The sequence below is a fragment of the Lepisosteus platostomus genome, chromosome 13 (genome assembly GCF_059453375.1).
Source record: "Lepisosteus platostomus isolate fLepPlt1 chromosome 13, fLepPlt1.hap1, whole genome shotgun sequence".
Lineage (NCBI taxonomy): Eukaryota > Metazoa > Chordata > Actinopteri > Semionotiformes > Lepisosteidae > Lepisosteus > Lepisosteus platostomus.
In genome coordinates, this window is record NC_142623.1 from 16490050 (window position 1) to 16776012 (window position 285963).

At 47.3% G+C, this 285963-nt stretch overlaps 8 protein-coding genes and 3 long non-coding RNA genes across 36 annotated transcripts; 4 read left to right on the forward strand and 7 right to left on the reverse strand.

Annotated features, from left to right (window-relative positions):
- Nucleotides 1–2592: 2592 nt before the first annotated feature.
- Nucleotides 2593–14039, reverse strand: LOC148650087 (uncharacterized). Its single transcript, XR_015926021.1, has 2 exons — nucleotides 13654–14039; nucleotides 2593–11406 (listed from the first exon to the last, which is right to left on the reverse strand). It is a non-coding gene; the product is annotated as an uncharacterized LOC148650087 (long non-coding RNA).
- Nucleotides 14040–14859: 820 nt separating this feature from the next.
- Nucleotides 14860–34646, reverse strand: LOC148650088 (low-density lipoprotein receptor-like). The gene is made up of 18 exons (XM_088603529.1): nucleotides 34373–34646; nucleotides 26764–26886; nucleotides 26346–26468; nucleotides 24828–25211; nucleotides 24137–24259; nucleotides 23746–23868; nucleotides 23507–23626; nucleotides 23033–23158; nucleotides 22643–22814; nucleotides 22312–22539; nucleotides 21691–21809; nucleotides 21439–21578; nucleotides 21120–21261; nucleotides 20666–20818; nucleotides 20204–20359; nucleotides 19884–19961; nucleotides 19460–19623; nucleotides 14860–19319 (listed from the first exon to the last, which is right to left on the reverse strand). Exons 1-18 carry the CDS (start codon nucleotides 34452–34454, stop codon nucleotides 19284–19286), a joined length of 2592 nt encoding a protein of 863 aa, XP_088459655.1. The 5' UTR covers nucleotides 34455–34646; the 3' UTR covers nucleotides 14860–19283.
- A 7036-nt stretch (nucleotides 34647–41682) lies between these two features.
- Nucleotides 41683–78064, reverse strand: LOC148650089 (SWI/SNF-related matrix-associated actin-dependent regulator of chromatin subfamily A member 4). 18 transcript variants are annotated; one of them, XM_088603541.1, is made up of 34 exons: nucleotides 77804–78064; nucleotides 73783–74046; nucleotides 71771–71903; nucleotides 69279–69662; nucleotides 68205–68303; nucleotides 67473–67731; nucleotides 66384–66510; nucleotides 65702–65875; nucleotides 64419–64592; nucleotides 63301–63468; nucleotides 62898–62948; nucleotides 62243–62373; nucleotides 60660–60714; nucleotides 59378–59505; nucleotides 58562–58709; nucleotides 56937–57100; nucleotides 56570–56636; nucleotides 56365–56475; nucleotides 55777–56019; nucleotides 55355–55468; nucleotides 54916–55023; nucleotides 54381–54467; nucleotides 53622–53668; nucleotides 52359–52525; nucleotides 52043–52206; nucleotides 51241–51507; nucleotides 50485–50562; nucleotides 49839–50057; nucleotides 48647–48909; nucleotides 47765–47870; nucleotides 45812–45913; nucleotides 44962–45094; nucleotides 43635–43774; nucleotides 41683–42280 (listed from the first exon to the last, which is right to left on the reverse strand). In XM_088603541.1, exons 2-34 carry the CDS (start codon nucleotides 74002–74004, stop codon nucleotides 42248–42250), a joined length of 4866 nt encoding a protein of 1621 aa, XP_088459667.1. In that variant the 5' UTR covers nucleotides 74005–74046; nucleotides 77804–78064; the 3' UTR covers nucleotides 41683–42247. The 18 variants fall into 18 exon arrangements, with proteins under 18 accessions (XP_088459667.1, XP_088459675.1, XP_088459674.1 ...); XM_088603549.1 differs by having other exon boundaries at nucleotides 51280–51507; nucleotides 59378–59502; nucleotides 77804–78063; XM_088603548.1 differs by having other exon boundaries at nucleotides 51280–51507; nucleotides 77804–78063.
- A 1501-nt stretch (nucleotides 78065–79565) lies between these two features.
- Nucleotides 79566–93152, reverse strand: atg4da (autophagy related 4D, cysteine peptidase a). Its single transcript, XM_088603550.1, has 11 exons — nucleotides 92838–93152; nucleotides 89239–89491; nucleotides 88354–88437; nucleotides 87568–87741; nucleotides 86742–87084; nucleotides 85957–86021; nucleotides 85639–85787; nucleotides 84953–85031; nucleotides 84784–84860; nucleotides 83776–83895; nucleotides 79566–83070 (listed from the first exon to the last, which is right to left on the reverse strand). Exons 2-11 carry the CDS (start codon nucleotides 89477–89479, stop codon nucleotides 82891–82893), a joined length of 1512 nt encoding a protein of 503 aa, XP_088459676.1. The 5' UTR covers nucleotides 89480–89491; nucleotides 92838–93152; the 3' UTR covers nucleotides 79566–82890.
- A 4508-nt stretch (nucleotides 93153–97660) lies between these two features.
- mast1a (microtubule associated serine/threonine kinase 1a) lies at nucleotides 97661–173007 on the reverse strand. Of its 5 annotated transcripts, XM_088603552.1 has the most exons (28): nucleotides 171713–173007; nucleotides 159361–159392; nucleotides 140526–140614; nucleotides 137871–137946; nucleotides 135257–135277; nucleotides 134427–134505; nucleotides 130335–130495; nucleotides 130139–130214; nucleotides 129324–129533; nucleotides 126700–126801; nucleotides 124061–124193; nucleotides 123419–123486; nucleotides 121492–121568; nucleotides 120336–120544; nucleotides 118882–119020; nucleotides 117982–118114; nucleotides 114749–114914; nucleotides 113400–113501; nucleotides 112516–112638; nucleotides 111724–111833; nucleotides 110788–110948; nucleotides 108910–109163; nucleotides 107733–107939; nucleotides 106880–107109; nucleotides 105630–105752; nucleotides 105067–105203; nucleotides 104142–104332; nucleotides 97661–103450 (listed from the first exon to the last, which is right to left on the reverse strand). In XM_088603552.1, exons 1-28 carry the CDS (start codon nucleotides 171749–171751, stop codon nucleotides 101826–101828), a joined length of 5073 nt encoding a protein of 1690 aa, XP_088459678.1. In that variant the 5' UTR covers nucleotides 171752–173007; the 3' UTR covers nucleotides 97661–101825. The 5 variants fall into 5 exon arrangements, with proteins under 5 accessions (XP_088459678.1, XP_088459677.1, XP_088459681.1 ...); XM_088603551.1 differs by lacking the exons at nucleotides 159361–159392; nucleotides 171713–173007 and adding an exon at nucleotides 155288–155671 and having other exon boundaries at nucleotides 134433–134505; XM_088603555.1 differs by lacking the exons at nucleotides 159361–159392; nucleotides 171713–173007 and adding an exon at nucleotides 155288–155664.
- LOC148650092 (uncharacterized) lies at nucleotides 105770–120086 on the forward strand. Its single transcript, XR_015926022.1, has 3 exons — nucleotides 105770–105915; nucleotides 114052–114131; nucleotides 119647–120086. It is a non-coding gene; the product is annotated as an uncharacterized LOC148650092 (long non-coding RNA).
- Nucleotides 173008–196002: 22995 nt separating the features above from the next.
- rtbdn (retbindin) lies at nucleotides 196003–205611 on the forward strand. The gene is made up of 6 exons (XM_088603560.1): nucleotides 196003–196160; nucleotides 197704–197881; nucleotides 198438–198537; nucleotides 200454–200582; nucleotides 201626–201734; nucleotides 204118–205611. Exons 2-6 carry the CDS (start codon nucleotides 197722–197724, stop codon nucleotides 204436–204438), a joined length of 819 nt encoding a protein of 272 aa, XP_088459686.1. The 5' UTR covers nucleotides 196003–196160; nucleotides 197704–197721; the 3' UTR covers nucleotides 204439–205611.
- Nucleotides 205612–206264: 653 nt separating this feature from the next.
- Nucleotides 206265–215224, reverse strand: rnaseh2a (ribonuclease H2, subunit A). 3 transcript variants are annotated; one of them, XM_088603557.1, is made up of 9 exons: nucleotides 215152–215224; nucleotides 214280–214474; nucleotides 213336–213407; nucleotides 213126–213252; nucleotides 212624–212711; nucleotides 212324–212461; nucleotides 211601–211688; nucleotides 209734–209857; nucleotides 206265–207439 (listed from the first exon to the last, which is right to left on the reverse strand). In XM_088603557.1, the coding sequence occupies exons 2-9, from the start codon at nucleotides 214404–214406 to the stop codon at nucleotides 207286–207288; spliced, it is 918 nt and encodes a 305-aa protein (XP_088459683.1). In that variant the 5' UTR covers nucleotides 214407–214474; nucleotides 215152–215224; the 3' UTR covers nucleotides 206265–207285. The 3 variants fall into 3 exon arrangements, with proteins under 3 accessions (XP_088459683.1, XP_088459685.1, XP_088459684.1); XM_088603559.1 differs by having other exon boundaries at nucleotides 214280–214464; nucleotides 215152–215217; XM_088603558.1 differs by having other exon boundaries at nucleotides 214280–214490; nucleotides 215152–215194.
- A 1100-nt stretch (nucleotides 215225–216324) lies between these two features.
- On the forward strand, nucleotides 216325–224256 carry prdx2 (peroxiredoxin 2). The gene is made up of 6 exons (XM_088603561.1): nucleotides 216325–216483; nucleotides 218716–218830; nucleotides 219589–219742; nucleotides 222195–222317; nucleotides 223611–223741; nucleotides 223844–224256. The coding sequence occupies exons 2-6, from the start codon at nucleotides 218728–218730 to the stop codon at nucleotides 223927–223929; spliced, it is 597 nt and encodes a 198-aa protein (XP_088459687.1). The 5' UTR covers nucleotides 216325–216483; nucleotides 218716–218727; the 3' UTR covers nucleotides 223930–224256.
- Nucleotides 224257–236957: 12701 nt separating this feature from the next.
- On the reverse strand, nucleotides 236958–239179 carry junba (JunB proto-oncogene, AP-1 transcription factor subunit a). Its single transcript, XM_088603562.1, has 2 exons — nucleotides 238996–239179; nucleotides 236958–238488 (listed from the first exon to the last, which is right to left on the reverse strand). Exon 2 carries the CDS (start codon nucleotides 238448–238450, stop codon nucleotides 237572–237574), a length of 879 nt encoding a protein of 292 aa, XP_088459688.1. The 5' UTR covers nucleotides 238451–238488; nucleotides 238996–239179; the 3' UTR covers nucleotides 236958–237571.
- Nucleotides 239180–247260: 8081 nt separating this feature from the next.
- LOC148650097 (uncharacterized) lies at nucleotides 247261–259470 on the forward strand. 3 transcript variants are annotated; one of them, XR_015926024.1, is made up of 4 exons: nucleotides 247261–247967; nucleotides 248787–248928; nucleotides 257610–257749; nucleotides 258142–259470. It is a non-coding gene; the product is annotated as an uncharacterized LOC148650097 (long non-coding RNA). The 3 variants fall into 3 exon arrangements; XR_015926025.1 differs by having other exon boundaries at nucleotides 247261–247960; XR_015926023.1 differs by lacking the exon at nucleotides 247261–247967 and having other exon boundaries at nucleotides 248041–248928.
- The last annotated feature ends 26493 nt before the right edge of the window (nucleotides 259471–285963 follow it).

A 285963-nucleotide genomic window follows, 5' to 3' on the forward strand; every position in this document is an offset into this window, starting at 1 on the left:
TGTCTGGGGTTATTGTGAAATAAAAAATAAGTTATTAAGAAATAACACTAATTTCCATGGTCACCACTATATAAGCTCTTGAACCTGCAGTATATGTTTTTAAACAAATTAGGCACATCCTGTTAAAGACAGACTAAGATCAAACTCTTTCAGTTTAAAGGTGTAATAATTCAAAGCTACCAATAGAGGGTACTGAAGATTGATGTTAATACATACAATGCTAATCAAAGCCTTATGTTAACCTACGAGGTACAGCATAGAAAGAATTTGTAGAATTTGAAGAACTTGTTGTTTTGAAAGAGAAGCCAAGTGTTATCACTCGTGATCAGAGTTCCAGATATAATTGTAAATATCTCATCTATTTACTATTGTATTACAGAAAAATTGATTTGTCATTATAAGAATATGGACAAAGTCCATTAAATTCAGGGGACAATACAGAAGAAAAGAAAGAAAAGACAAGTTTTAAGAAAAATTAGCAATATCTTAAACGTGTCCACTAGAGTTACGGCTTTTTCTTGCAGTTTACACGTTCGAGAAACGGGTGGGCTTTCTCACCCAGGGAATAAGGGACAGTATGAGCCTCTGTTTGAAGGATTTCATGTTTATAAACTATTAAGCCATAGTTTTTTTTTACAGTGGACTATTTGCTTATTTTTTAATTTCACAAATAACAAAGATAGGGTAAGAGTAAAGGCAGTCCAATCCCTCATCAAAAACTCTTGTGCTTCCAGCAATTCGTTGCAGGAATTACCAGGTTAAATCACTGGGTGGGGCTGACTGATCTACAGAGGGAAAATGACTGTAAGTGGCTGGATGGGAGCTCTGCTAGCAAAAAGGAAGTGCCGAGCAACACTCGCCTCTCAACCCACACTTTGGCATAAGACATTCTGCTCCTTAGTCACTGCAATTTTCCAGTTCTTCCTATTCCAAAGTGTGGAATAAGTCACTTCAGCTCTCTGGGCCATGGTACCTTATTTTAAAAAGATTTCTGCAGAGAGACTTAAATAAACTTTTTTCTTTGCTTTGTCATCTGCACCCTGGACCCTGAAATGGGTAAGTATCCAGAGCCAGTTGAGGGTAAAAACTGGAGATCCAGAGCTGGACAGGAATTCCAAGTCCCTCTTTTCCTCGGTTGTTAAACACTCTGAGAATAACACGGCCTGCTGATCTTGTGTTCAGCCCCATCATAAAACCGAGAGCACAGATGTCATACACACCTGAAACCCTCTGTCAGGAGGCGATGGTCAACTCTGTTGGTTACAATGGCCCTCCTTTCCATATCTCTAACAGCTGAGATGTGAAAAGAAATGGAACACCTATCGGATTCCACTGTTCTAAGCAACGACACTCTTATTCATTACTCTTGGAGCTGCACAAGATTATGAAACCCAGATTCAGATGGTTCACCCGCAGCACAACTCCAGTCCTCAAAGCCTCAGTGGGTGTTTATTCTACCTTGGCACCTAATCACCAAACCGCCATACTTACTGTATTAACTAAACCAAGCTATCAGCTTTTCAGACCGTCCTGAGTTCATGACTCGAAACATTAAAAACATTGTCTCAGTGATAAGCATTCTGGAAACCTAAGCGACTATACTGTAAGTGTAAATCATTACTGTATAGCTCATAGGAATGTAAATCTGTATCCCGGAAAGCCCCAATCCAACTAGTTTTACAAGTCTCTCATTTCTAAGGTTTGGGAAATCTTGTAAGACATTATTCAATTAAGCAAGTAATTTGTTCAATTAAGAGAGTTCTGGTGTTTGAGTGTCAAAGGGTACTCAGATTTTGAAATTGGTAGTGACCTTTTTAGTTTAGGACAATTCAATGTGTTCCATGACTTCAGAAACTGGTGATTTAATGGGGACCTGCTGGACTGGGGCTCCCCAGGACTAGGGATGGAGATCCCTTCACTACAGCCTTTATACTTCCCGTCACCGAGAGTGGCATCGTCTCACTGAAACCCACCAGCATAAGATTCTCTTGTGGACGGTGGAAGGCACTGGGCAAAGCCGAATCCAGGGCTGCTGCTCATAGAGGTGGTGTTATGTGGCTCAATGCCAGGAGAGTGCCTGAGAGACAGTGCACATCCCAGCTGAGGAAGAACTGTGCAATGACAGCAGGACTGAGTGTACAGTGGCTCTGTGGCTAAGGATCTGTGCCTGTGGTTGGAAGGTTGCCGGTTCAAATCCTGTGGCTGGCAGAGGAATCCTACTCTGTTGGGCCCCTGAGCAAGGCCCTTAACCCCAGCTGCTCCAGGAGTGCTGTACAATGGCTGACCCTGTGCTCTGACCCCAGGCTTCTCTCTCCCTATCTGTGTGTCTGATGGAGAGCAAGCTGGGGTATGTGAAAAAGACAAATTCCTAATGCAAGAAATTGTATAGGCCTAATAAAGTGATCTATCTCTTATCTATTGAAGAGTAACGGGCTTCTCTGCCTTTAAGGTTTTGGCTTCCTGCAGAACCAAATAATCAAAAAGACGAAGACTGTGGGGAGATGAAGAATGGCAAACTCAATGACGTGTCCTGTTCCTTAAAACAGCACTGGATTTCCCAAAGAGCACCAAATAATTGCAATTACAAGAATATGCTTGGAAATTCTATTTTATTACCGCATTTAGCACCATGTATTTTCTTGTACAATGGACTGTAGTGAACTTCACTACAGCAACAAGTAGAAAATAGTTTTAAGGTCTACAGTACATCCCAGTTCATGCGTCAAATAATTTAACAAATATTCCTTTTTGATACAGTTTTAAATATGAGCACAAGCTTATTAAAATGTGCCATTTTTAACTGAGTTTTAATACATACACTTTAATGGTCTCTGAATCATCATTTTGAAATGTTTATTAATAACCCTTCCTCAAACACATCCAAAAGGAAGACTTGAAATGTACTCAAGTCAGTGTCTTTTAGGCTTTATTCTACATGCGGCTTGGTTTCCCCTGAAAGAAAATCTAACACCCAGTCTGTGCACCAATGCCATTAATAGAAGGAATATTAGACTTTCTTGATCATATCCATCCTCAGTGCATATTGCTTTTCAGCCATTTAATTCATATTTGCACGATGGACATCTTTCCTTTCTACTGCAAGACAGAACTTTGCTTATAAAACCCTTAAGACTAAGACATTAATCTTTAAAGATTACTATACCATACATGCCAGCTTGCATTTTATTTGAGATTGTGCATTTCCAGTAATGCATGTTTAACAATGTTTGCAGTTTTTAACAGTGTTTGCTCCTACTATTTGGCACATCACTCAGGAAAAACAAAATTTCCAAATTAGTTTCCATTACTGATTCAGTACACCTAAGGATACTGTGCTCTCCTAAAACAATGGCTTCCTCTGAAATAGATCTTAATCACAGGGTAAATGATTTATATTTTCTAATTGTGTTGTATTTGTCAACTCTTTCAGGTCATAAAACATTGAATCAGACTTCTAATTGGGAGATTAATTATGCCCATTGTTAATTATGGCAATGGTGGCATGGTGGTACAGTGGTCAGTACTACTGCCTTGCAGCACAGGGGCCCTTCAATTCTTTGGGTAATATCTGTGTGAAGTTTGTATGTTCTCCTCATTCTCATGTAGGTTTCCTCCAGGTGCTCCAGTTTCCTCCCACAGTCCAAACACATGCTGGTACATTACTTGGCTTCAGGGAAAACCGGCCTGGAATGAGTGCCTGTGCCTCAGTGCACTCTGCAATGGACTGGTGTCCCATCCAGGATGTGTCCTGCCTTGTGCCCATTGCTTGCCGGGATAGACTCCGGCTCCCCAGCAACCCTGAATTAGATACAGCTGATGGAAAACAAATGGATTCATTTTGACAGATTAATGGGCAGTGGATAAACCAGCTCATTGGGGGAATATCGATGTATTGTCAATCCCACCTGTGTCAAGATACCATGTATTGATTACCTATTAAGAGCTGTTCAGACAGAAATAAGGGTTTAAAAGGAGCAAGGTAAAGAGAAGCTGCTTAAAGTTCTGAATTTTAAAGTTTATTGGAACCAATATGCTTTAAGTCAGGAATTCCATGTATTTGTGAAAAGGACCCGAGTGGAAAAAACTTTCTAACACTGCGCAATACTGTGCAAACATCACATTCAAACATAACACTAATTATTTCCTACATCAGACATAAAGGTCTTTTACAGCTGATCACACAGGACGCTGACTTTATTAAAATTTATAAAAGCTGTATGGAGGGTGAAAATGGATCTAGGAAAGGGTTCCTCACCATGATTACTACCTGCTGAAATTAATGACTAATTAAGGACTCACTTTAAAACGGGAGCATATAAGAGAGAGAAGAACGTGACCGGCATTTTTGACAAAGTGAAAACGTAAAATGTACGTTTAATATAGTTGAAAACCTAGGATCATTAAAAACTGCAAAACAGAAAAGTCTTTTAAAAACCAGATTAACTTAATAAATTACGATATACAAGAAAATAATTTAAAAAGTAGTAGAAGCACCCACAATCGACTTAAATTAAACAGGTTTTCTAGATTACTGCTGCACAGCTGATACAAAATGTGACATTTCTGCTATTGTACAGTAGATGGCGCTCTATGCTCATAGTGGCTCTCAATTGAATCCATTTAGTCCTCACATCAGGCGTTGTAAGAACCCATGTTGATGTCTGAAATAACTGAGTTTACCAAGTCCAGAAAGCTTCTTTTACAAAATAATGAAGGTTATAGGAAAGCACATCATCTATAAGGCCTGCCTTAGTAGTCCACATAATCAATTAATTTCAGCCTTCTGGGCTTCTGTATAGATCCACAGCTTGCACACACATCCCAATCCAGGACTTCTGGATAGCCCTGGTGCTGGGGGCCAGCATACCTGCTGGTTGGAATTGCAGCTGAGACAGCTCTACTTAAGCAAATTATTAACTGAACTAACACATTTCTGAATAAGAAACACTTTGCTCTTTGTTCCTCAACATATGGAGAGTTTAAGTTACTTCGGAAATGTAGTCATCGTAGGGCTGCCTCCAGCATGTTCACAAACTGAACAAAGACCCCCAACGACTCCTGTGATCAGTCAGTCAAGGGGTCCAATATGTAACCTAGTGCTCAGTTGGAACCAAGTCCTCAGAAACAGAATTGGGAACCCCTGTCTCAAGTCATCTGAATTCCAGAACTCCATCAGACAAGCAGACTATCTATTTAGTTCCACAGAGACGCAAGCTGCGATGCTACTCCAGTGTCCTTGTTTTGATTACTATAGTTTGACAAGGGGAGTCAGCAAGCGTACAGAACACAGCTATAACACCGATACCACTGTACGATCAAGGACACAAAACAAGGCATTAAACACTCTGGAAAGGGGATTGTCTAGTTGGTATGATACAGGTGGGCACAAGCCTTCTTTATTTTCCTGTATCACTATGGCTATTGATGAAGTCTTGATTAATGTGCTTTATGTACTGTATTCCTAAACAGGCTAAAAGAACTGAATGTCTGAGAGGATATCGGACATATAGACAAAACTGGCCATGTGCATTATTTCAATTTCAGCAATGAAAAAGTAAGTGCATTCAGGAGTGAAATCTGGTTTTAGTGGCAGGCCTAATGGTCAAACAGGGAGTTTGTTTTTTTCTATAAAATGTATAGTATTAAAAATAGTGTCCCAGTAGTTGTGCTGCTGGGGGGGTTGCACAGCGTGGAATCTGTCCTCCTGGATGGTAACCTGTTTTTTCCATCTCTAAGGAAACGTCTTCAATGGCTCTTTCTACAGTTTTACAAAGACTCATTTTCTGCAGGATTTTAGTTGTGAAAGCTCTCAAGTTATCACGGTTAATGATAAAGTGGCAAGATTTGTTTTTCTCAGAAGTTCAGGTAGTCCATCCTTTGTTATATGACTTTTATCACAGCTGTGAGGCCAAGGGAAAAGGTCACACACCTTTCTGTGAACACATAAATGTTTCTGATCACATTTTCTTATCATTTAACTGTGTGAAAAGCATCTGGAGTAGCAGGGTGGTGCAGTGGTTAGCACTGGGGCCCTGGGTTCAATCCATGACCTGGGATGCTGTCTGTGTGGAGTTTGTTTGTTCTCCCTGAGTGTGTGTGGGTTTCCTCCAGGTGCTCTGGTTTTCTCCCACAGTTCACAGACCTACTGGGAGGTTAACTGGCTTCTGGAACAATTAGCCCAGGTGTGAGTGTGTGTGTTTGTGTTTGTCTGCCCTGTGATGGATTGTCCAGGGTGTATCCTGCTGGGACAGACTTCAGCTCCCTTGGGACCCTGAACTGGGAGAAGGGGATTGAAAAAAAAATGAATGGAAGAAAATGGAACTTGAAATTCCAATGAATAAATCAATGTAAGAGAAAGATTTGCTCATCCTCTTTGCTTAATGATCTTTTATACACAGTCCAACCTTTCACAAGCGTCTTTTTTTTCCCCCGTTAAGCAAAACTCTACCTCTTTCAGCATTATTGAAAGGCAGGTGGGGATCAATGCACCAAAAGGTGCTTTATAAGTGAAAATGGATTTCTAACATAGGGTTTGTGTTCTGGGTGTGTTCGACTTATCTGTCATTCATATGCCTTGAAAACACTTGTCAAAGATAAGCTCATTTCTGCTCCTCTTATCTTAGACAACAAGCCAACACCACACAAACCACCATAGGACGTTTTGCAACATTATACTAACACAGAATCACATGGTACAGTATATATCAACAGCTCTGGAGGGCCACTGACCTACAGGCCTAGGCCATATATTCTCCTCATTTCACTGCTATTTGTATAAGAAACAAGAAAAAGGTGGCAAACAGGCCATTCAGCCTAGACAGCAGAAAGTGAAATGAGACATTTCACCAGCATGTCATTGAGAAGGATATGATTTCCTTGCATGTCCAGCTGCATTATGACAGTGCTGGGTACAGTATGATATCAAAACATGTGAGTCTAGATTTGGCCACAGCAATTCCACTCCTCCTAACTCTCAGGTGAAAAACACCCCTCTTGTGCAATTTTTAAATGTGTTTTTTTCACCATGTTAAAACATCCCTCATGCGTCCTCTTGTAATCCCAGGTTGTGGAAGGGAACATCCTGTATCTGATCACCCTAACATCCCTCCACCCTCAAGACATCATAGACAATATGACTGAGAGGAAAAGAATTCCACTCTATTGGTTTTTCGAGATTTTCTGCAGGTTTTATTACATTTTACTTACTGCCTTCAGACCAGTGACTTGTCTCAGTGGGTTGAAAAGACTTTAAAACAAACGGTATGTATAAATATACCTGCAAGAAAGGTGACAAATAAGAGAAGTCTAACACCGAGTTCTGACTAATATTGCATATAACACAACATGTGCAGCAAGCAAAGAAATAACTGAAATATACATTTAAACATTATAAGGGTCCACTGTCCCACTTTGTCTACATCTTAAATTTCTGCATGCACTTAGCGATTGCACAAAATTAGATAAAAGTGCAATTAGCTGTTGTCTTTTTAAATAAGGATTATTTACAATCCTACTTAGGATCTTAATATGGAATCACTATACTAACAAACCTGACAATTCACAGTACTCCTGCTCCTGATACACATTGGTAGTATAGGGCTAATTTTGTTTAAAAAAAAACAGCTTTTTTAAAGCCACTACTTTGACAGCAGATCTCTCAGTAACTGGCGGTGGTGATTTTTATCAAGTCCCTCCCCCTTTCCAAGCAGACCTCTATGGTGTGATGCTCCAGTCCCACCCCTTTGATGTGCCCGCATCCAATGGCAGGCATCAGAACTCTAAACAGGCAGCATTCTGAGCTTTGTGGGCGGGACACTCAAGTTGCCTTGGTGTCTCCACAGCATTCTGACTCTTAGCACTGTAACAATAGGGATGGGCACTATTTGTATCTAAAAGCAAGCTTCAGTCTATGTTAGAAAACAACCAAGACAAAAAGGCCTGCTTATGTCAGATATCTCCCAGAGGAATTTAACTTTAAGTGCAGGGAATGTCCAAACACCAAATACCAATGTTTCAAAGTGCTAAGCAATTAAATCTTTCAGATCTTATTAATGGCTGTGCTTTCACAGATTTTGCTTGCAATGTTGCTTTTCTTTACCATACCACAAATTTAACATGACTTCAAGGAGTTTTACTATACTCGGTTGTACTTTATCTGTTATATACCCCAGCACCTTTAATGCTGGGAATTTGATTCCATTGTTTCTAATGGTTCTTAATTACCCAAACAAGAAAATGCTAACCTGTAATACTTTGCTGTCCAAGATCCGAAATAAAATCATTTAAAAACAGCAAAACTAGGAATGTTACACACAATGTTTGAAAACATTTTGTGCCAACTAGCTTTGTTTTAGGGTATTACAATATTTACTATGCTATCAAACCCTAACATCAAACTCTAAAATACAGTACTTAGGTGTTTGTTCATTAATAGTTTCTGCAAATCACAGCTCCAAATTAGTAAGCAACACAAAAAGTCTAGAACTACGTCGTAATTTAAGACTTGCATGCCATATCCTCAACATGGGGCTATAAACATGCAAGACGCAGTTCTTTTACAGAATTTTGGGAATCATTATTGCTAAGACAGGTTTGACCAGGGTAGGTCAGGGATAATGAGTCAGAAATAAAAATCCCCTAACTTGTGCCGTTAATTACTGCTGTAAATCCTTCTCTCATTTTACTACACATACGTCAACTCTGAGAAGAATTTAAAAGCGAAATAAGTGAACTTGAGGCTCTCTCGTATTCCTCAGTGTCAGGCTTTGAAATACAGTATTGTGTTCTGTACACCTGCCAGTACATTTTCTCTTTCAATTCCTTGACCTTTGCAAGGACAGCAGAGACGCTGACGCTGAAGGCAGGCCAAGTTGAAGTTAGGTGAAGGCGAGCGGTTTCTTCCCCCATGGATACACAAAACTCTTAAACTGCAATTATGTAGGCAATACCTTCTCTGCACCTGTTGTACACTCACTGTTCCCAGCAAGTATGATTAAAGATGTTGCAGTAACTGAGCCAAGATACAGGCTGAAATACATGTTGGCTGGTTCAGAGGAGATACCAGAGAGAAGCTCATCATGAGCCCTGTGTTGCAGACATCAATTGGGCCAAAACCTGGGGTTCACTTAATTAGTGGGGGTGGTTTGGGGCAGCTCACGCTGGTGCTGTGAGCATGATAAGGGCACCTTTTGGAAGAAGCGTGGACCTTGTCTCCGTCTCCGCAGTGCTGGCTCGAAGACTGCAATTATTAACCCAAAGGGCCCTCACTCCTTTACACTCTTCATCTCCACACTACCTTCTCTGCCCAGAAGAAAAGTCACAGCACTGTGCTGTAAAGGGAACACACATACGAGGCAAATTCATATCCACAAGCAAGCACACTGGTGCGTATCTTGTAATACTTTACGCGTCTTAATGAATAGCAGCTGATCCTTTCAGCAGGCTTTTCATCGCTTGGTAGGAACACCCTGTTATTATTATTCCTGAACAGAACACTATGTAGTGGCATGTGGGTGTGGGAATGAACAACAAGCTAGACTTGTCAGTCACAGGACCGGCAAAGGAAAACTTTGACGCATGTCAAGAATGAGAATTGCGTATGCATTTATTTCCACTACTTTTATTTTTCTTTGGATTGCTTCCAGATGAACCATGGAACAGATCTGCTCAGAAATGTAATTATTGATACAGTATGGGCCAGTGGGGGAGGGGGGGGGGGATTGGGGGGCAGGCTGCTGGCCAAAACTAACAAGATGAGAGGCAGTGTGAAGAACGCCCACTGTGTCAGCACTCACCACCTCCAGCGTTCAAACAGCCATCACTGCTAACAAGCGTGACAGGACGGGTTAAGGTAGTAGATGAGCCTTTGTACTCTGGCATCTCTGTGTTTCCCATCTTGCTGACTGGGGGGCAAAAAATGGACACTGTGCAGCTGACAGGTGCGTCAGCCGCCCCCTCACGCTTCCCCCTGGCATAGCTTCAGTGGTCCCTGACCTTAACCCCAGCTGCGTTCTGAGCGCAGAGACCTGCCTCGCATTCAGCAGGCAGGTGGTGCTTCATCCAACGAGCTGCGGTTTGAACGCCAGGAGACGGCACCATCAATGCATGACTTTCCAGAGAGATGCACCTTTATGCAACTGAGAAATAGTATTTTTCTCTCAAACTACAAATGAACTCCATAGAGCAGATGAAGAAGAAAAAATCAGAAGCCGCTGTGAAGGCTGCAACATTAATTAGTTAATGCACCATGACGTTCAAGCCACTGACTCATGGTGAGCCACCCAAAGTGAGTTCCTGAGCTTCCTGGGGCACTGGCCTTCAGACAAGATGCAAGGGGTTTACTATAAGAAATGCTTAATTTGTTGTTTTTTTTTCACGATTCGCCTAATAAATGATCAATTAGGAGTGAATGAGGTTACAGTTATAATGAGCAAAAACTAAAACCGGTTTAGTCAAAGCTTGAATCTTCATACGAGACCATTGCGCAAGTACAAGCAGAGCTTGTAGAATACATGGCTTCTGTAACATCGGATACTGCTGAAACAATCCCAAGCCCAGATGCATCTGCAGACGCCGTGAAAATGGCTTTAACTGCACGGCCTGGTGATCACACTTTAGCCGGTGGCCATCTTTTCAGCTTAGATTCAATGGACCACAGCCTTTTCAGCTCTTCAAACATGAAGGTCTTGAAGTGGGTGGCTCTGTCCAGACTGGAACGGGTAGAAAATGCTGGGAGATGTGATGAGTGGGAGTGTCTTGACGAAGTTATCAGCATTGCAACAAGGATTGCGAGAGGTGGAGAAATATTAATAATGAACCACGGTGCAAACCTCTTACAGATCTGCCTAATGACAAACAAATCCGTCTCATCTTAGGTTTTTTACTTTTTTTAAATGTTTCATTCATTACAGTTTGCCGAATTCAGGGCTGACATTTCATATCGTTTGATACAAAACGGAGGTTTCAGGTTTCTCTGCTTTCCCCAGCAATTGCAGAACTAGCTGAACACTATTTGAATGCATGCTTGAACCAATCAATATGAACTAACCATAAATGGCGAGCTGAGTAAACGAGGTTACCTGTACAATGAGCAGAAGCCAAGACCCACGGTTACAAGACAAGCACACACAAAAGCAAACAAAAAACTGCAAACTGCAAGATCAAAGCTTATGTGGTTTCCTGTGGCCTATAGAAGAATCCTCACCATAGGTTTGAAAATGCTCAACAGCCATTTCTAGACGTCTCCTGCATTTTTGAAAAGCTGGAGGAGTAACGAATTAAGGCTGCAAACGAGAGAGAGGACTCTGCCACAGAGGAGTTTTTGCCCTGTACATCAATCAGATCACACTGGTTACATAACTCGGCTACCCAGTGCTTAGGGATCAGATCCAAAGTCCCGTCCATGACCTGAAAAAACAGGACAGAAAAGCACAAAAACACATGTGAGAAAACTTTACAGGAAAATTGAAGTTCATCACTTAAATGTATCAATGTACTGGTGAGCCGGGGTGACACTGCGTTTTGAATAATAATGAAGAACAACATTTGCACACAAGTAGTATTAAACACATGTAAATTCAAAAACACTGAGAGAAAACAGGACTGGCCAGGTCATTTGATAACATTTTATGCAGATGAGTACAGAGTGTTGCGTTGGTAGCAGAAACAAACTGTAACCATTAGGCGGGAAACACTGAGCATGAAAAAAGGTTTCCTGTTAAAAAGATGTGTTTATATGGGTTCATGGTGACTTACATTTCTTTCTCTAGATCAAGTATTAAGAAAGGCAAATAGATCCCAAGCATATAGTTAAAAAGTGAAGAAGGACAATTAAAGAATGTTCTATTAAACAATGCACTGCTCATTTGAAACTCATTTTTAAAATCCTAAAAGGCATAACTAAGCAATCCAAAAGACATCTACAGCATCAACAATGAAACAAACCAGAGGACCCAGCAGAGACTACATGGATGTGCATTCAGAATTGAGAACAGAAAATTTTGTTGCACAAAGAGTTGTGGGAGTCTGGAACTAGCTACTCAGCCAAACTGTTCAATCCGATATCCTGGAATTTCTTCAAGAAATGTCATTAAGAAATCTTTACATCAATTAGCTACCAAACAACTTAGAAAGGCTAAATGACCTCCTCTCATTTTTGTCCATTCTTAAATTCTAATTTTGAGGTTTCTCGTTTTATGTCCTGTAGAGCCTTTAAAGACTCATGTTTTGTTTCCCCTGTTACTTGCTATGTAGTTGCTTGCTACTGCAGATTAATTAGAAGATGAGAAGAAATTACTAAACAGATCCGTCTCAGACCCCCTTTAAACCTCCAATTCCTTCACTCATTTTTGTTGCCTCCATTGCTGTTGAAAATCCAAGTTTAAAAGAGAGACACGCTTTTGCCAGTGTTCATCAGTGTTACAGTCACATGTCGCAGAGGCATCAACACAGGCCCCAGGGCACAGAGGAGATGGTACGTCTGTGACGCTTCTTCATATCTCTGTACTCTTAGCCACATAAATTATTTAGCTTTTGCAAAGTGCTTCTCTTGTTAATTGCTACTCTTTGCCTTCTGCCCAAAGGCAGGGCTGACAGGCACTTGTCCATTAACCATAAAACATCCTTTAGGTCTCCAGGGAACACGGCATTCCCTGTAGTCTTTTGAGAGACAGAAAATGAGAACTAATGCAGTAAAAATACTGTAATTATCCCTTGCAAAGCAGTCTGATCCATTTCAGGTGTTATGATGTGCAGACTATAGCAGGCTGGAGTAGAAAAGAACGTAATGTGCAATTTTCATTTTTGTTTCAGACCAGCATTTCAATTCGTACAACTTTACTCCTAACAATACAGCAGGAAAGCAATGTGTTGCTGTCCGATTACACTACATTCCTGACGCAGACAAATCCCAGCTCCTCAGCGCTTTCCGCGCAGTCCAAATAAATTTATTTTAGAAGTTCTCCCCCCAAATTAAGAGTTGGAGAAAATAAAGCAAACTAATTTTACTTTTAAAACGTTGCTTCTGCTTCTTTTGGGTCTTCACCACCGAACCACTTCAAAGGCTAGGAGATGCCCAGCCACCGCCCGTTGACAAAGCACCAAGCGGGGTGAACTTTAATCGAAATCTCGAAAGCAAAGTTTGTCAAAACCAAAATGAAGCTTTTTTAAGTCTCAAGGGCGTCTCTCTTTAAATTGTGAAAACCAAAACTCAGCCCAGCTGTTACCCTTAAAACCGCAGAACTACACACGGACACAGAACGTCAGTCGAATATTATTAACTGAAGTGATATCACACTTGGTCCAAATCAAAATGTCATATAATCTTAAAACCAGATTTTAAAATCGCTCAACACAGAATGATAATCTTGTGGTCCAGCACAAACTCGTTTGCAAAAAGCCTCCTACTACTATTATAAAGTGGTAGTAACCGAGTTAGGCCAAGATTCTGTAATATAATGTAATAATAACGCATATTTTTTTCTGTAGCTTTACAAGAAATAAAACAGCACCACTGTTCAGGTAAATAAAAAAATAAGATTTATACGTTTTCAAGAAATGTCAGTAACTGAGCCGCCAAAACATAAACATCGTAGCATGAAACAGAACCGGAACATAACACTCACAATTTCATGACAAGAAAAAAACCTTTTTTACCTCTTTTCTCTCTAAATCGGTGTTTATGATCCGCTTCCGTCGTCCCATTCTCTTGCAGCCAATAGGAAACCCGTAAGCAAGCGAGAATCCATGAAAAACCTTAACAACACTACATCGCCGGGTGATACTGTACATCCGCCGCGCACCTGAACCGAACACGATCAGTTCCAAGGTTAATTATTATAAAATAAAACAACAATAATTATTATGTAAGTAATTATTAATATTATTAATTAATTAAAACAATAATTATTGCCTTTTCCTTACGCTTATATAGGGCTTTTCTGGAAACTCCACTCAAAGGGCTTTACAGCTAATGGGGACTCCCCTCCACCACCACCAGTGTGTTGCCCCACCTGGGGGATACGACAGCAGCCATAGTGCTCCAGAACACTCACCACACACCAGCTATCAGGGGGGAGGAGAACAGAGTAATGAAGCCAGTTTATAGATGGGGAAATATAAGGAGTTAATGATTATTAAAGGCCAGATAAAATCTGGCCAGGATACCAGGGTTACACCACTCACGAGACACCCTGGGATTTTTAATAACCACAGAGATTCAGGTCCTTGGTTTTTAGGTCTCATCTGAGGAACAGTGCCTTTTTACAGTATCGAGTCTCTTTCATTATACTGGGGCATTAGGACCCACAGACCGCAGGGAGAGTGCGCCCTTCTGGTCCCACTAACACCTCTTCCAGCAGCAATAGCAAACCTTCCCAACAGGTCTCTCTCCAGGTATTGACCGGGCTTCAGTGGACAGCCTGCCATGAGTTACAGGATGAAATAGCTGATGGCCAATAACCCCGCTGGGTTCATTAGTTCCCATTTTAGTGTTGATTTTAACTTCTACCTTCATTTGCTTACGCAGATTAGAGGGAACTTTCTGTTGGGCCTCACCACGGGTGTAGATATACTTTCATGGAGGACCGGTGAAAAGAGGTGTGAGGGGTTCTTAACCACTTTGGTTAATTTTACTTTTCTCCATGAAACGTAGAGGAGATATCAATGAAGATAGGTTTGTGTGCAACTATAACTTGCTGCTAACCTGTGTATTTCCCCACTCAAAAAAAATCGTAACAGTTCAGGCTGTTTCAGTAGAGTTCACACCAAAGGAAGTAATATGAAAGCAATTTTATTGCTCCCCATTCTCCACCACACACACCCACACAAGACACGCACACAAATGAGAGTCATACACAAAGCTTAGTCTTCTGTTATATTGAAATAAAATAATTTAACAATCTCGTTTTGCAATTTGTAATGTACAAGAACAACATATCATTTGTATTTACAATGGAAATCTCTTTTGTACAATGTGATAAATAATACATTACATAGTTCTTGCGTTTATAAGAAAAGTTTGAGGGAGAAAAATGAGTTTAAATTTACATTTGCTGTAAACAATCCCCAGGTTTCTTAATTGCTTCCATTTGTTTGCACTCCAAAAACCCCAGTACTCCGAGTTTTGCCTGTCACAGTGTTTAGAAAGGAGCAGTGACGTACTGGGCTCTGTGCCAGCACTTCACTTTCATCTTCAATGTGGTCATCTTCACAATTGAACCACACAGCGTGATGCTTCATGCAGTGATAATAGCTATAAAATTACCAAACTGGAAATTGATCCACGATCTAATGCAGTCCCTTGCACAAATTAACCTTCTTTTTATTTATTTCTTTTCAAACAGTCTTACAACAAAGCGGGTCTTTTTACATCTAAAAATCACTTTTCCGAGTGTGCTTTTTAAAGAGAAAATTCAAATTTCGTCTAACCTGGATGTTTGGAGCCAAACTGACTACAGTTTGCCTGTAATCAAGCAGTATGCTGCTTTGCTTAGCGCACACCTGCATTGAACTCTTCTCATGTAAATTTCTTGCACAGCAGATGTACCGATTGTTAACCAGGCTTGGAACGGAAAGATCACTGGAGCTGGTACTCAGGGAGACTAAGTCAAGACTGAGGCGCAGAGCTTTCAACGCTTAAGGCTGTAGCTTTAGTTTTGTACAATATGCAGCAACAAGTGCATCAAAAGCGGCAATCTGTTTCCAGCCAACATTTCAGACCAGTCATTTCTGCCCAACAACCACCCATCTACACATGACATGGAAAATTGCACTTAGTATGTACAGTACGCCTTTAGAGCGCATGTTCATGAGGTAATGTCACGTATGGCGAGACCTGCTGTTTCATACATCCTTAATGGCTTTTCTTGACCCACTTTTTAAGGCAAATTATGTCACAACAAAATAGCACCATATTCCCATTCTGTTGAAGCACAGCCCGTGTCAAGACCAGATTGAAGAGACTGTGACAAAACTGACATGTCGACAACAAAAACCACAAATCCTGCTGTGAAAACAGCACTGAGGTGTCGTTTCTTTAAAACGTCAACTTTAATAATAAAAAAAATCAATCGATTGCTGATTGATCACACGCTGAATTTAGCAATTAAATTTTATACCCGCAGCAGAAACAAAAAGCACAGAGTGCTGAACGGTTTGATCCAGCTTATGTGAGGTGCCTGCAGGCCCTGTACAGACCATTTTAAACAAAAACAGGCCAATATCAGGACTAGCAGGCAGATGGCAAAACCTGAACTGGGCCAAACCCCTAAACAACAGGAGCTCGACTTCCATTCTTATAAAGATCACTTCTCCAGTGTTCATTAGTTCCCAGTGGTGAGCCCCTGTACAGAAAGATACCCATCTGTTACACAGTTACCAGAGTGAACAGAAGACTGCACATGAAGAATAATAAAATAAATTAAATACAGGCTTCGGTCCGCCACTCCTCTCATACAAGGCAATTATAGGAAGCTGAAGAAAAAGAAGGCAATTTTTATTTTATTTAAATAAATAAATTTGTTATTTTATGTACAGTAACTTGCTAGTTCCAAAATGTACATACATAACACAAAGTATAAGAAAGGCTGTGCAAAAGAAGGGGAAAAAAACATTTACAAGAAGAATTTTGTTTTTACAAAATATTTACATATTCACACTATCGAAAAGAAAATAAGGCCAGTCAGTTCTTGTTAATATTTTTTGGACTTTGTTTTAGAAAATAAAACAAATAACTTCCCACTCACTTGAACGTGGCTTACCTTTAAATTAAATTCAGACAACAACTGTTCACCTAAAGTTAAAATTTGCTACACCCTACCTTAGGGCTGTCCAATCTTGGTCCAGAAGGCCTGGTGTTTCTAGGACTCTTTAAAGCACCAGCACTTGAAGAGCTGAGAGAAACTGTTCATTTGGACCAATTAAGCCACAAACAGCAGGATTTAAAGTCTGATATATGAATGTTAAACCAACAGGCTTCCCAGAACCAGGGCTGGACAGTCCCACTCTACATCTACTCATGTCTCTGTGACTTCAAGAACCAGAATGCACTGCAATTTCACCAGCTCAACCCCTCCCACGTAGTGGCTGGAATCCTTTTCCTCAAGGTCTGGTTGTATTAAAAAAAAAGTTTCAAGTCCTTCGGTCACTGCTGTTTGGCATGACTGGTCAGCGGACGGAGCAGCTTAAAAGAAATGTTGTGCTTGAGATATTTACATTACTTAATCAAAGCTGTATAAGTTTGTGTGTTGGGGGGGGTTCACGATAGTATCCCAGTCACCTCAAACAACCATTCCTTCATGTCAAAAACGCTGAGTCTCTGGCTACGGTTCTTCAGGATAGCGTTGTGGCAAAGTCTGCACTTTAGAAGGATAACGGCAATTCTGGGACAAGTGAATCGCCCCTGTTTTGGCTTGGTGTGCCTACTTCTCTCAACCTGCTTAAAAGAATTTAAAAAAATCTAAACCTATTTCACAGGAGGAGGGGACAACAAGCCATTTTTGAAAGACCGACAGGCGATGAAAGTGTGGACAGAAGGCAGCGGCCACCTGTGACCCTGAGAAGATGCTGTACTGAAGCTTCACTGCGGCCTGTGAGATATGGAGGTCAAAGGCCAACATGGTCATGTGATATGTTACCCTTGGATTTAATGTCTTAAGGCTAGTGTGAAAGAGAGGCTACGGGTTTCTGGAAGAAGACAGATCAGCGGTTGCCTCACATTGGGGTTGAGAGGAAGACATGACTTCAGAGAAGGACAGCTCATTTAGTCTCATCACAGTGTCCAGGCCGAGTTCCTTAAGAACAACTCTTTTCTCTTTCGGACATCACCTCTCGTGCGCTTGCGCCTGTTAAACTGGTATATGAGTTCCCTCGCCTCCAACGAGAGCTAGTGCTACTGTTGCAAAGGAAAATAAAAAAGCAACATAAAGCGGAAAATGAGGCCCTCCTCATGGGCATCGACAGAATAAGAGGGGCCTCACGCTGATGGGCAGAGGTCTGCCCACACAGCGCAAAAGAAACACCAACACCCACAGATCTAGGTGCCTATTTAAACACAAGGATCTAATCAGCCACAGGACAGAAACACTCGGGGGAGCAAAGCTTCACATTGTGCGCATTGAGCTGCTGGGGCTCAGTGTCGCTCTATGGGAAAACAGGCACAAACAAGCTCAACATCCACAGGAAAACCTTCCTCTGGCTACATTATCGTTCCAGTATTGCAAAACTGGCAAATGAAAAGGCTCCAAGGGAAAACTACAAACAGGGGAATCCTTGCTCAATATACATAGACAGGTCAAACTCTGACCCCATAGTGCAGCTATCATAAGTCAAGTGGTCAGGATGTTAAAGTATGAGCAATTTTCCATTTCTCTCAGCATTTAACGGTTTGTAGTGCTTCAAATTGCACTGATATTTTCCCTTTGAGTGTTTAAGTCTTGTTTGGCACCAGGTCCACCTTTAGTGTCTTTCTGAATATGGCACGCAGCCCCTGGGCTCTTCGTAATTTCTCCTTTTAAGGCAAGCAAAAATTAAATAACAATGGCTCTGACAAACAGAAAAAGCCAAAAATAGTGCAAGACATGCAACTGTACAATCGACATTTAGAAACGCAGAGCAATAAAATTGCCTCGGAACCAAACCCGGACAGGAATTCTATAAACATCAGTGAAAAGGGTCAAGAAACAAACGAAAAGAAAACCCTTCAGTTCAGTGGTAGCCATTCCCTGGGCATCGTCAAGTATCGCAGTCGAATTTTGGCGGAAAACCATAAATTGTCCTCGTTAACCCACACAGGCTGTTATCGCAAGGCTCTCTCTTGCGGTGAAGGGCGCGGCCTCTTCTTCCCAGGGGACGAAGGAAAGCCTCAGTCCCCTGGCGCCCTCCTGCCATCCAGAGAGCATCTTCACTTCAAGACAAAAGAAAATCTGGTCAGCAGGTCCTCAGGCCGACTCCATCATGAGGAAGAAACCCAATTCCAACACAGCTGATAGAGGAAGAACAGTTTTCCTTTTTCCTCTGCCGGTGCCGCCCATTAAACAGACAGGGGCCACACGTGTGGACGGAGTTTCAACTGCAGACGCAGAGGGCATCGCGCTTGTTTCGTTTTCTTCATTTAAAAAAAGATTCTTTTTTTTGGTCTTTTAAGGGCACAGCGGTGAGGTCGCGTTCGAAAGCCAGAGTCCAGGGTGGGGGGGGTATTAGAGGTTAGAAAACAAAAGCAGCAGACAGCCGTATCCCACCGGCCCCCTTCCCTCCTTCTTCGATTGCCTTCTCTTCCCGAGCGGTCATCATGCCAGGTCCTCCTCCAGACTGACCATCTGCCGCTAAACAGTGGACAAACGACAAAGAAAAAAAGAAGGAAAGGGAATTAGGGAGAAAAGAAAAAACGGGACTCCTGCAGCTCGTGACTGCAAGATCACTTTATGAAGCCCCAGAGGTGGCACTGGGGATTGTCCCTACTCACCGATGGATAGGAGTACCCCTCTTGGCTCTGGCTCCTGCATATGTGGACCTCGTCCTCAGTGGTCTTCTGGTACACCGGGTTGTCGAAATTGATGCTGTTGGTGTTCTTCAGCCTCCAGTTCCTCCACAGGAGGACACCTCCGAACGCCATCAGGCACAGGATAACTACAGGGGAGGCAGCAGGAAATGGAGGGTTAGAGGAAGACCGGGAAGCAAAGATCTGAGCGCAAGCCAGGCTTTTCACCCAAACCCACAGAGGAGATGGGATGTACTGCAATGCCATCTGCATGCAAAACAGACACAAAGCATCTGCACCTGAGCGTGGACAGAACGTTCAGAGCACAGCAGCCAAACTGGTCTACTGGCTTCACACGAACCAGATCCTGAAAGATCTGCCCCTTCGGAAGTCATGAACGAGCACGTACCGATCGGTATAACGATGTACAAGGCCGTCGGGGACGAATGGACTTCGGTGGCTTCGGCAGCAACGCCGTTTCGTGCATCTGGAGAGGGGGGGGGAAAAAAAGAGAAAAAACTCTCAGAGGCTCGTCATCCGACACAAATCCGGCTTCTGCCCCGGGTCGTCATGTGAAAAGAGTCGGGGCAATTGCACGCGTGACCTCATGGGTACGAGCTGCGGCGAGAGCTGAGGGCCGTGCAGAAACACGTACGCGTGCGCGTTTCTCGTATTTCTGCAGGCCTCATGCGAAACAGCTGAGGGGACGGGGGCTTTCTGATAGCATACCTATCTGGGAGAGGGTGACCACGTCCTGCGCCGTGGGGCGTGCCGTGGGCCGTGCCGTGGGGCGCGCCGTGTTGTCTGGGCGGGCGGGGGGAGTCCTTGGGGAGGCAGTGGGTGTAGCTGGGGGCTTGACAGTGCTGGTCTTGGGCTCAGAGGAGACTATACAAAAAGAGAGAGAAGACTTCAGATGGAGGATTTCAGCATGTATTTTCCCCATACTTGTCCAGCTGGTTATCTGGTTGATTTATTGCTGTTATCTACATATATTTCACCTGAACTCTGACAACACATAGCAGCAGACTACACTGGTAATGAGCAGAAACAATGGAGTAACTGAAACTGATATTTCTGACACACATTTCTCTAATCCTCTTATTAATCAACTCTGCACAAGGAAGGTTACAGGACGAGCCAGCACACAGCACAGCGAAGGTGAAAGGAATTGTGGGTATGAGCGACACTGACCTGGCACACACTTCCTCATGTCCGGGCCCAGGGTCAGGTGGTCGGGGCAGGCGCAGGTGTATTTGGCGGAGTGTCTGTTTATCTGGGGAGCCGGCAGACAGAGGTACTCGCAGCCACCGTTGGGCAGTCTGCCGCTCTCGCACCAGTTTTCACCTGAGAGCAACAAACGAGAGAGGGTCAGAGAGGGTCGTCTCCATGGCGACCAGCCCCCCCTCCCCCACTGCCGTTTAACACACTTAAGCAAATACCACTGCTGTAGCAGCTCACTACTGCAACAGAGTGCACAATGATAGTGGCACTTCTCATTTGGTGGCCCCCAGAGACTTTGTGCGGCTTTTGAACGCCACAACAGACCAGGTCGGCTTTTCTGCCACCCTGGCGTTTTCCAGGGGCAATAATAATTTTGTCTTCCGGTCCAGCCAAAATGGCATCTGAACAATATGCGGCCTCTTACCAGTGGGCTGCTTCAGATTGTGGTACAGGACTATGTCCTCAGGCAATGCCACATTCTCCACCACGGCCACAATGTCTCCTCCTGTCAGGCGATTGGCACTCAGAATGGCGCTGTTCTCGATATCAGTCCAGAACACCTTCTCCTGCAACCAGCAAAGATGCAAAAACCACGGTTAGCAAACATCAAGACTGCGGAAAGTGACCGCTGCACCTCCTCGTTCCAGATTTTATTCACATCTGCCGAAACGCTGGCTGTGTTCTTGGGAAGCAGCTTCTCTGTGGAGTATCGACCCCCCGACTCTTGGGGAAAAGCCACCCACCTCGAAGACGGTGAGGGAGAAGGGGTGAGCGAGCTTCTCCTCGTCCATGATAACCTCCCGCCGGTTGCCTCCCCGAACGTCGATGCTGGACAGGGAGTGGAGCTTGGAGTCCACCCAGTACAGCCTCTGGTTCAGCAGGTCTGTGGAGGAAAGACAGGGGGGGCTCATGGGTCACAGAAACTGGCATCGCGAGTAGCGGAAATCTGATCTGAGCATCAGCAAGCGTCACGTCCCCAGACTGACGATGACTACCTAGCGTGATGCCATTGGGCCACTCGATGTTCTCCGTCACCAGGGGCACGCGGTCCACTCCGTTCAGGCCTCCCTTCTCGATCTTGGCAGGGGTGCCCCAGTCTGTCCAGTACATGAAGCTGCAGCAGGAGGGAGGGAGAGAAAGGGTCGACCATCAGGCGTGATTCTACACTCATCACGGCTTTTCCTGAGCTGGGGCATTACTGGCGTGAGCTAACGAGATGGCACAGGAGTACTACCCTTGCAACAAACTGACACAGAAGAAACAAATGCAAACAAGACCTAAGAGTAAACAGCTAAAAACAAATCACCACGTTTTGCTTTGAGAGCCCTTCCACCTGTGAAACAAGCACTGGTTTAAGTGGATCAAGCTAAAAGGTGTTGGCGAGACGGGGACCTATTTCCATTCGCTTCCTAACCGTTATCCAATTCAGGGTCACAGGGGAGCCGGAGCCGGAGCCTATCCCAGCAAGCAACTGGTGCATGGCGGGGTACACCCTGGATGGAGATGCCAGTCCATCACAGGGCACACACAGACACCCACAAGTGTATTTGTCTCCCTCAAAGAGCCAAGCACACAGGACTGTGTTTAATTGGGTGGGAGGTGTGAGTAAGTCGTACTTGTGCACAGGGTCCACCACAATGGCTCGGGGCCTGGCCAGCCTCTCGCTGATGAGCGTCTTGCGGCGGTGGCCGTCAGTGGTCGCCACGGAGATGGTGCCGAAGACGGAGTCGGTCCAGTAGATGTTGCCGTGGATCCAGTCCACGGCGATGCCCTCGGGGGCCTCGATGCCGCTCTCGATCACAGTGCTGTGGTGGGAGGAGTTGCCGGCCTTGTCCATGTGCGTGCTGTTGTAGGGATGAAGACAGGGCAGCGGTCACAGTCCGGCCTCGTACAGGACATGGGCACAACTGGCTCGGGCCCGACGGCCACATCGCACATCGCACCCACCTGTAGATCTTCTTCTGGGAAAGGTCGGACCAGTAGATCTTGTTGGAGGGGATTTCCATGTCCAGCGCCACCACGTTCTTCAGCCGGGGGATGAGGCGCGTGTACTCGCTGCGGTCCAGCGTCATCTTCCTCACCTCATGGCGGTTGGTGAAGAAGAGGTAGGCCACTGTGCCTGCACAGGACAGCACACACACACCGATTTTAGTGTCAATATTGTACAAGCAGCACTGTGATCAGAAACGGTTCCTTATCGGAAGGGCCTGCTCTCTCTCCTCTGCCGAGGTTTCACGTCGTATGAAAACGCTGGACGGGACCTTGCGCCCACACGGATTCCTGCAGCTCGACAGAGGCAAGCCCACCCACCCCTCCTCTTCCTCACGACAGACTCACCGATAGCTTTGCAGGACTTGGTGACGGGATCGATCTGGTAGCCCTCTTCACACTCGCACTTGTAGCTCCCCTCCAAGTTGACACAGATCTGGCTGCAGGTGTCGGGGTTGGCACACTCATCAATGTCTAAAAGGCAAGGCACAACTGTCATTCACGTGTGCAGGAAACTGCATTTTTAGCAAGAGCAAATTGAGGTTAAATTTGCTAAACCCTTGGGTTAAGGATTTTTGTGAACTGGCAGGGATTCATAACCTGTGGTCATCCAGTATCACTTTTTCTATGTGATCCTGATAAGAGTACACCAAAAACGCAGACGGGAACATTCTAAAGTCTAAATTCCAGGCGCAATCCGACTTTTGCAACTAACGAACCCCCTCCAGCCGAGCCCGGCTGCTCCAAAAATTCCACAAATGTTCCATCATTCACATCTGCTGTGAGATTAAAAAATAATGAGCACTACACCCCAGCACCCACCTTCACAGCGTTTCTTGTCCACCAGGTGGAAACCTTCAGGGCAGAGACACTCGAACCCGATCTTGAGGTCATTACAGGTGTGGGAGCAGCCTCCGTTATTGATCAGGCACTCGTTGTTGTCTGCAAGGAGAGGAAGGGGACGATCCAATGAGACTTCCCGACTGGCGCCACACGCGGGGCCAGACGTAACCGGTGATACTGCTGCCATCCCCCCAGAAAAGCAGAGCAGCCCCACTCACCGCACTCTTTGACGGGCTCGTCGGACCAGTCGCGGCAGTCCCTCTGCCTGTCGCACACCTTGTCCACGCCGATACACTCCCCGCTGCGGCACCGGAACTTGGACGGGCCCTCGCACTTGGTCACTGTAGCAAAGGGACGGGTTCGGAGTGAGACAGAAGCTGAGAAACCAGCTGATCTCCCTCCACCTGTGCTGCGCATTGACGCCTGCGTTCAGCCATTAACCCTCTCAAGCACGACATGTTCCTTCCTGCCCTTCGTCGGCTAGGGGCCTCCACATGCATGACAGGCGTTTGACGTCAAGTTAGCCAAGGCCGCTCTGGGACAACAGGAGACAACGGACAAGCCTGCTCAAGGCCGGCGACTCCCGCGCACAGCGGGGGGGGATCTTACCGTTGGAGCAGCCCAGCTCGTCGCTCAGGTCCTTGCAGTCGTACTCCTTGTCGCACTGCCGGCTGCCGTGGATGCAGGCGCCGTCGCTGCACTGAAACTCGTCCGGGCTGCACGTGGGCTTAACTGAGAGCAGACGGCACAAATGACAGGAGGTGAGTCCGGCATCGCAAGGGGGAGGTACTGTGAACTCAAGCATGCGCAAGGTGTACACATGTCCCACTTCACAGCCGCGCATTTCACTGGAGTAATCCCAGTCGGTTCTCCATTTACAGTACACAGCCCTGCCTGCTACGTCACACAACGGTCGGGTCAATCAAAGCAGGGGTTACCAATCTTGGGAACCCCGGTAACCAATCCCGGCCCACAGACCTGCCGAGCTAAATGACTTAATTGAAGCCTTAATTGAATTAACAAGCAGCCCAATTGGAACGATTGTTTTTTTTTTATATAGTTCAATGTTTAGAATTGTACGTTCTTTGCAAAATGCAATAGGCAAAAGGCGACCTCCAATATGTCTGAGAGCTGAAAACAGCCAAACGGGTCAAGACCATGTGATTAAGTCAATTAAGGATTCAATTGTAACACTAGGAAACAGGCTGGAAGAAAAACCAGGACTGCGAGTTAAACCCAGCCCCGGCCGAGGGAGAAGCAGCAGGGAAATCGGCGGGCACTAGGACCGGGCGCCACTCACTGCAGTTGTCCTCGTCGGAGTGGTCCGGGCAGTCGTTGCTGCCGTCGCAGCGCCAGCTGCTGTGAATGCACTGCCCGCCGCCACACTGGAACTCCAGGGGGGAGCAGCGGGCGGCGTGGGGGGGCGCCGGCCCCGCCTGGCCCCCGCAGGCCGCCGGCCCCTCGTCGGAGCCGTCCGCGCAGTCGGCGTCGCCGTCGCAGGCCCAGAGGCGGGGGACGCACACCGAGTTGTTGCACTGGAAGGAGGCGGGGCCGCAGGTGGGGGCCGGGCAGGAGGCCTCGTCGCTGCCGTCCTCGCAGTCGTCCTCCTCGTCGCACACGAAGCTCACCGACACGCAGTTCCCGTTGCGGCAGCGGAACTCGTCGTCCGCGCACTCCCTGGGGGCTGCCCGCGGGAGAAAAAAAACAAAAGCGCGTTCAGGGATGCAACAACGGATCGGGAAGCTCTGCCTGGGAAAGCAGACATCACCCTCGTGCCGAGATACTGAACGCGCGACAGTTCCTGGTAGTACCAACAGTGGCTTTGCAAGGGCCTGGCTGCCGGTTATCTTCTGCGTTAGGGGGAATTCTAGATGCTCTCCTATACAATACAGCATTCACATTTTCTTTTTTTTATCTTAGAGAACAAAACAAAACCAATTTACATATGAACAACCATTTTTCAGCCTTACATCACAGGCACAAATTCTTGTTTGTTCCCCTAGTTTTTTACAATTATATAACTTTTTAACAAAACTATACATTCAAAAGAAGGAAGATGTATAAACATTTATGAATATGAAAAGGGAGGAGACTATATAAATGTATCTTCTTAAATTTCAGTTACTTTGTATCTCAACAAAATCTGACCTTAAAGGTTTAATGTACTGAACCCATCTAGACCAATATTTGATACATTTCTTCATTTGGAATTTTAGTGAAAATGTTATTTTTTCCATCATATATATTTCCTTTATTAATTCAATCCAATCATTCATTGTTGGAGAAGCCACTTTCTTGTTATAGCTTTCTTCCCTGCTGATGTAAGGATTCCAAAAGCATTCACACATTTTCAATGAGGCTGCTGAAGGGACACTGAGCGGAGAAGGGATTCAGAAACTGGACACGGGCTGACAGAGCAGGGATTCTGCTTCTTTGGGTAAACAAATCTGCATTTCACTGTCTAGAAAAGAATTTGAGGGGAGGGAAAAGGAAAGAGCTGCCAAGGAACAGGTAAAGGTTTATTCCATGCTGAAGAAACCCAACGTTTCGGGTGTGGAGCCTTCTTCAGGTGTGGGGGAGAGAGGAAAACTGGGCATTAGATAAAGCATGGGAGAACAAAAGCTGGGAGCGGAGAGGAGGCGGGAGCAGGAGAGAAGCAGTATCGACACTCGGGCGGTTTGAAGTGAAAAACTGCAAATGAGGCGAAGAGAGGAGAAGTCAAAATCAATCGCCCTGGTCAAACCGAGGCAAGAACAACAGGCGTGCTGGGACAAACAGCCCCGGGGATCTGGGGCCGAGAGAGAGAGGTTGGACTCACCACAGCTTTCTTCATCGGCACCATTCTCGCAGTCCTTTTTGCCGTCGCAGCGCCACCCACTGGGCACACACTGGTTCAGCCGCCCACCACAGCTGAACTCGCTGGGCTTGCAGGTCTTGGCCACTAAAACACAGGGGCGCAAGAGAACAGGAGTCAGGGCTGATTTTTTCAGGGCAAGGTGGGTTGTGCGGCTCATAGTCTCTGCCTTTCTTTCAGCTGCTCTCCAATACATCTATGTCACTCGGTCCCGGTAAGGACAAGGACCACAATACCGTTCCAACATGGAGCCCCTACTCGTTTCCTATTGGGTAGTAAGGCTCTTTAGCGTGAAAAATAGGCCGAGTTGCAGTGAGGTCCCCTTAGCGGGAACACGGAGGCCGCACACGGGAAAGCGCGGCGCGGCGAGGCCGAGACTCACTGCAGACGGAGGTGACCTCGTCGCTGCCGTCCCCGCAGTCATCGGTGCCGTCGCACACCCACCGCGTGGTGATGCACTTCTCATTGGCGCACTGGAACAGCCCCGCCGAGCAGGTGGCCGAGACTGCCGAGGAGAGAGAGAGAGAGTGAGGGGCGGGATTCGGTCAGAGGAGCACAGCCCATCCCCTCAACACGAACCCCCTTCTGGGGGGGCAGTTTTGGGTTTTGCGATTCCCTTGCCCCCCCCCCCCAAAAAGAGGGCACCTCCTCACGATTGCCCAAAAGTGACACTTCATCACGGACAGTAATTGCTGAGGGAGCAGTTGACCGGTTTTTCACATTGTAGCGGTTAGAACAAAACTTTCTGCAAAGAGCACAACCCCTCCTCAGATCACTGTACAGGACCTGGCGCAGGCAAGATGGTGCAAGATACCATGGAATATTCTCCGATACGCATCAACCGATTTCCGGATTGTCATACAGGGCAGTGGCCAGAGCCGGACAGTAGGTCAGGACAGGTTCCTGCCCCAGTCGATATGGCTGTCTGATACTTGCTGAAGCAGCTGCTCCCACCTGGATCTGGCTCGGACTCACCGGTTGGCTCAGACAGGTTTCAGCCGGGTCAAAGTTCCAAAAGCAAACCCGTGTCTAAACTGTTTGGGTGAGGAGGAAATAATGTCTGAATCCTCTTCCCAACCAGACCCCAAAAAGAGCTGCTCACACCCCAGCACCATCTTATTCACCCTCTCTGGCCCCCCATATTAAACACTACAGAGGAGCAAGGGTCACGTGAAAAACTACTACCTGCTATTTCAATCTAAAATTTGACGAGTCTCGCAGGATTCCTATGGAACTCATTCCTAGCCAGATTCTGTGAGCTCACAGAAAATGCACTGCTTAAAACGAAAACAGACTGTCTGATTGGTCAATTAAAGGCATCGAACATGTTTCCACACTGGCCAAATCCGGCTGTTCTCTACCTCAGTATGCCTTGTCATGTCTTTAACAGGATCACACTGCTTTATACTGATCTTTCATCACCGCTTAACACAGTAAAAAAGGAAAATCCAATTCTGCCTCTAGTTCAGGAGTTCGGATCAGAATTCCCAGGTCTCTTTAAAAATCACCAGCACATGAATATCTGGGAGAATTTAGTGAATTGGTGTAATTAAGCCAATACCGAGGTGATTCGAGTCTTTAAGAGCCTAGCCTGTTCACACGGTAGGCAACACACATCAAAGTAGAGTGCAGATACTCAAAATGCTACAAAACCACAGTAACAGCCTTGTGCAAACGCACAACACGCAGAAATGTGTAACACTTAGGCGGAGAGGGGAAAACCCCAGAAACGGTCCTAACCGGGGAAGAATTTAAATATTTTCAGAAGAGCTGAGCTCTGCACAGATCTCTCCTCAGTGGGTGCACCTGCAGTGTGGCACGCCTTCTCCAGGCACTCAGGAGGGAAGGGGCGGGCTCTCATAATCACACCACTGGCTGCCGATTGGGTGGAGGGTCAACTCAACTCATAAAATATGGATGTCAGATAGACAAAACAGGACGTGGGCGTGACCACACTAACAACCGCCTGGTGCGTAAAACGTATATTGGAGCGTAGCAACGGAAACTAAGGGCAGCTACAATACAACAGCAACACAGATACAGTTACAGTAATGAAGGTAAAGAACTGCACTAATTATAACCACAGTGCTTTTTAAAAAAGTGCTGACTCACAGAATTCAAGCCAAATCTTGAGACTGACTCTCTGAGCTGGCATTATAAATATTTAATCACTTGAAACGGCACTGACTTTTTGCTGGTGTAAAGAAAGTGTAAAAACAATTAGCCAGATGGACCAAATGGCCTCCACTCATCTTTAACATTTTTTATGGTCTAGAAAATCAATTGTTCCCGCAGCGCAATCAGAGTCTGATCTTTATTCAAGAGGTCACTGTAGCAGGTCTTCTCCGTCTACTCCAGAGGTTTCCAAACCTGGGTCTGAACAGCCCCACTCCAGTAGGTTTTGTGGGTCACCATTAAATTGTCACGTTCAAAGGACTTGAAACAATTTCACTTTGATCAGTTAAGCAGATGATCACCTGACAAATCTAGAGATAATTTAGGACCAAAAGCCCTGAAAGGACCTGGGTTCTCTTAGGTGTACACACTGCTTGCTCCATTCATCAGTCACTAACAGGTTTAAAGCAGAATCCAGGTGTCCCATACGACAGGCTGGATTGGGGCTCCCCAGGACCGGGGATGGGGGATATCCCCTCTTTGGCCAGGATTGGCAGGGGTCCCAAGAGGAACTTCTTTTACAAAGTGAAGAACAAGGTCAACGCAAGGTGACAATTTGCTTGCGGTGGCAAGGACTAATTAGTCAGCTCTATCCACGTTCACTGAAAGCAGTGGGAATTCTCCTAAGCTGAGTCATCTTTAAGGACTGGCCAGGCCAGTCTTTCCACTCCAGGGTTTTAAATCCGTCTTCCCCCCTCATCAGGAGGCGGCGCCGAAATGCCTTTCCCATACAAGGAACGCCCCACAATCCCCCCTCTCCTTGGATTTCAGGCATGCCGATCTCAGATCTCGGCCAACCACCCGCCCAGGGCTGAGCCAGGAGTCAACCGCAGGCTCCCCTCTCACAGCTGGGCAAGGAGGCCCGCGATCGGATGGGGGCTGGGGTTCCCCCCCCCCATTCTTCCCAGCCTCTGCCCACGCATATCGTCCAAATTGCCTTCAAGTCCTGGAAGCAGAGAGCTCACCCCGCTCACTCACAGCTCCGGGAGGTTTACAATGAGCCGTGTGCCATGTTAAAGACAGCAGCAGCCCTGTCTCAGCTTACAAGCACACACAGCTGACTTCAGAGTCAGAGGCCCGGACTCAGCACTGCACTGCCTTCAGAGTGCCTAACCGCTTCGGTTTCATAAAAAAACAGAAGAGGCTGCTTGAATCTGCTTAAAACTAAACAGGGTGAGAATATAAAAGCTGTGTTGATGGAACAACTGTTAGAAGAAGATGATCAAGCTTGAAACACCCTTTAGAATCAAAAGCCCCCCCCCCCCCCATTTCCCCCACGTTTTCTCATTTAACCCGACGGCTAATTGAACTTTGATTTGCGTCTGTCGTTTGCTGCAAAGCTGAGCTTACATGCCAGCTCCCAACATCAAGAGCCAGTGGCCGGGATTTTTCTCAAAAGAGAGCCACGCCTTCTCCTCCGTCTTCGCGAGCCGGGAAGGGAGAGAAACGGACAAGGCGATGGCAGGGAGGCAGGAAGAGTTTGCCCAGAAGTGCCGGACAGGGGATTTTCCCTGCCAACAACCTCTCTCTCTCAGGAAAAGGCAGATGTGATGATCGTAAGAGATACAGGTAAATGATATTCTCTGGCAGGCGGCTGGGTATTTTCTTGTGTAGGAGCTGCATGCTACTAAAAAGACGGTATTCACTAAAGCAGAAACACAAATACATGCCATTTTTAGGTCCAGTTATGCCAGGACAATTTTCTCACCAGGCTAAAACTTGGAATGGATCAACCCTCTATGTATTGGAAGGTCTTTTTCCCATCAGCAATATAGTTGCCAACATTTACTCTCACCTTCAAACCTAACTTTTTTTTATTCACTAACTTTGCCATTTCATAACCCGTAAGATGACGGCTTCCTGTCTTCAGCGTTTTTCAAAAAATAAAAACTACAAAAGACAGGTCCGCAGTGCGATGACAGAAAAGCAGTACTGAAGAAAATCACATTTCATGATCAAGTGCTATCAAAATAACTCAACACAGAACCCGGGTGCGATTACGCAGTGAAGTACCAGCAGCAAAAAAAAAAAACACAAAACCTTTTGAATTAGCATGAAACCTGTTGATGGAAAAAAAGTGACACACCAGTGGCAAAACAATTTCCCCAGGTTTCTGTTTCTTTGGTATTTTCTTTGAGGTTTTTTTTCCCCAATTTAATTTTAGACACCAGATCTAGAATAAGTCGAGAAACAAAAGCCAGGTAACAACCAGAGTGAGTCAGCTACAGACCTGCACCCCTTGGAAAACACCAACATGGGGAAGGAGGGGAAACTTCTGAGTAACTGTAACTGAGCGAGAGACCAACATTTTTACCTCTTTGACCCATTTTTTAAATCCTACAGAACTATACACGAAGGCCCTGATGAACCAGACCTACAAGGCCCCACAGCAATCAACCCCTTCTTTCTCGAATACAGCACTGCGTTTTTACCGCAACACTGACTACTGTCCCCCAGGGCTTGTATGTCAAGTTCAGGGGAGGGAAGAAATACTGGCCGAGAGGTGCACGACCTGTATTTTATAAACCCGTGGTTAATATTTAACCCTAAAACACGTATGTTCTCTGTCAGAGCTGAAGCCATATAACGTAAATTGCTTTTAATTTATAACCTCTGCCCACAAAGAGGATACAGTTCGTGTTATGAAAGGCGGTTAATCTTGTTAGCCTGGACTGTACCTATCAGTTTATACAAGCCATGCCCAGTTATGAAAACAACCTCCCGGATGCTGTTAGATGGTTCTAGAGAAACTTGACAATCCCCAATAGATTTCAGACTTTTTTTTTTAAGTGCATTCCCAAGATCACCCTGCTGTCTGATGCAACCCAGCTGGGATTCTCCCATGATGCAAAGCATGTTCTTGGAACCAAGAGGAGCATGGTCTCGGCCCAGGCACTTCACAAAAAAACCTTTTCGAGCAGAATCTTTCTTGAATCCCCGCCGGCCCCCAGCAAGAACCAGAGTTCAATGTTGGGCAAAAAAAAACTCTGCATAAGCAAATAAAAAAAGGTTCATAGTTTGTTCTTTTTGTCACCAAACTGGCGTCCAATTTTGCGAGGGCGCAGCTTCTAGTGTTTGAGGTGGCACAGGGGACAAAGCCCAGCGAACAAACAGCAGAGCGCTTTCTGAAGAAAACCCAGTGGTGGAACTGACCCTCTTCCTCAAGGTGCCTCCTGCACCAGCAAACTGCGATTGCACTGTGAAGCCATTTAAAACGCAGGCGCAGCGAACAGTTCCGAATCTGCAGCTTAATAATCCCAGGGATGACATCCCAGATCTCGGTCTCCTCAGGGCGCCGAAGATCGGGCATGGTCTGGGCTGATGCCTGCGAACCACAGGAGCCCGTGCAATCCGTGCTCTTTCACAATCAGCAGCTTTGGCACAATCGATATCAGAAGGTGTCAGCCCTCAGGCACACGATGGTGATGGGATAACGTCACAGTTTAGCCCATGGAGAAGGGGTGACCCCCCACCCCCACCCCACCCCAGACATGAAGAGGAACCGCATTCTTTCATCTTTGATTATGAAATGTAATTGACTGTGTACAAAACACAGCCGAGGAAAAGCCATTTCGCTTTCTGAGCCAAGCGCCACGCCCCACCACAAACTACGTCTTTACCAGTGCCAGGAGAGGGGAGAGTATGCAGATGTACAGGTTTCTCTGCCTGCATATTTCGTGGACCTGTACCCAACGTATAACTTACAGGAGGGCATGCAAAGCCGGGGGAAAAGGCAGATATCTTCCCAAAGGTCTGCTTGCTTTCTGCATGGGGGAAAAAACCCTGCGGCTCCCCCTGTACATCATCACCACAACAAAGAGCAGGAAATCTATATTTCCTCCAATTGTCCACGGCCGAAACGTTGTGTTCTCTTTTTTCTTTTTTTTCCAGCATGGAATTAACCTGTTACTTGTTCCTGTAGAGACTGTAGTCGCTTTCCCACTTCCTGGGATAGGTGTAGGATCTGAGCTCTCGCTACCATAAAAGCTGCACTCGGACCGCTGCTGGACAACAAAGCTGGGCTCCACCCATGTTGAGAAATACTATACCGGTTCTAAACATGAATTATGTTCCACTGGAAGCGCAGGGGCTGTATTGATGGATAATAAAACGTCACTGAACAAAATGACGGGACTGCACTAATAAATCCATTTTTACATCGGAGGCTTGATTGAAGATAAACTGTTTTTAAAAAATCACGACAGCGGTGCGTACGGTCCACTCAGACACAGAAGATTTAAGTAACAGAAACATCTCTGCAAGAAGCGATATTTCCCCGGGTTACACCCTCCCCTTAACTTTTCCCATGACTTAAAACGGTCCCCCGAGTTACACTATAATATTAATCCTTATTTTGTATCATGAGCAGCAATGTATATTGGTTGTTTTTTAAAGAGAGATTTGCAGCCGAAACCGTGTTATTTTAGAACCGCAGTTACGTTCATTTACGAAACTACAACGCGGTATAGGAATTTCACATTCTGCAGAGTACGGGAATATCCCCCCCATATACAAACCTTTGAAAAGATAAAGTAACTATGCTAAATATAAAAGCCCCGGGTGTTTCGCTATGCTTGGTTTTTTATTTAAAGTCACTATTTCATGATTTGTTTGTCGATAGTTTTTATTTCAGGCTTCCGACCAAGATTTTAAAACGAAAACTTGCGGGGCTTTTCGCTAAAATTACTCGAACACTAGCGCGTCCCTCGGGCCGAGCGGCGTGCTGATTGGGTGATGGATCTCGTGTTTTCGGATCAGCCAATCAGAACGTCGAAGGCGCGTCCATTCATACAGATTTGTAAAGGAAACGCACTATACAGGATTTCGCCGGCGAAGTTAAAAAAAATACTGTATTTGAAATGGCCGGGCAGCCAAATTAGACTTTGATGAGTGCTCTGGGTTTTATTTTCTGAATGCTTCTCGCTCAGATCGCCAGGATATTGTTGTATGTTAAGATTTTGGATTTTGGTTTAAAATAAATGTCCAAATGCCGCATCTCGACACCGCCAGCCTCCACCCTTGTGGACATATCCACAAAGGCGGACAATAAAATCCGTGGCAAACCGATTCCGTCACTAAAAGCCCCATAACATGTTAAAGATCACGGTAAATTGTCATTTTAGAACAGGGCAAACTTTATTTCTTTAACTGAGCGACTAGGGTTTGCATCGTCTTCCAGAACAACGGGTTCGGTTTAGTGAATGATCACTTTAAAACCTAGAGCCCTGCTGTACTAAAGTGGCTTTTGACGACTCGCCTGGCCTTTGTTATAACAATATACACATATTGTACTATATATATACACACAAACATCTACTGTAGGTATCACGACATACATCGGCCTGCACCTGCGGCAGATAACGGGAGTGGCAAACTCGGATGTCCAGGAGCTTTAGCAGCATACGAGGTACGCGAGTTTGAGGCTTTCGCCGGTTTTACAACTAGTCATTGACAGCTCTTTTCAGCTCACATCACGAACAAACAAGCGCTCAGCTTCGGAAGTAACCCGGCGAGGCGAAAATCCTAAATGAAGTGCGTGAAAGCTTTTCTTTACCCACTGACTAGAGCTTCCTCAACCCCACCAGCTCCAGCACGATATACACACCGCAACGTCCCCTTCACCGCGGGCCATTATAATAAACTGCACCAAGCACATCTTGTAGCATATCCTTTTTTTTTATCGTGCGAGCTGCGGGCAGGGACATAACTCGTTACAGCACAGGACCACCACCCCAGTCACTATATCCGACACTTCACGGAACCCTGAACAAGGAGGTCGTCAAATGAGACTGAAAAGCAAGAGAAAAGCAACTTACGTGTCGGAGTGACGACGTGGTTCAGGACCACCAGCAGAAGGGCGAGTGCAGGTAACGTGCGCTGCTGCCGGCTAGCGAACATTTCTGATCTGATCTGCGATTCCCCGCTTGGATTTTTGGATGCGCGATAGCTTGTGCGTTGGCGTTAATCTGTATATGTAATATTTATTTACAGATAATAATAATTACAATAACAACAGATACAGGACCCTTCCCAGCTCTGGGAGAGACTGTGCAGAGCGGTGCCGAAGATAATGAGTCAATTTGGGCTCAGCAGCCCCGGTCAAATTGAACGACCACCTGACGTCACGAGAGGGGGCGGGCCACCGTGGTGGTGTGATGTGAGGCAGAAACTCTACAATCAGAGGGGGGCGGGGCCTTGAGAGCGCACCATATTACAACACATGGCCGGGTTAACTCTTCCGAGTCCGGATGGAGAGAGGGAAAGAGTTCACAGGGGTGGAAGGAGAGGTGTCAGCGAGAAAAGGGGTTGAGGGAGGTGGAGAAAGTGTGTTGTTTTTTTCCGGTCTGATAAGCTCGGGCGCTTCCCAATTCCGCTACAGCCGGTTGCAATAGAAGCGCGCTTTGAACACTTGGGGGATTTGAGGTCGAACTCGATAAAAGGAACTTAGCTCGCACTGTAAAATACACTAAACATAGCCCTCACCTGGAAAAAACTAACACTAATTGCATTTTTTATGGAATAATTCTCCATGATTCTGAATTCTCACCTCAACAAATTCCAATTTAACACTACCAAACATTACATTCTAATATAATGATAAACGTATTTAATAACTATTATAATAAACATACCAAAACCGGATATAATATCTTATTCAAAAGATGTCATTTGTGGTGTCTTGAGTCACCATACAGGAGCGTTAGTGTGGAAAGTCCGGTAGAGAGAGAAGCGCCACCTACTGGTACACAAAAACCACGCTTCAGATAAAGTGGAGAAGAAATTACTTAATCAATTAAATGACTACTTGTCATTAGGAATACCACAATACACTACTTTGCCACTAATTTCAGGGAAAAGTTCCCTATAGCTCAATGATATGCTCTACTCTTTCACATTGATCAGTTCTAATTGGAACCATTTGTTTATAACCAGTGAGGAGAATGATGGGACAGGTCATGGTTAGCTAAAAAAAATCAATGGGAAAACTGCAGATGTTTAAAATTCCATTTAGGAGGTAGAAATTCAGATACAAATGTCACAAAATGAGTAGTTTTTTACAAAGAAGAATAAAGGTTGTTCCTTTGGGGAGCAAAGGGATTGAGGTTCTGAAACTGTTCAAAAGCTTTCTTTGGAGAATGTTCTCTCTTTCTATCACTCTTTTCCCCTTTAAAACGCCCACAACTTTTTAAAACTCCACTCGCGTCAATGTGGAGGGACCTCACTCCTGCCCTTGACCATCCGGTTCTTGAGAGAGGACTGCACAGGCCTTATCTGGATCCCTACAAGGCTGGGCCAGCATCGCCATGGAGACCAGGAGAGGGCAAGGCCTGCACGTTTACCTCAGAGCGTCGGGCCTGAGCCGCTTCAGGCCCCTGCAGGCCTGATATCATCACCATGGGGGCTCTTCGGAGGAGGAGTTACTCCAGCTCTGGTGTATGTCACTGGCACGCAGTTCCCCCCAGAAAGGCTTCTGAGAAATTTGTGAATTTCCTTCCTCGTTTGCAGCCTCTCGATGCAGACGTCAGTGGACACGAGTCCCATTTACCCAAGAATAGCAATACAGTAAGAGTAGCCAGTTGTGTAATCAACACTTCCTGGATGTAAAGTTTACACTACAAATAAACGTGCAGGTTGAGGCCAGTCCTGAAGAAAACATAAAACCATGGCTAAATCATCTTCTCTCTCTTGGTTAGCTTGTCAATATGATACAAATCTAGGGTGGCGCTGCAAATTTTTCTTAATGCATTTGGCTGGCACTTTTATCCAAAATGACTTGGATTTATAAAGGCCTGCTCGGCCTTCCAGCTTTGAATCCAGAGCCGAAACCACTCTTCCACAGTGCTACTGAAAATACTTCAACGGCTCCGCTTACCAATTTTCCCTGAAGCCAATTAACCTACTAATGTGTCTTTGGACTGTGGGAGGAAGCCAGGGCACCTGGAGGATTCCCAGAAGGAGAGGACATACAAACCCCACACAGACAATACCCCAGTATTTAATCCCACAGTCTAGTGCTGCGAGGCAGCAGTGCTAACCACCTCACCAGCACACCTTCCACATTTATAATGAGTTTCCAAAACCTAAACGTAAAACCACAGGGAAGTGTGAGCAACCTCTCACAGCAGCAGGGCTCCTTACCAAGGTGAGAGTGCAGGCATACTGAGGAAGAAGGCTTTTCACTGCAATGGATGGGCTCAGCCTGTACTCACCCTGCCTGACCCTCTCACCCCCTTAAAAAAGCCTGATTGAGTCTGCACCTGTTTCAGGCCAGCTCACCCAGAGATACTATGCCAGCATAGTATCGATCCTTTGTCTTTTGTGTGCGGTGAACCGGCTCAGGGGAGCGCAGAGTTATTTCAGGAATGTCTAAATGTTGGTGGGTCACTTTGCAAAAGAGGCGTGACTCCGGAGATTGTTCGCTTGCTCGTTCACACAGGCTGCTGGGAAGAACAAAGCGTACACATGCGCCACACAGGGCTCTTCCTGTTTCCTGTTGACATCTTGAGGAGGAGCCCTGACTCACAACTCCCCACCTTCTCCACACAACATCACACCACGGCTCGGCCCTGCCCCCTCCTCTCCTCCGTCATCGGCGCAGGGAGACAGGATGCTCCCTGGAAACTGGATCCACATTCCACAGCCCCCCCCTCCCCGAGCTTCCTGGCGCAGCTGAAGGATTCTTTCCATCTAGGATTTGCAACAGAAATAAATAAAGTGGCTCTGGTTCCACAGTGGCTGGAGCACGTTTCAGGTGATTCCCAGCTGCAGGCTCTTGCAAGGGAGAAATATCTGCCCTGACACTGAATGAACCCACCCCTGTCTCCACGCACTCAACTCAAATAGGAAAACGTCCAGGAAATATCCGCTACAGTACATGCTGTTGGTTTATCTTCAAGATTAAAAACACCTGAAATGTCTCAGACCTCTGTGTTTTGAAAGTCATGTTTCCATCCTGGCAGAGAATCGGGAATCTGGGTTAAGGTTAGGTGAATTCCAGGCTAAAGACACTAGGTGCACCTGGAGGACCTACAGCAACACGAATAACAACTGGAGCTGGGGTGAGGAAAATTCACACTCTCCCTGATGTGATTTGCTACCAGGCTAACTATACGTCCACCCAGGTGAAAAACTGCAGTGCTTCTGCTACAGGTGATCTTGAATCAACTAAAAAAATGCCACATTCTTGCATTTTATGCGTCATGAAATTTACACAGCCTGAAACCACAGCTGGTATTTGTCTGTGATGTGCAACAGGGGGTTATTTTTTTGTGTCCAAAGAACATCTTATGACCAGTATTTCCAGAAGACTGACTCCCCTAGGCTATTGCTCACATGTGCCTGTGTGTATTTTTGGCTTAGACTTCTAAAGACCACGAGTCGACAGCGCTGGGTGCCGTCCGGGGTCTTGTCCTGAATGAAGGCTCTGGATTGTCCCTGCGCTTGAAGGTCATGTCTTATCACGGCCTTGAGGATAAGCAAAGAAAAGAGGCCTGTTTTACTGATGATCGAGGCCGCTGGTTCAGATAAGCTCTTCCTTCAGAGCAGCACGAAGCAGCCCAGGGTGCAGCAGTGATCCGGAGCTGTGAAGGCTGCATGAGACAGCACTTCTCACTGCCCGATCAGGTTTCAGGTTTGAGTAGATCGCTGACGTCCTGGTCATGGGTGGGAGTTGTGGCTCTCAGAAGTCCCGTGAAGGGGGAAGAGAGGAGGAACACACATTTGCTGAAACTTAGTACGGACGTCAGGGGATAGCAGTAGTGAGGGGTGTCAATGGTTAAAGGGATCATGTGCTTTTCCTCTAATTCCCCACTCGGAACACGATTGTCTGTTAAAACAGCTTAGAGCAGGAAATATCCCGAAAGTCTGCAGGAGGGTTACGTGCTTCTCACAGTGGGGGGTTTTATGATGCTTTAGAGTGAGACTCAGAGGTCTGTGAATGGCCTGCCGCGCCCACTTCCACTCCCTGACCCCTCGATGACTGGACTGAAGTCTTCGCTCCAGTGTGGCTCTCCGCCGCCCCCTGCAGGGGCAGGCACAGGACCAAGAGCCTGCTCACAACATCGTCTCTTACACCGGCTTCACGTGGGCGAGACTGTCCTGCCACCGGGCCCTGCCTCTACACATCACATCACAAGCACAGCACTGAGCTACTGCATGGATGCTTTCCTCTGAATTTCACTTCGCCTCTCAGGGTTCCAGGAAATAATACGTTTGCATTTATGGTATAACTATATGAAATAAGTTTGGATTTAAAGTGATGTTAACATGGCATCAAACAGTATTGCGTTTGTGTTACGCATTGTTTTGCAACACGACAGGACAACCTTGCACTGTGCTAATTCACTACTGCACCCCGGGCCAGGTCCAGATGGAGGGGGCTCCTTTGTGGTTGTTGGGTGAGACGCACAACACACTCTGCAGCATCCGTCTTCGTCTCTTCTTCTTCTTTATCAGATGTGTGACCAGGGTGTGATGCAGGCTCATCCCATCAAACCTCAGGAGTTCTGCAAGGCTGGGTCGGGCCAGTACTGGGATAGTACAGGCTGCGCACATGATGGCCCAGATGAGATTCGTACCCAGGACCAGCAGCAGGTGTGAAAAGTAAAAAAGAGAAGGCAGAGGGCCTGTATCCAGGACAGACTGCTTATTTCCTCTCTAAGAAACTCATTATTGCCAGTGTGGGAGAGAGGAAGGGATGAAGTGTCCTTTGTCTTTCACCTTCAATTCAATTCAACTTTATTGTCATTAAACTTACACAGGTGCATAGTATAATGAAAAGTGTTTCTCATTAGTCACTCAGGTGCAGTATATAAATAGGACAGAAGATAAGACAATAGACAGTAACACAATAGCAATAACAGTAACATGTAATAACATAACATAAATAACATGTAATCAAGTAATCAAAACTGTGCAAAGTTCCGCAAACAGAGAAAATATAACAGGACAAAAACAGTGCAACGTAATTCTTGGAACAGTACAAAAATAGTATGGTTAAAAATAGTATGGTTAATTAATAAATATTAAATATCACGACCGGTACAGTTTTACTGGGCTATCGAGGGGACAGTACAATTTAGGCTTACATGTGTGCGTAGTGGTGTAGGAGTACAGTCATTGTGGGTACAGGAAGACATCTTCTGTCAGGGTTGTGCATTTTTCTAGAGTTCTCCTTTCCTGACGTTGGGACACACCAATGGAGTAATTCACTCAGTTCAGCCTCTGAAACCCTGTGATCTCACACCCTTCCGGAACAGAAACAGGGCAGTGGGCCAGGTTGTGGCACACCATCCATTAAAGTCAGAGTGCAGCTCATTCTTGCCTTGCTTCATTTCCTTCTGTGTTTCCATATTCAAATACAAACACAGGGAGGTCACAGAACCACCAAGCACACCACAGTGCAGGGCCTGACACGGGTACTGACATTATACCGCAGGTGGGTTCAGAAGGAAAAATGAACAGCCTCTCACCCACTGATTTGTGGCACTCGTGTGTGAATGTGTTCATTTTAATGTCAGGGCCTTGTTGCTTTTAGGTCTGGGATGTCATTTCTCCTGACTTGTATCAGCCCTTACAAGATTCCTTCAGGGTAAAGCAGTAGGAAGGAGCTCAAGGAGACTCAAGCTAGAGTCGTACACTGCTCTGAGGCCTATTCATGACAATATTACACATTAAACGTTTTAGGCAGCGCTGTCAGATCCACTCTGCCTCCACCACAGCTTTCAACTTGCTAAGAAAGTATTACAGGGAAACAGATTTGGAATGATTTCTGGAGACATTACAGGACAAGAACATACAAAATGTGCATGGTTGGGGCAGCATATCATTGCTGTTTTATATTTCCAAATACATTTTTCTAAACTTAAATGTTGGAGGATTTCTCCGGTATGTGCCATAATTTAAAAAGCAGGAAATTTAGATTCCAGCTTTCCAGGCTGCTACATTATAACTTCAGACGCAGAGTTAACTTTGATTTCCCCGAGCACAGGAATGATAACAGACACAGCAAGCACGGAGAGGAGCAGCTGGCTTCAGGCGGAGGCGAGCAGAGCGAATGAGAGAACAGGGGCCCTAGGCAGTTCACAGGGGCAAGCAGAATTTCACCCACGTCTGTCGCTTGCGCTGGGAATTCTGGGAGTGCAGTCCAGAGCTCTGGGCATGCGAGCAGGGGCCAGCGAGCGATATCTGCCTGAACGGGGACTTGACCGCTGTGAGTCGGCTGCGTTATTAGCTTCCATCTGCTGCCCAGTAGCTTGGAAAGGACTAAACGCCAGAAACACTGGTCCAAATCAACCAGCCATGTTAAAATTGCAGCGTGCTCCCCAGGATGGGGATATAGCCTTGCTGTGCCTGCTTGATTGGTGCAGAAGGCCAGACGTGCGCAAGGCTGAGACAGCGTACTGATCTAGCGGCACAGTGCAAAGGAACAAGTAATGGTTTAATACCATGGAGGAGCCATAACCCCTGTAGGTTTCCACAAATCACCAGCTTGACTAGCGCCCTGCTAGAGGAACTCCCTGTCCCAGCAGGGTCTCGACCGGCCCCGACTGGAGACGTGTGGGCAAAGAGGTGCGCCTTGCACCATGAGGGGGTGCCTGTCCTACCCGGAGGCCCACACTTCTTCCCGAGGGCACCGTGCTCAGGCTGATCTCTTTCGGTGTTGCGGGTTCGAGTCCAGGGTCATGCCATGAGCCGATAGTGGCAAAGCACAGAGGGCTGAGCTACACCACGGGCAGTGGGAGATCAGTCAGCCAGAGCAGTCTCACACCACAGCGCCCCCTGTGGCCTAGCAGATGCTTGCAGGAAAGCAGCACAATTCCTAAGCAATATGCTGCCAGGGTTCGATGGGCAAGAGTCTTGGCCCTACATACAGCCAGCAACCCCCATCACAGATTTGCCACATACCCAGAAACTTGCAATCTTTATAGGAGATGGGTCAATCCAGCTGCTGCTAAGTATCCTGTAAGGCAGCTGTGGAGCCCGGGTTCGAATAGCGAACAGCTTGGGCAGTGCAGTTAATTAGCTATTCTCAAACGGGAGGTGATGGGGGAAGAAAACAAAAATAACTGCAGGTTCCAACTTTCTCCCCCCCAAAAAAGGGAAGAAACAAGACAAAAAGCACAAGATCGGTAAGATTTCTTTATTGTAGTTCGAGATCCAGTGACATTGACACAAACAGAAAGACACCCCCCCCCCCCACCTTAAACCCTTTAAATAAAAGCCCTGGGGGAGGGCCGTCATCATGACCTGCTTAGGTTTAAAATACAGAACAGCACATTGGAGTGCATTTCAACTGACAACACACATGCATTCACAGTTTGGAAAACACAGGCTCCTATTACTGTATCTGTACATACAGTACTGCCATGGAAATAAAAAAAAATTAAAAACCAGAACTGTTCCCACTGTCACGATTGCGCTACAGCTTCACGAGCTTGCCAGAAAATGGCAAGACGGCAGAACAGTCCCACGTTCATACCAGCTGCTGTATAAATATGGAAGTAGGTTTCTCTTCTATTTGCTTTTGTCTTCGGTTTTGTTTCATCCATGATTTTTTAAGATAGTTGGTTTTCACTAAAAAAAAAATCTGCTCATCTATGACAACTAACCCCTTAACCCGTTGCTTGCTCTACATAAAACTGCGGGGGCTCAGGGGTGACGGGAGCTGTGGGATTGGTCCTTCATGTAGCTCAGTCCTCTTCGCTGCCACTAGCAGAGCGTTCCTGCAGAGAGAGAGGGAGGGAGACAGCGGCACGTCAGTTCCGCACTGCAGCCCTTGTGATCCCGCCACACGCTCTGGTTCAACTGCCTCGGAACCCGCCTGAAGACCGGAAGGCTGTTATATAAAGATAGGATACCAGGGACCTGAAACAAGCCATCCCAATCGGCCGGGACACAACCTTGGATTGATGAGGGCGGAGTGGTGGCTCTGTGGCTAAGGATCTGCGCTTGTGGCTGGAAGATTGCCGGTTCAAATCCCGTGGCCGGGAGAGGAATTCTACTCCGTTGGGTCCCTTAACCCCAGCTGCTCCAGGGGCGCTGTATAAATGGCTAACCCTGTGCTCCGAATCCAAGACTAATTCCTAATGCAAGAAATTGTATATGGCCAATAAAGCGATCTCTTATTTGCCATGATCGCACCAGGACAAGCGAGACAAGCCAAACGGCCCCCTCGTTTGCGTAAAAAAACACGGATGCAAACACGAGGGGGCCGTTTGGCTTGTCTCGCTTGTCCTGGTGTGATCATTGGAATGTCAACTCCCAAGAGTGCCTGTGGCAGCCTGCAGCTGGGACATTCACAAAGACTCGCACAGTAACCGGAGCGCGTTAAAGGAGGGGTCACTGCGAGATGGGCGAGCCAGGAGTTCTGCAAGCGTCTCCGACAGGATCTGACACCCGTGTTCCCGATCCTCAAAGCCGGTGGACTTCTCCAGAACCAGCAGCCCAATGAGAACCGGAGAGCACAGGTGGAAGCAAGTTTTCAAAACGGGGAACAGGAGGCGAAGGGTTGAGCAGCCTGAAACAAACTGCCCAGCCATGTTGATGAAGCCAATACCCTGGTTTCTGCTGCATGAGATCCTGGTACCAATTAACTACAAACTACCAAACAGGCTGGATGGGCCGACTGGCTCCTCTTGTAAAAATTATGTTCTTACGAGAGTTAAGGGCATTACTTCCTGCCAACACCCCTACATATAAGGTTCTTGCCGGACAAAGTTGATTCCAGGAGAGGGATAAACTGGATTCTCTGGTTCAAGAGAACTCAATAGTGGATTTGCTTACAGAATGTGATAAATCACTGACCTACCAAGCTAAAAAATGGCAAAAATCACAATAAGTCAACTGTAACCTGCTTTGAAGATTTTACATTTGGATAAAATAATCAGATCTTCTACTGAGAGTACACCCTTCCTTTTCTGGTTGAGCAAGGGAAACACTGCAATAATGCTTTACCTGTTCTTGCAAAAGATGCTAAAAACAGCTTCTGCAATTACCCAACACCAGCAAACTGATACTCGTCAGCGATCGTGTTGGTAATTAAATGGGTGGGATCTGGCGCCCCCTGGTGGCCCTCACCTCCTCTTGCTCCTCCTCGCTGTCGTCGTCACTGACGACGGGCTTGGCCCTCGAACCCCGGCCGGGCCGGCGCCGGCCCTTCCCGCGCTCCTGGCTCTTCTCCTTGCGCCCCAGCTTGATCTTCACCTTCACGGAGCGAGCTGCGCGGGACAGCGGGACACACAACAGGGGCGTGAGGGTGCTTCCAGCACAGCCAAGCAGAGCATTGCAAAGCCAGTAACATCGGAGGCTGCCAATCCCTCAGGAATGACCCCAGGCAGCTTAACTAGTGATGCCAGAGTCTCATATTTGCATCACACAACCGATTTCCATACATTCTCGGGTTGTTTTGTGCAAATGTTAATCATTGCAGTTCAGCATGTGAAGAAGCCCAGAGTGACACTGCTGGTGCAAAGCAGCCCTGTGTATTCCTCTGCCACGCTGTACAACAAAAGCACTATCATGATCCCCCAGCCCTCCAGCAGGACTGGCACTCTCTCTAAAGTTTTCTAGCTACGCAGCCATGTTGTTGAAAAGTCAGTTTGCAAATATCCACATTTTCCAGGACATGTTTCTGCATGGTAAGTATTCTACATTGGGAGTATTTACATGTGTCTGGGACAGTGGATTAATCTTGTGGGAGATAGTATCTCCAATTACATCTTTTTCACACAACTGTAGGTGATGCAGGGCTCTTTAGTTTCTCGGTCTCAGGCATTAAGGTGCTGTGATTCAAGCTTAAAAAGAACAGCAAAAGGCTATTCTGGCTGCAGTACAGAGGGTATTTACAATTTCTGCAGCTTTCGCATCACTATCTGAACTAGACATAAAACCGAGGGCCTGACTCTCCATGGTCATTAAGAATCCAAGGGCAGTTTTCAAAAACAGCAGGGGTATTACCCCGGTATCCTGGCCAAATTTCCCCCTGGCCTTTACCAATCATGGCCTCCTAATAATCCCCCTGTATGAATTGGCTTCATCACTCTGTTCTCCTCCCCACTGACAGCTGGTGTGTGGTGAGCTTACTGGCGCACTATGGCTGCAGTAGCATCATCCAGGTGGGGCTGCACATTGGTTGTGGTGGAGGGGATCCCCATTACCTGTAAAGCACTTTGAGTGGAGGGTCCAGAAAAGCGCCATATAAGTGCAAGGATTATTTTTATTAGCAGCAGGGTCGATTGAAACCAAAGATGGACTGATTCCCTCTTTGGGCAGGTGGTGGAATTGCATAATTGCCAACTGGATCTTAAAAGGGACTCTTCCACGTTTAATGATAGTTTCTTTACATGCCATGATGTTAAATGCATCCAGTCTTAAAGCAGTTCAGGACACAGGACCGATTCCTTACACTCAGACTCGGAGCCTTCGTCCACTTCTTCCTCCTCCTCCTCGCTCTCGTCGCCCTCGCTGTCCTCCTCCTTCTCGATCTTCTGCCGCACGCTGGTGAACACGGACTGCAGCACGATGGAGTCCTCGTAGATCTGCAGGGACAGGGAGGGGAAGTGTTCGTGACTCCTGAACACTGAACGGATTCCCGCACAGCTGGAGACAGGCGGCTGTACGATGAAACACGGCACCTCACTATCCACAGCTTTCAGCCATGTTTGCAGGAGGCAGCAGATATGTCTTTCAGAAAGAAAGGAGTTAATTTGCAGTCCGCCCCGACAGCAACCACTTCAAAGAAACAACACTAGTCTTATCTAAATGTTGCAAAACCCTGCTATATGGATATGAAAAAATCATTTATATAACTGGTGACTGTGTGGAGTTTGTATGTTCTCCAGGTGTTTGTGTCCAAAGACACACTGGTAGGTCCACTGGTTATTTGGAAAATTGCCCCTGGTGCCAGTGCGCTTGTGTTTGTGTCTGTGTGTGCCCTGTGATGAACTAGCTAGCCTACCCTGCTCTGCTCCCCCACAACCCTGTAATGTTCCAAGTACTCATGTTCTATGATCTAAGGTTCCAAGTTTAGCTAGAAACCGGATGGATGGATTACTGGTTGTGAAAGCTCCTTGAAAGTCGAAGTTAAAATAAAACACCCAATCACTAGCCGTTGAAAACTAGGGTGTGCATTTTAAGTTACTTTTTTTGGGGAAGGAGGGTGGGAGACTTCCTCTGTCCTCCACATCTGCTGAGCAGTCGGGGAGCTGGTGTGTCTGTTTCAGTGAAAGTGCGAGCGCGGGAGCGGCGTCTCTCACCAGCGAGCCCTCCAGGTTGAAGGTCTGTGCGTTCTGGCACAGGAGCATGACGTCCTTCTCCAGGTCGTTGAGGCTGCGGTACTTGTGGTTCCGGATTCTCTCCTGCGGCAAAAGACGGGAGCAGTTTTGTCAAAAGATGGCCTACCTGACAGTTCCATCATCAAAGACAGAAATGAAGGGATTCACAGAGGGCTGGGAAAAATATTATGCGTCACCACGTAGGAAAGACTATACCGCTCTGGAATCAGTCCAAAAAGAGGACAAAAGGTTAACTGATCCTGGCCCTAGGGGAACATCCTGTACCGGTTCAAGGAACTGAACCTTGTTAGTCTTGAACAGAGGAGCCTTTGTCCTCAAAGACTATGGACAAAGTCAACCTGGATAACCGGATTTCAGGACTAAAATTAAAAGCCCTTCTCACAAATAGAAACTAAGAAAGTTTATAATTGAAATGAAGATTTGTAAGAAGATTTGGAACAATTTGCTCCCCGACATGTTATGGAAATAAAATCTCTTGGATCCTTCAAGAAACACAGATCCCCGGACCACTGAGCTACTAGCAACATTTTAATAGTTAACAAAGCTGAAACTCTGCAGTGAAAGCATGACTGGCTCTTAACAGAATACGACAATGAGATCAAAGTGCTCATGCTCTAGAACACCAGGCACTGACGTACAGTACGTGACAGATAGTCCCAGACTGCTGCTGATTTAGCACTTAGCTTTGAGGATACTGATCCCCACGACTATTGCTTACAGTTCTTTAAGGTGCTGCAGAGGAAAGACAGCCCACTACGTGCTGCTAGACAATGCCTTGTCCCCTGTGCCAAACTCTCTGATGCAGAAGCACTCGTCTTCTGCAATTTAACACTTTCAAAAGAAAGACAACAGTCTACCTTTCCAAGAAGCCTTCATCTTAGGGTCAATTGCTTCCTATAGAGAAATCCACAGTATTTTAACACAGTGCTTTACATTTGTACACCCTGTATTCCTAAGGGGTATGTATCACCAGCTCACTGGTAAATGCTTAAAATCTCTTTTCTACAGCTTTTGTATTACCACATAAAATCTTTAGTGAAAAATGCATTTTCCTTACTTGGTAGACAGCTGATCTGATAAGCAACTTGTCTCAAAGCTTTTCCAGGAAAGCACTATTGAATGTTTCAAGAAGGGTTAATAATTACACATAGGCTTGTTCCAAAACACCACAATAGAACACTGATCCTTTAAATCTAAAGGAACCGTGTTAATTCATTCATTTTCATCTGCTTAGTTTATCCAAAACAGGTGGACATGTAATTGATGTTTTCCGCCTTTAAAAGCCAATAAGTGCAAGCAGTGAGACTTGCAAATATTTTATATAACCTCCCTAAGCAACCTAATATAAATAACTTAACTAAGCGATTAAAACTGTTTTAACTGGACAATTAATACACACATGCAAAATAAACAACTAATCAACCACTGTTCTGATTTCACATGATCAAACTCTGGACAGAGCAAGAAAGCAATCAGCAGATTTTCAAGTTGGCTTTCACTTTTTTGGGATCCACAAAAGTCTAAAATGCCCGACTGAAAGAAGCTTTGTTTCTTGACCCAGGGGGATCATTATGTTCCGTAAAAAAGGGTAAAAAAATGGAGGCCACTTAGCCCAATCTGAATCCATCAGATCCTGTTTGTAGTTATTAGCCAACGGATCCCAGGATCTCATTCAGACATTTATTAAAAGAATTAGGGTATCGGCCTCAACAACATGACTCGGGAGCTTGTTCCAGACTCCCACCACCCGTTGTGCAAAGAACTGCCCCCTGTCCTCACTGAAGGAACTCTTCCAGCTGTTTCTCGAAAGAAGCCATGGTATGGATCTCAACAACATGGCTGGGTAGCTTGTCCCAGACTCCCGCCACCCGTTGTGTAAAGAAGTGAAACAGAAGTGAGGGGCTGCTGCCCTACCTTGATCTTCTTGAAGTCCACAGGCTTGCGAATCAGCTCGTAGTACTCAGGCAGCTCCTTGCGGGACGGGAGCTGGATAAACACTTCACTCAGCTGCCGGCCATTACTGCTGTGAAAAAGTAGGGGGTGGGGGCCAGGTGAGAAACTGGCCGTCAAAACTGACCACCACGGGCCTCAGAGCGCTCGCCACCCGGGGACAGACTGTTAACACAGCCTGCTGTTCAACGCCTATCTTTCTGCATCTATAACCTTCCCCCTCACATGGTTTGCTTGCGAGTCTAAATCAAGGTAAAAAATAATAAAAGATTGTGGCCAAAGCAGTTCTGGGTATCTGTGCTGTAAACAGAACGAAGTAAAGGACCCCTCTGTGCAGGTCATAAGCCCAGTGCAGGTATTATCCCAGCATTCCTGGTGCCCTGGAGCTTTCTGGGTAGTATCCTGTTTAGGGATAAAAGCGCAGAGCCCACACCTAGGACTTGAACCCACCCAGCTTTAACACACTGCTCTCAAGTCCTAAAGAAGAGAGTAAAAATATCTTATTGCATCTAAGCGAATCCTGTAACAAGCAGCTGTTGCGAGCTACAATGGGTCAGGAGAGCAAGCGAGGGGGAAGGCTGTGGAGCAATGGTCAAGAAAATATCTAGAACGAATTCTCCCGGACTGCAGGACAACGGGCACCAGGGACTGAAACCCAGAAAGAGAATTGAAATTCTTTGTGTGTAAAAAAACAGATTGCAGCACCTCTCCTCAGCAGAGAGGCGGGTAGAGTGCCCACAGGGCACAGATAAACCCAGGAGCTTTTGGCAGGAGCAGGTGGCACAGCTGCCAGGCCTCGGCCTCTCACTGCGGGCACCCCTCCCTGGGGGGCAGCCCGCCCCTCACCTGTCCTTGTACTTGATGACGGCGTCGACGATCTTCTTCATCTTCTTGGTGAGGTTGGGGGGGTTGGGGGAGAGCTTCTCGGCGGGCGGCCGGCCGCGCTTCTTCTGCTTCTTGATGTCCTCGTCCTTCTCGCGGCTGCGCGTGCTGGTGGTGGGCGTGGAGGGCGCCCCCAGGTCCAGGTCACGGTCGCGCTTCCTCTTGCGGGTCGTCTTCTTCTGCCGCACCTCCTCCTCGATCTCCTCCAGGGTGCCTTCTTCAATCGCCTGCAGGAGGAAGGACGGGCAGCGGCCTGGTCATCTTCTTGACACGGGCGGCGGACGGCTCGCTCAGACGGGGCCTACGCATGCTGGCTGAGTGGTTTTATGTCTGGGCTTTGTCAGCAGCAAGACTGAATGAACTTGGACCTGCTTTGTCTGGAACATGTAACTTTTGTCTGTTCACAGTCCTACGTTTTTATTAGACCAGACTTTAACCATCAGCCTCTTACGCTGAGCTCATTTTGCCCTGCCCTTTGGCTTTTGTTCGGGGAAGTGTATGTAGACTCCTCTGAACTGCCCACCTGCAGGTCATCTCTTTTAAAAGGGCAAAAGAGTGGAGTGGCTCAGTGGCTCCGGACAGGCAGGCAGGTGTGTCTAGGGAGGGAGTGGCTTGAGGCCAGCAGGCAGGTGTGTCTAGGCAGGAGTGGCTTGAGGCCAGCAGGCAGGTGTGTCTAGGGGGGGAGAGTGGCTTGAGGCCAGCAGGCAGGTCTGTCTAGGCAGGAGTGGATTGAGGCCAGCAGGCAGGTCTGTCTATGCAGGGAGAGCGGCTTGAGGCCAGCAGGCAGGTCTGTCTAGGCAGGGAGAGCGGCTTGAGGCCAGCAGGCAGGTCTGTCTAGGCAGGGAGAGCGGCTTGAGGCCAGCAGGCAGGTCTGTCTAGGCAGGAAGAGTGGCTTAAGGCCAGCAGGCAGGTCTGTCTGGGGGGGAGAGTTGCTTGAGGCCAGCAGGCAGGTGTGTCTAGGGGGGGAGTGGCTTGAGGCCAGCAGGCAGGTGTGTCTAGGGGGGGAGAGTGGCTTGAGGCCAGCAGGCAGGTGTGTCTAGGGGATGGACAGGCGTGTCTAGGGGGAAGAGCAGCCCGGGGAGTATTTGCTCATTCCCCACTGTGTAGGCCACATTAAGCAACACCTTAACTGGCAACTCCAAAACAGAAGGGTCACCTTGAGCCACTGCTTCTCGGTCAGCGAGTCGCTGTAGTCGACCTCCTTGCGCTGGCGGGAGCCGCGCCCGAACATCTTCTCCTCCTCCTCCTCGCAGGTCAGCCGCTCCACCTCGGCGTCGTCCTTCATGATCCAGGTGGGCAGCTCGTCCTCCTCCATCAGCCGCGGCTTGCGCTTCGGGTTCCGGGCCTCCTCGCGGCGCCGGTCCAGGTCCATCCGCTACGAGACGGGCACACACACGCACGTGAACCCACCACCAGTGACAGGCTGCAACGTCCCAACTAATCGAAAGGGAAATGCAGCTACGATAAGGCAATAAGCAGCTAACATAAGCAAGTTAAATAACAGGTGCGATTTAATTCGCCTGGTGCAGCAGTCTATGACAAAGACGCTTGTGCCTCTCCCAAAATCATTACAGCAAGAGTAGTACCAGAGTTGCAATTGCCTCTCATTGCCTGTCTCATGGAGAGCACGGCCATTTAACAGAAACGATACACAAGCAGATGTAACTGTGTGCAGTTTTACTGCCGGGTAGGAGCGAGAGCACGAGAGCAAGGGGTGGTTTTCATGCCCATCCGTGAGTTCATCCCATGGGCAGTGGGAGGGGGGGAAACGGCATGTCCCGGGTTCTAATGGACAGACTCACCATGAAGTGGTCAAACTCCTCTTCGCTCCTGGCGATCATCTGGTTCACCGTTTCGTCGTCCGGCACCTCGTCCTCCTCCTAGGGTGAGAGGGCATCTTAGTCGAGTGGCAATTTTAGGGGTACCGGACCACACCAGGGGGTAAGGGATCCGTGATTAATAAAAATCTAAACTATACTCAATGAGCAGAACTATAATTTGTGCTGGTGCTGCTAACATACAAAAACGTTCTGCACGTTTTCTTTGAGGACAACTGGTTTTACGGAAAAGGTGCTGTCTCCCCCCTTTTTAAAAAAGAGGCCAATATAAATTTTTAAAAGTCACATTTAAATAGAGACATTTCTGAAAACCCGCGTTTAAAGAAGGGGAAAAGGTTAGTAGGGAAATGGAAAAGAGAGCACACGAGTATTAAAAACATTAAGGAGCAATAATCAGTAAGGTGTTAAAGGGTAGAAAGTGTCTGAAACAATTGCAATTTTTAAAGGCACAAGAAACAAAAGGAAAATGAGATCTGCAATTGTTCCGCTTTCAGTTTAAAGAGAGGAGCTGGTCAGCACCAGTCAGAAGCGTAGAGCAGAGAGAGAGAGAGAGAGAGAGAGAGAGAGAGAGAGAGAGAGAGAGAGAGAGAGAGAGAGAGAGAGAGAGAGAGAGAGAGAGAGAGAGAGAGATGCTAATAAAGCACCTTGAATTGAACTGAATTGAGAGATAAGGAGTGGGGGGGGGCGTGGGTATGGATGTCGTAGTGAGGTCACACCCACCCACACCCCCCCACTGCGCCACACCCCTTGAGCCCCGACCTCGTCCTGCTCCTCATGCTCCAGGATGGCCTGCAGGAAGGCCCGCCGCTCATGGCTGCTGGATTTCTGATCGAACATGCCCGCCTGGATCACCTTCTGGTCCACATTCAGTTTGTACTTAGCGGCGGCCAGGATCTTCTCCTCCACGCTGTTGACCGTGCACAGTCGCAGGACGCGCACCTCGTTCTGCTGGCCGATGCGGTGCGCGCGGTCCTGCGCCTGCAGGTCCTGGAAAGGGAACGAGACGGGGGAGGGCATGGGGGGTGGGGGGTAGTTGAGCAGGCCGGCTGCAGGCTTCTACCCCGCCAACCCCCCTCCTTTAAAAGCCTAGAGCTGGCCGCACCCCAGCTATCAACTCAAGCCACATCAGCAACCCTGCACTGGCTCAGGAAGGCAAAGATCGGGGTGCGCAGGAGAACCTGGATCATGGTTTGCGAGTTCCACCACCCAGACCCAGACCTGCAACCTCAGGCCTTGATCTAGGCCACGCCTGGGAAACCTCTGACCCATGATCCACCCAAGAGCCCATCGCAATGCCTGCTGCAATAATGTAGCTTGCTTACAGTTTCACACATCAGGCCAAAATACTGGGGGCGTTTTCTCTCGCCATCGAGCAGGGTGAATACAGAAGCGCACGGTATCTGTGTGAATCTGAGCTCTGCGGAGTGCAGCCCTCATCGCTGACTGAATCGGTCACAAACCGTGCCCAGGAATCCCGCCGCTAAGCCCCCGCGTCTTGGGAAAGAGGGGTGCTCCCTCTCACCTGGTGGGGGTTCCAGTCGCTGTCGAAAATGATCACGGTGTCTGCGGACTGCAGATTCAGCCCCAGCCCCCCAGCGCGGGTGCTCAGCAGAAACACGAAGTAGGAGGAGTTGGGGTCATTGAACGCCTTGAGCAGCATCCCGCGATCTTCAGCTTTGGTGGTCCCTGTACATGGCGGGACGAAAGGAGAGCGGAGAAACGGTCAAAAACTAAGATGCCGTTTCCATTTTGAAACGGGTAAGGGAGGCTAGCACGTGAGTGTCAACGTGCAAAAACAGGGATACGGTTGCCAAAAAAAGCCATGCTTCCTTACTCACCGTCCAGCCTGAGGTATTTGAAGTTGCGGTAAGCAAAGTAGTCTTCCATGATGGTCATGAGTGAGGTCATCTGACAGAACAGCAGCACCTTGTGATTGGTTGCCCTCAGCTTCGGGAGGATGCGGTCCAACAGCTCAAACTTACCCGAGGCACGGTACAGGTCAGGCCTGCGCCACAGAGACGGGAGGGGTTTTTACTGACCGCAGGGGAGGACGGGGTGGAGACTGCAGTGAGGATTAGCCCAGGTCAAAGCCCTTGATTACTAGCAAGTCCAGTCATTTCAATACGTGGACAAGGATGACACAGCAAACCCTCTGTTCAACGGGTTTCGGATGGAGCGGACAAAATCTGCTAGAGGAGAACTTTGCCCGTAAAATCAGAAAATCACCAATACCGGACTTTTCTCGCAATATCAGGGCAATGCACAAATAATAATAAAACAAGGTAAAATTAAATACGACGTAGGTTAAGAACTCAGGAATATCAATGGTGCCCTATAGGGGTAGGCCAGGTGCTGACAATGGGCATTTGTTTTTGGTATGCTTTAGCAAAAGTTATGGAGTATATTTATGATATAAAAGACACAGGAATCATTTTCATTGACTGCAACAGTTCAAGTCAAAAGATGCAGAAACCATAAATGGGTAGAATTTTTTTTCTTATATAATAATGTTTGGGCTTGTGATTTAATAGCTATCTGGCAATTATCAAGTATGGAGCTGTGTCAGCATGGGTAGGCTGCAAAGGACTGATTGCATACTGAAAAGAAAGAAAAGTCAGGTGTCTCCACACCTGAAGAAGGCTCCACAGCCGAAACATTGCGTCTCTTTTCTTTTCAGCATGAAATAAACCTTTATTTGTCCATCTGGCATTAATGAACACCCCGTTCTACTGTATTAGTCCATTACACCGAGGGTTTACTGTACTTCTGTTCAGGCCCCTAAATCCATCTTAAAGCAGACCACCAAATGCCAAACTTCCCAGAGCCTCAGGAAGGCTGCAGTTCGAGAGCCCCGAGAGAGCACCTAGCGCATGGGGGTGCTCCGTCACAGTTTGTTGGAAACTGTGAAACAATACGAAAAACTTTTCAGGACAGGAGCACAGGGAAGGAGAAACTTAAAAAAAAAAGGCATTTCCACAGCAAGAGGGCCGGTGGGGGCCGTCTGCTGAATCCCGGGAATTTAAGAGCAGGATTCGGGAAGGGGCGAGAGATCGCGCGGGTGGTCCCTCAGCCCGCAGCCGACTGAACAGGACGACACTCACCCCTGTACGATGCCTCCCGTAAAGCCCAAGTGCTCTGAAAAGGATTCCTGCAAAACAGAATTTCAGACCTTAAAACATCTCGCAACAACAAAAAAAAAAAAGGGTGAACCTGCGAGCGTGTGGGACCCAGAGCTGAGCCCAACGGGCCTCGCCAGTTCCAGATGCTGCCATCTGGAAAGCACCCTGGGGCGCACGTCCGCTCTCTCCGAGAGGCCATTGGGAACGTCACATTCACACCAGGCTCTAGTTATGGGCTTGGAGCCATTGGATTCAACAGGAAATACTACTCTTCTGAACCTTACCCATGTTCGGTAAACATCAAAACAACTTTTTGAACAGATGAAAAAAGCACAACCACAACCGAATCCTAACAGCAATTCCCTGCTCAGCGTGTCCTCCTATCGCTGTTCCGCCCGGAAGCCTGAATCAGAAATCCTGTGATTTAACATGATTCAACCGTCGGCCACATAACTGAAAGCAAAACTGGGTGAGGGAACATCCCAGATTAATCCCATCAGGGTAAGGAACATCTGTGGAATGCGTTTCTTCCTGGGGAGTGTTGTCACAATTAAAAGCTACAATTTTGACAAGAGGCTGCGATGTGGGGTGGGGTGGAGGGAGAGTAAAAGTTTCAAGGCACGGATGTACTCCCTTACCCCCATTGCCGACTCCAACCCCCTCTCCCTCGTCCCGACCTCTTTACCTCTCGGGCCAAACCAGAACCCAGCCCCGGCAGACCCGGGCCATGCAGCCCGTTACCTCGATGTGCTGGAACATGTAGGGGTGGTTACAGATCTTCCGCAGCTGCATGATGGTGTTCATCAGTGTCTTCGTGCCGCCTTTGCCCTGCGCAAGAGAGCGAGAGAGGCCGTCAGCCTTCGAGTGGGAGCTGGAGGCGCAGGGGCTGCGCCGGTGGGCGCGCCAGAGCAGGAGACGCAGGGGCCGCCAGAGCGGGAGGCGCAGGGGCCGCCAGAGCGGGAGGCGCAGGGGCCGCCACCACGTCGGTGGCAGGGGGGCGGCAGCACTTGCCGAACCGGAGCCATGCCCCGCCGAGGGCAGGGCCACTCGACTAAGGCGAAAGCTCCCCCAGCTTCTCACTGGCCCAGAACCTGGAGACAAGTTACTCACCAGAAACACCAGAATTTACCAAAGGACTCAGCAGGAAGCGACACTTTCAGCGTGACGCAGTCTAATCCTACAGAAGCTCTGTCAGGTGTAGCTCTGACCGTGCGAGTCTCTTACGGTCTCTCCTCTGTCACCAGTTATATTGGGCACCAAGTGCTGCCCCTCCTACCTTCTTATCCTTCTCCGAGCCGTCCGTGAGCAGCACCCCCTTCGCCTGCATGTGTCTGTACAGCACCCGCTGCAAGGCCGACATGTCGCACTTGATCACGTATTCGACCTGCAACACATGGGCGCAAGGGAAGAAAACAAATCAAAAAGGCACGAGAGCAGGCGAGATCAGACAAGCTGGTACGGTTTAAAAATAGAAGCCTCCGAAAGGATCCCGTCTATCTGCAAGCTTTAGGTTGTAAAAATCCTGGAAAAAATCAGAGCCTGTTCAATGCTGAGCTGATAGGAGTGGAAGCAGGTGGCCACAGTGCAGGCTCCGGCTCTTGCCACAGGGATGTTGCGAAAAGGAGAAACCGACGGAAAAAACACTCCCAGTCCGAGCCCTTTCCTAACAGTTCATGCAACAGGTGACACAGAACTGACACTGGCAAATAATTCACCTTCTCCGGCAGCTGAGCTTCCACCTCTTTCTTGAGCCGGCGGAGCAGGAAGGGCCGGAGAACCTTGTGAAGACGTCGGATGATCAGGATGGTCTCCTCTTCGTTGAGGTCGACCTGGGAGAGACGGGAGCCGGACACCGTGAGGGAAAGATCTTTCAAGAATCCCCCCTACCCCCCACCCCGACCCAATTAATTCCGACTTCCAATCAGGGCTTCCGATACATTCCTCAGCCTAGCGCAGGGAAGGCCTCGCATTCCGCAAGCGTGCCCTCGGCACATGGTGAAAGCATGTAATCAATGGGGTGGGATCACGGCACAAGATCATGCTCGCACAATCACAGGTCTCACTAGCACAGACTCCTGGGATACATCCCTTAGCTCTGGGAAAGGGAAGGGAGCAGCGAGGTGGGCAGGGGCACTACCTTCTCTCCGGTCATGGCGAAGGGGGCGTTGAACCACTGCTCGAAGGTGCTGCAGCTCTTGAAGATGGTGGGCAGCAGGAAGTTGAGCAGCGCCCAGAGCTCGGGCAGCTTGTTCTGCAGGGGCGTGCCGGTCAGCAGGAGGCGTCGGGGGGCCAGGTAGTGAGTGTTGAGGACCTGGGTCAGCTTGCAGTGGTGGTTCTTCATGCGGTGACCCTCATCCACGATCATGTACTTCCAGCGGATCTGTGGGGGGGGGAGTGGCAGCGACAAGCTTTAAACAGCTAAAACCCACTTGTCAACCGACCAGACCGGATCTACTTTATTCGAAATCATTCGGGAGAAGTCAAAATCACGCTCCTATCAGAAAAACATCCATTTTGGTTATTAATTTTTAAATTAATATTATTCACTTTTTCAGCATTTATTGCAAACTTGCAGAGTTTTTGTCCATTTTGTACAATTGCAACACCCTTGGAAAATATTCCTAGAGGTCGCTTACATAATGAAACGCTACGTAAAGAGCCAGAATCGCACACAAATCCTCTTGGCGTGCAGTAAGAATAGGGAAAAGCCAACTGGACGACCAACCTTGGCAAGAACCTGCTTGTCTTTGATGATGTACTCGTAAGTGGTCAGCAGGACGTTGAATTTGCCGCTGCGGAGCTGAGGGACGAAAGCACGTCTTGCTGCTGGGGAACCCTGAGATGAAGAAAAAAAAAACACTGTTTGCACCTGGTTCACTGCAGCCGGACCTCAGAAAACAAACTCGTCTCTCGAGAGAAGAGCTCCTCACCTTGTACGAGACTTTCACGACCGAGGGAGCCCACTTGTCAAACTCGTACACCCAATTGGAGAGAGTCCTGCAAGGCAAGCAAGCGACTCAGAGCTGGTTATCAATAAGCACAGGCAGGGCTTGGAAGTCACTGACCACGTGCTGGCATCCAGTCACCAGCAACTGGGAATCAAAACCTTACAAGACATTTTCACTGGACCAAAAGATGCAGCACCGATACATACGTGCATTTTCAAGACAAAGTGTCAAACACACTACCTCAAAATTCCCTGGGGCTTTTTTATGCTGAATTTCTGCACTGAACAAGACTGAACCGACGACAAGTCAGGTCGCACTCGGGCCCTTGGGTGTTGGGTGCTGTACTCACGAGAGAGGTACTATGATGAGGAAGGGCCCGTTGATGCGCTTGTACTCCATGAGGTATGTGATTAAAGCGATGGTCTGGATGGTCTTCCCCAGGCCCATCTCATCGGCCAGGATGCCATTCAGGTTATTGTTGTACAGAGACACCAGCCACTCCAGCCCCTTGATCTGAAAGGCAAACAAGAGGTACCAGTTTAGGCCAAAAGACTGCCAAGACATGGCTGCTCCAATCCCACACTTCCATCGCCGGACAACTACCACTATCAAGAGGCCCGCGCCTCTTCACTTAAAAGGCCAAGTGACAAGTCGTGATGACTCCCCTTCTGGTTTAGGAAAAAGCATCAAGCTGTTACTCTGCAAGAAGAGTTCTTTGGGAACTGAAGTCCACAGGCACTCCAGAACAAAGTGAGAGTAAACTTCCCCCCCCCATCCCCCTTCTGGACGCATTGTAGGTTTTGCAAAATAACAGTTAAGACCCCAAAAACAAATGCAAGAGGAAACCAGCAAGCCTGGGGAAGATGTGAAAGTCGCCCAAGAGATTCTGGCACTTGTGTGAGAAGCCGAGGGTGGGGGTTTTAGTCCTGAGGGGTCCACAGTCGAGCAGGTCTTTTAAAACCAGCAGCACCCCAAGAGCTGTTAAGCTGCTCCAATTAGGCCAGCAATTAGATCAACTGGCTGGAACAAAATGATACCGAGACAGGCAGTCCTCCAGGACAGGAGCTGGGCATGCCTGCCTTAAATCCTTCAGCTCATTTGATCGTTTAGGTCCTCCATTTAACTTAAGTTTCATGAATGTTTATTGCAACCATTTCTTGCGGCCAAGCCAGGCTCCCTTCATGCTGTGCGCACTGTGATATTTTCAAACCTTACCCTCAAACCTGTTTTGCCCCACTCGGGTTTTTCACAGCTGCCGTTAATTGAAAGCTGCCAACCGTGTTTAAGATCCTGCCAAACCCACTGGGCTCCTGCTGTCAGAGCAGCTGCTCTTAAAAGCTGACGGGACAGATGGTGACAGAAGAATGCCGCTCTGCTACAGGAAAATTCAGTCAAGACTCTTTCGGAACAGGGACCCCAAGACACCCACCCACCTCCCCGCACAGCTCTTGCAGACACTGTGCTCAATCCAGCGACCTCTAAACAACCTGTTTGTCATCAACTAGGAGGATGTGTCCGGACGACAAATCTGGAAGTCATAAAATTTCTGCTGTGCTACCTCGTGGTTTTATACACAGCTTTCCTCCCACTTATTGTGGTTGGTCTGCACAGCAGATGAGCGCAACTCTGGTCCACAAGGGCAGCTGTCCAGCAGATGTACGCCTTACTCAGAGGGCACGCTGAAGAGCAGAAATACTACTTGCCCAACAGCCATCGACAAACTGCTTTGTCGATGGCTGCACACATAGCTGCACACACGCAGCTGTGCCCTCAGAACACCGGCAGGCCCGGATGCCTACAGCCTGAGAGGTCGAGGAGGCCGGGAGATAAGGAGAGACGAAAGGCCCGGAGGTTGTGTAGACAGCCATGTGTGTAAGGAGCTGCTGGTCCGCGTCGCTAAGAATCCAATCACGCGGCAGAAGAGGACCCGGGGGAAAAGAGCACCAAGCCGACCGGCACGGCAGTCTCGTTCACCTGGTACTGCTTGAGCTGGCCGTTGACCAGCAGCGAGGACTGCTTCTCCACCTTCTCGGTGACGGCGTGGGCCACCGAGTAATACGACTGCAGCCCTCTGGCGAAGTTCTGGCCGCCGTACTCGTCGTCCACGTCCTGCTTGGCGTGCCTGAAAAGAGCCAGGCGCAACAGGATTATTTTTACCCGCTGCCCCGAAAACCGGGTGGGAGCCGGTCACCGTTGTTGGCCTGCCCCATTTCCAGGCTTGTACCTGTCCCCCCCAACCTCTGGTGCTACTGGACACCAGCAGCGCGGCCGAGCGAGACGTTAAAATGGTTTAAGACCAACTCTGTGCACCTCCAGAGCCACAGTGGCTGAATACTTGAAAACTGTTGTAATTAAGACCAATTCAATCACCAAGAGCTCATTATGAATGAAAACCAGGATCACTGACCAGCACCGTCTTGGTTCCTTAATTACTGGAAAAAGCCTAATTAGTAAGCTTGTTACCAACAAAGTATGTTTACATTTAAACTCCTAGGAGCAGACTTGGACACCCCCCTGTGCTCAGGGGACAGCCTGACATTCTGAAACATGAAGTCACTTTTAGTAGGGTTTTTTCCAGGATGTAAACAATATGGCAAACTTAATCTTAATCTTTATTTTTTTACCGGGTACTAAAATATAGACCAATCATGTTGTGACTTAAATGGTGGACAGCACCGTCCCACCCAAGAAACTGAACCCAAACCCTCTGGTCTGGAGTCCAGAGCTCCCCCCACTGCCCCACGCTGTTGGCTCATCGCTCCCCTATCAGAAAGCCACTGAGGTCCGTACTCGATGATGTGCCTGGCGTCCACTTCAGAAACATCCTCGCTGTCTGGGTCTGGGATCTTCTTCTTCTCCTCCACTGGGGCCTGTGTGGGCTGCGGCTGCTGCTGCTGCTGCTGCTCCTCCTCATCCTCCTGTAGGGGGCGACAGCACACATGTGAGCCAAACCATGGAGAGCTTGCTTGAGAAACACCTTTCATGTGCAATTACAATCTCAGCCCCGGAGCTTGCATTCAGAAATCCAGAGCTTTAATCACATGGCCGAAAACCTTCTGTTCTCCTATATACCTGCACAACTCGAACCTTCCAGATCAAGACCTGGCACTGAAGGGGTAATCCATTAGGACTGAAGAGCATGGTGATGAGCCATCAGCTCTTACTTACTTTGTCCCAGATGGGAAATTAGCTTTGCAGGCAGGTACAAGACAACACATGTAACACAACATGAACTCATTAACAAAAAACAAACATGCATGATGAAAATGGGAAAAAAAAATTATGAAGTAAAATATACAAGCAACTGTCCTAGTTAAACTGGTGAACAGTTGTGGGAATAAAAGATAATTTAGTTCTATTGCAGTTGAATCTGGGGAGTCTAAATCGATTCCCAGATGGAAGGAGCTCAGATTCAGCATTCAAGGGGCAGTCATGACAGTCAGTGATTATATTGGTCTTCTGTACTGTTTGGTGTACATTAGATTTCTGACTGACAGCTGTAGCGGTTGTCCACCAATAATTTTGCTGGCAGAAAGGCGCTTATGGGAAACGGTGTAGCCAGGCTTCATCTCTCTAGTGTGCTGACAGCTACCTTTCATTACTGTCCTTTTAATTAGCTCCCATTTTCCTCATTCCCACCCCCAAGTCTAGCACTGAATTTTTGGTCCGTTTCTCCATTCGTCATTTTAAAACCAACACCTACAAGCGACAGCAGCAAAGTGCAATTTATTTCGCATCGGGATTTGGACTGCAAGTACAGCTAGCTGACAGACCATTTCCAATCACATTAAAATGTCCAATTAAACTAATTACACACTTTGTGAGACCCAGAAGGACGCGTCTCTCACAGTAACAGATACCCTCCCCCCCCCACACACAAACAGCTTTGTTGAAATCTGCAAACCGACCAAGCTTTTCAGCTCGTGCATTCTCGGGGTGCCCACTGGAACCTTTCAATGGGCCTTCAGAAGCTGCCCTCGAAAGCAGCGTCTACCAGGAAGGAGGTGTACAGAAAAAGAAGATGAGTGGCGATCTGGCGTCTTACTGAGTTCCTGATGAATGACTCGCATACCTCCTCCTCCTCCGAGTCACTGTCTTCGCTGTCCGACCTAGGAGCCACTTCATAGCTGTGAACGAGCACCAGAGAAACAGCCCGTCAGCGGTCAAGCAATCACACCTTAAAACCGGAGGACAGGAACACCACAGGTCCTCCCAGGTCAGCAGAAAACCTCTTCATCCCAAACGCTGCATTCCTCCCCCGGGCAGGAGGGAGGGACTGAATTTGCTCTCCTCTCGCTTCCCTACAGGAAACGAATGCCCCATCGCACACACGGACAGTGTTTACACTCGTGGTGTTTGTGAGGTGCAATAATATTGAGCAGTTTAAAATGACGATTTTCTGCTCGCGGTGTGGCAGTGGCTGTCGAACCCTGATCATTTCTTGGCACTAGAGCTCTGCGCTCCGAAATCAGACGTGTGACTCTTCCCCACTGTGCCGCTTCAGTAATTATCACCCACACCTGCAACCGATGATCGTTAAGGCTGCCATTTAAACCGGTTTCCCTTGTCACTCACCGCTCAGTCTTGGAGTTCGCTTTGGTCTCAGAGGTTGCTCTGCTCGTGTTGCTAACTCTGGCTTTGACCCCCGCCTGCTCTGGATTTTTGACTCGTGTTTTGCCCCGGGCTTGGTCCAGACCTCGATCTCAGGCATTGGTGCTTGTTTACCTGGGACTGTTTACTTTCTACCTCCTGCCTTAGAATCCCTTCACAATCTCCACACTATGTTTTATGGCCTGTAAATTCACGGATGGAGAGCAATGCCGATACTTTGGAACAAGCATCACTTTCTTTAATCACCTGGGTCCTGTGACAGCCAGCTCTGTTTTGACTGCATTATGCCAATTTAGCTGCGAGTTTGAAGTTCTTCTGGTTACAAATCCTTATTACTAAAGCAATCCCCTACAAAATAAGAACATAAAAAGGAGGCAAACGAGAGGAGGCCTTCTGATCCATGTAGCCTAGTTAAACCAAATATCTCATCCTGCTGTTTCTTGAAGGAAACCAAAGTATTGGTTACAACCACAAGGCTGAATAGCTTGTTCCAGGCACCCACCACCTTTTTGGAAAGGAGGTGCCTCCTGTCCTTGGCTTTAAATGCCCTTCCATGTGTCCTACAGGTTGTGATTCACTGTTGATTCTGAAAAAGTCTGCTGGGGTGACAGTGTCAAGGCCTTGGAGGATTCTGAATACATGCACCGAGTCCCCCAGTGGTCCTCTGTTCACGATTAAAAAGCTTCAGTCCCTTCAGCCTGTCATGAACCTCTGTACTGATAAAGCAACCAGTCTGCCGTCATGAGGTGCTGAAGTACGAAGTACGAACTGATCTGTGTGATCGCAGGCACAGCCCAGCTGAGGAGCACAAGCTGGATCTCCCCATCACCCTCCTGAGCTCTGAAACCGCTGTTGCAATCCCACACACCACTGAACCTTCTCAAGGCCCGCTGGAAACAGGGCGAGACGGAGGAATACTCCAGAACCTTGTGGAGTAACTGCCCCTGCCACTCGTCAAGGGCTGGGGTTCCCAATATTCTGGCCATCGAACCCGCCTGCTGGGAGACGGAGAAGGAACCAAAACGAAGGATGGGGGCGACTCACCCCGGGTTCATCTCCAGCCAGGCCTCCAGCTGGCCTGCCTTGGGGGCGTCCACCCCAGTCAGAATCTTGCCGCTGTCCACGTGGATCACCTTCACGGGCAGGTCACTCATCTGGCTGGTCTCGTCCAGGGGCTGGGGAAGGGGGACAAGGGGCCGGAGCGGTCAGCCACCAGCAGGCAATTCGGAATTGTAAAAGAACCCAGGACTCCTCATCTACACGTATGGCCCGTGCATCCATCTGTTCTCCAAAAGCCAGTTATTCCCGGTGAAGGTCATGGCCATCTCAAGCCTTTTCTGGAAGCACAGGGCACAGGGTGGGACCTTCTGCCTTGATACTGCAGCCCACCGGCGGCACGGCTTAGAAATGCCAATTAACCTAACCAGCCGGCTTCGGACAGCGGGAGCAGCTCAGGTCAGAATCGAACCCAGGACCGAACAGCCGAGGGGTAGCAGCACTGGAATGCCGGGCTGTCCGGGGCTGTAGTCCCGCTTTGCTCCCAGGATAGTCTCCGGGTTTGCCGTGACCCTCTCCGGGAAGAAAACGGCTTTCCGGCGATGGAGGAATGGAAGCTTGGCGTTGGCCGAGCTCAAAGGTGAACATTTGCCCCCCCCCCACCCCCACCGACACGAGCTCCACCTGCACCCCACACACTCACCTCCCCGTCAGGACCGAGAGCCGGGGTTTGACCTTCAGGATTCTCCAGCTTCTGGACGGGAGGAAAAAGGGGAAAACCTTCAGACCTTCGGCCCGTCAGCCAGTGGTTCCATTCCCAAGCAAAAAGATGCCGAAAAACGCAGAAGTGCATTCGTATCACTGACATGTTGAAGAAATTACAATTTTTTTCCCCTGTGATAGCCTTTAACCTCGATATACAAAAGGAAAAAAGATTTCACAAATAGCCAGAGAAGTGCAAGAGTCGGAAAATAATATTTGATGCTACTGTCCCCCCTGCCAGACCCACACACAGCTGACATGACAGGGGATCCACAGTGGGACAGGCCGAAACAGAAATGGTGTTGCCAGTGGGCGCACTGGCTGGCCCCAGGGAGACCACGCACCTTCTTCTTCTTCTTCTTTTTCTTCTCCTTGAGGGCCTGGGCGGCCTTGTGCGCGCGCACCAGCTCCGTCAGGTTGGCCACGTACTCGTCCGTCTGCTGCAGCAGGTAGGCCAGGCGCTTGTCCTTCTTCTGGTCGATCAGCTTCCTGTAGCCCTCCTCATCCTCAGCCTGGAGGGGGACAAGGTCTGGATTTATACAGTGGACAGCACTGGGACAGCACTTTGATGCGTGATACAACGGCCGCCATTTAGGGAACCCATTAGAAGAGCTGCTTCCTATTGGATAAAAGACTAAACTGCACCTGGAACCACTGTGCACCAGCCAATTTCATGATGGTGGGTACAGACATCAGCAGCGACCCCACCTCTGCAGGCCCCCGAGCTGAAATAATCTTTCAATCTAAAACCCTGATTCCCCACTGAAGAACCCACGTAGAGGCAAAGGTCAAAGTTCACTTATTCTGACAACTGTAATTAACTCATCAGATTACGGCCTTGGCATTAGGTTGCCTAATCAGGTCTGCATTTCTTGAGGTCTTGCATGAAGGGAAAGACAATAGTTTGTATTTCAGGACTCTGCCCCCTAGCCTGAACTGGAAATCCTCCCGACATCCACTGCATCTCTCCGTATCCTAGGATGGATCGGATTCCCCTTTCTAACACCACACGCCAGCGCACAATACAGCTCCAGCAGTTAATCCCACCCCACAGACTAATTGCTGGTAATTAGAAACAGCTGACAGCAATGAACCAACACTACTTTTGGCAGTGTTCCACTGGCGGAGCAGTGGCTCTGTGGCTAAGGATCTCCGCCTGTGGCTGGAAGGTTACCGGTTCAAATCCCGCAGCCGGCAGAGGAATCCTACTCTATTGGAGCAAGGCTCTTAACCCCAACTGCTCCAGGGGTGCCGTACAATGGCTGACCCTGTGCTCTGACCCCAAGCTTCTCTCCCTGTCTGTGTGTCTCATGGAGAGCAAGCTGGGGTATGCGAAAAGACAAATTCCTAATGCAAGAAATTGTATCTGGCCGATGAAGTGATCTTATCTTTTCAGCAGCTCACTCTTTGGAAGTGCTCTACAATCTGTGCCCGAGCAATCGTCCCGCCCCTCCCCGCTCACCATCAGCCGGCGCATGCGCTCCTTCTCGATGCGCTCGTTCTCCTTCTTCTGCTCGCGCTCCGTGTTGGCGTGGTATGTGGCCACGGCCTTGGTGAGCTTCTGGATCTTGGCGGTGACGGAGCGGTGGTACTCCTTGAAGTCCTTGGCGTGCTGGAGGATGCTGTTGAGGTATTCCTGTAAACGGGGTGGGGTGGGGGGACAGAGAACACGTTTAATATGACAGAACCTTTCAAACAGGTGCAACTCAGAGGGAGGGGGGAGGAGGAAACAAGGGGTGATCGAGGTATCGGGACATTTGGAGTCCTGTAGGGTCTCGACCTTCATGAGGGAACCATCACAAATAGGCAAAGATTCCCATAACCAAGCCCACTCCTATAGCATCTCATAATGTACTACAGTATCGGGTATGTACAGTTAAAAGGCAAATGACCTTCCCTTATATGGAGATTAAAATACTAATGCATTTAAAGAATTTAAATTTGAGCAATCAGCTGGAATAAGCACTCCTCTGTGTCCTCTCTCTCTTCTCTCTCTGCCTCTGTGATAACACGCCCGTCTCCAGCCCGTCACCCTCCACCCTGCTGACACAGAACCTGGAGGGTTTGCTCCAACGCAGAAACAAGACCACGCTGAGATGTGAATGCTGGGTACTTGGGCAGGAGGCGGGGAGAGGCTCACCCACAAGCTCGATTTGCCTCCCGATCCTGATCTTTTGCTCCACTAACTTGAAAGCTGTGGAGAGCAACCTGCAGCTCAGTTTCACCCCGCTCTGCTCTTCTTCCATACGAGACCCCGTCGGCCAGCTCGAATCGCGAACAAGCGAATTCGCAAAATGTCAAACGTGCAGATGTCCAGACCCTACTGTTATTTCCCCAACACAAAAGGACTGCATAGGTGATGTGGCGTTAGCTGGGCTAAAACACAGTGTGGCATGAACTGTTAAAGAGGCTCCCTAGCAATGAACCAAATCCTAGGATCTCAAGGAGCTGCAACACCCAGACTGAGCTGCTGTCGTTGCTGTAAAGCCAATCCAAGACACTAGATGGACCAATTGATTGCCTATTTGTGGTTTCCAGGTAGGGCTGCCTGGTGGCAGAGTGGTTGGAGTTTCTGCCTCACAGCAGTGTAGGGGCCCTGGGCTCAACTCCTGAGGTACTGTCTGTGTGGAGTTTGCATGTTGCTCCCCCTCGACCCTGAACTGGACCAAGAGGTTAGAAAACAGATGGACGGCGGAAGCAGCAGGACTGGGCAAGGCCTCCGCGGGGCCCAGTGGCGGCAGTTACCTGGTGCTTCTGCCTGCGCTTGCGCTCCTGCTCGATCTTCTGCTGCTTCTCCAGCTTCTCGGTGATGCGGGCCTCGCGCAGGGACTGCCGCTTGCTCCTCTTGTAGGCCTTGGCATTGAGTGCCGTCTCCAGGGCCGTGTCCCGGCGCATGCACACCACCACCTCTTGGCGTAACTAGAGGACCATGGGAAGGGCAGGGGGAGAAAGGTCATGTCAAGGCCGTGGTCTTCGCTCTCCGCTTTTCAAAAGCTTCAATGTCTGATGCGTGAGCAAAACGAGGGCGGTGGAGGGGGAATGACTTGTTGGAAAAACCTCTTGTGTGTTAATAAAATGTCTCATTCTCTGCTGCTTCTAGGCACCAGACAAGAGGGGTTACTGGGTCTTGCAAAGGTTAAAGGAAGTATGTAAAATGAATAGGTGAATTCTTTTCAGTTGTAAGCTTCCAAGTCCCCGTAACTATATATATATATCTTATACTCAGCCTTAAAACTCTAGGGGGACTTTTAATTCATTCTTATTTTTCAGATCCACTAATACCCGTTTCCTTCTGATGTCTGCTTAGGGTAAACAAACCAATTTATTATTTTAGGCCAAATATTCAATTCTTTACTGCTGCAGATCACAACCAGGGTCTGCCGCTAGCCTGTCAGAATCTGTGGGCACTGCCCAGTCTCTATCGCACCTGTCTCTGGAAGTTGAGCAGTCTCAGTGCTTTGAGCTCAATATTGGCTTTGGTCCGGAGGTCCCCAGCTAGTGAGCCTGGGAGGTTCTCAAGCTCCTGTATGCGATGGGCGATGCGAGCCTGCAATCTGAAAGGAGGAAAGAGGATCAGCGACAGCCAGGCGGCTCCTCCTTATACCAGGCAACTAAAAGCAAAAACTAATTAAACTACAAAACGGCAGCACACGAGTTCCGTTCTCAGGTTCAGACAGGTTTGCAGGACTCCTTATATCCAGTGGAGATTCAGACCAGTTATATTGGTTCGGTTAAGGTTTAATTGAACTACTCTAACCCCTCTGATTTAAAGGGGAACTGCAGTTCCAATTTCTCAGACTATACACTATAATACTAGTATTAAAGTAACAAAATAAATTAATCGACGTTATAGAAAAAATTTACATGTACTTTCGAATTAAGCACAAAATCATGAACTTTGAGAAAGCACTGCAAGTCACCAGGTTGTCACAAACTCGCACCCAAGTTCCGATGAATTGCCGTGTGACGCGGCCCTTCCTGCTCACTAGTCTCCGGAATGACTGAAGTAATGAGACATACGAGCGAATAAGTAGGGGTTGTGCAGCAGCCATTTCACTGCAGACATGTACCAATGTGAGCTGAGCACAATGCATCTCTTCTTTTCAGCACGGAATAAATCTTTACTTGTTCCTTTGCACCCTATCCTTCTTGGACAAATAAGTGTCAGCAAAACTATCTTGAAATCGAAAGCAATATTTCTATGGGATTAAAAGAGACGCAGTCACAAGCCTGCTTGTTTACAGTGCAATAGGACTGCAGCACGTCACCGGAAGTCTTCTTGCCTCGTTCTGACAATGATGGCATTATGGTGCTACACATACCTGGAAAGTTCATCTATTTTGTGATGTAAACTGGAGGATTTTCAAGTTATTGTGTACATCTGACTTTTATTGCAGTTGGAAAAGCACTCATCAATGCCGATTCTTTTTAACCTTGAAATGAGAACATAGCATTGCCTTTAGGGGACCTCCGTGCAGCTGCTCTGCGATACCGGGCCGGCAGTACGGAGACACACCTGTACTCGCGCTCCTGCAGGATCTCCACGGGGTCCAGGCCGCGCGGCTTCTGGATGGGCGTGATGCGGTTCTGCTTCTGGTGCAGCTGCACCATGGGCGCGGGCTGGGCGGGCTGGCCCGGGGACTGGGTCTGGGGGGGCATGACGGGCGAGGCCGCGGGGGGCACGGACGGGGGCGCGGGCGAGGGGCGTCCCGTGGGCTGCGGGGGGATGAGCTTCTGGGGCGCGCTGGAGGGGGCGGCCGCGTTCACCATGGGCCCTGCGGCGGCAGGAAGGACAGGGGAACTGGGGGACAGCTCTGTGCTCGAACCCGGCCCCCAGCTTCTTTATCAAGACACTCAAAGGCAATTAAAAAAATCTGAAACCCTGAACGCAAATATTGGCAAATTACTACAGAAACCTTAGAAATCATCAGTTACATCAAAAAATTCTACGCTTCCAACAGAGGATTATCTAAAAACAGTCCAGACTGCTTCTGCATAAAACTCCAGATCAATTAGGAAATAGATGTTAATTCCTCTACTAGAAAATTAGAAAAAAACAAGGATTTTAACCTCTACTAGTTTTCTTTGCAGTCTGTTTTCACTGCTCATTCTATTATAGTTTATTCGAAGTTAAATTGTAAAACTCCCCCCCACAAGGACATGTGACTCCCGTCAGAAACTTAACACATTTACACTTTTAACCCTCCCCCCAGCAGCAGCACAAACTGGAAGATCTGCGCCTCCTCACCTTCAGGCCAGGTTTTTGGGGGTCCGTTGGGGGGCTGTCCCTGCATACCTGGAGGGACACCCGTGGGCCCTGGAGGAAGCATGTTCGGACCCCCCATACCTGCTGGAAGCACACGAGTGGATTTGTGTTCAAAGACTGCTCTGTGTCGTACCTTCTCACTGATTCAATAACCCGAGCCCACAAAACAGCCAGTTAAGAGTCAGGACCCAGCAGAGGTTAATTCCACGCTGCACAGTACGAGAAAAACATTGAGCCTATTTCAGGTAGGAGGGAGCGAGAGAGGAGAGGAAGGGAGCAGGGATATAAAGTACAGGAGAACAGAGGACAGAGCAGGAGAGAAAGAGTGTCCAAATAAAAGGAGATCTGAAATCTGTAAGTGAATGGAGAGGATCTAAACAGTCTATCATTGGGAGAAGGCAGGGAGGGCGTGATCCAGATTTAAAGACAATCTTGGCTTTGGGTGTTTTTCAGGAGAAGGAGTCCTGAAATCCCATTAAAAGGACACCGACAGAATGGTCAGTGGGGCAAAAAAAGAAAAAAAGATATCAAACCTCTTCCCCAGATCCTCAAGAATAAGAAAGCTTAACAGGCGAAACACTGCTTCTACTTTCTCCTGTTCGGCGTGGAATTCAATTCTGCCCATGCAGCTAATGCACACTGACACAGTCCCCCCTTCCCCCCCTCCCCCCTCCAGCCTCAGTGCCAGACTCCTGCAGACGAGGGTGTTCATCAGCGCCACAGTGAAGCGGGCCACGCGGCACTGCAGGCTTGCTTCACTACAATGTATAAAGCCAGGGCCGTGCTGGGCTGAGAGACTGCAGATGTCAACATGCAGCATTCACCCAGCAGGCCTCCCAGAGACCGCCATGCAAATACCGCATAAAATACAGAAAGCACAGTAAATGAAATATGTATGACCCGCCCCTCCAAAAGCACTGTAATCAAGACTTTTCAGCTGATCGAATGCACGCACACACTAATTTTCAAGTCAAGCATCCTGCTGAACGCGGTTACGACGGCTTGCTGCACATGCATTGTGGGGGAAGGTGAACTGGCAGAGCTCTTCTTTTTTACCGTGAGGTCTGTTGTAGTTGGAGGGAGCCGGGCCGGGTCCTGAGCTGGGTCCTGCCCCCGGTCCGGAAGGCGGAGGTAGGCTTGGCATCTGCTGCTGCATCCCGGGCATGGGCCTCTTCCCTTGCACGGCCATCTGCAGGTGGTCCGGGAGGGGCTGCCCCCGCGCCAGCATCTTATAGGCCATGATCTGAGCGCGCAGCTGGTGCAGCTGGTTCTGGTTAAAGGGCGTCGGCCCGCCCCGGTTCTGCTGGCCCAGCACCTGGGGATCCCCTCCGTCTATGGGCACCCCACCAGGGCCTTGGGGCATGAGGGGCCCCGAGGGAGGGCCGTTGGCGGGGACGGGGCTGGGCGCATGCTCCGATCCACCCAGCGGGGAGGGGTAACCTGTGAAGAGGGCATCATCGAGGGTAAGAGCGGCGCCCCAGATTGGCCGAGCACATCTGAGAAGCCGTCCTGAACGAGGCAGTAACTCTCGAGAGATCGGCGGGCAGGTCCTCACAGGGACAATAGGACTTTGGGTCAGGAGACATCAGACAGAGAACGGACAAAACGACAGAAGACTTTGAGTTAAAGCAGATGGGCAAAGTAATCATATGTTCAGCGTTTTCTGGCTCAACAGCGGGCCTATGGTGATGATTATGATGATGATGACAGTATTTAGTTGTCTAAGTTTAAAAGCACCAAAACATTTTTGGTTCTTTCCTCAGTCCTTCTTGAGTTTCATGCCAGCAGAGTACAGGACAGGAAACAGAAATGGAATAAGAGCCAATAGCAGGTCCACACCAGATCAGCGAGACACCCCTCAGGCACCAGTGGTTAGAGAACAAGATAGGATGAGATTGCGAAGAAAAAATATGAACTCAGCACCGAAAACACTAGGAAATCCCCAGCTGGGTCACTGCGATGCCGTGGCGTTCAGAGGGGGGAGCCCTGCATTTATGTAAAATCACGTCTTTGTTATTCGCTCCTGAGGGCCCACAGTGCAGATAAACCCAGTCTCCACAGCGAGCGGACCACTAAGAGCAGGGGCGACAGAAGTGAGCAGCTGCTGCTAGAGCTGCAGGACATGCGCCCCCATTAATTAAACCATACAAAAAAAAGTCACGATCCACCCGGATATACCCAAGCAGGACACAGCCTTCTATAATAATGCTCCCAAGTGGAAATAATAAAAAGCTTGTTTTGCGATCATTGGCAAGGAAAAAAAAGGGGATTTTTGCTTTGAAGTAGTAAATTCATTAGGCACTGATGGAAATAAAAAATTCTCCAATCGCCCCCCACCAGCAATTTCACTCTCCCAAATTTATCAGCAATAGACTTGCACTGGACCTTGGCCCCTGCAGACTATAATACTATATCCAGATCAGGTAAAGTATGAAAACAATCCCACAGCTAGCGAAAACAGCACCCATTTTAAAGAATTCTGTAGGTGATGCTAGGATGCTATTTTTTACCCTTTCCTTAGGGCACACGCGGAGGAGGGGAGGGGCTACACGGGGCCGATATGGAAGAGATCTAGGCTGCACGCAACAGGGGTATGGTCTGCCCACAGACGGCACGATGAGAGACGCGCTCTGCTGAAACAGCTCTGCACGGCGCGACAGACATGCTCCCCCTCCCTCCCTGCCCCCGGGGCTGGTGCTCGTCGTGCACCTGCTCAGCCTTGTGTTTCTCAAAACAGGAAGCACAGCCAGCCTGCTGTTTCCAGCAAACACAGCAGAGCCAGCAGAGGACAAGAAGCCACGAGCTGTAGATTAAATTAAAAGCCCCTATAACAGGTTTTTACTATCCAAGTGAACATCTTTACATACAACAGCAGAATGCCAAGGCCTTTCCAATAGTAAAATTTGCTGTCTAACAGGGACACTTCTCATTCATCCTTTTTAACCACTTCCAATTCCAATTCCAATTCAGGGTCACAGGGGAGCTGGAGGCTATCTCAGAGCACAACAGGCACAAGGCAGGCTACACCCTGGATGGGACGCCAGTCCATCACGGGGCACACACGCTCACTCACACCAGGGCCAGATTTACCTGGAGATTATTAACCCAGCAACATGGCTGTGGACAGTGGGTGGAGACCCACACGAACCTGGGGAGAGCATATAAATGCAGGTAACGCCCCAGGTCTGGAGCTGAACCCAGAGACGCTTCTTACTTGAGAATACTAATGTGCACATCACTATTCTGTGGCTTGCAGTTTCCCCACTTTAGAAGTGGCTTTTAGCTCCTTACAGCTGTACGACAGCTTCTCGGCTGCATGAATGACCTGCCCCCTGTGGCACGGCCAGCTTCCCATGGGGCATGTGAGCTCGGCAGCAGCGCTGGCGCTGATTGGAGGAGCTGGTTCTGTTGGCGCCGCTAGGAGAAAGCCCATCGCCCTGGCCCAGACCGGGATAGGATAGGAAGAAGGGGGCTTGTCTTTGCTAAGAGGCACGTTTGCAGGTGTGGACTGGGAACCCCCGCTCAGAAAACGATAATGAAGCACCTACCTTGTGAATGCTGGTCCATGGGGCTCGGGGGCGGGCCCATGCCGCTGTGCCCCCCCGGTCTCATGCCCATCCCCTTCATCTGCCCGTAACGGGGGTCGTCGGGCATGCCTTTCTCATGCATGGGGTCCATGGGCTGCAGGATACCAAGGGCGCAGATGAGGGAGAGATCTCACTTAAAGGAGTTCCAGTGTGGCCATGTCCCAATAATCAGAAAGGTGCTTATTCTTGGTCAGGGCTGCAGCACTGAGAGCACATGACGTCTAAACTTCCCCGGCTAATGGCAGGGCCAAGAATGAAGGGGCAGCTTCAAGAATCAAGGAACAGCAAACCAAACCCAGCCCAGCAATCCTTTCCTTGTTCGTTTCCTTTCCTATCTGTCGCTCCCTCCCGAACAGCTAACACTCTTCCACTGGATGGAAAACAAGGTGGTTTCCCAGGGCAGACACTTCCCTTTATTCCAGGTTCTTCCAGCTGGGGGATGTTGCAAAAACAGTGCAGAAATGCATGGTAATAACACCACATCACGCCTTCATTTTTCCCACCACTCATGTCATTGGGAGGTTGTGGGTTCAAATCCCGGGTGAGACGGTGCTGCTGTACCATTGAGCAAGATACTACATCAGAATTACTCCAGTTAAATACCCGGACAGGCAAACAGTCACAAATCGGCAAAAAAAAAAAATCAAATGTATGCAAAATGCAAGTCTCTGAATCTCCTTCCCATAGGCCTGCTGTTTAAGGTCATGGGTCTCTCTTGAGTCCAACCTGAATTTCAGCACCAGGCATTATTTCAAAGCTGATTTCCAGGACAACCTGTCCAGAAGTTAATCGAAATGCCCAAGAGGCCATTAAATAGGCCTCCTCTGCTGGAAGCTGACAAACCTCGACCAAAAGCACAGACAACGGATCGCTGTACAATCACAGGCACAGTAAAGGCCAAATCTAAAATAACAGGGCAAAAAAAGCAGACATGCTGTGAGATGCTCCTCTATAAAATAAAAAACCTCAAAAAAAAAACTCTCCTGATTCACGGAGAAAGGTTTACTATTGTCTAAGGGGATTAATCTTTTCTGTCATAACGTATGTGGAGATCAACAATCGCCTTCTAGTTCAATGCCCTTTTCACATCATTGGCATGAAAAAAACAGGAATATATTTAAAAAAAAAATAATGCTGTCTAAGGATAGACCATCCTTTTCAGCTATTTAACATATTGCGTTGCTCATCAGACTTTGTAAAGCAAACAGGTTTAAGCATCTGCCTCTTTGGAATTTTAAAGCTCTGACAGTGATTTCTCTGAATCAGGAGGTTCCAACTCTTATCCAGCAGATTTTCGACATCTCTTTAAAATACCACTACTGTAGAACTGGGAGGAACTAAGAAATCAATCTCACTGAGCCACAGATGTGCTGATTTTAACAGTTAATGACAAGATAGCCCTGCTGCAGACACACTGCCTGACCCTCCAGGACCGGCACTGGACAGCCCTGCTGCAGACACACTGACCCTCCAGGACCGGCACTGGACAGCCCTGCTGCAGACACACTGACCCTCCAGGACCGGCACTGGACAGCCCTGCTGCAGACACACTGACCCTCCAGGACCGGCACTGGACAGCCCTGCTGCAGACACACTGACCCTGCAGGACCGGCACTGGACAGCCCTGCTGCAGACACACTGACCCTGCAGGACCGGCACTGGACAGCCCTGCTGCAGACACACTGACCCTCCAGGACCGGCACTGGACAGCCCTGCTGCAGACACACTGACCCTCCAGGACCGGCACTGGACAGCCCTGCTGCAGACACACTGACCCTCCAGGACCGGGACTGGACAGCCCTGCTGCAGACACACTGACCTTCCAGGACCGGCACTGGACAGCCCTGCTGCAGACACACTGACCCTCCAGGACCGGCACCGGACAGCCCTGCTGCAGACACACTGACCCTCCAGGACCGGCACTGGACAGCCCTGCTGCAGACACACTGCCTGACCCTCAGTGCTCCCCTTACCTTGTGCATTTGGTGCATGTTATCCTGAGGGTACCCCGAAGGTCCCTGTGGGGGCAAGGGGTGCCCAGAAGATGGGGGTCCTGGGCTGGGTCCCATCATGCTGTGAGCAGAGCCCGGAGATGGCCCGGGACTGGGGCCCAGCATGGCGCCAGGGGAGGGTCCCGGGCCAGGGGAGGGTCCTGGCCTGGGGGTCCCACCCATAGGGGGGTCCGGGGTCGACATCTTCGCCTGATGCAGCTAGTGGGGAAACCAGTGAGCACCGTCCTGCAAGAAAAAAGAGCATGCATGAGAGAGATAGTCAGTGCCCAGCCCCAAGCAGGCAAGACTAATGCAAAAACACACAATAAGAAAGGTCTCAAATGAAAGGAGGCCAGTCTTTCTCATTGAGGAGCTGGAGATCAGGCTGGTGTCAGGAACCCCTCCAGCAGGTTTTGCGACATGGCTGGGAGTAAGATGAGTACAGCTTTCTTGCCCCTGCTGGGATTTGATCCTGGTCACCTCGCGGGCTCCGAGCACACACAGCGCCCCTCTCTAGGCGAGGGCCAACGCCACCACAATGGAAGAGCGGTCTGCTGTCTTGCGATGTCTAGATTGCAGAGGGAGGAGACGTCATATCTGTAACCAGCTCCGTGTGCAAGTCCTGTCTCACGCAGAGTGGCGCATTCACTGCGGAGCGGTGGCTCCGTGGCTAAGGATCTGCGCCTGTGGCTGGAAGGTTGCCGGTTCAAATCCCGCAGCCGGCAGAGCAAGGCCCTTAACCCCAGCTGCTCCAGGGGCACCATATAAATGGCTGACCCTGCGCTCTGACCCCTGCTTCTCTCCCTGTCTGTGTGTCTCATGGAGAGCAAGCTGAGGTATGCGAAAAGAAATTCCTAATGCAAGAAATTTTATAGGGCTAATAAAGTAATCTGATCTGCTTCCACACGGACTGCAGCGCATTCACTGATCTGCTTGTCTAGACTCTTAGTTTGCTCGAGTCTGCTCAAAATGCCCGCCTTCAAGCATACGGTTCCAGAACAACTTCAGCATCCAGCGCTTTTAAGAAGCAGCTCCTCTGCCTGCTCTCTCTTGGCCCCGTCTAAACAGCGCCGAAGTGATCAGGGCAGGAAGAACAGACATTCCCACACCGAGCGGAGGAGCAGCTGCTCACATTTAGAAGGTTACAACCCCAGCTGGATCAGGGCAGTGCTGAAACTGGATCATTACATTTGCCACTCAGCGTTTTAAGAGATAAAAGCATAAGTAACAATAGCACTCCAACACAAAACTGAAACGAATTTCCCCCTGCTGTTAAATGAATCAAGAGGAGCCAAGCAAGCACAGAAGACTCAGCGGTCCCGAACGATCATGGCCTGTCACTCTTTAGATTTTGGTTCATCAAGAAAAACAGACACCGACACCTAGCAAGCTCCCCAGTGCAAGGTGCTCCACTACAGAACAGGGCTCCAGAGAATTGGCATGATCCACATAGCTAATATACTGCCCGACCCCTTCTCATAAACAATCAACACTGAAAAAGCTTTTCGCAGGAGAGCCTATATACTACATCTGCAACTTCATCAACAGGTACAGGACCTGCCACAGCTGTCTGTCTAGACTGTGCTATCATCTACCCACTCCAGAAGGGCTTGCAGATAAAGCCCTACCACTGTGAATCCACATATTGCTCTGCGTCGATACAAAGTACTGCCCCTATATATCCACATATGGACTTAGTGGTTGTAAGTAAATATCAAACAACAAGCTTTCAGAAAGTTTTCCATATGTGGGTGTCACTGCCTCTCGACACGGTCGGGTCCCTTTTTCCAGAAGAACTCTTGCATTGAATACTAGAACTTTGATACAGACTCATCAGTCAGAAACAGATGTCTGGGCTCTCCATCAGACCGACAGGTCAAACTGCAAACTGGTGAAGATGTGAATATGCTGCACCTTTTGTGCAGAGAGCAGCGCTACACGTTCAGAGTTCCCTTCTGTTTACGAGACAGAATTGGATATCTTAATCCGATTCACAAAAAGAATGTGAATGACCCAACTCGAGCAACTCTTGACTCAGTAAATCAGCGCATCTTGTTGATCTTGACGGGCACGATCATTTGAAAGTGAAAGACACTGTGACAATCCAGCATTTTAGCACAAACGCATCCTGATGAGGTGGTCTCACTGCCATTTTCCTGTTGAGTCCTCTTCAGATTGGCAGCGGGAAAACTATCCATCCAGCCCAAGGTTGCAGCGAGACCCAGAGACTATCCTTGCAAGCAACAGTCGCAAGGAACGATTCACCCTGGATGGGACACCAGTCCATCACACACTTACAACAAGCCCTTGGAGAAAACTCCATTTTCTGCAAATAAAACACTTACACATGGAGGTCACAACAACACAAGGGGTGGGCACGGAGAGGACTGGGGTTGTGCATAATACAGAAAAGTGGAAGGGAACCCAAAACCTTGCGCAACGGGCCGGCACACTTTCTCTGAGAAAAGAAGAGTTTGGTTTAAAACCGCTGTTGTGGCGTAAGTAAGGAAAACAGAACATACATATTTTCCTTTGACAACCCAGATTAGAGTTCCCTGAACCCATGGCTACAGCCCCCCCTACAAAAGCACTTTTTTGTGTAGCTGGAGGCTGCAACCCTAAAGGACCCCCCAAATATTCATTGATAAAAGCACCCCAAATTTACCTACACAACCTAACGCTGCTAGAGAGTTTCATGTGGACTCAAAAGCTTACAAAAGCTCTCCAAATGATAGAAAATTCTCAATTAAACACTTTACTTTTACACACCCTGGTAGCTGTAAACCTTTAAGAATGGTTCATACACCGACTGCAGACAGGACAGGATTGGCGACAGGGAAGTTTACTGAGAGCTAAAATGGGGAAAAATTAAAATACCATCCTACAACCTTTTACAAGAAAGGTAGAGTGCGACGGGGCTATTACAACTTTTAAATAACGTCTGTGTTGTTGATTTGTTAAGTAAAATGTTAATTCTGAGGCCTTTAACCCCTCAGATGCACAGGCTTCAAATCCTAAAGAATCCTTCAATTTGAAAACTCGAGTTGAACTGGTGGGACAGATACAATCATTTTCAAAGTATACAAATGACATTTCCTAAAGATAAAACGTACCTGATACTTATAACCGATTGGGGAGATATACATTTAAATATTTCTTCTGTATCTTCTATCCTAAACACGTTATGATAATTTGGAATAAACACAAAATGTCTGTCCAATAACAAAACAGGCAGTCTCAACATTACCAACATCAACAAGGAAAGGAAAAAAAACGTCTAAACAGCCATAGTAGAGTCTGGCGGCTTTGAAAAGGCGTTTATTCGTGTTTAGGTGCGATGAGTACAGTAATAGAATAAATACATTTAAATTATTTCAGCATCGGAAAAAGTCAATATTAACCTACCTCACAAAAGCTTGTTCTCATTGTAAAAAGAAACACAGTAACGCCTATACATCATTATCAGACGCTTTTATTATGGAGGAAAAAAATGTCTCTCTGAACTTGGCCGTGTGAGAAGGGGGTATTTAAATTCTTCATTTTTCGAATAAAAACTGCAATTTCGTTCAGCTGGATACAAAGGGTGAAAATCGGGAGACAAAGAGCTACCAGCCGGCCATGCTGGTTTCTCTCGCTTAGCCTACGCTGGATATATATTTTAAGTTGATGTTTTCAGAAATCCCAGCAGCGAAAAAAGGCAAAACGTTTTTTTTTAAGTGTATTGATCCGCCCGGCCTCCCGTACCCTTCCCGGTCTGTATTTCCCCCATAAAATAATTTCATTCATTCGAGCTGAGCGGTGGCTCACAAGCACACGGACCAAGGAGAAACATCTTTCAGCTGACGAGCCGAGCGCAGGGGAAGGAGGAGGAGGAAAAGGAAAGAAGGAAAAGCTCCAGACCGGCAAACAAATGAACGAAGGGGAAAAAAAGCAAAAAATAGGACCCGTTTTCGTGAAAAGGCCACGTAGAGACTCAACGGAGCAATAATCGAGGGGCGCTTACCAGCTCAGGGCAAATGCAGGTCTCACCGCCGCGTCTTCCCCCTCGCTTTCTGCGGAAACAAAGAGCTCCCTGCTGGCTGCACCCCCCTCCCTCTCTCTGTCGCCTGACTGTATTTCTCCAGCCACACCAACCATAGAGTCTGAGCGTTAGCGCCCCCCCCTCCTTCTCTCTCTCTCTCTGTTTTGTTTTTTCTAAAACCCGGCCGGCTTGTCCGAGCGCAGGCGCAGTGCCGGCAGCACTGCAGGCGGAATGCGCCGCGGCAAAGAGGCCGGCCGGTGCGGCTCAGCCGGACGTGTTGGACGAGGTGGGGGGATGGGGTTGCTCTCAAACAGCGCCGAGTGCGCGTACGCGACTCGCTCACGTCTTGCACCTGAAGAGCAGTACACTGTCGTTTACCAAATTACCTCCTTTCACCCGTACTCTAGCACCAGAGTGGATTCAGAAATCGCACCGAGAGCGTAAATAGTTTGGTCGCTAAGCGTTTTTACGCAGTAATCGTGCATTTCCCCAGAGTCTCCTATATTCGTATGTTCCGAAAGGTACCTTGGCAACATGTTTAAAGTGGTCCCTGGAAACTAGTTTTTCCTCTCCCTAAGTTTTATCATCTGTTAAAAAGTGAGAATGAAGGGTCAAGCAAAATCCCGCTTGGGTCAGAAGATATCTTTTTTTTTAAATGACTAATTAGTTTGGGAAAAAAACCCAGAAGACACCAGGTTCTCGAGAAACGGAAGATGAGACTGCCGCTGGGTCGCGGGATGGAGCCCCAGCGCTCAGACTCCAGGAAGCCCAGGAGTGGAGTCGAAGACCTCGCCCTCCTCAGGGACCGGCGGCACGTCCATCCCGGCGGAACCGCGGAGCCCGACGCCCGGCCCGCGGCCGACGCTGCCTATCTCCGCGACGGCGCGCAGGCCCGAACCCCTGAAGCCGTTTCCGGGACGGCCTGGACGCACTGAGCACGCCGGCGCTGATTCGATGAGGGAGGACGGGCAGAGCAGCAGGTGTCTTCTGGCCCTGGCAGCACGGCTCGACCACCATCCTGGACAAGCCTTATGGGAATTCTAGCAAGGACCATGGACTCTCTCAGAGGCTGGTGCCACAGTGCCACTTGCGTGTCTTCCTCCAGCACTGCACCTCTGCCAGGAGACCAGTGCTGCCCAATTACTGACCCTCGTCCACATTCTCCCTACCCAGCCTGTTAGAACCAGTCGAGGAGAGGCAATACAGCACTGGAACACCTCTTGCTCCAGAGTCCAGCAAATCCCACATCGTTTATAAAATACATTTGAAAAATCATATCCCATATACAGCATACTTTTTCCCTCCAGTTCAAATAACTAGGTCCACCAAGTACATCGATCCTAGCTCTAGAGAGCTGGAAGCAGATGAACTGTTCTGATTAAGAAAATAAAAAGACAATTCAGGTTATACAGCGCCAATTTCGAAAGAAAACGGCCGATAAATCCCCCCCAGAACAGAATTAGGTAATTTTGCTGCAGGTAACTCGAACCAGCTTGAACACTAGAAATCTCAAACCAGTAGAAATGGGCAACACCCACTGCTCTTGTATTTGCATTGGCTTCTATCATTAAACCTTTAATTTATTATCACACTCCATACTGTACTGTTAATTGAAGCCACCCTATGTACATCTCACTGGGGAGAGATTTTCAATAAAATTCACAGAAACCCACCCTACAGTTAATCATTTTTTCCCATTTATATAAAGGTAAATCAAGATAAAGCAATTAAAACAAGCAGACCGTTGTAAATTTCTTTCTTCTTTTAAAAAACAATTTATTGTTTTTCAGCATGTTTTGTGCAAACTCTTCAGTGGAAAGACACAGGAAGAGGATTAGTTTGCTTTCAGAATCTTTTTAAGTACAATAAATCTGAATGCAAGGAGAACTAGACCTGATGATTTTGTTTGGAAAAAAAATGTTCCTAACTTTAAACATTGAATTAAACGGAAGTGTTTAAATATACACAGTACATATAAAGTTTTTTTTTTTTAAATGTACAATCCCCAGGTAGAAAACTGCATTACACAGCAGGGGTCCAACCCTGGAGTCAGATAATTTACACAGTAGATACGCATCAGGAACTATACTCCCGATACAAAGTCGGGCGTGACGATCGGGTTGTGCATGGCCTGTTGTGCGGGTTTGTGACTGGAATGACATCTTAGATCTTTCTCCACTATGCAGAGGGAAGAAACAACAGACTCCAGAAACATGGGTGGTAGGAAAAGAAAGCAAACAGATGTGGCCAAGCGTTACATTAGCACCGATTTGCTATGGTCCTCAACAGTGGTCTTTCGGTTGCTCTTTTGTCCCAAATATTTTAGGCCCAATAAATTAATGGTGCATAGTAACTGCAGGCAACATGGTACTCGAACCAGAGCTTTTCTATGACCGGGAAAAGGCAAAGCTATGGGAGCTCAGCACCTGTACTTCAACCCTGCAGTAGTGATTTTTGTTTTTTCCTGGCAGGAGAGCGCGTGCTAGCAAAGCACTGATGCATACGACCACCTAGGCCTGGATCCACTGTCACTTTCAAGCTAGTGGCATGTGCAGAGCCGTCCTGTCCACCGAAAAGATGGGCCGCGTCAGATGAATAACCCTTCATAGGAAGGCTAATGCTGACTTCGCACATAAGGTTCAGGGCTGTATATTAGAAAGGCCACACTACACAGACAATGCCTGACAGAGCCAGCCCAGACTGTGTAGCTATGAAGACGGGGCGACTTAACCACCCACCCCCTCAAGTTTGTGTGCCAAGACCAGTCAGAAAGATGCCGATAAAAACTGATTTAACTCTTAAAACCAGAAGGGCAGGGGATCAAGGAGAGGGTGTCAAAGAGCTAGGGATGTAGAAAGAAATCACAAAGCTCTCCGTTGGCACCCATCAAAGCAGAACACGCAGCACTTCCGGCCATGATGGAAACTGTACAAACGCTGACTGGGAGAGGGACGGATCTGAACATGCTGCTCAACTTGCTGGTGTAAACCTGAAAGCGCAGGCTGCTAGACAAAGACGACCGCTGAAATCCAGACGTGGGCGGCGGCGGGCGAAACTGACCCAGAGGGGGACAGTGCCTGCAGAGAGGAGGGACTACTGCTGTACTGCTCTGTTGACTGAAGTGTAATTCAGCACTTCAACTTGGTGAATCAGGCCACTATCCAGCACAGAAACAAAATTACCCGAGTGCAATTTGTGATGAAAACCCAGTGGAGAAGATCTGTGTGGCCAGATTCACATGGAAGGTGCTTGACTGGACAGAAGTCCGAACACGACCTGCAAATATAAACATCAGGCTGTATTTGCGATGGCAGTTTTGTTTGGCCCGAGAGGTAGGATGTTCTTCCTAGACTCGCCATATTCAACATGGGTATCCGATCAGGGCATAATCCCACAATGCAGAAGCCAGAGGAACATGTGTTACAGCTGTACGAGCCAGGAGTCAGCACTAGGATCCTTAAAAGGCCACAATCTGCCACACCATTCAGTTTGGGGTCCCCCATTCCAATTCGATAGGTCTGCATGTTTTCCCACTCAGTTCTTGAGCCAACTGAATTACAGCAGTGCAGTACCTTTCAGCAGCCCTTAAAGAGCCAGCACTCTAAAGAAAGCTATAAGATCTAATATGTGCCTGTCCTCCAGGACCGGACCAGCTGAAGACCCACAGCAACAGGCTTTAGTGGCTCTGAGGATTTGGGAAAGATTAGAGAGTCTTCTGGACTGGGGCCTTGCCGACACAGGTGGGCCTGTTTTCTACCTGAAGAGAGGAATGCTTAACCCCATGGCTAATTCGCCCCATTATCTGCGCTTACCATGCAGGAAAGAACCGACTTCCTGAAAAGATGACAAGTTTAACAGCATCCTCCACTCTCTGCTTAGATAACACAATTCGATACTTTGGCTTGCAGATGAATTTCAGGTAAGGCCTCTGTTCACAGCACACAGAGGGGAGCAGTGACTGTTGAGATCTTTTGCCCTATTACTATAAGCCTAAAGGTCACTTTGCTAACGTGAGCCTACGAGTTACTTGGTTTTACTCACAAAGGGCGTGTGCAGAACCTTTTCAAGCATCAGTGTTAAACAGAGCTGTGCAATGCAGAATTCATCTTCCAAGAGGGGGAGCACTTCGAGAAGACAATCTTCAATCACTAAAAACTCCTTTGCCGTTTTATAAATATAATCACATACTAAACGAAAGAACTTTGTCCGATTGTAAAAACGTCTTTAAAAAGGAAAGCCGGCTAGATTTGCATACCCAGGGCTCAGCGCTAACCCAACTCGGGAACAACTGCCCTTCGTTCAGAACAGGTTGCTCCCATTTCCAACTTAGCCGTCTGCACCTGCCCAGCATATCCCCGGAACAATTTGTTTTGAAGAAATAAAATAAATAAAAAAACACCACCAAAAGATGCAAAACAAAATCTAGACTCCCATCTTCTAGATTGTACAACTGAGGAAGTCATTTAACATTTCCTGCTAGTGTTAACGTGAGCTAACTAGAGTTTATGACTGAAAACTGGCACTGTAGGCCACAGAACAATGCAGCAATTGAGAGCACCGGAACTATTTGGGTACCAGCCGTGTGGTACAGAGCACACGATCACATGAGAAATCAACAGCAGAGTGGACAAATGTAGACAGCCAGCAGTTCTTCCACTCCATGCAGTTACAAGTACGATCCTTAATTTAAGAGTAGTCAGCAAAGGGGTCAGTTCATTCAGGACCGCTTCAATTAACTGGGGAGGGATCAAAGTCTTGCAATGGCATGGATAAGTAGGACGCTGGGCTACTTAAAGGGGTACAACCCTTTCAAGTTGCCGATTAAAAACAAAAAAACAAAAGACCCTAAAACCAGGATTAGCGACTCCAGTCCTCGCGAGCTGTAACATCTGGAAGAATCGCACATGTGCGTCTCAATGAGCCGCCGATTAAGACCCAAGAAAGGTCTCCTTGTCCAGTCCACCGGCTTGCAGACGGACAGGAGGCCGAAGGAGACTGCCGGCCCCTGTGGGCCACATTATCTGAAGAGCAGGGGGTGAGGGCGGCTCCTTGGCAGTCGCCCCGCGAGGTCACAACAAGACAAAGTCATCCATGCTGCCCCCGTGCGTCCTGGACAAGTGTCCCGCGGGCAGGATGCAGCCCCGGTGCGCGGAGGGCATTCCAGTGTGCTCTCCCAGCACGTAGTCCTGGCTCTGCCCCTCCGCAAAGGTGAAGATGGGGTACTTCTCCATGGGGGAGGAAGCCAGCGCCTGCAGGGAAAAAACAGGGATCCTGAGCGGACGTTCGGGTCACAGCAACACGCCAGACTACGTGGTGCAGAATTAAAACCAAGAGTCGAAAGGAGCTCAGCACGATGCATCGGTTCTAGCAAGCAAACGTTTTAAGTGTGATCTAGTTAAAAAAATTGAAGGTGGCCTTCAAAGACTTTGGCAAGGAATTCTAAAGTCTCACAACCCGTGTGAAATGTCTGCTCTCCATAGGCAGGGTTCCCACTCATTTTTTACCAACAAAATTACATTTCCACTACTTTTCCTGCATAATTTACATCATGCATGTCCTGGGCCTTCATCTTTTTGGAGTCACTCCCTTCATTTGGAGACACTCCCTCTCCCTTGTGCTTTTTGCTTCTCCTGTCTCTCCCCCTTCACACCTGAAGATGACTCGGAAGCAACAATCCCCGTACCCACACAGGAATCGGGGGACAAGAAGACGCACCCCCTCATCAGTGCGACCTGTCGGAGTGGTTTCATTATTTGATACTGGCCTATCAGGCGCTGGTGCCCCACAATTAGAGGTTAGAAGAGTGTTGTGTCTCAGCCTGGCACATCTGCTCTTCATTAGCTGGGGGGGTTGCTGTATTAGGTCCTAAATTGGGGCACCCTATTCTTCTCTCTCAGTCCGGGAGCAGAGTTAAAAAGGAAAAACAGCTGGGAAGGAGCAAACAGGAAACTCACAGCCGTGACAGCCGAACACAGAGACTCGAAGTCCTTCCTGCTCCTGGCGTAGAAGCCTATGGTACAGCTGGGGTCCATTCGGCTGAAGCTCATCTTCCGCGGGGAGTTACAGTGAAACGACTGGGGGAGGGGCAAAGAGAGAGAGAGAAAATAGGGTCAGTACATTTTCTTAATCTTTTTTTTTCTAAAGCCAACCTGGAGGAATGCGAGTGAGGTACTTATTCAAGAGTACAACAGCTCTGTCTTGCCCTCTCAACAGAAACTTAACTGATACTCCTCAGCGCCACAGCAGTCGGGTTAACAGCTGAGCGACAGCAGGGAAGCATGGCTCTTAACACACACACTGTTGCTGAACAGGATGAACATCCTAATCCTCCGCTTGTCTCAACACTCATCCCGTTCACCAGCAATTCTGTCAAATCAGTTAAATGCTTATTTCTAAGGTCAGGCCTTACAGGAATATGGTTAGATGAATAACAGGGGCAGCATGGTGGCACAGTGGCTCACAAAAAGAGCAGCACTGGTGCCCTGGGTTCAATTCTGGATCTAGGGTGCTATCTGTGTGGAGTCTGCATGTTCTACCTTGGTTTGCATGGGTTTCCTTCCACAGTTCAAGGCCTTCTGGTAGGTTAATACGCTAATGAGCAAACTGGCCCTGGTGCAACTGTGTGCCCAGCAATGGACTGGCATCCCGTCCAGAGTATCCCCTGCCTTGTGCCCGTTATTTGCCAGGATAGGCTCCAGCTCACCACGACCCTGAACTGGATGAAATGGATTGATGTTGGTTCTGCCCATAGAAATAAGCATTGCAAGAGGACTGGCTAAAAATGCTCCCCATTTTTGGAATCATCTCTTCCCCACACACAAAGTACTTTTAATAAGCACGAGGACGCAGACTCTTACACACTGCAGGCGGTGGGAAGGAGGGCATGAGTGATTTCCCCCTGCAGAACGACAGTGCTCTGTGGCTGCACAGCGTTCCTAAAAAAGAACTAGGAAAGTTCTAACCTCCAGTGGGAAGTGGTCTCTAGTGACGTCCACCACAGCTTGACAGTAGTGTGGGTCCAAATACAGCAACTGCTCATCTGTCCAGCAGAAAAAGGTCAGGAGGAATGGTCAGAAACAGATGCAGCGATGCCAAAAATTCAGACTGTGCCATATTCTTTCCACATCTTACCTTGGAACCCAATGAAGTAGAGGGAGTGTTTGGGCTTCCCCCCAATGATTCCAATACAGCAGTCTAAACTGAGAATGCTCTACAAGGAGAGAGAAAGGGAGACATTCCTGGTGTCATGAGCAGGGCTCACATTTCCAAATTATATCACTCACTGCAAGACATGGCAAAACACTTTAGATAGGCTAGGAAACCATTCACACAGAGACGTAGTGCACTATAGAATTCCTCCACCGGCAGGAATCACTCATATCTTAGGTGTTGGCTGCGTAATAGTCACTGAATATCAAAATCTTCTGGGTGATACTTCATCCAAATTGATCTATAGTTTAAAGCTGCATAAGTTGTTTGTAAACAAGAGATTGGTTTTGGATTTTAGACCTTAAAAGAGCTTCAAGTGCTGGAAAAAATCTGGGTACAGCAGCAACATCCACCACCTGGAGTTCGAATCCATGACCCTCTGGTCCAGAGCCTGGAGCCTTGACCACTATCCACACTGCTGCCCAGGAAGAGCAAACAGGCCTGAAGATTCAAGTCAACACATGTTCCCCGGCCACAGATTAGCACACCATTCATGGGGCAGGGGTCTTGCACTCAGGGTATTCAATACTGTAAGGCACTGAAGACCGTAAAGAACTTGAAACTCCCCCTGCGACAGGCGCAGAGCCTCTGTTCAGGAATAGCAGTACCTTGACGCACTCCGTGTAGACTGGGTTGAGAGTCTCACCCCCCAGGCGGACAGGAACCAGGATGATGACCGACTTCCAGCTGGGGCTGGGTGCAGACAAGCCCTCCGTCACGCCCTGCTCACACAGCCTCGCCACGTCGCCCTTGTACACTGAGCAGAAAGACATCAGCACAGCTCAGACCCTGGCCTGTGGCAATCGCCTTGCAGCTGCAAAACTGTTAATCACTCCACAGTGACCAGGAGTCAGTCTTAAGCAAACTAGACATAAGGTACAGGGTTTTGAGGTTGTGAAAGTTAAGGTAAAACGCAGGGCACTCACCAGTACAGTCCTGAGATACATAAACTGCCAGATTTCGGATATCTGTGGCGTTTGCAACAGCTTTGCTGGAAAGACAGAAGAGGAATCCCTTTAGAGATGAGCTTCCTTCTAGATTATACACAGTCTCCTAGCAGCGATGGTTTAAATGGTCATGGAAGTTTTTGGGAAAACAGATACAAGGTTAAAATCTGCATGAATCTTTCAGGAGAGGTCGGGACATCACTGTAGTTTAAAACAGTTATCTGGAACATGCAACGAGCCCAGACCTTCGACTAAAGTGCCGCAGGGGGCTCTCCTTTGCATACCGAAAGAAGAAAGTATCAGGGAGCACCAGCACAAAGACCTGCACCTGTTTTGATATCAACCCCCCACCCCCTCCCATGATCAGCTGACTGTACATAGAAACCACTATTCAAAGCAAAGCAGAACTATTAATTAGCCAGAATAAGACATGTATACAGCCATCTGGGATAACCAACAATCCCATTAAAGAGCTTAGTCTGACATCACAATAGCAATAAGGGTTGTGTTGTGTTTTATTAGGATTCAGGTACTGGCATTTGAAGAGGGTAGCAGATGTCACAAGTATAACCATCTGTAAATTCAGCGTCAAGGTCCTGATGAAATATTAATAACGTAAGATTTTGCTCCTGTAGTCAAGTCCATGCAAGTTTGCTCAGCACAAGTGAGCAAGTGCCACATTTCCCCACAAACTGATGTTAGCTGATAGAAGCACACACAGATCTCTCGTCCCGCGCAGAGCTGGGTGAAAGCTAGGCTCTTACCAGATGATGTGTGCCACAATGGAGGGCCCATACCAGTCCCCCGCCTTCTTCCCTGAGCTCTTGCCCAGCTCCACCAGCTGGTGCACCCCGAAAGGGGCGTGAGGGTGATCCCCGAACCAGGACACCACTCGGCGGTGCACAGCCTCGGAATGCGGGTCCTGGCTGTGCCCCGGGGGGGCCCTCCTCCCTGACCCCTCGACGCCGCTGCCGTGCCCCCGGGGAGGCTGGCAGGGAGCCCGGGAGAGGGGTGGGCCAGGAAACAGCCCCCCGCGGGAGGGGGAGCGGGGCTTCAGCACCTCCATGTCAACGTCCGCCAGCTGATGGGCGCCCGGCCACGTCCACTCTGCAAAGACACCCCATTATTTACCGCTACAGCGGCCGACACCCCTGCAGTAACTCGGCTCAGCCCGAACCTCAACAGGAGAGAATCCTGAGCTCTTCCAGGCGATCAGCTCTGCAGATGATCAGAGCCTCAGCCTGCACAGTTTGCTCCAAGGTAAACCTGGGAGAAATCCCAGACTTCCAACTTGTTTAACATGTTGGCAATTACAGATTTTAACACAAATGCCAAATAGTTAAATCAATGCATCCATGCATTTGCCTCGCTCTATCCCTTTGTGCTAGAATCTGGAAACTGTGAATCTACATGCATCCTTTCATATTCCTCCTGACATGACCCGGTGCACAGGAATAAAACAACTTGAATAAAATCAGCCATGCACTTGTACTTCACAGCCCATCGCAGGAGTACAAGCACCAGCTGGAATCTGCTCACACTGCCTGATCACTCTCTGCTGAAAGAGCTGGCCCGGGCAGGCTCACTGACCTGAGGGCAGCAGGTGTGCCAGCAGGCCCTGCGCCAGCAGCATCTGCCCGCTGCGCAGCATGCAGCCCCAGCCGCAGTCCGTGGTCCACACCGAGCCCTCCAGCTGCGGGAACTCCCGCCGGTAGGTCAGCCACAGCCGCGACACGAAGTCCCGCTGGAAGCGCTCCACCTCGTCTGCAAGGGAGAGGGACAGCTGGGTCACGGGGCGCCCGCGGTACAGCCGCTCAACCTGGACCACCGCTACCGCGGTTACCATCGGACACCTCTACCGGGCCTAGCGGCTCAGGGGGTTCTACAAAACCGTGGGGGGGGTCCCCTTTAAAAACCCTGGGCCATTTCCGCACACAAAAAACTCAGCGTGCTGTGCTACAGCTAATAAGAAGTTTAAAAAAGTTAAAAGGGAACTACAGTTAATCAGGGCTGGGTTCAAATATATTCAAAAGCTGTTTCCTGCAGAATATTCCTAAAAAAGCACAGCCCCAAAAGCAACTCTACCCATATTGCTGCATCACAGTCATTTACACATCAACATATATCAAACCAGGCAGCACACATAGGTACTATATAGGACGAAACCAGAAGTCCTCAGAACACCACGCCCCCCTAATCTAAATCCCCACATCAATATCGCTTTCTTACTGTGTTTTCAGATACTATGCAAGACCTCGGACAGTTAATATGATCAATGTGCTGTTGAAATAAATGAAACGCAATATCGGTTGTCCAACACACAGGAGAACGGTGCCAATCCAAAGTGGTGTTCTCCACTGACAGGCGTGAACATACCTTCATCGTTGAGCACGTAGATCCGGCCCAGCAGGATCAGGGGGGAGGTCTTGTTGAAGCTGGTCTTCATTTTGACTGACCACCCTGTTGAAGGGGGGAGGAGAAGAGAAACGAGAGATTTAGCACAACGAAAGCCACAACGAAGCTCTGGTGCTAGGAACACACATTTTCCCCAGCTGCTCCATCTTTTGTGTGGTCTATCACCCTACAGCCTATATGATTCTCCGTTGTCTGTGCCTGACCGCACAAATCCATCACCCTGTAATTAAGACATTCAGCTGCCAGTTATTGTTTCACTACATAGTTTAATGCAACATTTCATTTTAACACTTGCTTCTGTTAGGTCAGTGCTCTGACCTAACAGTAATTGACCTAACGATAATTTTTTGCTCGTACGGGGCAACTAAAATTCAAGAAAAGAAAAACTATTTTCTAAACCAGACATTGGCAGCTCTGGTTCTGGAGAAGGAACAGTCTTCCAGTAACAGGAAAAGCAGGTTTTGTTCCCAACTTCCCAATGCAGAATATTACAGCAATCAGAAAAACCAGACCAACTTCCCCAAGCAGAGCAAATACCAGGTCCAGTGAAGACACTGAGCTTGACATACTGATATGTGGAAGCTGCGTGGAAGTGTGCTTAAAACCAAGAGCTGGAGACCTCTTTTTTTTACACAAAGAGTGGTGGGGGTGTGGAACTAGCTACCTAGCTATGTTGTTGAAGCAGATACGTTGGATTCCTTCAAGAAAAGGCTGCAAGAGGTCATTGAATTAACTAGCTACTGACAGGCTGGACCAGAGTGTAACCTGTCTTCTGTTCTGATTGAGAGCCAGGGTCACAGATCCCGGCTGCGGTCGGGCTGGGTGCTCTGCCCGTGCTGTACTGACCGTACTTGACGTTGTTCCAGGCGGACATCAGCTTGGCTTTGAGGCGGTCCACCTCATCCGGCTCGTCGTTCCCAAAGTAGTTCCTGGGGTCACGGGGCGGCCTCCTGCCAGCAGGGGGCAGCAGATCCTCCTGCTGGGCCCCGGCCCTGTACTGCGCTGCGCTGGGAGAGACCGAATTCATGGCCTCGGGGATGTGGCTCGTGGGGGGTCCGCAGCTGCCTTCCGTCTCGGGGACTCTCATAGCCTCGGCACCCTGGTGGGGGGGGCGAGAGCAATCAGGTCAACTAATACAAAAAGTCACACCTAACCCAAAAAACACCCTGGTATCAGTTCTAATATTTCTTGTGGAACAGGCCACGATGTAGATGAAAAACAATACCAGGAAACAGTCGAGGAAAGCACCGCGTGACGTGGTTTGAAGGAATCCGCTCTCAGACTGAAGAGACACGAGACGTAGCTCCGGGAGAAACAACACGACACACTTGCACACAGACAGTGAGTCCTATTGAGGCTGCCTATTGCACAACAGGCCGTGACAGGCGTCAGCCATTTACCGACGTGCACAACAGAAACTAAAACGTAGCCCTTTTAACCACAGAAGAGGACTTCACAAAGGCTGGAGGCCAAGAGGAACACTGAACATTCAGCCCTTCAAAAAAAAAAAAAAAAAAGGCATGGGACTTGCACGAGACTGGGAAAAAAAGCAAAAATTCAACCCCCCACCAATTGTTTCACTTTTGGTTGGATGGCCATCCAGTCTAAATATACTCTCTGCAGTTTACCTTGGGCAAACAGTCACAACAGTAAATCAATTGGGGACTCTGACAAGTGAAAAAAGGCATTTAACAGCTAATACCTAGGTGTGCGAACTCTTTGGCATTCAGCACTTTGTGAAAGACACTTTCCCTGAAAGGCACTAGATAAGGTTTGCTGAAAAACGTCAATCACTTTAACAGATAAGATCTTCAGCTGTTCAAATTCTGCTTCACCAGAATCTGCATCTTGCAAAGGACTGCGTACAGTCCTGAAATGGATCTCACTGCTATGCAACTGGGAGTCTGCTTTTCGTTTCCCTTCCCAGAAACACCCCACACCCTGTTTGGGAAGTATCATTTCCCAGGTTCTGTACTTGACAGTGTCTGGAGTTTTAGGATATTGTCAAATCAATCAGGGCAGCTACCATTCTCCTCTGATGCGTGCTCTGTGTAGCTCCTCAGCCGTCCCTGTGCTCTGCTAAAGGCCATCATGTGACATTTTGTAGACTATAAACCTACTGTTACATAGTATATTACAGTAGGGCTTTTCAACTCCAAGCACATGCTTTCCTGCTATAGAAATCTAGGGCACATAGAAGTGGAATGCTCAATCAATGGGGGCTATTTCACTACATAAGCAGAAAAGCTCTTCAATAATACTACCTTATTCCTTACACTCAGATAGCACTGTTCTGGTCATTCTACTCAAAAGCTATATAGGTAATGGGGACTCCCCTCCGCCACTACCAGTGTGAAGCCCCCATGTGGATGATGTGATGGCAGCAAAGTGCACCAGTACACTCACCACACATCAGCTATCAGTGGAGAATAATGAAGCTAATTCAGAGATGGGGATTTACTAGGAGGCCATGATTGGTAAAGGACAGGGGGAAGTTCGGCCAGGACACCACTACTCTATTTGAGAAACACCCTGGAATTTTCCCTGACGATGAAGAGTCAGGAATTTAGTTTTACATCTCATCTGAAGGGCAGTGCTTTTTTTACAGTATAGTGTCCCCGTCACTATACTGGGGCATTAGGACCCACAGACTGCAGGGTGAGCGCCCCCTACTGGTCTGACTAATACCTCGTCAGGCAGCAACCTTAGCTTTCCCAGGAGGTCTCCCATCCAGGAACTGACCAGGAGCACACCTGTAGAGATTCAGTGGGCTGCCAATTGTGAGTTGCAGGGCAACACAGCAGCTCATACAATTCTTTAGCAATTTCACTTTCTTCCCACATATTCTAGTGCATTTCATGCAGAAAAAAAGGAATCCACCCACCCATTCGCTAAAATCCTTTTTCCAATTCAGGGTCAGAAGTGAAATGGAGCCTAACCTGGCAAGCAGACGCAAGGCGGGGTCCACCCTGGACAGGACACCAGTCCTTCGCATGGCAGACGCAGACAAACACACACCAATATCGATTTTCCCAGAAGCCAGCTAGACTACCATTATGATTGGGACTGTGGGTGGAAGGTGGAAACCGGAGCACCCGACGGAAACCCACACAAACCTGGAGAGAACGTGCAAACTCCACACAGACTGTACCCCAGGAACTGACCCCAGGGCGCCAGTGCTGTGGACCACTGTGCCATGCAAACAAAAGCAAGCCGAGTTCTATTTGTGCTTGAGCCGTCTTGTCATAGGTGTATATTCAGTTGATCAGTGTATCAAGTTTGGACATCTATAGTGTTGTCGATTTTAAAGAATTATATTAAATTATCCAACCCCTGACCAAGAACAAGACAACACAGCCCCTCCTGATTAAGTCACAGTAGGCATTGTTCCCTTATCACCTACTGATTCAATCGGTTGGGGGCATTCAAGCCAACACTGACAAGGGGTAAGGAAGACAATAGGTAAGCAATTAACATAACGGGTTCGAGAGCTCCTGATTTACATTCTGGATTCAGAAGGAAAAGAACAGGCTAAGCTTTTCATTCACTGCATATAGGCTCTCGGCACGGAAGAAGGAGGGGGAGGGGAGGTTGAAAGAGCACCACGTTTCTCTTCTCCCAAAACCTTCCAGGCTACAAAGCTTTTACCAGAGACCAACCCCGGGTTAGACAACGTGGTTTATCGGTATCACTGGACTGACCCCGGAGAAAGAGATGCCAACCCTCTGAAGAAATCGCCGGTTTATTTTTTAACATAGAACTAAAACTCCTCTCCCACCGTGCAAAGATTAACCAACTCCGGGCACACCACTGACCATCTTGAGGAGATGTGTACACAACACGACCAGCAGCATAGAATTCCAGCTCCAGTTTTATTATTAGGCTGAAGCCATTTATGGGCACGACAAGTAGGGCGCACGGTGTCACCTGTGATACGAATGAGAATTCCGACATTTCCCCCCAGAATGCACGTTAATAGAAACCGGAGTGGAGCAACGATCGTGGGATGAACTGAAATTGTTTTAGCAAAGCTGCTGATCTTAAGAGGCTTGTTCGCATCCCTAGCTCTAATCTAGATTTAAAGATTTTCCAAGCCCTTGAAGAAAAAAAAACACATGTATATGAGAATGTGTTCATCCTTCTTCATTAATGCAAGCAGAAGGCTGTAGGTCGGAATTTAGTTGACAATGTAAATGCACTTAAGGATCGATACATAATTATACTCGTTCTGCAGCACATAGCGTGTGCGTGAATTGTATTAACTGCAAATGTCCAAATTCGCTAAAAGGCACGCATGTAATACCACAGTATAATCCATCACACATTTCAAATCTAGTTTTATCTCGGCTCGATGAGGGGACAAAACATACAATGCAACAACCGCAGAGTGTCTAACAGAAAAGTACCCCGATATCCAAAAGATTCGTAAATAAAACAGTTCTCACCTAAATTTGCAGATCTCCATCGTCGCAAACAGCATTTACAAGTTAACTTTTCACTTAAAACAGCTGAAGACAGGAAGATCGAAACACTGTTTTGTTTATCTTAGTGCTGGTCAGTATCATCACTCTTTTAAAATACAGCTAAGCAGAAAAAATATAATTTTAGCCTATTTCTGTGCAACACTCGCATCCTTAATAACTGACGCTTCCTATCTGAGTCCAGATATTTAAGTCACGAAAACATCAGAACTCAAAATGTTCTTGTAAACGCTGTGGCGAAGAAAATAGATGTTCACTGTTCCGGAAATTATAACAAGCCCCCGCTCTGACGAAAACCGAAAGGCCAGCCCATGGCTTTTTCGGATTGGCTAATGCACAATCATTCCTTTTATTGATTGGGTAAAGATACGTCAATCACGATGGAACGCCCAAATTCTGTCTCCCATTGGTCCTTGAGCTCATGTGACCATAAACACTACCCATGGTCCCCCATCATCACCGCTTTTGAGTTCACCTACAAAAGATCACGACGTTTTATCTGTTGCCTTCTGGGAAGTGTAGTTTAATGTGTAGCTACATGTCGCAAAAAACAGAAGGCAACGAAATTAGGTCCTCCTGAAGTGTCTATTTATATATCTATGTATATATACAGTACATAAGAAAGTATTCCTCGTGAGTGACCCAAATGACTGGTCCTCATTTTTACAACAAAAATCATCACAGAGATGTAATATGTTAAAATGGGTAGATTGGACACAGTTGGTCACTTATAATAAAAAATATTGAGGGTATCAAAAGTTTTTTTTTAATTATAATCTAGAAAATATTGGCATAAAAAAATAAATCAGCTGAAAAAGAGATAAAACACGCAAACATGGGCTGGCAGGTGAACAGCATTGTGAGACATCAGGTTCAGGGGTAAAGGGTCTGCATTATACCCAAGGGCACTGGGAAACATCCAAGAACTTTGCTGAGGAAGCCGTGTGGTCTGGAGGAGAAGGACAGAGTCATATTCCTGTCTCAAGTCCAGTCTCTCCCTGTGCCACCTGAGCGAGCTCCGGCCTTCAGAAGAGACAGCAATAACCACGATCCTCTGTAAGGTCTTCAGACAAGGCTGCTGATGCCTGGCTTATTGTCAGAGACTGAAAAAAAAGGTGTGGGATGAAAGTGTGGATCTTGATGGCCAGGGTCTCAGTAAGGGGGGGGGTTTGTCCTTCCTTGTTCTTAAGCTTCCCACTGATCAAGGCTCCAGGCACAGACACTTGTTAATTGCCACACAGTTCAGAATGTATGGCCATGTGGGGATGCAAGACAGGTTTAACTGCTTTCCCTGTGACCGGGGATGGGGTGGGGTGTGGCCTCCAGACCAGGGTGCGAATACACCATGCATCGCTACACCTGACCGTCTGTATGCAGCCAGTTGCTCAGAGCACACCCCTGAGAACAAGTCCCGAGCCCCTGAATTCAAAACGCCCTGGTCAGGAGAATTCAGAGGACTGGAGATGGAGGATTGTGAGAGCAATTCCAGGCTTGGACCGAGGAGAGGACTCGGACAGCAGGGAGTCTAGAGAGCAGCTGAGGAAGGCTCTGGCACCATCTCCCCCCACCTGACGTCGGACTCGGAAAAATCAAGGGGCTGCTGTTCAGGACACACTTGGGATTGAGGCGGATGACCGAAACTACATTTCTTTTCTAACAAAATAAATGTTATTCCACAATAGACATCTTACGATGAGTGTGCATGCCAGCAAAACTATACAAGTCCTACTATATAGCTCAAGTTGGGAACTGCGTCAGCATGCGGAGGCTGCAAAGGAACAAGTGAAGGCTTACTCCATGCCGAAAAGAGAAGAAAGAAACACAACGTTTCCACACTCTTCTTCTTCTGACACCCAAAGAAGGCTCCATAGCTGAAATGTTGCGTTTCTTTTCTCTTTTCAGCATGGAGTAAACCTGTACTTCTTCCTTTGCATCTCTACTTTATTGCAAACGTTCTTAAAAGAGTGATTTGTCCTTTCTTGAGCTGAGCAAGGGGTGGCTGGGGCTGGGCTCGCCCAGGAAAAGAGTCCCTCCAAGCCTTACATAGCTTCTTTACTTTGGAGCACCAACTCACCAGCCAGGAGCTGTTTTCAGAGGACAGAGAGGCCGGACTGTTCTTTTGGGACCTTGGACCACTGTTCCCATGCTGATGCAGCTAATTTACTGTCATTTTTATGCCTTAAGTTTAAAAGGATCCTTATTCTAGGGTACTTTATTATATACATTGATTGATTTAAGGTCATCCAGTCTGGCTATAGACTTCCTTTCTCTACTGGGATGTTTTGATCTTACTCAGTTTGTTTGTTTTTGCTTAAGACATTTCATTGCCAGCAACTACTGCTGCACTCTGTAATGTTCTGCATTTGATAAATAAACTTTGATTGATTGATTGATTGTAACCCTAGATTACAATCTAGGACAAAGGACACACCCTAGATTTAATCATTGCAAATGACCATTTTGTCTGCTCCCACTGCTCCCCCTTGATCTAGACCTCTCTGACCACTTAGCTATTCCCTTCAATCTGGAATGACCTGTTTCTAACACCTCCCCATCATGCTCTGTAATTGTCCACAACTGGTGATCAATTGATCAGCCAAGGTTTACAAAGTCTGTTCTATCCTCCTTATCTTGTTTCTCTAAGGTTTGTTATCTAAATCTACTCTGAACTAACTGTAGAAAGTCCTAATTTTGCAGCCAGAATCCTGACCAGGTCTAGTGCAAGTGTTCACATCACTTCTAGCCCATCTACACTCTATGGGTGACAGGGCCTTCTCCTGTTATGGCCCCAAGCTCCTGGAACTCTCTCTCCAAGGATATCAGAGAGTTAGTTTCTCTAAACCCCTTCAAATCCAGACTCAAAACTTTCTTCTTTGGAAGTGCCTTTACTTAACTGGTTCCATTCTTTACCCCTCTGCTCCTAATATACTTAGTACCACCATCCACGGTCTCCTCTGTATATTGTAATAGTGTTTTATCTTGTGTATTCTTTTTATTTATTGTAGTTGTCATTCTGTAAAGTGCTTTGAGAGGCCACCTTTCTATATAAAATAAAGTTAATTATTATTACTGGTGTCCATGGTGTACTAATGCAGGTCTGGAGCTGTGTCCCTGGGGAGTACTTACTGTGTCCTGGATTCTGTGTTTTTTTTTGGGTAGGGAATGAATTGTGCGATTACAAGACAATAAAGATGACACTTATCAATAGTAGTGACGCTTGGTAGTCTGTAGGTCCGCTGGTGGTTCTGTTCTGGGAGATAAAGAGAACGTGAGGCCAGGGAAAGGGCCCTAGCACCCTTTTATAAGTGCCAGGTGGTGCAGTCATGCACAAAGGAAAAAATATTCCTGCATCTAGAGTAGGGGTCACCTATGGCTTCTAGATATAGTAAAGTGGTGACCCCGGCAGCTTTTCTAGCCGTTGTCTCAGGTTCGATTCCTGGGCAACAAAAGGTTTGGAATGTGTAAGGGGTAGATAGATAAGGGTTGATTCATGGTACAGTGATGCCAAATGTCCAGTTCGCCATGTGGAAGACTGGAAGGAGTGAATGGAGGAGTGGCTGGTAGGTCAGTTTAAAAGAACGAAGATATTGAAAGGACTAAGACTAACAGTTTCCTCTTTATGCTTTATATTTCTTCTTCTTCTTCTATATTCTTTATTTACAGGGTTATTTGCTCTAAATAATGGTTAATTCTTGTAAAATCCTCAGAGTTTATTACACTATAATGTTCATTATATGTGACGTTGGAGTGTCTTAATATTATCTAGCAAAATGTGCAATACGTCATATGTAGCGGCGCGGCGCAACTGGTAACGTTAATTCTCTGTTACGTGTGTAAACTTTGTTTCAGTTGCAAATAAGATGTGGTATTAGAAGAAGTTATTTAATTTTGTCTGTTATAGTAAGTCACTCTACGTTTAATGAAACGAAGATAACGAAAGCACTAAAACTAACCGTCCCCTCTTAAAATTCTTAACAGTTAGGGCGATCCAGCGTTTGTATTCACTGGGACCCATCAGAAATGCAAGAGCGATAAATTGAAGAACTCTCCGAACCGTACAGCCCCCCGGGCTCCTCCAAGTCTCTTAAGATACAGGCGCCACAGGAGCCACGTGCCTTGTACTGATCTTCTTGTACCAGGAATAATGACTGGAGGTGTTTAATTAGGGATTTTAGTGAAAAGGCGTGGTCTAGCGAAGAGAGATCTCAGCCCAGAAGGTCAGACGGATCAATAATTTGTAAAGACCTGGAATACGTTTTGATCAACATAATAAATGAATTAATCGATTCAGTGGAGTCAAGAATGGCCAAAAGTTTTAATTGCTATATAATTGCTTGCGTGGTGTTTAATCATCGATGATTTAGGGAGACCTATAAGGGTGGAGCAGTGGCTCTGTGGCTAAGGATCTGCACCTGTGGCTAGAAGGTTGCCAGCTCAAATCCCATGGCTGGCAGAGGAATCATGCTCTGCTGGGCCCCTGAGCAGGGCCATTGACCCCACTGCTCCAGGGATGCTGTAAAAACGGCTGACCCTGCACTCTGACCCCAAGCTTCTTTGTCTGTCTCATGGAGAGCAAGCTGGGGAATATGAAAATACAAATTCCTAATGTAAGAAACTGTATATGGCTAATAAAGTGATCTTATCTCATATGAACTGATAGGATTATTTCCCATGATCAGGGCTGGTCATTTCTGCCTTCCTGATCAGTCAGCTGAGACAAACAATAGAGCTCTTCTATTCATTAACCGAAGAGAAAAGACAAACACACACCACAGGACACGAAACGATCTTTTCTGTCATTTCTCTGAGTTTTTATTACATTTACTGAACTTCAGTTGTCTTCTGCGTTGGATTCATACCCAGTCACAACGAAAAAGTGCTCTAGAAAAAAACCCCAGAACAAACCAACGACAAAAAAACACCCACACAACGATTGAATCAATTGATCAATTAAGTTCAATGAACCGTAACCCCACTGTGCAGTTACTGAAATAAGAATAACGAACAAAATATACAGAAACACGTGGAGAAACAGTCTCACTCCAAGGCCTGCGCTTTTGAAAGCGACACGCATGTAAACATAACCGATCAATAAATTTAAATACAGTAAATAGATATTTGTGGCAAAAAAATAAAGTGCATTTGGAAAATTAAAACAATTAAAAAAAAAAGGTTTGCCATCACATTATATTAAACTGACGCTACCACGTTACTTTATTCAGAGAGGGACATCGTATAAACATGAACTGAGCGAACACAATATTGTTAAACAGAAGTGAGCACTTTCTTTTCCACAGGACATCGTGTACTACTGTACTAATTCTGCAACAACCATATTTTTGTCATAATATCTCATTTTTACGTGTTAATAAAACGAGGAAATAAAAGGGCTGATTTTTCACGTCGAAAGAAACCGAAGACGACTTGAGGGCGATGGCTTTGACCTCCGTAGAGTAGGGAGGCGCTGCTGTCTCTTTAGGGGTGTCGCTAGCTTCTCTAAGGTAAGGATACGTACAAAATAAAGACTCAATTGGCAGCCCAATTTAATATTAGTTGGTGTATAATCATAACTCACACCTAAATAAATCTGTTGCGCGACTAAAGCGTGTTACTGCGGTTTAGACACACATAAGAAAGTTTGTAAACCGCTGGTCATCCGGTCGATCTAAGCTGCGACTACAGAAATGATTTTGTCTCCAGCTGAACAACTACTCTATTTGCGCCAAGCGGTTTCCGAGCAGGTGCGGTATTTCCTATCGCAACGCTCGATACATTTTACAGACACCTGTTTACTGGTACACCACATGATCTTTTCAGCAATTACTTCCCGTTCCCCACACAAAGAGTTTATTGGCGGTGTTATCTAATCTGTAGATACGGTGCGCGTCGAACAGGGAAGCTGACGACACGTAGAAGCGGGACAAGAGGAACTAAAACGGTTTTTAACGACCGGCAGGTGAAGCGGGAAGGATCACGCTATGGCACCAGAAACTGGTGGTTGCTTGGCACCAGAAACTGCCTCGCAGTGACTGATCGTGCGCCCGTCAGCGATTGATCAGCTGTGCCCCTAACTGCTTCGGGTTTGCCCTTTTAAGACAGTCAAAAACTGTCACGAATTCTTGGGACTTACGGCTTGGGTGTGTGTGTGTCCTCACAGTACCCCCTTCTTACCTGGGACAGCCACTAGAACTCACCACTAGAGGGCAGCGTTTAAAAAGCCAAAAGAAAAAAGATGAGGACACATACGACTGTGCGAGTCGGTTCTGATGTTCAGTTGACCACAGCCTCGCAAAATTACTTGCATATATCTCTCCTTAATGCCCCATACATCACAAATAACACAGTTTTAGAAATTTGTATATGAACACTTTTTTTAACACCCACACGATTTCATCTTACATCGTTTTTGCATAAAAATTAACAGTTCGGTCCAACAGCCAGCGACGTTGGCATGGATCTGAAAGTTAGCAAGACTTTTGGAAATATTCCTGAAATTAAAGCAGATCTTTTTATTTTATTTTGAAAACCTAGCTGCTTTTTTCTTGCGGATACACGGCTGCTCTTTAACAATCTGCTACTGGAATTCTGACACGATCTACTGTATATACTGTATATATTTCTAGGCTTTCTACTGATATCTCCTGGGCACACATCCAGCAAGGCTCAAAATTTAATATCTGTGGTGAAAACACTTACTTCTAAGACACGTCTTCATCACGGATTTAAACAATTTGGAAGTGTAAGGGAAGCATTCCTGGACAATGTGTCTAAACCATCGAGACCCTAAGGCTCCGAGTTCAAACGGGACACTCTAAGATTTTTAAAACAGCCTTATGTTTACACAGCGTTATGTGGGAATGAAAACTGGTGATTCATTATCTGAAATAACGCGTTTACCGCGTTCCTTCTGGAATTAACCATTTTCTTTTTCAACACAACATGGGGGTAACGCAGAATTTACGAATGAATGTCCTTCAGCGGGTCGTTTTATGGTCAGGCTAGTGGAGGCCAGTTCGAGAGCGTGATTAAAAACACGCACATCCCGTGACAAACAGAAGAGCAGGGGCCAGCGGGTAGGTACAGCAGGCAAGCGCAAGTTTTCGCTTGTCACATCTGGATATACTGTATAGTATAGTGTCGGAAGAGCCCGGCTGCACTGACGCAAAGAAGAATTTGGTGCGGAGGAAAATGAGAAACATTCGTATACAGGACACAACGTCAGGCTATGCTGTCTTGTGTTAGAATAACATAGCCAGTAGCTGTCTGGAGTCCAATGCCATTTTGCTGGGGTACGCCAGAGATGAACACATATCTGGGGTGTCTCATAAGGAAGCGCATGGCTGCCATCAAGGGCATCAAGTAATCGATTCCACGGCACACGTGTTCTTGTTTTAAGGATACGTGTGCGTGTCTTCATGGTTAACACTTTGTGCGCGCTTTGAGGTACAAACCGTAACATTTCGTTCTGACTAACCCCCACGGGAAAGTAAGTTCGTTGAAGCACTAAAACCACAGCTCCTGCAAATATAACAGGTTGGTCATACACTCACATGATCCTTGCTGTCTCAGTTACGAGATAGCTCGGATTCCCCCCCAAGATGGCAGCAATGCGCTTCCGTATTTTAATAACAGGGTCTCAACAAGGTGTAGGACTGAGAACGTCTGTACCTGACGCGCCGGCGCGATAAAGCACGCTGGGACACTGCGTCTGATGGTAAGATCTTAAATAAGGCAATGTTTTTTTTTTGGAGGGCGGAGTTGGGGCACGATAAGACCTTGCACAAATCGGGATAAACAAATAGTATCTTCAGTCCAAACAACAGCAGTTCTTAACTTCTTGCCTCCCGCTCGCTCAGGTTTTCCATGACAATATAAAGTTGAAAGGAACTGCCCCACACCCTGACTTGTTCAGCTTTGAAACCCTTAAGATCTTTCCACCTAAAGCTTCTGGGCATTTGCGTTTCTGTACAGTACACACTGTAACGTGCATTGTTTTTTTTACAGAAATTACAGGATCCTTGGCGTGAGTTTTTTTTTACAAGCTTTGGAACAAGGAGCAGAGAAACGGCTCTGTCTTTCGCCTAGTAAAAAAAAGAACTCTGCTATTCCTAACAGCAATAATTGGAGAAAAAAAAACAGAACTGAAAGGTGCCAGCACACAGCTGCACCACTAGGTTTCTGTGATGCCTTCTTAGTTACAAGGAAGGATTGTAAATATAATTTGCTACATGCCCCCATTACCACCCCACAATATCGCATCTCAAACCTCACCAGGTTCAGTGCAGTGTGAAGGAAACCCTACTGTATTAGGTGCAAACAGAAGAATACATTTGTTATACTTCCGTGCACTGTAGCTACCAAGACATCCTGCAAAGAGTTTCAGAAACGGTGCATGCAGTGACCCCTGCAGGATGAAAAATCGACCTTTTTTTCCCACAAGAAATAATCACAGCAGTATTTCCTCAGTTTTTAAATAACACTGTCTATCATTGTAAGTCAAGTCTTACTTAATGTACTGCCATTTCTCTGCTTCTTGCTGTGTCTTAAGGAGTAACACAACCTAGGTTGTCCCAAACCTATTCACATTGCCTGCCCACATTTGAAACCAGTGCCACTCCAAATTTGGTGTTCACAGTATTCAGCACTGTTAGTAGGTAAAGCACTTATCTTTATACTCCTAAATATTTTTATGCCGAGACTGTATGGATCATGCATTCACACAGAGATATTTTCCTTTATATGTATATGATAGAGCACTGGCTTGTATGTACATGATTCAAAACAGCCGCTGAAGCACCTTTACAATCATAGTCTTTTGCTTTAACTTTTATAAATCCCTTTATTTCTTTTCACATATCCACATGTTTCTTGTGTGTGTGGAAGTTGGCACCATTCTCACACTTTGAAAGGCATTTGAATTTTCAGGTTCCTCCTCCAAACAGCCTTATAACACTAATGATATTTGGGGGAACTTTCTGTTTTATCAGGCTGACTGGTGCTGACTAGGCCCTGCTGCGTTGCTAGGGTAACCGGCCTACTCCCAGTTGGAGCCTCAGGCTTTCCTGCAGAGCTTCCTCTTCTCTCCTCTCCAGGTGGTTTGGGACTATCTTTGCCCTTGACTCCCTCTGCCCCACTGGAGGAACCCATTTTAATGGGGCCCAGTACAGTTTTTGCCACGCTGGTCAGCTGAGTGACAAAACTGGATCTATCACTGGGGGAAACAGGTCTGGATTTGCTAGGAGAGGAGACAGTTGTAGTGTGCTCCTCCACCACTTCCAAAAACCACTTCTCCTCTTTGTCCTGAGCTCCTCTGTAACAGTTCACCGACGCCATGCTCTTGTCTCGGGCCTCTTGTTGTTTGGTTTGAGCTGGGGCCTGACTGCTGCTTCCATTTGATGTTGTTGCACTAGATTCTGGAGTTCTCCCGTTGGGGGCCGAACCTTTCTGTGACCCCTTGTCTTTGTCCTGGATTCTGTCAGCTTTAGCCATCTCCACTACCGCAGTAACAGGGGCTTTCTCATGTCCTGAGCTGACTTTCCCTGCTGCGTCAACCTGCAGGTTGCCCTTAGGGGACGATGCCTTGACTTCCAGTTCCTTCTGGATCTCCTTATCCAGGCTTTTTTTGCCTACAAAAGTCACCTCCGTCTGCACCCCTCGATGCTTCCTGTCAGCAAGGCTCGTGGCATTCTCCTGGGACTTGATCTTCTCTGGGGTTTTGGGGCCACAGCCTACGCTTGCTGTCTCTATTGTGGGTACCCCTAAATTGCTAGACACGCCAGCAAGCGAAGAGGGTTTCTGCCCTGGTGTTTGGGCGCCAGGGGCCGTACTGCTGATTGCATCTCCCTGCTTTCCCACACTGCCCTGTGAGGGCTCGCTCCGGGCAGGGGTTTTCGGAATCTCCGGAGGTTCAGAGGTCACCTCCAGGGTGGGCGACGTTCCCGGCCCTTCTTTCCTCCCTTCTGGGGACGTCCCGCCCTTGTCTCTCCCGGCCAGCAGAGCGTCCCTGCTGAGCGGAGACTCCTGGCGGCCCAGCTTCCTGACGGGCTTGAGAGAGCCCGTTTCGCAGGCGGGGGTGGGGGCGGGGGCCGCGTTCTCGCCCTCGGTCTCCAGCAGGCTCTGCAGGCCCAGCTCGCTGTGGAAGGACTCTTTGCGGTAATCGGCGTGCGAGACCTCCAGGCTGTGCTTGCGCAGCGCCGCCTTCTTGTCCGAGGAGAGCGGGGAGCCCAGCTTTTCCGCCGACTGCACCCGCTTCAGGAGAGGGGAGCGGGGCGGCTCGGCGCTCTTGGGGCGGGGCCGCACCACGGGGGGGGAGGAGTGCAGCTTGGCCGGGAAGGTCTGGGTGGTGTTGGAGCTGCCCACGGTGTGCCCCGGCAGGGGCGGCGGCGAGGACTGGGTGGGCGAGGGCGTGTGGGCCAGCGGAGACAGGGGGATGTTGCCGGCGGACTTGCAGCGGGCGGAGCGGTACTGGCGGTGCAGCTTCGGGGACAGGCCGTGCAGGCTGCTGGGGCGCATGTGGTGGGAGGCGGCAGGGGAGTTCGGGGTGCTGGACGCCGGGGAGCTGCTCTGGGAGGAGGCGCCTACGGAGGGGCAAAGGAGAAAAAACCCAGGGCAGATGACTGCAGGGCAGGAAGCCCAGGCAGATCTGGCAAATTAGAACCTACTGAATCGGTGGATTACAGCTGATGGATATAATACACAGTATGCTGTAACACTACGGTACTTTAATTACCTTTTTACTTTAGCACAGTATGACTCAGACCAATGCATCTTTATCATGCTGTAATACTGTGCATGATCTGGCTGACAACATTTCAGCCAGAATAACGAGTTCCAGGAATTGCTATTAGCAGAGGCAGGGAGATACTACAACTCCAAAACTGAAGTTGGGGTCAAGACAGTTCCAGTCCTTCTAACAAGCTGACAGCAAAGATCCTGTCCTGTTGCTGGGGTCCAAGGTTTCAGGTCCTGAGGAACACCATTAAATACATGTATTTTCCTCCAGCTGTATCCCTTGTCAAATAAAATAAAAATTTAAGGAGTGTAACATCTGATGGCGAAGTGTTTTCTCTGCTCTGCTCTGGGTTTACAGAGCTACTCTGGGTGGATTGCTTACTTTGGTCAGTGATGCCACTGTACAGGCTGACTTACAGTATCCCCAGTGGGCGTGGCTGTGGGAGGGGGTCATTAGACATGGGTGTGGTCTCAAGTTAGATGGGAGCTCCTCATTGGACAGAGGGGTTATTGGGTGTGTCAACAGGAGGGGCTTACCGAGGTATGAGGAGTCCGGGGTGGACCGGTAGCTCTGGGTTGGTGAGCGAGCAGATAGGCTGTGCGTGGGGGAGCCGGGGAGGCTGTCGCTGGACGACAGGGAGCGGTTGAGCGAGGACAGGCTGCGGCTGGTGTGCAGCAAGTTGGACTGCTTAGTGATCTTCCGGAACAGGGAGCTGCGCTTCTTGGTGCTGCCCAGGAAGAAAGCCAGAAGCAGAGATTGAAGTGTGCAGTCAAAGCAACCGCAGAAATAAGGTACAATAACAGGAAACAGGTTTAACTAAATCCATGTGCTTTGATTAGTAGACCAAATTGATCATGCAAAACCTGTCGGTGATACCAGATGTTGGTTTATGCTGTCATCCATCCATTTTCTAACTGCTTTATCCAATTCAGGGTCGCAGGGAAGCTGGAGCCTATCCCAGCAAGTAACAGGCGCAAAGCAGGGTACATCCTGGACTCTAGTTCATCCCAGAGCACGCACACACACTCACACCAGGGCCAGTTTTTCCAGAAGCCAATTAACCTACCAGCATGCCTTTGGACTGTGGGAAGAAAGTGGCTCACCCAGCAGAAACTCATGTGAACATGGGGAGAACATACAAACTCACGCCAAGTCCGGAATTGAACCCAAGACCCCCACACTGCGAGGCAGCAATGTGAACCACTGCACCACCCTATTACTTCAGCTATAATTGGGCAGCAACATCCTGTTGCTGTTACCATAACATTTTTGGTTTGTACGGGACAGGGTTGTTAGCCGTGTGCCCAACATGGAGGACCTGGCGCCCAACATGGGACACGAACCTACTACCCTGAGATTATGAGTCTCTAGCTCTACCAACAAAGCTAGCCAGGGTGCTTCAGCTATAATAAAATTGCTAAAATTGGTACATTCACAAGATTGGAGAATGGCAAACTTTACCTCTCCTGGCCCTCTTTGGGCACTGTCTTCTTGTTGCGGCGAGCCATCTTGGACTTGTAGCTGGACTTGCGGGCCGGCCCAATCTTGATGGAGGTGTTCTCGAAGGGCGTGGTGGTGACGATCACCTTGTTACCACTCTGAGGGGGGGCACAGCACAGCAGGGCTTACAACAGGGGCAGGGAACATAAGATCCACAGCAGATCCAGGCCAATGTTTTAAGAGCTTTAATTTTACTCACTGAAGGGGACTAATTACCTAATTTACTGCTCAAACACTCACACCTTTTTCAGATTGTTTACCAGAGATGACAAAACGAATGATCATTTGTATACATTCCCTTTCGTGACACAGCATCTCAAGGCAGGTCACAATAAAGAAATGGAGCCCTCTCAAGACTACAGGTTTCTAGGTACCTGATCTGTGCGCATGTCCCAATAGCTGTGTCTAAATTAGCTCTTAGCCCAAAGCAAAGTACACAGCCTAAGAGCAACAGAAAGGAGATGTTATTTTGAAATGGTCTCTAGGCACCTTCTCTGCTACCTGCTCCCTTCCCTGAGACTGACCTTTAGAATGAGCTCCACCACTTCTGTATGGACCAATCCGTGGACAGACTCCCCATTGACGTGAGTAATGAGGTCACCGGCACAGAGCCCTGCCTCCTGGGCGGGACCTCCTTCCTCCACGTGCTGTGATTGGTCGAGAGGAGACAAGTGTCAGGGACAGAGAACTAGTACAAGTTTGCAAGCAGCATAGTGGGTTCTTGACTTTGAACATGGTCTGGAGTATCGGCGTGCAAATTGTGGGCCACTGGCAAATTTCAGGAGCGTAAGAATGTAAAAAAGAAGTGAGGTAAGATCATTTGCTGTATCCAGCTTGCTTGGTTGCTACTGGCTAATTGGTGCACAGTCTCCTTGTGATAGAACAAGCTTCCCAGTGTAGCTGTCCTGGCAGGCCAGGTTTGGGGAATATCCTGCAAATATCTTGAGCTAGAACATTTGGGGTTGCTTTACTCGATTTTCTTGCTCTCAAAAATATCCATTATATTATTTTGGATCTGCTGTGAGTGGAATAATAGAATAATAGAAGGACAAAGGAACTCACTCATCTACCATCTTTAATGTTAACCAGATGTTCCTTATATGCATCCCACTCAAGCAGCAAAGAGACCCAGACTTTCTTTAGCCCCTGAGATCTTACGAGCTGAGGATTTGAGGAGTCTTCAAAGAGAACAATGTTTTTTGTCTTTAACACAACAACACAATCGCATAAGCATATGAGCTTGGCAATGATGTTTAACTGTTTGCCCAGCTTGAATTTGAATAGCGCTGGTTGCCCTGCAGACCCAATTTGCACATTTGTTGATGATGCAATCAGCTCTTCAAAACTGGAGGCGGTGATGTGGCTAGCTCAAGATTAACTTACAAAACTTTTCCGGGTGTGGATGTGAAAGCTCGTGATGTACAAAATACTGGATTTGGTTTTGAGGGAGTCATATTGTGGATCTGTTTGCGGAAGCCATCCCTTAGGAGAACTCAGACACATTGCCAGCTCGTTAGACCAAAACCGCCCTGGACCAGTGTAGCGGTGTTGTGTTAACATCACAAGGTGGCTGTGACAGCACCACAGAAAACATGCCGATACAGTAGCTCTTCCTGGGGCTCGCAAATTCACATCACTCTGTCGTTCTTATTTTCGTTCTTATCTTGCAATGTTGCTCTGGTTCTTCCTGTGCTAGCCAGCTGCAAGCAAGGACGCGAGTCACATGTGTCACACACGCCTCCCGTTTCCGCGGCGCCCGGCCCCGCCCCCTCACCCAGACGATGTGGTGCACGCTGTAGACGTCGCTGTCGCCCATGTAGACGCGGATGGCGCGCAGCGTGAAGCCGTACTTCTTGCCGGAGCGGTGGATGGTGATGGGCGAGCGCAGGCTGGTGACGGCCGGGCAGTAGTCGCGGCTGGGGGAGGAGTCCCGGGACGAGGGGTTGGAGGAGAGCGAGCGAGGGGACATGGGGCTGGCCAGAGGGGATCCCGCGTGCTGCTCCACTGTCGACACACGAAAAAACAACGCCCTCGCCAGCTTAAAACAGGAGCAGACGTGATAACCCAACCAACATTCACTGCTCTCCAAAATCTCTTCGGAAACTGTGGATCAACCCATGAAACACCTGCCAGGGCCTGGGGTTGAGATGACAGGTGGGCTGGGAATTGGCCAGGAATCGATTATATTACATTCTGTGACTTTAATAACTAATGCAGCCCCACCTGGATGATGTGAAAGCAGACATAGTGCTCCAGAACGCTCCCCACACACCAGCTGTCAGTGGGGAGGAGAGCAGAGTAATGAAGCCAATTCATAGATGGGGATTATTAGGAGGCCATGACTTTGCCCTAAATATGTAGAAATAGTTTTGCTGTAGATATTTTGTAGATGTAGATTTTTTTGGGTTTCATCCTTACTAACATTAGCCGATGTATTTAAGCTTCTCTGTTTCAGGATATATTGTGTATCTACTATAAGCGCACAGCAGGTTCAGACAAGATGGCAGCCTTGTCTGGACCGCATTCCCCAGAAAGCTTCATTCTAAAGCAGCCCAAATCATGTGAGTCACATGTCTAAAGGAGGGACAGTCATTTCTTTAGCTCCCCCTAGTGGTTTGGGGGTGTACCTGCAGGGATGATGACAGACAGGGCGGTGGCGGAGGCTGACTTGATGACTTTGTTTCCTGGGCGTGAGCTGCGCTTCTCAGCTGCATCACCCGAGAGCTGCTGGTGCCGTGCCCGCCGGAGGACCAGGTCGCTGGTGGCACGGGGGGACGAGGGATCTGTAGTGTCCTTCCCGGCTGTGGCCATGTCACCTGCCTTCGGGGCTTTATCTGTGGAATCGGAGAGGGCAATTATTGTAGGTCAATCCGGAGGTATCACTTTCACTTTCTGAAGGAGTGCTGGTCTGATTTTTGGCTGGCGTTCCACCCAAACTCTTCATTCCTAATTGGCTTTATTCATTTGATTAATGCTGTTCTACCTCTGCAACAGGTCCACTGGTTGCATAGGGATTTCTTACTCATCAGTCTTTAAATTGGCAATGAAACAGTAACTATAACCAGCAGCCATATCACCCTGCAACTCACAACTGGCAGCCCACTGAAGCTAAGTGGGTGTGAGCCTAGTCAGTACCTGGATGGGAGACCTCCTGGGAAAAACTAAGGTTGCTGCTGGAAGAGATGGTAGTGGTGTCAGCAGGGGGCGCTCACCCTGCGGTCCATGTGGGTCCTAATGCCCCAGTATAGTGACAGGGACACTATACTGTAAACAGGTGCTATCCTTCGGATGAGATGTAAAACCGAGGTCCTGACTCTCTGTGGTCATTAAAAATCCCAGGGCGTTTCTTGAAAAGAGTAGGGGTATAACCCCGGCATCCTGGCCAAATTTCCCATTGGCCCTTAGCAATCATGGCCTCCTAATAATCCCCCTCTATGAATTGGTTACATTACTCTGCTCTCCTCCCCACTGATAGCTGATGTGTGGTGAGCGTTCTGGCGCACTATGGCTGCCGTCGCATCATCCAGGTGGATGCTGCACATTGGTGGAGGGGAGTCCCCATTACCTGTAAAGCGCTTTGAGTGGAGTGTCCAGAAAAGCGCTATATAAGTGAAAGCAATTATTATTATAACTAATTTAACCCAATAATTACATCAATTAATCAATTAAGAGCATAACTAAAAGAAAAGTATGGCTGTCGATTGGAAGTTGGAAATATCGCATCTAAACAGCAAAATAATCATTATTACTGTCTGTATTCTCTTTTGTAATGAAAGTAAATCACTCTTTCTCTTTCTCTGTTACCATTGGTGGCAGCAGCTGACACTCCATTGCCTTCTCTGAGCAGTTTGGGCTCTGATTGGCTGGTAGGTGTAGAAGCCCCTCCCTCCTGGGCAGGCCTGCTCTGGGCCTGTTTGAGCTGCTGTGTCTCACTGTCGCCCTCTTGCGGTGAGGCGAAGCGTTGGGTGTCCATCAAGGCTGAGAAACGGCGTCGTGCCCCCAGTGGGGGGCTGGAGTCACTCTCAGTGTAGGAGGATTCAGAGCAGGAGAAGCGCTTCCTGACAGCAGCAACACAGTTTAAAAACAGCTGGTGAATTTTTCATTTCAGATAAACAAAAACACAACTATATCACTTTCACATCTCTGAAAAGCTCATCCGAATTCAAAATTTCTAGCTGCACGCAAACGAGGCAACTGTTTTTTTGTTCACTCCAGTGGAACAAAAAATGTTCCAAAAATGTTTTGCGCTCCAGTTGAGCTGCTAATTTACTACAACAGTGTTCGATTTAAAACTATAATCTTTCATTATACCACACCTAGACTGTCTGTTGATAGAACTTTACCTCGTAATTGTTTACTTCTAGAAAACAGTGGAGCATTATTTTAGTGTTGACTTTAAGTTTTGTGATATGCACCACTTATTTTACATAACTCTAAAATGCTATCCCGCTTTAAATCCATGGAGATTCTGGTTATCTTATTTCTCTTCCCACTGGCGATTAATCAAAATTCCCATTAGATACGAACTGATCTCTCACAGCCAGGCTCTTTTTAAGTCAACCCTCAGTATACAAAAAAGCTTTGCCAAAAAGGACACTTGTATCTGCATGGGCAGAAAAAGGATGTCACGCTCACCCTTGCTGATGATTGAAGGGGCAAGCTGGCATTGAAGTAGCAGCCAATTACATTACCTTCCAGCCTATCACTTAGGACCAGTTACCGTGGATACCAATTGACAAGAGACCTGGACCACCTGAAGATGCCTGCTTCAGGAGGTTCAGAACATAAAACCTTGGGTCTGACAGAGATAGGGAGTTATGGGGAGTATCGTCTGAGCCTCTAGAGCGTTATATTCACTTGATTCCCTAGCTTTGTTTCTCTGCATTTCTTTGTAGGAATCCTGACCTCTGCTTCGTTACTACTTCATTGCCGGATTACCTCTTGGTTTTTCATCTCAATGGTGTATATCTTGACCTGTACCCTGGCTTGCTTTGACAGGCAAGGACATTGGTCTTTGCTCTCCCCAGATCTGAGCCTCACATCACTGACCCCGACCACTCTCTCAAAGGAGAGAATATCTCCTCTGTGTCAGACTGACCATGAACTTGGACTGTTTTCTTCCTGGTTTCCTAGTCTGCCATGGCCCGTGCTGTCTGTCTGGATGGACAGCTGCGTTTCTCAGAGTCCCTAGCTGGCTACAGTACATTGCTGCTTGCGTGCTCAACACAGTTGCTGAGCAGTGCCCCTTTATGTGTATTGGGGAAGTAACGTGTCTCTATGTGACATCACTGCAAGCTCCACAGCATCTGATAGGAGAGTCAGCATTGATTGGAGGAGCAGTGTGTCTCTCTGTGACATCACTGCAAATTCCACTGCAAGTTCCCTTGTGCGCACTGATTGGAAGAGCAGCGCATCTCTCTGTGACATCACAGCAAGCCTGAAATTGCCCAGCATGTCATGGGAGTTGCATGACACCCCACTCTGGCGGCTCTCACCATTTGTTTGTAACTCTTTAGGGAATCCTGGTCACAGTCAACTAATGACATGACCTAGGTTCAGATCAGAGATGTCTGGGTCACAGAACTCAACCTCAACTCCAAACAGGAGAGGTAACTCTTGACTCTGACAATTACTTCAAAGATCAAGGTGTGTCTGTAGATATTACCGCTCAGGCTCACTCACATGTCTGGAGAACTTGTCCTCCAGCTCTTGTCCCGCATCCCAAAACTGCCCAGGCTCTCTCTCTTGGTCACTTTGTCCTCCTTCTGGGTTTTGGGGTCCCTTTTGGTGACGGCAGGGGGCTTCTGCTCCAGCTGGGAGAGGTGCTCCATGCTGCTATACACCTGAGACACACCCCAGCAAAAAACAGACAATCAGAAACCAACACACACACAGAACAAATGAACAAATCTATCTTTAAGACACCCCTCATGTTAAACTTGCATGGGATTTTTTCAGTTATTTTTTGCCGTACATTGAAAGATGGCTATGCCAGGCTTTTGCTTTGCTGTGGTTTCCTATATTTCCTTCTTCGGTATTAAAATGCACTTCAATGACCATGCAGGGTGACTATTGTGCATTGTGTTAGCCTTTGCTCTCTCTCCAGGGAGTCCAGAAAAGGAGAGAGGGACTGTGATGATCCGACAGTAAATTAACAGGACCCTAACGAATTAATTAATGGGTGCTAGAAGCCGATTAAGGAGCAGAACAAAAGAGCTGAAAGAGGAGGGAAAGATAAAGAGGGAATAATAGAGACAATTGCTTCTCGGATGTTACAGAGGCTCCAGGGCCTTTGATATTGAAATCAGCAGGCCCAGGGCTGCAGGCCCAGTGTGTCCTCGTCAGGGACCAGCGCCAATGCCGTAGACCCCTCGTTAACCTCGTTAGCCCACCCCACACACACATACACACTCCCAGCTCCCAATGCTGCTTCCCAAGCACTTGCTGTCTTGTGTCGGGGGCAGCCGGGGGGAGAGGGTCTATTGCGTGAACCCACTGAACCTTTTTCCACTGACATAAGGACCAGGATCGGGGAATTCTGCTCATAAGCAATAAGCTGGAGTGACCCACCGGACAGCTAGAGGCCCTGAGGGTGGGTTCTCACCCTGCTGTACCCACCTTGCTGAAGCGCGGCGAGCAGGAAGAGAACTGCCGGATCTCCACGGGCTCGTCGTCGTTGGTGTCGTCCTCCTCGTACGAGTTGATGTGGTGGTAGCGTTCCGAGCGAGCTGGAGATAGTCAGGGAGAGGTTTTACCAAGCTTACAGAACAAAAAAAGTGCGTTTAAAACTAAGAACAAGAGACACATCTTTACCCAAAGGGTTGTAGGAGTCTGGAACAAGCTACCTGGCCATGTTGTTATATCCAGGGTCTGACAGGAATCTGATACTCTGGATTCTTTTAGTAAGCAGTTGGATGAGATCCGGGGATAAAATACCTACCAACTGTGAAAAGGGCTAAATGGGATGTATGGCCTCCTCTCATTTCTAAATTCTCAGATTTTTTATTGTTCCAGTCTTGTCCAGATGGGGCCTAATCTTTACGCCATTTTTGGCTTGTGCCTCTTCAAGTTTGTACTAATGTGAATGATGTAGGAAAATGCTTTACTGTTCATTGTCCATTCAGACCGATTTAAAAGAATAGACAGTGGTGCTGTCGGATTAGAATCATTATTTTAAAATCACGTACATGCACCAGAAGAGACACTACTGCATGACTAGAGGGTTGCAGGTTCAAATCTGCACCGTGTGTGCCAGAGCTGTATCCCTGAGCAAGGCGCTTTGATTGCATTAGCCAACCCAGTTCCACGGGTTCCAGCATTGCAGAAAAGGACTGCGGTGCCCCATCGGGCATTACGTAACAGCAATACCTCTTCCTTGTCACCAGTGGGCGCTGAGCGCTGGAGACTCACTGTCAAAGTAGCTGGTGTCCTCCTCTGACTCCAGGTGTGGGATGAACTCGGCCTTCTGTCGAAGCAGGCTGTTCCAGTCCAGGTCCTTGAAGAACGAGTGCTGCTTCACCTCGAAAGCTGCGCCTGGCAGGGGAGTGGAAGAGAGCGAATTGGTCGTGAAAGAACCTTTTCTGGAACCGCGGGGATCTGAATGTGCTTTGCTAAAAGATCAAGGACTAACATAGCCTTGCCACCTGCAGAATCCTTAATTAACCACCCTGCTTGAACAAGAAGGACTCTGTCATTATAGAGTCCTTCTCTATATGCAGAGAAACCACAATATTTAAACGGGGGGTGGGGTTATGTATTTTTGCAAAACACCATGGAGCTACAATTTTTAAATTGTTCCTATAATGGTCAGGTGCAAAACGCGTGCCTTCTCTTAACATACTGCCGGAAATGAGCTAAACACTGTACTGGGAGAACTGGACTCATCAGCATGATGAAAATAAATCCCTCAATCATCAGTGGTCAAGAAAGCCATAATTAATTTTTAATGCATTCCAAATAATGAAATATACTTAATTAAATTAATCAATATATTCAAATGCATTTCACTAAACTGAGTTAACTTATTCATCAATTATTAACAAAACCTTATCTGATTAAATTAAATTAATGCACTTTAATAAATCGGATCTGTTTATCTAATCCATGAGTTATTGATTGATGATCAATCAATCATCATAAATCCATCAATGCATCTAAACTTTATATGGACTTTACAAAGGGGCTCCTTTGGCATAAAGTCAACACATACAGTGCCTCCTACTGTCCCTGGGCATGTGGCTGCAACTGTCCTGAGATGGGTGTCCTGCTGCATGTGTCCTGGCAGGCTGCCATACCTGTGCCCAGTCGCATCAGGGGGTTGGTCTGGAGGAGGGCAGAGATCAGACTCTGGGCGTCACCTGGCAAGGCCTCATCACCCTCTGGCCACACGATCTCATCTGGGAGGCACAGCCACGGGCACACGCACACGCGACCAGGCAGAGAGACACAGGGCACAGTTGAGCTTCTTCTCAGAGCCAGTGGGAATCGTGGGTTACACTAGAGAATCAGGTATCATTCCTCCACCCCTTAGCCTGATCTGATCTATCTGATCTCGGAAGTTAAGCGGAGTTAGGGCCGGTTAGTACTCAGACAGGCCTCTAATGAAAGCCAGGTTCTGCTCTGAATGGTGTTGCTAGTTCTGATCCAGAGGGAAAGTGGTGCTCTTCTCCCTGGACCACAATTGTCAAACCAGTAGTCCCAAATAATGACCAGGAACATTTTGCTGTAGGAGCAAAATTGTGATTTTAAGCTGAGGTCCTGGCTAGTGTTCGTAAGAGTAGCTGTGTCTTGGTTAAATTCCCTTTTCTTGGTTAAATGCCACAAGTAAAATCTGGCCTCCCTTAACTTCCCACTTCATTCAACATGTGTTGCAGTTTCTCACTCCTCTGCCTGACCTGCTGTGCAGTGGGACTGCTGGTTGAATAATAACTGCTGTGTGTCTCTCAGGTGGGGCTGCTGGTGCAGAATGGCCGCTGTGTGTCGCCCAGGTGGGGCAGATGGTGCAGAATGGCCGCTGTGTCGCCCAGGTGAGGCTGCACTTAAGAGGTACACACTGTAAAGTGTGTGCTCTCCTATATGTGAATCACTCTGGGATCCTTTGAGATGAATAGCACCTTACAAATGTGAGCTATTATGGCTCGAAAAGTTTACCATCACAAATGTATGCAGCTCTTGCAATTTCAGTTTCACACCTCCACTAGGTTATTTATCCCTTATCATCGCTCCCTGCAGCTTCTTTTCCTCTTCATGCATCCAACTTGCCCTCACAAAGTTTTTCTGCTTTATTACAGTGCAGCACGGTAAACCTTCATGAGACATATCAGGCCCACGCAATCCCTCTGTCCCTTTCCTCAAGACAGGAGAACATTTCTTCTTTCCTACAGGGTGTTTTGAAGAAATAACGAAAGCCTCTTACCAGAGCCTGATGTACGCTGACATGGAGACAAAGCTTACTTACACACGACAAGAAACAGCCGAGGAGGAGCCTGTGTGCAGAAATGCCCACAGGTCCTGTTTAACATGTACCACTACGATGCTTGCAACCCCTGCCTCTGAGGATGCTAAAATCCTCCTCCTGTGCCCTCTCGCTTGTCGCTGCCCTCTGCCCACTGCCCACTGCCCGCCGCCCGCCCGGGGGGCTCACCGCTGATGACCTGGCCGAAGAGCTCCTCGGGGGTGTCTCCGAAGAAGGGCACGCAGCCCACCAGGAACTCGTACAGGATGATCCCCATGGCCCACCAGTCCACCGGCTTGCCGTAGCCCTGCCGCAGGATCACTTCCGGGGCAATGTACTCGGGGGTCCCGCACACCTGAGGGCACAGGCGCCAGGGAGAGCGAGTCTGAGAGAGCGGGAGTTCATACGGCATCGCTGGGAATATAGAGGAGTTCATACGGCATCGCTGGGAATATAGAGGAGTTCACACGGCATCGCTGGGAATATAGAGGAGTTCACACGGCATCGCTGGGAATATAGAGGAGTTCACACGGCATCGCTGGGAATATAGAGGAGTTCACACGGCATCGCTGGGAATATAGAGGAGTTCATACGGCATCGCTGGGAATATAGAGGAGTTCACACGGCATCGCTGGGAATATAGAGGAGTTCACACGGCATCGCTGGGAATATAGAGGAGTTCACACGGCATCGCTGGGAATATAGAGGAGTTCATACGGCATCGCTGGGAATATAGAGGAGTTCACACGGCATCGCTGGGAATATAGAGGAGTTCATACGGCATCGCTGGGAATATAGAGGAGTTCATACGGCATCGCTGGGAATATAGAGGAGTTCACACGGCATCGCTGGGAATATAGAGGAGTTCACACGGCATCGCTGGGAATATAGAGGAGTTCACACGGCATCGCTGGGAATATAGAGGAGTTCACACGGCATCGCTGGGAATATAGAGGAGTTCACACGGCATCGCTGGGAATATAGAGGAGTTCATACGGCATCGCTGGGAATATAGAGGAGTTCACACGGCATCGCTGGGAATATAGAGGAGTTCACACGGCATCGCTGGGAATATAGAGGAGTTCACACGGCATCGCTGGGAATATAGAGGAGTTCATACGGCATCGCTGGGAATATAGAGGAGTTCACACGGCATCGCTGGGAATATAGAGGAGTTCATACGGCATCGCTGGGAATATAGAGGAGTTCACACGGCATCGCTGGGAATATAGAGGAGTTCACACGGCATCGCTGGGAATATAGAGGAGTTCACACGGCATCGCTGGGAATATAGAGGAGTTCACACGGCATCGCTGGGAATATAGAGGAGTTCATACGGCATCGCTGGGAATATAGAGGAGTTCACACGGCATCGCTGGGAATATAGAGGAGTTCATACGGCATCGCTGGGAATATAGAGGAGTTCATACGGCATCGCTGGGAATATAGAGGAGTTCATACGGCATCGCTGGGAATATAGAGGAGTTCACACGGCATCGCTGGGAATATAGAGGAGTTCATACGGCATCGCTGGGAATATAGAGGAGTTCATACGGCATCGCTGGGAATATAGAGGAGTTCATACGGCATCGCTGGGAATATAGAGGAGTTCACACGGCATCGCTGGGAATATAGAGGAGTTCATACGGCATCGCTGGGAATATAGAGGAGTTCATACGGCATCGCTGGGAATATAGAGGAGTTCATACGGCATCGCTGGGAATATAGAGGAGTTCACACGGCATCGCTGGGAATATAGAGGAGTTCACACGGCATCGCTGGGAATATAGAGGAGTTCATACGGCATCGCTGGGAATATAGAGGAGTTCATACGGCATCGCTGGGAATATAGAGGACATCGCTGGGAATATAGAGGAGTTCATACAACAACACTGGGAATATAGAGGACATTGCTGGGAATATAGAGGAGTTTATACAGCATCACTGGGGATATAGAGGAGTTTATACAGCATCACTGGGGATATAGAGGAGTTTATGCAGCAACATCGAGAATATAGAGGAGTTTATATAGCATCATGAGGAATATAGAGGAGTTTATACTGGGAATACAGTATATGTGAGTTTTGTACAGCATCATTAGAAATGCAGGGGAACCTTTGTTTCAAGGATCAGTTGTCACAGGATGGAATATGGTGCTTCTCAGGGTTTTAAGGGAGTCTATATGCCATTATTAGTAATACAGGTTAGCATTCCATCATTATTAATATTAGATGTGTTTATAGTTCATCACTATCAATATAAGTTTGTCTGTTATCCTTATCAAAACAGCATATGACCATGTGATATCTTTCTGACAAAGGAGAGTCTGTATACCATTATTATGATGATACAGGGCTGTCCATATGTCATCATTAGCTATGCAGGAGAGTTTCTAAACCATTAAAATAAACACAGTGTACTGAACAATATTCAAGAGTCTATGCATACAGAACAAAACACCCAGTGTTGTTGGCTAGTTTATCAGTTAAAATACAGTGTACTGCATATCATCAACAGACACAAAGTGCACTTATAAATATAAAATAATCTATATTCAGTTGGACTACAGGTCAGCAAGGGTATGTTGAAGCATTCCAGTAAAGACTAGAGGAGCTCCACTGTGACAGCAATGAGCCCTTCAGGATGGAATAAGCAGGTCGTAGTGCAACACAGCACAGGGATACATCACTCTCAAACCTAATACAGGCAACAGCAAAAAGGTTTCAGTTAGATTCTTGTTATCTGAGCAACTCATTTCGAATGTAGGCTTGAACACCTCTGGAGACGATGTCAAAGCTTGTGAAAAAACCAAAACCCATCTCTCTTAATTATGATCTGATAGATGCAAAAGGGTCTTTTTTATTCATAACATGCAAATTAATTCCTCATCCAGGAGGGGGGGGGGGCAATGGGCTAGATAATAAATAGAAAAAAAAGAGATGAGAGCAAATACTTAACTATGTTAACAAATTTGAGACGTTAACTCCTGCAATGCTGAATTTTCATGTCGTACACATTCTCCCCTCACACAGGGTAAAACAAATGCCGATTTTTCCAAACTGGGTTCTACTGTTGAACCAGATAACTAGCTATAACCAGGGGAAAATCATTCACTTCAAGAGCTGAAACATTCGAAATAATTTATGTGGAACACAATTAAGTGATTCAGTGCTCCAGATGAAGGAGATGGGATGAAAGAGTGCGTTAATCAGACACTGCTTTGGGACTGGTGCTGCAAATCCATATGGAAATAAGAAGCAACTTCTGCATTCAGTTCTTTCAGTTCTGATTATTGTTCTACATCTCGGACGGAAGGCAATGGTAGGAATGTTTACATGAAAGGAGCACGAATAAACCGCACTGGTGATGGAAAGATTGGGACGCTGGAAAGACCTGGCAGCATTCCTGCGGGATACTCCTACCTGCTTGTCCAGGAACTCGCGGGCGTCCTTCTCGATGTGGCCCTCGTACAGGTTGGTGGTCATGCTCATCAGGCCCATCTTGGACAGCCCGAAGTCGGTCAGCTTGATGTGCCCCATGGAGGTGATGAGCAGGCTGAGGGAGAGCAGCACAAAGTGAGGGAGATCCGTGGGGAATCCCAGGAATGTCCGGAGATGAGCGGATTTCTTTAGGCAAGCCAGGAAGAACTTGTCTAAGTCAAAAGAGAAGCCATCTGTTTTGCAGTATGTCACATTCTGTGAACAGTGAACATGATCACGCTCAGTTATGAAGCCTTCATGATCCTTCCTGTCGTCTGGTGTTTTGGGGGAAGAAGGGATGAGTCTTTAAACTAAGGATGAACAACAGTCCTAGTGAACGATGCTCTAGCACTCTTGAAGGATCACCTTGAACATCTGCACTTGCTTCACCTTGATTGATCGCACCTTTCCAGGATCAGGGCCGGTCTCCCGTGACGTAGAAGATGACAGACTGATTGTGCCAGCCCAGCCCTTCTAAAAACATCGCCACCCAGCACCATTCTGCTACTTCACTCCCCTTTATACAACAGCCTACAAGGATGAAGCACCATGCTCTCTGTCTCTGTGCCTTTGTCCCTGAATTTAAGAGGCTTGTCTTGACTAGGAGTCACTCTTAAAACGAACCAGAGGGCACAAGTGGACACCACTTGGAAGTGCATTTAAAACCAAGAACAGGAAGCGCATCTTTACACAAATGGTGGTGGGAGTGTGGAACAAGCACACTTTGTTGAAGCTGGTTCCCTGGCTTGCTTCAAGAAATGGCAGGATGAATTGGATCAATTAGCTATTAACTACCAAACGGGAGCTAGAGGATCCTAATGGCCTCATGTCTGCTGTTCTTACTTGTCAGGTTTGAGGTCCCGGTGAACGATGCCGTAGTTGTGCAGGTACTCCAGTGCCAGCACCGTCTCTGCAAAGTACATGCGTGCCATCTCCACAGGCAGGGCACCGATGTTCTTTAGCAGGGTGGCACAGTCTCCACCTGTGGGACCCACAGAAATGCAAAGGGGGATTCAGAGGGACGTCGCACCACAATGGGTTGGGGTCACAAACACATTGGACTTACAGGCCCCAGCGACGTGTCCAAAGCACTTCAAATATCACTACTGTCTTCTGTCGGTTTATAGAAACTGGTTTTCTAATGGTTTACAAAAACATATATTGACTCCTGCGATGTTGTGGAAATCAAATTGTAATGGCTGCAACAAAGAAATGTTCCCCTGTGGAAACTGCAATGCTGCAACCTTGGTTCCACTGACACTCTTGATCCTGTGAAGTGACAGAGGGCCTTTGGGGTTTCTAGAGGCTAAAGACTTGGGAACTTTGACAATTTAAGGCCAATTAGACAAATAATTGATTCAATTAGGATCAAGTAGAGGTTAATTCCAACCTGAAAAGTAGATAGAGAAAACAACATCTCATCTGTTCAGGCTGTTGAGCCTTCAGGCTGAGACGTTGTGTTTCTCCTTTCTACTTTTCAGCATGGAATTAACCCCTACTTGATCCTTTGCTACCAAAACAAGAGCCAGGATCACTGCTCTAGAATTTGAAATAATTCTTGCTCGTCATTTGCAACATAACTTCTTTTCCCCTACTTTTTCTTTCTAGATCATAAAGCAGACCACATATGCAGGACTTGACCCAACCTGGCTTCGTTTCTGACCTGGCCTGACTGTGTGACATTTTAGGAATAACCGACATGCGATGATAACCTTATAAGACACAGCCATTGTACCCTGTGTGGAAATATCTCTAATGCATTGGGTAGAGTGGTGGCACTGTGGCTAAGGATCTGCACCTGTGGCTGGAAGGTTTCTGGTTCGTATCCTGTGGCTGGTAGAGGAATCCTACTCCGTTGGGCCCCTGAGCAAGGCCCTTAACCCCAGTTCCTCTAAGGGCGCCGTATAAATGGCTGACCCTGTGCTCTGACCCCAAGCTTCTCTCCCTGTCTATGTGTCTCATGGAGAGCAAGCTGGGGTATGTGAAAAGACAATGCAAGAAAAAATCCTAATGCAAGAAATTGTATTGTATATGTCTAATAAAGTGATCTTATCTTGTCTGTATGTCTAAACACCCATTTGTGGTTATAACAGAGGGCGACTGGAGCTGTACACAGACTATTAAACATCCTGAAAGCTTGGATTCAGAGCACCATTGTGTGTTCTCATGAAAATGGCCTTTTTCCTTGCAAATTAAAACTCATTTCAACTTTGCTGAACTGCGCTGTGACTCCTCACGTTCTCTACACACAGACCCCTCCCCCCAGTCCAGAGCGCCCCGGATTCTGCTCCTCTTACCCTCCACGTACTCCATGACCATGCACAGGTGGCGGCGCGTCTCGAAGGAGCAGAACATGCTGACCACGAAGGGGTTCTCGGCGAAGGTCAGGATGTCCCGCTCCACGAAGGCCTGCTGGATCTGGTTGCGCAGGATCAGGTTCTGCTTGTTGATCTTCTTCATGGCGAAGCGCTGCCGGGTCTCCCTGTGGCGCACGAGGTACACCGCGCTGGGGGGGCGGGCAGAGAGCAGATGAGCCCAGCGGGCAGACAGTCACACGAGTAGAGAGGGTGCTCGGTGCTGCAGTCTCTGTCAAGCACTCTGCTCCTAGCAGGCGAACTGTCTGTGCAAGCAGTGAGCAGCGCAGAGCTGCAGGCCCTGCGGGACTCGAGACAGTGCGATGCCACTCTCTCAGATTTCACTAGCATTCAGATGAGTCAGGGCTTTCCTGAACCCTTGATGGAGGATGCTCAAAGAAAACAAATGCATCTTTCTAAAATCTAAAACTTGGTTCCCCCCTCCACCCTTTTTCTGCAGCCCTATATCTGGAATAGACAGCATTTTACACAATGCATAAAAACTGGAGTCCTCTCGGACTTCCATCCTTCCAGCTATCTATCCATTTTCTAAGCTCTTCTTCCAGTTCAGGGAAGCTGGAGTCTATCCCAGCATGCAATGAGTGCAAGGCAGGGTACCCCCAGGATGGGAGGCCAGGCTATCACAGCAGTCAATTAACCTACCAGTATGACTGTGGGAGGAAACTGTAGCACCTGGAGGAAACCCATGCGAACACAGGGAGAACATGCAAACTCCACACAGACAGCACCCCAGGGTCTGCAATTGAACCCAGGGCACAGGGGCGGCAAGGCAGCAATGCTCACCACTGCTCAACCATGTAGCCCACCCTCCCGACCTTCTTTTTTATCAAATAAAAGTCTCCATGTCAACTAAACGTAAATGTTTGCTATTGTTTTTCTGCGTCCACTTCTGAAAGTTAATTTAAGAGGATGCAGTAATTATCTAGCAGATAGATGTAGAGGATTTTTATCTACCAACCGGAGGTGGCTCTTGGCCGAAACTGCAGGGGAAGGTGGCATATGGACTAAACTGCCCAGTCATGCTCTGTGTGCTGAGTCACCTGTGAGAGGAGGCTTGATAGAGGAGCTGTCGACTCACCCGTACGCCCCATTGCTGATGAGCTTGATGGTCTGAAAGTCTGTCTCATTGGGCGGCTTCTTGGCTTTCACTTTCCCCTTTGGAACAGAAACATGACAGAGGGGTTTACAAACTGCGTGACCGAGGAGGAAACCTATGCAAACAGACAGATGGCTAGCAGACTAGGCAGCTATAGTGTGTTTCAGTCTGATAACCGACACTGCAAAATCCCCGAGAAGAACTTTTCAGGAATTATAATTTCTTAAAGGTTTATGCCTAAAACAATATTAGGCAGTCAAGTGCCACATTTTCAGCATCTCATATCATGATCAACTTGCAAATATATCAAAAACAGAGCCTGACAATGGGATATATCCTGTTGGACTAGATGATTCTCACATGCATGAATCATTTTTTCTGAATTGTACTGGGGAGCAGTGTGCTCTGTCAGCGTGTGAATGTTCTCAGCCCGTTCGCAGAAGAGATTTGCCATAACCTCACGAGTGAGGTAGCGCATCAGTTTGTGTCGCCTCATGCAAAGCTGAGAAACCACTGCCCGCTCTCACGCCTCCTCCTTTGCAGCCCTAACAATGTGAGTCACCAGGCGTTGAAAGGCTTGTGGCACGCACATTGTATCTTTGAGATCATCAGAGGAACATGACAGATTCAGAAGCAAGATCCAGAACCAAGCCCTCAAAATGTACTCCTTTTTCATCAACAGAGGATACCCTAGCAGTGTTATTGACAGGGCCTTTGCCTGAGCCAAAAACACCCCTCGGACATCAACTCAATCAGGAACTCCCGCCGTAACAACCGCATTCCTTTGGTGCTTCCTTACCACCCCAACACACTTCCTATCCCCAGGACTATTAACCACAACGTTTCCATCCTACAGGATGATCCCTCCATTGGGGCCCTCTTTTCTGACCGCCCCATCATCTCATATCGCCGACCACCTAATCTGCGTAACCTTCTTGTTCACAGGTCCCTTGACCGCCCTAAGCAACCATCCCCACCAGGCACTTTCCCTTGCAACAGAGCTCGCTGTATCACCTGCAAGTACACATCTAACACCACACTCATTCAAGGCCCCCAGGACAATTCCGGATCACCCAGACAGCATCTTGTACCTCCAGCAACCTTATTTATCTCTTGCAGGAAATGCCCAGCCATCTACATTGGGGAAACAGGAAGGAGACTCTGAGACCACTTCAGAGAACATGTCAGGGCTGTGAAGATTTAAGGTCTCTCCAAGCCCATTGTTTCTCATTTCACCTCTGATGGCCGCGACCACTCTAATCTCTCCGTCTGTGTTCTCAAAGACGGTTTTCCGAACTCATACATCAGAAAGACTACAGAAACCAAAATTATCCTGCAGCTAGGATCACACCTTCCCCCTTCTCTTAACAACAGACTACTGTTCTTCTAAATTCTCTCTATTCATTGTAGGTTTCATTTCACACTTCTCTTCAGCTATCCTGACTTCACACCTCCTGATTGGCCTCTCTTTCTGTCCCCTACTCCCGCCTCTCACTCCTCCTCTCTCACAGCCTTTGTTCTCCCACTACATTACCTTAGCTAACTGCCCTGTCTTTCTCACACCTGAAGAAGGCTCCACGGCCGAAACGTTGTGTTTTCTTTCTTCTCGTTTCAGCATGGAATAAACCTATCACTTGTTCAGATTCAGAAGCAGACTGCTTTTAGTACAGGTGTATGTTACTGGCCAGCACCAACGAGTTTCTAGCTGCTCTTACTCAGAACTGTACTGGTGTAAATCAAACAGCTTCACCTGCCCCTCCTAGGAATATAAATGTCAGCTTTCTGGAGGAGCATCTGCATCAGGCCCTACACTGATGTATGAGGCAGGACTACAAGATCTGGCAGCATTGGTGTTTTCTACTAGGTGTTGTGCCTAGCTGCTTATTTTAATATGCCAGCTCCCTTTTACCTCCACAGAGTCATCTGTCTCTGGTGTGTGAGGCCCCTCACTGTCGTAACTGTCCAGATTGACCATCTCTGTAAGGGAGAGAGAGAGAGACCGTCAGAGTGAACATGTCCTTGTCACCACTGCACTGAGGCAAAGAAAGGAGGAAGGAACAGGAATCTGGCTTTTTCAATAACCTCTAAGTTCAATACACCTATGGGTAGAACACATGCCCACCCCCATCTATTCACAGGCATGTAGGAAGGGGCAAATTTGAAATGCCAATTAACTGTGTCTTTGGACAGTGGGAGGAAACTGGATCATTTGTAGAAAATGCATGCAGCCACAAGGAGAACATGCAGACTCACTTCATATAATTGCATGTAAACCTTCATGTAAATTCCATTCCAGGGTAAATCTGCATGGTATTTCTGATAGGTGTTCCCATGATTTTACTGTCTTTGTGGGTTTCTCATCATCTGTCATGCTTTATGTCATCCTTATCCTTTGTCATGATTGCTCCAAGTGTTACTGCATGTTAACTATGACATACCAGTTAGCATTCAGTAGAGCTAAATAGCATAGAGATAAGGCACTCAAAGGGACAGGAGCAGCAGGACAGTAATTTGCCCATGTGAATGTGTCTGCGGCCTCTCCCTCCCTCACCCTCCAGCGGGTCCCTGGTCAGGCCCAGCTGGCTGATGATGTAGCGCGGGATGTCCGTCTTCACCAGGTGCCCCTCCTTGGCGTGGTCCTCTGCCGCCTCCAGCAGGTGGTAGAACTCCTCCGGGTTGAACTCCTGCTCAGAAACAGCACGACACAACAAAAGTTACACATGGGCGACTTGTGGGGACGACATACAGCGTGACACAGACCCGCAGAGTGGCCACGATCACAGAAAGGGGGACGGATTACAGTGTGACACGCAATCCTGTTGGGGGACCAGCAGGGGATGATAAGATAATGTGTGGCCAACAAAACACACCACGATCCCCTAAGGGGGACTAATTACACACTAATTACAGTGTGACATGCTGAGCAAAACAAAATCCTTCTGGAGGACCAGTCACCGTGTGACGCAGAAAGTCATACATGATCTGAAACAGAGGACAACAATTGGTGCAACACACAAAAAAATGAGCAATTCATGAGAATTAGACACATTATGACATCACGATGCCTTGAGTCTTAAATTAAGAGCAGAACACAGGTCTGACTACAGCAATACAGCGCATGTGCTTCTACTGGCAAGACTGGAGGAAACAGGCAGGAGCAATCTCCCAACACAAAGTCGGACCCCTCCTAGTAGGGACTGTGTCAAGGGTGCAGACACACTGTCCCTGTGGACTGCTTGCTTCTGAGTCCTGAGTTTGTTAGGCATTCTGATCAACATTCTCCTCTAGCCCCAAGCCTGCCCCATCAGCCCCTGTGAGTCAGGTGGCAAGCTCGTAACAACGTCGGCCAGGTCTGGCACACAGCCACCCAGCCATCCCTCATGAAAGGTGGCACCTTTATCTAGAATTTCCTGACCTCTGCGCCCTCGTTGCATCAGCACCAGCCTGTCACCATGGCGACCATGGAAGTGTGTGGGGGATGTGGGGAGTGACGAGGAGATAAGGGTGGCATCTTATCTCGGATCACTAGGGGTCTAACACAAGATAAACTCCTGTCACCACGGTTTGAATGAGCGTCCTAGTTTGCCTGCCCATACTATAGAGATTCTGAATAAAGATTACACCACTCCTTCGTGGAACAATTTATCTGAATGAACGCTTTCCTCACAACAAGAAACAGGCAAAGGTACAATCGCACCAAAATACCTATTTGAGCAAATGTACACAGTACTCAAAAATGTTAACAGTTTTTGTGTAGCTCCCAGGCACTTTGTATACCACACTGAACACATCTAATAATTTCAGGCCTTTATGGCCTGAAGTTTTGGTGTTCAAAGTGGTGAGAAGTGCTCTTGTACAGAAAGCTTCCTTTGATAGCAAAATATCTCAAAACAGTTGTATAACAATATTTACACACAGTGGGGCTTGGTAATCTTGGCAGGTCTTCTGCATATATGAATACACTTATGTTGAAGATGCTGAGGTTATTATTTTGTCAGATGATTGTTTTATACATTATGTGCATACATTGTTTTACTAGATACATGAAATTAGCAGTTTTTTATTATCTCGCAAGGCTGAGTGAGACACATTTACAAAATAATGATTCAGCTCCAGTGACTCAATATTTCAATTACAAATAAACTTCTTATTTTTGTGTGGTGAAACTCAGAATAGCTGTTTCACCACACATAAATAAAAGCAGAGGGGAACTTTGCAGAGTTTGCAACTTTAATGACAGCCCATCTTTTAAGCAGCATGCACTTCACCTCTGGCTTTTTGAGAGATGAGTTCTGGCTGGTGTCCACCTCAATTCTGCAGTGTCATGTCTTTAGATATGACTCTGCAGTCCCACCAGGCCAGATGCCCAGAATCAGAGCTCCCAGATAAATTCCTCTGCTGGGAAATTCAAGTCCTGTCAGGCTGTACAGGGTCAACTTGAGAGAGACCCTTGACTAAAATTCAGTGGCAAGGGATGCTCTCACTCACAATGGAACCAGAATGCACCAGTGAGACCTCTGATCACCTGTCAATCTGTAGAGAACATTCACAGCAGTTCAATAACAGCACGTCTTCCTCACTCCTAATGCTGTTATCTTGTCCTGCACATATTCTTCAGCGTGTGAAGGCCAGTCGATAAATTGCCCAACACCGCCATCGATTCCCACTTGCTTTGATTAAATTAGGCCTTAATTAAAACCCTGCACTGTCGTCAACAAAACTTCTTCTGATAATATGAAATGTAACACCTCCATAAATATAACTTCAATTTAATACCACAATCACTAAAATATCACCATCTATTTTGATATACAAGAATTTCATTAACAGAATAAGAATACAGTTTTTAGACAGCTTAGAAGTGGTAAAATTCTATGAATAAGATTAGATTTATGGTAAACTTCAAGAGGGGCAACTCCTAGTTGTCAGAATTATGTCCAAAAGATTATGACTGCATTTTGAGGGGTTCAGTCATGATCCCACAGACGGCAGCTTGTGACCACCAAGCACAGACGCCCATTGTCTGAGCCTGTGGTTCCTGTCGTACTGCGCAGGATCACTATGGCAACAGCACAACCTCAGCAGGGCGAATCAAGCTGGCCTCATGGGAACAGGAAGTTCCAACATCCAGCGATCATACAGTGATGTCGCTTCAAGCGCTTGTGATTGGCCGGTGCCATTCCCACTCACCAGGCACTCCAGCAACCTGGCTGGCCGGGAGATGATGATGAGGAGTTTCTTCACCAGCTGTGTGACGAAGGCCACCTCGGAACTCTCCGACCGCTCGAAGGCCTGCCGAGGATGAGAAAACGAAGGAAGTGATGGCGGGAGTGGACCTCTGATGCCTCAGGGGTGTGTCTTTTTACAAGTCCGGTTTGTCCTTTGCACAAATGGCTGCTGCTATATTGTTTCAAGCAGTGTTAATAAAGGAATTATCACTGCATTTTGCAGCCTCATTCAGGTACAGCATGCTGTAAACAACGTGCTGTAAAGTGGAAGAGAAGACAGTCCCTGGAGTGTTGCATTCTGACACGGAGATGGATTGGATTAAACATGAGGTCTGTGAAGAGGATAATATTACATCTGAGAGATAAAATACACAGAGCACAGGATTATAGCCAAACCATGGCCAGGCAGAGCTTACAAACTTCACAAGGGCCTTTAAAACAGGGGTCCCCAGTACTGGTGCTGGGGACCCCCTCCCTTGCTACTCTCACTGCAGCTGAGCTGTTTACTGAAATGAATCCTTCATTGAGCCTACAAGTCGGTTAGTTGGAATCTTTGCAATTTAGTTTTCTACTCAGATGCTAAGTTACTTGAGAAATGCACCAGTTAAAAGGCAGCCTCCAACAGGATTAGATACTAAAACAGAAGAAATTGGAATTGAACCTATCATTAGGTATTTAGATATACAGTGCCTTGCGAAAGTATTCGGCCCCCTTGAACTTTTCAACCTTTTGCCACATTTCAGGCTTCAAACATAAAGATATAAATTTTTTATTTTATGTGAAGAATCACCAACAAGTGGGACACAATTGTGAAGTGGAACGAAATCTATTGGATTTTTGAAACTTTTTTAACTAATAAAAAAATGAAAAGTGGGGCGTGCAAAATTATTCGGCCCCTTTACTTTCAGTGCAGCAAACTCACTCCAGAAGTTCAGCGAGGATCTCTGAATGATCCAATGTTGTCCTAAATGACTGATGGTGATAAATAGAATCCACCTGTGTGTAATCAAGTCTCTGTATAAATGCACCTGCTCTGTGATAGTCTCAAGGTTCTGTTGAAAGTGCAGAGAGCATCATGAAGACCAAGGAACACACCAGGCAGGTCCGTAATACTGTTGTGGAGAAGTTTAAAGCCGGATTTGGATACAAAAAGATTTCCCAAGCTTCAAACATCCCAAGGAGCACTGTGCAAGCGATCATCTTGAAATGGAAGGAGTATCAGACCACTGCAAATCTACCAAGACCTGGCCGTCCCTCTAAACTTTCAGCTCAGACAAGGAGAAGACTGATCAGAGATGCAGCCAAGAGGCCCATGATCACTCTGGATGAACTGCAGAGAACTACAGCTGAGGTGGGAGAGTCTGTCCATAGGACAACAATCAGTCTTACACTGCACAAATCTGGCCTTTATGGAAGAGTGGCAAGAAGAAAGCCATTTCTCAAAGATATCCATAAAAAGTCTTGTCTAAAGTTTGCCACAAGCAACCTGGGAGACACCCCAAACATGTGGAAGAAGGTGCTCTGGTCAGATGAAACCAAAATCGAACTTTTTGGCCACAATGCAAAACGATATGTTTGGCGTAAAAGCAACACAGCTCATCACCCTCAACACACCATCCCCACTGTCAAACATGGTGGTGGCAGCATCATGGTTTGGGCCTGCTTTTCTTCAGCAGGGACAGGGAAGATGGTTAAAATTGAGGGGAAGATGGATGCAGCCAAATACAGGACCATTCTGGATGAAAACCTGTTGGAGTCTGCAAAAGACCTGAAACTGGGACGGAGATTTATCTTCCAACAAGACAATGATCCCAAACATACAGCAAAATCTACAAAGGAATGGTTCACAAATAAACGTATCCAGGTGTTTGAATGGCCAAGTCAAAGTCCAGACCTGAATCCAATCGAGAATCTGTGGAAAGAGCTGAAAACTGCTGTTCACAAACGCTCTCCATCCAACCTCACTGAGCTCGAGCTGTTTTGCAAGGAAGAATGGGCAAGAATTTCAGTCTCTCGATGTGCAAAACTGATAGAGACATACCCCAAGCGACTTGCAGCTGTAATCGCAGCAAAAGGTGGCTCTACAAAGTATTAACGCAAGGGGGCCGAATAATTTTGCACGCCCCACTTTTCATTTTTTTATTAGTTAAAAAAGTTTCAAAAATCCAATAGATTTCGTTCCACTTCACAATTGTGTCCCACTTGTTGGTGATTCTTCACATAAAATAAAAAATTTATATCTTTATGTTTGAAGCCTGAAATGTGGCAAAAGGTTGAAAAGTTCAAGGGGGCCGAATACTTTCGTAAGGCACTGTATCATTAGGGATATCAGAAGTGGATCAAAATCCAGCAGATGTGGGGTCCCCAGGACCAGGATGGGGCACCCCTGCTTGAAAAGGCTTAGCCCACAGAAAAGATATGGGACAATTCAGGGGTATCTGGGGGACAGCGTAGGAGAGCCTTGCAAATTGCTAAGGTCAGCTTCTGAGGGTTTCAGGCTTAAGCGGAGAGCGTTCAATCTGACTGACGCACTGACTTGCGCTCTGTCCGTGGCTTTCTTGGAAGGGGTGGGGGTTCTTCACTCACATCTTGCAGGAGTTTATCCAGGTTTTCCTGCAGCTCGAGGAAGTAGACGGTGGTGATGACGCCTTCCTGAGATTTGGTCAGGCAGTCCCGGGACAGCTCCACGATCTGGTGGTGGATGAAGCTGAGGACCCCGTCAGCCAGGGGCAGCACGTTCTCAGGGGAGAAAGCAGTGATGAACTCTGAGAGGCGCTCTTCCATCTGGGCCGTGGCCTGAGAAACAGAAACAGATAGATGTCCCATGTTATGACCATACTTGTACCACCCACCGCCATTGCACCATCCTCTCTTTCTTTAAAATAATTTTACTGTACTTTACAGTCCTTTCATCAAGGTGTACCACATTCCCATAAGGGCATAGCCAAGAAGATGGCATGAAAAATCTGGGTGTATCAAAAATCACAATCAAGAAATGCATCCCATTAAATTTTCTGATGATTATTGTTTTTGTAGTTGTAATATCGTTGCCTAATGACCCCTTGTTTGGCTCTGAAATTCTCAATAGGAAGGATATGGAATACAATATGCAGGTTGTTCAAAAGTTATTGATAGAAAGGATGAGGAAATATCCCTGAAGGAAATGAAATGGCATGCTTAATTAAAAAAATGGCTGTGAGAGGGAGTTAGGTTGAGACAAGATGAAGACTTCATTTCTGAACTACATTCCCCAGAAAGCCGTGGGGATCGACCTTCCTTCCACAGTCACCTGACCAGTTAGTATAAGCATTCTGGGGAATGTAGTTCAAACAAGAGACTCCATCTTGTCTGAACCACTACTGTCCTCTTAATGGCACTATGCAAGTCTCTGACTGTCTCACCTTGGGAAAGCGCTCCTTGTACACATGGTTCATCATGACAATCTCATTGTCGTAGCAGGATGGGGAGCGTCCCGGGCTAGAACACAGGACACATGGGTCAGGGTAGAGCCCCAACACAGGCATGAGAAGAATTACAGAGCCCTGATGTCCACCTGGACCAACTTCAGAAAACAGGGGGTCCCAGAGTGGGAGGTACCTGAGGCTCCGAGAGCGGGGCCGCACGGCTGGCGACCTCCGACCCCCGTCGTCATCAGTGATGCTCTCGGTGCTGCCGAAGTGCTTGGACAGGAAGTGGAGCTCGTCCATTGTGGGCTGGAAGGGCAGCTGGTGGAGCCGCTCTTGCGAGGAACTGGAGGACTGGAGGTGCACAGAGACGCGGAGTGAGACAACGCACTGCCCTGTCGCCCCCCGTCCCCGCCCCCAACCCCCTCCGTCTCTCTACAGATTTGGCCGGATGTGAAGATGCAACCTAAAGTCTGCTCACTGTACAATTACCTTACACTCACCAGCTTCCTTTCACCCATCCATTTTCTAACCCCTTCTTCCAATGCAGGGTTACAGGGGAGCCGGAGCCTATCCCAGCAAGCAACAGGCACAAGGTGGAGTAAACCCTGGATGGGACACTAGTCCATCACAGGGCAGCCACAGAGCAAACACAAACACACGCAGACTCATACTGGGGCCAATTTTCCCAGAAGCTATTTAACCTACCAGTACTGTATGTCTTTTGATTGTGGGAGGAAACTGAAGAATCTAGAGGAAACTCACAAGGACACATGGAGAACACACAGACAGCACCTGAGGCCTAAACTGAACCCGGGGCTCCAGCACTGTGAGGCAGCAATGTTCACCACTGTGCCACAGTGCTACCCCAATCACCACTGTGTATTCCTACATACACAGGTATGCATTACTACAGACCATCATGTATTCACATCGTGAAGAGGTGTTAGTGGGGCCAGCAGGGGGCGCTCACCCTGCGGTCCATGTGGGTCCTAATGCCCCAGTATAGCAACGGGGACAGTATACTGTAAACAGGCGCCGTCCTTCTTATGAGACATAAAACCGAGGTCCTGACTCTCTGTGGTCATTAAAAATCCCAGGGCGTTTCTCGAAAAGAGTAGGGGTGTAACCTGGCCAAATTTCCCATTGGCCCTTACCAATCATGGCCTCCTAATAATCCCCCTCTATGAATTGGTTACATTACTCTGTTCTCCTCGCCACTGACAGCTGGTGTGTGGTGAGCATATTGGCGCACTATGGCTGCCGTCGCATCATCCAGGTGGATGCTGCACATTGGTGGTGGTGGAGGGGATCCCCATTACCTGTAAAGCACTTTGAGTGGAGTGTCCAAAAAAGCGCTATATAAGTGTAAGCAATTATTATTATTATTATTATTCCTATATATGCATTTCCGAGACTTATATTTCATTTCCATGGATAAGGTTGAAGGTGTTTTTCCTGAACTGCTGTTCATCATAAAAATAGAGAAACCACTGGGACTGAGGGCTCATTGTGATCATTGAGCTGATCTCTAAACACATGCTTAACTCTCTCCCTAAACAGCTCAGCTTTGCGCAGTCTTTTGAGGGTTTCTGAAAACCGAAAAGCACAAGGCTCACAGGAAGGAGCCTGAAAGCTTTGTTTCGTTGCCACAACTACTAATGGGAGTCAAGATTTTAATGATCCGGCTTTGGGGGTGGGAACTCTCCATAGCTCGCACAAGCGCCAGCCGTTAAGAGGGTAGCCCTTGATTCCCACAACCGCTAAGCTCTCCATTGATCGTTATCTACAAACAATTAAACAATGAAAGGGTGGAAAAACATTGCCTGCCAGGAGCAGAGCAGAGCGCAAGTAGCTCTGTTGCCTGTTCCCCCTCTTCTCTCAGCACAGTCCGGTGAGGGGTAGACACTGCACACTTTAGATTCTGTTCATGGCGCTGGCCCAGTGGGACTGCATGATCCGAGATCACTGACGTCACCCCAACGACACGCAAACTCCGCCCAAAGTGCTCTGAACAGCTACACAGGGACACCAGTCAGGGCCTGATGGCACAGCTCTCACATGGGCTGTGCCAGCTTACATACATGCTTCCTTGGGGACACCCTCCTCGTCTTTCATATGATCAATAAAGGTCTTTTAAACAGCCTTGGTAATTGGACTGTACAGGCAATTTCATGATACACTGTGAGCGATGACAAGACAAAAAATATATTTTTTGGGATTCAATTTTTTTCACTTATTTGTTTTATCTCCATCTCTACTAAGGGCCGGTATCATGTGTGTACAGAACCTGTTGCTCTTCACGGCAGGGCAGCCTGTGGCAATGCAAAACCCCAGGATTTATCGCTGGTGCAACCATTTGCACTTGCCAACATGATCTCTGCTCTTTGATTGAATAACTTTCTCTGTGTATCAGTGAATGCTTTAGTGGGTTAAGTTCATTTCTAAGACTTTAACTGGGAAAATGCCTTTATGTTTGTATAATGTATTGCATTTCTGCTCTGTCCCCACAGAGAATTGATCATGACCTCTCATGGGCATTTCAGGAGCCACACAGCTGCACACCAGAAGACACTGGGTCTCCCACCATGAGAGAATTCTGGGCTATAAAGATTCCAAAGGGGTGACATCACATTTTGTTTCCCAGAACCACCAAACCTCCAAACGGGTGACATCACCAACTGTATCAGACCCACCACTGCTGAGCCCTGTTACGCTATTTTATGACTTCAGATATCACACTTATCAAGACTGAAACTTTCCAAGAGGAGCTATAGTTTTCAGACACATGTGCAGAGTAACCTGAAACTCTTCACCTGTGCATTGTTGTATGGTTAAATAACTCCTGGATCACTTGTTAATACTACCATAACCTATGACGTTGTTTAAAGTTTAAACTGTTTGCTACTTTCGATCATTCATTGCTTTGTTTTTTTGCTCTGCCTTGGGAGAGCCCCTGTAATTGAGATTAAACAGTGCTCAGAATAATGTGATCTATGCAAATTAAATTGCTATGACCCATTTCTTCCCTGATGGGTGTTTCTCAGTAGAGTTTCTCATCATGGCCTGAAGCCCGTTTCAGCAGTCAAGCCACAGCTCCTCCACAACGATGAGGTCTAATAAGAGAAATGGCTGACAACAGCGATGTGAAGCAGAAACCCTGCTTCTAATACTGAAATGTGTCAACTTGAATTGCATGGAAACCCCATAGTTCACCATTTCCTTTTACACACTGGAAGGGTGGGGACAGAAGGCCAAGGTAGGTAAAAGAAACAGGATTCACGTCCTGTCCTCGCTGATGCAGCCGACACAGAATCACAGTACTGCAGGGATTACTTCGCAGCACTACGGCAAAGGTGGCATCTCCCTGCCTGCTCATAGGATACATCTTGGATTGGGGTCCACAGTCTTCCTACTGTTGCTTAGCAACTACCTATATCAGTACATGAGCCAGATGCAGTATATAACAGCATGCACGAGGGGTTACAAGCCAGCGAGCACGGATGGGATTCTGGAAGGAGCCAGACAAAAAGCGTTGCTGATGGCCGCTAATGGCTCTGATCTCTGCTCTCTGGCGATTATTCCTCCACTCTCTCTGCCCTTCCTGATCAGCGTGCCTGGGGGCAGGGGAGGGGAAGAGCCGACGGGAGCTGTTCGCGGTGCTGAAAGAGTCGCCGCACCTGTGCTGAGTGACCTCTCCGGGCGCCGGTCCTGCCTTTAGCCTTCCAGAGCTGCAGCAAGAAGGGAGCCCTGTGCTCTGCATGCCACCCACTGCTATGTGAGCACGGAAAGCATTTCACGTTTTAGTTTTAAACGGCACAACGCCTGAGCCCTGCCCGTATCACACAAAGCATCTGCTGACACATTGCGCGTAGCTAGTGCAAAAGGCAGACATCGCTTAGCCTTAAATTCAAGGTTTCTGCTTTGAATCCTCCCAGAAATCTGAAAACCAATCACACCACAATCTTATATGATGAGTTAAATTGTACCAAACAATATGCCTGCAAACAGTGCCAAGTACACTGGCAGTTGTTCAGCAGAGATTATGTTCAGGGATACGTGATTCAGTGCAAGATATGATACGTTACTCAGCCACGGGCAGCTTTCGTTTTTGCAGAGTTCGATTCACTGGGATTGGCTAATGTGTCACACCAGAAATGGAGAGTGCTGGCCAGGTAGGACAAGTGTGGAGGCTGCCTGGAGAGGTAAAGTGTAAGAGGAGTGCCTGCAAAGTTACAGGGGGCTGAGAGGGGGGCCAGTGTGTGAAGGTGCTGGACGAACTCACAGATACCGTTGAACTAGGTGTGTTGGTCCCATATCCTGATGAAGGCAGGGAGGCCAGAGACCAGCGTCGCCCGTCCGCTCTGCAAATGAAAAAAGGTGGCAGCTTATACCCTTCTGCCTGGGGGGTGAGTGCATACAGACATCTATCAGCAGAAAATACCACCAGGGCTGCACATCCAGACAGCAACAAACGCTTATCCAGACAGCAACAAACGCTTAGGACTAATCTACCTCCCTCCGTCATGGCTGACCCAGCACTCTCTTCTGCTTCATATATATACATGTGTTTTTTTTGTCACAATTATTTCGTTTTTACTCCTTACACCTTGGATCTGCTTACTAATACTCCGTTGTCGTTTGCCAATTGTCCTGCAGACTAGACTTCCTATTTCACCACAAGGAAGCGAGAGGGGGAAGGTCGCACAGGGCTCTGAGTCACTCAGACTGGTTGGAAGCAACTATTTTTTTTTGCCCTTTCAGATAAATTAGGAGGGCAGATGATCAGCAAGGCGGATACAAGGAGACATATGATTGTCCTAGAATCAATCACCAGAAGATACTCACAAAAGAAAAAAACAAAACAAAACCATATGACAGGAAAAAGCCAGCAACAGAATCTACTCCTTCAAAGTTAAAAGAGAAAACACCATCATGGATGCACAAGAAATCACAGAAACGCCAGTACCTGGATTCACACGATACCACAATGACCAGAAATCATATGAGGAGCAACACAGCCACAAGTCATTTTCTTTTTTTTTCTTTCTTTTCCTTCTCCTACTCTGTTACAAATCAACTGACTACTTCAACAGCAGGAAGCACCAGGGTTACCTGTCAGTTCTGTGCCCGTGGCTGCACAGGGGAGAGATGAATTAGATTAATACCACAGAAATGCCACAGCGCACACGCACAGAGACCGGGATCAGGGGACAGAAAAAGAATGAAAGTCTGCCTGCAAGGGGCCACAGGCTGGTAAACACAGAACTGTGATAAGGAGGGTTTTGTTCGCTAGAGATCCATAAAATGATTTTTAGATCACATGAACGGGGGTATCCCTGGAAGGAGCTGGAAGGACTGTGGGGTGCTGAACCCCCAAAGTTAAACATCAGTAGCACTCAGTCAGCACTCTGAGTGTTGAAATGAAAGAAACGTAATTCACCTGGCGAGAAAGAAAATAAGACTCCTTGGGATTAATTTCTTTAGATCCTACAAAATAAGTAAACATACATTTTAAGTTAAATGGCCATTTTACTAAAAGTGCATGATCTGGAGTAACCTGAGGAACTATGTGCAGAAGAGAAATCATGAATTGCTCTCCCCCACGCAGGAATATTCACCTTCTTCCAACTAAACCAAATCTGAACAATAAAACATTTGTTTGGGGACACTCTATCGTTCACAGTCCTGGCTCAGAGTCCCAGAATATCTGGGCTGATAGTTTGCTGGTACTTTCACTGTAGATGGGACCCAGGCATGACTGATCCTGGGCTGAAGGGCTCTCTGTTTTTTTAACAAGTATCTGATTGTTTTTTAATCCAGCACAAATACCCGCCACATCAGTTTAATGTTAAAGTAATGTTACAGGACAGGTAGATTGTTGGTACGGTGTATTATCCAGGAATAATTAATAATAACAATAAAGAAAAACACAGACTTCTCTGCACTCGCTAAATGGAGTAAAACTAAAAGAGAAAGAGACAGAAGACACAAAAAAGAGCACAATAAAAACTCATTACACTAACAGCCTGTAGGAAGCAAGAAAACGGGGAAGGTCAGTCTTAACAGGTATCACCTGTAGCCAGTTAGCGCCAGATTAAGGTCTTGGGTGTAGAAGGGAGGCTCCGAGTCTCAAAATAGTGCAGAAATTGTTTAAAAAGCTTTAAAAACGAAATGGTCGAGCCGCTGAGTGTGTATCTAATTTTCATCAACTTAAGAGGCTGCATCTTGCTTCTGATCCATTGAACAAGTGTGGGTGGCAAGAGAATGAGGCGCCTTACTAGAAGAGGAGTAAAAACCAGGCCGTCAGACTGCATTTTGTGTCCCTGTTTTTTTTGCAAAAATTCTGTGAGATCGCACACAAATGTTTTGTGAAAACCAAGTCAGAAAGTCGAGCAAACCTATTGCTAGTCCTAGTCGCCTGTCGCAGTGTGGAGAATTGGACACGGACTTGTAGGGCAGCTCTGAGAAATGTCGAGCACTGGAAACAGCAATTTGCTATAGAATTTGCGTGCTTGGGAGGGAGGGGAGAAGCTTTCACTTAAATGTTAAACTCAAGCCTTATAAGGATTTCTGTGTGGATTTTGCATTTTTTATCTATGACATTTCACACTACAAATGTCAGCTTGGCATACCCTAGTAACGTGTGGGCACACAAGCCAGAGTTACAATTCGATGCAATTTTATTTGAATAGGATCCTTCAGAGTCTAGAGTCATAACTCCGAGGGAAAGTGCCCTCAAAAGGTTTGGAAAGGCTGACAGATTGGGCTATTGCCTCACGCAATGACTCCAGCAATTGGAACAAATGGGCAACTAAAACAGCTGTGACAGAGCTCTCATGAAAGTGCGCCCAGCAGTACTTACAGTAATGGCACGTAATTCAGCTTCCAAACCAGCCCGTACGTGTAAGAGGGACCACTGTAACACGTCAGACTCTGCCTCTTTTTACTAATTCAGCTGGCTTATTCAAAGCAAATGACATTCGCACTATTTTTTACAGCCAGGTAATACAGGTTAAGTAAGTACTTGCTCAACGGTACAACCATTTGAGCCCATAACCACCCAGTTATAAATCCGAAGCCTTAACCACTATGCCACATCTTATGCACCTTACACATCCAGTTCTTTTGCTCAGGCTTCAAAGTGTGAAAAAACGTTGGGCACTATTTTCTGGAATGGGAAAGCGTGTGACGTTGTCTGGTGCATCGAACCAGGCATCCCAACCTTTGGTTTTAGGTCTCTGTCCTGGATTCCACCATGTTTTTTTTTATTTTGAATGTGTAAACAGCAGTTTTATGTTTGACTACCCCAATGTCCAAAGCTGTTAAAGTTTTAAAGAGGTGTACAGTAGAACACCATTGGGATTCAGGATACTGAGGGTTGGAGTTGGGATTTCCAGCTCTACAGCAATGATCCTCACTCCTGGCCCAACTGAGCCACGGGATCGTTTAATTTGCCTTCCTCTTCAACTTTTAATGACTCCATTGAATCCTCTACAGACCTAATTGATCTTAGGCACCACAGCTTCAAAGCCTTGCAACTTTGAGAAATCTGAGGGGCTGTGGCTCTCCAGGAGCAGAGGGCTGGTCGTCCCTGGTCTGGACTGTTATAATGATTTGAGAACGAAAAAATCTTCTATTTCCGAGGTGTTCGTCAATGGTTTTTTGATCAGGCACCGGCTCAGACGCTGGCTGCTGACTGGTCTTCGCAATGCATTGTGGGTCTTACCTTCTGGACGAGGCGAAGGAGAAGTGTGCTGGGGTGCTGGGGGAGAAGTTTCTGGGACTGTCCAGGGGGCTGCTTCCTGTAGGGAAACATGCAGTGAACAGGTTGTTATCAAGCCCCAGGCATCAGGTGTCATGGAAAAGATGGCTGAGAGCTTAGGGAAAAGTGTTTTTTGATTAATGGGGGTTGCCAGTTGGATACCAGGCTCTGCTACAGATTTGCTGCCATCCCATGTGAGCGACCGAACATCCGCATGGTCCATCCTTGAGCCTATGAGCTTCTGCTGCTCCTCCGTGTGATGAACGCAGCTCTCCTGCCCCTGTCGGGATTCGACCCCAGTCACTGGTGGGATCAGAGCCTACACAGCACCGCTTCTTAGACAGCGGACAACTCTGTGATGCCAAAAGACTGGGTCCTCTACTGCCGGAGAATTCTACACAACACCAGTGACAAGCAGAGCACTGCTTTGCCCGCACCAGGATTCGATCACGGTCACTAGTGGGCCCAGAGACTCACACCGACACTCCGTAGACAGCAGGGGATTCTGCTGGACCACATGACTGGGTCTTCCACTGCAGCCGAGCTCTACACTGCTCAGATTTCACTCCTGTAACTGGCTCAGTGCACGGAGCCCTGTTAACATCCTCTCGGTGCTTATTCTCCTGCTATTCGCCGTGAACCGACCGGTACAGAAAACAGCAGAAAGCATTGACAGATGGACATCCCGGCCACTCGCGAGCTCCATGCATGTCCTCTGCCACTCCCTAGACGGCACTGCCGAGAGCAGCTCTGCTCTGCCCGAGTTCAGATTCAGTCACAGCCTTTACAGGACCCAGAGACTCACAGTGCCATTTGCCACATGGCAGTGACGAGTGCAGCTCTGCACTCCCTTGCCAGGCTTCAGTCACTGTGGCTACCAGGCCCAGAGACTTGCAATACCACTCCCTAGACAGTGGCGATGAGCACAGCTCTGCTCTGCAAGGATTCAGTCATGGTCATTAACGAGCCCAGAGATCCACAACACCACTCCTTAGACAGCGGCGATGAGCACAGCTCTGCTCTGCAAGGATTCAGTCATGGTCATTAATGAGCCCAGAGATCCACAACACCACTCCCTAGACAGCGGCGATGAGCACAGCTCTGCTCTGCCAGGATTCAGTCATGGTCACGAATGAGCCCAGAGATCCACAACACAACTCCCTAGACAGTGGCGATGAGCACAGCTCTGCTCTGCCAGGATTCAGTCATGGTCATTAACGAGCCCAGAGATCCACAATACCACTCCTTAGACAGCGGCGATGAGCACAGCTCTGCTCTGCCAGGATTCAGTCATGGTCACGAATGAGCCCAGAGATCCACAACACCACTCCCTAGACAGTGGCGATGAGTGCAGCTCTGCAAGCATTGCGCATTCATGGCCGAGGTAGGATTTCATTTCAAATAAACATTTTCAGGGGGTGTTTTAAAAATGAAGCCTTCCGTTCTCCCACGTATTATCTTGGCTTGGTGCTACATTTCCATTCTACTGTTATTAAACTCCCTCTTGCTCATCATCATAGTAGGTGCTATTTCCTGCTGAACAGACAGGTAATAAGCCTGAAAACAGGGAGAGACCCAGGGTAGGCAGCCCTGGACAGACCCCCTCTGTGTGACGTGTAATGCTGCCCGGAGGTTTTATGTCATCACTGAGGCAGGGCCCCAGCACCATCCTCCATTTAACTGTGAGACCGAATGCCGAAACAGCTTCCTTTAAAAACCTGCAGAATGTCTGAATATCCGCTTCTCTTTAAGACATGGCCATGTTGTATTGTCATTACATAACAGGGCTGTGAAACAGACTTTTTATGCTCAGATGGAGCCTGGACTAGAGCTACAGGCTGTGGTTCAGTTCAGTCCTCCTCCAGAGTTTTGTACAAACAGCGCCTTAACCTTTTCATGGATGACCAGCTGGAGCAGCGTGACAGATATTGATTAAAATATTGCAGATGGACTTAACTGTAAGTGCTGCACAGTATTTCAGCCTTCGGAGCAGGCCTTGATTAAAGCACATCTAGAATATTACTCCTTTATTTAATGAGGTGCCTTAGATGTAAACACATCTCAAGGTCCTTTACAGCACATCTACAAATATCGTGCAAAGAAAAATAACACAGAAAATGGAAATAAAACAACACAAAAGAGAAAGGGTCGTGGTAGTCTGAAACAAGCTGCCCAGCTGCTGTTGAAGCCGACACCCTGGTGCCTTTCAAGAGGTGGCTGGATGAGATCCTGGGATCAATTAATTGTCAATGAATGGGCCGAGTGGCCTCTTCTCACTTGGAATTGTTCTTGTTCTTAAAAAAATAAAATGGGAAACGGTATTTAAAGTCAATGAATAAAGTTTGGTTTTTAGGCATGAGGTTTATCATATGGAATCACACTTCCAGAGTCCCAAGAGCACAGCCCATGAGGTAGGGGGTAACATAAAGCTTGGAACACAGTGTAATTTTAACTGTGACTAAATTCTACAGGGAGCTGGGCCTAGATGCTAAACCTGGCGTAAGAAGTCAGGTGCTTCACGCTAGCCAAACAACAAAAACAGAAACTTGTTTTTTTAGAAAAATTGGAAGCTTACACTCCTTGCACCCCCCCTGCAGTCTCTCATTACTTGGTACTTACCAATGTGTCCAGGCAATGGTGAATGTGGGCGGGGCAACGTGGGGGAGGTGCTTGTCAGAATGAGGCTCTTCCTGTTACTGGTGCGGCAACTGGGAACACACAAAACAAAAAAGACATGCTTTTTTAATAGTGCTAGCAAGCGGAGACAGGAAAGTGAGAGCTCTCTGAGTAAAGATTACCCCATTCATTATGGAGTCACATTTCCTCGTGTAGCTAGGAGGCGTGCTCCAGTCTTGACACATTACTACAGAAGAAGTGATTTGCCTTCTAACGAGCTTTACTGAAGCTGTTCAAATTGTAGGCAACTAGGATCAGTAATGCCTTGGGTTATTGCTTCAATAGAATTGACAGAATACTATTTAAGTGGACAACCAAAATAGATGGCATGTCAGTGGAATATTCCTATTTGTGATGCAGAAACAGAAAATAAGATGCCACAAAAATGCATCCCACATCCTTTCTCCAGGCTAAGGGAGTCTTTCCAAAATGTATTTTGATGACTTTAGTCAGAGAGTAAATTTAGACACATGAAGAGGACACATATTGAAAAGGAAGATCACAGAAACAATGCTTTCTTCTGGGCTCAGTCCAAGGCTTTGGCATGACTTCCAGAATGGAGCGTCAGTGTGTGACCAGGCTCCCTGTGGCTTGTTCCTGACCTGGGGCTCTGTCTGCTGTGCCACAGAATACCCGAGTGAGCACAGGAGAGCCAGCTGACAGGAATACACAGGCAATCGCAGATTCTGCTCTCTGCTTGCAAATAAAAACAAAGTCTTTGCCCATTTCGTGAGACAGTTCACTCACCAGCCATTGACCCACGTAAACCCCCAAACCCCAATAATTTACAGAGATCAGCCATACATCTGCATTTGCTGTCTAAGATCTACACCCCAGAACAAATGAGAACATGCAGACTCCACCAACAGTGTTCATCCCAGACTTCAACCAAAGGCCCTTGAGCAGTGAAGCAGTAGCACTACCGAGCATGCATGGTTGCCATCCCAGTATTACTATAAATACATTCATCACTGAAGAACACTGATGTCTTTATTACTGATAATTCCTTACACTTATATAGTGCTCTTCTGGACTCTTTACAGGTAATGGGTACTCCCCTCCACCCTTCAACCCAACAAAACAGCATCAGACCTGTGGAGGATGCCAGGATGTGGATAACCAGGTTTAGTGTATAGTGATAGTGTATGTAAAGGGTTCTAGTATGCCTGTAGCATTACTGCTCTCGAGAATTGAAATTGGGTGTTGAATGGAGGGGGGAGGGAGGGCACATGAAGAAAAGGCTCCACAGGTCTCAGCTACTACTCACCAACATACCCAAATAGTCCAATAGGTTTAAATCAGGGGTGGCCAACCCTGCTCTGACAGAGCGACAGTCCAGCAGGTCTTGTAGGCCACCCTCAGTCTGTCAATTTCTAAATACTTGGAAAATCTGTACTTTTACCACTTAAGCAGCTGATCCGTTCACTTGAGTAGTCTACAGATAATTTCAAATTGAAAAAAACAGTACCCACACCATTTCAATACCAATTGAAAAACCACTGTAACTCTCAAAGACCACAGCTGTTCACAGTTGGTGACCCCCGCTGTGTACATATCCAAGGAGTGCACTGGGGTTTCCCCCCACAGTCCAAAGACATGCTTGTAGATTAAACGACTTCTGGGAAAATCGGCCCTGGTGTGAGTGTGTGCGCCTCTGTCTGTGTGTGCCCTAAAATGGGTGTATTCTGCCGTGCTGGGACCGGATCTGGGCTACCCTGACCCTGTATTGGATAAGCACTTGTTGAAAGTGGTGTGATGTGATGTGATTAGACTGGACAGTGGAGGACTCAGCTAGAATGAAACAGAGGATACAGGGAGGTGTTCAGTACCAGGTCTAGGTCTTCTAACAGGGTGAGACGTTGTACAGAGGGAGAAGAAACAGCTCTTATCCTGACCCTAATATCCTGCAAGACTGCACTCAGGAGCCCCCTTGACACTTATCCACGGGGGTCTTTGAGGACAGGAGTTTGGAGAGCTGGGGGGTATGCGAACCCTGGGGATTGAGTTAAATTAGAGTCATATTATCACGGCTGCAACACACGGAACATGTGGAGTGGTATACGCACCATTACAGACTACAAAACGCAACCCAGCTATATCACACAACAGTCTGCCTCTCTTCCTGATGAGCTAAATTCATTCTATGCTCGGTTTGAGGTCAGTAAGGCAGATCCAGTCCGGAGGATTCCAGAAATCCCAGACGGAAAGCCAATGATCATATCCAGAGCGGATGTGTGTAAAGACCGATCCACACAAGGCTCCTGGCCCTGATGCTATCCCTGGCCGTGTTCTGAAGGCATGTGCAGACCAGCTGGCAGGTGTCTTCTCGGACATATTCAATCTCTCTCTAGCTCAGTCTATAGTTCCTTCCTGCTTTAGGAAAACCACCATTGTCCCATACAGTATGTAACCATAAGAAGCCCAGAGTCAGTTGCCTGAATGACTACCGCCCCGTTGGACTCACATCAGTTATCATGAAGTGCGTCGAGCGGTTGGTCAAAGCATACATCACCTCCTCACTGCCTGACACCCTAGACCCACTGCAACTTGCAAAATGCCAGAACAGGTCAACAGAAGAGGCAATTGCCACTGCCCTCCATACTGCCCTCTCACACCTGGATAAGAAAGGAACATACTGTATGTGAGAATGCTGTTTGTTGATTACAGCTCAGAATTCAATACCATAGTGCCCTCAAAGCTTGTCATCAAGCTCCAGGACCTGGGACTGAACACCTCCCTCTGTAATTGGATCCTGGACTTCCTGATGGAACGTCCGCAGGTGGTGAGGGTGGGCACCAACATATCCTCTACCCTGACTCTAAACACTGGAGCCCCCCAAGGCTGTGTGCTTAGCCCTGTCCTCTACTCCTTATTTACTCATGATTGTGTCGCCAGGCATAACTCAAACTCCATCATTAAGTTTGCGGACGATACAACAGACATCGGCCTGATCACAGATGGTGAAGAGTCTGTGTACAGGGAGGAGGTTGAAGCCCTAGCGGCTGTGAGCTACCAAACATCCAGGATATCTACTCAGCTAGATGTCTAAAGAAGGCCAGGTCCATTCTCAAGGACCCCAGTCATCCCAGACACAAACTGCTTTCTCTCCTACAGTCCGGTAAACGGTATGGAAGCATTCGGCCAAAGTCCAACAGACTACGGAACAGCTTCTACCTCCAGGCAATAAGACTGCTAAACAGCCAACCCGCAGCTCCTTCAGCAAATCACCTGTAATGGCTACATGGACACAGCATAACTGTATTCAGCATAACTGCACTGCTTGTATATATTGCATACACCATGGACACATAACAGCTCTAATCCTATTGAGTTTTATTCTGTTTCTATTACATCTATTACCTCAGTTTTGTGATTTCTTTGATTTCTGTGATTTCTGTGATTCTTGTGAGCTCGCAGAAAAGACGTTTCATTGCCAGCAACTACTGCTGCACGCTGTATTGTTGTGCTTTGATAAATAAACTTTGATTGCTCGATTGATTGATTGATATTGATGGCAGACGGAGTAATTAGAAGTACAGGTGCAATTCCTGCCTGGCAGGCCTGTGATGGCTTCAGCGTGGTGATAAAGACCTTCAATTTCCCCAGCTATCAACCCGGCAGCCTTTGACGTGCCGCCAGCCAGCGAGGCAAGCAACGGCGGTATTGAAGCAGAGCTCCGAGACAGACGGGACCCGCGCGAAGCGCAGCAGCTGATCTCCGTTTCAGATCCCTGCCCTCCGCCTCCTGCCGCAGAGAAACGAACCCGAATCATCAAAGGGAGCAGAAATTCTGAGGGCCGACTCCGCCTCTGTCTCTCGGGGTGTGGGATTTCAGACTGGCAGCCAGCCCTGGCCCAGGGCCTCCAGCGGCGCGCCTCTCTCTCTCTGCCCATTTGTCCACAGCAGGCCGAGCTTACTTCTCCTTTCTCAAGTCTTCTCGAAGAGCGTTGGAAATCAAGAGGAAGGCAGCAAACCTGCAGTGCTCTTCTGTTTCGTGTGCATGGTCTCCAAGGCTCTGATGCTGTTGCCACACCAAGGAGAGGAAAGAAATGACTTCTGGGGGGACAGGGGCTGTGCCTCGCGCTCTTTTCCAAAGATCCTTCTCTCAAGCTTGCTGAGTAGGTGGCATCTGATGTAGGTTTTAAACCCGGCAGTTATTGATAATTGAGTGCACACACAGTGATCCAGCCTTAGTGCCACACAAGAAAGCCTGCAGACAGGCTTCTTTTTCAAGTTCAGAAAGGTTCCTTAGGGAGTACAGGGACTAGAGATGCCTGCCCTGAGGGAGGATCGAGCTCCAGGAATCAGACATTGTCTCTTCACCCTCCGCTGGCTGTCAGAAGGACGTCCCAAGTGGCCAAGCCCTGGACTGCATTCCTCAGCCTAGATCGCCTGGGTTTTTGTGTTGAAATAGCCGCTTTAGTGACTCGTCTGGGCACTTGCGGGCTTGCAGCCTCTCCCCCAGCTGACACTAACTGTCCAGTGGGTGGCGCTGTGGAGCTCTATCCATGACACAGGAGGGATGGTTCTGACTGGCGGGGCTAGTCGGAGTAGCATGTTTTTGGGTACAGAAGCCATAACCACAAAACGGTGTGGGGGTGGTATGTAATCCAAATGATCGGAGATTCCAATTGTTTAAGAAAAAGAGAAAACAATGGAACTGTAATGAACCCATCAGCACTAAGCCGAGACTTAGTGATTGCACTAATATTAGTGAATTGCGATTAGTTATCAAAGGTAAGTATTGTTCATTGTAATTTCCCCATCTTACAATAAGAAACAGTGCTGTGTGTCATACCTTGTGGATGGTTGGTGCAGTATGCAGACACTGTTTCCTCTGCTCTCCCACGATCTTATTTTCTTTACCACCATTTACTACTGTGACCAGTTTATTTTAACCAAAGCAACTTATACTTCCACCCACTTAAACAGCCAAGCATTTAACAGAACAGTTTGGGTGATACACCTTATGACAACAGTAGTGCTTCACTTTAGATTTGAATCCACAACCTTTCAGTTTTTCTAGGGAGACGAAGATCACCTAATGCCAATACCGAATGCAAGAATCAGCCCGTCTTTCTGATTTTGGTGAATAATGAAGACTTATAATGACTTCTGAGAAATGGAAAATGTCTTTGAAGCCTGTGAGCGAGTCAGTGCTCCAGCCTATGGAAGAAACAGTTAACTGCAACACATCTGAAGAAAGGGAGGAGTGTGGGCAGACCATATTTAAATATTTAAGACAAATGCATTAGGTTAAAGTACATAATCTGCAGCCAGACTGGCAAGGGAATGAACTTGCCTAATGACTGCACTCAGTAATGCTCCTTGCTTCAGAGAGCTGCTGGAGAGAGGACTGTAATAAGACTGGCAGGGATGTACTGCATCTGACACTGCCTGTCCCTCTGCCTTAATCTCTCAGGCTTAATGCACTGATGATCCAATAAATTATACACTGTGCAGACTGGAAAATGAAAAGCCCGGAAATGAAGAAGAGACGCATACGCATCCAGCAGGAAGGGACAAGATTATGTGCTAAAGAAAGCAAAGCAAGTAGGTGTCTTCAATTCATTTCAAAATGCTATGCAATAGTCGGATTATATATAGCCATTTACAAAAAGCTTACTAATCACCGTCATGTGATCCTCTGTTTGCCATCAGAAGAACGATCATAATATCAACAGCATTGTTTCACCTACATTGAAGCAAATCAGCTACGCTTTGCTGAATAAATGGGAAATCTCAACCTATTTCTTAAAAAAAAACAAATTTAAGAAATCCATCTGTCAAAGATTACCTTTCACATCATGCCTCCCCTGCACTTAGACATTGTCTGGTCCTGTTCTGTTTTTCTGGATTAAGAAGGCTGACTTTAGCATACCGCAAATAAAATTCACATACAGGGGACCTGGAATCTTTGCTGTAAAAAAATGGCTGACAAACCACTGAGACCTAGCTATAGCTGCACATAAAAGTGTAAAATTAACAAAACATTGAGAGAACATTCCTGTACAGATCACTTGCACGGGGTCTTTCTGTCACGACTGTAGTCCCCCCCCTTATGGGTGCTCCAGCTTGTTCCTTTTTTAGTTGATTTTGTGCACCTGATCCCTGTTCCAGCCTCCCTTCAAAAGCCAGACGCTCACGCTGTTCTGGGCTCTGAATTGGTTTCCTGTACCAGCCGAGTCCGGGACCTGGGGCGCCTGGTCTTGTTCCCCTTTTCTCCCCCGAACCTCCGCCGGATCTCGCTCCGGTTTTTAACTTTGTCTCGTTCGTCTAGGATAGATCCCCCGGCACTGGACATTTGCCTCACCACGGATTTCCCTTTGGACTCCCTTTTGGACTGTTCGCCCTGGACCACGCCCCCCCACCCCCCTGGTTCGCACCAGCCCTATTCCTCGTTTCTTCCCTGTGTGTACACTATAGATAGGACAGGGTCCTGAAAGAGGCTCCGTAACACTTTTCACATCTCTTATCTAGAGCAAGCATCTCAGATGTTACCTAAGGCCTCTTTCCAGATCCTTTACCTAGAGCATACTTTCCAGATCTCTCATCTAGAACAGGCTTACAAGATCCCTTACCTAGAATAAGCTTTCCAGATCTATATCCAGAACAACTTTTCCAGATCTATTACCTAGAGCAACATTTCTAGATTACCTAGGACAAGCTTTCCAGATCTCTTACCCAGAGCAACCTTTCCAGATCTATTACCTAGAGCATGCTTTCCAGATCTCTTATCTAGGAGCTGCTACTTTAGATAAGACATCAGCTATCTTCTATGTTTAAACTGTTCATCTCACAGAGCCCAAGAATCTGGCTTGCTATCGCCAGGTGAATTAATGGGCCACTGGTAATGGCTCCTCTTATGAGTCTAACAAACAATTAAAGTGGGCAATGAGATGTGAAAGTGAAAATGCTCAGATATTCGGGTACTGCAGGCATCACGGGGGCAGAGGCCTTCCTGCCCTATTCCCCTCTCACCCTCTCTCTCACCATCCCCACGCTCAGACCCCCAGACCAGACTGGTTCGGTTACTTTTTCTTGAAACCAGTAGGAGTCATGTCAGTAATCCCAGGGCGTGAGGCAGACACAGCCCTCAGACACAGCAAGATTGACTGCTGCCCACGGTCCAGCAGGCTTTATGAGTCTCTTTAAAACACCAACAGCAGCAGACCCTTCAGAAGTGTTCAACTGGTCCACTTAAGCCAATAATTAGAGGTTAACAGTTCAAAAGGAATGAAAACCCGAAGACCCTCAGCATCAGAGCTGAGCGCCACTAGACCAAGCTCTCCAGCTTGTTTTAATCAGGTGACGCCGGTAAAAGGTTTGACAGATGTCAAAATTCTAAAGAGTGAACGGTTCACAGCACTTGATAAAAACAGAAAACCCCTCCCAAAATCCAGCCTGTGAGAGTGTGGAACAAGCTGCCCCACAACAGTGGATGAAGCTTATACTTTGGCTTCCTTCAAGAAACAGCTGGATTAGTTCCTTGGATCGATATCCTGCTAACTAGATCAATAACTAAATTAATTAACTAATTACATGGGCTTAATGGCCTCTCGTTTGTAACCTTCATTATGGTCTAAGGACTCAATAACTCCTGTCTTTTCTCTCCCCCCTGAGTAAGACAAACATCTGCGCACACCTTAAATGCAAAGTGCTTTAGTGCTGTTGAGCATTCAGTTGAAAATTGTATCTCTTTTGACGGTACCAGTCTCTACTGAAGGAATATGCAGTACACCATGGTATGAAATAGACTAAAGTGCAGTGAAACAATCTGAAAACAAGTTATCATGTTGGTAAACATCTTAGAAATAACTGGGGGAGCAAACAAGGATACCAGGTGTATTTCTATGCATCTATAATAGGAGCAATTGACCAATCGTAGCCCTGCAGGATCACAGTGCATCAGCTTTTCAACTTCTGTTCAATGCATCAGGACTGGAGCTGTAAACCCCCAGTATTAGGACCTAAGTATAAAAAAGGGATGGTCAGCCACTTAACCTGGCACAGGATTGCTAACAACCTGAGAAACAAGACCCTTCCGGATCATGGCTCTCCAGGAGCCAGGGGTGGCCAGTTTGTGAACTGTCCCTGTCTTTCCTGCTCCCTGTCTGGATGAGAAAGCAGATGCTGTGCTTCCAGCTCAGCAGGGCCATTCGCTTCTTTTAATGAGTGAAAGAGAGAGAGACAGAGATGCAGGATTACACAGCCGTCCTGGGGAGAGACTCTTGTCTGGCACGGCGAGAGGTAGGCTACTAGTTGGGGCCCCCTAATGAAAATGATAAACAATAGACGCCAGCCTGGCACCTCTCAGACACCTCTTTTCTTCTCCTCTGCTTTCGGTGATCCCCCGGGTCTGCAGAGAACTTACTCCTTTCCGCGCAAATTGAACCTTTCTTTTAGAGGATATTATCTCAGAATGATCTGATTTTTAATCAAACATTTGACAAACCTTTTTTGTTTCTCAATTAGGAACCAGCCATTTCTTTTTCAGCGTGCACCCTACACCCTTTTTCCTGTTGGCTTCAGGCTGGGCCCCCCAGCAGCCCATATGCGCACCGAGGACAATGGGACCTGCAGGTCTTGACACGCCCCCCTGCAGAGACAGAAGCCATTCACCGTTTCTTGACCTGCGAGTTCCACAGTGCTTGACAGGACGGTTAGCGCTGAGGCACTGACTGCAGCAGCGGAGATGTTGTTTAGAGTTAATGGTTGCCCTGCTTGCTGGCATCTCTGCTTGCTGGAGTCCTGCTTGCTGGAGAACCTGCTTGCTGGAGAACCTGCTTGCTGGAGTCTCCGCTTGCTGGAGAACCTGCTTGCTGAAGAACCTGTTTGCTGGAGAACCTGTTTGCTGGAGTCTCTGCTTGCTGCAGTCTCTGCTTGCTGGAGAACATGCTTGCTGGAGTCTTTGCTTGCTGGAGAACCTGCTTGCTGGAGAACCTGCTTGCTGGAGTCTCTGCTTGTTGGCATCTCAGCTTGCTGGAGAACATGCTTGTTGGTGACCCTCCACTTTGGAGTCCCTGCTAGCAAGAAAGCTGAGATGTCGCCAGTTGATCTATCCCATCCTGTCTTGGCATTGCAGCACTCAGCCAAGTGTGCACGAGTTCTTGGGAGATCTCTGGTCTTTTCACACAGTTTTATTGCCACCTGTCGAGGGCGTGGCTAGATCTTGAGCTGACGAATGTTGATCACTACTGCAGCTGCATTATGTTATCAAGCAAATGAACGTAACAGACGTTTATTTCCAAATCTGAAGGTCGGAGACCAGGATCTCTGATGGACTGGAAATTTCACTGTGGCATGGTGTTCTAGCCGTGATCTATCACTACTGTATATACTGCATATAGAGATGTAATATGTCGCATCTGCTGGTTTGTGTACTGGATCAGTAATTTTGGTACTGCAACGAATGCTTTCATGCACAAACACAAATTTGTGCTCTTCAGCGATCGCTCTCTTTCAGGTTGTTCTGAGGGCTCAGGCAATCCCATTTTAGAAGTCTGGCTGCAAGTACCCCCTTCCTTGCAGTCCCCCCAACCCCACCCTTTCCCGGAAATAGCAGCCTTAAAAATAATGGGAACAGCACAGAGATCAAACGCTAGAGGAGTAGATGGCTAATAACAAAAACGGAAAGGTGCCAAGAGATAGGAAATAATCCCTCCAAGAGCCGCTGCTCCAATTCTTTTTGCCTTCCTCTCCATTATCAGCGGCGCACAGTTTGGAAAAGAAGAACAAAAATGCCCAGGGCGGGATTAATGGTCTCAGCTTCCTGGAATTTTATAGACCTACATCTCCATCCCAGTGAGTGAGCACATCTGTTACTCTCAAGCCTGAGGCTCTGCAGGTATTGAACTAGTCCAATTAACACTACCCCTCCCCCCATGCCAGCGTTAACAGATGCAGGTACTATGTGCAAAACATGTGGGCTGGTTGCTCTCATATCAGCCCTGCTTGGCTTTTAAAGCTACCGCACTTCCAAGAGACTTTAAATGCCTGAACTAAGTACAGAAAGAATCCATTTGGCACATCTGGCTCATCTGGGCCTATTTGGTCGTTAGTAGTTTATTGATAATAATAATAATAATTGCTTACACTTATATAGCGCTTTTCTGGACCCTCCACTCAAAGCGCTTTCCAGGTAATGGGGACTCCCCTCCATCACCACCAGTGTGCAGCCCCACCTGGATGATGCGACGGCAGGCATAGTGCCCCAGTCCTCTCGCCACACACCAGCTATCAGTGGGGAGGAGAGCAGAGTAATGAAGCCAATTCAGAGATAGGGATTATTAGGAGGCCATGATTGGTAAGGGCCTATTGGAAATTTGGCCAGGATACCTGGGTTACACCCCTACTGTTTTTGAGAAATGCCCCGGGATTTTTAATGACGACAGAGAGTCAGGACCTCGGTTTTACGTCTCATCCGAAGGACGGCGCTTGTTTTCAGTATAGTGTCCCCATCACTATACTGGGGCATTAGGACCCACATGGGCCGCATGGACCACTAACACCTCTTCCAGCAGCAACCTTAGTTTTTCCCAGGAGGTCTCCCATTCAGGTACTGACCAGGCTCAAACCTGTTTAGCTTCAGTGGGCTGCTAGTTGTGAGTTGCAGAGTGATATGGCTGCTGGCATGATCTGATGTCATTGATCCGATGTCCCTCATTGAAGGACATTCTTGAAGGAACCTCAAAGTCAGTTTCAACCACATGGCTGGGTAGCATGGTCCACACTCCCACCACCCTTTGGGTAAAGAAGTGCTCCTTACTCTCGTTTTTAAAAACACTTCCACATAGTGGAATCACCTGCGATTCATGTTTCACTTCTTTGAAAAAATCCGCTTCAAAACTGGGTGGACCCTGTTGATGCCTTGGAGGAGTTTGAATACTTGCATGGAGTCCTGTCTTAGTTTCCTCTGTTTCCACTGTTCGGGACTTGAAAGGTTCGGCCCCTTCAGCCGGTCAGTCTAACTGGCATGGTCAGCAACCCAAGCTGTTCTCTGGTACTATTTCTAACGAAGTCTAACGAATAAGGAAAATGCATGTTTCTCTACATGAGCAGGTGCAAGAAGACTCTGCAAAACAAGCTGGATTTTTTCACAAGCTCTGGTGAAACTGGCATCTCCGATCCCCTACATCCATCTGTCCAATTGTTTTATTATTTTTTTGCAACGACAACAAAACAGCACCCGTGCCACCTACGAATACCATACAGTAAACAGCGTGCAGCCAGAAAGCCTATTCACTGCTATGCTTGTACACGGGTGCAGGTGAGATTTTCTCTTACAACATGGTTTTAGCTGTGAACTTCGGGAAGAGGGTCGGGTGCTTGTGCTGTTGTGCCTCGCGCTGAAGGCGTTATTTGAATAAGATATTGCTCGATCAATGCTCAGGCAGTGGCTGTTCTGTGTTTGAGTGTAAATTAAATTTGATTTGCCTGGCTGGTTGCTTCCATCTGACTCAATTATAGCGGCACTTTCATGAGGGAGCTCAACAAAGGCATTCAGCCTTTACATCTTTTTTCTTTCTTTGCTTTTTTTTTATGTGTCAACCTGAACGGGTCGGCTGCCTGTCTTAGTATTCCCCAGGAAGGCACGTGCAGTGCTGTGTGGAACACAGGGCCCAGTCATGCTGTGTGTGTGGGCGCTGACTCACAGTGCACTCATGAGGGGTCACAGGGTCGCTCAAGAACAGCCTGGCTGCCCTGATCCACTCTGTAACACAGGCGAACAAGCTGGGCTGGAGAGTTTTCACTCGCCTCTGGTGCTCTTTCCAAAACGCGTGTCTGGCTGCATTTCTGTCTCACACTGAGCCTGCGGTAGGCCCAGTCTTGGCTTCTCCAGCCACAGAGCATTAACTCTGGGGACGGAGCTCCAAGGATTCACCTTATTAAGAACGTCTGAGGTGCACGCGGAGAGCGAGGAACTGATCCACCCTGACCGGAAACCGGGGGGGGGGGGCGCGCCGCATTGAGGCTGGGCATGATGGGTACCTGACATGGGGAAGGGTGGGGCTGCTGGTACAAGCGCTGTGGTCACATGTTCGCCTGCTGCTTGTTGCTATGGAGCTCAGCATGACACGGCAACACAGCTGGGGGGGGGAGTGTTGATGACAAACAGAGGGGCTCACAGGCCTGAGGGAGGGAGAGACAGGCAGAGGCAGAGATACACACCTGCTGTCCTCTCCCTGCTCTGACACAAGCCGGATTTCAAAATGCTGAATCACTTTATAAAAACAATCTCGTCTTCCTAAATAGACCTGGAGTAATTAAAAGGAGATATCAACCCCCCATCTTTCTCCCCTATAGCCTTTTGCGATTTGCTCTGTTTTATTTATTTCTGTGACAGCAGGGCAATTTGTTTTTAATCTCTGAGAAGCCGGGAAGCCCGTGCTGAAATATCTGTGCTCTTTCTCAGGGTCCTCACCAATCAGAGCCACGCGCAGTCTGTGCAGTCCTGGCTGAGGTATGTGAAGCCACCAGTGTCAGCTCCACGCCCCACACCCCTCATCCCTTGCCCCTCACAGCTGGCCCCTCTCCTCTCTCTCCATGACCCTGGCCCATCACGCACCGCACCCCAGATTCCTGGCCCCTCACCCCTCACGCCTCACTCATCACCTTTCACCCCTCTCCCCTCGCCCCTCACACTTCACCCCTCACTCCTCTCCCCTCGCCCCTCACACTTCACCCCTCACTCCTCTCCCCTCGCCCCTCACACTTCACCCCTCACTCCTCTCCCCTCGCCCCTCACACTTCACCCCTCACTCCTCTCCCCTCGCCCCTCACACTTCACCCCTCACTCCTCTACCCTCGCCCCTCACTCCTCGCCCCTCTCCCCTCACCCCTCACCCCTCACCCCTCACTCCTCTCCCCTCGCCCCTCAACCGTCACTCCTCTCCCCTCGCCCCTCACCCCTTGACCCTCATTCCTCTTCCCTCACCTCTCACCTCTCACCTCTCACCCCTTGCCCCTCTCCCCTCACCCCTTGCCCCATAAACCTGGCTCCTCACATCACACCCAGATTCCAGGCCTGTCGCCCCTGAGCCCTCACACCTCGCCTAACGCTCCTGGTCCCTGGACCCCCACTCTTTATTCAGCATGACACTTCCGCACCTGAGTGGCCATCTGAAGCCACAGACTCGCTCCCAGAGCACCCGCTGCTGTTCCCATCAACCCCTGCAGGCTACAACAGTCTCGCTCTCTCCCTTCCCCCCCGCACTGCGCAGGCCTGCTGCAGCACCGGCTGTCCTTCCGCTGGGCGGTCATCTGTGCGGGAACTACCCCATCCCTTCCCAGGAAACTCCATCGGTCCGGCTCGGATCTACGCTCGCCTCTGCGCGCGATCTCCTGACACCCCTGTGGGGGTCGGACTGAGCCGGGGAGAGAGGGGGAGTGCTTTTTCCTCGCGAGGCAGTGGGCGTGTACTGTCCTGCTCGGTACGGTCCTGTGTCAAATCGGCCCGACGGGCCTTGATCTCAGCTGACCTGACCACAGCGCGCTCCCTGCGCCCCTGACCGGCCGCTCAGCTTTCAAAACCGCTGTGCTTAAAAAATATAGGCGTAACGAGAGGGCTCGCCTGGACTGCTTCCTGGCCTTGAGCTACTGAAGCTGCAACGAAAACACACCTGAGCCGACAGCCAGGGGACACACGCCTGACTGAGCATCCCTCCCTCTGCGCACATAAAAACACACACACACACACACACACACACACACACACACACGGCCACTGGAGCGTGCTCACGCACACCCTCCAGAAGCCACCTCAGAACCCTTGTCCTTTTGCTCTTCGGGCTGCTGTCCCCTGGGGAGCCCTGGTGACTTCGCCTCTAACGGACTGCTCGTTAACAAAAAGGGCAGCCAACCCCTGCACCCAGATATAGGATGCTACACCTCCTGGGGCAGCCCCTCATCCTGTCTGATGAGCTCGAGAGCGCCTCTCCATCGCGGAGAGCCCCCTCACTCTCAGCAGAGCCCCCACTCGGCGCACGCAGCCCCCGAGGCAGACCGACAACAACAGCTCCGCTCCACAGCCCTCCGGGACACCGTATTGATCTGACACAGCGCAAGACTAGCAATCCGTCTGCCCTCTTATGACCATTCCAGCTTCTCTTTCCATGCCTTTCTGCACAATAGGTCACATTTTATTACAGACAAGCCTTTAGAACTCTATATTCTGTAAAGGAACAGTGTCACTCCGAAAACCAGGATGAAATAACATAATACACATGGAAAGACACCCGACAGCTCTGTTGATATCACCATGTATATATCAGCACATAAGCACAAAGCAAATACATTTATTTTTACATGCAATAAACGTGCCAGAGAATAGTGCACATTGCATGAAGACGGTTCTGCCCTAAAACAGCCATAATTTGGAGGAAACTGTTAAATAGGACAACATTATGCAGCAGAACGCTGTCGAAATCCAGCGCAGGCAGAGCCCTCACCGCCCCAGTCAGAATGTCTCGCGTTATACAGAGCCGGAGAGGCCAGCATTGCAAATGGATTGCAGCGTCTTGTAAACAGATGCGTGCACACGCACACACACACACACACACACACATCAGCACAGGGCCCCGCGGGCGCAGGAGAACACAGACATGGGCAGGGAGGGGAGGACAGGAGCACAAGGACTGCCCGACCCGACACCTAGAGATCACGAAAACGACCGACAAAAACACACTGGGCACAGGGCGCCATTACCTTTTTGTGCGTCGAAACATGTTGCTGTCGAAGAAGCGCAGCATAGAGGAATTGGACAAGGCAGCCCAGAGAGAATCAGACATGCTCCTTCGGAAACGACATTGTGATTGTGGCAGCTCGGGCTCTGCCTGTGTGAGCCAGGGAGGGGCGGCAGCAGGAGAGGAGGCAGGGAGGGAGGGAGAGAGAGAGAGAGAGGAGAGGAGAGGAGAGGGCTGATGCCACACCAGAGCCGGCGATCGCAGCAGAGGGATGCAGCACGGCGCTCTCAAGGGTAACGTGCACAGCCAGGAAGTGGAGAGGAAGGGAATGTGTGTGTGTGTGTGCTTGCATGCGCGTGTGGCTGCTGCCGTTAAGAGCAAATCAGAGGCGCAGTCGGACTCCGGAGATCCCGAGCACTCGCTAATGGAAAAGTGAATGGGAAGGGGAGGAGAGAGGTGTGACCCAAGCAGAGAGAAAGAGAGAGATCATGGTGGGGGGTTGTGACTGGAGACCCAAGACTTAATCTGGCTGTACCAACAGGAAAGATGCAGTTTGCAGGTGTTAATCATGTGTTGGGGGAAAACAAGCTTCAGGAAACCAAGCTGTTGCATTGGGTTTGGCTTGTTTGGAAATGATTTTTTTTTTCCAGGACTGAAGCATTCATCTTGTAGCCTTTAATTTCCCCTTGTTCATTTCCATCAATAATAAGACTAAGAAGAAAATGAATAATTGCCACGCTAATTTTAACAGGCTTGTTTTGTCAGAGGGACGCATTTCATTTGGGAAGCACAGGAACAAATGTGAAAGCTGTGTGTGAAGGGACAAGCCATAATACAGGATATTCTACACCGTCATCAGAAGCACAGAATGGGCACTCCTCTCTAAGCTAACACTCGTGGTCTCACGTACAGCATCACATGCGGTATCTGTCACAGGGCAAAGCACAGAAATGACTGGACTTCATTCAAAATCTCACTACAAACACCAGTCAGCGTCTGTTAGAAGACTGTTAATACGATTGCAGCTGTGAGACCCATAGAGAAACTAGAGCGTTCATTATTAAGTGCCTACTCAGACTTGCTCATGAATATTAAAAATATCACAGTCAATTACTAGCTGCATATGCAGAAAATGAACTATTACAGTAGATTATTTACAGAATACTCAGAATTAAAAAGGTCAGACACTGGTTGTCTTTATCTTTCTTGAGTCGACGAAGGGTTGTAGTTCTGAGATTTGGGAAATTTGGAACAAGGGAGCATAAAAGATAAAAAATAACCGTCAACTTAAAAAAGCAGATACATTGCCATCAAAGGTTCAGACTAACGACATATCATATGACTTTAATGACTTCTATGTGCTTATATAAGTAAACACAATTTTCACTTTGATTTCGTGACCCTGTTCAGCAACACTAATAAAACAGAGAGAGTGCGGATATTGAGAGAGTCGGACAGTTCCAGCTCTCCTGGCCTTGCAGGTGCTCCTCGATAAACGCAGAACAAGAGGGAGACGATCTCTTTCTCACTCCTGTATTCCCCAGCCATTCCCCATCTCTCTCTCCCTTTCCTCCTTTTATATATACAGTATGCTGTACTGTTTACTACTGCACAGTGTATACTATACTGCCCAGTGTATATATACTCTACACAGTACGCTATACTGTATACTACTATGTACTGAATACAATTCTGCCCAATACATATATACAGTACTGTACTATACTGTATAGTAGTATATGAAAGGCTGAAGACACACACCTGAAGAAGGCTTCACACCCTAAACTTTGTATCTCTTTTCTTTCCATTTCAGCATTGAATAAACCTCTATGCTCTATTTAATGTTACACTGTATACCACTTTATACAGCATACTGTACCACTCAGTAAATACTGCATATATACAATATGCTATACTGTATACTATATCACTCAGTATATATACTGTATATATAGAATACTACTGCTCAGTATATATATATACAATACCAATATGCTGTATACTATTATATATTCCATACAGCTCAGTTTATATCTACAGTGCCTGCAAAAGTATTCAAATAATTTAAAGGATTTCTAATGTTGCTGAGTTACAAATGATACTTATACATCTTTTTCCAATCAGTATTTAGATTGCAGACTCGCACACTCACACAGAAAATGTTTAAGCAGGTATTTGTCAGCAGATAGCTTAAAGAGACAAAGAAAAACTGAAATTTGCTTTAAAATGCATAAGTATTCAGATCTCGTACATTAATATTTGGAAGCACCACCCTTTGCCACAATAACCGGTTGAGTTCTTCAGGGTATGTGACTACCTCCTTAGAAAACACAGTGGATAAGAGTGATGTTCACCCATTCCTCAAGACAGATTTGCTCCAGCTCATTGAAGTTTCTTTGACAGAACTTATGGACCACAATTTATACTATACCGTGTATTTAGTACTAATATGAGTACATTACACAGTATTCATTATACTATACCGCACAGTATATATATTGAGTATGCTATACTGTATACTACTCTATATACTTTACTATACTGCACAGTATATACAGAATGCTATACTGTACTCTACTATATACAATGTACCACACTATATATTCAATAAGCTATACTATATGCTACTGTATATACATTATTGTACTGCACATTATATGTAGTATGCTTTATTGTATACTACAATATATGCTTCAGTATACTGTTTAATACTATATATATATTATACTGCACAGTATATACAGCAAAGGAAAAAGTAAAAGGTTTATTCCATGCTGAAAACAGAAGAGAGAAACACAATGTTTTGGCTGTGAAGCCCTCACACCCGAAGAAGGCTTCAAGCCAAAACGTTGTGTTTTCTCTCTTCTCTTTTCAGCATGGAATAAACCTATTACTTGTTTCTTTGCAGACTACGCATGCTGACGCAGCTACCCACCTGAACTACATTATATACAGTACATATACAGCTGTATGCTATACTATATACTACCAGATATATTTTACTCTGCTGTACATATATACAGAATGCTACACGGTATACTATTTTATATACTATACAGTATGTATACATTATATTACACTATATTCTACACTACTAACTCTTAAAGCAAAAGGACACCACTTCAGCACCAAGAACAGCAACCATCCAGCAGCACACCAGCACAAAGGGGAAGTTTCCAAAGCAAGATGTATATTGTATGCTACAATATATACTTTAATATACTGTATAATACTATATATATATCATACTGCACAGTATATACAGTATATATATACAGCAGTATGCTATACTGTATTCTACTAGATATAATTTACTATACTGTATATATACAGTATATACAGAATGTTAAACTGTATACTATTATATATTTCTCATTTCACTTCAGACGGCCATGATCACACTGATCTCTCTGTTCTCAAAGAAGGGTTTCTCAACACCCATAGCAGAAAGACAACAGAAACTAAACTCATCCTGAAACTAGGTTCACACCATCCCCCTTCTCTCAATGACAGACTTATTTTCGTGTAATCTTCTCTATTCTATTATAGCCGGTTTTTACTTCACACCTTTCTTCACCCCTCTCCTTGTACTTCCTGAGTGGCCTCTCTGCCCCTCCTGCCTCCTCCCCTCTCCCCTCTCTCAGCTATGTTCTTCAGTGCTATTTAATCTTTGCTGTCAGCCCGGTCTTTCTCACACCTGAAGAAGGCTTCACAGCCGAAACGTTGTGTTTCCTCTCTTCTCTTTTCAGCATGGAATAAACCTATTACTTGTTCCTTTGCACACTACGCATGCTGACGCAGCTATCCACCTGAACTACTATTACATACACCACACTATACAGTATTACACTATATTCTATACTTCTAACTCTTAAAGCGAAAGGACACCATTTCAGCACCAAGGACAGCAGCCAGCCTGCAGCACACCAGCACTATCACAGGTGGACGTTCCAAAGCAAGATGTCACAAAAGACAGGCAGACCTTTGGAGAGAATTTCATCCCCCACCCCACAAGATGAAAAAAGTGCTTTAAAAAAGCAGCAACATTGCACACAGGATGTGAATCTGAACATCTGATCTTAAAGCAGTACTCACCCACTGCTCTTCCTGGGCAAAGGAAGATCCTTCTGAAACAGAAACAAAAAGAAACAAATAATGAATTTCACTCCCAGACTGTGCACACACACACTGCAACTCCAGACACGGGACTGAAATTTGGCAACATATACAATGTGGATAAATCATTCCAAAGAAACAAGACCTTAACTACCCCACCACAGGGTGGTGCTTCTCTACAAACACCACCTCCTGTCCTCCAGTGTCCTGCAGCAGAAGATTAACACTCCTCCCCTGCTGAGGCAGGCTGTGATGCTGCGCCGGGGAGCTCCTGTCTTAAGGATCCTTAACGAATGGCTGGTGTTTAAAAGCTCACAGTGCCATCCCATGTTCAGAGCAAAGGACTAGAGTGCAGTGCCGTAAAATCATGGCTCATCCAGATGAAGGCACTGCATACGGAGGCCTGAGCAAGAAACGGCAAAAATAAATCAATGCATGACACAAGCAGGAAATCTCTGGCGGAAAAGCAACCAAATCCCGTCCAAATTTGTTCTGATAAAGGTCTCACCAGAGGTCAAGCGCACAGTTCGCAGTTGTGCCCTTTTCTCAAATGCCAGACTTATAAACCATCGCCCATCGGCAGCCAGGTCGGCCAGTCCAGACCGATCTCCAGCTCCTGTCCGTTCGGACCGGCCTGGCGGCCCAGCAGCCTCTTCTTCTCCTCACCCACCCAGAGCGGTGCTCTCCTCCGCGGCTACACCGACCCAGCCTCCCCCCTCCCCCCCGAACACAACGAAACTGTGCTCATCTGTGTCTGCCCCCCAGCATCAGACAGAAGTGCTGCCAGCTGCCCCATCAGTGACACTCTATACAGGCTAATACGCTGAAAGGGGTCTTTTGGTCTGGCGTCTGCCACTGTAAAGGTAAGTACCGTATGAATAAATCTGATTACGCTCCGAGGGAGATGGGCTCTCTGTTGATGCTCGGAGCAGGCCAGACACGGTTCCTCTCCACCAGTGGATATCGGATTACCACTGATTCTTGTGGATCCTGAACAAAACTGGATGATCACATTAACCTTCAGCGGATGACCGTTCTTGCTGTTATTTCCTTGTTCCTATGTTTTAGCATGTCCGCGGCCGAACGCGGAGAATAGTATCTCCAGCCACAGTGGGATCAGAAACTCCAGTACAACACCGCGTTATATCATGGCATGTGGACTTCGTTAATTGCTATGGATTTTGTTAAGTTTAGATGATTGTGGAACTGATGCTGTTTTGGTGTAGGCTTTTGGACATGCTGCCTAAGTTCACGAGCAATGGCAGCTCCTGAAAAACTCTTCTCATGACTTAAAGCAATTTGTTTTCTAGCAAAGTACAATAACTAAGTGATGCAGATTTGCACATTCACTTGTAGCATGACACTCCCTTGTTTACATCCCAGCGTGACCTCTTGTGTTTTTTTGCTTTGTTTTGCATCACACCTTACTGGTGTTACCAAACAAAGCTTTTTATCGCTAAATGGAGTTTTTTAATGAAAGTTCGGGAGGAATGAAAGCAGCCGAGCTCATTCGACACAGCTGCCACAGTTCTCACTAATCCTGACGTAAGCAACCGGTCTCCATATATATCAAACTTCACCCTCTCCTCTTCCTCGTTCGTTTTCTGCATCCCTCCTCCACCCCCTCTCCACCTTTGCAGCTACCCCATTGGTCGCATGGGGGTCCTATCCTCCCCGTCCAACGGCCAGGAGGTTGGCCCTCAGCCAAGCGGGTTACGCCAAATCTCCACATCTCAATAAATTATTCTAATTTCTCCCAAGCTTTCGGCTGCCGTCATTCCTCGTGAAAATTAGTGAATGCAGAATCACTCGGCTGTTTTTATTCTGTTTAAAATCAGAAAGCACAACTTTTCCCAAAAGGTGGTGCTAAACATTGTGAATTTTTTTAAACATTTAGTTAAATTGATCTACAAAAACACTTAAGCCTGACAGATATTCCCAATGGGATCGCCACGCCTTCCAAATTCAGGAAATTTCTACGTAAGCACTGTGCTGCTAGACCTCCTGCAAGAGACAGAAGCATTCTTTAAATATACAAATGCAAATGTGATCTTCCTTCGATGAACTACATGTAAATGCAGACTCGCTTGCTCATCTTGCATTTAAAATTTTGATAAAGATATAAATGGGGGGGTTATGGAACTGGTGAAAATCAGGATTTGACCGAGCAGTTTAGTCAATCAGTAAAATAATTATTCACAACCCCTGACTTGTAAGTGATTTCTAGCACTACACCTCAGCAGCTGGTATAATTAGAGGCACGTGAATTCTCTGTTCTCTGGTACAGCTTTGTTGAGAGGAGCAATAATCCAGGCACACTTGAATAAACAAATATTTATTAGTGACACAAGACACAAACTACACTTCACACCACAAAACATACTGTACAACACACAAGTTACTCTATGTACAGTATTTACAAACCAGATGTTTCAGAGACCTGACATTCTGGTCACCCAAAAACCCCAAACTGCTATTAAACTCTTAATATGCCTACAGCGGTCACACAAGAGATGAGCTGCCTTCTAACTAAAGACAATACAACCTGCAGTTAAATCTCTCTCTCTGCACATGGGATGCCACAAAACATTTCTTAATGGGATCTTATATTCTCTGTTTCTGTCCTGCTCCTTTGCAATCACCAACCCACAACTTACCTAGGTATACTAAGATAAACCTTACAATTGTTTCTGCTCAAGGGTCCCCTCAGACCCCAGCAAATATCCTCTCTGCTTTGAGGTTAGAAGCGTTAAGTCTTCCAGGTCTCAAAAACTTTATCGAATATCTAAGAGACACTTCTCAGTCACCTAAAGCTGTAACAATATACATCAATAGCAAGACTCTAAAAAATATTTATATTTGATTACATCCATTTTCTAATTGCCTCATCCAATTTAGGGTCACAGGGGAGCCAGAGCCTATCCCAGCAACAGGCACAAGGCAGGGTACACCCTGTAGGGGATGCCATTCCATCCCTTTCACACACAGACACACACCAGAGCCTGGCTTCCCAGATACCAGCTGATCCACCAGCATGTCTTGTGAACTGTGGGAGGGAACTGGAGGACCCAGAGAAAACCCCCACAATCACTGGGAGAACATACAAACTCCACACAGAGAGCGATCTGGGTCTACAATTGAACCCAGGGCCCCAGCACTGTGAGGCAGCAATGCTAGCCACTGTGCCACTGTGGCACCTATTCTATTACATTATATTTAGAAATACACAATAGTCACATTTATTTCTACGGTGTAAATGTGCTGAAAACAAAATGTTTTGCAAATTGAATGCATGATCTTCAAAATTGATATATACCTTTGCAATCGTTATTTCATGATTGTTGCATTTTATAACCTCGAGACACTTCCTGTACCATAAGTGCTTTACTAGAGCCCAAAATGACTAGTGACAAATGTGTACATTAATGATCACTTATCCTATGTGGTCACTGTATTCTTGACAAAAGGCACAGGTTTTTGGATAAAATATCCTGGTAAAAATTGTAATGTATTTGCTCCTTGAATTCAAACTAGGACACCAGACTCAGAGGATACAAACCGTCCAGAAAGCAGAACACATCCATTTTGTTGATCCAGTACATTGCTTTTCAACACGAGCTTCCTCTTTCTGGGTTAATCACACACTGTATACCTCCGATTTGTGTTTCACTCGATCACACCACATTGCTGGTGGAGTAAACTAGTTGCTGTTTGGCAAATTCGCGGTGTTCTATGTATGTTGCAAAGGAACTCTGCAGCAGACAGCAGATTGATGGCGTCAGCCTGAAATAGGAGCCTTAGAGAATTGTATCCTGGTTACTATTTGAAGGCTCCCAGTCAATGTCCTTAAGTGTGAGTTAGTTTCCCAAACCGCTTTCCTGAGAGAACATTTGCATTAAATGTTTTTATGTGTTCTTCTTTGTGAGACGAGAACCATCCCTTTAACCTTTAAAGTCTAGATAATGGACACCATAGTCAACACTGGGATGCCTTTAGGATGTTTTTAAAACTGCCACTAGAATAAGTGAAGTTGATCATCTTTTGCCTTAGATTATCGGACAATTCTGTGACTTCTCACATGACAGTATTGGGTGTTCAGCTTCTGTGTCCAGTTTCCTTTAAAACCTAGTGGTTATCCAAGCTACCACCAAAAGCCTCTATTAAAGTTTTTGAGGTTTTGTGAAACAACCAAAAGTCTAAGGGGTTAACTTCTTCTTCAGTTCATGGTTCAGGGGATCTGGAGCCTATCCCAGCAAGCAATGGGGGCAAGGTGGGGTACACTCTGGATGGGGCACCAGTAGGGCCAGTCCCTGCATCGCCCTTGTGGAACGGGTGCCACCAGGCCGCCTCTCCAGGAGACAGACCAATATTTGTATCCCCTGCGGCCTCCCACAGTGAGCTGGTCTCCCCCCCAGAACACTGCAGCAGCCAGACTGCCACTTCTCCTAATGCTGGTCTCAGAGAGAGTGCACGCATCTCAGCTTCTGTCTTCATCTGCTGGGAGGTGAACGGCAGGTGGAGCCCAGGGTTTCTTCAGAGAGACGCACAAGCCCTGTCATTGCCAGCTGCAGAGATGTCGGGTTCGATTTCGATACCACAAGAGCTTTAAGGCTCTAACACAAGGATCCCCCAGTCCTGGCTCTGCAGGGCCAGCATGTCCACAGACAGGACCCCCAAACCTCGTTCTGCACAGGATTTTTCAGTCCATCTGGATTTGTAGGGACCTCAATCAACTCACTACTGGCGTAAATGAACTAATCAGACAGCTCCCCCCAGCTCTCCTGGTGCTGCTGATTTAAAGAGACTCAGAAACCTGCGGACAATCTGGACCTACAGTCCAGGACTGGGGACTCCAGCTGCAGACACACTGACCCTCCAGGACTGTCACCGAACAGCCCTGCTGCAGACACACTGACTGACCTTCCAGGACCAGGACTGGGGACCCCAGCTGCAGACACACTGACCCTCCAGGACTGTCACCGAACAGCCCTGCTGCAGATACATTGACCCTCCAGGACTGGCACTGGACAGCCTTCCTGCAGACACACTGCCTGACCCTCCAGGACCAGGACTGGACCGTCCTGCTGCAGAGACACTGACTGACCTTCCAGGACTGTCACCGAACAGCCCTGCTGCAGATACATTGACCCTCCAGGACTGGTACTGGACAGCCCTGCTGCAGACACACTGACCCTCCAGGACTGGCACTGGGGACCCCAGCTGCAGACACACTGATCCTGCAGGACCAGGACTGGAAACCCCTGCCCTAACAGTCTTCCAGTCTGGCTAAAGACTTCCTTTCTCTATTGGGATGCTTTGATCTTACTCAGTTTGTTTGTATCCCTACACACAACAAAGGACACACCTTAGATTTAATTATTGCAAATGACTCTTTTGTCTCCCACTGCTCTCCCCTTGATCTAGGCCTCTCTGACCACTTAGCCATTCTCTTCAATCTGGAATTACCTGTTTCTAACACCTCCCCCCCACACTCTGTAAATTTCTGCAACTGGTGATCAATTGATCACCCAAGGTTTGCAAATTCTGCTCTGTCCTCCTTATCTTGTTTCTCTTCCTCTGACCCTAGAGGACAAAATACAGTTACTTGACAGTGCTCTTTTATCTACCTTTTATCGACACCTTTGCTCCTTTAAAAACTCGAACCATCTCCTTCTCTCGCCCTGCCCCCTGGTACAATGACCATCTGTGATCCATGAAGGCAGCCTCTCGCAAACTTGAGCGTAGGTGGTGTCTTTCTGGCCTAAATGTTCATTATCAGGCCTGGAGAGATTACTTATCTGAATATAAGGTTACTATAGAGTCTGCTAGATCCATCTACTTCTCTCACATCATTGAAAATCACCAAAACAGCCCCAGACATCTTTTCTCCACCATCAACAGACTGTTCAAGCCAAACTGCCCCACCAAATTACCTGCCTCATCGCAACTTTGCAACACATTCTTAGATTTCTTTAGTTCTAAGACTGACAACATCCGGCATCACATTCTTTCCACTACACATATCATTTCCATACCTCCTCCCTCCTCATCCAGCTTCTCTGGTTCCCTTCTCTCCAGCTTCTCTCTTCTTGACTCAGCATCCCTCAATGAACTAGTTACACGCTTGAAACCCACCACATCTATTTTAGATCCCATTCCCACCACTTTATTTCAGTCCTGTTTCTCTTCTCTCTGTCCCATTGTCCTCAATATTATACATGAATCCATGAGCACTGGCGTTGTACCAATGGTCCTCAAAACTGCTGCCATTACCCCCGTGCCAAAAAAGCCTAACATGGCTCTCGACAATCTTAACAATTTTCGCCCCATCTCCAACTTACCCTTTCTTGCTAAAATTCTAGAACGTGCTGTCACACTTCAGTTACATAACCACCTCATGACAAACAACCTTTTCGAACCCCTCCAATCTGGCTTCCGTCAACTTCACAGCACAGAAACGGCCCTGGTCAAAGTCACCAACGATCTTCTAATAGCTTCTGATTCTGGTTCTCTTTCTATACTCGTCCTTCTTGATCTCAGTGCTGCTTTTGACACTGTTGACCATAACATCTTACTTTCTCGTCTTGAGACTGTTTGGAGCTTCTGACACTGCCCTCAAATGTTTCAAATCTTACCTCACTGATCGCTGTCACTTTGTCTCTCTTAATGGGTATAGGACTGAAATTGGTCTTGTTAAGTCTGGTGTCCCTCAGGGCTCAATACTGGGCCCCTTGCTCTTCAGCATTTACATGTTCCCACTTGGTCAGCTTTTAAGATCACATGGCCTCAGCTTTCATTTTTACGCTGATGATTCTCAAATATACATCCATACCAAACCTGACACTGATGTGGCTGTCTCTATTCTATCTAATTGCATCTCTGACAAAAATTTGGATGTCTCAAAACTTCCTTCATCTTAACTGCGACAAGACTGAAGTCATGCTTATTGGCACCCCCCATCAACTTCGTAAAGCCAGTCCTGTAACCCTATCTGTAGATGGTTCTGTACTTGAGCTTCAATCAAAATTGAAAAACCGTGGGCTTATATTTGATTCTGGCTTAACATTCGACCAACATGTGCAGCATACTGTCAAAACATCTTTTTTTCACCTTGGAAATATCGCTAGACTATGCCCTGTGCTATCATTAACTGCGGCTGAAAAGCTGATCAACACATTTGTGTTCTCTCGAATTGACTACTGTAATGCTCTACTCGCTGGGGTATCTAAATCTACTCTGAACAAACTGCAGTATGTCCAAAATTCAGCAGCCAGAATCCTGACCAGGTCTAGTGCAAGTGTTCACATTACTCCTATCCTGGAGTCCTTGCACAGGCTTCCGTTCAAATTCCGTGTAGACTTTAAAATTGTCATGCTCACCTATAAGGCTCTGCATGGCTTGGCACCTCAGTACCTGTCTGAACTATTATGGCCCTACTCCCCACCTCGCAACCTTCGCTATTCTAATTCTGCTCTCCTTACTGTCCCCCAAGCCCATCTACATTGTATGGGTGACAGGGCCTTCTTCTGTTATGCCCCCAAGCTCTGGAACTCTCTCCCCAAGGATATCAGAGAGTCACCTTCTCTAAACTCCTTCAAATCCAGACTCAAAACCCTCTTCTTCAGAAAAGCCTTTACTTAACTGGTTCCATTCTTCACCCCTCTGCTTTTCTTAGTACCACCATCCACGGTCTCCTCTATATATTGTAAATGTGTTATATCTTGTGTATTCTTCTTATTTATTGTTGTTGTCATCCTGTAAAGCGCTTTGAGAAGCCATCTTTAAAAGCGCTATATAAAATAAAGTTTATTATTATATTATTATTATATAATTAAATCAATTTAAATAATGCACTAGCAGGGCCTTATTTAGCATATTGAGTACAATTGTAGTCTCCACATTAACAAAGATATAGCTGTTCTAGAATCAGTACTGAGAAGAGCAGCCAAGATAGATTCCAGGGATTAAAGGACTGTCCTACACTGACAGGCTGAAGGAACTGACATTTGTTCATCTCAAGCAGGGGAGCTGATCCATCTATTCAACATTCTCACGGACCAGTGAAACATGGACCCAAGGATGCATGTGGAAACAAGAGAGACATGCATTTAAAACCAAGAACGGGAGACACTTCTTTACCCAAAGAGTGGTGGGGGTGTGGAGCAAGCTACCCAGCCATGTTGTTGAATCTGATACTTCCTGGCTTCCTCCTGCATTTCCTCCAGCTCTTTCCAGATGGGTCACTTGGAATCATTTTTTTCCACATCATGTGAAAAAGTCTTTAGCTGAGCAGAAGACAAATCTCGACACCTGCACTCTCAGCCCCCTCAGTTAACAGCATGAATTTGCCACCAGTGCAGTTCAGTCATCCAAAGATTTTCGTTAAAATAATTGTTAGAAGACAATTTAAAGATCCCCAAAATAGACCTTTCTGATGTTCTTAAGACTTCAATGTCAATGAGCTACAGGGAAGCGCGATCAATGTCCTGTACGATCCTAGCTCCCTGGGCAGAAGATTTACTCATGTTCTTCTCCTGCTTTGTTTAAGCCTGCAGGCTGTACAACTCACCTACACACCACTGCACCTGCACCCCCACACAATTTATTTAGAGGTCAGAACGGCTGAAACTCTTCTTTGATGATCTAAGGAGACACTTGCTGGGCTTCGCCAATCCTCTGCCCCTGCTACACTCTGCCTCGCTCTGCCTGCTTAACAGATCTCGGACGCATTTTAAAGATGTCCTCCGCTGGATTCTTCATTTAAGTAGAGGACTCCTTCCGAATGAAGAGCGAAACACGGGCCAGGTCAAACACAGAGCACGCGCACATCCCGGCTCCGGGAAACTCAGAATCCAGCAAGCCTTACAGCTCACGCTTCCAGAGGACCTGGAGCATGTGAGTTTTGATCAATTCAGCCAGTGAAAAGGCTCGATTCATTCAGGCATGATCATCCATGGTTTTCGGGGCAACAGGGTGTTAGTGTTTTCATTTCATTGCGTCCATAAAAACCTGCTTCAGTGCTCAGAACACAGCTGTTGCAGAAACTGATGATTCAGCTCAAGGGAGCACAACTCCAGTCCTGGGGTGCCAGGACACGTCTTCTGGGGTGCAAGGCTTCTTTCCACCCGAGCTCCTAATGAACTAATTAAACTCCTTATTTGCGTAGCAGGACAAGTGGGAGCCTCTCCTTGTTGCTGAGAAGCAGGATATTTCCGAGATCCTACAAAACCCGCCGGGTGGCAGCCCTTGAGTTGGGGTCCCCCCCGATTTAAGGGGTGATCTACAGAGCTAACCGGATAGGGCTGCTTTAAGACCAGGGCTGGCCAGCCCTGCTTCAGAGCACCAGTCAGGAAACAAAAACAACAATTTACCATAGCAACCTTCTACAGAGAAGCTGCAAAGGCTTTGCAAACACCTACCTACCACAATCAATCAGGGCACTATCACAGCAGTGAAACGTGAGGGAAAGCCGCAGTGCATGTGCAAAGTCACCATGTAAACACACCACAGTCAGCTGCCATCACGGTGCCCCTGGAACAGATCAACGCCACACTAAAGGCTGAGCTCATGCTGCTCAGAGTTACACAAAAGTGCCCCCTGACCTGTATTCCCAGGGTGCAGCGTGTCTAGCCATCTGGCACTGAAATGGAAGCCAGCGTGGGTTTAATGGACACGTCCTGGTGTCTGCAGACTGACAGCGCTCTCTGGGGCATTCAGAATCAGGGCTTCTTTCAGTCAAGCTATGAGCCAAAGAGCCTGTTCTCCTTCAGCCCCGGATATGAGCTCCTTTTAGTTACTCTTGCGGTCGATTAACCCTTCTAGCGCCTGGGACAAGTGAGAGGCTGTGTGGGGATTTGGGCGACTCTCCAGTTGACTGCCTCCCTTCCCGTTTTTAGACACGTTCGGGAAGAAGAGACAAGGGTCCAGGCATCAGGGGCTTTGAGTGAAGGTGGGACGTGCACCACTGGCTCCTCCCCTCCTCTATCACATTGACACCAGAGCCCACCCAGAGCGGCGCCCCGCGCTCTCTCCCATGTTACGCTCGTAAACCCCTCCTCTTAAGGACGCTCCAGCCCTTCCTTGTTTTACACTCATCTCCCACACCTGCCTCCGGTTCCAGCCCCCCGTGCTGTAAAGGCCAGGCGTTCCTGCCTATCGGGCCTCAGCTTTGGAAGATGGACGCCCGGAAGCCCACCTACCCGCGAGTCCAGGAGCGACTCGACGACATCGGCTTCAATGGCGTCCTGACCTTCTAGGTCCGGGACTGGAGTGTCTGGTCCCATGACCCCCAATTTTATTCCCCCGACCCTCCGCCGGATCCTGCTCCGGCTTTTAACTCTGTTTGTCTGCGTCTGGACGGATCTCCCGGTTTTGGACATAGCATCATTCATTTATTGCCTCGGACTCCCTTGGACTGTCTGCCTTGGCCACACCTCCCCTGAACACCAGCGCTCCGTGGACACGCCCCCTGTTTTCCTTCCAGCCCCTTGCATGCCTTTTTCCCCGTGTCTTCCTCACGGTTCCCCGGATTGTGTTGTCTGCATAGGGTCCTGAAAGAACGCTCCGTGACATCCCGGTCTGCATCCAGCTCTCAGTCACCTCTGTCCTGCTTGTGGATCGTCAGCACTGGGGAAGCAGCCAGCTCGTTCCCCATTCCTGCCAGTCGCGTGCAGAACAGCCGTTGGTCCCACCCCATCACATCGATTGACACGATGCACTTTAAACTATTCCAACGCTAAACCGCACGACTGATGGAGCGAGTCGAGCGACCATCACTTCGATACTTCTAGTTTCTAGAACAGCCGCTTGATAGCGTGTGATTATTGATTTGGAGCACCTAGAGTCGATCGCAAGCATGTTGTTTCAGCTCGTTTTTCGTTAGTCGCTCGTGTTTCCCTCCTCCGTAGGCCCTCGGCACCGTGCCTCCAGTGCCTAATGGGAAATCCAGCACTGCCCCCAGTGAGACTCTGACCAGTATGGACCTCAGGCCAGGGCTGATCACCGAGACGAAACGCACGGTCAGGTGGACCGCGAGTTTACCCGAAGGGCCGGGGGTGTCTTTAACACATCGCCTGCCCGAGCTCTCAAAGCGGGCTTCCCTGGGGGAAACTCCGGACAGGCCCGGATGAGAACGCCCAGGCCACCACATGTCAAAGATGGACCGAATGACCCTTGTCATTTTCCAGTGTTCTCCACAGTGGGCAAAGTCCGGCCGCCTGCCTCTTGCTGTGCTGGGAGCCCAGCAGTGCCCGCAGCAGGGTGGGCACAGAAAGGAGGACAGGGCGCACTCCTCCAGTGCGCCCTGGGGATATGGACAGGTCAGCCGAACTCTGCCCCTTCCCTGGCGCCTCTGAGTCAGAGCTCCGCGCCGCTGTCTGGCCAGCTCAGCTGCAGTCCGCGTTCCCACAGGCCTAAACAAGCAAGTGTGCTCAATACCCGAGCTACTCATCTACCAGCTTAGTTCGGCTTTGGGCGTTTGTGCAGGAGTGGGGCCACCTCCCCCCGCCCAGTTTAAAAAGAAGGATCTTCTGGAGCAAAAAAAAAGAGTTTTCACCTCGGATAACGATACAAAGGCCAACTCGAACGGCCACGAACACAATCCTCCCCTCTCCTCGCAGCCCAACCACCGAGTGAATTTCGGGAACAGCGCGAAGCACAGCTCGTATTGCAGCCAAATGAAAAAGAGAAAGGATGACTAACAACTTTCCGAAATCGGAATCCACGCCACTCAGCACTGAGCAATCACCAAGAATGTGCGTTTCGCGAGCTGCTGCAACTCTGACTTCAAAAGAACGTGTTTCAAATCCCATAGGCGCAAGCAGAAACGGCAGTTCTCATTCTCGTAAATTCATTTTTCGTTAAGTTAATGAATATTGAGCAAGCTTACTAACACTATCAAGTGAATACAGTTTCACATTTACGCTTCACAGAATAACAATCACATAGATCATGCTATTGACTGCATGCCTTTTAAGCAGATAGGTTTACTGTACCTTGAAAAGTCGAAATATATTTCTTTCGTATCAACCGAATATTAATAGGTTTAATATTTCTTGCTTTGTAGTGCATCGTTTTTAAACGATAAAGACCTCTTCCAGAAAACTACGTAGACTATTGCCATCCTTTGACCGAAAACTATTTTCTAATACCTCGTATTCATTACATGTTCCACGCATCGTACAAAGTCCTGCATGGACAACAAAATAATATTTGTGAACATAATACACATCACCTTCGACTAAAGTGGCGACGCTCTCCTCTCTAGCGGTCGGGAAACAGCGCTAAGCGCTCTCGCGTGCTGAGCTGGCAGTGCGCGAGCGCCGCGTCTCACCTGCAGTCTGCGGCGCCGTATGATCCCCGAGTCATCCATGGCGCGAGCCGCCGGGTCCTCCGCCGCTCGCGCGCCCCTCTCCCCCTCCTCCGGCCTGGCTCCTGTCCGACACCCCCCAGGCTCTCGCCGGCCGCCCCCGGCTTTCACTTCACGGCCAAAAACCACGCCGCACCGTGAACGGGCATTACTGCTGAGGAAGCAAGGCTGTCAAGCAGCTCCCAATCGGTCGCAGGGGACTGGAAATAAATCGGGATCTCGGTATATGTGACCTCATACACAACAACAGGAAAGGGATAAAGACCAAAAAGGGGTCTGGAAAACAAAAATCTACTGGGGCTGAAAAAAGACACTTCCTGGTTTTCTTAAAGTCTCTCAGTTCGGCTCATTCTTACGAGAGCTTAAATATTTTTTTTTTAAATCAAAGATTTTTGAGTTCGATGCCCCGCGAAAAAGTAAAAGTGACAGATGACGATTTTTGTTCATTTGCTGCTTGTCGTCTGCTTTTAAACTCCAATGAACTCTCCCTTGTACGTGCCCTCGGATCGCTTTTACCTTTTGACCGGGTTGAGGCTATGCCGTCGCCTCTCTCCGGCGGCGGATAAAAGACGAATACCGAAAGGAAGAACTGAAACGTCAAGACAAGACTGGGCTATCTCTCCGCTCCCGGCCTGCCCCGACGCCTCATGCTCTGACGCGCTGAATGCTCCCGGGCCGAGCGAGCGGCGACGTTCCGTCGACCGGCCGAGATCTCGCGCGCTCTAACCCACAGAGCTCGACCCACTGGGTCCCGCGCCGTCCTCCACCATCCCGGGGAGTGCGCTCGCGCTAGTGAGGCACTCTGCAGCTAGATGCACGCCTGCCACGCACCGTGATCGCAGTAATACTAGCACATGGAGTAACAGAAAGCCGTAGGAGAAAGTGTGGTGACATCAGTAGACGCGTATTGTTAAATGAACGCCTGCTTCAGCATATGCATCGTGCCCGTCACACAGCTGGCCCGGACGCCGGCAAACTGAACCGTCTCTGTGAAACTGGAAACACGTGCATGGTTTCTGTCCTCTTCTTAGACACGAACTGCATCTGCAATATGGAGGTGTTATTGGTGGGTCTGCCCTACGGGTATCCCAGAGCGACAGCGCGCCCGCGTCGGTCCATCCTGCCCGCTAGAAAGCTGTAAGGCACTGGAGCTCACACGGCTCACGTCCTCACTATCCTTTTCCTCAGCGGATGATCGCCCCCTCCCCTCGTCTTTCTGCCGTTCCTATCCCCTTTCCTCCCCCTTCCTCCCAGGCAAGACAATGGCAATAATATTTTAACCCCCTAGAGCCCGGACTCCACCGAGCTGTACTCCTTAACCGCACTGGGTAGCAGCGAGTAACCTCTATACGGCTTCCTTTTAAATGACGGGGCCCAGCGCTGCTCTCATCTGTGCCACCGGCTCGCCAAGCAGCCAGGTAGATATGCGCAATATTCTGCACAGATGCAAAATCATTCAAGAAAATTCGTATTACTTGTTAATATTGAATAGGATCTGATAGATTCTAATTCAATTCCATATTGATCAAATCAATTATGTTGCTTACAAGATATATTTCCGGATATTCCCTTTGAATTCTTTCACCTAATGACAGAAATAGTACTATTTGGGGGGGGGGTTCTACATCGCCAAAAACACGCTACGGAAAACGATCCGTTCTAAATTTCGCGTTTAGATTGCTATATCATAAGAATCGGTTAAAGCTTTATACTATGCGTCTTGAAAAAAAAGACGTGCCAGATATATTCTTCGCACAACGTGATACAGCGAGCGTCTCCACCGGCAGGCTGTCAGGCCTGTGCAGGAAATGGCTGGACAAATCGCTAAGACACGTCTAGGAACGGTATAAGGTTTCTGTCCCCGCGGGTTCTGTGGCTTGGTTTCATCAGTCCTCTGTACAGTGACAAATTCAAATATCTTCGTTCTGTAGTTTCAACAGATCAGAAACAGATCTGGGGCAACGTGTGCTCGTGAGCTCCCGCTTTTACTTTTTACTACCCACCGTCTCTCTCTTTCGGCAAATGGCATATTGATTACGGTTACCTTTTTTAAAACAAGTTTGGTTAAATACAATTCAGGCTTTGAAAGACTACATGTTCCCGCTGCCTTTGAAGAAGACCCCCACCCGAACGCGACAGGCCCACGACGGAAACGCTGGACGCTAACGTAGAAGCTCGCTTGTAGTTGTAGGGCCCCGGTGTCAACATTAATGAACCGGTGAAAGTATTTTCTTTAAAAAATAAAGGGTTCGTCTACCCGGTAGGCGAATCTTTGATTTCTCCCCTAGAACTGCCGTAAGCTTCTCTTACACCTCGGGCAGAGCCTTTTAAGGCGAGGTGTCTCTTTTTATGCAACAGTACCAAGGTTACAAAGGCAATAAAAAACGTCTTAACGTAGACCCTTTCTGCAATGAAATCGGGAGTTACAGCTAGAGAAAAAGGGGGCGAGAATCTTTTCTTTTTTCCCGGTAGAAAAACGCTTCTGTCAAGGGTAAAATATTTTAATTGCTCAGTACAGCCCCTTTAATTCTTGAAACTGGATTATTTTCGGCGTCTGCAGTCACAAATAAAACATCACGGAACTTTGCGGTTAAGAACTGTGACCGATTTAGCTCATTCTAAATCGGTTTCCCTTGTAATTACATAGGATGCCGTTTCCAACACTGCTTGCTATGCCGTTTACTTTGCAATCTTGCATCGGTGATAAAACCGACCGCTGCATTTGCCTCCTTTCGGTATTAAATGCGATTCTGTTTCATGTCAACACTACAGTCTGCGAAAGGAAGTTAACCCTTTCGCCGCTGCCACTTCTACGTGCTGAATGCAAACAGTCCTGACACGATTATCCTCGGTTTTTTCACCATCGCTGTAACCAGGCAGGGTTCCTTCTGCATCCGCGCATAGACTTGCTTTTAGACTAACAAGAGTTAGCGCTTTGTCCAATCAGAGAAGAACTCCCCGGGCGGGCGGAGCCAATGGGAAGCGAGCAGAGTGTATCGGGGCGGGCTCTCGAGAACAGAGGGGAATTCCAAGAGCCAATCGTTTCACGGCATTTCGTCTCATCACTCAACAACCCTTAGGAGCCGATACACAATTTTTTTGGTAATATTTACCTATGTTTCTTCTAGAAAATCTTTTTCAATAATCACAGCAGTTCTATCAGTTCTTGTGGTCCATCATCTCAAGGCGCTGTACTAGATTTTAATAATTGCACAGCGTCAGTCCCATTCGTTTCTTAAATGATGTCTTAAGATTGTGAGTTATTACTAAGCTGTAGTGTTCGTCCGAAATTTCCCCAAAGAGTGTAAGTAATGCAGGCCTGGAATAGCCTTAAAATTTGACACAGGGCTTTTATCAAGTGGGACGCGGTTGTAACTTAAATGCAATTCTTTTCGGTCCAAGCTTTTCTCCTGTCTCTGGCTTTTGCCTGCCGAAATCCTGAATTATTGAGCTGCATCTGGGACGGCTGTTGTCTTGTGCCTCAGGGTGCGAACATGGAGTCGGCGCGAGAAGCTGGGATTTGAGTACTTAAGCCTGCTGTGTCCTCATAGCACCCTGACACAGGATCACTGAATTATTGAGGGACTGTAATTGCAAAGTGCACATCACTAGAAGGCATGCATGACTGCGCTGTCCTCTTCACTTATCGAAAATGCATGTTCAGTACATGTCTAACAGGTTCTGTGCACCGCAGGGACACCATGGAGGTAAGGTGCTACGTGTCCGAGTGCTGTCCGCTTTCACAGGCCACCAGGCTGGTTATACACTTTTAATTTCTCATTTCATCACTGTTCTCACTGTCTGATGGCCCCTCTCACACGAGCCAAAATTTCCCAACACTTACTGTATTGCACCGGGAACAGCAACATCCAAGGATGGACTGCTTTGTGAGTGTTCGGAGGGCTTGGTGAGATAAGCTTGGCCTCTCCCGCCTGGTTACTGGGTGACCTCCTGGCCCCAGGATGAGGAGGCTCGACCTCCGTTCAGACAGAGTGGACCAAGGCGCAGCTACAAGGTGGAGATGGGCTGGAGGAGACGAATGCGAAGGGAGGAGTTTGAGATCAGTTTATGTGGCTCATTTCATAAGAACGGTGCTTAGGTACAGCTGGGTGAGACTGACTTACAGTATCACTGTCATCCCCCCCCGAACGTCAGTAAATAACATCCATTTCAGCTGCACCCTGATACTCTTACAGGATGGACAGAAAAGAGTTTAACAAAACAGCCCTCTTGCACCGTGAGCACGTTGCTCCATGGACTGACTCGATTTTTTTCACAGCTCTCCCCGGACACCGTGACAAATATATATCATACACGCTTTCATAACTAATACACCATCCAGAGAGAACATGGGACACCATGAACCCGATAGGTGCCAGGACTCACGGTCCTCAAAGGCGCTGAGAAAGCCAGCCCAGTGGCGTCCGCAGAGGGAACAGTGGCACAGGCAGCAGGGCAGGTCGAGAGCAAGCTTGGTGGATGCGCCCCTTAAAACCTCTTTACACAAAGGGTGGCGGGAGTGTGGAACAGGCCGCCAGGCCATGCAGTTGAAGCCGAACGGCCTCCTCTCGGTCGTAACCATGCTCGTGATCAGGAGACGACAAAGACGTTCGAGACCCTTCCTTCCTCCCAGCGTTCCCAAACCCGATTTGATGCTGATAGAGTCCTTGCGAATTTACCCGACAGGGTCTGCACAGAGCTTACCCCACCTACATTAGGAGGCACGAGGGAGTAAGGGAGCCCTCTGGCTGCGTTCCCCTCGAATCACAGACAGAAGACTGGCTCTATTGACCTGAATCCATAACAAGGCCAGGGTCCAGGCCGGTGTGCTGGAAACGATGCAGACGCAGTATTGATTTTTGTTTTAGCGCTTTATTGACTAATGGGCAGCTGCACTGGTAAAAGGCTGGCTTAGGGCTTTTCTTCAGCCAGGGATTTACTCAGCGCACATCAGCCTGATTCGTTTTAATAGCCTTTGCTCATCGATTGAAGATGTTGAACCAGCAGACGGCCCTAGCAGAAACACAAAATCAGGCAGAAACAAACAATCTTTAAAATGTTGATAACACAAATTGTTCCAGGGATATTTTTACATTTCCAAGCATGAGATATAAATCGAAACCTCCAGGCAGATCCTCCTCCTCCTCCTCGTGAATGTCGCATGGGGGTCCTGGAGCTCTTGACCTGCGTATTTGTTATTGGATCTTAACAGATGTTTTTTTGAAAGAAAAGCAATATTTAATACAAACTATATGTCCTAAAAGTGATGTCTGGGAAGAAACACTTCTGCGTTTTTAATTGAACATCCCTGATTTACCTGAATTTGTCTCAGCTGTCCCACCATTAGTTTGTTCCAGCCTCAGCCATTCCCTATGCTGGTACGGCAGAGGACTTCAGGTTCAGTTAAAAAGCTGCAAGAAAATGTGGAGTTAATCACTGGGCTTAATGGATCAGAACTGTGTAAAAACAAAGAAAGGGATGATGGGGATTTTCCACAGAAGGGGAATTTATTTTGAGTGTATAGTTTACAGCAGGGGTCTCAGCCACTCAAGTCCTGAGACCCAGTCCCAGGGCCAATTCATTTTCTCGGGTGTCTGCAGATTGCTGTCATTTATCACCTCATTATTTGAGGAGGTGTTATTGCTTGTGACAGCGCCCGCAGCATTCGCGCTTTCGGTTTCGCTGTCGCTGGTTATTCTGGTGCCTTTGTCAGTCAGAGCAGGCTGCACTTTTCACCTCACGCCGATGTCTGCCGAGGAGCCAATTTGGGCAGTACCGAGTCACGCAAACCCTCATCTCACCTGAATCCAACCCTGCTGCTTTGCCTTTGTGCACCACAGACAGGGCTCAACCTAGGTGATGTCAGCCGGGTTGTGGCCCGGGCTCCTTGCTCAGTATGATGTCTGCAGGAGGAGTCAAACTCAACTAGTTGACGTTTCTTAACCCACCGAAAAAACAGAGAATCCTCTGATGTCAGCAACCCCCCACACGTCAGAGTCAGAACGCCGCAACAGTATGCAGAATTGCTCCTTGGCAGTGGTGGAGTGAGAGGTTTGTCTTCTTCCAGACTTGGTCTACCAGGTGTGCCAAACACTCTGACCTGGTCAGGATCTACTGGAGTCCTGGCCAGGCTGGACTGGACATGCAAAGCGAAAACTAACATTTTCCACTCCATCTTAGAAAACAGATTCCTGTGTTGCTGTTCAGTTGAAAGCATGTGTATGGAATGGAGGATGAGTCCTGAGAGGCCATGCAGCTTGTGATTCTTGCCACCTGTTTTGTGGAGAAATGGCCAAGGCCAATACCGGCCAGGTGTTGGTGCCATGACATGAGGAAGGCTGAGCAGACAGCAGGACAGAGGAGAGTCAGTGCCTGGTGTCTGGTGTCTGCCCTCTGACTGCTTCAATTCAAATGCACAAAGTGAAGAGCAGTCAGTCAGATGGTGTAACACTGCAAGGCTCAAAGGATTCCCAGAATCCCTCATGCGGCTCCATTCCCATGATGCTCTGGTGATGACACTAGTTAGCTTTGATGTGACATCAGATTGAAGACCAGATTCAGTATGGTAGCCAGAATATTGTAAATTGGATTGCACAAGGTGGAAAAGTCAAGGAGCTGTTGATTCCATCCTGATTCTGTTCACGTATTTTTTTAAACAATGGAATGGTTTTTAAGCGATGGCCTGGCGTGGTTCAGGTCACACTGTGAAGCTTCACCTTGTGTGGCCATGCTGGAGAAATCTGACGCAGGCCCAGGCTGGTGGATGTCTGCCCCAGGACTCTTGCCAGCGCTCACAGCAAGGTACATGATGGTCCCTCCAGCTCTGCAGCTCATCCCCTCGGTGCGTCTGCATGGGGGTGGCATCCCTGCCTACTCCCTTACCCCCCCTCCTGCCACACTCACCCCTCCCTGCCACTACCTCCTTACCCCCCTCCTGGCACACTCACCTGCCCCTACCCCCTTGCCTCTCTCCTGCCACACTCACCCCTACCTCCTTACCACACTCACCTGCCCTGCAATCCCAGTGTGCTTTATTTCTGTGGATTGTCAAGCAGCATAACTCGCCACTCTCTGGATAACTGGGTCAGCGAAAATTTGGGTCAGGCAGACGAGCTTCCATATTCCTCACCAGCAGCTCCCTGGAGCCCTTATTAACAAGAGAACTCCAGGCTCCGCAGAGGAGTCTTTATTTTCCCAGGCAAAGCGCAGGGAGTGGGGGGAAAATGGAACAACCCAGACCAGATTCAAGCCTTAGCTGGATCGCCGATGAGATCGATGTCGATCTTCTCTGCCCAACACTGGTCGTCCCCTGCGGGTGTCTTGCCTGTCCAGGAAGGAGCCATGCTGTGTTTGGTGAGTGATCGGAGGAGTGCTGTGTCCTGGGCACCTGCTTCCTAGGGAGGCCATTGGAGATCCTGCTGAGATTGAACCATTTCCTTTAGTTTCCTTTATTTCCTTTATCGTGAGCAGTCCAGCACGGACAGCTGGATGTAGCTGCCCAGCAATCAGACAAAACAGTATGCTGTTTACTTTGGGCTTTAATGCACAACACACAACTGGCAAACTTACAGTGTTTTGTGTTACGCTAGTCGCCAACAGTGCAAGAACAGGTGAGTCTTCAGCAAGTGTGTGTTTTATTCCTGCAGCCTGGCTTCTATGCTCTATGCAGCCTGGAATCTGTACTGGGTCTGAAACAATTAAAAATTGAACGGATTCCATAAAGCTCTGGGTGAAAGAGGAACTAGTGTTGAACTTCAAGTATCCAAGGGTTTTGAAAGAGATCCTTGGATTAATGATCTCCTAGTGACCCAGCAGGCTGGAGGGCGCTATTAGCCTGCTCTCGTTTGTAATCTTTTTTATGTCCTTGTGCAAGGATCAGTCCGAGCTACCACTGATTGGAAAATGAGCTTCGTGTCTTGATTAATGGTGATTCAAGTCCTGCAAACGTTAGCTGTGTGTTTTATTTTTTTAAACTGAAAACAGTTCAGGACCTGAAAGGTCAACTGGTATGCGGTCAACGCACAGTTGCGCTACTCGTAGTAAGGCACGAAAGTGCCCTCTTGTGGTGAGAAAGCCTCATAACATGAAAGGTGGTCCTGAGCATTTTCCTATGGGGCTGTAACTGACGTGCGCTGCGTTTACAGCCCACTGTGGATGAACTGCTTTTGTATCAGGTAGGAAACTAAGCCCGTTGCCAGGTGATGATCATTCATGATCGTGACTGAACTCATGAAATCTGTATTTATATCACCCTGCAGCTCACAACTGGCAGCCCACTGAAGCAGGTGTGAGCCTGGTCAGTACCTGGATGAGAGACCTCCAGGGAAAGCTAAGGTTGCTGCAATAAGAGATGTTAGTGGGGCCAGCAGGGGGAGCTCACCATTTTGTATATGTGGGTCCAAATGCCCCAGTATGGTATTGAGACACTATACTGTAAAAAAGGTACCATCCTTCGGATGAGACATAAAACTGAGGTCCTGACTCTCTGTGGTTATTAAAAATCCTAGGGTGCTTCTCAAAGAGTGTAGGGATGTCACCCCAGTGTCCTGGCCAAATTTCCCATCGGCTATTACCAATAATAGCCTTCTATTAACCCCATCTATGAACTGGCTTCATCACTCTGTTCTCCTCCCCACTAAGAGCTGGTGTGTGTACTGGCTGCACACTGGTGGTGGTGGAGGGAATCCCCATTACCTGTAAAGCACTTTGAGTGGAGGGTCCAGAAAAGAGCTAAATACATATATAAATGTTAGGATTATTTATTATTTCTATTTTTTTGAAGAGGTTTTGCAGACGGATATGTTCAAGCCTGTCAGGAGCGCAGCTATTTCCATCTGCAAGTTGACGTCACTGTTAGCAGCCCGTTCCAGCCCCGGTCCCTCGGGAGCAGCTCTGGGCCAGTCGAGGGATTGGGAGAGCAGGGGGGACAAATCAGCCCAGCAGGGTCAGCAGCTGGTTTCCTCTGGGGTTGAAGGTGTAAACTGCAAGTGAACTGCCTCACCTGTCACATCACAGTTCAGAGAAGCCACTGAAACCACCGTCTGTCCCCCAAGACAAACAGCAGCCCTGCGTCTTGAAACAGCAATGAGTGGGACCTAGTGAACTGTTAATCAGTACAAGAACTCAATGAATTGCATGAGACTTGACCAAAATAATAACACTCCTGCTTTTGCACACGTCTCCGTTCCAAATGACACACTGTAGCTCCACGCTCCAGCTGCTTCAAAGGATTCATTCCTAGAATGATTAAGTTATTTAAATTTTTGAGCTGTGAGCCCTCTGCTGCACCTACAGAGACAGCTGGACAGTGAGCCCAGACCCAGACAGTGACCTTTGGACCCCACCCCTGAGCTCTTGGTTGTGAGGAAGGGAAGAGGGATCTTTTTAAAGCAGGATCAGACACCGGCTGGTCCTTGTGACCCTGCTTTGCTCATCGCATTAGCACCAGCACCAGCGGAGAGTCTTTGAGTGTGTGCGTGTGAGTGCGCATGTCTCCACCCAGGTAAATCCCCAGAGACGTGCCAGAGAGCATCAGGACGTCAACGTGCCTTAGCCTCCTCTCCCATAACCCTCGGAGTGACACCTGCCAGCCTGTTCCATTCACAGAACCCAGCCGAGCCCGTTCATTCACAAGCCACCCAGTGTAACTGCAGTACTGGCGATATCGCTCTCTGCCCTTATTAAAGGGGAACTGCAGTCCCAATTTCTCAGACTGGTTATTGAATCTTGGCAACAACATAAACACAATTGCCATTATAGAAACATTTCTACTTAAGCACAAAATAGTGAACTTGGTGAAAGTACTGTAAGGCACCATGTTGTAGCAAACCCGTGTTCTTGCCAAGGGTAAGAGCAAGAGTTTGCACAAATTGGGAAGAGATGCGGCCCTTCCTGCTCACTAGTCTCCATAATGACTAATGTAATCTGATTCACAAGCAAATAAATACAGGTTCTGCAGCGGACGTTTCACTGCAGAAATCTTGCAAAATTATCTGTGGAGTTAACAAGTACAATTTGTTGGCAAAACCATCTTGAAATTGAGTGCAATATTTCTATTGGATTAAAAGAGATGGATTCACAAGTCTGCTTGTTTGCAATATCATAGGGCCGTTTCACCTCACCAGAAGTTTTAACATTAACATTACTTTATAAACCCGTTACAATTTCTTGCATTAGGAATTGTCTTTTCGCAATTGTCTTTTGTCGCCTCATCTGAATGGCAGAATATGGCGTTGCGCATGAATGGAAATTTAGTCTATTTTGTGATGGAAATTGGAGATTTTACAAGTTACTGGGTACATTTTACCTTTACTGTGGTTTAAAATGCACTCTTGCTAACCCCAGAATATGAGATTAGCCATGTAGTTCCCCTTTAACAACTTGCGCTAGTGAAACACTGCACCTACAGGGGGCGTGTTTAGTATACAGAGGGTGTCTCAAGCAGAGAAATTCCCAGTCACTGCACTACATCTTTTCAGTGTCCTCCAAGAACATTTCACCCACTCTGACACAAGGCTGTATCTGGGTTTGACAACTATTACAATGGAAAACAGGCCAGGTGACTGAAGTAGATAATAAAGTAATTCACTTCTGAGCAAAGATCTCTGACCTCATTTATTTAAATCAATGGGCCTAGGTAATTATACAACATCACTTTAAATAGGTAAGTAATTTAAGGATAAACCGCTTTATCCACAGGGTCACAGGGGGGGCTAGTGCCTATCCCAGCAAGCAATGGGTGCAAGGCGGGATAGACACTGGATGGGACGCCAGTCCATCACAGGGCACACAGGGACACAAACACACTCACACCTGGGCCAATTTTCCCAGAAGCCAATTAATCTGCCAGTGTTTTTGGACCTGTGGGAGGAAACTGCAGCACCCAGAGGAATCCCATGCAAACATGGGAAGAACATACAAACTCCACACAGACAGCACCCCAGGAACTGAACCCAAGCCCCCAGCACTGTGAGGCTGTATGCAATGCTCTCCACTGTGTCACCATGCCTCCAAAATAATATACAGAATTTCAAAAATCGTCCAACTGCGAAGGTCAATTATTTAGACATTTGAAATCGAGCAGTTTTTCGAGGAATCGGGAGATCAATGTCTTCGACGCGTTCGTGTCGATCACATTTTTTTTTTCGTTGTCAAATACAGATCAGACGTGTTCGCCTGGGTTTAGAGGCGAAATCGCATTAGGGCCACTCAAGCAGTAAATGGAGGAGCTGCAGGCGGACGTGTCTGTATGACACGCGCCCGGCCGGCTGCTGTCCCTGGTGCTGACATCGGCCGCCCGCCTCGCGCGACTCGCCGCTGCTCTTCCGCCGGGGAGCTCGCGGCGCGCAGTTCTCGGGCTCCAAGAGAGAGAAGGCTGGGAAACCCACGAGCTCATCCGCTCCTAACTGGCTTCAGGCGGAACTCGCATTCTGATGTTTGACATTTCCAGTCCTTCATAACATGGCGGTCATATTTCTCATAGCTTGAAGTTATTTAATAATTTGGGGTTAATTAAAATGTAACGATTTGTTCCCCGCCGTGTAGATCCATAAACACATGAGATAAGCCGAACTGAAACTATGCTTGTCAGAGCTTGTTAGGCCACAATATGTGCTACTCCGGATAGGGCCTGTAGATTATCTCTAGCGGTTGTTAAAGAGCGGTGGCTCTGTGGCTAAGGATCTGTGCCTGTGGCTGGAAGGTTGCCCGTTCAAATCCCGCAGCTGGCAGGGGAATCCTACTCCGTTGGGCCCCCGAGCAAGGCCCTTAACCGCAACTGCTCCAGGGGCGCTGTACAATGGCTGACCCATGCTCTCTCCCTATCTGTGTGTCTCATGGAGAGCAAGCTGGCGTATGCGAAAAGACAAATTCCTAATGCAGGAAATTGTAAAGCGTTGATAAAGTGCTGTTATTATTATGATTATTAAAATAGTTGTTCGGGAAGAGAACTTTGTTACAGTTCAGTTTTTGTATGATAAACACACGCTCATGTTATGCTCTTTAGTTTTCGGTGGCCCGAGATCCAGTCTCTGCTGTGCCTCTTGGACGCCAGCCCGCAGTGTCCGTGTGGCGATCTGGTTCTCACGCTCCCCGGGGCCGTGTCTGATGGACGCTGTACCGTCTTCACAGAGATGCCCCCGGCTGGCCTAGTGAGAGAATTAACTCGGCGCCGTCGCAGGCCACGCGGCTTAGTGCTGGGGTGTACGGCTCAAACTATTTACAATCGCAGTGACGCAGGAGGGGAAAAAAAGCTTGAAAACCCATTTAGGGGATTTGACGTGTAGAGTTGAAACTCCGCGTGGGTATAAAAATGCGGCAGGGAAGGTTGAGGGGGGTGAGGTTTAGGAACACGAAAGGAAATCAGGCTCAACGTCCCGAGGGAAACAGCTCGCACGCTTCGCGGGAGGACCTGCCGCTAACGCGCACCCTGAACGGCTCGCCAGCGCCAGACTGAGCCCGCAAGGCTGTGGACTGCACCCACATTCAAAGCCGGCCGCTCGCAAAAGCCCCGGAATACAAATGGAGCCCGGCGCCCCGACCACCACAGCAACAGGGGTCCATTTCCCTAAGCGGGCCGTCAAAATGGCGACCCGGGGGGCGTCCTCGCATTTTGTAGGCAGCACGATCGTGATCCTGTCGTCGTACGCCGTAACCACGCTGGCCATGAACTGCGCCAAGCAGATCGGCGAGAAGAAGCACAGGCCGAGCTCGGACTAGCGCCTTCCGGGACCGCCGCTCTGAAAGAAGTTGTAGCCTTTTGGAGGTTTTTATTTGTCAGTATTATTTCAAATTATTCGCCATAGCCCGAGGGCGAGCAGGAGCAATCCCAAGCTCTGGGTCTGGATTCAGAGGGAGGGGACATCGCGGGGTTTTATTTAGCAAGGTATTATCTGAAAGGAGGAGAGGAAATGTCACCATCTGCAATGGACACAGTTGCTATACCAACGGCAATCCTTGGCAACTCTACAGTACGGGGAGCCGTGAATCAGACGTGAATGTGCTTTAACTGAGCGTTAAAAAGCCAAATGTGCAAACAACTCAACGCAGAAGGGTATTAATTTTCCAGTCAGCCTAGATTTGTTTGTTTCTTAATTACGGTTTAAACTGTTTGACAGTCTTTACACGACGTGTACATTTTTAGAACATGGGGGGGGACACACGTTTGAGGCAACGGATGCCTCACTCCAGTCTGCTTTTTAGAAGTTATTTTATTTTTTATTATTTAAGCCCCCCAGTCACACTTATAGCCTGTGGGGCCAGAGGACTGAGCCTGTTTTGATCAAACCTGCTACAGTCTCTGCGACGCGGCCCAACAAGGACAGAATGAAACTGATCCATCACAACAGGACAGACTACGTCTAACGCGTCGACCTCATGCAGACCGGTCGTATGACTGACTCAACGCCGCTGTGGTCCAAAATTCAAGTGGCTCTGTGCCATGCTTGCACAATGATTTCAAGATTCATAACGTCAACCCTTCCGTGTTCAGACAGTGAAGATCGCCGACAACCGATGCTCAGATGCCTTTGTGTACCCCTCAGAGGCCGCCCTACAATCCCAGGAGGCGGCTGTGCAAAGTTCGGAAAGTGCAAAACAATTTGCGAGTAAAAGACGTTCTGCGGAGCTGCAATGCTGGACGTTGCCACAAGGGGGCGTCACTCAAGTAGCCGGAATCTGGACGACAAGACCTCGCAGTCCGGGTCACATGCGGAACAGGCGGAGAACAACCCTCGGAAACGAGCAACCCCGTGAGAAGCGGGTTTGAAGCGGCTGCCCCACCTTCAGACCACCTGGGGGAACACCATTATTTTTCAACAGGACATGACATTAATGAGAAAGTTAAAGAGAAACGTTCTTGTGGTCCGTGTTTTATATCTCAGACCCCGTGCGCTGCTTTGAGGCTCAAAGAGCATCGAAGTGATGTTTTGATTTCATGTATTTCATTAGCTGATGTCTGTTATAAAAAGATAGCCGGTTGCTAAGAGATATTGCACATCGCAAATAGAATTATCCTCAACATAATATGATTGTTTTCTATACTACAATAAATCATTTTAAGTCATCCGTCTACAGATAGCGCTTTCCCCCCCAGAACTGGCTCTCTGTGTTTATTGGGTCATTAACTGCTTGACTGCCTTTTTTTCTTTCTATACAGAATATAGTACATACAGTATATCGATCTGTCTGTGACCTTATTATGCAAGAACAATCCCAAGTCAAGTAACGTTAAAAAACACCTTGAAAAACGACAGTATAACGTCATAAGGGTCAGATATTATTTCCACTGTTTTCCCCCACTTGGAGATCAGATTTTATGCATTTACAAAAGGTACGCGTTTTCAGACAAGGAATGTTTGACATGGGATTCCTCTGTGTGTTCCGGCAAGACATACTAGTAGGACAATTGGTCCTGTTTTGTGCCTGTGGCCCGTGATGGACTGGTGTACTGTCCATTGCCAAAAAAGCCCTCGTGTTTCTTTAATGTAGAAAGCAGGCTTGAGCACCCGGAATAAATGCCGAGAAACTAACGATTACTCGGACACCAACACTTTCCGTTTGTCCCTGTGCCCTGCAGCGCACAGCTGGGGCTCAGGTGTGATGCCGGTCGCTTAAAGCACACGTACCTGACACCTGGTAGCAGGTAAACAGCCGACACACCTTAAGAGGCTGAGCTGGCGAAATGCTGTGGTCTTTCTTTCGACTTTTCAGCGTGGAATTAGGCTCTGCGTGTTTCTGAGGTAAAACATACGGCGCATGCAGTTTCCTGAAAGTAACCCAAACAGAGCTCTTCAGATGTTTTCAATTAGACGTCAGAAAGAACTACCGGCCTGACGTCCCTCTGAAGAGAGAGGCTCGCTCGTGCGTCGGATTTGACTCTCTTACTCACTGGTCAGCGAATCGGATTGAAATCTGCAAGACTTGCATTCCCGCGGAGGGTTCGGTAGGGAGAGAGCAGATTTCGGCAGATTTCAGCTGTTGCAGGTCTTAATTTCAGTACCAAGGACAGAGTCTGTCGTGAAATCCCGGAACGCACAAAAAATGTGTTCTTCTTCTGTATCATTTTACCTGCGCTCAGGTGATAAATTCTGAAGTAAATAGGTAAATTTTTGTGATATATTACAAAAAATATACATTCACTTTGATAAAATATTTGAATTGGTTGAATTACACGGACGGATCAATTGAATAAGCTTTCACTAAGACGTCGCTTTGTAAGATTGTGTTTACATTTATAATACCACTGCCTTTATCTGTGTTTTCGTGAAAAGTGACTAGCAATGAAGGGAGCGAACTTTACCTTTTTTTCTAACACTATCATTCCCAAGCACATTCAGCTCCTTTCATATTTCAACACATCAATACCCCCGGTCAATAAACCAATGTTCGACGCGTTTGTGTTCGTGTCTGCTCCCTTTAAAGGTTCGGTGTTGTGCCGCATATTTGTTAGCTCTGCGTCACAGTGGATGAATTTCGTCGGTGGGGAACTGCAGCGTTTTTCCCGCGTGTCTCATTTCCAGACAGTGTCACCAACACGTTCTAACCCCACCCACCCATTTTCTAACTCGCAGCGTGGGAGCCGGCGCCTATTCCAGCAAGCAAAGAGCGCAAGGCGAGACGCACCCAGTAGGGGACGCCAATCAATCGCAGGGCAGACACACACATACTCACACCAGGTGCAATTTGCCCAGATGCTAACTAACCTACTTAACTTACTGTGGGAGGATACCCACGCAAACAAGAAACAAGCTTACAAATTCCACGCAGACTGCTTACCGGGTCCGGATTTGAACCCAGGGCCGTCCTAATTCATTCAAGAGACAAAAAACATTTTGGTGCGTCTCGTTAATCCCTAACGGAGGAACGGGGAATTTAGAGGGCATCTAATCACCCACCAAAGTATTTCGGAGGCTGGAAATAACCCGAAATAAAATTCTTAATTCTTTAATGTCACACATTCAAGGATGTCTTTTGACACAATGTCACCGCGAGAAAGCAAGTCCGTCAGGTAAACTAACATGAATATGTAATATTTTTGTAACAACGGCGCGTCTAGTTTCTCACTTGTCGCTTTTCATAAAGGCGCTGCCCTGACTCGCAGCCACACTGTCTCGAGGAGGGCGGGTATCCGTGAAGTGTGGTTGCTATAGCAAAAAAAAGAAAGTGGGGAAAAAAGCGTCTTACAGCTCACCTCAAATTGTCGTCTTATGTATGTAGTTTTTGACCCTGCTTTTTTTGTTTGTTTTTAAACGCAGCGCAGACTTTGTTTTTTACTTCAGATTTTGCTGTCAGCTAGCCCAGCTCTACTTAACCGGGTTTGGTGTCCGTTCGCTCCCTTCAACTCCAAACAGACGGGGGTGGAATACAAAACTGCTGGATTCAGCGAATTTCGTTTGCAGCGGGTTAATGGGCAGTTTGTATCAAACGGAGATCACGGGGGAGGAGTTGTTAATGTTTACAACTGTCTTGTAAACAGTTGTCTGAGAAAGTAAAGGCGCTGTTGTGCCTTCTTTGTAGCTCCAGTTACATGCCGGGACCACATTAAATCATTAGCTTATTAAACTTATTAATGTTTACCACCCAAGTCGCCTGCTTAGATCGCAGAATGCAGGTCTTCTTCATATTCCACAAATTCATAAAATAACAGTTGGCGGTAAAGCCTTTAGTTACAGGGCCCCCAGTTTATGGAACAGTTTCCTCCCACCCCATATTCGGGATGCCGAGTCAATCTCAGTATTCAAATCCAGACTGAAGACCTATTACTTCAGCCTAGCCTATTCACACCTTACATTACAGGCTGCTGCAAGAGGCCCACCTCTTGGATCCATCACTGCCATGGATCCAAGAGGGACATTGTGGATATATCTATCATTTAGGAGGAATTTCCTGTCTACAGAGATCTGCACACAGAAGACATGATGGCTGGATGGATAAATTCCCTCATCGTTTCCTTTCTTAAATGATATAATGTTAGCATGCCCAAAGGGGTTGGGCACCCAGTTGACCTTTAGCCCTAGAGGTTTTTTCTCTCCTTACTAAGGAGTTTTTGGTTCCTCTCCTCCGTTGTCTTCTGGTCTTCTGTTCTGTATTGAAAAAAATGTATCGTCAATTGTATTGTTAAGCGCCTTTGGGCAACCTTGTTGTGAAAGGCGCTATATACAAATAAATTGAATTGAATTAAAGTTCACCGTCGGAACGGGCTCAGGTCGTGTCCCGGAAGAGCTGTACAAGGTCACGTTTCTCGGTTCAATTCTTAGTAGGCCTGTCTGGATTAATGCCGGAAAGCAATTAAGTGCATTCGGGCCTGTCACCAACAGCAGCAGGTGCGTGTCAATGTTACTAATGCGACCTGAGCGGTATGGCGGAGATTAGCGATTAATTTACCGGAGTCTGCAGTCTGCCAATCCACGCTATGGCCTCAGTGCGACTCCCACGCCTAAGACGAAAAAGAAATCACCGATATTTGTTACTGTAACTTATCTTTCCTTTTTCGTATTAATTGCCAATTCACTGCTAAATTGGGTCAATTTTTCGCTGAGTAATTACAAGTGTTAGTTTTATGGCTCACGTGTCTATCCCGTCTGGTGTACTGGACGTGTACGAAACGAAACACGGACGCAAGCAAGGGAGCGTTTAAACATTTTACACCAAAATGCGTTCGTAGCATTATTTCGGTATATGATAAGATCATATAATAATTCAGTTCTGAAACATTAAAGTGCAGGATCTTTGTACAGGCAACTTCAGAATAGTTATAGCGCCACTCGGGGCCGTCTTGGCTACCAAAACGGAAAATGTCAGAGCTCTGGCGGCTCCTCCAATTGAAGACGATGAGCACCTTATTTACGGTGAGCGGCGATGGCGGGAGTCGCTGTCAGGAAACCGAGAGCGGCTTTTGTCTGTTTCTACAGAACCCACAGCAGCTGGTGACCAAAGGCGGAACGTCCTGTTCTTCGTACCTATTAATAAATGAACAGCCAGCCGTCGAGTTTGCACGACCAAGACAATTATATTCTCCAGCCACCTGTAACAGCCCGGATGGGTGTGCGGATTAGTTTAGATCAGTAATACATATATATGGTCCGGTATCTCCGTATTCTCAGAACTCCCATACTCGATAAACTTTTGCACTTTTTTTAACTCTACATCTGGGTGTTTTCCCTCCTCCAAAAAGGAGAATGGGGAGGTTTTCTGTGGCGAGTGAGATGAGACTGCGGGTCGAGATGGACACTGGGCAGAAGGGCCGTGATGTGACCAGTGAGCTGTAATACATGAACTTTTTTCATACAAAAATAACACTTCAGGCCGGGATAACGTGTAGTCCTAGTCTAAGTTTTACTAATTCTGTTATTACGGTTCTTCTTGTTATGTGTCAGCCACGGCTGACAGAATCACTAACCTACCAATTAACACGCTGAAAAAGTCTATGCTAAGTCTTTCGTGTTGATTGTACGGATAGCTTTTGAAAACGGGACCAAGTCTGTGTTCTTATCTAAGTTAGAGTGAAGAACTACACAATGAAATACGTCAATAGAATAAACGAAGGACAGAAGATTTCAGTCCTGTGTTTTGTTTGTACTATAAACAGGACCTATTAAGATAAACTTCATCAGCCATATACAATTTCTTGTATTGGGAATTTGTGTTTTCGCATACCCCAGCTTGCTCTCCATGAGACACACAGAGCGCAGGGTCAGCCATTTATACAGCACCCCTGGAGCAGCTGGGGTTAAGGGCCTTGCTCAGGAGCCCAATAGAGTAAGATTCTTCTGCCGGCCGCGGGATACGAACCGGTAATCTTCCAACCCCGGGTGCAGATCCTTAGCCACAGAGCCACCGCACTGTATGTCTTGGGAATGTTCCGGGATGGTTGTCCCTTTGTGGAAATGTCGATAATATTTTACATCTGCAGACACCAACAATCGAGGCACAGTTCGGCCCCTTTATAATACAGCTGCTCGCGCAAACATCAGGTGACCTCTACAAGAGCGAGCCCTCAGGGGGGCACGCGTTTCCCCCGCGGGGCGGAAGACAAGGCCTGTATTAAACAGAATGAGATCGAGAGAGGTTGGATTACAGAAGTGACTCGCGCGAAATGTATCGCATAATGGAAAAACACAGTTATTGATCTCGATAACAAGGAGCAGGGCCCGAAACCGGAACCCGCTCGTGACTTGCCTGCAGACTCACTGCGCGAGCTGATTTTGAAGGAGATGGGAAGGTGATGCGGCGATTTGAACATTTTAGCCACTTTCTTTGATGGATAAACCGTTTGCCTTTTTTTCCCTCGCCTGAAAGAGCCACTCCAGCTCTGCGTTTTAAAGCTGATGAAATAAATAGTAATTACTTAGGATAATAATAAAGAGAAACAAGGTGACCTCAATATAATAAAACAGAAGTTTAACTCTGAAAGACCTTCACATTCCAGGTGAGACACATACGTTAGCCTTCAGACTGCTCTATAAACGGGCAATTACATAAGACACGTCATTTTTGAGTTATAGTAGTTCAGGTGGGTAGCTGCGTCAGCATGCGTAGGCTGCAAAGGAACAAGTAATAGGTTTATTCCATGCTGAAAAAAAGAAGAAAGAAAACACAACGTTTCGCCCGTGGAGCCTCCACGAAGAAGGCTCCACGGCCGAAACGTTGTGTTTTCTTTCTTCTTTTTTTCAGCATGGAATAAATCTATTGTAGTTTTGAGTTATGGCTATTTGGCTGGCCCATACGCGGGTAAATCCCTCAGTACAGGCAAAACTGCATTATAGTGAGAGTGAAGTATGGACTTCGAAATATTTATCTGAAATACAGTATGAGGACTGGTCAAGTCCTCCTTGAACAACATCTCTGTCGAGCGCGCAATACGGAGTCTGATGAAGTTTCTGTTGTCTGTGCCCCCTCTCTCTCTCCAAGCCCCTAAATCCACGCGCAGCGTAGTTTTGTTTGCCCGGATACCTCGTGCTCATGAGAAATCCCGACTTTTCTGACTTTTCCACCCTGAATCTGAAATAACGGTCCGCGTACACTTCAGTGTTGTCATTGGATGGGTACTTCCGTGTCAACGAATTAACAGCAGTGCTGGAGGGGGGGGCGCGCCGGTTCCTCGGTTTCTACCTGTGACCCCGGCCAGGGCCGTGTGCTGTACACCCCCATCTGCCTCACGGAGCGCTAATACCCGCCCTGCCGGGATTAGCGCGGAGACGGCTGGTTTGGGATTACCGTTCAACTACTTTTTAGGACCATTTCCGTGTGTGCTGATCCCAGGACTTAACTCCGTAAGTGTTACAGCCGTGTCAGAGCAAAGAGGCACACCAGGGACGGGCTGCGTACCCAGAATTAAAATAATAAATCCCACTCTTTCCCTTTTTTGTAATGAAGAACAGACACGGGCACAGAAAATGCAGTTCAATAGAAAGAGCAGGGAAACCAGGTTCTCGCTGTTACAGTATCTCATCCTGTCTGCAGCAGAGGTAGCGTCGTGGAGGTGTTTTATCTTATAGAACACGTCTTCACCCTGAGACATTCGCGAAAGCTCTTCCGAGAGGGCCGGTTAGGCCTATGGGCTTGTCAATCAATGTCTGTGGGTTCCAATCGCGCGTGGGACACCACTGTTACACTCCGCACTTCCCGGGTCGTAACTACAGTGCCTTGCGAAAGTATTCGGCCCCCTTGAACTTTTCAACCTTTTGCCACATTTCAGGCTTCAAACATAAAGATATACATTTTTTATTTTATGTGAAGAATCACCAACAAGTGGGACACAATTGTGAAGTGGAACGAAATCTATTGGATTTTTGAAACTTTTTTAACTAATAAAAAAATGAAAAGTGGGGCGTGCAAAATTATTCGGCCCCCTTGCGTTAATACTTTGTAGAGCCACCTTTTGCTGCGATTACAGCTGCAAGTCGCTTGGGGTATGTCTCTATCAGTTTTGCACATCGAGAGACTGAAATTCTTGCCCATTCTTCCTTGCAAAACAGCTCGAGCTCAGTGAGGTTGGATGGAGAGCGTTTGTGAACAGCAGTTTTCAGCTCTTTCCACAGATTCTCGATTGGATTCAGGTCTGGACTTTGACTTGGCCATTCAAACACCTGGATACGTTTATTTGTGAACCATTCCTTTGTAGATTTTGCTGTATGTTTGGGATCATTGTCTTGTTGGAAGATAAATCTCCGTCCCAGTTTCAGGTCTTTTGCAGACTCCAACAGGTTTTCATCCAGAATGGTCCTGTATTTGGCTGCATCCATCCTCCCCTCAATTTTAACCATCTTCCCTGTCCCTGCTGAAGAAAAGCAGGCCCAAACCATGATGCTGCCACCACCATGTTTGACAGTGGGGATGGTGTGTTGAGGGTGATGAGCTGTGTTGCTTTTACGCCAAACATATCGTTTTGCATTGTGGCCAAAAAGTTCGATTTTGGTTTCATCTGACCAGAGCACCTTCTTCCACATGTTTGGGGTGTCTCCCAGGTGGCTTGTGGCAAACTTTAGACGAGACTTTTTATGGATATCTTTGAGAAATGGCTTTCTTCTTGCCACTCTTCCATAAAGGCCAGATTTGTGCAGTGTAAGACTGATTGTTGTCCTATGGACAGACTCTCCCACCTCAGCTGTAGTTCTCTGCAGTTCATCCAGAGTGATCATGGGCCTCTTGGCTGCATCTCTGATCAGTCTTCTCCTTGTCTGAGCTGAAAGTTTAGAGGGACGGCCAGGTCTTGGTAGATTTGCAGTGGTCTGATACTCCTTCCATTTCAAGATGATCGCTTGCACAGTGCTCCTTGGGATGTTTGAAGCTTGGGAAATCTTTTTGTATCCAAATCCGGCTTTAAACTTCTCCACAACAGTATTACGGACCTGCCTGGTGTGTTCCTTGGTCTTCATGATGCTCTCTGCGCTTTCAACAGAACCTTGAGACTATCACAGAGCAGGTGCATTTATACAGAGACTTGATTACACACAGGTGGATTCTATTTATCACCATCAGTCATATAGGACAACATTGGATCATTCAGAGATCCTCGCTGAACTTCTGGAGTGAGTTTGCTGCACTGAAAGTAAAGGGGCCGAATAATTTTGCACGCCCCACTTTTCATTTTTTTATTAGTTAAAAAAGTTTCAAAAATCCAATAGATTTTGTTCCACTTCACAATTGTGTCATACTTGTTGGTGATTCTTCACAAAAAATAAAAAATTTATATCTTTATGTTTGAAGCCTGAAATGTGGCAAAAGGTTGAAAAGTTCAAGGGGGCCGAATACTTTCGCAAGGCACTGTAGTTCGGTATCCCCTGGAAATCTGTATCCCCAACGAAACGCCCCACCTGCTCCACAAAACGTCCCAGGATGCTTAATATCATATTGTGCCTTCTGCTAATTGCGATCTGGGTGAAAAGGAGCCCGTTGTCTGTGTGCGTTTATATCGGTTTCATGGTGTATTTAAAGCGTTTGCTAGGGATTAAAGTAAAAAAAATCCGCCATGAAAGCTGACAATCTATTTGTACAAGACAGGGAAGCCCGAAATAAAGCAAGCAAAGGCTCCGTGTATCTTTGACCTTGTGCGTTATATATATCAAGTGTTTTTACATGTGCAGGATGAGAAAAATCAGGCGTCTCTGAGATAACGGCACATGCGCATTTCGGGAGGGGGACAGATTTCCAGGGGATACTGTAGTGGATACGACACCGGTACACAAACAGAGCTCGGTTATGATAAAAACGAGGCCACTTTTGCCTTCTGTGTGCTGAAGTAAAAATAAGACGTTCTTCCAGAACTAAAAGAAACATTTAACACGCGGCAGCACGTTTGACAACACGTTCTGGGTCCAGACCGAGGGGATGGGATATTCTGTGTCTGTCCCTGTTTGTGTGGCCGAAGGGTTACACTGAATGTAACCTGAGGAGGAAGGGGCTCGGATTCAGTATTCTCAGCAAGGGCGCGGAGAGCAGCCGCAGACGGTGGCTGCTGGGATGTCATTAATACTGCCGCTCATCTCCTCGGCCTGAACCGTCCTGACCCCCCAGGTCTCAATGACGCGGGAGGCGCAAGACTGCGCCCGTGCCGGAGCGAGCCGTGACTCAGCGCCCAGACGAGCTTGTTGTTTTCCTCGGCTCGAGCGGGTAATGCCGCGGGGGCGAGGGCGGGCAGGGGGCGATGCCTCTGCCCTAATTTTCCATCGATTATAAAAAAACCTGCAACCAAACCGCCCCCACAAAGTAAATTGCATGCGTAAAGTGTTTACTTGTAGTGAAAAATAGAAAACCGTTGATTTATACTGTACGGAGTAGCACATAATCTTGCCTCGGTTTGCAGTGTGTAACAGAAATCTCCTCTTGGATATTATTTTCTCATCGGGCAAAGCCTGACATCCTTCAGACACGACTTAACCAGCGCATCTGGTAGTTGTTACGCGGATATGTTCTTCTAAACGAAAGAACTGGCTTCTTCCCCTCGTCACGAACTGATCACCACGATGGCGTCCACTACCGTTAGGAAAGCATACCGTACCTGCCTTTAACAGTGCTGTCAGACGCGTATGTAATAATAATAATAATAATAATAATAATAATAATAATAATAATAATAATAATAACTACTTTATTTTATATAAAGCCTTTAAAGGTTGCTTCTCAAAGCGCTTTACAGAACGATAACTACATTTTAAAATGCAAATGAAAAAAATACACAAAATATGCACGATGAGAATACACAATGAGAGGAGACAGTAGATGGGGAAACTGAATGCAGTAGGAGCCGAGGGGTAAAGAACCGAACCAATTAAGTAACGGCTCGCCTTCAGTTACACGACATGTTACTCTCTAGGAGTAGTCACCCTACTGACTGGGGACTGAACGACTTTGACGGAATAAGGTATGTTACTGTAACCCGACTGACGATTGACTCAAGTATCGAGTTTAGCCACGACAGGGAAGTAACTGCGCGGTTTCAGGACGGTCTCGTTTCGAGTTCGGATGGTATTAAGTGCAGGAAATCAAAGGCGGTCAGAGCCCCCAGTGCACGCTCTCTCCGGCTCTGGCCGATGTGGTTCATCATTACATGTGCTTTAGCTGCGAGCCAATCGTTTAAATGATCCATCTGGAGAAGAGAACAAACAACAGAGGAGGAGGTGAGAGTTTGTGATGATCAGTACAGCGTGTACAGCCAATGTGTGCCGTGAGAGAGACGGAGATGGTGGTGATTGGGGGAGGTTGCTGAGGAGCGGGGGAGGGGGGGAGGTCGAGACGCCCTTCCGTAAATCAGACATAAATGAACAACCCGCCTCGGGGGAGGAGAGATCATCCTGCAGAGCTGGAGCGCGGAGAAGAGCTGGAAACGCAGACAGACCCATCAGTTAGCCCTGCTCCTCGCTCACCAACGCCACAGCGCAGGAAAGGACGCAGTTCCGCGCCTGTCTCGCACCAGGTAAGACGGGGGGCGAGGGGACACCTCCGGCACACTGGGGCAGCCCGGTTGCCCAAGGACACATTCCGCCTGCCTGAGATGGCTCTTTAATTTTCGCGCTGTACAGCACAGTCTGACCGCTCAGGGACCAGCTGTGTCTGTTCTTGTGAAACTGCTTCTATTGTAAACATCATTCACCCGCCCCCCGAAACTGGTGGAAGTGGTAGCAGAGGCGATATAATTGCCTCTTCGCTGTGGCTTATTATGCTGGTAAACATATTGAATGACCTAAGGACGGGTATTTTATGTATTAATTTGATAAGCGGGAGCTCATTTCCTGTTTCGCGGATTTTAAGAAACCACCGGATGGTGCGTCTTAAGCTAATCGAGTAATATTGTTGGGTAAGAATGTATTTAAAAATGTCATGAAACGGTGATTAACCTGCTTCTGCTGGTCTCAAGAGCAGATGAGATGATGTTTCAGAAGTAAATACGCGACGTGTATTAAACTCCTTCTTAATATGAGCCAGCGATTATTTGTCGAATGGTTAGGATATCCGATCCAATATTCAAGCAATGACTGTGAATTGTAAGGACAATAGATCACTTACATTAGTTCTATTTTAAAGCGCCTATCGGTTGAACAGTTCAATGCATTACGAGACCATTACTTCTCCAGGGATAAATGCAAAATGCGATTTCTAGGGAAGTTAATAAGTCAAGCTGGTAAGTATTTTTAAGGTCGCTGACCGCTGACCGCTTTGTTGTAATGCGCACTTACAAACAATCGCTTAATCGCTGCCTGAATATTTGTAATCCCCTTTCTCAATACATTTCCATCACACGACAGTCATTAAGCGTCTTTATATGTTCAGCATACGGCGCATATCAAGTCCACTGAAGGTTTGAGGCTCCGATACTCCACTGTAAACGCAAAACGATAATGAACCTGGTACTCGGTCTTGTACTTTCCTAGGGTAGTACAAGGTATTGCGGAGGAGAGTAGCGCTGGAGAATCGGAAGGGCGTCTGTATGTTTAACTATATGAAGCTCAGCGACTACGAAACACGTCGAACAGAATATCACGAAACTACACATGTGCAATTAACAACAAATACAAAATAAATATCGCAAGAACGAAAGTGGTATGACTAAAATGTTCTCTCAACTGACCTGTCCAATCGCAAATTCATCTTTCTAGTCAGAGGGGCAGGTTTACATCAAGCTAGGGCGATCAGCTGGTTACCAAACTGGAATTTGCAAATGTACCTTCACTGCTAACTTCGTCGTTCGTCGACTGACATGTTAAACACCGAGAACAACGACAAATTCTAGATTCAGTCCTCTTCAAGAAACTGTATAGAGGGTTAGAATGTGTGCAAACAGCCAAATAAGAACTTTGAAATCAGACTAAGGATGTGTACGAACGCAAGCTTGCGAAACCCTTTGGTAGCGTGAGACTGCGATTCGAAGCAGTAAGTAAAGGGTACGGAAGAGAGAGCCGGGAATCGGTTGCTTCGAGTGTAACCCGGTCGTTGTCCAAGGTACTCTTTCTGTCTCGCAGGTTGACGCACACTGAAAGATGCGTGCCAACGCGTGGCAGCCATTGGTCGCTGCGTGGCTGTCGGCGGCGCTGATTGGTTGGGCGTGGTGCCACGACGGGGCGTGTCTCCAAGGAGGGAAACACAGAGCCGAGCCGAGCCCACAGCCGTTTCTCCGAGAGTGCACCCTCTACTCAGACAGTGAGTCGACTACCGCTGTCCTAAAAGAGTGTCCAGCACACTGATTCAAACTAGTTAAGACCACAGTCTCCAGTGCTCTGATAATCTCACTCCCATACTGTTAAAAGCCTCCAGTCTTGACATTCACAACTTAAAATACATCCTAAAGGCACGTGTCACCTTGGTTCCTAGACCCCATCCGGTACACCTTTACTTCCATAGTCTAAACCCTGACCACTCCAAACCCAGTACTGTATCTCCCCACAGTTTCTCTCTTACACCATCTCCCTAAATCCCTATACCTCATACCCAAGCCTGTCTACAGACTGGGAGGGCCATACAGCTTGAGTAGCGCTGCCCTGCAACCAGATCGTCTAGCCCCTGTCCGGCGACTTTCTCCCTGCGTGCTGCATTGCTCTTCACTTTCCTCATCAGCCAGAGGAGGAGCCCTCTTGGCCTGTGGTGACACCATCCATCTCAGCAGAACGCCTGGAGAGGGCTGCATCTCATGGCCGGAGGCCAGACTGTGCGTGTTTTCTTCACCGCTCCTGTCTCTCTCTCTCTGTCTTTTCGCCAGATGCCTGCTGCTCAGAGCAGGACACCCAGGAGCTGGCTGGCTCGCCCATCTCCCAGGTGGACGGCGTGTCCTGGGATAGGTGTGGAGCCCTCAGCCCCGTGTAAGCACAGCCTTCTGTCTGCAGTCTGCATAGCACGCCAGTGCCTGGGCCAGTTTCCCTTATATACGCATCTGAGTTGACTGGCACACAGCGCACGAGAACTACTTCTAGTTAGGAGCGTGTAGGCAGCTTCTAAGATTTGTCCTTCTTTGTTTCGCTCCTAGGTATAAAAAGAAGTGATGACTGAGGATTACTTATTGGATCAGGCTACTGGAATGAAAAATATTCACATTGTAGCCCAGTCATTGTGTCCCAGGGTCAAACCAGATTGTTAGGAGTACACAGACAGCATCCCTGGTGCTGGAGAGCCACAGTCACCCTTAAAAAAATCAACCTCTAAACCTTGAAACCAAATTCATTTTCACCACCTCAGCGGGTCATGTATTAGCTTAGACTTGCAGACCACCAGGTAATGAAATGGCTTAGAGGTTGTCTGAAATGAGCGTACTAACTCCAAGTATCTGGCAAAGACCACAGCTGGCCATTTCTGATTGAATTGAACCTAGAATTTGCTTCACTGATCAAAACCCATGTGCTCCAAGACTTTGCAAACTGATGACTAAAGGGCATATAAAGAGGAGCTGCTAGATTGTGGCTCTAGACTGAGGACCAGGACTGCTGTATAATTCTCAACCCCCCCTCCACCCTTGCAGAGCTCTCTTCTTCTCCGTTGCATGAATGAATTGTCTATGACTGCTGCAGGTTTCATTATTTCTGCTTCGCTCAGTACCGTTCCCCCTGCCCCTTGTGAAAGAGCTTGAATATTTTGTTTCCCCTTGGCATCCCCCGGAGAGCTGGCAAACAGTCTCCGAGCAACATTCCATGATGTCCTTGATGCACGCCAGACACATCCATAATTAAGGAAGCATGCTGTTTCAACAGCCGGGCTGTTGGACACTGTGCACGGCGACATCACAACCACTGATTAACTGGTTGTGTTTCTTTTCTGAAGTTTTGCTGCAGTTAAGCAGGACTTGGAGACCAATTTGCTCTGTGTTACAAAAAAAACCACATGCACAGGGTGCATGATGGGATACAGAGGACGGCACTACATTTCCAATTTCCAATTAGTAAGAAGCATTTTGCTTCCCACTGCACAGAAATGGGAGCCAAGAGCCTTTGTTAACAGCCTTTAGATTGCCAGGATTTTACCATGACGTAAATATGCCTTACAACACTTTTTTTTCCAACCATTACAGACATCAGGCATCAAAGCATGCATTTGCAAGTAGCTTCAGATTACCTACAATATAGAAACACCACCATTTCCTGGTATTTCCACACCAGACGGATCCCAGTTCAGTTTTTGAGTCTACAGATGTTTCCAAAGTATCTCTGGCGCAATTGGATGTATGTATGGGCGCGTACCTTTTCCAGTTGTCTGATTTTCTATTCCCACTTTTCTTATTTTTAATTCTCACTGTATTTTACATGAAAGAACGGCACCTCTCACCTCAGACTCCGAAAAAGTCTGGTCATGTCAAGATCAATGTTTTTGGAGCCCGTGATCCTTGTGGTTTTAAGAGCTCCTTTACCACTCCTGCGTTTGTCCGCTATGAGTTTAGCGTTCCCCATGATTCAGATTAAACAAAGTGTCGTGCACTGCTTGTCACAGCCTCTGGAAAAATCGCTGTATTGTTCAAAACTCAGGTCTTCTTCCCTACACTTACTCTGTTTTTAAAGTCCAGGGATTTTATTAGGCCAGGGTAAGGCAATGCAAGCCCTTCCAATCCATGTCAAAGAAAGACAGGGATCCAGCTGGGACTTCAATTGCTTAATTGATTCCTTAATTACTTAATTGACACTACTTTGGAAGATTGCATAACTTGCTGCAGACCAGTGGGAATGAAGACTTGCGATGGAAACATTTTGATGACATACCACAGATTCAGCCTGCTGTCCCTCTCTTCCCCCAGGTGCGAGGGCTTTCTGAAGCGCTTGGCCTGTTTTTACCGCTGCTCTCCGGACGCGGCCCGCTGGGCTCACCCACACCGGCCCTCTGCGATCCAGGGGGTACCCCTGTGCCTCAGCTTCTGCCAGGACTGGTGAGGCCATGACCACCCCTGTGTGCACAGTCAGTGCAGTTCTGTCATGGGTAAAGGCTGGCTGTGCAGAGCCCTTTGATTAGTAAATGCCTTAAATAGTAATAGTAAATGAACTAGGAGACTCAATTTCTTTTATACCACAAAACCCTTTAACTGAGATGCTCCGTGCAATTGGCCACAATTTAACTTCAATGTTGGCATTGCAGGAAGATCCACCATCTGTCAGAAAAATAAACAATTACTAGAATGTTCAGAAGGTGTTTTTTTTGTTCTTAACTCCACAATTCACATTCTGAACCTGTCAATCCCAGTCATTAATGCCAATGTAGACGCAGGACCAGTTTGTGGATTGATGGGTTAAACGATTTAGTTCCATCACAAAGGAACTGGCTGTGCTAAAGCCATCTGTTGAAATGTTAAGAATTTACAACGGGGGAACCTTTCCTGCTCCTGGGGTGCTGGTGTGTCTGCAGGTTTTTGAGGTGTTAATGTGAACCCATTTAAGCCCCAACAAAGGGCTGAGCTGGTAGGAAAACCTGCAGACTAACCTGACCTCTTTATGACCTGGACTGGATCCCCCAGTGCTGTCTGTATGGGGATCATGCAACGTCCCGGATGATGACTGTTCTTAGAAGGGAGGGAGGGTCGGTAACATGTTTATATGTTCTCCAGGATACAGAGGGTTAAAAGACCACTGTTTAAATGACAGGGAAAAAGCTCCGGGACTGGGGACTGCTGTGAGGCCTATAGACGCTGAGCTGTCAGAACTTGTTGGATCAGTTTCTGCTGCTGTGTCCTCAGAGCTTTACTTCTGGAGTTGAAGCACTCCTAAGGCATCATGCTTAATAAAATCCATGTACTTCACTTATTATTGGCACAGAACTTAATATTAGGAAATCAAGCCTGAATGCAGTCATAGTTATGACATGTTATATAACACAAGTATGCTATTTTTAAGCAGCTGCAACTTACTTTTGCCTTCCACACTATTTGCCAGGCTTCCTAGACAAAGTGATCAGATCGGACTGTTTCCTCTGTGGCAGGTTTGAAGCATGTAAAGAGGACCTGATCTGCGCGCACAACTGGGTGAGCGACTGGGAATGGGGACCCCAGGGAAACAACTGCACTAGAAACTGCATTCCCTTCCAGCAGGTAACATGCCCTCTTCTTTCAATTTGTCTTTCAATTGCGTCTTAAATTCCATCATTGGTAAACTGTCTGCTGTGCAGGAAACAAATTAGATGAGCTGGTGGTCTGTAATGGAAAATGCAAAACCAGGCCCTGCAGCCCTGAAGTCCAGAGAAGGACTTCTTTAAGCAGGTTATTCTTTTGAAGTTGGGGAATGAAAAGAGCCATTGGGCTAGGCTTGATCTTCCAAACCTCTGCTTCCCAAACTCCATCCCATCAGAGGGCTGAAGAAGCAGGAGGAGGAACATACAGTATGCAGAAGGACCACAAAAGCAGTGATCAGGAAACCTGCTGGCACTGTGTTATTTGGGAGTGGCGGCATCGCCAGCAGTCAGTCAGAGGGCACAGTACAGCCGGGAGCGGCGATCACACTCAAACTCACACTCTCAGCCACTGTCGACTCGCATCACCGTCCTACAGAGTGCAGGTACGTGTGTGCGGGCGGAAAGGCTCAGTCTCACACACAAACTGTTCCGCACCACTGACCAGAGAGCACAGAGAGAGGGAACTCATCCATCCGTTGTCTAATCTGCTTATCCAGTGGAGTCATGGAGGGAGCCCACGCATGCGCCAGGCACCGTACTCCCTGGATGGTTCAGTCCATCAGAGGGCACTTATTGACACAGACACACACACACACCAGGGCCAATTCTCCCAGAAGCCAATCAACCAATTGTCCTCCTGGTCACATGTGATACATGGATTCACATATAACATATACACAAAGATCCACATGAAGATACTGGGTCAATAATAATAGCTAGTTAACCACAAGAATAATCATGTGCAGTAATTACCCTGATACACCCAAGTGGTATGTAAACAGAGGTACAGCAGTGTGGAGCAAATATTAGGCATAATTATCCATTGTCAGAGTCTCCAATGAGGTTGCCTCCTTGATCAAGGATCCGTCACCGCCGCTGTGTTGTAGGTTGGAGGTGGGGATAACCTGTTTGAACTTTGCAGAGGAAAACCAAGGGTCAAAGAGTTCCTCTGCAAAAAAAGAGCTCTGCGCCCCCTCTCAGAGGGGATGGACTGTGTCTGAGGAGCGAGTGCCTGTCAGCCATGAAGCGCCAAGCCCTTCTCAGCTCATCAGGAGCCGGCGCTGTAATCGCACAGACACTCGCCTAGGGACTGGGCCCAACACCCCAGACACAGATCACTCCCCGGTCCTGCGCTGCTAGAGAACTCCGTAACACACCAACTGGCCTGACTTTGGCCGTGTATGTCTTTGTCACTGTTATATTAATGAATTCAGGCTTCATGACGGTGGAATTCGTCTGCAACTGACGAGTCATCCTCAGCGCTGCCTCTTATATGCTCCACCTGTCACGCCACCTGCTTGCGAGAGGCAATTATCCAGCCTCTTGCCATCGTTCTCTCGTTAAAGCGGCATGATTAAGTCGACCTTCCAGATGATTAACTCCCCTGGCTGAGTGACGACGTCTTCCTGATTATCGCGTCAGCCAGGTGCCCCCTGTGTCTGGGCCGAGCGTCTCCGTCGACTCATCCTCTCCTCTCCTTTGAGCTCCTCTCGGGGATAAAGAGAAGATTATGGCGGACTGGCGCAGTGCTGCTGCTCGTTAATGACTCACGATCGCTCGCAGAAAACAGCAGCTCCCAATCTGGCAGTGCCATCTGGGTTGGGCTCCCCAAGAAAGCCCCAACAAAAGAGGGGCAACATTTTAATGTGACATAAGGGCCCTCTTTAACTGCTGATGGGCAAGATCAATTTAACTATTACGGGCTAGCTGCAGTGCAGTAATGCAATGAAGTAGCTCTGGTATAGAAATGGGAAGCTCCCATTGACTAGAAAAGGGGCATCCATCCCTGATCCTGGAATGCTAGATTCTTTTAGTTTTGGTTCCAGCTGAGCTTCGCAATTGGATCAATTAGTAAAAGCGAACATGCTTACCAGATGTCTGCTTTTTGACTTTATGAGGCTGCCTGTAAAAACTGCAGGACTACTGATAACGACTGTTGGTACATTCTTGGGCACAGAGGGATGTCCCATTCAAACAGTTCTCTCTATTCAGAGACAGAGAAGTTTAGCTTTTAGCCTATGAGGGGACCCGTTCACCTGTGGCTGCCGTCACATCATCCAGGTGGGGCTGCACATTGGCAGTAATGGAGGGGAGTCCCCATTACCTGTTAAGCACCTTGAGTGGGGTGTCCAGAAAAGTGCTATGCAAACATAAGGATTATTTTATTAATGAGTGAGGCTTATTAGGGGTAGATGGGGTGTATGGCTTCCTCTCGTTTGCCAACTCTACTACGTCCTTGGCTCTCCAGGACCAGAGCCGGATGAGATCGCTCACTCCCTGTGGCTCTGATCTGTCTCTCCCAGATGTACACGGACAGCAAGGACCTCTGTGACAGCCTGTGGGGGGACTCCTTTGTCGCGGTGGACGATGCTGGGCAGGGGGACCAGAGTTCCTGTGGCTGCCTGAGTCTCGGCCCCTCCGACCGCCAGGTGACGGAGGCTCTCCGCGCCCAGGAGGGGAACCCCGACGAGCTGGACACCACCAAGACAGGCCTGCCCCCTGCCCCCTGCCGCCGCCTCCCCACACTGCCCCCGCAGGCCCGGAGGAGCAACAACCACCGCAACGCCCTGCGCAAGAGGTCTCTCTTTGTGGAGGACGTGGAGGGTAGCGGCAGTGGCTTCTAGGGTGTCCCCTTCCTGGGAGGGAGGCACCCACAGATCCAGGTCTTCTGCCTCCCCATCACATCCCTTGGCTTCAGAAGAAATGCGACGAGACTAGTTTTGGGGCCCCTAATTCATCCAGTGTGGAGCTACTCCGCCCCCACGTGGCTTGTCCAACCCACGCCATTGACTGTTGCTGATCCTGCAATCAATCCAGGAAATAGATCAGGTGTTTACAGCCAAACTGTGCAGCACAATGGAAAGGAGCCACAGGCTGGACTTGCAGAAACTTATTTGTTTGATCTGTATTACTACAGTTAAACAAAGCTTGGAAAACCCAGAAAATTTATTTTTTCCCCACGAAATAGTGTTCCCCAAGTCCAAAGGTTCCTAGTTGGATCTTGCAGGATAGGTTTCAAAGATTTACACTCCAGGGGCATCGATCATACATTGTAGAGATGGCATTGCCAGTGCTAACTCTAAGAAAAAAACCTGCTTTTGGCCTGATCTGTTCTTTCCTGTTAAATAACATATCCCTTTACCTTTAAGGAAAAACAGAGATCAGAAATGATTCCTGCAACATGGCACAAAATACACACTTTGATGCAAAGTCTTTAATAAAACTGCATCTATCATAGTAGTTGACAAAAAATGTACATAATGATTTTTTGTGTGTTTATCCTGCCACTGTTTGTGGACAGCTGCTGGGTATTGGTATTTTCTGCAGGAGGCTATTTAAGTATTGCAGTGGACATAACTGAATTCTGTTAAATAAGCTAACTTTGACTTTCTAGTCTGTTTAGTCCATAAACCTAACTTACCCTGAAAAGCACACGTATCGCTGTTTTTCTTTAAGACTACACAAAAAAATATTCAGACCTCTGCATTCAACAAAAATTATACTTTTGTTGGTGACTTCTAAAAATGCAGACTTTGCGAAAAACCTCCTTTGAGGACATTAACGAGTTCAGATGAGGATCTGCAGATGACAAGCAGAAGCTTTACCGCAAAAACCCTCTAATTAACGAGGAACTTGCAGGACACAGGGTTTTTATAAAATTATGGAAGAGCACGGACAGGTGTGCAAGATCAGAATAGGGCGACTGTGATGTGAATGCACACTCCACCTTCACTTCAAAGTGTACTAGTGCTGTTTCTCTTCTCTCCCAAATGCTGAATAAAGGTTGGATTCTAATCGTTTCTTTTAAGCTTCTTTTCCTCACTGTGTCTGACCCACTTTATTATAACATCCTTCTTCAGGAGGATGTGCTACATCTTGGATAAGGAATATCCTTAGGATTTCTGACTTGGCTGCCATACTTTCGAAAAACATTCCATAATAATCCACTGGAATTTTAATAAAAATATTAATATCAACAAGGTTGTTTTTTTACCCTTTTAACGATCTAAATAGTCCCAATGAACTCAGCAGATGGGGCTTTCTCTCCTGATCTTAATCAAGGCTGACCGACGCCTTTAAGTGATCTGCTTGCTCGCTTAGACTTTTACCCCCTTTTTACACTTTCCCAAGTTCCCAAAGTCCCCAGCTTTGCAACGTAAGTATCCTCCTCCTGAGAGTGCTTACGAACTGATCGCTGCCTGCTGCAGACCCAGGGGAGAGTGGTGATCTAATAAACACTCCCATGCTGGGCAGAGGTCCAATTACACTTCCAGCTTCAGGCAATAACCCCAGAGACATTGGCACACGGTTACAAATCCTTTGCAAAATTTTAAAACTGGAAAGAAAGTTTAAAAATTGAAATTGAGTAACCTGCGCAAAGCGACCGAGAGCCGTCGAAGAAACACGGTGAAGCCAGCCTCCCCCCTCATGAACACAGACAAAGCAAACATTGTTTTTTTTAAAAGTGTAACAAAAAGATGCACTTTATTACCTAAGGCATTTTCCTAAAAGAGCAACAACACATGACACAGTTACAAACAGTGCCCCAGAAAGCACATAACAGAACAAACATGCAGCCTCTAGCAGGGCTGGAAGGTTTAATTTGAAAGAGATCAATAAAAGACACCCATGGATGCTACAGATACTGCTTTACACAAAGAGTTGTGGGAGTGTGGAACAAGTTACCCAGCCACGTTCTTTCCAGAAACAGCATGTTTTGTTCTCGCATTAACAACCTTTCTCAAGCGCTTCTCTTGCTGTCTATGTGCTGCTGCTCCTGCAGTCCTTTCAGATTTCAGGACTGGTAATCTAACCTGGAATTCTTCATGAGGAAACATGACTATGTTGCCATGGCAGCGTAACTAACGTAGCTACTGCAGCACAAGGTTACCAGGGTAACGGAATTCCATCAACAAGTTCCAAGACTGCATCCCGCCACAAAGCTACCGCCGTTGAATTTAACCTGGAAATTGAACAAATTTTATTTGAGGGCAGATGGACCGCTGGCCTCTCTCTATCACAAGGAGCCGGGTTTGTTGCAGATGTGCCCTTCTTCCATAATGAGAAACAGTCACAAGACAACATCACGCCACAAGGGTGTCGATTGCTAGTCCAGGCGGCACGCACTGGCACAGCGGAAAAAGTAATTGAAACAAAATGCACACAGCTAGGAGGCTGAGGGTTCTGCCGTCCACCAGATTAGTACGCGCTCTCCTTCTCTCTTGGTGCTCCAGCGGCAACATGGTCTCAGAAACTCTCCCCTCTGGCTCAAACGGCTAACGAAATCATCCCTGAGGTCGGCTCAGCTCGACAGTACTGCGGAGAGAAGGCTTCAGGTTTCCATCAGACCTTCTGGAAACGGAAGCCCGAGGTGGATGTTCCGGTAGCGATGCCCTGCACCCCCGGTGCAAGTCGACGCCCCCTCCTGACCTGCTTGTCTGTGGGGTCGTCGTGCAGTGGGGGAGGGGCGCTCACAGGTTCTCCACCGTCTCCAGTCTCCGCTCGGCGAAGTAGCGGTGCGGCTCTCTCCCGGCGCTCTCCGGCTTCTTGCGGCTGAAGTAAGACAGCATGGAGGCGCAGTTCTGCTTGGCCGCCGCCTTCTCCCCGTCCTGCTCGTCGTCGTCCCTGCTCGGAGGAGACGGCGATGAGAGCGGGCGGGTCGGGAAAGTAGCGCGTTCTCCATCTCGCCCGCCAGCGCCAGGATTTACCCAATGGCGACTTTCCGGCCCCTTTTCTTTTGGCAAACCTGCACCCCCCCCGACTGCTCTCAGGCTGCCCTCATTCCCAGCAGCCTCGGAGCTCCAGGAAAACCCCAGACCTCTGAGATTTATTTCTCACGATCACCGAGCTCGGGGAGAAAGACACTGGGAGATCGATCTGGGCCAACAAAGTAAAGCCAGTTTATGGAGAGCTCAGCTGGAAGGGTAACTACAGGACCCTAGGGCTCGAGGCGCCTCCTTTATTTGTGGGCAAGTACTAGGGGCAACATGGCCCTTAGTTATTTTCCGTTTGTTGCCCATACTCTGTCCGCAATCACCGACCTTCTGTGGGAACTGAAGAGGGCCGCTGTCTCCCTGCAGCTGCTCCCTTGCTGCCAAGCGCACACGCACGCCTTGGGCTGAAGCTGCACAGCGGATGTGCTCGAGGACCTGCTGTCTCTACTCGTCTGCGTTCCAACCGGGCGCTCAATCACGGGCGCTCATTGGCCAGCTGGCCTGCTGCTGACTTTTTTTCTGCACTTAGCTCTCATTTCCAGCAACTTCAGCACACAGAACGTTATTAATTAAGAACGTGCTTCCACATTTCTGACTCAACGGCTCTGATTAATAGGAGATGAATTGATGAACAGACCACAGGAGGGAAAGACCCTGTATCAGACACTCCCACAGTGAGGCAGTGTTTGTCATTTACCTTGAATCCCTCCATTTATTTTCAAACCACTTTATCCAGTACAGGGTGGTGGAAGAGCCAGAGCCTATCCCAGCAAGCAACAGGCATAAGGCAAAAAGAGTCCAGTTGGTCATATTTTAAATAGCAGGCTTGATTGAGGGCAGTTGTAAATATTCTCTCATTAGCATAGGATTTATACCAATTACAAATCTCATTTGGCTTTTTAAGAGCTGAAAGAGCATTTTAAAAACGCATCTGAAAAAAACTGAAATCAGTCAGCCTCTAAGGACCTGGCTGGATCAGAGACCCGATAAGACCAAGTGAAGTGATCCCCCAGAGCTGGGCTTCAGAACCACTGCTGTATAGCAATGGCAGACAGCTCTCATCCTGGAGAGCCGGGATCCAACACGCTTAACTGGTGGCCTTAAATCAATTTGCAAAGTTTGGGAACACTTGCGTTATTAATTTAGCAAATTAACTGGTCTGGTCAAGCCAGGAATGGGCAACTGTGGTCCGCAAGAACTACAGGTTTTAGTAATTTAATTTCAAATGATTTATGAACTGCATCAGTGCACTGAGAAACAGATTTGCATAAAACCTGCTGATCTCGTCTTCCCTTCCCTTGTAGAGTAAGAAGGAGGCATCCAGCTGTATCTAAACCGTTCGGAGATTTAGGAAAGCCCTGGGCAAGAAAGACCGTTTTCCTTCCTCTCCGATACGGACACAAAAAGCCAACCTGAGACCAGTCTTTAGCTTTACCTCCTCCAGTACGGTTCAAGGTCAACCACGAATTGTGCTCAACGGCCCGTTTGGCTCTCAGGAGAGAGACTGCTTTAGAAAAACAGGCACAACAGACAAGCACAAGCCAGACTGAGATGGACTGTAGCAAATGGACAATGGTTAGAAACAGATGGCACGCAAAAGAGATGAAACATCTTCCACAGCCTTAAATGCTTTCGACTGCATGTTCCTCTCAATGCTCTGCTTGTGACCCTGCTATGTCTAATTTACAGAGCATGTTGTCCTTCCCTGTCATATGTGAAGAGCATCCTCAGTCCAGGAGGTGGTTATGGGTCGCCCCTAAAATGGTCCACTCCCAGCACTTAGAACCGTTTCATTTGGCCCACTGAAGCAGCTGGTCTGAGCAGCTGAGTAACGTACGAGATCATTTCAAAAGGAATTCTCAAACCCTTGGATTTCACAAGGACCACAGACGCTCAGTCCCGACTTAACTGAACCACTGAACTTTCAAAATTGACTGATAAGTCACACGCACCCCTCGTCCCGTACAGAGAGATGATTTATAGGCGACGCATAAGTCCCTTAACCGGGACAGAAGGGATTGGCCATTCCCAACTTTAGGAATAACCGAGGACAGCTGCTCACTTCCCAACACTCCGGAATCTCGGGAGATTCCAGCAAAACCCTTCTTGTGTGAACGGCCTCCTCTCCCTGGTCACTGACACTCTACTGGACGTGCTGGGGAGAAGCTGAGCCAGCTGGCCCTCTGCACAAGCAGGCCCGCTTACCAGTGCACAGGCACAGCCTTGCTCTCCATGATGGTCTGCGCGGTGCTCCAGCTGAAACGCACAAACTGGGGGTACCCGAACACGGGGTCCAGGTACTTGGCCAGCCAGGCTTTAGTCTTGGGGTCTGTGCACAAAGAGAGACATTAGTCGCCAAGGTGACCAGGGACTGTAGTGAGGCTACGTGCTGCATTTTCCATGCAAAGCAGAGAGCTTGAGCAGCTCACCAGTCATGCTCAGGCAGTCTGAGGCTCAACGATGAATGTTAATTAGGGTCTGTCAGAAGAAGGAGACTCAAAGTGTTTCTCGGATCACAGCTTGTTATTTTTAAAGGGGAACTGCCGTCCCATTTTTTCTGACTGGTTTTTAAATCTCAGTAACAAAATAAATTGACAGTTTTGCAAAACTTTACCAATTACAAATTAAACACAGAGGTGTGAACTTTGTCAAAGCACTGCAGGGTAGCACTGAGGGACTCCAAAGGGTTAAGAATTGTGTGCTCTGAGAAAGGGCTCTGTTCTCATAACTGTCCTTAGCCTTGGAGAGGAGTTGGCTGACAGGCAATCGCTCAGTATTCTTATCTGGTAACAGACCAGATAATAGGTAATAAACATTCTGTTGTGAATCTAAATGTTCTCCTGGTACGCAAACAACTAAAACTGCCTAAGAAAATATCTTGTAGATGTTTTCCTGCTGGAATGTCTGCTGTTGTTTTGGCTTCCTCTTGTATGACTGAATTAGGGTTACTCTCACTGTACAAAAAGGGAAACTGCTGTATTCAGTTTAAGCTACAGTACATTCAGAACAGTATTCTGTACTGTGCTCCTGTTTGCATACAATAAAGATATGCCTTCCTGCTCACCTCAAGAGCCTGATCATTGCGCAGTTTCTAAGGCATGTTGTCGAGAGTCTGCGAGAATGAAAGAGAAGCGACCCTCCCCGCTCTGGAGTAAGGGATGAGTGACTCACTAGTCACTGTAATCACTAATTTAATGTGATATACAAGCGAATAAGTACAGGTTGTACAGCAGACATTTCACTGCCGAAATGTTACAACGTGATCTGCATGCCGAGTTAATGTATGTCAGCAAAACCATCTTGAAGGAAAGAGCAATATTTCTATTAGACTAAAAGAGATGGATTCACAAGCCTGCTTGTTTACAGTGTAATAGAGCCGCTTCATATCACTAAAAAGTTTTGTTGCCTGGTTCTGAATTGCAGACAGTGACGGCAATATGTCACTGCTCATACCTGGAAATGATCAATTTTGTGATGTATACAGTAATGTGTAAAACCTACACGTTACTGTATACATTTTATTTTCATGGCGGTCTGAAATGCGCTTGGCAATTTTGATTCTATCTAACCCCGAAATACAAAAAGCGTTGCAGTTCCCCTTCAACGGAGGAGAAACCAGAAGGGACTTTTGCCTACAGCACAGAGAATGGGCACCATGTGGCTGACCATCAGAGACAGAGCTGCTACAGTTGCCTCACACCAGTGGAAAAAAAAGCCATCAAGACTAACACAAAGGCAAGCAACTTTTGGCTCTTGAAAGTATATATTGCCGTGCCCAAAATAAAATAAATTGTGTATATTATTCATGCAAGACATTTTCAAGCTTCATGCAAAAAAACTTGAATACATGAATGTAGTGTGAGGTGTTGCAGTTAAAGGCTGCCCTCCATTACATGGAAATATGATCCTGCAGTACTGTAGTTGGATACATTCCATAATTTATGAACAGCGCACTCAATATCACAACATTAAAAATTCACATGTGCATGAAAATCACGTATATCTCCAGGTTCTGTATTTGGATTAGGCAGTGCAGCCTCAACAGGTGAGACCCTAGTCCCAGCAGACTCACCGTTGGGGTACCCCGATCCGTAGTCTGTGTCCACTTCTCCAAGATCTTCCACAAACTTCCAGGACTTCACCACACGGTCTCTGGAAACCTGTGTGACAACAAGACATCGACGGCATTTATAGAAACACTGGAAGGGAGACCAACATGTAAACAAAAGAGCTGCAGCAGCATAAGACAGCAGTTCGGATATGAGCTAAGTGATTATAAAGACAAAGGTTCCCAAACATGGCCCAACACGTAACTCATCTAATACAGTGATTCTCCTAACCAAAGTGCACTGAGGTCACACTCATCTCTAGGAGAAAGAAACTCAGCTCTGGATATATTTCTCTCACTGCCTTGTAAAAAAAGAACCACACTGCCACCTGCAGGTCACACTTGAGAATTGCAAGCACTGTCCCTTATACTTTTGCAATGTAAAATTAACTGTGAGATTATGAATACTGTACGTATACAGCTGTGTACACTTTTCACAGAGATTAAAACAACTGAGAAGAGAGCAGGATACTGTATACTAGAGCTAGACTTCAGCAGCCGGTCACATAGGTTAAAGACCGGGGTTTAGTTATGGAACCCAGGGAAGGTACCAGACATATCCACCTAAGTGCTGGTTGAAATGAAAGAGTCCGAGACAGTGCAAAGGCAGCCAAAGGCAGAAGAAAGTTATTTCTTCCCCCAGGGCAGTGCCCGGAGCCAAGGCCGATGGGTAGGAAATAGGCTCACCTTGGCACAGATACTGGCGGCGCTGACAATGGGGAAGAGGGAATCAGCTTTGGGCCGGACCGTGACCACTATGCCTGGGAAGCGCTGGGACAGCTTCTCCTGGTACTTCTCAGCTGGGCCCACTGTGTCAACGAACAGCTGCACACAGTCGGGTGGAGAGAGAGAGGCAGGAGCAGAGGAGGAAAGAGGGCAATGGGGGGGAAAAAAGATCTTTTGTTTAATTATTGAAAACATGGGCTAGGAAGCAGAGCTCAGATTCAGTTTTTGAACTGCACGGAAAATACAGAAGATGCACCATACCTCTTTGACCTGCACGCCACAGTCCAGCGCATACTGCACCAGCCCTATCGCTGTATCGTGGGAAAGGGCATTCAGATTGTATTTCGCCCTGTTGGAGAGCAGACAGCAAACCCATCACCTGCTTCAGCATCTAATTCACAATGTGAGCTACAGCACGCTGCGGTGCGCGAATTGATCAGTGCAATTTAACAAACAATGAGGTAAACGGGGTAGACACTAGAATCTCCATACGTGTACACTAATATTCTTTTGGTGCCCATTCGTGTTCCCAGTTCATTGCCGGACATAATTAAAACAAAAAACACCTCTGAACTCGCTGGCCTCAGCTTTCCCACAATCCTCCCTCCCGCAGCCTCAACGTCTGCCCCCCCCCTCTGCAGCGTCTGCGTCAGGCCATGCACGACGCCAGCCCAGGCCAAAATCGGGGTCCTGCCACGCGCTCCCGACCACGCCCAGCCCGCGCAGAGCGGTGGCCGGCAGGGGGAGCAGGGAGGCGTCGTACCTCTGCAGCATGCCCGTGGAGATGGTGTTGGGGGAGAGGATGTGCAGGGCCCAGCCCACGTAGCTGTTGGCCTCCTCCAGCTGGCCGAACAGATTCTCCCGCTCCACCTCCGACAGGGTCTTGGAATCTGAAAACGAAGCGGGGGAGGAGTCACGGGAACGGACAAGCAAAAACAGGCCTGAAGGAAACGCAGTCCGGCCCGATCATTACCTGCAACTTTCAAATCCTGAAGGTCGGTTTTCTTCGAGATGGGGCAATAGCAGATTCCATAAACCATGGGGCCTAGGAGGAGTATATATATATATAAAAAAAGACTCTTTAGTAGACAGAACAGAGCTGTGTTTTTAAAACACAGACAGCCTCACTCACAGCACAAAATAAATTCAACTGGAACTGAAGTAAAACAACGACAGCCCACTCGTATGGGCAGTCCACCTCACCATCTTCAACGGCTAAGCAAGGATCAAAGCCTTCTGGGAGTGAGAAACCTAACCGAGCCAATCTCTTCAATGGGACCCACCAGAAGACAAGCCTCAGGAAACCCCTCTGTCCTTGAACACGAACAAGAGCCCACATACCACAGGCCATCTGGGACACATTCCCACCGAGAGGAATTATACACCACTCAGCAGCAAAGGAGTCCGAGTCAAAGCAAAGCGACAGGTCTGATCTGTCCTGCAGACAGGAGGGGAGAATGCCAACACAGAACGTGCTGTATCTGTGCGGTGACGTTCTGAATCGGCACCATGCGTGAAGTTGCCTTACTAGAATCTGCAGCCCAGGACCTGCTACGTGACAGTCCTGCAGGTTTCACTGTCAGAGTTTCAGACTCTCTTTCTTCTGGGTGGCTTTCTGGTTTCCATTTCAACTTCATTTTAGGCACGTTTATTTCTTTGTATTCTCTGGGATTCTATTCTCACCACACTGGTGGTGGTGGAGGGGAGTCCCCTTTACCTGTAAAGCCCTTTGTGTGGAGGGTCCAGCAAGGACCTATACAAGCCTAAGCTCTACAGCTATATAAATATTATTATTAGAAGTCACTGTGGCTCCTCATACAAAGTCAGAGGATCAACAAAATTATCCAGAGCTCAGCGACAGCAAAGACAGACCCTGCGAGTTTTCCCAAGGGGGGTGGCAGGTTTGCGATTTCTCACCGAGCACGGGGCCCCGTCCGGCCTCGTCGATCCCCAGACAGCAGTCCTCGGTCTTGCACACCTCTGGAACAGCCGACGACAGCCGGCAGCTTTGGGAGTTATCTTCTTCGAATTTGCCGAGGTCCATCTTCTTCAACTGCGGGCTCTTGATAAAGAGCCGTCACAAGCATCCAAACTCGGCAAGACTGTAAAATTCTGAATATTAAACAAACTGACAGTTGAAAATATTGCACGCCCGCTCATATTCCAAAACTGATCGTGTATCGAACAAGCTATTCGTGAAGCGGTGTCAGCCGGAGGCTGCTGCAGTTTGTGTTAAAGCAGACTGCGTTTTTAAAGGGACTGGCTTCTCCTAGACACGGTTGTAAACCTTATGCTGCACAAAAAAAAAACGCGAACTCATCTTTTAGGGTAATCTTTTCTTCTCGGGAAGTCTGCTTTAAAATGGCAGTCGCGAACGGAGAGAAAGCTTTTTTTACTATATGATCGCGACCGCTAAAAAGTATCAATTTTACTATGGGTAAGCCTTAATACGGTTGAAACATACGCTCGTTTATTTGTTCGGGCACGGAAAGTAACTAAATGAATAATTCCCACACGATGGTTTATCAAAATCCGTTTTACCAATTATAAAGCAAAAGTGTGTTAGGTATTTATCGTACTTCACAGCTGATCAAATTTTTACAATGCATGTTCAAAAGATGGGAGTTTTTAATGTATCACAACGGGGGAATTTTAAGTTTCTTTAAAATGTCTCAAATGGTTTTACAAAAACTACTTCTCGTAAACAAGAGAGTATTACAACTCTTTTCATCTCTCTTTTAGGAATACATAAATGATTACAAGCATACAGCGAAACTAGTGCTACTTACAGATTTACACCTACAACTCCTGCAGTTCTGCAGCTTTACTTAGCGCGCGTGAAACTAACGTTCGACCTTTCACCTTTTGAACTCCTGACGCTATAGTAAATAAAAATAAACATTTTTTTTAATGTGAAACGTAAAAAGAACTACTCAGACTAATGTAATTGTTCTTAAGAGATTAGATTATTCCTCATAAAAGTATAAAATGTTAATAAGTCTTATTGTATTTATGTGGTGCGTCATGGGATTTGTAGTTCTTTGTGGTCTAGCGTGCGAGAAAACTACATGAACTGTTCTTTAAAAATATGTAAATATTGGATTCAGTAAAATTACATTCAAAGTAATGTGAATATTATTATGTGGAAGTTAGTAATTTGTTATATATACATTTTTAGACAAGTAACAGTCAGAAACCAAAATACAATAAAAACAAACTTTTCAAACAAACATCATCTTTTCTTGAAACAATATCCTTACACTTATAAAGCACTTTACAGGTAACCACCAACACCCACCAGTACACTCTCCACCCATCAGTTATCAGTGGAGAGGAGCAATGATGAGTAAAGGCCAGAGGGAAATTTGGCCAGGATGCAGGTTGTTACACCCCTACTCTTTTCAAAACAGACCCTGGAATTTTTTATGACCAAAGAATCAGAACCTCAGTTTTACATTTCATCCAAAGGACAGTGCCTTTTTTGCTGCCTTTGGCCAGCAGCCATATCATTCTGTAACTCATAACTGGCAGCCCACTGAAACTCAGCATGTGTGAGCCTGGTCAGTACACAGACTGCAGGGTGAGCACTCCCTACTGGTCCCACTAACACCTTTTCCAGCAGCAACCTTAGCTTTCCCAGGAGGTCTCCCATCCAGGTACTGGCCAGGTACTTGCTGAGCTCCAATGGGCTGCCAGCTGTGAATTGATATAGCAATAACATGGTTCTTTAATGTGTGTATCGATCTTTCTATATCCCTCTATATAGCTGTTTGTTTTTCAAATGTGTTTCTGTATATTAACCGGTACATTAATAATGCATTTAGTAACGTACTTCGTAATTTTACATGTTTACAATTTTTCCCATAATCAATGTTCTCTCGCTTTTCTGTAGGTGAAACTACCAGGCCTAATTTCAGAACATTATTATTATTATATTATTATAGTTCTAGATTCGTCTTGAAATGCGACCCGGCGTCACTCTCGCGAGAAGTGGAGTCGGCGGGTTTATCGTGAGGTCACCGGTCACGAGCTCCTCCTGCTGCGGAGTCAAGTGCGAGACCGGAGTTCTGTCTTGTGGACGCGAGAGCGCAGAGCTGTTCGAGCCCTCAGAATAACAACTCGTGAGTGTCCATTGCAGAATGACATGAGATTACACTTTGCATGCCCGGTTAAATTAAGCAATTGCAATTCTGCGTTTTAGTTTTATGCAACTAGTTGTGTGTGTGTGGGGAACGTATGCATTGTAAGACTTGATTGTGTCGGGTGGATAGAGCTCAAGAAATGAATGGAGGCGGGCTCTGTCTCCTGCTGTGCTTCATTTTATTCCTTTGTGGAGCGGACTATTATTGAATATGTCGTTTCTATCTTTAGACGTTCCATAGGGTCAAATGCCGTAGTTTAGTCACACACTTGCTGTGCTGTCTCTTGCATTTGTCATTTATTTGAGAGCAGAGGCTTATTTTCCTTTAGTGCATACTGTGAGCAGAATATGTAGTCCAAATTCCGAAGCGGATTTATTAGGCAAAAATGCGAAACGAGGACAATGAGCTCTTTTGATGCGTTTTGCTGTGTCACTGGAGCTGTTAGAAACAGCGTGTTAGAAGGGAATTGTCTAACTTATCTTGCAGTGACCGAGCCGCAGCTCACTGTGATGATAAGTCTTCCTTGATATCCGATATATTTCGCCCTGCCTTGAAGTCTCTCTATACACTTTTTTTCTAATCTTCGTGAAGAGCGCCTTTTGTACAATTGTCTAGACTTCTGTTCTGACCGGTGAATGCGGCGCAGTAATTTAATGAGAAAGGCGCATCAAGTTTCTTAATTTCTCAAGTTCATCTGAAAGATAATCGTAGTTTTTCATTACGCGATTAAAATGCGCTTTCATCGGAAAAGAAAACCGACTAATCTGGGGCTCCCCACTCTGTTGTTGGTTTACACCTCAGCAGAGCTGTAAATCACCGGCGCTGCTTGATGCCTCTTAGTTAACCAACTATCTAAACACGCGAGCGGATAACTTGTTTCTGCGCTCAATACGTGTTTGAGAAATTCCCTGTTCCATCCTCGTACTTTGAAGGCTGTTCGCGTTCACAACTTCAAACTGTTTCTCCTCAAATGTAGGGGCCGTTTGTGCGTGACCAGCTGCTAATAGGTGATTTTTGACGAGCGCTCGCAGCATGTCACGTGTCAAACACCCACACTGGGCGTGTTTTTTCCCCGTATTGTCTTGATCAGGTAATAGCTGAATGTGGGGGAGTCTGAACTCCAGTCACTGGGGCAGGGAGGAAGTCTGTTATCAGCCGCCGAGATTATTTAAACGTGCCTTGAATAAAAAAAAATAGAAATCAATTAACCACTCATCAGGAGCTCCGCTGGAATGAAATCCAGAGAGCACATGGGTGCCCCCAAGGGCTTGCTCCTCTTTATATGAGGCACAGGGGAGCTGTAGGAATAGTGACTTGCATGTGACTATGGAGTTCTGCGCAGCTCCGTTGTTTTAAATCGGTCTTGGGGGTGACGGGTGTTCATTGCCCCCCTGAAGGCTACGAGGGGCGCGTGCGAGCGTGTGGTGGGACGGAGACGTCTCGGGGCCCCTCGTGTGCACCCGCGCCCCACCTCCCCCTCCTGTGCGCTCCGTTAGGCTCGAGGTGCTCTTGCCCCCCCCCCCCCGCTCCCCCACTTTATAGAGCCAGTGCTGGGAAGGGGGACCGAGCGCAGATCTGAGCGTGGGGAATTCTTGAGAAGAAGAAGAGGGGAACCCCCCCCCCCCCCTCTGAATTACCCCGGCGAGTTCCTCTTGCTCGAGCGAGGGAAAGGAACGTGTACAGCTGCACGGCCCTCTTCCAGGAAACTGCTACAGCCTTTTCTTACGACAGCGGTTGAGACCGGTTTCTATGGGCCAGTGTCCCAACCAAATCTCCCCCTGGCCTGTACCGATCATGGCCTCCTAATAATCCCCATCTTGAATTGGCTTCATCACTCTGTTCTCCTCCCCACTGATAGCTGGTGTGTGGTGAGTGTACTGGTGTACTATGGCTGCTGTCACACCATCCAGGTGGGGCAACACACTGGTGGTGGAGGGGAGTCCCCATTACCTGTAAAGCCCTTTGAGTGGAGCATCCAGAAACATGTTAGAATGATGAAAATGTGGTGAAAAGGGAATCGGGCCGGTCAGCCCTTGTCTAACGGGTGCAGAAGCTGTGTGCCCCATCTCTCCGAAGACCTGTCCTAGCTGAGCTCTCGCGTGCTGGCTGATCCTCCTCAGAGGAGGCTTGCCTTGCGCTGTCTCGGTACTGCCGAGCAATCCAGTGCTGGATTGACACCACCACCCTGCGTCTTTTTTTTTTTCCTTGCAGCCGCCAGCTGGAATGTCTTCTGGGAACGCCAAGATCGGGAAGCCCGCCCCCCACTTCCAGGCCACGGCGGTGGTGGACGGCCAGTTCAAGGAGATCAAGCTGTCAGACTACAGAGGTAACGCGGCGGCGGCGCTGTCTCTGCGCCGTTCCCCTGGGGGCGCAGGCGCCGACAAGCACAGCCGCGTCTCTCACACGGCGTCTTGGGCTTTTGAGTTTCAGAGCCTTTTTTTTTTTGCCTTGCGTTTAACTGTCATGTTCCACCACAGGTGGAAGTGAAACCAGCCAAAAATACTGAACCACCAAGCTTCTGTTCTGTGAGGCCCGAGAGGGGTGGGCTTTATCACATAAGCTCTTTTGTGGACAGAGAAGTTGCTAATGTTTTTGTTCATGGCGGGGAAAGCGCGTCCCTCTGCCTGGAGCAGATCTCGGTACGGCATTGGGAACCGTCAGGAAAAAGCCAGATAGGACTCTGGGATTAATTACCTCTTAACTCCGAAAAATGCAAGGCAGGCCACCTACAAACCCACATGAGTTCTGTCAGCTTTCGAAGCGTCTGGTGCAGAATCATCCTACTGTAGAATTTCCCCCTAAAGGAGTTTTTTTTTCCTCTTTTCTCACCACTCGACTGTCATGTGATGTCCCGTCAAGAATCGGCCTTGTTTCACGGTTTAATGCTTTTTGTCCCCTCTTTCGCTCTCTCTCTCTCTCTTCCAGAATGCAGCAGGGATGTGTTTATCTTCAAGCTGCGTAGGGTTTTTTCAGTGAAGTTTTCCCTGTTCCAATGCCTGTATAATGGTGTTAGAGCAGTGGGTCAACCTCTGACACTCTCTCTCTCTCCCCCCCCCCCCTCCTCGAATGGCTCGACCCCGCCAGGGAAGTACGTGGTCTTCTTCTTCTACCCCCTGGACTTCACCTTCGTCTGCCCCACGGAGATCGTGGCCTTCAGTGACCGCGCCGAGGAATTCCGCAAGATCAACTGCGAGGTGATCGCTGCCTCCACGGACTCGCAGTTCTCTCACCTGGCCTGGTGAGTGGGGGTCCGGGGGGGGAGTCAGAGCTCTGCTCGTTCCCTAACCCCCTTCCTTGCTCTGGAGCGCAGGTATCGGCAAGGCAGCCGGTCATAGCCCTGCTTCAGTACAGTACTCTGGGCTCAGAGCTGAGGTGTATTGTAAAAGGCATCAGCCAAGACAAAGAAATGAGTAGAAAAAACAGGACTTTATTTTTGACATTTTTCTGCTGGAGACACTTTCCCCAAATCCCCTCGGTCAACTCGCAGACCCCCAGTCTTATCTCGTGTTACGCATACTGTACAGTATTTCACCTAATTTTGTTTTTCTTCTTTAAAAGGTCTTATTTGTGTATCACTCCAAGAGTGATTTATTTCATTATTGAAAAATGCTTAAGAAAATCACACGCTACTGCCGCCAGCCGCGCGCGCGCGCGTGTGTGTATTAGCGTGTGTGTGTGTGAGGGAGTCGCATTGTCCTTGGCCGTTTTGTGCACAGCAGTAAACCACCCTCTGACTGGGGGTCTGATCTGTTTTCTAGGTGGTACATCTCTCATCTGCCATCTCTTGTACAAAGTGCTCTTTTGCTTTTCGTCGGTGCAGGTGAAAAAGAGCTCCCGAGTATGAACACAGGATCCCAGAGGCAGTGCTGGGTCATGTCAAAGAGATCCTGAAGTCAAATGCGTTGTGTGCTGTGCACACTGTTGGGATCAGTATAGACCGATGTGGACGCTGTGTGATCCAGGACATGCAGCACAATAACTGTGGAGAGATGGGTGGGGTGGGGTGTCGAAACCTCCCAGGCCTCGGCTGTGCCGGTGCCTTATCCTGCCTTATCCTGGCGCCGGATGGCTGTAGATAGTGCAGCTTTAAGGTGGAACTCGTTATGACGGCCGCGTCCCCTTTTCTAAAAGGCTCGGCGCTCTGTGGCCTGTCTGTCCCAGCCCTGGGCCTTATCGGCCGCAAACAGGAGAGCCTGGTGGCGAGCCTGTCGCTGATAGGTGCCCTGGGTGTGCTGCCCCACCGTTAGAGCCGTTAACAAGTTAAGGGCATCTCCTTGCTGTGTCCGTCAGCAAGGTGCTGTAATGTGTGCTCCTTGTCCTGCCCAGCTGTACAAGCGTGTCAGCATTCAAGGGAGACTGAACAGACGACGCACCCTTCTGAGCAGGGTGATTTCCCCTGATTGCTCAGTAAAATGGTAACTACGTGTCTTAACTGTCCAACACGCCTTTCCTTTTGCTTACTTTGCAGTTTTATTTTATTTAATGGCTTCCATTTATTTAACTAGTGAATGTCCTTGTTAAACCTGCGATACGTCAGGGTTAGGGACCAGGAAGTTGCAAATATAGCAACACAACGTGCGTAGAGTAATTTTCCCCATAAGAACAATGTCAACATTAAGGCTCTTGGACTGTAAGAGTGTTAACTTTACCCGTACAACTTAACGCTAGAGGTTTTTTCCATAGGAATTAATGGAATAAAGATGGATTAGGGTTTAGTAGTGTTTCACTTGTAGCTGCCCAAATCCAATACAGAGGGTCCTGTTGTAAGTCCAGGTTATATGTACTCTAGATTTATATAGAGAAATTAAAATCCATGAGGAACAATACAGTTTGCTTGAGATGCGTTCCCAACATACAGTTCAGGCGAGGGTATATACATTTAATGTACAGTACCTGTAAAAAAACAAATCAAAATGGCATCACCAGCTCCTTTCAAACTGTGGTCACGTCAAAACCTACAGGAATTCGGCGCTTCAGGGTAGAAATCGTTGCTGGCTTTTAGTGCTCTGAACATTGATGGAAGTCTTGGAAATTTGTAGGTCCAGTTACTGTAATCGTGATCATTATAAGTGCGTGAGGATGAGTAGAGGAGAGACGTATAACAGGCACTGCCTCTGTAACCACACATGTTCTACATCTCAAATTGAAAGTCTCAAATTCACTCTCGGGCGACACAAGGACCAGTGAGATCGGACATCCCCCATGACTGTACACATTACGATACAGAGCTTGAGACTGTTAAATAAGGCACAGAATAGGCACAAACATACCCCTCTCACCACACTCTGGCAGCCCAGATACCCTCTTGTCTGTGCTTCTGCTAGGAGTGCGCCATACAGACGAGCCAGGTGGCATGTGAAATTGCTAGGTCTCGGCTTGCCCACAAGCCCTGAACTGCCCTTTCTGATGTGCCAGAGCTGGGAGCTCGTAAATTTCGGCTGTCGGGGGGAGTGAGTCGAATGAGGGCGAGTTTAACCTCTACAGAACCGCGGGACCCATCTGCCACTGAAGTGCTTCCATCAGGCCACCTGATCCTGGCTTCTCTAGTGTGCCAGAGTGAAAGAACACTCAGCCCAGGTGTTAACCTTCAGGATCCTGGATACAATAAAGCCCCTCCAGTACCTTAATGCAGGTGTGTTTACAGGTGTGTCAGGACGTTGTTGATTCCCCCCCTCCTTGTTTCCTCCCAGGACCAACACTCCCCGGAAGGTAGGGGGTCTGGGAGCCATGAAGATCCCCCTGGTGGCCGACCTGACCCAGTCCATCTCCCAGGACTACGGCGTGCTAAAGGAGGACGAGGGGATCGCTTACAGGTCAGTCCGTCTCCCCGCTGGGGCTCGGAGCGGCATCGGACCTCAATACGGGGGTTCAAATGACCCTGCCTGGAGGACTTGATGCCTAACCTGTCTTAACCCTGAATTTAGTTGCTCGTTGGAGATCTTACATTGCATCATTTACTTGTATTCTCAAGCTCTCAAGAAATGAAAGTCTCCCAGTCAGTTCATCATTTGTTTTGCCTGAAGTGGGTGGTTTAGACGCAGAGAAACGCAGGTCAGGATGTGCAGGTAACGTGGCACCACTGTGGAGCACAACTGGCCCGAACGGGTCTCTTTTGAAAAGCTGCTGAAACACTTTTTTGGATAACTAGGACTGAAGCAAGCAGAGATGCCTTCCCTTACAGATGAAAGGGGCGAGGAATCTGCTGGGCCTTATCGTCAGATTTATAATTCAAGACGGCATTTTAGTTGGCTTGCATGATTGCAGTATCTTGACGGAGAATACGCAGACTCTACCCTCGGCAGGCAGAAAACCCAGTGGTTCACCTGCTGGCCTCTGCACACATGGGGAGTGTGCGTTTGTAAGTGTTGGTGTGCTGCACAGTGTCTGTACAGGTTTTGCGTCCCGAGTGCACTCTGCCTGTGGCATTGTCGTGCATCATCACCAATTCACTCCTAGTCCTGGAGTGCCTCAGTTCATACAGTAGGTAGTTTTGTAGGTGACCTATAATCCTCAGTGACTAAAGACCTGGAAACAGTGGGGGTAAAGATCTAAACAAACATCCATCTGTTTTGTAAACACTATGCAATTCAGAGTTGTGGAGGAGCTGGGGCCTATTCCAGCAAGCATTAAGCGCAAGGCAGGATACAGTCGGGATGGGACAGGACGCCGGTCCATTGCAGGGCACACAAATGCCACACGCACTCCCAGCAGGGCCACTTTTCCCAGGAGCCAATTAATCTTCCAATAAGACTTTGGACTGTGGGTGGTAACCGGAGCGCCTGGCGGAAAACCATGTAAACACAGGGAGAACATACAAACTCCACACAGACAGCCCCAGGAGTCAAACCAGGGCTCCAGCACTGTAAGGCAGCTGTGCTACATGAACAATTGATTCTAATAGCCCTTGCAAGTCCAGGATGGAATGAAAACCCGATGCTGCTCTGAGCCTCCGGCACCAGGCGTGAATATCGGTGATTGAGTTCCCTTTTCCTGAAGCTCGTGTCCCCTTTCGCTTTTCCAGTGCCTGTTGTCTGGTTACAAATTCCCGGCTTGAATTTTGCGAGACTCGTCTTCAGTCTCTGCGCTCGCTCTCTCTTTCATCACAGGGGGCTGTTCGTGATCGATGACAAGGGCATCCTGCGCCAGATCACCATCAACGACCTGCCGGTGGGGCGCTCGGTGGACGAGACCCTGCGCCTGGTGCAGGCCTTCCAGTTCACCGACAAGCACGGGGAAGGTGAGGACGAGGGGGTGGGGGTTGGTTCCACATGAGCTCTAGAACCGGCGCAGTCCCACATGCCCCAGCCTGGGTTAATGCTCGTTTTCCCTCGTGTTGCAGTGTGCCCTGCAGGCTGGAAGCCAGGCAGCGACACCATCATCCCGGACGTTCAGAAGAGTAAGGAGTACTTCGCCAAAAAGGAATGAAAGGGTCTCATCTGCGCCGTCCTGCGCCCTTCTTAGGTTGGGATCTCAAGCACTGATGTTTTTTTTTTTTATTGTTCTACATCACCCGCTCGCCCTTCGAAGCACTAATGCTGTCTCCCAGGGCCAACCACAGCAAGCGTCTCGTTTTGTACCAGTTCTAATAAGCTAAGCGGGGCTTTGCACAAAAGCTTTGACTTGAACCATGTTTTACGTTTTTGAAAAGTTTCTTAAGAATGGGAGAAGTTCCTGTTTCCTGTGTTACCCCCCCCCCCAAAAAAAAAACAAAGTTTGCTGTAGTTTGTGCCCAAGTAAAAACAATTAAATCTGCATGTTTTCGGTGTTTTTCTTCTGGGATAGAGGTTTAGAGGTAAAAGCCAATCGAACGGGCTGAAGGGAGATTCCGTGACCACTAGGGGGAGCCATGAAAGCACCAATTCCTCTGTACACTGTGCCTCATTCTGCAGGGTCAAGGGCTGTCCAATTTTAGTTGTACTACAGGCCTGGTGTATCTGAAGATTTTGTTGTTGCAGCTGAGCTCATTAAGAGCTCATTAGCTAATTACTGGCCTGTTAAGACCTGTTTAGCTCCTTCAGGTAATACTGCTTTTAAAAAGCTAGAAAACCTGAAGACACACCAGGAGTGGACGGGTCATCTGTATGTCAGTGTCCCCCCCACCCTTGTGCCTCCTGCATTTTGACGCAGCTGAGGTCTTGATTCATTTAACACTTAAATGACAAGATTGTTAACCAGTTTTCTGCACTTTGGTCTCCCGTTTCAGAAATTGCTTAATGCATTGTATTGTTGACAAGAAGCATAGCAAACCGATTTCTTTCTGCTGATGTATTTACAGAACTGGGCCCAATGGTGTTAACCTGACAGCATAGGCCTTCGTAGTGCTGCAAGGGGCCCTGTTTCCTAGCACTGCATTCGTGATCTTTAACCCTAATGTTCAACATCTTGAGCTCAATTTCAAAAGCAAACAGTAATATTAATCAAGGGCTAGTAAGTAAAACAGGAGACACAGGGATATTCCAGGTACAAGATTGGGAAAAGATCAGAAATGCACGGATGTGTATGCATCCCATCCTATTAAAATATGTGCCACTGTTCTAGATATGTGAAATATCTGTATCTGCTCTTACTGGTGTGATCTGTGGCCTGGTTCCCAAGGCCTGTTTGGAATGTGATGCTAACTGGAGTTCACTGCTGTTTTGTCAGGGGGAGCCAGAGCGTCGTAGGTTTTATAGCCTATAATAAGGAACCCCAGCTCCTCGCTGGCTTCCCAAACAGTCAGATCCCTAATTGATTAAATTAAGTAATTAGCAGCTCAAGTGGGAATGAAAAGATCCTCTTCAGGATGCAGAGTAAGGATTGTGGTCTCGAATGACTTGTCAGTTATCATCCCCTTTCTCCCACTAGGGGGCACCAAATGCTAAAGTAAAGCTCTGCAGTGGTTTGTTTCTGGGCCACCTTGATATGTTTCAGGAAGTTTTGTGCAGCGTCCAGAGCTTTAGCGTCCTCTGTTTTCAATCCACATCTTCCAGTTCAGGGTCATGGGGAAGCTGGAGCCTAAAGTAGCAAGCTACACGCTCGAGGCAGGGTACCCTGGATGGGATGCCAGTCCATTGCGGGACAGACACGCACCCACACTCGCAACAGGGTCAGTTTTCTCAGAATGTCTTTGGACTGTGGGAGGAAACCAACATGAACATGCAAACTCCACACAGACAGCACCTCAGAGACTGAAAACAGGGCCCCAGTCCTGTGAGACAGCAATGCTAGCCACTGTGCTGCCCTCTTTAGCTTCAGTTCATCATCGAAGCAGTTTTAAACAAGAGAAGGCTGATTGGCCCATCTAGTCTGGGGGGTAGTTAGTGGCTGAGCACCTCAATACCAGCTGTTCCCATTGTTTTTACTTAGCATTGTAGCCAAGCTCTTCACTGAAACCCCCACTGATCCAGCAGAACCTTTGCAGCTTTGTTTCTGCTGCAAGGCTGGAGATTCTAAGACAAACACAATAGTCAAAAGGCAACTTCCTACAACCGAGGAACGTTCAAATTAAACCTATGATTGGGTCTGATTATTTGATTATTTGATATTTAATTGAGTCCTCAGGTAGAACAGAAACCAGCAATGGGACTCCTAGTTTGAAATTTGAAGTGAGAATACCAGCAGGCCGTAGCTCACAGGAAATCATGTTTCTAGTCTGGACAAACTGATGGTTTCAAGTTTTCCTGTGAGACAGGATGAATTGGGGCTCTCCTGATCCAGATCTGGCCACTGCTGGGACAGGCTCCACTCAAAGTGTATCTCGTGATGTTGGAAGACAGTGAAGAGGTGGCCGATCGCGCCTTTTCCTCAGTGTTGTTATCAGGAAAGATGGCCAAAGTTGAGTGACTTCAAATGAAGCATGCTTATCAATTCACATGCCTATGGTGCCTTGCTGAAGGCAACAGCAGACCTGGCTAATGTATCACTTAAGACGGCCTCGAGCGTTTGCAGGCAGTGGCTGGTAGATAAAAAAAACAAGAGGAAGCACAATTCAGACCACAGGAATCGACTGGAGCAAAAGTGACAGATGGCAGATTTCACATCATGTGAGAAGCCCACTGATTTGATCCTGTGCCACATTACAACTGTAATTATCTCTGGAGATGGACTGACCCGCGTTCTCTCATTTATTGTTAGGGTAGTATTTAAAGCTCTGTGTTTAAACTTCCTGGAATGCTTACAAAGCAAAACACAAACATCTCAGAACATATCAGTACAAACAAGAAGCTGCCTCTTTGTTGCAGATGTGGCAAAAGCGAAATTAGAATCACAGCACTGACTCTGGTGGCTCTGTACTATGAAAGCTTGTGAGGTTCCACAGCCAACAACAATAATAATAATAATTGCTTACGCTTATATAGCGCTTTTCTGGACACTGCCCTCCAAGCACTTTATAGTTAATGGGGACTCCCCTCCACCACCACCAATGTGTAGCCCCACCTGGATGATGTGACGGCAGCCATAGTGCGCCAGTACACTCGCCACACATCAGATCTCAGTGGGGAGGAGAACAGAGTGATGAAGCCAATTCATAGATGGGGATTATTAAGAGGCCATGATTGGTACAGGCCAGGGGAAATTTGGTCAGGACGCCAGGGTAACACCCTTACTCTTTTTGAGAAACACCCTGGGATTTTTAATGACCACAGTGAGTCAGGACCTCAATTTTACATCTCATCCAAAGGACGGCGCCACTTTACGGTATAGTGTCCCTGTCACTATACTGGGGCATTGTACTGCGCATGTCCAGACAGACCGCAGGGTGAGCGCCCCCCTACTGGCCCCCCTAATACCTCTTCCAGCAGCAACCTTAGCTTTTCCCAGGAGGTAAAATCTTCCTTACAAATTTAAGACGCTGCATCAATGGCTTAAGAACAGCTTCTACCCCAAGGCAGGGAGCATCCTTAAAAGCTAACTGTGCAGTGCCCCAGGATTCAACACACCTCTGCGCTCTACACTTTTGACCTGGCTACCACATATTTATTGCTCTGTTTGTTTAATTGTCTGTACGTACTGTCACTATTTATAATGGACTTTTTTGTAATGTCCTGACTACTTTGTGTGGTGTTGTCTGCTGCACTGTGCCTGTCCAGAGAGAACAGCATATATAAGAGTCCCACTGTACATCTCTTGCTGACGGCTCTATGACCCTGCCCAGCCCATTCTGCTGGAAGCGGGTGTGGAGGCTCCTTCAGATTAGCTGGAGTCTTGAGCAGCGAACGGGAGTCACACAGTCTGGCTGGAGCAGGTGTGGCTGCAGGAGATCAGGGAGGTCCAGTGGGTTTTAAAACAGGGATGGGCAGTCCTGTTTCTGGAAGGCTGGTGTGTCTGCAGACTTACATTCCAGCTCAGCTCTTAACGAGCTCAGTCAGCTCGTTAGTGGCTTAATGGGGACCCCATTGCTCCCAGCTCTTCAGATGCTGCTGCTAGAGCACCTGCAGACAAACTGACCGCCCCTCCAGGACCAGGACTGCCCACACCTGTTTGATAGGCAACTATGAAATCACCACTTAAGCAGCTGGTGTGTTAAAATGACAAAATGAGTGTTAGATATCATTTAAGAGGAAAGGTCTGAAAGCCCTTCAGCTCTCTCCACTTCAAATTCACATTACTTGGTTCACTGATCAAAATTTAACAAGCGTTGCCAGTGCCTCAGAACCTGTAAGGCTCAGAGAGTTGGGTTTAGCCAGGACCAGAGGTGATAAGTTCTGCTGTAGATGACGTTAGTGTTATACTCTGTTCAATGTGGATAAACACCCAAAGGGAGGTGTGGGGTTCTCTTCTCGCCTTGGGACAATAACATCATCTTTTTTTTTTACCCGTAACTTTAATAAGGTATCATATTGGGGCACGTTATTGTAATTCAGCCGATTCACTATGAGCGAGCATTTTCCAAGTGCCGAGGTGGCTCAGACAAGGTTTTGAGAGTTGGCCAGTCAACTCGCTGTGTTATTGGGTTTAGAAATCCACTGGATTGCGTCTGCGGCCTAACAACTGTTTTCACGGGATTACAGGACGATCTGTTTGCCGCTTCTCTTGAGCCTGTAATGAGTCCCTAGGGAGACCGAAGAATACCACCCCCACAGGGTGAGTGCATTTAATTACAGACACAACGGGCTGCGGGTCGCCTCCGCCTTCCTGCCGCAGGTGAGCGGCAAACAATCCCATCATGCACTGGGTGCCATAGTGGGGAAAGTGAGGGCTACTTGAAACTATGGCCGCTCTACAACAAGATCTGGCTGTTGCTGATATAAGGAATTATCCCAAAGCTTTTTAAAACTGGAGAGCAGTGGTGCCTCTAAAAATCCTCTGCTTGGCAGGAGGGCAAATCAAACGGGTTTTAGTTACACTTAGACGCATGACCAGCGCCTTCGCAGGGGCTGTATAACGGTGCGGAATCGGTTTTTAAGGTTTGAGTAGTTTTTATTGATATGCAATTGTCACGCCTACACTTGCAAGCTGGGCGAAGAGGGTCAGTGTATGAAATTGTGGTGATGAGGGGGTGGTCTTGGAAAAGGGGCGGCAAACAGAGGAAAACCGCCAGTGTTTTAAAAACGTGGAGAAGGTGGCGAGGCGAAGAATTCGTGCTTCTCTGAGGAATCCTTGGTCACATCTATACGAAAAAAAAAGAGAAGCGGGTGACTAACGGTTTTGATTTGTGTTCAAAGACATACCGAGCCTCTTACTAAGCCGAATGAGGTTGATATAAAACATGCCCCTGTGTTTTCCTTACTCGTCTTCAGGACAAGCGGAGCCAGTCATAACGCGGGGTGAGGGGTGTGTTTTGTGTTAGCGACGAGGGGGGCCGTAATGCGGCATATTTCTCTGACATAAGAGAGCTGTCTTGTAACCCACGTTAGTGCGGAGGGGAAGGGGGTAGCATGATATCGTAAAGGAAACGAATCTCAGGCGGAGATAACAGCCCACATCCCCCCCTGTGCGCGTCACAGACGCTGCCGGCGGGCTCCCACCTGCAACCTGCGGGCGAGCGCGAGTGAATGAGCTCGGAGGGGCCGGAGAGAGACGGGCTCTTCACGTCAGGGTGGGCTTCTAGATGGCTGCAAGTCCTTCCATCAACCCTGTTCGAGACCTAGCAGGCATCCTGTCCCCCGGTACTTATCACATATGTTAGACCAACAAGGCGCGAATAGAGCGCGTTAGAAACATTAGGAAAGTGTCTCTTGGAGCAGTGTCATGCATTTAAGCCGTTGCACCAAACGGAACGTTTTTTGGGAAAGGGCACCAAGTCCTCATTACCCTGGATATTACCCTTCTCCACACCTTTTAAAATCTCCCTCTTTAACACACAGCAGCCTCGCTCAGTGGTAACCTGCGGAACGACAGGTCTAGTGCCTTTCCCGAGCTAGTCATATTGTTCCATTCCACTGTCGCACACGGAGGCACTTTTAAAAACCCCTTTTTTACATTTCTGCTGACATCCATATTAGTCACACGCCAGCAGTGAAGCCGACGGGGCCTCGTGTTGTTCCTCTGTTTGGCTAGTCACACTGAGGTGCCTCGTCCGGGCTCTCCTTTGGGCTACGGAAGGTTTCAGGCTCGTTATCTGTAGTGGTGTCTTCTTCATGCGCTTGAGTGTATCTCTCTCGCTGGAATGGACTTCAAACGGCCAATTTGACATTTGGGGAGAACAAAAAAGTATGTCACAGCTGCTCGGGGAATGCTTGGATGCTTTTCTTGGCTATCAACTTTTTTTGTCCTATAGTCTGTACGCATAAGCGTAAGCATAAGCATAAGTGTAAGGTGGTGATTGCCAAATCCCCTTTTATAGATCATCATGAGTGAATTTGTAAAGACACAATTCAAACAATGTCTTATCTATCAGTTACAAGCAGGCGATTGCTTACTGTACATCCAGTGACTAAGATCTGCTGGATTAAAGGGTTTCATAAATCAGCCTGGAGTTTTATAACGGTTTAAGAAACAGTTATGACGTGACGTGCTTCTAAATATCTCTCTGTCGCTTGGTCATGCCCTTAAGTAGGGTATGTTAATCATTGCTAAATGTGCGGTTTTCAACATTTTTCATGAGTATTTTGAAGTTGAGGGGCCCACGTGCGAAATCAAGCCTGAAGTCGTGCATGTGTTAGGTATATTCGCGTCGCACTTTTCCAAATTAGTTTGGGTTGACGTTGTTAATTTCATGCGTACAATGCACGAGCAGAATGTTTTATTTGGCGTGGACAGTTGTGTACGTGTTTGGTTTTGGTTTTTGATCTTTGTGGCCTACTTCCACGTTAGGAAATGTAGATTCCCCCCTGTCCGTCTGCGATGACTAACTCCCGAGTGCAAGATCCGTTTCTTACTCCGAGCGGCTTCGTGCTAGTTTTCTTTCCGGACTTCCTTGAACGATAGAGGCGTCACAGACGCCTGCTGGACTGTGGATCTCACCGGCCTTCGCTCCTACACACATTCGCTTAGAGAATACATTTCCTACTAGTGATCTAAATGGGCTGACCACTGGCGTTGTCTTTTTTTTTTTGTTTCAGTAACCAAGAGAAACAATGTCTTATTTTTCTTACAGTAGTATCGTTTCCATTTGAGTAACCCCCTGGACAAAAGCAATGTTAATCCTATGCACCAATGCCAAGCTCTTTAAGTCTGACCTAGGGCTCCTTTGGTGTGGAGCTTACATGTTCTTTGGTGTTTTCTGTGTACACTGGTTTCTTCTCTCACACCAAAGAGGTGATGTCCGGATTAATTGGAGTCTTAATTGCCCAGCACTTGTGTCCGTTCTGGTCCAGTCCAGTCTGGCTTGTGGTTCTGCCACGAGAGTTAGGCTTTTGCTCATCAGGACCCTTTAAGGTTAAGGGTTATAGCTTAAGGTTTAAGGTAAACTGATGGATATTTTCGCCATTGTAGATTATCTGTTATAAGAAAATGTTAACATTTGTAAATGCCAAGTAAAAGTTCAATTTATGACTTTGCAGTACATTCACAATGCTATAACCTACTTTAAAGGGTGGGTTGATCCATATCAGATATTTTTATTTCGGCACTCAGGGGTTTGAGAAACGAGTACATTCTACACAATACAGCGTTCTTAAACCCCCGTATCTCTCTGACCTTAATAACGATTTCACTCAGAAGAAACGTGATTCATGTACTTTCGAAAGAAAAGTGCTGATTGGAGTTCGGTAATATCTTTCTTTAAATGTCAATTTATCTGCGTTGGAGAGCTCCCTCGATGCTTCTGCCGCACTAAAAGTACGTTTTTTCTCCTTTTTTTCTAACTCACGTTTCTTTAATCACGCTGACGTGCAAGAGCTATCGCCTCACCGGTGTCTCGTTTACCGGAATTAGTTATTTGGTCTTGTGCTGGACTTGACAGGAGCAGGCTCTTCAGAGCAAACAGCAAATCGCTTTTGAACGAACATAAATGCTGGAGTGTGTTAGGAACCGCTTCCTGTCTTCCTGTCCTCTGAGTCTGAGCATTCTTCCAGGGCGACGCATTTCCACCTGCACTCTCCCCCCATTCCTCCCCTCTCAGATGCCAGTACTCCTGCCCCTGTCCCCCTCCATCCCAGCCGCCCACACCTCCGGCTCTTCGGCCAGCGCCGTGCCAGGGCGGAAAATCCCGGCATTCCTCAGAGCGCTCTCACTTCCCTCGCGCCAGAGCTTATAAATACCCCTGCTTGTCCAGCCGGGATTCAAATTCAGTTTATCTATCCTGCTGCCCCCGCTCCACCACGAAACAACGCCTCCCTGTGCGTGTGGGCGGTTATTTAGCATGGAAGAGATGGATAACTGTGCCTTTAAAATAACCTTAATTATTCCGTTATGCAGAACACTCACTTCATTCATTGATGGAGATTGAAAAGTGTATAAACTTTACAAAAATGTAAAGCACTTCATAAATGTCATTCAACATATACATCCATCGCATCCATAAAATAAAACCCTACAAACATAAGCATTAAAGCCTTTCACGTCCAGATTTTATGGATCAATAGATGTCACTAGAAATACACACAAATGAATAGATTGCAGGTATTTGTCTTAAGCTTTTTACACATAAATGGTATTTCTAATTCACCAGATTAGGGTTTTGGACCAAAACGCCCTGAAACAAAGAATTAAGAAAAAAAAAAGACTTGTGCACAGCTTAAAAGCCTCTTTCAAATTTGTTTGTGCGCACCTCGGTCCAGCCTCCTGTACTGGATAGACAATGTTTACAAAACATTTCTAAATCATGTGAAATTGACTCATCCTGTACTACAACATCCTGCACACTCATGAGCAGCAGAACTGTAGATTACAGTACTGTATTTCCGCATACCTGGCGTACTGTTCCTTATTGGCTAACCTTGCCACTGAATCATATGAAGCTGTTTGCCCTGCACAGTTATCTCCAGGCACCTACAACTCTTTGTGTAAATTAATACGCAGGCCATCGGAAATGAAGCTATAGTGCCTCTTGTCTGCTGCTTGCCCTCAGTCTCATGGGTGCTGGGGGGGGAAGAGTAGACAACTGGTGAATGTTGATTTGATTTGGTCTGGTGGTGGGACTGCTTGCTGTCTCAATGCAATGAATACCTGCAACCCCCGAGGTCAGGAGCTACCTAGTCCCTTAGTTTTCAATCTACATCTCATTAGTTAATTAGACAAATGATTCCCCCCTCCCCCTTTATGGCTGTCAAACAGATCATAACTGCATAACACCTGTAAAATATACCACAGTCCAGGCCTTCAGGACTAGAGTTGATATTAGAAATAAAAGTTAAAGGTAAAAACTCTGAGACTACAGCAGCAGACAAACCCTTTAAAGTTAATTATTTCCTCTAAGTTTAGCTTGAAACCTGTTAGTGGTTTTCCTTGGGAAGACCGAGCACGTTTTTGTATATTAAATGGTTTACTGATATAGTTGTATACAAATTGTAATGCAAAAAGGAGACGATTATTAAACCTAACACAAATCAGCTGTGAACCCTCAAGTGGAAGGAACATGGAAGTACAAGTAAAACCGAAAACAGGAGGCATTTCTTTGCACAAAGGGTTGTGGGAGTGTGGAACACCTAAGCTGCTGCATTGTTAAAACTGATACCTTGGCTTGTTTCAAGAAAAAGTTGGATGAGATCTATGGATCGATTAGGTATTTCAAACGAGCTAGACAGGAAGAATCACTTCTCTTCCTTTCCAAATGTCTCTTGGAATTTACTTAATCTTCTGAGCAGGATTATCTATATGCTGCTTTTACATTGACATTTTCCTCTACCCATTCTGAATGTGCTGTTTGCTTTTTAAAGTGGCCTGGGAATAAACATGCATTGCTACATTTTCTGGCATGTCAGAGAGGTGAAATACCAAAGTTTTTTTTTTTAAGTAATTGTCACGTTTCTGAAATATAAAACCACGGAAGGGGTCAAAACCAGTGTATAACCAGCTCGGCAGCCTCTTCTTTAAACCTGCTGGTTACATCACAGCCCTGCTGGGTGTGGTTTGCAGACACTGCCCTGTTTAATAGCATTGTGTGTGTGAGAGAGAAGAATGTGTGTGAAGAATAATGCTTAGCCAGCAGCCTCCCCAGCCAGTGCCCAGCTATTATTGAAGGCACAGAGCCCTGAGCTCAGCATTCTGTACCTTTGTGGGGGGACAAAAAAACTGCCAGATTCTTGACAGCACCACTGAAATGCCTCCCTCACTCCAGCTCCTCTGCAGAAGTAAAAACAGCGGCTTATACAGTATCTTGGCCTAGGATGTCACACACAGCAGTGTTTTTTTTTATTTGGAGGAAATGTCTGATTTAAACAGTGGTTTTAACTAATGTGAATTTATCTCGAACTGTCAACGCCCCAGAATATAGCTCTGTGGGATGCTTGGTGGTTAGCTCTACTTGTCTTTCAGCTCTTGGGCTCAGTTCCAAATTGAGGCATCCTTCCGTGTGGAGTTTGCATGTTCTCCTTATGTTTGAGTTGCATTTGCAGGGGGGACTTTATTGCTTGAACAGTGTGTTCCCAATACAACAGCACTATAGAGAAAACCAAGTGAAACTGATGGTTAAATAGGTTCTTCCCATTTGTGCACTTTCAGATGTCAAGTTTTTTCTTTCCAAGAATTAAAGGAGACTCACATGCAGTTATGTCGTTATAATGTGGTTGCACAAAATAAGGAATTATTACAAGCATTAAAGAGTGACAAAATACTTTACTATCTCTTCCATCTGTCCTTTTTACCCACTGACTTTCCAGCCATCCATTTTCGAACTGCTTTGCCCAACCCAATCCTGGCAAGCAATGGGCACAAGGCAGAAAATACATACTTTGGATGGGACGCCAGGATCAGTATGCGCCAGGCTGCCGCAGGGCGCATACTGATCCTAACACAGACACGTACACGCTCACACCTGGGCCAGTTTTTCCAGAAGCCAATTACACTGCACAATGAACTTGGAATTAAACTTCAAGCACACAATTGGTAAGATTGGGAGTAACAGCAGCAGTAATGCCACAGGAAAGAGCAGCAGCGAATATCACAGTACCAGCAGAACTATAGCAACTGTTGGCAGGAGTGGAAACCACTTCTATACTGTTACAGAAGTGGGTATGGTTCTGCCTATTAATTCTGATTTTTTTGTCTGTTTGTTTTGGAGAGTGAATGATCATTTGCTTATTCTCCGGACTGGCGTGCCACTTAATGGTGCGGTAATGTAGTTTTGGAAACATTACAGGGTTGGGTGCATTAAAAAAAGCAATGAAAATGTCAGTGCTGATCTCCTTCAACTGTCCACTTACTTGAACCAGTGTCGAGGGTGGAACAGGCCAAGGGGTAGTCCTGCTGTCCCTGATCTGTGAGACTGTGTGTCTCATGTCATGTTGGAGGCTAAGGGGAGTCCTATACCCTATTGAAGCTACAGATTCCATAAATTTCCATGCAGAGTCACAGGCAGTGCATTCATGTGCATCCTGGAATTTAATCCTGTAAAACATCACAATCTACTGTACTATATTTTTCTGGTGTTGTATATAAATGTCAGAAATTGCATTTAGTTAAATCAATCAACCTGAGTATACACACATTGTCTGTCACTACAGTCAAAACAGTAGAACTGTATTTCGCCTGTTCCTACTACTGTATCTGTAACAATAGTCCAGCACGTCCAGGTGAAATTACAGACTATAAACTATGGCTCTGTGTATGGTCTGTTCCTACTATCGTAACTACACCGTGTTTATCGCTGATAGTACGGACACAGCTACAGCCATGAATATCCCGTTACTGCAATAAAAAAACTAAACTTCTAAAACTATGTTGTCAAGTTAAAAAACTTAAGTTACAGCTGACAGAGATGCCCCTGTGATTTTCCAATGACATGTTTGGTCTAGTTTCTGAGACAATGCTCCTCTGATATTGATTTTTTTTTCGAGTAGTTTAAATCACCTGTGCCTTCATTCTAAAAGCCATTCGAATTAGAAGTTAATCGTCTGACACCACACGCTCAGATACAGGTCTCTAGTTTTATGGGTGTCTCCGGAGGATTTGTGATCCACGTTTGTCAGTTATGTGCCTCTCGCTGTGACAAGACACTGTGTCAGTCCAGATTCGTGGACTCTCCCGTGTCTCGACCGTTATTCGTTGTTTTCGACGCGTCGATAAAATCTTGTTTTCAATTCATAACCCGTTGAAAAAAGTAACAAACAGTTTGAAATGGAATTTTTTTTTTACTTTATGCGTGCCCCGTGACAAAGGCCCTGTAGATTTCTGCAGAGTTGCCGGAAACTTTGTACGGTTGTATTTTTATCTCCGGTTTTATAACAATATTTTGAAGACCGGACAGCAGTGCTCCAGCGTCTGGGAAACTCCCCCGTTGCTATTTCTTTCTCTCTTTGTGCCATTGGCTCGAATATTACTGACAAGAAAAAAAACACCCCTCCTAACTGGCAACGTGGGCGGGAGTTCCCGGAAAGCTTCCCTCGCAGTGACGTCACCAGCAAGAAAATGACCATATATAGACATACTCCTGTGCGTCAGTAGGAAAAGACCCCAACGCGCTCACGTCACCGACGTCAGGGCCGACTCTGCGTGTGTACATGTTCACCTTTCTACAACTTTCTTCGTGAGGTTGTGCTGACCAGCACCCCGTAAAGATAGAGGAGTTTTGGAAAAACTCTTTCCAGGAGGGGGTGACAGGTACAGTGACGCAGGCTACCGCGGCAAAAACAACTTTGGGGAACCGTGTTTTTCCCCCAATACAAGAAACGTATTGACTTTAAAAATGACACTTCAGAAGTTTGAGTTCACTGGTCTATATATATATAAACTATCCTCCTTGCTGAAGGCTGTCGTAAATAAGGACAATTAAGCATGTCAGTACAGAAAAGAGTGATCACATCAACTACAACAATTCTGACCAACCATTATGAATGATATCTTGCTACGATACATACCCGTGTAAACCTGACCTGTTAAGTCAAACTTTATGCACTAATTGAGTGCGTCGACAATAAAACACACACCCGGTATTTCATTTTAAAAGACTTTACTTAAATAGTCCTTGTACAAAAAAAAAACGTAAACACGTGACAGATTCTGCGGGGTCAACCCGACAAATAATTTAAACCATAGTCTTCCTCGGAATGCAGCATCAAAACAACGTAAAAAACATAATAAGAGACAAAACATTACCCGCCCTCCTAAACTATAATTATTGAAATAGGTCGGATATCGGCATCACGATACTCCGAGTGTTTCTAAACCGTCTTTGGTGTTACACAGACATAAGTGCATCACACAGGATGATAAATTGATCCCTTTAAGCAGTACAGGCGATACCGGAAGTACCATTCAAACGAATCCATAGAAATATGGAACCATTTTTTAAAAAAAACAGACTTAAAAATATGACCATCATTCGGCTACAAACAAAACGCAACAACTTGCTCATTTTCGAAAATGAAAAGAAATACAAAATGGCTCAATATTCATATTGACAATACAATAGGATATTCCAGTGCTGTAATCGTTCGTCATTTCGTCTTGTTTTACAAAATAAAACAAGAGATTGAAGCAGTCTTATCATCCAGTGTTTCTGTGATCTCCTAGTGTCTCTTGGCTCGTCTTCACCACCTCTCTCTCTTTAAAACGACTCCATCTTGGTCGTTAGCATGAGCTGACAGCCGCTGCTAACGTGGGTCATAACTTTCTGCTTGAGCTGCGCCACCTGCTCCCGCAGCAAAGACGCCGTGTTGGACAGGCCGGCATTGTCCGATTTGAGGATTTTGACCTTCTCCTCCAGGCGGGCGATGCGCTCCAGCTTCCGCCGGCGGCATTTCGTGGCCGCCAGCCGGTTCCTCAGCCTCTTCCGCTCGGCCTTGATCCTCTCCTGGTTCTCCATGTCGATGGGGGACATCGGAGGGGAGCCGTCGCTGCTCTGGAGGTCCGGCACGATCTGGGGCTCTTCCTTGAGCGCCACGACTCGCTGCGGGTGCAGGGCACTGGCGGAGAGCGCGTGCGGGAAGGAGTGCGCTGCGTGCGCAGTCGCTTGTGGTTGGTGAGGGTGATGATGCGGCAAATAGCTGATAGTGGCGGTGGGGAAGTTGGGAGCCGACGTGAGGTTAGTGTTGGGAGAGTAAGTGTTCAGCGTGGTGTACACGGGCGGCTCCGGCTGCAAGGAGGAGCCGTAGATGCTGGGTGCCGCCGTGCACGTCGTAACCCCGCCGGCTCCAATGGACACGTTGGGCGGGGGCATTTGGTTCATTTTGTGGAGTTCGTCCAGGGCTTTCACAAAACCATCCGCGAACCCTTCCTGCTCCTCTGTGATGCCCCTGCTGTAAAAATACTGCCCCGGGGTGGGTGTAGTGGTGATGACCCCGTTGCTGTTCTGGATAATGAGTCTCTCCAGCTCGGGGGAGGCGAGTTTGAGCGAGCTGACGTCGGCGCCCGCCTGGTAGAAGTCGTTCTCGGCTCGCAGCTGGGACTTGAGGTTCCGGTAGGGCTCGCTTAGGTTCAAGTTCATAGTCTGCTTCAGCAGTTTGTAGTCTTGGAGCGCAGCGTCTGGGTGGCCATAAGCAGAAAGAAACGAGTCGTCATGATAAAATGGTTGTTCCATTTTTGTAGACATATGATTAGGAGCACAAATAATAGCAGCTGCTGTTGTAGCTGTCAAAAAAAAAATGCTACTTACTACCAGGAGGTAGTGGAGTCTTTTTTGCCTCTGTGAAAGTAGCCCACTTAATTGACGTGGAGAAAAAAAATACAAGCGGCAGAGAAGTGCCCAGTATTGGCACTGGACAAACTGGGTAGTAACGCACTTATGTTATACAGTAATGCTTTCTTTTAACCTGCTGGGAAGCTGCACAAGGAAAGTCCTGCAGCGAACAGCATGCAAAAGTCCAGTTATCGGCGCCTGTTTGGTTAAGACGCCTGTATGCCGAGTAAAAGGACCAGCCTTCTTTATGCTCTTTCAGCACTGAGTCCCGAGACGGCAAATATAAATATTCACCCCAGCTCAGCACAATAGTTATCAAAGCAGTCCCTAAGTATAGTTGAACACTACTGTACCAATTGAACGAAAACAGCTTCTTGACAGCCCAGGAAAAGTGATGAATCCGATGATGAATTCTCGTTTCGATCTTCTTTTTCCTTGTACTTCGGCGCTGGTGCTTATTTGTGTTATTTTGCCTGATGCACGATATGTACTTCCCAAACTTTCCCGAAGCGCGTGTTCTCTGCTTGAAAGCCAAACATGCCTTTTTATATATACACACAGGCACGCTCACATGCTGCCTGGAAGTCCAGAGGCGGCCTCTGATTGGCCGGGGCTCCGTGTGATGACGTACGCCACGCCCCAGCCTCTACCCGAAACGTCAGAAGGCGATGACGCGCTTTGCCGGGAATCGCTGGGTTTGTAAACAAGCCTTCGGGCAAAAAGCAGTGCTGCATAGCAGTAGTCTTTTCTATGTGGGATTCTAAACCATGGATCTGCTTTCATCCACAGCACCGTAACATTCACACTGCGTTCGGCTGCCAAAACTCCTGCATTTAATGAGAATATGTTTTGCTTGTGTAATGGTTTGTCGTGTGCGTCTGCTTTCCTTTTTTAAGACGCGTTGCTTGAAAACGTCGCTGCTCATTTTGCCTGCTCCTCCGTTCGGTTCAGCCTACGCAGACAACACGAATGTTATCTGTGTGTAATAGAACTTCTTAACAGAATAAACGGGCAGGAGAACGGCTTAACTGCTAGCTGTATTCTCGAAAAATGTTACATTTAATAAAAAATAAGGTAATTTGTCTCCAAACCCGTGCCGGACGCGGTTTTTGTTTTTTTGTTGGGTTGGTTGTTTATGATCTCTAGCCGACTTTAAAGGGAAATGGTTTGTGGTGAATGGGTCAATAAGGTTGTAAAGACGTAGCTTTAGCACGTCACAGGAACGCTATACGTTTGCATTGACACTTTATAGAAAGGGACATATCTCAGTTACCATATATAAGAATATATATATATAATAACTCTACATAAGCTTCCCGTGTTGTTCAATAGAAATTAGGATTATTAGTTCCACTGGCGCGTAGATAGTGATGATAATGTTAAAAGTTGCAATAGGTATGGGGTCTGGCGTTTTAAACAATATGAGGAATTGTATGCGTATGGCATAATGTTGTAATTTGTATTATTTACTAATACAATTTTAGTCATTTGAGCGTTATGGCGTGAATATACGCTAAACGCTGCCAGTCTCGTTTCCTTTAAGAGCGGGGAGTATCGTAGGATATCTCCGTCCTCCTTCTAAGAAATCTCAATCATCTTTTACTGACGATCATTGCCCCTCTATACTTTCCTCTCGGGTCCCCGCAGCCGATATAGGAAACAGGGACGGAACCGGGGTCTGTGCTGGGGCCGATGCCCCCCTCCCCCCTTCAGACCACTTCCGTTGCCGGTATCTGTCTCGTGCGGTGGTGTTTTCGCTCAGAAGGAAACGACCACATCCAGGCACACCCGCAGGACGCGTAGACAGGCATTTTCAAATTTTGAATTCAACGGTGATAGCGCTTCATCCTCATTATTTACTGAGCCAACACGCCAACTTCCAAATCGTGCCACTTTTCCTGCTGCGAGGGCGGTAGAAGTGCCCTGTTCCAGACAGCTCTGGCCCCGGTGCGTTTCTTTATCACGTACAACAGCCTTCCCTGACGCCTAGATAAGTTTTGACGCCTCCGGTCTTCCTTGAGGGAGTGATTATTTTACTACTTTCACCGAAGAAGATCACATGGGGACGTGTAGCACATTGTTTAGCGACCATTCTAGAGAAACCGTAGTGGGCAGAGACGTTTTACAACCTCTGAGGCACCGGCGACAGGATCATTCCAAGAAGACCATAATAACCAGTGTTAACATGCTGATAAAGGTTTCTTATTAAACGGCTGGGGGGGGGGCGAACTCTGTGATGCCTTAAGGTTTAATCGAAAAACCATATCGCGTTTATACAGGCGATGTCGGAGTCACCGAGTTGTATAAAACCCGGGGTTCTTGAATGTAGAGAAAACCCCGGGAACATAACAGATACATCAGGATTTGTTGAACTGCGTCAGAAACTATCATTGGAGTCGAATCGAATAGGATCCGGGCAATAATACAGGCGTATATTATACATATAATACAATAATGTACGTGCTACTCTAATATTCCAGATGTGGGTGAAAAGCTAATTACATTTACAGAATTACTTTTGCACCTGATAGCCTATAATGTGTTCTAGATAGGCTCTTAACAGGTGAGTCCTCATTATCAGTTCGTGCTTTGGAGTGTCTTAAGGTTAATAACCCGAAACTACCCAATTACCCAGTACTACCCAAAACCAAAGGAGATTGCTCTATAACACGGGGCGTGCTACTGAAATCTTCCACTGTCAAACTGTAGCACTGTGTGTATATATATACACCTTAAGGCTGAACAAAACGTCTTTAAAAAAACCTATAGAGCAGCATGTCCATTTCTGGAAGTTGCCGTCAATCGAGTCGTGTTGTATGGAATTCCGAAGAACGTTTCACGTTCATGAAGACCCTCACCTCTTCTGCGCTGTATTTTTAAATCCAGAGATCTTGAGGCCGGGCCTTTTGCCCAGAAAACACCCCTTGTCTTGACGCTGCTTCCAGGAAGAAGCCCACTCGTATAAACCCTGTGGAAAAACTAAAGGCGAAGTAATAAAAAGTAAAAGTCATAAATGATTGAATGTGAAAAGGGGGTACATTTTTTTGCTTGAGCTGCTGTGCTCCTTAAGCGATTTTGTTTCTGTTGTATGTTTATTTTCCTCCTGTGAGGCCATATTATCTGAAAGCAGAGCGGACTGGTTGGCATTGTGTCTATCCCGACTATAGAAGAGCTCTACTCGAAAAACACGCCCGAATTTATTAAGGAGAGGATCTTTTCCAATTTCTCTTTGCCCTTCTGATCTGGGACAATAGCAGACTAACAAACTAGCTAGTCATTTGTCCCTTGACTAGCAAACAGTATGGTTAGCTTTTCAAGGGACACATGTTGATTGAAAAGCTAACCATACTCCAGCCTGCCGTCTGTAAGAGGAGCTGAGTACAATCATGAGCGCTTCTAGATTAATTTCTTGTCACTGCCGCGTTATTCTGATTAAACTATCATCAGCACAAAGCCGGCCCAGTGTCCACCGTCAGTACCGTCAGTTCCACGCCGCTGTGCCCACTGAAGAAAACTGTGTAATATTTTAATAAACTAGAAAGTTATCCGGAGGAAGGACTCAAATATTGTAAGTAACCCCCTCACACCCACACATAACCTGAATAGTACAGGATACAAATGAATGAATGAAAATTACGGTTTTATGCTATGCACAACGTTTGAATAAATAATTATAAGAAAATGATAGTCTCGGACTAAAGTCCTTCTTCATCTGTTTCCAAACAAATGTAACCACAATATTGTAAATATGTTGTTGTTGAAAACGTGTCCAGTACAGGGGTGTTTGTAGCTTTTCATGGTCTCTGGAGAGCTACAGTGCCTGAAGAAGTAGTTTTAATTCACCCGGTTAACCCGCAACCAGCCTAAGACCTCAGTTGCAATGAAAACTCGCAGACACAGTGGTTCAGCTGGACCAGGGTCAGACGCGGCGTGGGCAAGATCAGGGTCGCTCTTTCAGAAAAATGCTTCTTCTACGCGTGCTTTCTGAGGCTAATATTCAGGCTCAGTTTTGCTCAGTCATTTCGTTCGGAAAACTCCTGTAATTAAGGAATATGTTAAGATGGGGGGGCAGAAGTCCGGCTTTTACATATCCCTGACGCTCGGCAGGGGTCAAATTCGGCCATTGTTTAGTCCTACACCTTTGACCTCGACGGCGGCTGAGGCTGTTTAATAGAAAAAGACCCCTCGGAGCTTTTCTTATGAAGGAAGGAAGCTGACTCACTGGGCGCTGTGTACACTGCATTCCTTATAAGGGCTGACCATTGCGTCACTTCCTCCATCAAAGACCTAGAAGCCTATCCCAGGTAGGACCGGTTACAGCGTCACACCTTAAGTTAGGGGTGTTTGTGGCACTAACAGGGGGTGCGGCTGACGTGGGTGGGGCGCGTGTTTGAAGTGTAGTCCGAGGAGAGGGGGGGTGTTTTGGGTAGCTCTAAACAGATGTCTCCTGTACACCTGAACGCGAAACGTGTCCTGGCACGCTCAGGGAAAAAAAACTGCTGACTCGCCCCTCCGCAGTCACCTGGGGTTGGGAAAATTGACACAGAGAATTCTTTATCCTTGTTTGGCAGCGAGAATTGCAGTCCCACGCCCGTCTGCTCAGGCGCTTGTTACCAGACTGTTGTGCAAAGAGCCTTCGAGGGAGAGATAAGGAGAGACGTGCGTCGCAGATCGTAACTGGAAATTATGACACCAGTAACAAATGGGCAGTTTTTATGTCGAGGGCACTGAAAAGATTGCACTTTGTCTGGACGAAGATAGGGCAAAATCAATACTACAAACATTGCAGCAATTTCCATTCCTTGTCAGCTCAAGTAAAGAGCATGAACAGTAAATGCATTCTAAATCGAACCTAAAATGATGATCATATAGTTCACTTTTAACTATTACACTCTATACTGAGTGTAAAGAGGAACGGCACGATTTCTTGGATAGGGAACAAATAGCGTTTTTCTAGTCCGACTTGTTTCTATTTGATACTTTTTTGGAGCCTAAAGCTTTCCAGCTGCGCATTTTCAGCCGCCTTTGAGCGGGGTTAGAAGCTTATTTTGCACATTTAGAAACTTTGTATCAATATTAGACAAGTGCGCAAAAAGTAACCGAGCGCCCTGTTGAGAGGCGCTTCATCCGGGCAGGAATATTACCGGTCCTTCGGTTGTGAGGTGTGGCCTGTCTGCGTGTTTGTGTTCCTCTTGGGTGACGCCTCCTTATCTTCGGGTCCCGGGCCAAGTGTCGGCCAGGCCCGCCCAGGCGCAGTGTCAGGAGTCAGGGAAGCTAACAGCTGGAACGCGGGCCAAGGCGAGCCCCGCGACACCTGTTTGACGCCGAAAGAAAGGCGCTACTGTCTCCTTCGCATGCTAATGCGAGCTGAGTCACCTGCACCTGCGTACTGGTACCCAGAATGAAATCTGAAGAAGGGGGCAGCATTTTCCTTCGCTGTCCTCCCTGTACTTTAACTAACAACTACCAGCGTTAGCAGTCATCTTTGCACTGCTGTTGTTATACCCCGATTAACACTACCACCGCTAAGACAACTACTGTGACTACCTTAGCCCTGGTAACTATGACTCTAAGAGTGTGCATTACTAATGCTAATCCTAATGTTGATGCTTTCTGCTGTTACTACTGCTACAACAGCCACCACTACTAATTGTAAAGGTAATACTGCTAGACCTGACTGCCACTACTGCTAACATTGCTATTACGACTATTACTACGATTAAGACCACCCGTTAAGAATATTCCCTGCTCTAGGACTATTCCTGTCACCACCTCTTCTGGACTTTCTTGGCCATTCATTAACAGAATCCATGTAATATATAATTGTTGGCCCAGATGAATTCTTCAGCTCCATGAGGTAAACCAAGTGGACTAGGTGGGCTGAATCTCTTCATTTCTCAGGCTGCAGCTGCAGCTGTTGAGCACATAAAGGAATCTTTTTTTTTTAATGGCAAAGACAGGTATAACAATTTTAACTGTCACGGAGGATAACCTTTAATCAAACATGACTTTCTAGTGAAGTTCTTTGTGATCAAATATATGACCTCCTGATGACTTAGGCAATAGACAAGTCAGACTGAAGAGCAGGTCACTGCCCAGTTACCTTGAAACGCCTTCTTGAACTGCTGCTATTGCTCAGTGTAATTAAAATGGAAGCTACCATAGGCTGAGCTTTAACAGCTGCTCTCTTGTTAACTATTAATGCCATCCATCCAGTTTCTAACTGCTTTATGCAGTGCAGGGTTACAGAGAAGCTTGAGTCTATCCTGACAAGCAACAGGTGCAAGGCGGGATACACCTTGGACAGGATACCAGTCCATCACAAGGCAGACAGACACAAACACACACGTACACACACACTCACACTAGGGCCAAGTTTCCCAGAAGCTCATTAACCTACCAGTGTGTCTTGGCCTGCGGGAGTTAACCGGAGTACCCAGAGGAAGCCCATGCGAACCCGAGGAGAACATGTAAACTACACACAGACCGCACCCGAGGTCTGGAATTAAACCCGGGGCCACAGCCCCAATGCTAACAACTGTGCCACCGCATTGCCCTATAAACACTGCTTCTTCTGCTGTTTGGGGATATTTAGCATTTCTCTCATCTTGTCTTTTCCAGTTCCTCTGCTGACAGGGTTAGCCATATACTGTACAGTAAACAAACAGGTAACTAGGTGACACGGTCAGAAGTTCTGGTTTGACACAGAGCTTGTTGCTTTGAAAACGCAGCCATTGGTGGCTCACAGATGTTATGAATCACCCCAACCTCCCACGACCACTTCTTAGCACTGATCAGAATTGTGATTCACCCCTAGGCCGGGTCTAGCCCTGGCCAAGTCATTAGGAATACCCAGGTTTTTTTTTTGTAAGCCTGTTGCTTATTCGTGAAGTCCCTCATTCGGACTTCTGGCTGAATCTCAAGATTCGGGCTGCTAACATTTTGTGTTCCTGGCAGTTGAAGTGACTGCTACGCTGTGGCCAGGGCTGCTTGTAAAGTAACATAAAGCAGTGTGGTGAACCTAGCGGGTGTTTTTCAAAGCCCTGTCACTCTTCCTCTTCTTCGTCAGAAGAGTCATCAAAACCCCGTTTGGCCTTTTCACCCTTGTGGAAACAGACCCTCCTTCACCGCGCTGGTGCCTGGAGGTGAATGTTCACCAGTTCCTTCCATTTGCACATGCAGGTCGAAGAGTGCTGCACTGCTCTCTGTCCAAGGGGGGTTGACAGTGGTGAGGCTGCAGGGCGTGTCCGTGCACAAAAGCACGTTCCGTGCTTTACGTGTGAGCATGCAGAAGCAGAAGGCCGTGCAGATGAAAATCCCCCACCGTGTGATTCGAGCTGTGGAGGAGGAGGGTGGGGCAGCAGTCTAGAGTCAGTGAGACCTCCCTGGGCTGTGCTTCCTGAGATCGCTGTACCTAATACTGTATGCTTTTTCTATTCAGGAAACTGATAATATAATAATATAATAATATTAATTCCTTACACTTATATAGCACTCAAAGTGCTTTACAGGTAATGGGGACTCCCCTCCACCACCACCACCACTGTGGTGCAGCCAGTCTGCTCACCACACACCAGCTATCAGTGGGGAGGAGTGATGAAGCCAGTTCATAGATGGGGATTATTAGGAGGCCATGATTGGTAAAGGCCAGAGGGAAATTTGGCCAGGACGCTGGGGTAACACACGTACTCTTTTCAAGAAACAACCTGGGATTAGAGAGTCAGGACCTCAGGTTTATATCTCATCCAAGGGACAGTGCCATTTCTACAGTAAAGTGTCCCCATCACTATACTGGGGCATTAGGACCCACACAGACTGCAGGGTGAGCATCCCCTGCTGCCCCACTAACACCTCTTCCAGCAGCAATCCAGGTACTGACCAGGTCACACCTGCTTAGCTTCAGTGGGTTGCCAGTTGTGAGTTTCAGATGATATTGCAGCTGGCTAATGGAGCTGTCCTGTCTGATCAATGAGTTACCCCCCCATCTGTAACCTTCCGTCAAGTAGGTACAGAAGTGTGGGGGTATCTGCAGTAAAAAATTAAATAAAACATTTGTATTTGGAGACCACGCACATTCTAGCACAGATACTCTTTAGCCTCACCTCTGGCTTGATAGAGCCATGCAGGTGTCTCTTAGTTCTGCCAGTGTCTCTGTTACTGTAAGTTGGCAGCCAGGGGTAGGATTCAGGGATTCAGATATGCGGAACATGATCCCAGCCAAGGGATATGGAATACAGAATCTGAGCCCCTATGGTGACATAACACCGAGTTTCCTGGAGTGCCGTAATCCGAGGAGGGTGATTCAGACCGGTGCTGACTTGCAGCTGTATGGAGGGCCCGATGCCTGTCCAGGAGTTAGGAACTGGGACTGTCCACCTGCTGTAGCCCGGGGGAATTAAGGTGAATGGAGACTCAGTCCTCGACAGAATTTAGAAATAGGTAATTATGTAATTTCAAAATTTAAATTCTCACAAGGGGAGAACCAAATAGGCCAAGCCAAATTCAATTATGCTGATTCTTTATGTGCATCTCAGGAGACTTTAAAAAAAATAATTACTTTTAATTTAAAAATTATTTTCATTTTTAATCTTCTCCTGGGCAGCGCATTGCGGATTTCGTGTTTCGGTCAAAGGAGATCTGGCAGAGCAGGGACGAGGGACGCAGCAGGACTGTACTGGTGCTGGTCAACCGAATCAGAGCCCACAACGCCCGCAGACCAGCCTGACACATCGTGTGCAAAATGATCGGACGCACGAATTGCAGTGCGAGAACGAAGGTGTTAAATCTGGACTTTTAAAAGTGTGGCTGTGCTGCGATGACGTCACACGTGTTGGTTATAAGGGGAATCGTAAAAATAAGGGTTTACTGGTACGGTTCAGCCGCCATTGGTTGTAAACGAGGGGAATTGCTGTAAATGACCACTTGGCATCGAAATAAGCTGTAACCGGAAAGCACGTAAAATATCTGGCCACCCTACAGAGGCCTCCAGCGCTGATGCCGGCTGCTACTGCTGCAGTAGTTTGCATCTTTTCTTCAGCGAGGACAGCCGCTGTGCTTTCTCCGCAGCCCGAATATTTCCAGGAGCGCGCTGACAAGCATCCTGCGACGGGAATCGGTTTAACTCGCACGGCCCCCGTGAGACACACGCATCGCCCCCCCCCCCCTCTTTCGACTCTGTTGGGTACAGTCTGAACCGTCACAGCGAGGAAGAAGCCGAAAAATTACTTTTTAGCACAGCCTATGTAGAGTTTTATGCATTCATTCCCCACTGTTTTTTTTTTTACTGTATTTCGCTATGGTGATTCACGAAGAAACAAGGTAACAGGTACAACGGCGCAGAGCCCTGCATCATTTTTGTACCAAGCACAGGGCGTCACGCTGATATCTATTAATTGACTTACGTAATGATAACCTTCCCTGGCGTGCGTGTTAAATTTGCATTAATTTGTACTTGTCACCGGCACTTTATTATAGCCTGGGTGACTGCTTTTTGTATTAACTACTGCGGCCTTGTAAACGATTCGCCAGGAGAATTGCATTGAACTTTGAGTATAGACTTAATTTCACCGTTAACTAACTATACAGTTGGGAGTACAATCATTTTCGCCTTAAACACTTTTTTCATAGATATTAAATGGCGGCGCACTTAGCTCTGAATGAGCGAAGGGACAGTTTTAACCTTACTGTGCTATCCTAACGGTTGTGTACAATAATCTCACCGGAAGTACTACATTGGTTTAGCTCAAATTAAATTGAGCCCTCTTCTTGGGGGTTAGGGGACTCGTTCTTAGACGTGTAACTATGAAAGCAATCAGTTTGTTTAATTGACTATTCAGGCTTAAACAATTGTGCCAGACCCACCCAGAGGAACTTTGTGTGAGACCCCCGATTTATGGAGAGCTGCTAGACCAGCCTGCTAGACGAGGGGCGTGCCCTCGAAGACGGGATTTGGGGACTTCTGGCCCTGAAGGGCGCCAGGAAGACTTTTTTTTATTCGTGGTCATTCCTTCGCTTGCTCCTGCTGTAATAAGTGCTCCAACGGCGTCGTCATTCTCATTTGCGACATTTTCTTTTTCTGCCTGCGGGAAACGCGCGGCCTTCTACCGTTGTCCTGGCATGCAAACGGCTTCTTTTTGTTTCTCAGAAAAGATTTGAATTTCTGGCACGGGCGAAGCTCGAGGAGCGGCGGGTAATCTGCAGTCTCGCCAGTTCTAACTAACCTCCGAGAGCACCGGCTTCGAGTTTGTCTGGGAAGCTGAAGCCCTCGGGGGGCCCTGTCATTTACGGTAAGAGAAAAGGGGGGACTTGGAAGCAGGGGGGCGTGCGAGAAGGCGGGCGAAAAAACAGGGAGAGAACCGGAGGGAGGCAGGGAGGGAGTTAAAACGTGACTGCAGGAAAGGAAGAGGCGGTGGAAGTCGAGGCAGAGCGCGAGAGGCGGGCTGGGAGAGAGAGGAGGGAGCGGGCGAGCGCGGCGTGTGTGTGGGCGATCGTGGAAAACAGGATGCGCTCTCACATTCACGGATCAGGGCGATTGTCCCGTGGCGACACGTTTCCGGGCAGCCCTTTTCAGCTCGCCCAGACTGTACTTGAGGAAATATTAATTTGACTTATGATCTCTGTGAGAGTGTAGCTTTTGTCATAAATAACCCTGCGGTGGCAGCAGTTGTGGGAAAAAGAAAGAGAATTTGAATCCCCGTACGGTAAATTGATAACGCATAGACAATAGCAGCTTTCCTGTAATTTCATCATCAATATCCACAAGGCTCCGAAAGGTACCGAAGGTATGCTACATGTCTGACGGGTAACTTAATCTTGAGATCCCAAATCAGTTTATACTGTTGGTCATTTTGCTTTCATCCAAACCTTACCAGCCGCCTTCTTTTTTTACTTTGTACTAGAGCGGCTTGTTTTTCACACACCTTTCCGTCGGACAGTCACAGTGACACGGACTAATCGGCCTATAATAAAGATGCCCTTGTCGATATCACTGCCTCATCCGTAATACAGAAAGCCGCCCACGTCTGCAGAGAATCGCAGCACCCCGGAAACACACGGCACTAGGCGGGGCCAGACGTGGGCTTCACCCTAGTCCGTAGCAGGACGCGTTGACACACACAGAGACAATTTAGGGTCCCAATTTAACCAAACCAGCATAACCTTGGAAGGAGAATTTATTTAGTCTCCGTTTTCAAATTGGGAAGCAGATATCTTTTAAATAAGGCCTTTTTCTGTCCCTTTCTGAATGGAAGTTTAGGATGGGTTAGCATTTTCTGTGATTTTGTTTCCCACAAATACTGTTACTCTGTATTTTAGCTGACTTTTTGTGTGGTTTGCTGTGGTTTTAGCACCTTCACTGTGCTGTACACTACCGTAGACAGATCTCAGGCTCGTCAAAGCACATGATTGCAAACAGTCCTTTGAAATGATGCGGTGGCTGGTATGGCCAAGGCCCTGTTCAATAACGCACTGTAATAATAATTGCATTTCTGTAGCTCTTTTCATCCCATAGCACCCAAAACACAGGTGGGGACCCACTTCTTCCAACACTGAAGTGCACAGTGGCTGTCCTGCATCAACAGCCCCACTGTACAATACTCTATGGAGGAATGAGAAATTGCTTGAGTTGCTTGAGTGCTATGTAGTAGGGGAAACGGGGATCTCCAAATCCCTTCTGCCTTGTGGATGACTCTGCTGCACTTGCACATGTCCCAAATTGTCAGCTTTGCTGACCTGTTGTGGTCAATATTAGAGACTTCCTGGTCGTGGGCCCAGCTTGTCCACTGACTCACTCTTTGTCACTGAGAGTCCATGTGCTTCATCCTGTTTGGGGAGGACAGCTGAAGTACTCATCCAGCACTGCTGAGCATGCTCCTCTCTGCTTGACAGCTTTTTCCAGATTGTGATATTATTATCTTTACCATATTAAAAACAGATATGCAATGTGACACATACTGACCCCTAAATGCAGTTGATGCGTGTCTGTGAAATGAGATCAGAAACTCCTAAGGGAGATAGTAAATTTCAGGCAGCATGGTGGAGCAGTGGCGAGCATTGCTGCCTCACAGCACTGGGGCCCTGGGTTCGATTCCTGGGGTGCTGTCTGTTCCTCACACAGTTCAAAGCCACACTGGTAGGTTAATTGGCTACTGGGAAAACTGGCCCTGGTGTGAGGGTGTGTCCTGTGATGGACTGGAGTCCAGGGGGTACCCTGCCGTGCACTCGTGGCGTGCTGAGATAGGCTCCGGCTCAGGCTCCCCCCCGCAACCCTCAAGTATCTAAAACGATTAGAAAATCGATAGCGAAATGTTAGCTTAACGGAGGTATGTGGCTTGGAGAGCTGTTGCTGGACTTTTACTGGAGAAGTATCCAAGATGGTAGTCCAACTTGAAACGCAGGCCGTATTGGTGTGACAGGCGGGTGTTCACCTGCAGCGAAGAGAAAGCAAATTAGCGCCGAGTATCGAAAGCACAGGGCGGGGCGCGCCCGGCGGAGGAGACCCGGCCGAAACTTTCTCTCGTCACACAGCTCTAGACTGAATTCCCCTCTCCCGGCCGTGCGGAAAGGGTCTCTCCCCGATTCCACAACTCGAACGATATTAATCACGATCAGTTAAAAGAAGACAGTTGTATCCAGTTACGTCTGGTTGCCAATATGAATAAGCTGCCGTTTGTGTTTTAATTTATTGTGTCTAGTCATTTTTTTTATGTTCTTCTACGACTGCCAGCACAAGACAGTTACCGAGTCATTGCGAAAGTATGATAGAGCACTTTTTTTTTCAAAGAGAACAAAACCGTACCGTTCTTCCGGCTTTCAAAAACAAAGCGCCGTAAGAGCATTGAACACCCGAGAATCGAAGACGACAGACAGGAAAATATGCTTTCTCCACCTCTCTCTCTCTTTCTCGGGTGATTTTTTTAAAATTTCTTGGCGGTTTGGCCTAGTCAGAGGAGTGCTAACGACAGCTACACCCTCACTGCAGCCAGCTTTTTTGATCGCTGACACGTTTTTTAACGCGCATCATTGGCGAACACCGGGCCCCTAAATTCTAGCCAAACGGCCTTTCCTGTTCTCGGCAGCCTCGGATTTCCATGTTAAGACGCGAAGGGGACTTCACGTTCGATCGCCTTTTAGAGAAGCAAAAGTCACACTCAGGTTAAGCCAGGACGCGAGTCCCTCACCTATTGCTGTTTCCACACCGCTTGCTGATTTTGCACAGAACGGGTCTCCCAACCTCAAACCCTCCTAGTTTGTCTTCCAGTCACAGGGTGATTAATTAAACGATTAATTAACGAATTGATTCATTCATAATCCCTTAAAGAGGCGAATTGGTTTTCTATTTTGGATCCGAGGGAAAGTTTGAAATTTGGTTTTGAAAAAGAAACGTGGTGGTGTTTCTAATTGGCCTCAACTCCGTACCAGTTTCTGGGTTTCAGAACTCTCCCCGTTCAGGGGTGAGCTGAGACATAACCATCTCCTCGGGCGGAAACGAGGAAGCAAGGTCTTAATAAGCACACCGATGGGGGAAGTTGGAGAGGGCCTGAGCACAGAAACAGGTTGGGGGAAAAAAAAGTCCATAAATAAGCAAGAGGTTGAATTGAAGGCACCGGTTCGCACCGGTGATTAAGAGCTCGGTTGGAATGAAAACAGGGAGTCCCAAATGCCCCCCCTCCAAACAAGGAACAGGATTAGGATCGAGGTATCTCCAGGCTATAGAAATTCCCTGCTGAGCCCCAGGATTCATGCAGCCTTGTCTGTCACAGGCAGAAACACTTTTCGGGGTGTCAGTGAAGAAGCGGCGAGGAAGACCACTTGGGTCAATCAGACTAGATGGACCGTGAAGCACAGAACCAAGCGAAATCAAAAGGGTGGTGTTAAACGACACATAATCCAAGCCGAGGAAATGCCTGGTTCTGCTGCAGCATTTTGGTCCCGGACCTGAGCTATGAATCTCGGAGAGTGCGTCTGTAACACCTGCCTTCTTCATAGATCGCTCTGTGCGCCTCCCTTTTTTCTGTGTTAGTTGTTTTTCTAATTAATTTCACACAGCACCTTAACGTACTCACACCAAACGGGGGGAAGAGGGCTTCTGTAAAAATGTTGGCGGCTTTGAACAACTATGCGGCGGGTGTCTGTAAGCCCTGTTAATAGGCTGGCGCTGTTAGGGGCTACAGTGCGCTCGCCCGGGCTCAGATCTGTGCGGGAAGTGCCTGAGACGACCCGGGGAACGTCGCACGCTTCACAAAACCGGAGAAAGGATACAAATACGTGATTTCCTGGAAGCACATGGATTAAAAAAAAAAAAGATGCGATACGCCCCACTTGGCGGAAGCCTTTTTTTTTTTAAATCGGTGATGCCAAGCAGACGCAGAAGGCTTTCTGTGTTAAATATTTCCTGCTGTGCTTGTTGACTTGGGAGGAGAGGGTTAGGGTTAAACTTCTGTCCAGGGGGTCCCCAGGAACGGATGACTTCCTCTCCCCGTGTCTGATGGGTCATGAAATCAGCACGCCCACCCTGTGGACCTGGCCTGACAGCGCGGAGAGGTTTTTAGTTATGCTCAAACTTCAGTTTTACATTTAATTCGGGGATCCTTACTGACAGAGGTGTCTTGAAAAGGGGTCCCCCGAAAGGAAATCCTGTCGGTAGAGCCTCGTGGGAAAACCTGTTCCTTGAAACAAATCCTCTTCTTTTTTTGTTTTTAAAGCTGCAAATGCAAACACTTTGCTTGTGTTCTGTGAGCCCAGGTTTCGAGATATGTAAAATGTTCCAAAACCAAGACAATAACAATCAGCTTAGGCCACACAACACCCCCCCAGAAAAAACCCACACGCGCATGTGCAGAATCTTTCCCTGAGGGGCATCGCTGATGAATACCTGTCCAAGGACCCCTAAAATAAACTTGTCTGGTTCTGACAGGAAGTGCTGGGCGTTCGTGAGCTGACCAAGTGGGAACCTCACCCCCCACCCGCCACCCCCCAGTGACCAGCACCATGGCTCCGAGCTCCTATCAACAATGTAAAGTCAGTGCCAGGGAAGGGAGTTCCCAAGCTCCAGGCACCCACCACGATGCCAGCATCTTTTTAGCTGCAGTGAGAAAAGCCAATCAGATCCCTTTCTGCTGTTGCAGGGGAGCTCAGATCAGAGTTTTGAGCACTTAGCATGATCCCTGGGAGGAGATTAAAGAGTATCCATTCAGGGTCTCAGGTGAGCTGGAGTCTATCCCAGCAAGCAGTGGGCACAAGGCAAGATATACCCTGGATGGGACGCCAGTCCATCACAGGCAAGGAATATGCTTGTTTTGCAAAGAGGACAAAGAAGAGGAGAACAATAGCTTTGTTTTTGATCCAATATAGGGGAGGGGGGCTTGACATTTATCCCACATCACGGCAGCCCACAGTTCTGAAAGCCCTGCTGCTCGACAGCACTTGTTGTCCTCCAGCTTGGCCTTCTGTCAGAGAGCTACAAGCGGGCAGCACTGGTGACTCATCCTAGTCCACGGCTCCATGCTAATTAGAGGTCAGCCTTCCAAACAAATTTGGTGACCTTCAGTCGGCCCCCAAACTCGGTCTGGTCAGGGCTGAGTCCTGTTAACCAAACTTCAAAGACCCCCCATCCCAGCATGGGTTACTCTGATGAGGTCATCAGCCATTCAGTGGGACTGGGGCCTATTTAAGGGCCTGTTTTTGTCGTGGTCTCAAAAGGTCTGATCTTATAGGACACAGGGACTTTTTTTGTGGCTGGGACTGAGGCAGAAAAGAAACAAGAGCATGTAGGAGTCATCCTCACATGACTTTGAGTGTATTTTGACCTTCTAATTCTGCTTGACAGTAATCACATTGTGCCTGTGTTCGAGAAACACTGGTCAATTAGGTGTATTCTTGTATATGTATATCACAAGGAGGACATCATATACAGTCATAATATATTAGCAGGGAACAGATGATCACATCTATCAGGATCAGACTTGAAATGACTGCTCCAGATGTTGAATTGCAGTCAGATGCCAGAATCTTCTTTTTTCCCGTCTTGCAGTTTCTATGCACACCCATGATCAAGCCTGTATTACCTTAGTCATGCAGATGACCTAATCAGAAAAGGAGAAATTAAGAACAGGAAATGATCAGGAAATGTTGTGGAATCATCACGCTGGGATCTTTTTCATTTTGATCCAACTAATCCAGAAGCCCGCTTCTCGAGAGTTGAATGAAAGCGTGGATGCCATCAACACCAGTCGTCACAGCTCCGCAGTAGATGTGAATGGTGCTTCAGTGATTCCCTGGTACTTCTTGGCGACTTTTGTTACTTTTAATTTTTCTGAACCCGTCAGCCAATGCCTGCTTACCATTGTGGCTGCCTGATCTAACACAACAGCCAGGTCCATTTCCGCCCTCAGCAATCAGAAGCACAAACTCCTAGCCCACCGGGAAGAAGGTCAGGTTTGCTACTACTTACTTGTCTTTCCCTGTAAAGTGCCCCAGTGTGTTTTAGTGGACAGAGCAATTCCATGATACACAGCATTCTCTAATATTTTGGTAGGGCTGTGTGTTATGACTAAGACCGTAGAGGGCAAAGAAACAAGACCTGTTTTCTGGTCATGTCTGTTTCACCGTGCCACCTGCCCCAGGCCTGTCCTGCTCCAGTTCTTACTGTCCAGTTCCAATGTCTCTTTTTCTGAGAACCTTACAGACCGGACCTGTCTGAGTCAGGACTGGTTTCAAGAACAGATCAGCCAGAAATAAAAAAAGGGTTAAACTTTAAACTCGCCACCCTCCTACCCGAAATTGCGCGCTGTGTTACTGGTATTACTGCCGTTACCGTCCTGGGCAGGCAGATCCCAGACTTGTTTTTAAAAAGGCAGATTGTGGTTGTCTGACAAAGAGAACAGAAAAGTCTCACTGTGGTACAAAGGCTTTAAGTTGATTGCAGAACTGTGAGCAAGATCACAGGTTAAGACAGTGCAGGTATTGTGTGTTTAATGGATGGAAATGGAGAAAAATATCGGATTTGCATCGTGGGGGTGAAAAGATATGGGTGGCATGGAGGTGCAGTGGTCCGCGTTGCTGCTTTCCCGCACTGTGGCTCTGGGTTCAATTCCCCAGGTGTTATCTGTGTGGAGTTTGCAAGTTCTCCCCTTGTTTGCATGGGTTTCCTCCAAGTGCTGCAGTTCCTCCCACTGTCCAGAGACATACTGGTAGGGTCAGTCCTGGTGTGAGTGTGTGTATCTATGTTTGTGTCTGTCTGCCCTGTGATGGGCAGGTGTCCTGTCCAGGGTGTGTACCCCACCTTGCCACGCATTGCCTGCTGGGATAGGCTCTGGCTCCCCTGCTATCTTGAATCCGATGGAGCGGTTAGAAAATGGGTGGGTGGAAAAGAAACATTCAGTTCAATTTCTTCTCGCTCTGCCTTCGATGTTAATCAGTGAGCAAAGCAAGTGTGAAATACGGGGCACTCGCAGCTACAGCGAGTTACAGTGCATAGTCACAGCTCGATAAAAAAAACAAAAAGATATATAATGTCTTCCACCTGTCCAGATGTTGTGTTTCTGCAGCTTCTTCTGTCCCTCACCTAGATTATTGCAATGAAGAACCCTAACCAGGAGAAGTTCCCCGGAAACATCAGTTTCGTCTCCCTACATTGCTGTACTGTATGTCACACACAGTGCAGCCTCTGGCGTGGGGTTCAGCGAGTCCTCTTTGGCGAAGCAGTCAGCGGTGGCCGGGACTCATGGGGGAGAATCCAGGAATTCATGTTTCTCTGTGCCCTGCTTGTCCGGGAGCAGTGAGTCAGGTAGCTGAGCTGCATGTCCTGAGGATCTCTCCCTAACGAACCAGGAAGCGCAGGCTGGTTACCGCGGGTCGCCCAGCGAGCGCCCGCGGGTGCATCCTGCCTTCATTATTCCGCGGCCCGCGGGAGTCGCCGACTGTAATCGCTTTAATGAAGGTGCTCCTAATTAGGTTCCGTGTGGCCGGGGGTTAATTGTCAGTAGCCCAGTGGCGGACGGAGACCTTTCCGGAAAGGCACACGTAGCCTGGAAACGAGCATCGCGGGGCCGCGGGGGAGCGTTTCTCCAGATCGCCGGTCCGACCGGCAGGCTTGTTAAGGGCCGCCACAGGGCAAGTACGAGAGTCCCGGTCGAGATGGCTGTAATTCTTCATCCTCAGCGGCTCGTCTGCCAGCTCTTCTGTTTAAGACTTCTTGAGTTGGCAGTCGATCTGTGTATAAGGAAAGACGTTCCACATTTCTGTCCCTTACTATGTAGTGCCATATATGCTGATATGCTTTACCACATTATTTATATATATGATGTATACAAGCACATAAAAAAGACATCCAGCCATGGCTTGGTAGCTTGTGTCAGACTCCCACAACTCTTTGTGTAAAGCCTTTTCTCCTGTTCTCTAAGTGCCCTTAGTGCAAAACATCAACTGTGAAAGAGTCATGATGCTTTTTGATGCTTTTGGAACGGAAGCCTTTGGGAATTCTGTTCCAGGCCTCTCCCTGGACTGAAAATAGCCCCAGCGGTGTCAATTAAACTTACCTCCGACTCCTCGTGCATGTGGATGTCCTGATGCTCTGTGTGGTTTTGTTCCTTTGTGCACACGCATTAAAGAACATTGTTTTAAAAGGTTTAACAAAAATGGTCAGAACAGGAAAGCAAATTGAGCTCACTGACCATACAAAGCCTTTTTTTGCCTGTACTGTATATGCCGTGCCCTTGCCTCCTTCAAAGCTTTAAAAGCTAAAACATCGCTTTTTTATGTATGCTTCTTAAGTACAGTGTAACCCAGGTTGCTTAAATTAAATGACCTTGGTATATACGCAACTGTTAAATAAAAAGCGGTTACAAATTTACACGCCTGACAAACTGAATTTCACTCAGCCGTTTTTCCTGTCGCTGAGTGAGTTGCCGGAATTTGTAACTCTATGCTCTAAACCCTTGTTACTGCTTCTGTCTCCTGTATGTCCTAGCTGGAGCCATGAGGTCAACAGAGAGGCACTTATGGAAGGTCACAGGTCACCTGGCAGGAAGTGATGTCACAGAGGATAAAGGCTGGCAATTCCAGGGAAACACATTTTCCTAAAACACATTTACTCACATTTTTAGGCTGGTGAGTAACCAACCTCTGATTCACGCACGCACACACACACGTGGAAACCCAAACTGCAAGGCAAATGCGCACACAAACACAAGTAGAGACGATGCCCAGACGTGATTGAGACTGGTCTGTGCGAAACAAGGTGATCAATCTCAGATCTTTTTGAGCAGGGTTCTTTGGCCAAATAGGAGAAGCAAAATTTGGAGAAAAGAAAGAATCCAATCCATTAATGGAAGATCACAGGGTTCTTTTTGCATAGGCTGGTCATACGATGCTTTGTGAGTATATTTGTTTAAGTTACGCAGTTGATGGTGCGATCGCCCACTTCATAAAGCAGTGCGAGTTTGCTTCTGCCGTCTTCATTGTTTATGTAAAAAGTAACGCAACCCTTTCTTTTTTTCCAGGGCTAGCTGACAAAGCACAGACACCCCTTCCTTAGAAGCTGCAGAAAAGGCAACTCCATGATGGGAAAAACAGAGGCAGGGGAGGGGTTCTAACAGAATCCAGTGCAGGAGCAAGAAGAATCGTTTAGTTTGATCTCAGAAAATTTCATCACACCTCCCAGCAGTTTGAATTTTTAAAAATGGCTTTCAGAAGCACCATTCCCCACGAATGCACACAAGCCCCAAAGGAGAGAGAAAGATCTTTATTTTTTTTCAGCTTGCCAGCCACTGTAGGTCATGCACAGGTCACTGGCCAGCACAGACTGCAGCCTGTGTGGATCTTGTGCAAGAAGGAGCAGCGAGGTCGCCCAGAGGTCGGAGAGGTGTGGTGCTGGGGAGGGTGCTTCGCAGCTGGGGGGGCAGGAGGGAGGGGGCATGGGGCAGTAGTGGGAGAGTTCTTGTGCAGTCATTGCCTATCCAGACCTCTCTGACCTTCAGAGCACCCTGCCTGGAGTGGAAGGAGGTGGGAGGTTTTACAGAAGGGCTGAATATGGCTGCCATCTCTCAGGGGGGGGGGGTTAGGGGGGTAACTCAGGATGGCCACAAGGCAGGCCAAATTTCTCTGCAGGCTCCTGGCTCCTTAAAAAAACAAGAGTTATCAAGCTATGAATGATCAGGGAGCAAGTTTTATTTGAAATGGAGGTTACTGAGTGCCGGTGGCCTTAGCTGAACTTCATGTATTATGTGTCTGCCTCTCTTTAGTTTTTCACTTCTGCTGGGGGTGATTTCTGAAGGCTGTGTGTAGGTGACAAGTAGAGTAACAATCAAGGAGGCCTATTGAATGGTTAATTAGCTAATTGGATCAGGGGATCTATTCCAGCCATTTCTAGAAGGAATCCAGGGTATCGGCTTCAACAACATAGCTCAGTCAGCTGTTCCACACCCCCACCACCCTTTGTGTAAAGAAGTACCTCTGACACTCAGTTTAAGGTGCACTTCCCTGTAGTTTCCACTGCTGCCCTCAGGTTTGTGTTGCACTACTGATTCTGAAGAAATCCATCAGGATTTTTCAGTGCCCTGTCAGATTTTGAATTTAGAGGATGAAGAAACAGCATACAAGCACATACAGGGAGATAACGGTTTGCATTTTTTTAAAGTAATACTTAATGAGTCAACCCAATCCAGGACTGTAGCTACTTAAGCCACAATGTTTACCCAGGGCTCGTCCAGCTGGCAGTCTGCTGGCAGTCTGTCCCGTTGTCCTGTCTGTGAAAACAGCCTCTGCACAGCTTCCAGCAGTGGCGCTTGTGTTTGTAAACAGTAAAAAAAAAATAAAGAAAAAACCGTCAACCACGCCTTCGATGAATTTCCACATTTCCCGTGCGTGGCGGTCTCTTCCTCTCTCTCTCGCTCTCTCTGGTTTTCTGTTTTGCTTGGTGATGACAGGGGAGGCAGCAGAAGCATGCGGAAACACGGCGCGGCGGCGGTGGAGGCCGGCTCCGGCCTGCTGCAGTCTCCGGCAGACGCGCAGATGCGCGCAGCAGCGGCTGAAACTCGCTTTCCCTCTTTCCCTCGGCCCAGGGGCAGCCGAGCCCTTCCCCCTCCCTAAGTTTCAAGAGCTGCCAGACTGGAACCAGCTAGAAGAGCCGGAGCATAACCTTTCTGACCTTTGACCCGCCGAATCTCGTTCCTAAGCAGGGCGTGGTGAGCCCCAGCAGGCTGTCAGCTGTGTTCTTTGAAGAAGTGGCCTCGCCCTGGACAGCCATTCTGCATGGCTGTAATTCGCTCCATAGGACACTGGGCTTCCTGACTTCCACTTCCTGATCTGACCTCTCCTGCTTCTGCCCTCTGCTCCTTCAGCCTGCCCTACCTCCCACCTCGTCACTGGGGGTAACCTGTTCCATTAACACTGTTGCACCATCGCAGAAGCAAACTGATCCCATGATCTCGTCCAGCCGCCTCCTGAAAGAACCCAGAGTATCGGCTTCGGCAGCATGGCTTTGGAGCTTGTTCCCCCCTCCCACCACCCTTTGTACAAAGAGGTGCTTGTAAGTTGGTAGAACCTCCCATTACATGACACCCGCATACATGATTGACATGATTTCACCTTGGATAAAGATATCACTGCTGTGGCCTGGCACCCCGCCCAGGGTGTGTCCTACCTTGTGCCCATTGCTTGCTGGGATAGGCTCTGGCTGGATAAGAGACCTGGATAAAAGCAATTAGAAGATGCATGTATGGATAAAGACATCAGCCAATATGAACACATCGGAACCATTGAAATTGTTTTTTAATTTTCCTCCGTTGTGTGTTTTTGTTGCTAGGATATGCACAGAGGATCCAGCAGTCTTTTGCCCTTCACATGCACCAGCCCATGTGGAATATATTGTGCCTTCACCCTGTCACTCCAGACGCCTCAGCTGGAATTTCTGAGATCATGGTTTTTAGAGATTCCTTTTTCCTTTATGATCGTTATTTCCATGGAAATACATTTGGAACCGAGAACAGGAGGCACGTGTTTACCCAGAGGGTGGTGGGAGTGGGGAACAAGCTCCCCAGCCATGTTGTTGAAGCTGATACCCTGGCTTCTTTGAGGACAGAGCTGGATGAGATCCTAAGTGCTAAGGATGCCTCATGGGCTAAATGGCCCCTCGTTTATAACCAAGCTTATGCTCTTATATAGGCACTCTAGCGATCGCATGGGACTGCTGCTGCAGCCTGCAGAATAAAATGAGCATGCGAGGAAAAAAAAACATTCGGAAAAACCATCCTTTTATTCTTCAAGACCAAAGTTACCGGGGGGAAACTGAAGACCCCGGAAACGGGTTTTCTTTGTCTCATTTCTTTTATTTTACTAATCTACGGAGTCTTGTACAAATCTGCACCAGCCGAGTACGTTAAACCTGGAACGACGTTACTTCCCACAGACTCGTTTCCCGGGAGCGCTGGAGGGCGTGGCGCCTCGCCTTCCGAGAAACGCCCTTTCCGACTGAACTGCCAGCGCAGAGGCGACTTAAATTAGTCTGTAAGGGAGCAGTGCCCCCATTCTCGTCGGCCCCCGCCCCTCTGCGACTCTTCCCGTCCGGGTTTATAGGACTGACAAGAACACTGTTTACAGTAAATCGTAAGACTTGGCTATCGCCTCCTTACCGCACTGCCCTCACCTTTGAAAGAAACCGTTTGAAAGAATCGCTTCGACTCTGAGCGCGCGTTAAAGAAAGAGAGAAAGCCGAGGCCAGGTTGTGTGACACAGCGTGTGAAAGTGAAGAGGCGGACGGGGGTATATTTAGACGCGCAGGCTAGCGATGCAAGCCAGGCGCTAGCTCCAATCTGAGAGCCCTCTTCTCCTTTCAGTCAGCCGGTGCGCTTCCAGGAAAGATGACGAGAGGCAGCATCGAGAAGTTGCCTTATGGGAAACAGAAATGACCTGATTGCACCAGCCGCAGTTGTTGGATTCCAGAATTGCAACCTGTTATCTGTACTTTTAATGTGCAACAGGTCTTTTTCTGTTCTTTGTGTGCCATTCAAGAGTCACGATGTACACATAACTAAACGTTTCTGAATCCATAATGGCAGGGGAACTAAATGAGTGATGCACCAAACTTTCTTGTCCACAGAGAAACGGGGTGTAACACAGATAATCTTCCTCCCCTTCATTATTCCACAGATGTTTTCAGGAAAAATACAAAAGTAAAAGGTTTAGGTCAATGCTGGGCAAGGATTCAGACACTTTTGCAATGTTGACCAATTAAGCCTTTAATTGCTGTACTTAAACCATTAAGAGATCAGAATAGAATTAAATCCAGGAGATCTTGTGGGAGTGACTGCCATTGATTTCTTACCAAACCAGATCTTGATAGTGCTACAGCTTAGTAAGAAGTAACTGCTTATAAAAACTCTTTCAGTATCCTTGCTATGCTATATGATTGTTATGTTCTTAATCGTAATAAATGATGCACATTTTCCCAATGCATTATTAATAGATGTTTGAGTGAGATTTTTGACATCGCTAGACCTTGATAGTATAATTAAGGAAATGTGTATTGAAAGGTTCTAATGCATCACTAGACTAAAGACTAACCCTCCCCAGACAGGAAAACACAATCACTGCACTGGAGCCTGAGACTAAACTGATAAAAACCAGTGTTACACACATTGCTTATGACGTGAGAGTAAAGGAGTCATATAAAAGACGGGAGGTAACAGTAAGGATCCAGCCTGCTTCTGGGGCGCCTCAATCAGGAAGCCCTTAACCCCCTGGGGTCCCCTCTCCCAGCCCTCCTCCCCTCCACCCTAAGAGCAAGGCTGCTTTCCAAGTGCTTTTCTAGTCTTCTTTCGAGAGCAGCTCTCTTGCTGCAAAGCAGGTTAGACCTCCTGCCCATGCAGCAGGTCTGTGGTTTTGTGACACAAGAAAAAAGCACACTCATTCTGTCAAACCTCAGAGCCCCCACCACAGTGTCACTCATACAAACACCAGCTTTTTCATTCTGAACCAAAGCAAGAGAAACAAAAAAAGAAAGAAGTTTCTCATTTTCACACAGAGAAGGCCTGCCGGTTTCAACCAGAGTCTGCAGGCCCGGCCTGTCATGCCTCTTGCTTTCTTTCTGGCTTGTTTGTGTAATAATCTGGTGACTTGTTTTCCATTCCCCCCCCAATGCATCAGCTCAGAGCTGTGCTGAAGTGCCTGCAGTTCACGATTCTTTAAATCCCTAAACGATCTAGGTTCGTCTAAAGATTTCCCTGAGCCCAAGTGACGAGAGTTTGTCCAAATGATGGCCTGCCTTTCTACAGAAGAAATGCCTTTTGCACGAAGCAGGTGTGCTCGGTGGAGCAGTCGATCTTTCAATGGATTGTTCGTGGTGAACGGCAGCTTTAAAGCCAGCAGCCATATCACAGCCAACTCACAGCTGGCAACCCACTGAAGCTCAGCAGGTGTGAGCCTGGTCAGTACCTGGATGGGAGACCTCATGGGAAAAACTAAGGTTGCTGCTGGAAGAGGTGTTAGTGGGGCCAGCAGGGGGCACTCACCCTGCAGTCCATGTGGGTCCTAATGCCCCAGTATAGTGATGGGGACACTATACTGTAAACAGGTGCTATCCTTCGGATGAGACATAAAACCAAGGTCCTGACTCTCTGCGGTCATTAAAAATCCCAGGTTTCGTTTCTCAAAAAGAGTAGGGGTGTTACCCCGGCGTCCTGGCCAAATTTCCCATTGGCCCTTATCACTCATGGCCTCCTAATAATCCCCCTCTATGAATTGGCTACATTACTGTGCTCTCCTCCCCACTGATAGCTGGTGTGTGGTGAGCGTTCTGGCGCACTGTGGCTGCCGTCGCATCATCCAGGTGGGGCTGCACATTGGTGGCGGTGGAGGATCACCATTACCTGTAAAGCGCTTTGAGTGGAGTGTCCAAAAAAGCGCTAAAGAAGTGTCAGCAATTATTATTATTATTAAAACTCTTTCACAAGACAGGTCCTGGCTGGGAATCAGAGCTTCCAATCCTGGTGCTGGAGGGTTGGTGTGTCTGCAGAGTTTCTGGGTCTTTTTAAAGCTGCAGCACTTCAGAGAAGCTGTTAAATTGGGCCAATGAATGTTCTGTTAAAATATCTACATATAAAGTTATACATCTAACTCTAATAAATGTTAGGAGTGGTGATGAGCTCTCCAGGATGTCGGAATGCTATTGACTGCAGCAGAGTTCCCATTCTCACGAGAAGTAGAAATGTGTGATCTACAAAGCCTTTTCAGCTCATGCCGGGCGCTTTGCTGCAGATGCAGATATCGTTTCCTGTCTGATGAGACTGCATCCCCCCCCACCCCAAACCACCACCACTCAGTCTTCATGTCAACCACATCTATGAGAGGCGCTCTCTCTTTCTCTCTTCCACTCACTGCTTCAAGACCTCCCGACTCTCTGCCATCGCGGCTCAGCCGCTCTCTGCACACTAAGGCCTGTCTGCGAGCTCCCCTGAGCCAGCAGCACCTAGCAAGCCAAGGTGCTTTCTCTCTGCACAAGCTGTGCCACTAGTGATCGGGCTCCCTGCTCCCCCTGCAGAAAGCCATACTGTGTGTTTAGGTTAAGGAAGATCGGCACCAATACAGTGCAGATGCACCACAGTGAAGTGGTCAACAGAGACTCTGTCTCCGGGGGTTGGCAGTGGGGAGAGGTTTTATTTCCCAGGCCCCTTTAACTCTGAATGCTAACCCGAGGACGGGGAAGTTTGTCATCCTTCATGTCTCACCAGGAAGTCTTAAAGGGGAGGTTGCTAGTTTTCCCTCGACTTCTCTTCTGATGTAAAACTCCCCCTCTGTGTGTGATTCATCCTTCTGCATCTTCTAGGCCTTTCTTCTCGTCCTCGTCGCCTATCGCAGGGGGCTGCCTCTGGTCCTGGTTGGACTGCCACTTCCTGTGTCCAGCTACCCAACCATAGTAGACGTGGAACTGCCCCAGACTCGGAGAGAAACTGATCACTTGTTTCTTTGCTTATTTTTCCTATTGTTGCCACCCAGTTCGCAATCACCGGCTGTGCCCTTGTGTCCTGGCTGGCGGCTACCACTGTCGTGGCTACACAGAGAGTTTGGGGATGGGCAGACATGCTCCTCTGACCCGCCCACCCGCTGAAAGAACGGCTAGCCCTGATTGGTGGAATGGTCAGGCCCTCGTGATGTCACAGGAAGCCCGTGGGAGACAGGCAAGTTGCTCCTTTGTCCCGAGCCGATGACTCCCAACCCTGCCACTAGGTGGTGTTCTTCCAGCTGAGTGCTGTCACTTGGGGAATCAAAGTCGCAGATGGCCGGTGACCCGAGTCGCAGATGGCCGGTGACCCGAGTCAGGTTAATAATAATAATAATAATTGCTTACACTTATATAGCGCTTTTCTGGACACTCCACTCAAAGCGCTTTACAGGTAATGGGGACTCCCCTCCACCACCACCAATGTGCAGCATCCACCTGGATGATGCGACGGCAGCCATAGTGCGCCAGAACGCTCACCACACATCAGCTATCAGTGGGGAGGAGAGCAGAGTAATGTAGCCAATTCATAGAGGGGGATTATTAGGAGGCCATGATTAGTAAGGGCCAATTGGAAATTTGGCCAGGACACCGGGGTTACACCCCTACTCTTTTCGAGAAGCGCCCTGGGATTTTTAATGACCACAGAGAGTCAGGACCTCGGTTTTACGTCTCATCCGAAGGACGGCGCCTGTTTACAGTATAGTGTCCCCGTCACTATACTGGGGCATTAGGACCCAATTGGACTGCAGGGTGAGCGCCCCCTGCTGGCCCCACTAACACCTCTTCCAGCAGCAACCTTAGTTTTTCCCAGGAGGTCTCCCATCCAGGTACTGACCAGGCTCACACCTGCTTAGCTTCAGTGGGTTGCCAGTTGTGAGTTGCAGGGTGATATGGCTGCTGGCTATAGATAATTAGGTTAGAATTCGATTTTCTTTTTGAGCCACTCGAAAGCCCAGTGGTGTTTGAATATATTCATTGGCTCAGTTTTGTGGTTGGCTAAGGCCAAGAGCCGGATTTTGGTGTTCATGGCCTTGGGCACTTTCATTCCGAAATGTGCAAAAAGAGGGGTAAACGCCAGATGAATCACGTCGATTGACACGATGCACTTTAAACTATTCACACGCTAAACCCTGTGATTGCTGGAGCGAGTGGAGCGACCATCACTTCGATACTTCTAGTTTCCAGAACAGCCGCTAGTCACCTAGTGACACGCCCCATACTCTCCCTCGCAAACACCGTTACATTCCCAAACACTGTTTCACAATCTCATTCCTAACTGAACCCATCACATTCCCACATGCACCAGATCCCACAAATTCTCACTCCTGGACCAATTATGCAACCACGTCCCTTTCCCTTCAGTATTTCAAGTTCCCTCACACACCAACCCATGCTCACTATTGAGAAGCCTCCTGAAGTATTCTTGTGTGTGGGTTTCTAACTTTTTTTGTTTGACTGATCTCCTGGTTCCTAATCTTTGCCCCTGCCTTTTTGACCATGCTCTTTGGATTTTGTTTTTTGGGTTATGTTTCTTGGATTTCCCTGGTTACCCCACTCATTGCTTCTCCAATTGACCAAGCCCCTGGATTACATGTTTTGGGTTGTCCCAGTGCTACTCCACATTCTGCAGGGCTCACGGTTATGCATAAGGATCCTCCTACTCTACCTATCGGTTCCCTGTTACCTAGAGTCAATTGCAAGCATGTTGCAGCGTGTTTTTCTTGTTGGTTGCTAGTTTCCCTCCTTAAACCTTAGACCTTAGACCCTAAAGATTTTGTGGGCACAGAAATCCACATGACAGATCATTCCAGGTTTGCAATGATAGAGCTGGGCTTTTCAGAACTGCGTCCCCTCCAGCCTTGCAGTATTTTTCTGTCAACCAGCTTAATTATTTGCTTGATAATTAACAGGATAGACCATACTGTGACGGGGTAGGGGGAAAAGTGTTATCAGTGACTGGCAGGATATGTGGGATTGGATCAGTATCTACAAAAAACATATGCAAACTAACTTGGCAAGAATGCCAGTGTTTTTTTTTTGTCAGGTGCCACACCCTATTTACCTGGACTGGGGATATGGAAAGCAACCTTCTGCTGTTTTGCACTCTGCAACACAGCCCTTGGAGGAGAACTGAGCAAAGGTGCTGTAGGTTGATATTCTACACAGGCCAGAAGGAAAAGAAAATGGCTATAGATTAACATTTTAGGAACACAAGAGCTCATTAATGTTGGGAGAACATTGGACCCACAATGCTGTTAGCTTGTGATTCAAGGATCTTGTCCAGACTCTCTGCTTCAGCAACATTTCCAGGTGGGTTGTTGCAGGCCTCACAACTCTTTGTGTAAAGAGCAGCATGATGTCCATAATCCTGATAGTTCTAACAGCAGTGTTGGGGGGGGGGGAAGCAAAGATTGCTGCTTGTGTCCTGAAAAGCCTTGTGCTTTATAGCCATTCAATTCCACAACCCCTGTAGAGAAGCACTGAACTAAGCTATGACTCATTGAAGATTTGAAATAAGTTTTATTTCTTAACAAAGAGACTCAAACTGACAGTGTTCTTGTCCCAATCTGATCTGCTTACCATTGTTCACAAGCAACCTTTTATACTTTAAAACATCTCCTCTATGTACCCAACATGGTATTAATGACGCACATTTTAGGATATATTTAGAGTTCACCTCTGATTCTTCCTACAGATGTCTGTATATATGAGACAACAGTATGCTTGTTCAGCTTTTTTCAGTACAACATATCCTTTACACAAGAAAATCTTGCACACAGAGCCAAATCTTACACAGAAGTCCTATAGAGAAAATCCTACACACTGTTGCTTGTATGATGTCAGGAATCTGACTCAAATGTTAGCTTCCCTTATTTTGTCTGTTCCCGCACTGTGGATGAATGTTATCCGTTTTCCAGTTCTGCAGGTCTTCTGTTTGGATCGATTTTTCATTTCATTTAGCATTTTCGATCAAACTGATTGCTCGCTAAAAATGATTCATATTAAATGAAAACAAAAACACCGGTGAAGGCACGAATCAGTGACAGTTGTGCCAGTTTGAGCACCTTACGAGTAAATCAATTACGTAATTAAATTGAATTCATTAACTTATCAACGGCAAACAGCATGCCGCCAGACGTTTTGAAAGCTTTTAATTTCTACAGCGCTTCTGAAACTTGCGCAGCTGAAAACAGTAGAAAAATACAAGAAACAACGAAGAAAAAGGTTTCAATCCAGAGACCACAGTTTATCAGATCTTGCCGGCATTTAAACGGTTAACTGTTATGAGTCGCACCCGAAATTCCGGTTTTGATCATAGCGGTACCAGAGGGTTCTCAGATTGTAGCTGTGCAGAGAAAACGCGACTCTAATCGGCTTTTGCTCCTTCTTAGTCAGAGTGGGACCACCGAGCTCGCAGCCGGCGCGACTGTGACTGGCTGGGCCTTGCCTGCCTCCGTTAGACCGAGCGTCTCCAGCTCCTTTCGGTGCGGAAACAACCGCAAGAGATAGGAAGCACACCTCTGAAACCGCAGGTTCAACAGAATAATAATGAGACGAAAATGCCTGACACCTCCCCCCCCCCTTCACGTCGTCTGTTTAACCCTTTCTGTGCCGGTGCTCAACTGAACGGTTAGGGTTCGCGTCCTGACTCAGGGTCGTCGATTTATTTTATTTTTAAAAAGCGAGAATCACATCGTTATGATGTTCATGTTTTGTTGTGTTTTTGAGTCGGCAGCTGTACTTTGATGTCGGTTTCCTTTGACCGTTTAAAAGGGGTTAATCTCGCGATCCAAAAAAGGACAAGTCATTAGGCCTCCTTAAATAATTCAATGTAGCAGTTGTAGACTGGGCTCTGTAGTCGGGGGCTTCTTCCACTGTGAGACCGTGAATTGCACCGTGCTCTCAGCCAGCCCTACAGAAGATGAACTCCAACGCCGCATTAAAGGCACAACATCGTTAATCTGATTATTAATTTCCTAACTGTTGCTTTTCCTCTTATCTAGGTCATGATCTGTGCTGATGTGTCTTGGCATTTTTTTTTGTTCTATCCTGTATTATAAAAGGGATTTGCCTGAACACTTGCAGCGGTGCGCGATTACAAACTCGACATCACCGCGGTCTCTAGCACTGCAAGAGTGCGAGGGTGCAGGCTAGAGAGAGCGCCGATAGGGAAGCGGTTTGCAGGGATGGGGGTTTATTTGGGCCGTCAGGGGAGAGCCGTGGCACCTCTGGCGTCCGCTAAAGCCCCGCTCTCTGCTGAATGATTGAGTTGCTGACTGAGCTCTCCAAGCAGTTAATCGGAGCTCTTTCAGCACTTTTGAGAAATTTCCCAGTAAACAAACTTACTGGTTCCATTATGCGGTCGATGACATAACTCAAGATGTGGTTGAAAATAAAACCTGGCAGGTGGAAGAGGGTCCCAGGGATTGGAATCTAGGAGGACTGTTCCAAGAAGCAGATAGCTGAGGATCCTCTTGTTTCAGAACAGTGGGATTGAGGATGGCAGATGAACTACTTCAGCTCAGCCATTATCTCCCAAAACGGGTTCAAGGAAAGAAAGGATCTGTGTTCCCCAGCCTTTAGACCAGGGCTACTCAAGCTGTGGCTCCCCCAGTCAACTCTGTTTCATAGTTAATTGAGATTGTCCATGATTTACTTTGCACCAAAAGTATTTACTTTGCAGCCATCAGCCCTGGGACCCTTAGAGGTTTCCTCCAACTGGGAGTTTTCCTTTTCCTCTCCTCTGCAACAAGAAGGCTGATGGTTGTTAATTTGTTAACTACTGTATAATCCTGTAAGTGTAAGGCATTTCGAAAACATCAGGAAAACTGTTGGTTAGGATTCCAGTATGAGTGATTCTTTAGTGAACTGACAATTGGCTGGATCAGTATAGCAATTAAGGAGCTGGTTGCACTAAAGAGGTAGATTGGAAGGGTTACAAGGTGCGTTGCGTGCTTTTATAGGGAAGATAGATACATACCAAAACAGTGTTGATAAAAGAACTACAACCACAGAAAAACAAGGGTAGGACAGATGTTAAAACCTCTGTCACCAGACCTGACACAGCAGGGCGCTTAATTGTGTGGCTGCAGTTAAAGAGAAAAGCATGCAAGCAAGACAAACAAACCAATTAAGAAAGAACAAATTCTCCCCAAAACAACACCTGTGCCCCAGCATGGAATTCAGACAACCTAGATAGTCCAGGTTTCCCCTCCCACCTCCCTCTGCCAGATGTTATTCCTGGAGAAAAGGATCCGTCTCCATAAAGCCACATCTGAGGAAGAAGGCTTTAACGAGCACCTGTGTAATTGGCTCCCAATTATAATCAGCATAATGTCTCACTTTTACCATGGAATGCTCACTCTAGCAAAGAAAAACAAACTCGGCTATATTGGGGCTCCGGTTTACAGACTCTGATAGATCAGAGGAACATCAGTGCAGGGTAAATGTATGGAGACAGAGATGCAGGGCAGCGACATGGCTTATTTCTGCAGGGAACTGAGAGAACAAATTCACGAGAGTCAAAAAAGTGTTAGGAAACAAGAGGAAGTCATCCAGCCCGTCGAGAATGTTTGGATAGTAGATAAATGATGGAGATCGTTTTTTCTTGAGAGAAGCCAAGGTATCGACTTCAACAACATCACTGGGGTCTTGATCCACACTCCCACCACCCTTTGTGTAAAGCTGTGTTCTCTGTTTTCAGTGTTAAATGTAGTTCCCTGTAGTTTCCGTTGGCCCATGTTTCACTGTTGAGTCACCAAATCACTGTTTTTCATATATTAGGTCTCTGCCGTGGGAAAAGCTGCAAAATGTTGGGTCACTTTGGAGAGCAAGGCTCACTGGATACACTCCCTATGGGCGACAATCCAGAAGGTTTTGGAGGTCTCCTTAGATTGGAAGCAGCTTCAGGCCTGTGCAAGAGGGTGACATACTGTAGGTCCAATTAAGCCTTTTTCATATCTGGAGACAGACAAAACCTCAAGGACTGGATTGTCCTTTCACTCAAGTGGCTCAATTAGGTCATGAACACGAACATTCGAACGATGGGATCACCAGCACCAGGAATTGGAAGTCCTGTGAATTCATGGAGTAAGAGACAGACGGCAAAAGCTTTACAGTTTACATCTTTGCTAGCAACACTGCATTAGAGGAAGCAATTTCCAGGCTCTCTGGGAATCGGGACTGGAGCTAGAGTCTTGTATTTGCAGGGCCATATGTGCGTTCCTTGTCACACACCTCCTCACTGAGCTTCTCTCCCGGAAAGCTTGCTTCCTGTGAGGCGAAAACGTGCAGCTCTTGCACAGGATGTGGCCAGCCAATTGGACAGGGCTCCATCCTGCTCGCACTAGCTGAAAGCGTGGGCGGGTGTGCGCGTGCGCGTGTGTGTGCTCTTCCGAGCCTGTGGGCGTCTGTGTACTCATCTGTCACACCCACATGGCTGTGCAAGCAACTGAGAGCACGAACCCTCACCCACTTCCTGCAGATTCTCTGCGAGGGACCTTGACGAAGCTGAGCATATCACCGGCCTTGTGCAACGATAGTGACATCACAGCGCCATGCTGCCTGACTCTGGGGTGGAAACCATGAACTCGAAAAGACATCTATCTTTTTTTGGCCTTGGGCTTCAGAGGCTTGTGCAACACTCTTTCGCTTCCCCCCCACATCACTTCCTCTAAGATCTGTTCTGTAAAATTTTACGGAACTGAATGCACGGCCAGTACCAATCAGAACATATAGTGATTTTAAATGTATTGTTAGTATATTTGTTTTGTTTTTTTAAAGCCTGAGATTAAGTAATGCTTTAATGATGTGCATCTATTTTAATAAGTGTGCTGCAGGGTTCTTTATTCTGTTTATGTTCCTGTCACATGGAGTACAGGCTGTCACACACAAATGTGCCTGAATGTGTGTGCGCACGTGCGCATAGCCCTGCATGACAACATGTCAGGGCAGTCATTTGATGTCAGCGGCACGGTCTTCAAAATGAAATCAACACACTGTAATGCCGAGGGCAAAGTCATCAGTGGGGCGCAGGGTTTTGGGGAAACCTGGTGCAGCTCTGTGCTGCCGTGGGAAAAAAAATCCTCCAGTTATGGCCGATGCCACACACTGGCTGAAGCTAAGAGCCAAAGAATGGGCCCCTATGGCAAGTCTTTAGAAGATCTGTCAAAAGAAGATCAGCCATGATCAAAGAACCCAAAAAAAGATGTCATGGTGCCAAGGCCCGACATCATTAACTGAGCAAAAAAGGACCACAGGCAGAGTGATTTAACTTAACAGTCAATTGTCAAAAATGTCTTGTTATACACTAAGGAATTTAACTCCCCTGCCTGCCTGCACTGTTCGTACACCCAGTCTTGTTCCTGTATGTTCTGAGCGTCTTTGTTCTGCACCGCAGCAGAGACAGACTGTCAGGTGAGCACAATGCAGATTCTGTTTGCTGAGCCGAGCTTTGGCGTGCCTCCTGCGAACAGCCCTTGACACCCTACCCTGAGACGAGGCTCTTTGTAGGCAGTTCTCCGGCAGCGTTCACACCGGCTAGTTCTATTGTTATACGTCTTACAATGCCACGTCTGTCAGATGAGTTCTAAAAATAGTGCGGGCTGGAGCTGCCGAAAAGCCTCTCCCTGGAAATATGTTAGGAAGGACTTGAGACCTTTAGAAGACAATTCTTACTATTTGATTGCGTAATTGGACCATTAATGTGCTGCACACTCGCTGCCTCTCAGCACTGGGGCTCTGGGTTCAATTCCAGAACCCTGGGTGTTGTCTGTGTGGGGTTTGCATGTTCTCTCTTGCATGGTTTTCCTCCAGGTGCTCCAGTTTCCTCCCAGAGTCCACAAACACGTGGGTAAGTTAATTGGTTTCTGGGAAAAGTGGTCCTGGTGTAAGTGTGCCCTGTGTTGGACTGGTGCCCTGACCCTAACCCTAACCACCTCACACCCATTGCTTGCTGGATTAGGCTCCATCTCCTCCGCCACCCTGAATCATTAAGCAGTTAAAAGACGGATACATGAACTTGAACTGTTAATTCAAATAACATTATGATTCATTTAACCATTAATTGTCCTCAGTTCTTATTTTTTAAGGCATTGTTTATTTTTAACAGAAATGTTTTGAATGATTTTGAATCTTGATCTTAAGGTTGAAAGCAACCCGTGAAAACCTTGAAACAATTCCAGATATGCCATTAAATAGTTCAATTAAGTAAGGAATCATTCAGATGTGTGTATACAGCCCGTTCATACAGACTGGAATGGGGCAAGTATGCTATGGATCCCATGTCTGCTTGTGAAGAGCCATAGTCCTGCAGGTTCTCTGAGTCGCCTCAAACAGTCAATGAGCAGATTGCTGGGAAGCAGGTTTGCTTCTCCTAATTAAGCCACTGACTGATCCATTGAAGTCGAGCAGCCTTTGGCGGGAATGCAAACTAGATGACACAGGCTCTCCAGGATCAGGGTAAGAGATGCTATATGGTTTTTTGAACAGAACTGATAGACTTTCTTTTTACTGAACTCAGTGAATATCTTTGTTCTGAGGTCAGTCTTGAGAAGGGAACTCCCACAGCGAAGCACACCCCCCTGGTGATGATGACACATGGGCAGGTCATTCGGTTTGTTCTCCATTTCAGCCCTCTGTCCCCCGCCAACACACACAAACACATACACATACACACACTGAGATATACATTCACACACAAATAAATAGACAAACACATACACTCAGATGCACACAAACACACTCATATACACACACAAACACATACACACACTCAGATAAACACACATACTGTACACACACTCAGATACACACACACTCAGATACACATTCACATACATAAATACAAAGGCACACACACTCGATACACAAACACATACACGCACTCAGATACACACAAATACGTATATACACTCAGATACACACAAACACATATACACACTCAGATACACGCAAACACATACACACTGAGATACACATTCACACATAAATATACAAACACATACACACACTCAGATACACACTCACATACATGCTGTGTACTGTACATACTGTGTACACATGTGCATGCACACACTCAGATACACACACGAACACATAAATACACAAGCACACACACTCAGATACACACACATACACACTCACACACATGTACACATACTGTATATAGATGTGCATACACTCAGATACACATACATACACAGATACAAACACACTCATACATGCAACCTCTCACATGCGTATATACATGTTTGTAGGGAGTTGGTCAAATTCTCTTCATCGACAGCAATACAAACCCACCCCCTTAACCCCTTGGCCTGTCACTCACACAGATACACGCAGTGCCTTATCTCTCCACCTGCAATGGAAATAAAAGGTGCCACACCTACAACAGGTCCTACTGTATCACAGCCACAGTCCTGAACTTTCTGTTGTGGTCAGGACCTTATAAAAAACAGTACATGCAAAGGGGTTATAGAGTTCTCTCACTGATCTATCACTTATCAGATACAATAAATATCAAATTAAATCTGATAATGATAGTCTCTTGAGGCAGCATGGTTAACATTGCTGCTTTGCAGCTCCGGGGCCCTGGGGTGAATTCCAGACCCCGGGGTGCTGTCTGTGTGGAGTTTGTATGTTCTTTGTGTGTGTACTCTGGATGTACTCCGGTATCCTCACACAATTGCAAAGACATGCTGGTAGGTTCATTGGCCTGGTCTGAGAGAGAGAGTGTGTGTGTGTGTCCTGTGATGGGCTGACATTCCATCCAGGGTGTACCTGCCATGCGCCCGTTGCTTGCTGGGAAAGGCTCCAGCTCCCCCCCGACCCTGACTTGGATAAAGAGGTCAGAAAATGGATGGATAGTTTCTTAGATCGTGGAGGTTTAGAGTGCAGGTTTGTCTGACTAGCCCCCTGTTGTGCCACATTCCTGGAGCAAGACAGTCTCCACTGAATGTGTGCTGTATTTGCCTACAACATGTCAGAGGGAGACAGAGACCCACAGTATTGAAAAGCACTTTGAGACTCCAGGTCTGCCAGTTTGAACTTCAGATTGGAAGAAAAGAGGAATCCTGAGGGATGCAAGTGTTGTTATCAATGGATGACTTTGTTATTGACTCATGATCCTGTTCAGATGGTAAAAGCATCCTTTTCAAAAACTCATAAATGATCAGTAGCCTGTATCTGGAATTGAAGACACCCCAGAGCAGTGTTGCAGGAGTTAAAAGTGCTCTAAAACATGGACAATTTGACAAGAGGTCCATTCTTTAAACTTTTAGGTCTTCTGCGTGACAGATCCACGATCCAGGGTTTAGCTCCTAGGCCCCTGGTGTCTGTCTGTGAGGCGTCTGCATGTTTTCCCTGAGTGTATGCAGGTTTTTTTGTGGGCTTACAACTCTAGTTCTTGAGGGTCAGCAGCCAACTTGTTTTCTAGATCGAATTAAATTATACAGCTGAAGACTTTTGAAAAAGGTTCAATTTTCCATTTAAGGTGATGATTGGCTCACTAATGTTATTTCACTAGGAATAACACCACCCAAGAACTAAGCCAACTGAAAATATGATGTCGTGTTTTAGTCCGAATCTGGTTTAACCCGCTTGGCTGAGGGCAGACCTCCTGGCCAGAGGACGAGGGGGATGGGCTGTTGTCATCCCTCCCGAACTTTCCTTACTAACTCCATTAAAAGCAAAGGGGGAACAAAAACCCACCATCACCACAGCCCTGCACGAGTGCCTTCGTGCCCCACCATTAGCGTTTTCGTTTAGACGACAACGTCATGTTTTTGAATCTTTGTGGTGTTTTCTTCTTATCTTGCCCTGCCTATTTTGCTATTTGTTCCAACCAATTTTTTCACCTCTCCGCCTGCCTGATCCCACCCACCATGGGAAATACATACCTCCTGAAACCCACCTGGGGGCTTGGGCTGTCTGATTCCTGCCCACTCCTCTCAGCACCACAGCAGAACTAATGCGCAGGCAGGAGGACAGATGCGTCTCTCTGTAGGACCTCTGCAGGCTCGTCTGTGCAGGACGGCCCTGCAGGTTCTGAAGCTAACATCCCCACACAGCCCTTCCAGATTGTGCTCAGTTGTTGTGTATACCCCTACTTGTTAAGTCCTTGTCAGAGCAGTGAGCACTTCTCAGAGAGCAGGGCCCCCCCCTCACTCTGAATGTGTCCCTTTACTGTCGAACCCACTGGAGATCCCCTTTGGTGATTCAGACAGCCGAGGAGAGAAAGGAAGAGGAAACAGAGAGACAACAAAACAAAGAGCAGAGCTGTCAGTGACCCTAGGAGCTGGCGGCCCTGAGATATCACCCAGACTGTCCAGGAGCAAGACAAATATCTACAGCAAGGGATGAAAGCAGACACCAGGAAAACAATAAATAGATGGAAGTCGAGTGGACAGACGGGACGGCCAGGAGACTGATACCTTGTCAGACAGAGGAGGCAGCTGTCCGGGAACAGGCAGCCAAACAGACAGGAAGGATGGAGAATGTCAGGGGTCATCATCTGTTTTCTCTTTCGCTCCTTCCAAGAAACGATACACTGTGGCCTTACGGAGCGATGAAAGTCAAACAAAGGGGTCGTAATGCACTGTAGCTGCAGGACATTGTAGTGTTGGGCAAACGTGTGTGTTCATGTGTCACCATAAATGGCGGTTATGGGACAAAATGCTTTGGAATGCCCCTTTCCTTTCTACATCCTCTGCATTAAACAATCCAGGAGAGAGGTGGACCGCATCCGCGTGTCCTCTGAAATGCCCACAGAAGCTGTCTGCCTTTGATCTGGGTCATGGCAGGACAGGAGCCCCACTTTTTTGGGCGGTGTGGTGGCTCTGTGGCTAAGGATCCGCACCTGTGGCTGGAAGGTTGCTGGTTCGTATCCCGTGGCCGGCAGAGGAAACCTACTCCATTGGTTCCCCTGAGCAAGGCCCTTAACCCCAGCTGCTCCAGGGGTGCCGTATAAATGGCTGACCCTGTGCTCTGACCCCGAGCTTCTCTCAGAGTCTGTGGGTCTCATGGGGAGCAAGCTGGGGTATGTGAAAAGAAATTCCTAATACAAAAGAAACTGTATATGGCCAATAAAGTGATCTTATCTTATATGGCTTTGAGTCCCCACAACACAGCAGCAGAGCTAAGGTTCAGAATGGATGCGGGACTTCTTTGTGAGATTTAATAGTTAATCTTGAGCAGTGCAGGATCTTAAAAACATTATCTAATTAATCATAATGAGATGACTTTGATGTTTGAAAGGAAGGCCTACAGGGTGGAATTAACTTTTACTTGTGTCTTTGCAGCTTTGTGTGTAGTACTGCAGTCCAATTGATCAAATGGCCATTTCAGTTAAGGCTTCAATTAAGTAAGGAGGAGGAGACACTGGAATCACCAGAAAACACAGAAAGGGAGACCCATGCGATCTTCTAATGGGCAGTTGATCTGATCGGGATGCCTCGTTCTCAAAGGTGCCTTTGGCTAATCGCGCATTTCATAACCCCCTGATCTTTCGCGGTCTTGTGCAAATCACCGAGAGGCAGCTCGACTTTTTGGGGTTCCTATCTGTGAATGAAGTAGGGGAAGCAGAGACCCCCAAAAATACCCACTGGCGACAGAGGCTGAAGTTGAAAACCCGCTGGCTTCTCGTCATGTTCCCTGTCCTCGCTCCTGCTGTCAATGAAATACAGAGCGAGGGGAGGCAGGGAAGGGCTGGGGGGCGTGTGTGCGTGTGTGCGTGTGTGTCAAAGCATGTGTGGGAGGCAAGCAAACCGGCTGTGTGACAAGAAGATCACTATAGGTGAGCGATTGCTGGCGAAGACAAAGACACACGAACAAGCCCCGGGTTTTACTGGAGCCGACAGCAGCTTTCATTCACACAGATTAGGCCAAGTCGCAGATCTCAGATGTGGCTGAGGGAGGTTACATAACACCACCTCCCCTTCTGTCCTATTTGATGTGGTATTCTGAGAAAAACTCTTTAAGAATTCCTTCCCTCGCTTTGAAGTCTCTCTCTCTCTCTTCTTCTGCTTTCTTTTTTATCTTTCTATGTTTCTCGGTCTAGCCTTCCGTAGAGAAAGAAAGTGAATTTCTGTTGATTCTTGCTGCTTGTTTTTGTTTCCCTCTGGAAAGCAATAGGCGTTTTTGTATTTTTTAAAAAAAAAAACTCTTAGCCACACACTGTCAGCCCCCTCCCCCCGCCTTGTTCACAGAAGGATTTGAAAATGCCGATCTGTGAGTCATAGAGGTCGACAGAAATTCACATTGTTTAGTGTAACTCTATTGACGGTGTAAAGAGTGCATCTGCCGTGTGCAAGCCAGGGGGTAACCCCACATTGAGCATCTTGAAATTCTCCAAACCCTTGTACATATCCAGTACCTTCCTGAATCATTTGCGGCTTGTAAGCCAGCAGCCATATCACCCTGCAGGCCTCAACTGGCTCCCTACTGAAGCTAAGCAGGTTTAAGCCTGGCCGATATCTGGATCGGAGACCTCCTGGGAAGCTATGGTTGCTGCTAGAAGTGGTGTTAGTGGGACCAGTGGGGGGTGCCCACCCTGTAGTCTGTGTGGGTCCTAATGCCCCGGTGGGGACACTATACCGTAGTGGGCGACATCTTTCAGATGAGACGTTAAGCTGAGGTCCTGACTCTCAGTGGTCATTAAAGATCCCCGAGCCCTTCTCAATAAGAGTAGGGAGTTATCCCAGTGTCCGGGCCAAATTTCCCCCCTTGGCCTTTACCGTGGCCTCCCCATGTATGATTGGCTTGCACTTACCCTGCGACCCAGGTAGGCTCCGGCTTCCCGCGAAACTGTAATGTATAAAGCAGTTTGGCAAATGACATGACATTTACAGCTTATAAGAACAAAATGGAAGTTGAAGTACTATAGATCTTGAAAGGAAAGAATGTCATATGAAATCTGCTATATTGGTGAACTTTCCGCTTCATTGTTTTTCATCTCGGTGTGTGACAGCAGCTTTTCCAATCGGTTCTGCCATGATGGGTAATTCCCGTCCTCTGAAATGATCCCACAGGATTCACTGCACATCTGTGTGAACCGCACTTGTTCCATTGGACCTTTGGAAACAGGGCTGGATTCATCACTTTGGACCTGCCCTGACGTTGTGATTAAGATCCTCCTGTGGCATAAGCGCTCATCACTGATCCAAGTGTGCAGGGACGTGAACTCACGGCCCGTGGGCATGGAGTCTTCTCGAGCACATTCATTTAAAGAAGTGTCTTCGCAGACCCGTTCTCGGGATCACCTGGTATTGCTTCCCTCTTTGGTGTGGCCCCAGTCTGGGATTGCTGAAGGTTACTGAAACCTGATGAAAATGATTAGTCCCCAGTACCATCCCTGGACCAGCACAAGACTGGTTCTGTCTTTTCTTCTCACACGCTTCTATCGTGCTAAGAAACACACTAGTATTTCCATAGTGATTTGACAGGAGAGGAGACTCGCTGACAATGCTGTAAAATCACAGGCAGGTCTAGAGTAGAAGTTGTGCACTGCTCTGGTTGTCCACAGCTTCAGTTACTCTTGGCCCACTGTGGAGCCGACACTTGGATGCCTTCTGGTTACAGTCGGTAATGACACAGCCTAGACTCCAGCCCGCGATGGCTGTACCACCTGGTTCACTCTGGGGCTGGGCTTTCACAGTTCAAGGTGCCCTGAAGCTCCCACATAATCCAAAATCATGCCCCCCCCCCACCCAATACTGTCCCACCTCATGATGGGCATAATATTTCTGGCAACCTGAGGTATTTTGCAAACGTTCCTTTTTAGGAGGTACCCTGCCACCCCAGTCTCTCATAATACCAAGATGTAGAGTGGAAGATGCTTGTGCAGACGCCATTACAGTATTTTAGATCAGTCTTTTGCACAGAAAGTTTTGCAAATCATTTGTTTGCTGTTATTGGGGTGTGGAAGTGAGTTGCAACTGTGATCCACTTTGTATATTTTTGAGGCATTTCTTCTGTATTTCAATTGCAAATAATGTTCAATGCCATGTGAATGATGATGAAGACAGGTATTACACCTTTCTGATTTGCGTTTTGATTGAATGATTGATTATTAAGGAGTTATTGCTTAGCTCTAGGCTAGAACTAAACCGACCTAGGCTGGGTTTCATAAATATTATTTGCAGAGGGTGAAGTACAGGGTAACGTCTTTTTTTAAGCTACTGTCCTTTCTATGTACTATCAGAAATCAGCCCCCATACTCCTGTGAGCTCACTCCTATTTTGTTACTGTTTTATTTACCATAAGAACATAAGATGATTTGCAAATGGCAGGAAGACATTTACAGATACAGTACATACACATACACATACTGTAATACATATTTAACAATCTTTTTTTCACCTGCTAATTGGTCTAAAGATCTCATCCAGCTTCAACAATATGGGTGGGTAGCTTGTTCCACACATCACCACTGTTTTAAGCATTGATTCAGCTGCAGCCCATTGGGCTGACTGTCAATGCCTGAGGATTTTGAATACCTGTATCAGGACCCCCTGTAGTCTTTGTTAACAACTAAAAAGGGTTGGTTCATTCAGTCTGCCAGAAAAGGACATTTCTTTGAGGACAGAAATGCTACATTGGTAACCTTACTGATACAAATTAGAGATATTGATTGGTTGATTGGTTGACTGAATGACTGACTGACTGAGTGGTTGGCGGTTTGTTGCTTGCTTGCTTCATTCTGGTTGTACTTCTCTGGACTTCTCTAGTAGAACAGCAATATTTTTTCTAACGTGCTGAAACTGTTCAGAATAATCTACTAGTGTATCATACAATTTTAACATAACATCTCTTCATTTACTTTCTTTGTTTTTCATTATATACTCCAGCACTTTAGCTGCCATTTTCTTGTCTCCCCACATTGTATAGAAGATTAAAATGATGTGTCAACATAAATGCCTGGATCTCTAAGTACCCTCTTCGAGCTTGGAGTTTCATATTTTAAATTTTAAATTTGTTTTATTTTCTGCCTTTATTCAACACCCTACACTTATTACATGTCATCTGCCATGTGTTTCCCTAATCCTCAGTTTTGCCTAAACCTTTTTTTTTGCAGCTTCTATAGTGTTTACTGATGATTCTAGTTTGGTCATCTGCTAAATTGACTAGTTCACAACTGGAAAAGAATGTAGATCATGGATATAAACCAGAAAAGGGAAGAGGTCCAAAAACAGAGCCCTGAGGTACTCCACTAGTTATCTCACCCCAGTTTGAGCATTTACCCCCAATCAGTATCCTATTTTTCCAGTTCGTTGACCAGTTCCTAATCCAAGTACACACATTACCTTATTACACATTCCTGGAATATTAGAGTTAGTAGACAAACATCTATTTTCTAACTGCTTTATCCAATTTAGGGTCACAGGGAAGCCAGAACCTCACCTGGCCAGCAACAGGAGCGAGGCAGGAAATTCCCTCCATCACAGGGCAAAACACAGACACAAAACCACACATACTCACAACAGGGTCAGTTTTCACTGAAGCCAGTTAAACTTAAAGTACGTCTTTGGCCTGTGGGAGAAAACCTAGAGAAAACCCACACAGATAGGAATCGTTCCCAGGGCCCTAGCACGGTAAGGCAGCCACTGCGACCACAGTGACACCCATGTGAACTGACATTTTACTAGGCATTTTATTTAAAGCCTTCTGAAAATGTGAACATATCACATCCTCTGGCAAGCCAACTTTTTTGACACCTGCTGCACAGCAATCTAATTATCATCTCCCCCGCTGCTCCCCAGGAACCTCGGCTTCGCGGCCTTTTCCCCCTCAGTGTGCGGCTGCCAGCTAGCGTGCCTTGTCATCACCCGCCCCACCAGCGCTGCGCTTCGCAGCTTCTGGAAAAGCTCAACGAGCAAACAGGAAACAGCTGTTGTCAGGGAAACGCGGCAGCCAACAGGGAAGTTACCGACCGGGGCCATTAAAAGCAGTGTGGGAGAGATTAGGTAAGGAGAAAACAGCTGCAGAATATTTTTTTTTTCTGGGAATGATTTTTTTTTATTTCTTAAAAGAGCAAAAAGAAGTGTGCGTCTGGGAATAGCTCGAGTGACGCACGCACTGCCGGCCAGCTGTACAGATTGAGATCGCCACCCTTTTGACTGCGACCGCGGAGGAGCAATTACAGCGAACCCCGTACTTTTCCAAACACAAGATACCACACTCATGTCTTCCACACACCGCCCCCTCTCCCTTTTTTCAGTTTCCAGCACTGTATTGTTTCTCCATATGTGTCTTTTCCTCTTACACTGTCTGTTCTTATCTTATTTTGGACTCTGACCCAACTCTGAGCTCTGCTAGAGGCCTTGTTTCTGATCAAGCTTTTCTCCTTGTCTGGTGATATGGAACGGAAACGTTGCAAATGCCATTTATAAGAACTTTATTTTTTTTATTTTAAACTGGTTTAATTTGGAATGATAATAATCGCTTACAATTATATAGTGCTGGACCCTCCACTCAAAGCGCTATGCAGGTAATGGGGCCTCCCCTTCACCACCACCACCAGTGTGCAGCCAGCATGCTCATCACACAACAGCTATCAGTGGGGAGAAGAGCAGAGTGATGAAGGCAATTCAGAGACTGTTGTTGGTCATTCACTCATGAATTGGAATCACCAGTGTTTTTCCACAGCTTGGCTCGTCCAGGCGCACGGGAGAATGAGGAAGCGTAGGTAGACTCCTCTTCCCCGCCTGCCTGCCTTCAACCAATAGTCTTTTAACATGTCACACGCAGCACAGCCTCATACCGAAGAATCAGTGCCAATTGGAGGAGAGGCATGTCGATCACCTACAGCACCGGATACCTGATAGCAATTAGGAGTCGCTGCATCACCCTAAAATATATCTCGATCGATCAATATAGTAATCAATATCTCATTACATATCTCAGTATTGATATATTGACATAATTAACCAGCCACTACTGTAGTTTAATTGGGTGTTAATAACCCGACCTTAATCCTGCCCATAGCCTGAACCACACCTCTAACCCTAAGGCTTATATAAGGGTATTGAATAATGCTTTGTTGTTTTTCATAGCATCAACATTAGCACGGTAAAATATTGTTCATAGTTGAAACAGACACCTAAAGTATTACTGTGCATGGCTGCCTGTTCCTAGCTGTGATAATTATTATTAGCATTTGACTATTGACTGAACTGAAAATAAAAATGGTTATGCAATATCCCGTTCAGGGGACACATGTTAGCTGAGGCCTAATGTGAAAAGCAAACTTCTAAGTGGCACTGGCGTGCAAATACACTTAGGGGAAACGTTAGTCTATCTGTTCTGACATGACTGGGTTAGGTGTTCGTCAACAATTATAATGTTCTGTACTCATTTCTCACCCACCAGTGCTGTAAGTGGGGGTTTGTGGCACAAGAATGTCTTTTCCTTTAAAATGACATTGTCATTAGTACAACCCTGGGGCACCTAGAGTGAGACACTTTATCCCAGTTGCTCCAGTCCACCCAGCTGTATAAGTGGGGCTCAGTGTTCCTGGGGGTCATCCCTGTGATGGGGCTGGGAAGGGCTGGGGGTGAGTGGGGAGAGACATGTGCTCTCTCATCCTCTTAAACTCCTGCCTGATAAGCTGGCTGATTTGGCTTAGATTTGGAATTGACCTAATATCATTTTTTTAATGTATCAGAGGGGAGGTGGGGGAGAATGGCAAAACAGCTTTGGCAGAGAATGATTTGAAACTATTTGTTTCTGATGCATAATAGTGCAGAAGATGTCCAATTCCAGTTCAAGAGGCCCAAACTCATTAGGGATCTTTTCCTCTCAAGTCATACGATACATGACAAGCGCTTGACTCAACTCTTTCTGCAGCCCTTGGATCAAGCATTTGTGTCACATCTGTGTAGTTTTTTTTGTCCCATTTAATTACGATATTTGCGCCGACTCCAAGCACCCATCTGTTAATGGCACGTGAAAAAATCTGAGCCTGAAGACAGGCTTTTGGTTGGCTAGAGTGAGCTCTTACTGGAAACCAATGGAAAGCTGCTTTGTGATGTGTGTGGGCAGCAGCCTTGATTTTATCCTGGTTTAAATCTGTGTTTCAGACTGGCAAGTGATCTAACGGCGAGAGAAGGGCCCAGTTCCTAGAACAAAAACAGCAGTCTTTACTGGCATGCTCATATCTCCTTCCTCAAGCCAGAATGATTTGAACACCAACCTTTTTTTTCATTTCGAAATAGTGAGGGGGATCGAGCTGTCCTTCAAATGTCCCGGAGGTGTGAATTCGTGACAAATTCATGGCAAAAGTAGCTGTAAAACATGGTGAGGAACTGCTGTCTGCTTTTTTCTCTTTTCTACCCCTCCACCACCCCTCCCCTTGCCACTTCTAAGACAATGACGGCAATCGGAGCCCTCAGAGCATCTGAGTCAGGCCATCACTCAGAGCATCTGAGTCAGGCCGCCACCTGTTTTTGATCTTCTGCCCAGAAAATGAAAGTGATATCCAAAGAGCTTCTGTGTCAGTGAAACAGCAAGAACTTTATCACCCCCAGAAGGTGAATGCTGGATTCGTGGGACAGGCACAGCACAGGTTCCTGTAATCTGATCCTTTGCATCTCCCTCCAGATACGGTCATCTGCCACTGTAGTGAAACTGCTGGGCTTGTATCCATTGCACCTTGGAATAGCATCTCGACCCAGCCTGTCGTCAATGTTGGGGGTCACAGAGGCATTTTCAGCAGAAGATTCAGTGGAGCAATCTTGAAGCGGCACTTAGACTTCCGGCCCATAGATGTTGATCAGTTTCAGCCCATTGTGATGTGCATGTTCTGGTATATTACGCCAATAAAACCAGGGGGTGTGTCTTCTTTGGAACCGTGGGGGGGGGGGGGGGGGGGGGTCTGTTATAGTACAAACAAAATTACCATTGCTAAATCACCCCGCAAGCCAAAAACAGAAAGCACGTCAGCTGACATGTGTAGGCACACACATTCTTCCCATGAAAACCTCTGCGACTGGCCTAACTGGAAAATCCAGGTTGCCTCTTGATTTATAATGAACTGCCCTTGTGCTTTATAATGAGTAAGGATCAACTTAGTCAGGGTGCTCACTCAGAGAAGAGCTTCAAGGCAGAAAAGCATATTTAAGCATGCAGGAAGCATAAGGTGTGTTAGGCAGACAGCACACACGGTCCACCCCAGTAAAATGTCTATAAAGCACCGTCTCGGACACCGAGACAGTTTCTTTATCAGCGTCCGTAATGAATTACAGAGGTGAGTCCGAGGCTTCTGTATTGCAACTTCCTTCAGCCTGCGCGAAGACTAATTAAGTAGACAAAGTTAACTCCCTTCTTTTCACAGTAGCCTGATAAATAAACGACGAAGACATCCAGCCAATATTAACCGGTTTTGCCGCGACAGGAACTCATGCGCTCTGCTGAACTCGTCCGGCTGTCTCTGCCCTGACTTCACCTGGCAGCTCCTTCGGTACTGAAACACAACGATTGCAAGGTCTTTCATCAATCGTTTCCCACTGTCAGCTACAGATGTAAAAAGGAGGTCAAGTTCAGCATACTTCTAGTAATCTAAGAGAGATAGCCATCTACATTTTTATCGGTAAACAGCTCTTCAGGATTTCGCAGAAAAGCCTGGCCTATAAAAAACGAAAATCGAGAACCTTTCCTTCGGCGGCTGTTAAGGGTTAATAATGATACTGTATATGTATATTAAAAAAAAAGTCAGTCACTGGGTTCATATCGCACGTCACTGCAACCGACAGGTTTCTCAACGACTTCCCAAACCACAAGGAAGATCTGACCTCACTCAGACTCGAGCTCCGAGGCTTCGGCCGTGAAAGAAAGAAAAAAAATTTCCACAGAGACCAATGTTTCCACACCGGGACCTTGAAGAGGAAGAGTGAACCAAGATGTTAATGTGGTCGGTGCACCAGTCCCGTGATTTAAAACCCTATAATGGCTTTGGTTTACAGATTGACAGATGAATGCTTCTGATTTTAAAAAAGCCACGTTATCATTTAAAAAACAAATATGTTCAGTTAAGAATCACTTAACAAAAACGATTTTCCTAACAATTTGTTGGGGGTTGTTCGGCTTTGCTCATAAGCAGACTCTAACCATGGTTCCGAAAGCGGTAACCATCGAAAGATTTTAAAGAATTTATTTATTTATTAATTTATTTATTAAAACCGCGTCTAATTGTAGACGACGTGAAGCCGAACTATGCAAACAAAAATATTTATTGTGTATTTAGGTGTGACACTGTGAAAAATGATTAAACATCAATGCTGTTCTTCGCTTCAGGGTGTTTTGTTTAAAGAGCATTACTCTCACACATCAA

Coding starts and splice junctions, on each gene's coding strand:
- LOC148650088 (XM_088603529.1), bottom strand. CDS start 34,454: ATGTTCGCTAGCCGGCAGCAGCGCACGTTACCTGCACTCGCCCTTCTG. Junction 26,469..26,763: donor CGAGGTCACCTCCGTCTGCA/GTGAGTCTCGGC, acceptor CCTGTGTTTTAG/TGGCCAAGACCTGCAAGCCC. Junction 19,624..19,883: donor GTACATCGTTATACCGATCG/GTACGTGCTCGT, acceptor CCTCCCCTGTAG/TTATCCTGTGCCTGATGGCG.
- LOC148650089 (XM_088603530.1), bottom strand. CDS start 74,004: ATGTCGACCCCGGACCCCCCTATGGGTGGGACCCCCAGGCCAGGACCC. Junction 68,307..69,278: donor CAACTACAACAGACCTCACG/GTAAAAAAGAAG, acceptor GTGTGCTTCCAG/CAGGTATGGGGGGTCCGAAC. Junction 51,508..52,042: donor GCGACTGGAACCCCCACCAG/GTGAGAGGGAGC, acceptor TTCCCTTTCCAG/GACCTGCAGGCGCAGGACCG.
- atg4da (XM_088603550.1), bottom strand. CDS start 89,479: ATGAGAGTCCCCGAGACGGAAGGCAGCTGCGGACCCCCCACGAGCCAC. Junction 88,438..89,238: donor CTGGAACAACGTCAAGTACG/GTCAGTACAGCA, acceptor CCCCTTCAACAG/GGTGGTCAGTCAAAATGAAG. Junction 83,071..83,775: donor TGTGTTCGGCTGTCACGGCT/GTGAGTTTCCTG, acceptor TTTTCCCTGCAG/GCGCTGGCTTCCTCCCCCAT.
- mast1a (XM_088603555.1), bottom strand. CDS start 155,370: ATGTCTGATTCTCTCTGGGCTGCCTTGTCCAATTCCTCTATGCTGCGC. Junction 105,753..106,879: donor GCGTGCACCACATCGTCTGG/GTGAGGGGGCGG, acceptor GACCAATCACAG/CACGTGGAGGAAGGAGGTCC. Junction 105,204..105,629: donor TGGTGGAGCTCATTCTAAAG/GTCAGTCTCAGG, acceptor GCCCCCCCTCAG/AGTGGTAACAAGGTGATCGT.
- rtbdn (XM_088603560.1), top strand. CDS start 197,722: ATGCGTGCCAACGCGTGGCAGCCATTGGTCGCTGCGTGGCTGTCGGCG. Junction 200,583..201,625: donor CTCAGCTTCTGCCAGGACTG/GTGAGGCCATGA, acceptor CCTCTGTGGCAG/GTTTGAAGCATGTAAAGAGG. Junction 201,735..204,117: donor ACTGCATTCCCTTCCAGCAG/GTAACATGCCCT, acceptor TGTCTCTCCCAG/ATGTACACGGACAGCAAGGA.
- rnaseh2a (XM_088603557.1), bottom strand. CDS start 214,406: ATGGACCTCGGCAAATTCGAAGAAGATAACTCCCAAAGCTGCCGGCTG. Junction 213,408..214,279: donor CGGACGGGGCCCCGTGCTCG/GTGAGAAATCGC, acceptor TACTCCTCCTAG/GCCCCATGGTTTATGGAATC. Junction 212,712..213,125: donor TCCACGGGCATGCTGCAGAG/GTACGACGCCTC, acceptor GCTCTCCAACAG/GGCGAAATACAATCTGAATG.
- prdx2 (XM_088603561.1), top strand. CDS start 218,728: ATGTCTTCTGGGAACGCCAAGATCGGGAAGCCCGCCCCCCACTTCCAG. Junction 218,831..219,588: donor CAAGCTGTCAGACTACAGAG/GTAACGCGGCGG, acceptor CGACCCCGCCAG/GGAAGTACGTGGTCTTCTTC. Junction 219,743..222,194: donor CAGTTCTCTCACCTGGCCTG/GTGAGTGGGGGT, acceptor GTTTCCTCCCAG/GACCAACACTCCCCGGAAGG.
- junba (XM_088603562.1), bottom strand. CDS start 238,450: ATGAACTTGAACCTAAGCGAGCCCTACCGGAACCTCAAGTCCCAGCTG.